Source organism: Grus americana, chromosome Z (assembly GCF_028858705.1).
Source record: "Grus americana isolate bGruAme1 chromosome Z, bGruAme1.mat, whole genome shotgun sequence".
Classification (NCBI taxonomy): domain Eukaryota; kingdom Metazoa; phylum Chordata; class Aves; order Gruiformes; family Gruidae; genus Grus; species Grus americana.
In genome coordinates, this window is record NC_072891.1 from 28647890 (window position 1) to 28912911 (window position 265022).

The 265022-nt window shown below is 42.3% G+C and overlaps 4 protein-coding genes across 7 annotated transcripts; 1 reads left to right on the plus strand and 3 right to left on the minus strand.

The window, feature by feature from the left end:
* Positions 1-66230: 66230 nt before the first annotated feature.
* ARHGEF28 (Rho guanine nucleotide exchange factor 28) lies at positions 66231-196212 on the minus strand. 3 transcript variants are annotated; one of them, XM_054810176.1, is made up of 36 exons: positions 196119-196212; positions 187943-187986; positions 168817-168964; positions 166635-166925; positions 155402-155585; positions 153941-154121; positions 150537-150609; positions 120933-121063; positions 118247-118548; positions 115408-115552; positions 113997-114108; positions 111699-111779; positions 110657-110696; positions 109944-110067; positions 108441-108573; positions 108022-108077; positions 106457-106508; positions 105742-105889; positions 105519-105640; positions 104486-104626; positions 103763-104013; positions 103205-103327; positions 102692-102809; positions 101688-101942; positions 100643-100719; positions 99967-100145; positions 99207-99298; positions 98153-98335; positions 94793-94924; positions 93973-94058; positions 90375-90413; positions 90238-90285; positions 87983-88462; positions 85230-85530; positions 67278-68680; positions 66231-67234 (listed from the first exon to the last, which is right to left on the minus strand). In XM_054810176.1, exons 2-35 carry the CDS (start codon positions 187973-187975, stop codon positions 68520-68522), a joined length of 5022 nt encoding a protein of 1673 aa, XP_054666151.1. In that variant the 5' UTR covers positions 187976-187986; positions 196119-196212; the 3' UTR covers positions 66231-67234; positions 67278-68519. The 3 variants fall into 3 exon arrangements, with proteins under 3 accessions (XP_054666151.1, XP_054666150.1, XP_054666152.1); XM_054810175.1 differs by having other exon boundaries at positions 111543-111779; positions 166632-166925; XM_054810177.1 differs by lacking the exons at positions 150537-150609; positions 153941-154121; positions 155402-155585; ... (2 more) ...; positions 187943-187986; positions 196119-196212 and adding an exon at positions 128187-128486 and having other exon boundaries at positions 111543-111779.
* A 15447-nt stretch (positions 196213-211659) lies between these two features.
* Positions 211660-221993, minus strand: UTP15 (UTP15 small subunit processome component). Its single transcript, XM_054809852.1, has 12 exons — positions 221861-221993; positions 221237-221329; positions 220968-221152; positions 219678-219856; positions 218425-218550; positions 217693-217828; positions 216466-216550; positions 214063-214212; positions 213752-213853; positions 213413-213546; positions 212843-212901; positions 211660-212328 (listed from the first exon to the last, which is right to left on the minus strand). The coding sequence occupies exons 1-12, from the start codon at positions 221948-221950 to the stop codon at positions 212105-212107; spliced, it is 1563 nt and encodes a 520-aa protein (XP_054665827.1). The 5' UTR covers positions 221951-221993; the 3' UTR covers positions 211660-212104.
* Positions 221994-222244: 251 nt separating this feature from the next.
* Positions 222245-233456, plus strand: ANKRA2 (ankyrin repeat family A member 2). Of its 2 annotated transcripts, none has more exons than XM_054809854.1 (9): positions 222245-222307; positions 223084-223479; positions 225531-225689; positions 227089-227154; positions 228516-228613; positions 228787-228912; positions 229281-229347; positions 229439-229519; positions 230559-233456. In XM_054809854.1, exons 2-9 carry the CDS (start codon positions 223191-223193, stop codon positions 230612-230614), a joined length of 942 nt encoding a protein of 313 aa, XP_054665829.1. In that variant the 5' UTR covers positions 222245-222307; positions 223084-223190; the 3' UTR covers positions 230615-233456. The 2 variants fall into 2 exon arrangements, with proteins under 2 accessions (XP_054665829.1, XP_054665828.1); XM_054809853.1 differs by lacking the exon at positions 222245-222307 and adding an exon at positions 222384-222947.
* Positions 233457-247480: 14024 nt separating this feature from the next.
* Positions 247481-255411, minus strand: BTF3 (basic transcription factor 3). The gene is made up of 6 exons (XM_054810415.1): positions 255271-255411; positions 254883-254951; positions 251889-252002; positions 251490-251691; positions 248375-248431; positions 247481-247841 (listed from the first exon to the last, which is right to left on the minus strand). The coding sequence occupies exons 2-6, from the start codon at positions 254949-254951 to the stop codon at positions 247795-247797; spliced, it is 489 nt and encodes a 162-aa protein (XP_054666390.1). The 5' UTR covers positions 255271-255411; the 3' UTR covers positions 247481-247794.
* Positions 255412-265022: the final 9611 nt, after the last annotated feature.

The window sequence follows — 265022 nt, forward strand, 5'->3', positions numbered from 1 at the left end:
CGAAACTTCCCTTCCAAATCAGTGAGCTTCTGGGTTTTAATCACTTGAAGTAAATGAGCTATTCTAGTTACCAACAGGGAAACAGTTGCCAATCATAGTAGACAAGAAAGCAGACCCACTGCAGGGCATGAAATTGAATTTTCCAGGTAGTAGCCAGTAATTGATACCACAATGTGACCTTTGCCTAAACCAGCCAATTTAGAGCCATACGGAACAGCAACTAGGGCAGGACAGAGTCTGTGACCACCGGCAGGCTTGCTCAGCAAAGAAACAACTGACAGTACTTGCCGCTTCCACTGGCAGGTAGCTCTGTGGCTTTGTGATCTGCATGAAGTAAGATTCTCACCTGATGCAGACGACACCCCAAGGATATTTTTATACAGATCTATTTTTAATATTTTTTTTTTGTAACTTGGCAAAATAAGAGTACAGCAAATTTGCATACACGTGACAAGGAACTGACAATTTTCTTTGATACTAGCATATTTATGTGCCATTAGGCAATTTTTTCCCCAAACTTATAGCTGAAAAAAAAAAAAATTAAGAATTTGTCTGAGTAATGCTCATTGTCACCTCTTCAAAAATCAAGCACAGCTTCTTACAGGAGGACTCTGTACATCCTTTTTAAATTGCCAGAGTCTCTGTGCTCCCACTGACTCAATAGCAAGTGAAGCTGGTGATTCCCATGTGAGATCCACACTCAGCCTTGAGCCGTACCCACAAACCAAGTGCCACCTGAGTAAGGCACACAGCTGGCCCAGCCACCCCACACAAGAGAAACACGCATTGATGGCTCCAGAGGTGCCCTCCTCACATTCGCTATTGCTCAAAGAGAGAATTGAGAGTCACCAAACTCCTGAAATAGACACATCAGTTAAACGACCAAACCAAAAGAGGATCAGTCTTGGTCTACCCGCTGAAGCCAACAAAAGCTTTTTCCAAGAACTTCAGATGAGGACCTAAACGGTCATCTGCTACCAATGAAATCAAGAGGAGTTTTGTCACCAACATCGTGCTGTCCAGATCAGGCTACAGAACTGAAAGCACACATAAGGGAGTCTTTGTAAAGCGTCCTTCACACCTTACAAAATGCAGCAGCTGCTCAAAAATGAGTCCTCAAGCCCACACTACTGAGGGCCTTTCCATGGATTTTCTCCAGCACATTTTTCTACATAAAATCAATAGGACTACGTGCGAGTTTAAAAACAGGCAGGATTCATCAAATGGGTGCCTGGAACAATCCTGGTATCACTGGGGCTTCCTCACAAAGCACCATTTATAGAAATGAGCATCAAACCCGCTGCTGACAGTTTTACTGCTCTGCTGGAGGAACAGCAATGCATTCTCTTGGGCCACTGGAGTTTGAAGCTGTGCACTGAATACAAAACTAATAGACCCAAGAAATGATGAAAATGCTATCGGCTGGGAGAAATTAGATACATATCATTTAGAAATGCTTCTCCAACCCCAGTTGTTTCCCAGATTATTTCTTCTTACAAATATGCATCCATAATCAGACACAAAATTCCAGCTATTTGATTAGAAATGCCTTCTGAGTTTGGGCTTATTAGAATACAAAACCAAGTGCAGAAGCAGGAAGAGATTTAAAAAAAAAAAAATAAATCCCCACACAATTAGATTCAGCTCTCTCAGCCATGTCATTTTATGATTGCGGAAAACTGGAAAGTCTCAGCTCCCTGTTCAATTTAGATTGCAATCAGATTCTAATTCAGATTTCAATTAATATTCTAATTTTAGGGGAAAAAATGCCACAATAGTAAAGAGAAAAATGAGCTGCGGGGACTCTCCATACAGAATGAAACAAAGGTCAAAGTTCAGAAATACAGGGATGAATAGAAGCCCCATGCTGTTCGTTATCACCACTGCATACTAGGGAATGGCAACCAAGCAGGAGATGTCCTTTTCCTTTTTGCTTGGATCACTACAAAAATAACTTCCCAACTCTCTCTCATCTCGCCTTCCTGCAAATGAAACCAATAGCTGTCATAAACTTCTTCAACATGCCGATGGCACCGGCAAAGGAAAGATGACACTTGGCTGTCCTGATGTCATAGCTAGGCCTCACTCTCAGCCTGCTGTCACTGAATTGTATTACACTAGCAGGGAGGGCTCAAGTGTCTCTGAACCACAAAAAAAAATTTGTAATTTGCTGCTCCAGGAAAAGGATGAAATGACTTCCTGGCACAGGATACGTGTGACATGTTCCCTCCCACCCCTGCACCCACCCACGTGCGCACACACACACAGAGCCCTTGTTTCCTTCCTGGCACTGAGTGAATCCTCTTCTGCCACGTCCCCTCCACCCCTAGCAATGCACCTTCCCCTGCTGCAGCAGCCCCTCTCCTTGCAGCCTCTCAGGTGCCTGCTGCACCCCCTCTTCTGGCCCAAATGACCCTGCAAGGTACCTCAGCTAAATAGCTAAACCCATGGACAAATGGCTACTGACAGCCATCAGCATGCATAATCAAGTAGGCATCCACTTCTGTTTGGCTTTCAGGTTAGCTGTGGTCTTCTGCTCGTTCAGGAGCTTCCAGCAGACTGTGAAAGCCAACCCATAGCGGTAATGGAAAATGAGAGTGCTGAGGGACTATGTACAAAGAAATAAACATTTTTGCTGTTTTTAACAATCGGAGGGTCATAAGGAGTTTTCTGTTAAGCAATCTGACGATAGCATATGCTGAGGCTACAATGGGTGTGAAGAAGCTGCTTGAAATTATAATGTGGAAAACACCCCAGATACTACACAAAGCTGAGATAGAAAGCATAGGATAGCTTTTAACCAACAGCTGAATCTTGTTAATGTGTGGTCCTGAAGCCAAAAAAAATTTGGACATAACGCTCTACTATTTGCCCTCGAGTATCGACATCCAGTGTAGAGGAGGTTAAAACGCCCCCGTGCAGAGGAGATACCAAGGCACAGCCCGCCGAGGCACCGCAAGCCAGTGCTTTCCAGCAGGGAGGCGGAGGCAAGGTGTTGGGGGACCGGGGCCAGCCTGTGCCCGGGAGCACGGAGATGTCTGCATCAGAAGTGGAGATGCCAGAGCTCTTGCTCAGATGATGAGGCCATTAGCCCACCAACGGCCCAAACTGATAAAGCCTTCCAAAAATTAGGCTTATTATCTGAACTCCAGACTGACAGAGCTAGTGAGCACCAGCCCTGCAAAGCCGAGCCTGCACCATGCCATGCTGCCCTGTGTTCCCCCAGCGCTTTCCCTGCTTGCCCAAGCTTCCCCAGTGCCAGTCCTACCAGACTCCATTTCACAGTGTAGTTGTACGCTGTGCCTGACACATCAAAAACCACATTCATGTGCTTTCCTCTCCATTTCAAAGCCACTTGCTGTTGAAGAAAAAGGGAGCCGCAAGCACTTTGCTCCTTGGAGAAGTCTAATTACGGGGCCCGATGACTGGGAACACACTTGCTGCCTTCACCTCCTCTTGCTAGTGCTCCTCTCACTCCCTTGCTTGCTTTTCTTTTTTGTCAAGCCATGAAATTTCAGCGTTAATCCCTATGAGGGGTAAGAACAGACAGCCTGTCTCCTGAATTTACTCATCATCAGCTAGATAGCTGCCTCATGAAAAGAAATTCAGCAAGCGTATTATTTCTGTCCTAATGAAATCCTCTTTCAGTCGAGTTAAAGGCAGTACACCCTCAGCCAGCCTTTGGTGGCCCTCACCTTTTCAAGGTGCCTTGTAGTGGAGATTGGCAGCTAGACCGGGGCAAAAGAGCTTGGCACAGAGTCAGGCTGAAACCTTGGCCAACCAGCACAATGAGGAGTTCAATAGCCAATCAATAAGACAGCCATTGAAGGTAACGTTAAGGGTGTCTTGCAGGCAACATAATTAATTTTATGATAACATCTATGAACTAATAGTTGAGTGTCATTAAGAGATATCATTGCCCTCAGAGCTTTTAGTGAAAGCAATTATCTAGCTGTGTGGAGGTTATCGTTCTGCCTACATCAAAAATTGAGGGAAATAAAGTGTAAAAAAATCCAGATTTTCTTTATGAGCAACAATACAGACTGTGTGTGTCACAGCTTGATGCTTACATTTGTGTGGCCGTGAGAAGCTTGGTGTTAATTTTTTGAGACCTTCCTCCCTAATCACTTGTCCATGGCACCCAGCAACACTCTTGTTTGGTTCACTGTTACAAGCTCTATCCTGAGCAAGGAGTTACATATTTTAAAATTGCTGTATAAGGAAGGGCGATATTTTAAAAGTGTAAGAAATAGGCTTAATTTATCTAGAAATTATGGCTGAAATTAATATCCTACATGAAATGCCATTAATGTTTGTAGGTCTGTTATTATTATTTCTTTATATGTGTAAATATGCATAAACCTATGGACTTTTGTACCCATAGAGTATTTTGTGAAAACAAACACCTCTTTTAACCTCAAAGAATGTTCTGATCCACACCAGCCAGCAAAAGTTTAATTTGGACATAATCCAGATGCGGTTCTGAACTACACAGCTGTCACAGTTTTCTTCAGCAAGCAAATCCAAAATACCAGATTTTAAATTCTCTTTCCATACAGTTTCCCCCCACAACAATATGCCTGGATCAGGGTCAGAAATTCCTGAGTTTATGGCTTCAGTTTAATCTTTTTGAATGTCTCTCATTTAGATACAGACCACAATGGAAGAAAGTGTAAAAGGCTTTCTGCTTCTTGAGATTGCAGAGTTCTCCCAAATTCAACAATTTCCCTGGCGTTTTTATTTTGGGATGAAATCTGACAACACAGATTTTGAAATTTTGACAGGATTAGGCCATAGTCTCAATTTAGATCTGAGCTCTAAGCTATACCAACCTTGCGCAAAGTCTCATTCAAATGCTGCCTAATGTTGAAGAGGAACACAAATGTTTCCCAGTCCTATTTTAGAACAGTACTCCATCCTATCTCACAAACTTTTAGTGTGATATTCATCAACGCTCTAATTTCACTCTCCAACCATCTATTTCAGCCATTTCAGAATACCCTCTGAACCTGCTTTGCTATGAAACCTCAGGCAGACATTTACTCATTGTAATGACAGTATAATGGATTTTCTTTTATCTTACTGATGATGGAAAGTGGCAGATTTTATTAATGATGTTTTTGTGTTGTGCTGGACTTCTTAATAATCTTTTTACCTGATGGTGGACAAAAAATAGCACAAGGTATGGTATTTCAGTTGAGGACTTCTGATCAGAAAGGACTCAGTCCTGACCTGCAACATATAAAAAATAAATGGAAACGTCAGAAGAAGTGAAAAGGCATTTTGGACTGTTAGAAAACATTTTACCAAAAATAAGCCTATATCTGTATTCACTAGGATTATATTTTGTTGCTTGTGTGTAACTTTTCACAAGAGCATCTGGAAATAGGGGCCATATATAGACAATGCATAGCCTTGAATTCCTAGAATGCTGCAAGAACTGAAATCTGCAGGGCATCATCTGTACCGTTTCTATTGTTCATCTGCTGAGAATCTTGAAAGCAGCCTTTTTACAAAGAACCACTGTGCTGTCTTAATTACAAGTTTAGAAAAAAAGCCAAAGAAAATTTCTGGCAGCACCCGCACTGACAGGAAATTCAAACGTCTTCAAGCACATAAGACAGCGAAGCTGCTGAAACTGAACTCATTTGGAGCAGGACTTTGTTTTGATGTGTGTGAGATGAGCCTGAGGCTGGACGTGACTGTGTCAAACAGAATGAAAGACAAGGAGCAAGAGGAGGAGGGTGAGGTTGAATAGAGAACCAAAACATGCTTTTTCTGTGAGTGTTTGGTGGGCATTTCCATCTCCAGCCCGCTGCTTCCCTTGTCCTCCTGCAACCCTGCTTTACCCTTGGGCACGATGCCAGCCCTAAGTAGAGTAGCTGGGACTTGCCTGGTAGGAAATCATCATTTCCTGATGCCCTTTGGGGCAGACTATGCCCACAGGGCTGGCATAAATTCTCCTTTCCAATATGTGCCAGCTACCTACAGAGAATGACATTGAAATTTTACTCCCTTTCCATGTTTCCCCTGCTTGACACATGGTGCACCATCTCCTCAAATTGTTAACCATCAGTACAATTCCCTCTGGCTTCCTCTGAGTTGTTTTCAAAAAGATCTTGCATTTTTTGATCTAGCTGTATATTTATTCTTCCTGATCTCATTTGCATTCATGCACATACACACAGACACATCAATTTTACAACCACTATTAACATCAGCTTAAGGTGAGCTCTGGCAGCCAGACAAAACACAGCCCATTTTGATCTGCCAGGCTTAAATGAGTAGAATCTATTGAACCAAAAGCAGTGACAGCAAGATAACGTAACAGATTGGGAACAAAACCTTTTACATATTGGGTAAGTTAAGATTATCGGGGACCAACACACTTGGAAAATGAAAACGTACAGAAATCCAATTTGCCTTCCTGAGTGGAAGGGGAGGAGAACAAAAAACAACCAACAACAAACCACAGAAACAGCTAACTTCACCATCAGTAAGCTATTCATTCAGTAATTTGATTCAGGTATACAACAGTTCATTTTGTATAGCCATTGTCTTATTGATACTGCATTTACATGCTCTGCTGTCTGTTCCGGGTGGGTTGTTCGTCACAGCTCAAATAGCTGTGAGTTTTTGTTTCGAGAACGAGAAATCTCTTTTCACTCCAAAAAGATTTCTATCTTGGCTACCACCAAGCATTTTCTTTCCTCACTAATAAGGCAACTATGTAGTTCTTTTCTTCTTCAAAGAGAATGACATCTGAAGGACTATTTGAGCTGACATAGTAATCTTAGCTAGTGACTCACTGCAAAGTGAGGAAGGCTTTGCACAAGCAGGCTCCCCACACACTGCTTCCTACACAACAACTGGCAGCAGTGACCTTCACCAAGCTCCCATCATCTCTCTGGTAGGGACACAATTGTGATAACCTATGAGCCATTCCTGCTGCTAAACAACCAGTTAAGCTGGCAGAGGGCAAGAAGGACTGCACCCTGCAATGTAGCTCAGCTGGCACATGCTACCCCTTTATTCATAGGAAATTTAGAGGAACATTCAATGGCAGGGTGCTTGCTTTGGGTCTTGTAGCCAGAGGAATTGAAGGTGCTGTTCCTTTTAGGAAGCCGCTGAGCTTCTAGTAATGAAGGACGTCTGCTAAATTTAGCATTTTGAAATATTACTAGTAAAACTACACAAAATGAAGCATTGATCCCTCTTCATATTCCCTGTATGGATGTCATTGAAATGCTGTCACAGTAGTCATAACATTAGGGTCCAGAAAATCATGTTGCAAATCACTGCATAACCAGATTCTAGCAGACCAGGAAAAATTACCAGCTAATTTTTGTGTTCTCTGGATGCACAAATCAGTGCCTTGTATTGTAGGGTGTAAATACTGCTCCTGACTGGGCTGAAATAAATGCACTTGCATTTCTGTAACTAAAAAATACAACCCTTGACCTTTTCCTTTTCTTAGAGTCTAACGCTATTCTGCTGCCTTTTGCTACTTGCCCCTGTGGGTTCTTTTCTTCAGCCTTGAGAGAGCTGGGTTGGCCCTATAGGGACAGTGATAAATGTAAAATTCAGGTAAGAACAGGCTTCTTTACCTCAGTTGCCCTTTTCCACCCTAAATTGCCTCCACCCTGTTTCAGCCTTCCCTGGAGGAGCAATCAACTCTCAGGATTGCCAGTGACTGGCAGTCCTTGCTATTCCCCAGCTCCCGTGCCTTCTTTCCCACCTCTGCTAATGGCTGTCTTTCCCAAGCTCTTCAAAAGCAGTATAATACATGCTTTGCAATTTGGTTTGTATATGTCTTTAATTAAATCTTCCTGTTCTGCCGAACTAATCTCACACTTTCTGCACCCTGCAGATTAGTTTGCTGTTCATTTCCACAGCTCTCTGATGAGACAGGCTCTTTTTCAGGTCTGTGATACTGCTTTCATGGTTAATTTACTTTCCTCTGTTAGAATAGGAATTTTATGAATCTACTCACATTGCAAATCCCCTCCATCATGTTCTTAAGGATTTCCAAACTTCCAAGAAATGAAACTGTTCCTCTCTCTCACTCAATTTCATAAATGTTACAATTTGCTATAGCATATTTTATGGTGCACTTACGCGGGAGTATCTGTGGTAATATGTATTCATAGGACACCCATAATTCTATAATGTTGCAGCATTAGCCAAAGAATGAGTCTCGGGAAAATGAGGACTGGGAGTACGTTCACTTACTTCTTGGATTACTCCTCACAGTTTATAAAACACTTGGTGTCCAGACCATAACTTCGGTGGGAGCAGAGGGTCAGCTCTGCAGCCAATGAAAGCAGATGGAGCTCAAGCAATTCCAGTCCTTTTATCTGTGTGCAGTAGCTGGGACTGTCTCACAAGTCAGAAATATTTGGCTTCCTCGGAAAGAGAAAAATCCTGCTCTCAAGGTGTTGCTCCATGTTGTGTTTTCCAAAACAAACAGACAAAAAGGGGGCTGCAAGGTTAAGCCTGAATCCCTGACCTGGCATCGAGCGTAGTCCCACGGCATCACTGGTCCGTCAGGGAGTGAGACCAAGTGTTACATAGGAATCAGAATGAGCAGCCAGAGGCAGGAAAAGGTGGAGAACTCTTAAACCAACTTTAATGTAATAAGGAGCTACACCCTCAGTCAGGCCAGAGGAAGCAGTTATGCAGAGCAATTCCTCTGCTACAGTACGTGCTGGTGATTTAGCTCAACTACACCCAGGGTCCAGCAGTTGTGACTGCTCCATAGCATGAGGCAGAGATATAGCTCAGATTTTGCCATCCCTTCCAAAAACTGTCACAAAAGTCCTTTTTGCCTCACATTTTGCCCATGTGTTTGTGAGTCAATGGGCAACCTCTCCCTGAAAGTTGAGGCCTTCAGGCAGGTTGATGTTTGGACATAGGACTGAGAAACTAGCAATTCATCAGGATATGGAAATTCTTCTAGTATGTTTACTATCTGTTAAGAATACTTTAGTCTAACAAATGTGAAAGTTTGTTCAAAATAGTGGTGAGGACTAGTGACTTTGGGCAGAACTGAGGAAAGGCCCACAAGGAAAGAAATTCACTGGCAGACCATACACACGGGAAGGACATAGCATAGCTATATGGGATCCTAAACTACCCTGTGGTATGAGCTAGGATCTACATGCCTCTAAACAACCTTCTCCTCAATGAGTTCCCCTGGAGCTCATAATCTCAGCGTATGGGGTAAGGATTCGGCAGCAGTCCCCGAGATGTTTTCCCTTTGATTCCTGCCACCTGTCCTAGCCAGGCTTTCATGGAGAACTTGGATTTCCAGAGGCTCAACTGGTACAAACTGAAAAGGTAAACTGGTCACTGGTAGGAGGCTGAGGACCAAGGGCCCTCCTGGCACATGGGTGTATAGTGTTGTAGAAGAGCAGGACCAACTTATTCAGTGTCCTAAGACCTGCCTCAGATGTCAGTGATGCAGGTCAAGACCTGCAGTCAACAGTCATCTACCTGCTCTGTAGCAAGGCAGAGCAGCAGCTGGGAGGAACACCTGCCTGGGCAGCTGAAACCAGCCGAGTGCTTGTGGCTATGCAGTGCTTTCTCTTGGCATCTCCTCCCCTCTGGTTGCTTGTGGTAACACTCGGACTGGCTTTACAGTGGAGAGGTTGACATTGGGTTTGCAGGATTTAATGGTAGTTGCGTGTTATAAGCTAGTGCGAGTATCTCTCCTTCTCTGCTGCCTTGAAACATCAAGCAGTGGGAGCAGAAGTCCTTGACGTAGCACTGTTTGCCATAGAAATGCTAGGAAAGGTGTCAGAGGGCAGCAGAGCCAGGATAAAACCCAGCACTTTCAGCAGATGAGGGAAGTATAGTGCCCTAGACAGGGGCTCCAGGGGTCCCTCCTACCTACAGGGAGGCTGGCATCAGCCTGTCCCGGTGGGCACCCCTTCAAACCGCCGTGCTTACTTACTCCCTTGGCTCCATGAGGTCTTACGGCTGAGGAAACAGCCTTTATGGAGCTCCAGGCTTCATTTCTACTCCTAGCCACAGGCACTCTCCCTCAGTGGTTCTTATTTATGGGCTGAAGTGCTGCTGAAACCATAAACATCCAAGGGTTCGGTTGCTTTGTTAGCCTGGGGTGAGAACGAGGTGGCAGCTTTTGCAGCCCCATTCTGGCCATTTTCTTCTTGTCAGGGTGCAAACGCCAGCTGAGGTCTGGCACCTTGTTTTATTGTGTGAAGACTGGATAGAGATTTCTCAATTAGCTTTAAATGAACTGCCTCTTGTCATTATGAGTTCCCTGAGGATGGGTGTGAGGGTGCTCTCAAAAAGGTCGTTAGGCAGCCGGCCTGTGTGTCCACTATCTGGGCACCCAACAGACTTCCCCTGCCGTTTCTCATCCCCAGGTTTAAAGCTTTAATAAGCAACCTCCTGCGTGTCTGGTCTTCACAAGCACCATCTGGCACGCTGCAGAAAATATGCTCCATTTTCATTACTGGCAAATCCTAGCAAAGTCGTTTGTGTGTGTTAGAGGCAGGGACTGGATGGGCAGAGGATAGGGGTAAAAACTTCCAGAGCATTTCAGAGTGGAAAGAATCTAAAGGGGAAATGAAACCTGCATCCAAACATGGGTTTGCACTTAGAATATTTATGAATAAGAAGTTTTATGCAAACATTTTCATTGTCAGGACTTCTGCATATGGACTGTGCTGCAGCATGCTGGAGCATGACCATGTTTATCACTTCCCAAGCTAGAATTGGAAAATATGAGACTTCTTATTTATGGCTTTGCTTTTCAGTGCGCATCATCACCAAGATTCAACATTTTGTTTCCTCAAAATTCACAGGCACACAATGGATTTTGTTACAAGCTAGAGCATGTCTGGTAAAATGCAAGTCTTTGAACTGATTCTGCTGCTGTTTTGTAATATCCCATGCTTAGAAATGTCTGTAACCTTTTCATATTAATACACACATCTTCCCTTTCTGTCACTCTTCTTAGTAGATGGCTAAGCTATAGATGATAAATATGCAACTGTAGCTACTGGGGCACAAGTATGATTAACAAATCTGTGAATGAAAAACAGGCACTGCACTGTTGAAAATCTTGAAAGCATATCAGAAAGTAGTTGCCTGTGGTTGCCTGCAATATCTGTCAGTCTAAGAGAGAATGACATTTTCCAAGGCGTATCTTGGAAACGTTACAGATGGGGAACTCCACAAAATATGATTTGTATTTGTAATACCTCTTCCTCTAATAGCCCGCTGTTGAGATGAACTGCAATTGATCCAGCCTTGCATGCCACAAAAAAATATACAGGAACAGGACAAAAATGTATCCCAACCAGAGCTGGCTGCTGGGAGGCCAGATTTATCTATGGCAAGCTCAGAGACCAGTAAGCAGCCAATGAAATAAAGCACTCAACAGATCTTTCTTTAGTGCTGCAAATTACACAGGAAGAAAATCTGCAGTTTTAACAACTCAGTTCGACAGAAGAAGCATGAGTCCAACTAGTAACGTAAAGAAAATACAAATAGAGAAGTAAAGTTTAATCTGTACGTACCGACTGTAATTTTAAGAGATGGATAAAGGGACAGGGCCTTAGAAAACTAAGTAGCACTTAGAAGGAACAGTGGCGAAATACAGACCTGGTTGGATTAGGTTTCTTACTGCAGGAAGCAGTTTAATAGGTGTCTCTTTGTGAGGTTTGTATTGGACCATTATCTCTGCGTGGGGCTAGTGAAGACAGCTTTGGGATATGTCAGCTTTCACAAAAAGTAGCACAAAAGTTTTATTTACTTGTAGTCATTTTGCATGGTACCTGCAGTGCAAGTAGAAGTGTTCAGGCTAAACTCTGAGTACCAATTTCTCTCAAACTTCCTTCTGCCCTTGTTTAAGCCTGTTTTTTTTTCTAAAATCAGCTGTAATATTGCTGTAGTGCCATATTTTATACTGGAATTGGCTGCATTTTCATGATGAAATTATTGTATATGGTAAAGGACAGCAGGATCATTAGCCTAATGTATGCTAAAATATTACTAATGTTCAATATGGTTTGAATTTTGGATGCAAATACCAGGCAGCGCTTATTCCATGGGAACCGTTGGTCTTAACCCCCAGGGTTTAAATCCCCAGGTGATAAGAAACGTGATATAACTTTTAGCACTGAGGAAAATGAAACATGCTAGACCATTATTCTTTGCGGTTGCACACCGAGAGGAAGGAGCTACTCTTTTCTCATCCTTGATTTGTTTTACCGATATCCCCTGGGGAGCTGTGGGAGGCCACCGCAGGTACTACAAGAGAATGGCAGTCGAGCCTTAGGTCTCCAAAACTCACCTTCAGCACCTGCTCGCCAAAGCATTTGGAGAGAGGCTTTTCAGAAGCTCCCAGTGAGAGCAATCTGGAGCTGGTGGGTGCCTGCTCGCTCTGTTGAAAACCCATCCCTAATTGCAGACAGCGAATGCTCTGGCAAATCGCTCCCCTCTCCTCCCCTGGAAGCTCTCACGCTTTTGAACTCTCCGGACACAATTACGGGTCAAAGTCTTTGTGACCAGTCCTGACATTATAGTTTCAATGGCATTTTGCCTGGGGGCATTAACGTGTCCTCCTCTCAAGTCAGGCTGAGAGGACCTCTATTAGCTCGTAACTGTTGTTTTGTTAATCTGGCGAATGGCTCTTTATGAAACAACAGAGAAAATGTTTATTAATGGTGAAAGCTTCATCCATTATCAAACACCATGCTTCCAGAGAGATCAGAAAATGATGAAATGTAGAAGGAAATGTTACTTTGCCCATACCCATCAGTCTTAATTATTTACCATATCGCAAGTTTTGTCAGATCCTTAGAGAAGGTAAAGGCCTGCATCTCACAGACCCATGGTAAAAAGCAGGGACAGTAAAATGGTTATTGAAATGAGGATTTTTCACAAAATAACTTTCGCTGCTGTTTGGCTAGAATACTGCACTGCTACAGATAAATTGCTCTGAGTGAAAAGTGAGCAAAGAACTAGGTTTTATGTCACCAATACTCTGAGAAGATGTCTTAATTACTTTTTAAAAGACCTAAAATGCACTAATGGCATCTGAAAAAAACTTTTTTCTTGGAATGTGAGCCATTTTCATAACTAAAGCAACACTTACAGTGCTACTAGCTATTCTAATAGGAACAAATAAAAGTAAAATTGCCCCAGTATATAATTTTGCACAAGAATATCTGATTTATCACACCCTAACATAATGACTCAGCTGCATTTCTTTCATACACTGTTCCTTTCACCCTCAAAAGAAAGAGGAAGCAATGTACTTGCTGTGCAGAGATCTCTTTCAGTTACTGCCACAGAACAATTAACATTAACTCATTAGCCTTTGTAGTTCCTTGAAAGCAGAAAAATCCAGATTTTCCTCTCTCCATCTGCCACTATTATTCAGCACAGACGGTTGAGTGAGAAGTAAGTTGCTTTAATTTGAACAAAATCTTCAGGGCAGAAATCCATGACTGCTAAAATGAATGTCCAGACTATTTTGCTGCTCTCAAACTGGCTAACTTGGAAGCCAAAATTCATTTGTACGCTGGTAATAAGACAGGGGACTATTTAATTTTCTCTGGGTTGTTTTTTGTTGTTGTTGTTGTTGTTGATTTGGAGATTTTTTTGCTGGGGTTTTTTTGGGAGGTTTTTTTTTTGTTGCATTTCTTTTTTAACAATGGCACAAGTAAAACACTTGTGTAAAACCCTGGAAGAGACAAGGCACAGCTTGTACCACAGATGGCTGGCCGGATGCATCGCACTTCTCCTACCCCTAAATCCTGAGCTACAGACCTTTGGTAGGTGGAAACAGGGGCATGCAGAGTATGCAATGGCCCCAGCTGAAGAGCTGAGATTATAATCCTGTCTATATTTAGGTCATTTTCCTGGTTTTGGCTGGAATAGAGTTAATTTTCTTACTAGCAGCTGGTACAGTGCTGTGTTTTGGATTTAGGCTGAGAATAATGTTGATAACACAGTGATGTTTTAGTTCTTGCCAAGCAGTCAAGGACTTTCCAGCTTCTCATACTGCCCCACCAATGAGAAGGCGGGGGGCACCCAAGAAGTTGGGAGGGGACACAGCCAGGGCAGCTGACCCAAACTGGCCAAAGGGATATTCCATATCGTATGATGCCATGCTCTGTATATAACTGTGGGAGCTGGCTGGGAGGCAACTCAGGAACTAGTTGAGTATTGGTTCTGAGGGGTGAGCAATTGTGCTGTGCATCACTTGTTTTGTATATTATTATTATTATTATTATTATTATATCTTCTCTCCTAGTAAACTGTCTTTACGTCAACGCACGAGTTTTACCCTTTTCTCTTAGATTCTCTCCTCCATCCCATGGTGGGGGTGGGGAGTGAGCGAACGACGACTGTGTGGTTGCTGTAGCTGCTGGCCGGGTTAAACCACGACAGTCACGTGAATCAGGAACCTCTGAGTTTTCTGAACAGCATGGTCTGCCAGCACCAGGGCTGAAAGGGGAGGTGTAGCAGGTATATATGACAGCTGAAGGAAGGGCCAGGCTTCAGGCAGTGCCTACTGACCATCGCAGGAGCTGTAGGGTATGGCTGCACTGCACTGGGAGGAGGGACGGTAGCACTTGGGGCCTTCCAGTGCCAGTGCTGATGTACCCTGGTGGCAGAAATGACATTTAACAGACACTGACTCAGTATTAGAAAGCCCTTCAAGATATGCTTCTGTATGGAACTTTTGCTTTTATGGTCCTTCAGCACATTAAACATCTATGAGGTCACTGTAAATGAAACAACAGAGCATTACAATATATTTTGCCCTCTGTCTCCACATTTCTTGAATTACACTGAATTCACTCCAAGTAAGGTATAGCAGCACCGTGAGTTAGGAAAACAGTCAGCATATACATTCCTGTATAAATTTATTATCAACACTCTTGATGGTCGCAGTGTAAGTCTCTATGTCATTGGCTAGACGTTTTCTCTGGAACATCAAGGAAAATGGTAACACTGTTCCTCAAATGAGGCATTTCATTACCAGTAAAGTTAGTGCCTTTCAAATCTTGGTATGCGACTGGGTACAGCTGTTTAAAGAAATCATTGAATGCTCTGCATCCTCCCTTCCAAGCAGGTGAATACAGCAAACATCCCAGTAGCATAAATGTCCCCAGTATAGTAAGGGCCAACACCTAACTCTTTAGGTGCCAGTTTCTGGTGAGGAGTGGACTCTTTGGGATGCACAGCTGTCCTCCAGCTTACTGTGCTACACTGCTACAAAATCTGCCTGAGGAGAATTTCACACCCACCCTTTTCCTCCAGTAGGTCTTTCACCATGACCAGTCTTATTTAGGACCTGGTTCAGTAAAGCAAATAAGCAACTACATAATTTAAAGCAGACATGTATTGCCATTGTTTGTAAATATTTGGGCTAATAGTCAGCCAGACAGGTCTAGTAAAAATACTCCTTTGAAGAGGTAACAGATTAGGTATTCCAGAAAAAATTTAGACAAAGCAAAAAGTGAAAACTATATCTATTTTTACCCTTTAAAAAGGAATTCTATTTTTATATTTCTGTAATTATAGTTAATTTTCAGAATTTTTGAGTAAAGAAAGGCAGCTATTCTCATTGTTTGCAGATTAGACTCCCATCTAGCAGAATGCTACTATGGTGAAAACTGCTAAAGGAAATATTGTAAGAGACAGCTAGATAATTTTTTAAAAAGTGAAAAAAATTTAACCTTGCTGGGAGCAGGCATAACCATAGTGACTTAAATAGATTACTCCTGTTTTCAAGGCTGTAAGGTTGACCTAGTGAGTGAAACTGTCAGACTCTGAATACTCCCTTGCCACTCATCCTCCTTTACTTGCTGGCTGGCTGAAAGGGTAGGATGGACTGATGTAAAAAATAATCAAATAATCAAATACTAATAAAAAAGAAGGATGAAAAGCTTTCTCACCCCTACAGTTTGCTGAGAAGCTCTTAAGGATTGCTATAGCCATATTGGAATCCTTCTGTGATGTTGCTATTCACACCATGCCTAGGGAAACCGCAGCTGAAATTACTCTAGAGCTCCTTCTGGGTCTTTCCAGACTGCAGCTTTCTGGATATAGACAGCACCTTTTAACCACCTACCCAGTCACAAGCCTTAAAATTTCTCCTAAGTGTGGCAGGAGACTAGGTATCAGTTTCACCGAAGTAGTACAGCTCATGGTTAGGATATTTATTTTGTTTACTCAAAAGTTTGGAAGTGAGCAAAAAATCATCACCAGCAGCAGCAGCACTGCACTGTGTATGACAGAAGATATGCAATTAATATGTCCGTCTGGAAGCTAAGAGGATATCAGCAATTGCTATCAAAACCAGAATTCACATGGAGATCATTACAATTCAAACAGCTATTTGACCTGAATTTTTAAAAGACCAGAATAAAGTAGCCTGATTGGATTCCCCAGGGAATCTGGTGTTCAGCTGGGAGAGGCTTTAGCTTTGTTAACTGTTTAAGCAGTGGCAAGTGTTTAAACTGGAATAATAAGGTTTGAATTCCCAGGGTCAGCAGGCCAATGCAGAGAGTGTATTCGTAAAAGAAAAGCATGCTTTATAAAGCAATTAATAAGACTCAGACCCTAAGGTGGCATCTGTTCCATTTATTTCAAGAAAGGCGTTGCAGAATATCACCAAATTGCCTAATTTCTTTGAGTTCATTTGAAAATGTATCCAATTGTAAAAGAGTCCCCGGAGGCCTGCCATCAGGTACAGCAGCCATATGTAATTCTCCTGGGCTCAACTTTGTATAGGAAACCATACGATGCAGTTCACTGAAACTGGAAACCAAACCTGCTGTATGGGAGTGAAGCCACACATTCTCACTTTCAGGTAAATTGGGATTGCCAGACAAAACAAGCTCTTGTGCAGTCCTAATTTATTAAAAGGACCACTAAGCCTTTTCTAATATTATTTTCCTTTTCTTTCCTTTTCAGTTATGTTAATCCAGTAAGGGAGCAGAGAAGAAATATCACTGGAGATGCCCTTTTAGGACATCTTAGTCTGGCAAGAACCATAATCACATGGACGTTAAATTTCTTAATGGCATCTCTTTTCCTCTGTGTTTGAAACACTAATTTCTGGCTTGTTTCAATATGAGTTACACTGTAACTTTTTATACAACAACCTTTGGTCTGATCTTATAGATCCACTGTAAGTCAAAGCCAGTTTTAAATTACCACAGAGGAAGCCTCATCTTCTTACATGTGCTGTAAATGCCACATAGCTTGTAAAAATCAAATAAACTACTGGACATTGTCAGGATTTAGGTTTGTGCTGCTGCTCTCACTATTCCAGGCTTGCAAAGAATATTTCAGTCTCAAGGACTCAGTCCGCAGTTAAAATAAACAGCATTAACAAATCATTACAAATTTGTAATGGAAAGTAAAAAGCAAAATAAATACACATTTTTCACTTTAGAAAACTTTTGTTTAAATTTCACAACACAGTTTGATACAGTGTGATCACTTACATCACTCATTTCAGGCTCAGATGCAGATTTAGCTGCCCTGCAGAGACTGTGTGAGTAAATTAATGACATGCATTTATAACCTGACCTCTACACCAGAGCCTGTGGAAGGCATTTACATGAGAAGCCTGCATGTGGGATCCAAGGGTCTGCGCAAGTGAAGGTCAGAGAATATTTTCAAAAGTACCCCATATGTTGCCCGCAGGATCTGGTTTTAAAATAGACATAGGTACCTCTCTCCTGTTAAACTCCAGAATATCTTCTCACATGTTTACCTAGTTCTTAAGGTGACAGTATGAGAACTAAGTACAAGACAGTTCACTCAAACTGGTGTTAATGCAAGTGTTCACCCTGTTCTCGTGACTGAATCAGATCCTTAACAGGGCATGTCTGCAACTGGGAAGTGTTACTATGTCCAGCCAAAATTTCTGTACGATAATTGATGCTAATAACTCTGCTGCAAAAAATGCATCATATGGAACAAACTGTGCCTGAAAACACAAATCTAAGACCTTCATTTTGAGTTATTCTGTAAAGTAATAGCCAGAATTTAAAAAATAAATTGTTGCTTTTCAAAGCAATTGAGCAGTAAAATCCTTCTCCAGCGAAAGCGCTGTTCCGTACCTCCAGACAGTCCTTCTCCTTGTTTACTCTTTGAAGATAACTTCTACTAATCTTTGAAACATGTCCACCTTAGGGATTATGATAGTTCAGATGTGTGTGAGCCTGGTTGGAAGCTGCAGTATTTACCTGCTAGTCATAACAGTCCTGCAGAAAGCTGAAATCAAATACCCAAAGACTAGGAAGAATTTTGATTGCATTTTTTGGAGGTGAGATAAATTAAATCCAAAGTAAATAAAGGGCATGGGCTTTCCATGGTTAAGTCACTTTATATCAATAGTTATTTCTCTTGTAATCGATGGATAATCCTGCCAGTGATGTTCATAACTCATTATCAATAGTTAATTATTCAGAAAATGGCATGTAAAGGATCAGCTTTGTTCAGCTGTTTTAAAAATCTCTCCCTCTGGATTTAATCAATCAAAGTTGCCTCTTGGTTAAGCTCTGTGTTCATAAGAAAGTACAGAATATCATCATGTCATAAAACGTAAAAGTACTCGGTGTTTCTCCTCCTTGGGGTAACAAACAGCTTATGCCTTTAGAGTAACCCAAAGCCCAGGGCAGGAGAGATGAACTTGCCTCCGTGTACTTCCAATACTACAGCACAGAATCACAGAATCATAGAATACCCTGAGTTGGAAGGGACCCATAAGGATCATCGAGTCCAACTCCTGGCTCCACACAGGACCAGCCAAATCAGAGCATATGACTGAGAGCATCCTTCTCATCTTCCAGAGGCAGGATAATGGGATGCTCTTCAGATGAAGCCGTCAGAGCAGAAGGCTCCTACTCTTCTCTTTTGTCATCTCAACCAAAGTCATGAGGAGGTAAAGCAAAGGGCGTTGGCTTGACACAAAGAGCTATGATTTTCAATTGTTATCTTCAAAGCAGGCAGCATCTCATCACCTGCTGTCTGTTTTACCTGCTAATTAAGGTAAGACACCTTCACTTTGATGTTTAAGGTTGGCCAGCAGCATAGCTTCTTCATGGCGTTGCTCACAGTATGAGGAAATGTTTAATTCAAAGCTATTCAGTGTTCATTAATAGAACAAAGGAAAACACACCCATGTCTCACTTCTCCATGTACCTAAAGCATTACCATGGCATTGCTGACGTGTGAATTGGCTTTTAAATAGTATCAGTCACCTGACTTTGGGGATAGGGAAATGTCACTGCAACTCAGGAGCCATTGCTTCTCATGACCCTGTCCCTTGACCCCGGATGGAAATATTGTCAATTCCAGCACCACAAGGAAGATGACCTTTCTGAACTTCTCCAAATACTGACGCGAAATGGAAGAGCCGCTAGTAGTTCATCCTTGTGTGTTTTCCAGATGGTACTGCAGCTGCAAGGTTGCAATTGATTTCACAGCACAGATCAGATCACATCCCATGTGATCTGCTGTTATCCCATGTGAGTTCCTGGTTGCTCAGCATTTTCCCAGGCTGGCCACTTAGACACTCGTATGAGAATGTAGGATGGCAATTTAAAGTGAAAATTTCCAGGTACATTAGTAATACTACTTAATGGTCGTAACCTTATTTATACTGGCTTCAGCAGAATAACTGTATCTAAATATGGAAACCTTTGATGAAAAAAGGTGGTGTCCCTTAAAGACATGTCCCTACATAGAAAGAGGAGCTTGCATGGGATCTGCAGCACTCCCACGGGATTGATCAATGACATTACTAATGCACAAATAAATGAGCTTCTGAACTGCCTTTTTTATGCTGCCTTTTCCACTAACCACATCCTACAGCAAATGCAAGAAATTCCAGGGTATGGCATGGATTTTTGTGTTTAGAGGAGGCCATCAGTGCTCAGGCCTTGGCGATACCAAATCTTCAGCTGTGACCAACCCTAAAGGTGTAAGTGCAAGGGTAAAATTCTTCCCATGTTCACTTTCTCATGCATGCACATGGGAAAGTAAATCAATCCTGACCCTACAGGATTAGCTGATTGTTGGAAAACCACAGGCACAAGGTAAATCTTTAGGTCCCGGTCTCACTGTGATTACGACCTTCAGGAAATCAATTATCCATTCTTCCCTGTGTGCCATCTGGGAGAGAAATGCCATGCTATTTTCTGAAATGAAGCCTCCCCTACGTGTTGTAACCTCTCTAGGAAAGTTCATGCTGGGATATTTACAACCTTGGTGTCACTGCAATAACTTTTCCTTTGAAATCTTCAAATTAAAGGAAAGAAATTGATATTTCATGCCCTTCAGCTCTGAACAGCAGATTTAGAAAATGAGTTCCAGTAAAATAGCCTGATAGAAAGAACTTTACAGGATTTGTTACTTCTGCCATATCTTATTACAATTATAATATGACGTATTTGACTTGCAGTGGTCTTTAGGGAGTCAAAACAAGGAGTAGGTACCCCACTGGGCTCTGCAGCACTCTCAGGTAAAGAACAAGGGTCTTTGGTACTCCAGGTGTTCCATAATCTAAGTAATGTTTCAAAAACTAGTGCAAAATGTGCTGCTTGAAATAATGATGACGAATCAATACCTACTGTATTCCTCAGCAGAAGGTGTCTGTAAAGAAAGATTACACTTGATCTGTACTTGCTGCATTTGTTCTCCCTCACTCTGTTTTTCTACAGTTCCCATTCTCCGGTCCTGAACCCTTAGAGGAAGCAGCACAATTTTCCATGGACCTCAAGTCACCTTCTGCATTGTATGATATATTAAGCTCTACCATTAAAAAGATTGTCCAAATGTGCCTTGTGTAAAAAATAATGGTAGTACTCAAGTATTTCATATGTGGACATAGCAGCTCCGTTTCCAAAGTGCTGCACAGTATGAGGTTGAATGAATCTTTACAATACTCACAAGGTAAGTACAGCAGGTAAATATTGTCCCTTAATCAATTATGGGAGTGGAGACAAAGATTTTTACGTACGGTAGGGTTAACACAAGTGGTCTCCAGCTGGTCCAGAGAACCACAGCTCTTGTAACTGAATGATAAAAATGTCTCGTGACCTTGGAGGAATCCTGATTTTTCATCCAGAAATTTTGAGAACCACTGATCTGTATAAAATCACACAATACTGCGATTTGACACTGTTCTGAAATTTGTGCTGTCTTGTACTGAAGACACTTGACTGTCGTGTTTGGGAGAAAGATCTGATTTTATTCAGAAAGAGTTCAAAGAAAAGACAACCTGTGTGAAACTGCTGTAACCAGTACCATAAAGCAATAGCATGGTTGTGTTTATACTCTCTACTCTGTCACTGATGTGTGAGGACCTGTCCTGGGATGTCTGCAGGACAGGAAGCAGATCTCCCTCACAGCGTTTGCTGTGCGTTTCCTCATAATGTGGGTACAAAAGGACAGATATTTCACCAAGTGAAAATTGTTCCTGAGTCATTAGCAACAGGAGTTCATTATTATCTCTACAGCAAACTGTGTGAGTAGATATCATTAAAATCCCATCTTTATCTGCATGCCTGCAGAACATCTTGTGTTTTAATTCTAGGAAGAAATCAATTTAATTGCAAGTAGTTTGGATAGTGGATTTTACTTTTTCAACATCATTCCATTTGTGAAAGTGCCAGTGTTATCGTTATCACTCGTACTAGCTAGAAAGTCTCCTCACAGCTGAAAAAAACAAGTAGCTGTGAGATACCCTGGGAACTTCCATGCAAATGAATGGACTGGGAAAAGCAGGACACTCTGAAACTCTCCTCTTGCCATCAAGGCTGTGTGTGGGAGCATGAAAATGCTGGTGGGAATGAGCTGACACAGACAACCTTCAGTTTGGTCAAAATAAACTCTTTTACTAAAGGCAAAACCTTTCTCACCAGCGTGTCAGATCACTAGGCTCATAGCAAGAAAACTTTCTGGGTTGACAAAAAAGTAAAAAATCCTGCACAACAAAAGCTGAGTTCTGCAGATGAATGTACCCGTTCGTCTAGGAGCCACAGTCAGACTGTGGTATTTGTCTGACTGTGAGGAGGGAGATGGGTACAAAGAGACTGCCTGCCTCTCTTCCCTTTCCTCTGATTTGTTGCTGGAGCTTTTTTAATCACATTTTGATCTTCTTTTGAGGGATCATAAATTGCAGTGAGAGGCCTCTCACTGGCCTAATATTTTTGGATGGCAACAGCAAGGATAAGTCAATACCTCCTCCTTCAATCATTTACACACTGCCATGCTTCACGAAAATGAGGCAAAATGACAGCCAACCCCTGTGATCCCTCCTCCTGACAAACCCTGCAAGCCAGTGCCAAATTCAATACAACCCATCATTTTTGTTCAGTTTCTTTCTCAACACGAGCTGTCACGTTATTACTATGGCTACTATGAAGCAAAGCCCTTGGCCAGTAAATAAAGGGAGATCCTTAGCACTGTACCAGCAGGTCTTTCCCCAATCAAAGATGCTGCATGCTGCCAGGAGACAAATGCAGCCAGCCTGGATGGGTGAGACCCCCATTGCAGGGGGTGCCAAGACCCGCCGTCCCCCTGCCTGTCCTCACCTCTGGCGGGTGGCAGGACAGCAGCCGAGCTGCCGGCACCTGGGACGCTCACCCTAGCTCTCAGGGCACGTGCCCCACTCTGCGACATCACGCATTTCAAAGCCAGAGCGGCGCTGATGCACCACGTTTTTCATACCGTATGCCGTTGTTACCATCCTTCAGTATTTCTACTGACTCTTAAGCAAGGCAAGCCACTGCCTCTTGCCAGCTATAAAAGCTGCAAAACAAGGAAGGCAGAAGCCTCACGACTTGCCGCAGCTGCAGGGCTGTTGGCTGCCCTTTGTGCACAGCCCCCGGCCCAGCAGGTGCTGGGACTTCCTCAGCCTCCCCAGGGCTGGACTGGGGGAGCAATGGCACGTGCCCACCCCAGCGGGATGCCAGGTGTGGGGGTCAGAACAACTGCTTTGTTTAGCAGTGAGAAAACGTAAGGAGCACTAGAGCATAATTCAGAAAAAAATGAGCTAATTTTAGCATGATAAACTCAGTCCTGCATCACACTATTGGGATAAAATTAAGATCTCCATTCTTAATTCCTGAAGAGAGCACTGCAGAAACAGATGCTTCAGCTTAAAGGACAGTCTCTGCCCCCAGCAAAGCCCAGGGAAAAGAAAGGATCCTTAAAAAGTTCTTCACGGTCAAGTGATTCTCAAAACAAGCTATTTTGGCCTGGGCCCAAGAGAGCCCTAGAAAAATCTAGAAGATGATCTAATCTATATCCGCTGCCCATGTTGTCAGAAAAACCATTTGTGGTGAGGTAAAGCGAGGCGCGCGTGGTGCTCCTAACAGCTTTACCAGCATCCCGTGAACAGAGAAGTCCCTCCCCCCCGGGGGAACGTCAGTGAGCAGCTGCAGCTCTGCCGAGATGGAGAAGCTCCAGCTGAGGAAGATATTACCTGGTATTTGCATTGGCCTTGGTTGTCTGAAAAAGGAGAGGAGCTTGGCATTTAGTTTTCCTGAGCTTCTGGGGAGAAGAAATGAGAAAAAAATATGGGCAGGCAGAACAAAGCTCTCCCTCAAATCACCCAGCTGTCAAATTTGACAGGACTGTTAAGGAAAGGCAGAAGAGCAGTCAGAAACTGGGAATCCCTGGAGCAGAGTTATAAAATGTCCGGAAAATATGCTGTCTTGGCCTGAGGTGCTCCTGCCTCCCACACCGGGTATAAAGGAGACGAACCTGCCAGGAGCTGCCTGTGCTGGAACAGGGTGGCGGAGGGCTCAAGCTTAGCTACTCAGTGATGGGAGAGGAGGTTTCTGACTGTTCTAGAGCTGCTGGGTTTTAATGGGGCTGTTCAGACAGCCCTGCACCTGGCCTTTCCATGCTGGGTCTCAGGCTTTGCCACTGCGACTGTGATGCTCCCTCAAGTGCTCCTATGTAACACGTTTTCTCTCACAATCCACGTATGAATAAAATACGAAAAGTGACCCTCGTCTACATGCTGCGTTTGTTTGCTTGATGTAGATACTTTGGCACATGTGCAGTGTTTGGTCTGAAAGAACAACCCAGGAGGAAAATGGGAGCCATAGAGTAATAATACTTTAAATTTCCATAGCCCACCATGCCAACGACCTTCAAAGTGCATGTGAATGAGATTGAGAGATTTGCTGCCACACATTCACTCTTCTGCCAGCCAGCATTATTCTGTTATCAATATTCTGCAGGCGCCTGCCCTCAGCTTTTGTATGTGTGTGCCTGCACTCAATGCCACTGCTTCCTTCCCTGGGTATGGCTGTAGTCAAGCATAATTATGCAAAGCAAATGTGTCAGCTCACACAGCAGCAACCTCTGTAAAATGAAATCCCTATGCTTGCCTCTTAGCAGTAGGAAGATCACAACTCTTTGGTGTTTGATTCTGATCTCACACTTGTTTCCTGCTAATGGAATTTCCTTGACTTCAAAGCAGACGCGATTTACACAGGAGTGAGATCCTTGTACAGCCCCGTGAGCATGAACTGCTCTCAGGCAGTCACACATAGTGGTCCAGCAGAGAAATAATCACTCCAGGACTGAGTTCTTCCACTCCCTCCATAGCTGACATCCCACTGAAGACTTGTTAACAGCAGTCAGTATACGTGAATCCTTCATTTTCCGGTGTCTGACATCATATCAGCACCAGTGGGATTAACCAATCAGGCCCAATCACAGCAAAAAGTACCGTGATGTCAGATTTTAAACCTGGCCTCAATGCTGTGAGCTCAGCACTCATTTCTAGTGGTGAGCTGGAGGAACAAAGACATGACAACAGTCTGAGAAGGGCTTAATGATCACTGATATTAATTGCAGTTTCCAGCTTGGAAACTATGGATTTGGTTAAGCATTACTGTGTCCTTGTTAAAAAAAAAAAAAAAAAACAAAACCCACATTAATTAGTAATGGCAGGAAAGATTAGAAGCTCCTCCAGGTACCAGCAGAATAGAAAGTATGCACAATTTTCTTTCTGTGTACATACTTTACAATGCTGCAAGAAATTGGTCTGCTGAAAAAGTCAACGCTTTCCGAAGGAAAAATTTATCACTTTATCTCAGACCTGTGAATAAACACAGGGCCATTAAGGAGATGGATAAGAAAAGTTGGTTTATTACTGCTTTCAGATGTTGTGTTTTCTACACTGGGAGTAGGCACATGGCAAATTTTACAGTCATAATACTCTTCCTCACGAGGAAGAAGGATGTAAAATATCAAGCCAAATCTTTATAAGATAAATTATTCTACAAGTGAGTGAATGCCTGCACCTAAATATTTGTTTCTTCTTTTAAAAAAACCCCTCTATCAATAGATGCTGATTAAAATGAGGCACTGGAATATCAATTTGAGGCAACAATCAAGATCGAGCTTGATAGGTGGAAGTTTCCACAATGAAATTCACACCAACACCATTCGTGTAAAAAGCAACATGACAGCAACACAGCAGTGTATAGGAAAAGGACAATAAAGGACATCAGAGACTGATTGCGAGGCTTCAGACTGCCATCGTGGCCAGATGGGCCACCAGGCCAGAGCGTGCAGCATTTCCCCAGTGCAGCTGATGCACCGCAAGCCCACACCCTGCCTTGCACTGCTGTGACTTGCTCCCACTCCAAGACCTACTTCTGAGTGTGAACAGTAAAACAAGGAAGGCTGTTTGCTGACTGCATGAGCAGCATACCAACATTTTCATGTCTTTGCAAACTGTAAGCAATCACTTGAGGGGAAAGGACAGTTGGGAAGATGCTCATGTGCAGGACATGACAGGAGTGAACTAGCCAGGACTTGCTGCTTCCTCCACCCAGCCTCTGCCGAGGGCGCTTGCAGGACGCATGGGCTCACTGCCTCCCAAAGCTAGTGGGAGGGGAAACCTTTCCTCAAAGCTTTCAGTGTAGCACTGTCCAGCCATCGTCCCTTGGTAAGCCTCCAGCCTGGGAGATGCACTTGTTCTCTTTGAGAGCTGCATGTTTCTTTGACACCACAGCTGGCACCAATGTGGGAAAATGAAAAATTGATGTATTTGTTCTGGCTGAAAAGCAGTGGGGAAAATGCATGATAATTGGTGAGGGACAGCCAGCACAGTACTAGCTCCAGTGTCTTCTGATGGCCTTTCCAAAATGGATTAAGCTAAATGGGAGCAGATCATCACATTAAACTCTATACATAGTATAGAATATGCATAAATGTTACATGCATTAAACTATATGCAAATTACATGTCATAGCAGGGAAGAAGCACAGGATCAACACAAGTGTAGAAATAGCAATTAGGCTTTTAAATTCTCATTTTCACCTTCTACACACTAACAGTCCCTTAAATACCTCGTGTAGCCAAGCTCATAAACCCGACACATTAAGCAATGGATTTTGTCAGACTTTCCCACTATCCTAAATTATCTGTGTTCGATAAACACTAATGATATCACTTTCTCCATTTCCCCACAATGTCTCCTGATGAAGAAAGGAAAAACCTTAACTTCCAACTATAATAGCTTTCTCAGCTTTTAAATAAGGTTTCCCCCACCCAAAGAGGTTAGAATTCAGCTTTCCAACATTGCTGCAAAAACAGTGTCCAGAACCACAGTGCACTGAAGCCTCAGCTCTGTGCTGCTGCATAGTGCAGTGGGTTTGTTTGTTTGTTGCTGGTTTTTAACTGAGGACCCCAGAAATCCCAGGGAATCTGTGGGGTACCTCTACAGAGTCTGCAGAAGGCAACTGAGAAAAGTAAGATCATGTCAGCAGGCTAAAATTTGCTATATAGGCATCTGTATCTTCACTTTAAAAAAAACCCCAAACAACTGAAAACAACTGGTATAGCAAAAATATAAACTATATGACTTTTTTGCCTTAGTGTGCATGCATCTGGGACTTTGATTTTTCCTCCAAAGAGGAAAAAATGTTTCACACGTAAGACAGAAAAAGAAGGTGAGGTATTTGTTTGTTTGCTCTTCAAGGCTAATAATAACCTATGGTCCATATCAGAAATGAGTGCAGTGTAAACTATAGAGGATCAAGAAGTGTTTGAGTTTTGGTGACACTCCTACTTATTTTGAGGTTTTTCAGTTTTTATAAAACTATGTGTGAGCTGTGCCTCAGGGAGACAGCGTACGCTAAGAGGGGATGGACCAGTTACTCAACCGCTGAGAGTTTAGCTTGGAGTTGGAGTGGTCCAAGTGGTTTGCACTAGCCTAACATTGAACTGGATTCAAAACCTTAAGAGAGGAACGATTTGGAGGGACAAAAAAAAAAAAAGCAAAATGGACACATTTTTGGGCTCAAGCATTTCACTTTAGCTCAGTCTAAGTTCATCCATGGCTACAGTGATGTTATCATCAAGCATGCAGAGAGCATAAGCAGGCATCCACCACTGAAAGGGCTGCCTCTGCCTTCGAGAGACTCATCTTTGCCTCCGTTTTCCTTCCTGTGCTGCTGCCTCTGGCTCCCTCCTCCTGCCCCACAGCAGTCAGAGGTGTGAGCACTCCTCCTCTCCATCAGCACACCGTCCAACAGTCAGGCTTGAAGTCCATGGGCACTGTGTCAATCAAAGAGTTAAAAATAGAAAGAGGGCTGGGTTTTTTTCCTCAGTATTCTATAATACCTGTCAAAAATGAAATGGCTTGTTCTTAGGGTAACCTTTGCTGACCTGTGTTCCTGTACCAGGCAGGTAATCACTGAAACCCGTGTTTGCTCTCTTAGCCTACCTATCACAATCAACCAAGCAGCCCGTGATAAGGTTGTTATGTATTTTAGAGCAGTTGGGAGATGCAGGAAGGAAAGGACGAGCTGAATGCTGGGATTCACGCCTCCCTTTGTTTAAATCCTGGTACAGAGGAGCTACTCATGCAAATACTTCAAAGTATGTCAAGTGTGAGCAGCTGTTCACGACCAGCTAATGCTGTATTATTACTGAATGAGCAACAGCACACTATCAGGCAATATTAACATTGGGCGGTGGGTGGCAGAAAGCCGTTACGGGCTTTGTTATTATTAGTTTCTGTTGAACAACTTCACTCTTAATCTTACAGAAATATATTATTTCGCCCTAAGATACAAAATGCCCTCGGAGGCACCTGGCACATTCTACTTGCTCTACGGTCCTTTTCACTTCTCTGTCCTCCTCTTCTCTCCTCGGGCATGTCTTTAGACGTGCCCGGTGATAGGGATGTGGTAGAGTGTAATGGAGGGGAAGAAGCAATGAGGATCTAACACTCTCAGACTGTGATCTTGCTGTCCAATTCAGTCTGCTACCACTTAGTCAAACTCTGATATGATAATTAGCCTCTGGCCCCTTTTGTAGCCAGCTCTGCTTAACTCACTAGAGATTTTGAGGATTGGCACCGGTCTCTCCCTCTCTCATTACTGCTGCTGCTGTCTGAATGCTAACTTGCAATCACTGCAAGTAGGAGGACTGGGAGAGTCTGGGCATGCAGAGTTAAATTAATCCAAAGGTTATTTGTATCACATTAAATTTTTCCTGCCATTTGCTATATACAACAAGAAGAGGCTCTCAAATGATGTAATGCACATGGAAGGCATTGATAATATATTATGACAGGTATAGTAAATTAATTTGGAGACTACTATAAACAGTGTGAGTACATAGATTTTATTGCAGTTTCATCTGTGGAAAGATGGCAAAAATATCTCTTTTCTTAGTAATTTAAGAGACTGTAGTTGCTTCCAAAATAGTTTGATGAAAACTTCTGCTTCTGAGACAAGGGAGACTCCACTTGGCTGGCCAGAGTCCAGCAGAGCTTTAGCAATTTAAACCAGCTGAAACCATGGCCCATTACACTGTGTTTGCACCCTCAGCCCTGGAGAACATTTAAACAGGGCAGATCCAAGTTTCTACAGCCAGTGGAAAGACTAACATTAATTTCAGAGCTAAAGTGAGCTATTAGCCAAACTGAGTTGATTCGTTTTAGATGAAACAGAGGCATATATGAAAACAAGTCAGATTTTCAGTTTCAAAAGCACAGATTTCAGAAAGTGAACTGATTAGTGAGGCCAGTTGTAAGGTACTTCAGCTGAAGACCTATAGTTTATTTTCAATAAAAGCTGCAAGGAGCTCTCTGGAATTCACTTCACAAGGAAAGGAGGAAAACTTGCAGGAAGGGGCTACAGACCGAAATGGATGGAGAACCACCTTAGAAAGTCCAGCACAGCATCCATTTGGAAAGGAGGAAAGAGCTAATCAGCAAAGAAAACTTCATTTTGGAGGCCAGGAAGCACAGGGCTGGAGTAAACATTGCCAAAAGTCAAACTGAGTAAGAAGTTCGCAGAGGAAATTAAATAGTAATAACAAAGGGAAATCGTAAAAAGTTATTTAGCTATTGAAACACAAAGATTTTGAAGGAGAAAAGAAGTGATGGTTTTATACTGAGAGGATTAGAGCTGGCGTAGGTGTGTGAAAACGCTAAATGAAATTCAGCTTTGGTTTTCTGTAAGAACACTAAAATCTGGAGAAAAGGAGGACAGATATGGGATGAGTGTCAGGAAATTGAAAATATCTCCTCAGGGGAGAAGCAAAACTCTGAGAGCTGGATGCACTCAGCCAGCGGGGTGCAGATCCCTCACCGCAGGACGCTCGGAGACCTGGCAGCCGCTCCAAGTAATTTTGTCGAGCCATGAAGGAGAGGGATCCACATGACTTGAGAACAGTAAATATAGCAACAGTAATTAACAAAGTGAACTTGCATCTAAAGGCACGTTAGCTTGATTGTAATAGTATGCAAGAGTACAGGGCGAATTTTGAAGGAAGGGAATAATTAATGATGTGATGATTAATGAAAAATCAAAGAAAGAACAACAGCCTGGGCCTGCCAGCTGGAGGGTACCATGCCAGACTAATGCCTTTCCTTGCAAGAGAGCTGATTGATTGCTTTAAGGAAGGTAATTGCCGCCGAGCGAAGCTGTCTGAACATCAGAGAAGCACTTGTGATATGGGAAATCATTAGTTAAAATGGAGGGGGAAGAAAGGAAAAGCGCACAAAGTGTAGCCAAGAAAGCAAGGTATGGCTTTAAAGGGAGATGGTGATGGGTTGTGCTGAAGGACAACTTGTAGCATTTCCCAGGGCAACCGGGATCTTTTCAGCTGTTTCCATGAAGGACTATGGTTGAAAAAGTAGGTGTGTGTTAATGAAATGTGCTTATTAGCCACTTGCAGGAGACAACTTCGCACAGAAAGACATCTGAACACGGTACAGGGAGAAACAGATAGCCTGCAACTCCAGAATAATAGCAGTAGTGTGAAATTTAACGCCTGTTTCAAGATCATGCCTTTAGTATCTAACAGAAAGGTTTCTGCAGGAGTCTGAGGATTCACCTAGGGGATTCACTACTACATTACCTCAGGAGTCTGGCGAAGTGACAGAGAAGGAGAAAGAACGGGGAATTTTATTCACTTACAGGAGCTACTGTGAGTCACCAGGGTGACATGGCTCTACAAAATGCAAATGTCATGCTAGAATTTGTTAGGGAAAGTACTTCCAACAGATGTAGGAAAGTGCTCACAGCCTTGCACAGCACACTAATCAGTGTTACTTGGAATATCGAGAACAAGACCAGTAACCCATATTCAGGAGAGACAAATTGATATGGAGGAGGTAAGATGAAAAACAGTACTCTGTGTCAAGAGACTGGGAGAGTTTGACTTGCTTAGCAAATCAAGGGCTCCACTGTGCTTGAAATACTGATGTCTTGGTTAAGTAGAGAGTATAGCCCAATGTGCATTTTGGGTTCGAAAAACGGTATCCTGGCCTTTCTAGGGATCAGCCCTCATTTTTTTAGTCCTAGTTTCCTCAGAAATCTCTGGGGTGGTACGCACCTGAGGGAAGGTGTACATCTGATGGTCACTATCTCCATCTCTGTTTTCTATTGAGTTTGGACTTCCTCACCTATCACACCTGGGAAGGGATGAAGAGACACCCTTAACATAAAAGGATGCAGTAATAAGAAAGGTTGCTTTGAAATCTGTCATCATACTTGGAAGTAGGTACCTAAAACATCCTTCTGGGCACAGGTAACCAGAGGCCTGTATTATAGAGGGTTAAAGGTAGGAGACATGAATCCTACATTAAGGGCTAGATATGAATGTGTGCTTTCTTATTCTAAGAAATTGAGGTAGGGAGACTTTTAGGGAATTTTTGATGTAATAGCTCAGTGTCTAAAGTACTTGTCCAGGCCATGGGTCAGACGAGCCAAGTACCCTCCTCAGCCTGGAAAGCTCAAACCCATATTTTTCTATGTTTCATAAGAGAGGCTCCAAACCTATAAGCTGTAGGTGAATCTGGGGTGTGGAGATAGTCCACCTTTCATGTTAAAGCCATGCCATTGGGCATCTGAAACTGAGTATTTGTGAGGCTATGGAGGGAGCAAGCAAGAGGCAACACAGTTTATTAAGAAGGTTTGACTGGGAGGAAGATAGGCAGAGAGAGCAAACAGCATGAGCCTTGTTCCCTTAAGAAAATGAAACAAGTAGTAGTTAAAGTAAACAGTTCGCCCTTTCCCGGAGACAGGAACGCAACCTGTCCTGTGATCTTTGTCGTAAACAGATGATAATTCCTTAGAAGACTTGGAAGAGGAATATATGTGTTCTTGTGCGTAAGATCACATGGTGAAATGAGGCTTGGACCACATCCCTCAAAGAACTTACATGTAAAGGCACACAGCTGGCGAATCCCAGACAGACACGGGTGTTGAAATGGGTGCCTATCTGGCCAGCTTATCTGTCCATCATCTGGGTTAGCCCTCTGAGTGGAATTCATCTCACCTGATCAACATGGGGTATCAAATGGAAGCTAGTTCTCCAGGTGGCCCATGATGAGTGAAAGGGGACAGGTGGTCCAGCGCTCCTACCTGGTGTGCTTGTCCCACATCGAGGCAGAGCAGCCTGCTGTCTTCACGGGTATTTCTGCTGGTTACAGGGAGAGCTGGACAGACAGCTTGGATGACGTACCCTGTGTCTGAGAGCTAACACCAGGTGGGACAAATCCAACCATGTGGACCTTAGCGCACACAGATCCAAGTCACGGGGACTCGGGCCCCTCTGGGGTCCAGATACTTTTGGGAATTGTACCTGGCAAAAGGCAGGATGGAGAACGAAGATCAGCTTGCCTGTGAGAGACTGCAGGCCAAACAGCTGTGGATCAAAGAGTTTAATAGCTCCATTGGCAAAGATGATAGATTTTTGCATGTTCAGCAAACCTAATCTCTTCATTTAACTTAGAAAATTTACAAGCTCTCCTGGCGCAGTTGGTGGGGCTTGTAACCTTTGTGATCAGATGAAGCCAATGGAACATATGTGTTATGACTGCCAAGTAGTTCAGATGTTTCCCTCCTTCTTCCTTTAAAACAGCACAAAAATAAAAGTAAACAACTACCATTAAGATTAAAAAATATAGCATTCAAATCCCAGGAAACCTCCCAAATCAGAGATCCCACTGCAGAACTAATTCCATCCCATTTTCTACTTTCTGGGACAAGTGTTTATCATCAGCATGTAGCAAGACCATAGAGATTATCATGGTTCTACAGATGGCAACATTCATTCCAGGAATATCTTTCCTGTTTCAGGGCTTGATTTCTCAGCCTGAACTTTTTCATTAACTTTAATGCTTCACTTTTCATTATCCTCCCATTGGGAAATGACTTGACAAAATAATTAGGAATGCCAGCTTGATGCAGGAGTTCACTTACCACACATCTCCTCATTTTCCTGTTTGCATTTCTGTAACAGGGCTCTGTATGTGTAGATAAACAAAGAAGAGTCCCACAGGTCTGGGAATAAGCCAAATAAAAAGAAAGAAGCAGGTAAGCCAAGCTAACTCCTTATCGCCAAATACTTCTGAGCTCGTTGGACACATCAATGGTTTAGAAGGTGCTGAAGTACGTTAACAAGAAAAATGCTAAGAGGGAACATTATGGGGGGGTTATGCCTACTCTGCATCGAGCGGCAGCCCCGGCTGCCCCAGGGTGTGCCAGGCACAGCACAGATGCAGCGGTACTGGGGGAAGGTGCAGCTAAAACCAACCCGCTGGGCATGTGGGACCCCTGCACTCAAACATGGCTGGCAAGTGGGTCCACTGCCTATGCACACCTCCGGTACAAGCTGCCCACAGGCAGTCTCTGCAGACTGCCGCTGAGGTGGGGTGGGATGGGACAGGGTGGGAAGCATGCTTGGAGAGGGTTTTCCAAGGTAGTAGAGAGATTTTGAGTAAAGAGTTTGACTGAAAAAAGCCCACCTCAAAACACTTCACTGGGAAAAGCAATAGCAAAGGCTTAGCAGCGCTTAAGGTGGAAATTCTGGTACCAGCTTCAGAGGTTTCACACTGTAGGGAGTCTGACCCAGTGCCCAGGATGGGAAGAGATTAGCCACAATCCTTTTCGTGTGGCCACAGATGTACATGGCATTGCAGAGATGCCATCAGAGAAGGAATAAGCATCTTTCACCTCTCCTTCTTCAACTTTTCACCCTGCAATACTTGTGAGGTTGTTTTAAGCAACAGAGCTCTTGTGCCTCTTCTGACTCTTGTGCCAAGGTAAAGCTCTTGCTACGTGAACAACGCCCTGAAACACCTCTGGTATTTACGACACATTGCTTAACTGAACAATGCCCAGGGCCATGGCAGTTTCACAAACACCTGATTTTTTTTGGAAGAGATAGTAAGTATTGGTTTCTAGGAGTCAAGATCTGTGAATGTTTTCTGGAAGTGCAAGTGTGACCGTAAGACCAAGAAGGTCATCATGAGAAAGGAGCCACAGTCTTAGTGCTGTGACACTTAGTTTCTGTCTGGAGTGAAACGTGAGGTTTTCTACATGTCAGGGATGTCAGGGTCTGTGAGCCACATTAAGGTCATTACTGAATTAGGGCATTTGAATACAGATCTAGAGCTGCATCATCTTTTCCATAAAGTCCAGAAAAGATTCTAACTAAAACTTTGGTTTGAGCTTGCCTCCAGAAAGCTTGTCCTTTGTCTTCACTGTCTAAACTCAGTTTTGAAATTACTCCATTTTTTCCTATGTGCTTACGTATACACATGCATATATATATATATATTCTTTTCCACCTTTTTTAAAGAACTGCCCTCTTTTCATAACTGAAAATCAGGATGTATATCTGCATTTGATATCTCACAACTGAAGAGCAGGCAAACTGGTTATTTTTATCCCTATTTTACCAATCTCCTAAGAAAGCAAGATTTTACTACCTTTCTCTTGGGCCATCTTTCCTCTGAGCTTTTGAGTTTGCTGTCAGTTGCAATCACATTTGACAGAGGGACAGAAAGTCTTAACTCCTGGCTTTGTTAAAATCAGTAACTACTTAGGGGAGAAGATAAATTTCTTCAGTGAAGGCAAGTTTTCAGGGCACTAATTCCTCTACCAGCTGGTACATCTCCCCTGAATGCCAAGCCCCCCAGCTATCTCTGGTGGGGTGCAGCAAAGAGCTGAGAAGGGAGGACTTGGGGGGGATGTGGAGGGCAAAAGAAGGAGCTGCAGTTTTAGCATGTGCCACTCATTTAACTCAGTAAAAAAAAAAATGCAACAAGCTAGCCATATTGTAAACGTGCAAAAAAAATGGTATCACACTCCCTTCAAAGAAAGTTTTAGTGTACCTAAACAGTTCTACTCTTTCCGTTCCACCAAACAAACTCCCTTTATCTCGGTATTAGTGGGAGCAGACCAAGAATGTACCACTTGGAAGTGATTTTTCTATTTCCGAATGAAGAGGAATTTTGCCTCTTCTGCGTCTTCCTGGTTGGTTGGATTCACATAAAAGTACCTGATTCCTGTGTCTAAACTCAGAATTGACCTATACACTGGTCAGCAATCTCTCTCTTTTTGATCTATTTCTGCAGTGGAAGAATAATAAAGCTCTCACTAGTTCCTTGATTTTAGCTATTTTTAGAATTAAATATAGTGCATGTGTCTCTTTTGGCCTTCTTTTGAAACAGGAGGCAAGAGGACATTGCTGATTAGTAGATCAGCTCCAGGTCAAGTCTTTTACAAACAGTACAACCCAATGTTAGCAAGATCAAAACTACTTTCTAGTTCCTTGTGTGAAAGTGGGTGCATTCACGCTTGTTCTTTCTGATTGACAGGCTCAAATCTTTGCTGTTGCTGCTCACGATAAGCTCTGATACATGACTAGGCATCAGCTTTAGCACTAGTGCTCTGCCTTCTTCAGCACAAAGTTATTCTATTCCCCATCATTTGGACCCTGAGCACTTAGTGACGTGGCGTCCAGTGCAAGCTTCAGTTTTGTTTTCTCCCAGCAGGACAGTGTTTTTCTGTGGAGACATACAATCCTTCTGCAGAGCCATGAAGGACACCTCATGGCCAGCTGCAGCATTTTCTGCAGTGACGTAATTAATGCTGACAATAGGTGCCATTATTTGGCATTGAGCTGACCCAGCAGGGTGAACCTGCGAAAGGAAGGTACAGTGATTTGATCACAGTCGCAAGGTCACTATAATCCCAGTCCTCTTTCTGCTGTCTCTCCTCTCTACTACAGCTTCATTATGACTTTTAAAGTTCCACCATAGGCAAGTTTGTACCCCTTTTGGTCTGAATTAGTGATGGCTATGTAACTTGAGTGACAACTTATTTTATTCTTAGTAGTGGCTAAAATTCACCACCTTTTCTCCCAGCTGTGTCCTCACATCGGGTCCCAGACAAACACCTTCCCACACACCTCAGGAAGCAGCACCCAGCACACACATGTTTCTGGCTGTTCCCTTATGTGCCGCATCCTGCCAAGCAGGAGCATTCACAATCATGAGTCAGGCCTCAATGCTGTGTAAGAGTTTCCTAAAAAAACAGTAATTCTTGGTAATTTTACTCTTAAGGGACTTTTGGGGAGTTATGGCTTGCAACTTGTTTTACAGAAAGGTAGGAGGGTTGCTCTTATGTTCCTGTGACTCAGGTTGCCCCATCCCCATGGGAGCGCAAACACCTCGCTGTTTTCATTGCAGCTTGCTCTGGACCCAGGCTGAAGGCAATAGAAAAGTGCTGAAACTTCTTGCAGCGTTTTTTGCTCCGGCCTGCTCTGAGGACAAAGGCAAGTGAGATGACATGGTTAATTTTTACCAGGCAAGGCTAGAGAGAGGATCCTGAGCTATCTAAGTGCCAGCTAATGCTGCCTTGGCAACAGTTTAATGGGCAATGGCCTGTACTTGAATGACTTCAAGAAAAGATGTAATCAACCATTCGCTATCTTCCTTCTTTCCATTAAGTTCAAAGTACTATATAATCACTTCAATTTTCTTTCAGCGGTGATAAGGTTGAAGTACAAACCACAAAGCCTGAACTCTCAGTCAGCCTCCATGTTTTATCCTGGATTTATCTTCAGCCATCATCAGGTGCTGTCTTTCTGCCTGACCCCATATGGAAACTGGCCTCCAAGGAGGGTCAAGTATTCACTTTCATACTCCTCTGTGCTGAAATGCTTTTCCTGGCAAGATTAGATAAAGCAATTCCTTTTCATTTCAGGCCATCCCAAGTAGATGCTTTATAAAAAATCTACTTTAAAGCAATTCTTCTCATTTGCTATAGGTTTATAGATTGAGACTATGGCCAGGCTATTTTTATATTCACTGTGCCAGGAACAAAGCCCAGTAATTTATTCTGCTTGTAGAAAAAATATTGATTTGTATCTTAAAAAGGCATTTAGAGGATATTGTCAAGGACTTCTCTCCCAGTCACTACCTGGTCAGAATCTGCAATATGACTCGGAGCCAAATCCAGTTAAAGCATTTAGGGGTACAGTTTAATTAAGTGTGATTTAATTAAGTACAAATTAAGCAAAATTTGCATTATTCCTGCATTTTACATTGAACAGCCATTGATGAAACATAGTAGCAGTGCTGGCAACAGAGGCTGGGATTTTCCCTTCCCTGAGTCTGCGCCACGTGGACCCTCTCTTCGTCATCAGGTGAAGCTGGGTTTCTTTACCTTGCAGCAGCACTGGCCACAGGGGAGGGGAGAGGAGATTGACACCGGTTTTCCTGTAGCCTAGAGCGGGGACATCAGCTGGGACAGTCTGCTGAGATGTGGGGAACGAGGATTCACACCTCTGTGAAGAAAATATTAACTATCTCCCTTCCTGTGTGAATGTCCTTGCCACTTGGCTTTCAGCAAGTTTGTCATTTAAGGGTGGGATCACACTTTCAGATGGTTTCCACAATGTACCTGAAACCCTGGGGCACCACTGCCTTGCAGGGACTCACTCACGCGGTGATGCTCTGCCTGCCCAGCTGCTCCTCAGCCCCACCAGGCTGTGGCTGCTGGACCCCACAGCTCCTGTTCCGGACCTGCACAGAGTGGCTGCTCCTGCTCCCCGCCCCAGACCCAAAGACAGCTGGGGCCATGCAGGCAGGCATTGGGGCTCACCCTTCACCCAACGACTGGACAGACAGGCACCTGCTGATGTATAGAGCCCATGTCCTCAGCCTGGCAGTGATCCTGCATCGCTTTGAATGATGCTGCTGTCCTGCCTCTCTTTGCTGCAGCCCATAGGAGAGATTTCCACATACCTGCAACTCTGATGCAGGGGTTGTGATGCCAAAATTGTGGTCCAGCTACCCTATCCCTTGGCAATCCTCTCCTCGCTTTCTGAACAGTAACTGGCATGGAGACGGGCTCTGCAGCATGCAGTGCGCTGCTGCTTTAACCATGCCGTGTCTCCTTGATTGGGGGAAATATCTGGACCCCAAGGATGGCGCAATCCCAAGCACAACTACAGGCTGGGTGGGGAATGGATTGAAAGCAGCCCTGAGGAGAAGGACTTGGGGGTATTGATTGATGAGAAACTCAACATGACCCAGCAATGTGCGCTTGCAGCCCAGAAAGCCAACTGTGTCCTGGGCTGCATCAAAAGAAGCATGACCAGCAGGTCAAGGGAGGTGATTCTCCTCCATCTACTCTGCTCTGGTGAGACCCCACCTGGAGTACTGCATCCAGCTCTGGGGGCCCCAGTACAAGAAAGACATGGAGCTGTTGGAGCGAGTCCAGAGGAGGGCCACAAAGATGGTCAGAGGACTGAAGCAGCTCTCCTATGAGGACAGGCCGAGAGAGTTGGGGTTGTTCAGCCTGGAGAAGAGAAGGCTCCGGGGAGATCTAATTGCGGCCTTCCAGTACCTGAAGGGGGCCTACAGGAAAGCTGGTGAGGGACTTTTTATCAGGGAGTGTAGTGACAGGACAAGGGGTAATGGGTTTAAGCTGAAGGAGGGTTGATTTAGATTAGATGTTAGAAAGAAATTCTTTACTGTGAGGGTGGTGAGGTACTGGAACAGGTTGCCCAGAGAGGTGGTGGCTGCCCCCTCCCTGGAAGTGTTCAAGGCCAGGTTGGATGAGGCTTTGGGCAACGTGGTCTAGTGGAGGGTGTCCCTGCCCGTGGCAGGGGGGTTGGAACTAGATGATCTTTGAGGTCCCTTCCAACCCAAACCATTCTATGATTCTATGATTCTATGACATGCCCCCACCTTTGGTGGGGGGGCACCACAAAGGAGCTGCCCTGAGCAGCAAGGGGCATGTCCTCACTGGGGAGTGGGGCGGCGGGCAAAACCCACTTCTCTGAAATTTGTTGAATGCCAAGACACAATCATAGCTCCAAAGTGAAATCAGTCATGTGGTAAGTATCTCCAGCATCCTTGCACACACATGCTAGCCTGTACCTGCATACACACACACACACATTTCCTTCTGTACACATACAGGTACGATCCAGTGCACAGCTGGTGAACCCCAGTAGCCAGAGTACACCCCAAAAATGAAATACAAGTGTGTGTCCCCATTTCAGTGTCTAGATCATACAGAGAATGAGGGTGCTTCTTGTTGTGTAAACACATGACAGGACATGCAGCAAGGACACAGAGCACTTACCACATGCTTCGGAGTGGTGAAATTAAATATTACAGGTAGGTCTGGTAGCTCCACCCATTATAAGGTTACCAGACACTTCTCATTGTAAGACCCTGCTTTCAGTTCCTGATACACCCAGTGTTGACTGCCTGGACTGACATTTCCCTGTGCCAGATGTCTGCATCAGGTTTCTGTAGTATTGGTTTCTGCAGTTGTAGAAATTGCAGAAAGCTGTAGTTCAGGCACTTAAAATTACAGATCTAAGGAAGATATGTTGCTTTGCCTTTGTTAAAAAAAATCTTCTTGAGGCCTTTTCTCTAAGCATCTTGGGGTGTCCTGTCACCTTTGAGAAAGATTTGACAAGCTGAATAAGACCACTTTCATCCTACACATCTGTCTTCTGCCATGCTGTGAAATAGTTCCCAAATTTGCCCAGCTTGAAATTTTAAAAAATCACCCCTACTGAGTGGAGACCTTGATTTTATTGTCTGAAATCCTGAAGACTATTTAAGCAACACCTGCCCTGCACACATTGTGGTGTGTTCACACCTGCAGAGCTCTTGGGTCCCCTGTTCATCCACCCTATAAAATCATATAACAGAATGTTTGGGTTGGAAGGGACCTTAAGGATCATCTAGTTCCAACCCCCCTGCCATGGGCAGGGACACCCTCCACTAGACCACGTTGCCCAAAGCCCCATCCAGCCTGGCCTTGAACTTCCAGGGAGGGGGCATCCACAGCTTCTCTGGGCAACCTGTTCCAGTGCCTCACCACCCTCACAGTAAAGAATTTCTTCCTTGTATCTAACCTAAATCTACTCTTCTTCAGTTTAAACCCATTACCCCTTGTCCTGTCACTCCATGCCCTTCTAAACAGTCCCTCTCCAGCTTTTCTGTAGGCCCCCTTCAGGTACTAGAAGGCTGCTCTAAGGTCTTCCTGGAGCCTTCTTTTCTCCAGGCTGAACAACCCCAACTCTCTCAGCCTGTCCTCAGAAGAGAGGTGCTCCAGCCCTCTCATCATCTTCGTTGCCCTCCTCTGGACTCGCTCCAACAGCTCCGTGTCTCTCCTGTACTGGGGCCCCCAGAGCTGGACGCAGTACTCCAGGTGGGGTCTCACAAGAGCGGAGTAGAGGGACAGAATCACCTCCCTTGACCTGCTGGTCACGCTTCTTTTGATGCAGCCCAGGACACAGTTGGCTTTCTGGGCTGCAAGCGCACATTGCTGGGTCATGTTGAGCTTCTCATCAACCAGCCTTCAGTGGCCGAGTGACCAAGTCCAATGGCGGAACAAAGCTGTCCCTTTTGCCTGTCATTACCAGGGACTCAGAGACCTGAACATTAGATACAAGCCAAAAAAGCCAATCTCCACCCAGCTGTGCTACACACATCCCAGCACCTCCCCTTACCTTGCTTGGAACAGAAGGGACCTGATGAGACCAAGGAACCTGCTTCAGCTGGGGCAGGAGCAAGGAACAAGTGTCCACAGGACTGAAAGGGACAAAGGGACCTTAGCTCTTGGAGGCACCACATATACGCTTGCTCATCTGGGATCTCACTCGCGTCTTAAAAGTACCTTTCTTTGCCCATTTTCTGGGTAGAAGGCCACTGCATATTTGTCTGATGTTTAAGCATCTTCCTTTGAATTACAGCCTAAATGTCTTTGTGGGAAGTTTGTAACTATTTGTTCTCATGCCAATGCTGCCTTTTAATAGTGGTTTTCTTGCTTAGGTATTTTTTCTTGGCAACTTTTGTAGGCTGCAGCAATATTGTTAGACTTAGCAAAGACAAAGCCAGCATGAGGAGCTCAAAGGGAAAGACTGGAGTTTCGGTATGGGTAAAAAGCCCTGACTCCAAAGTGGAGATGGGATGAGTCACTCAGGGTCTAAGCCCTAAGCTGGAAGTGCTCACTGTTTGTCCTCTACTAGCTACAAAAAAAGTCATCCTTCACCTAAGGGGACCAAAAAAAAAGCCCATCCCAAAGAAGTGGACTGTAAGGAACACTCTATTGTCATCTGGGCAGAAACTACAGTGTAGTACAAACTTCAGGTAGGTGATCACAATCTGGTTTTTTCAGCAGATTCCAGCATGCAAGACAGACCAACCTCAAGGGTGAAACAAATGTTTGTCCAAAAACAACATAAAAAGTCTCACTATAAGTAGTCTAGTATCCCATATACTCAAAAATAAGTGTCTAAACTTAGGGAATACTTCTGATACTAATCATTCTGTGCTTCAACTTGCCAGCTCTAAGATGGAGATAACTCTCACCATCATCCTACCCAGCAAGTGGGAGGATATACTCATTATTGTTTGTGAAACATTGATGCTTCATAATGGTAAGTGCCACAGAAAAGCCTATAAAACAGTTAATAACTTCATCCTCACAGCAGGATTTACAGGGAAGAGTAATAAATAAGGTATAAAACCTCATTAAATAGCAAAGATGGAATAAAACACTGAAAAATTGCTCACTAAGGGTACTCATGTGCCCTGTGCACTTAATGAGGAATAGGTATATGGGAAAATTAATATGTGATCTTCTTAAAACTGTGCATGGTGCATAAGGTATGACAGCAAGAGAGGTAAGAGCATACAGGCAGTCTTCAATCTGGCATTTCCTACATTTTGATTAATTGATGTAGCAACCTTAATAATGGGCTTTAGCACAGTTACTTGTCTGTGCGTGTGTTGTGATACAAACTTAGAGGAAAAAAGATACCCGTGCATTCATCATATTATTTGTACAACCTCACCATTGCTGCCCTCTTATTCTTCTGGAAAGCATTATACGGGGTTGCTCTATAAGGCAGCTCAGGTTTCCAATACAATATCCTGGGTTTAGGTGCTTGTCCCACAGAAAGAAACATGTGCCAGACTGGGTCTGAGCCTGCTCAGCAAAACAGATAGGGAGAGCTGCAAAGCTGTACACTTTATCAAAACCCTCTCACACAAATGAAACATCTTCCCACAAAGTATTTTTCAAATTCTTTAAAAAAAATTAAAAAAAACCCAACTGTTAAAATTAGCATTTTGTCACTACTCACTGAGCCAGCAATTTTCCAAACACCAGCCCCCATCTCTGTCCACAGTGGATTTGCTGGCAATGACAGTGGCACGTGTGCACCTCAGCTGTGAAATGACTGATTATTTTTATCCCTGTTTGATTATGGAAGTGACATTGGAAATGGGACTTCTTACCTGGGAAAGACCTTTTCAACTGCTCACTCAGGGTGAAAAACCTACAAAGGAGTGAGCAATGGAGGTCACTGAGCTCTGTTCCCTGCTGCGTGGATGGGTCCCGGTGCCACCTCACTGCAGCATGGCATGCCCTCCAGCCAGCACTAGTACAGGCAGGAGTGTGGGTCAGGGCTGCAGGAGGGCATGATCTGATGGCTGCTGAGATTTGGGGTGTCCTGTAGCTGCATGGCGTCCCTTGAATATTGCTCATCTCAAGAGAGCTACTAAGTTTAAAATGAAAATTAAAATGGACTATGCAATTTGGTTTTCCATTAATACAAAAAATTTGCATTAAGCATCAAGAAGGCTATACATATATACATACACACACACATACATACATACATACACACCAACATATTTATATATGTCTCTGTGTGTTTCATGCACAGCACAATAATAGCACGTCTCCTGTTAAGGAGGTGTCACAATGCACCCGTAGTCACGCAACAGGCGAAGAGCATGCGTGGGTAGAGCAGGCAGGCTCCCTGCTTCCAGTTCAGCCCTGTCCTCAGGATGACACTATTTATTATCATGGGAAAACATCTTAAAAATACCGGCACCCTACAACTCAAGCAGCCCGCTGTAATTAAATGATGTCTGTCTCCTCTGCTGCAAAGAAGGACTGAGGACTGTGGCAGCACACAAAGAGGAAAATGCTCACCCTCTCGCTAGCACACACTGGACCTCAGGAGCAATGATGTGGACACGGTTGTCCGAGTACACAACGCTAGCTCACGTTTCCAAGGCAATATCCGGAGCTTAATACGCTGATGTCTCAAAATACAGGTCCCAAGCAACCTAGTGCAGTGGTATAGATTCAACATTATGTTTAAGGTCATTTTTAATATATGTCCTTTATGGTTGTTCTTTCCCTTTTTATTTCTTCTTCTGTGCTGGAATAAGTATTTCATGTGGTTTCTTTGTTTTCAGTCTGAATTTTATAGTTGTGACTCCCTTTTTTTTTGTTATTGTTGAACTTCCTGCTCTGTTGCAACTTATTAAATCATTCTTTTTTTTTTTTTTTTTTTTTTTTTTTACAGGGCGGCTTGCATAGTTTCCTCTATCTCTCTCTGGAGATCAGGGTTTCAATAAATACATTTCACATGGCTCTTACAGTGTTTCTCCTTTTTTATTTTCTACCCATGACACAAAGAAAAATAGATCTGGAAATCAAAGAACACATCCAAAGATATAAGTAAATGTGGGAAAGAGCCTCATTCCCTCTGGAGCAACAGCATCGCTCCCCAGCAACTCCTGAGCAAGTCCTTCAGGACCAACACAGAAGATGCAGCATTTATAGCTAGCATCACTCTCTCTCCTTTCTTTCTGAGCTGCTGGTTGTGGGCACTTACTCAGTTTATTTCTGAGCTAGTTCTTTCAGGCTTCTGAATAATTTATGTTTCAACAATGAAAATTGCTGTCCAAAGTACCCCCATAAATTCACTAATGACACCTCAGCTTTTGAAAACTGAGACCACAAAATCCTACCAGTGATACAATTTAATGCCAAACTCCTAACTTCTTGACAGCTTTCTGAGACTTACATGGACAATTTTAATTGTTTAGCCTGGCTGACTGAACCCTAGACGAGGAAAGAAAGCTCCTTTTTAAAGCTGTTCAAAGCTTCGACTGAGGACTGCCGGCCGTACCAGGATGCACTGCAAAGGTCTGTGCTTTTGTGGTCCTCTCCTCAGTCCCTTTTTTTTAATCTCCATTTTGGTAAGAAGCGATGGCCATTGCCAATACAACATGACTTCATGCTGTCTCCCTTTCCCTCATGCTCAGACACAGGTGAAGCCATTCTTGGCAGCTGGCAATTCAGATGACAAAGTCTCCCTGACACAATACAATACATCATCTCTGCAACAGAGAAGTTGTGAGGGAAATAAATCTTTGCCCCGACTGATTCAATCAGTTGTATGAGAGAGATATATAAAGATATGGCAGGCTTTGTATGAGATCTCCATGCTGCATATTGCATGCAGTGTATAATAAAATATGAAACATTTAATTACAGTGAGTGATTACTCTCATTTCTTCAGGACCCCTAGAGCTGTGGTAATTTGATGAAGGAAGATTTGAAAAATGATACATGAGAGCAGAAACGATGAAACACACTGCATAAAAAAACCCTGCTACCTAAACAAGGGCGCTGCAGTACTTTTAAAAGAAACCTCCGAGTTTCGATCCAAAATAAAGGCATCTCCTTTAAAAACAACATGCTTCTGGACCAAGATACAACAAACAACACTGGTTACACTTACAGGGTTCTCTATGGATTTATTATTTTTCAAGATTAAAACAGATTCACTGGTAAAAGCCAGTGGGATGTGATCTCTGTGTTTAATCAAAATTATTATTCACTTGAAAGTGTCCTACAAGTCACTCACTGTATTATCTCTCCAAAGCACTGCTTATGCCTTTAGACCATCAGGGTTACAACAAACATGTGTAAGTTACTGTCCTATCACCCACAAACATATTTTAAAAGGGACTTGAGAAAGAATGAGCTAAACTAACCAACTTGTTTCGCTGTTTTGCAGAAGAGCTGCCTCCCTCATCAGGGCTCTGAGAAGGGTATGGAAGGGTACAAGCTGGGAAGGACATGGAAGACCACTTTATGGTCCTTTGCAGAGCAACCACGCTGACATGGCAGCTATGAGGAGATGGCCCCAGGAGGAAGGACAGGAAAGGGAGTCATGACGATGTTAACACTGCATTCACCTCTCTCCTTTGATGAGCTCTGCTTTTCAGTCTCGCCTCTCTTGCAAGATACCACTAACTGATGACAGCTGCTGAACACGAGCACAGGCTGTTTCTTCACAGGTGACCACTCGACCTGTGCACATTAATCTGCTGCTGAGTACACAATGGTACGGCAGGGCAAGAACAAAAGCAGCTACAATTGCTTTCAAATGCCAGTTTATTTATTCAAATGGGGTAAAGCTGTGCCTGCTCCTGAAGTAGGCACTTTTATAAATGAGACTGGTAATAGCTTTGCAAGGAGTGATGCAGCTGTGATGGCATCTGTCCAAATGTCCTTAATGCTCATCACCTAACTATTAGGAGATTCAACCCCCATTTCCCAGGGTGTCTGTGGGCATTTGGGGTCTAGCCCATGTCTAGGCACCTGCCTCTTACCCTGGGGCCTCTGGCATGTGATCACAGTTGCCCAGCAGCCCCTTTCCTATTCTCTGTTCTTCAGGTGCAGTCCTGGCTCTTGAGTGTAAGTGCATCCTCTCCCAAAAGGCTGAATATTCTGTCTTACAAAATATCTTTGTGAAGCCTTGGACAGAGAGCAGCAAGCAGACCATGTGGATAAAAATAGCCTTGGCAGAGACTGTGTAAAGACACTGGGTTTTTTCCTTACAAAATAAAACACAAAACATCAGATGTCATTAGAAAAAAAATAACATACCCCTTAAGTGTAAAATCCTCCAGCCCAGCTACCTTCCCCTCAGAGATTCCTAGGGCTCTACCAGTGTCTGACTTCTGCAGCTTAGACTGATACCCTAACCCAAGTGTGCATGGTGACCCAGCCCATGCCTGCCTATGTCCTTAGCTTCCCCCATGTCACTCCCAGAGATATTTTTTTTTTTTTTAGTTTGCCTCTCTTTGTCTTCAGTTTGGTAATTTTTCATTTTCAGACAACAGGAAGGGCCACCTCCCCCCAACTCTGGCAAAAGCACCATCCCCAAGCTCTTCATCATCTATAGGTGATGACAGAGTTCACACCATCACCTCTGGCTTGGTGTAGACCTGGCCCAGCTTGCCTGTCTGTGCAGGTTACTTAGGCAGTGACAAGGGCAGCAATTCCCGGGGCAAAAATCTCATTGTACCTGTCAGGATCCACCATCTGCACAAACGGGCTCCCCAAATTGCTGCAGCAGTCCTGATATATTAACTGCATCTTTGCCTAACAAACAGCCATAGACTCCAGACATGGATGGGATTTCTAAGGCTGCCTTTTTCATTTGCTTCTCAAGTGGGACTTAACATAACTGATGCAACTAAAAGGTAAATAAAATAAAATAAAAAATCAACAGCACAGGTCTACACCACAGGGAGTTCAATAGCTAGCTGACCAAAAGATATTATTACAGGAACCTGAATTTGTAGTCTATTATCAGTGAAAAATACTGAAATCACGGATATGTTTTTATCAGCTATTTGTGTGGGGGTTTGGGGTTGTTTTTTTTTAATGAGACCAAAAGCATTTATAAACCATGATCTGCTGATCATATTAGGTATATTTTTGATTTGTGAATATATATCTAATTTTTATTGCACAATGGAAAAAGGCAAAGGGAAACCATTTAACTTTACTCTTACATTAAGGTAAGATATTTTTGCTCATATGCCTATGAGCATAATATAACACTCTGTATAGACTAGGCTTTTCAGGAAGGAGTTTCCGTGAAAAGTACCTTGTCTTTTAGATCAACAAACTTTCTCAGCGTGAGTTTGACACACAAATTAGCTACACACACTTCAACTGCATTGTTACTATCACTCTATGGTTATTTGCTGTCTGTGTTATTGTAGTACTTGTAAGCTGCAATCCTGAAACAAGAGCCATTTGGTGGGCACAGCTAGCACAGAGAAGCCTTATCCCAAAGACCTGGCAAGCCAAATATAAAAACAAGAGACAAGAGACATGAAATAGGTGCTGGGTACAGAGAAACAAGAAGACAGTGTTGGTCAACATCACATACGCTGGTTGTGGCCCACTGGCAACCTAGCAGCTGTCATGTCTTTGCTGGACACCATGGAAAAAGGGGGTTTTAAAGAGGTCTAGCCAAAATTTTGGCTTGGATTGAAGCAGGTGGTTCTGCAGCACTGATGTAGCTCAGAAAACTTTGCAGAGCGACAGCATTAAATTTGTGTTCCTGGCTAGCACTACTCAGAGATAAGAGGTAGGGACAAACAAGAAGGCAGCCAACAGCAGACCTGTACAGAGTACCATAGAAATTTGACGAGACGCCAGGAGCATCCCCTGAAGGATGTACCTCACTGAGTAATTAGGTGATGATAAATTACAAGAGAATCACAGGAGGATGTTCTAGTTCCATCATTAGTGTTAAGACATTTTCTTAACATGAAAAAATTCAGTTTAATGGTCTGTTGGGTAGTTTGTTCTGATCATGATCTCCTTCCGCAGCTCTGTGCCAGCAGGCAGTACCATCAGATACTCTCACATCAGTTTCAGGGCAATTACAAAAAAGAAAATAACCTGCAGAGAGAGCCTGGTTACTTATTTTTAGCATTACTACTTAGACTGGTTAGAATGGCAGAACATACTTACTCTCTAAGAGGATTTTGCTATGGCTTAATCCCCAAACAGAACATCTAAGGTGCACACCTATTAGCTACCATGAAATTTTCTTTCTGAGCCCTATAATGCTCCCTTTTCATCCAACTTTACAAGCCTTGTGAAAGCTTATCAACAGGTTTCAAGGTGTTGTGATTTTATAATTTCAGATCTTGAGTGCTTGGTATTTGTTAGTCATGGGCTTCGCTGAGCTAAATTTACCTTACCACAAGGAATGTACATACCCAGACAATTTCCTCCCACCTTTCTATCACACGCCTAGGCAGGCACCCAGTTTTGGGAGATGCTGAATTAGTCATGTGACTCTGCCTGTGGCTATTAGGAAATAACTCTCACATCTGTTTTCTTGGCATCAGACAAAAAAATGCACTTACACATCTGAAACCCGGCTCTTAGGAACATTAAAGGTGTGCACAGTGTTTAAATCTAACCGCTGCTGTTGAGGCAGCTTTTGATGCTTCTCTCCCTTGCACTTCATGTTCCAGCTGTGTTTTTCCTCTAGTGGAAGGAAGCCTCGCTCCCGACACCAGCGCCTGATCCCATTGAAGTCAGAAGGGAACATGCCATTACCTTGGGCTAGAGTCTCAAAGGGTATAAATCAGCATAACTTCTGTCTCCACTATATGGGAGATATGCCAGTGCACACCGGTTGCAGATCTGCCCTTGCAGGTTCATACATCACCTGCTCTGCAGTTTGCTGATTTCCTGGATTAAGAATGGGAAGACGGGAAGACGCTCTCAGAGGTGATGGGCGCAGTCCTAGCACCGCGTGGCATGGCTATATTTACCTTGCAGTGCTAGACAAGCTGCAAGTTGCCAGAGAGAAACTGATGTCATCCGGCAGTAAAAATCTGTAGGAACTTGCCAGCTTTCTACTATATCAGAAGTAAGGGCTTGCACTTCTCTTTCAGGTTCATTCACTCTATGACATGCCAATGTTGGTAGACTTCAAAGTCTTCCCTTTTTTCTGTGGGGATCAGCAGTTTCTCAGCTCCGGGTGGGATGAGTAATCAAAGCTTTGTAAGCATGCCATAGCGTTTACAGGGGATATAATTCATGCAGAAATAATATATATATACATGGATTTGATTTCTAAGCTTTCTGCAGTCCATATGCAATGAAAGAAGAGAATTAATGTAAAATCTTACCGATCTGATGCGACATGTTTTACAGCCAGAGCTCACTCTTCCCAAAAGTGTAAATAACTCTGTATGATACAACCTGTGAAGGAATCAGATATAAATATCTAAGAATCACTGCCGCAGGCCTAAGTCTTAACGAATGTCCCATGAATGAAGCAAACTTTAAAGCTGGCTCCAAACAACTTACTGCCCGCTTCAGTAGCATTTGCAATACAATTTCTAGTTTTAAAAGACCATGCAATAAGACACTAGGGTAAGTTAATCCAGCACAACTGAGACACACAGTGTGTTGGCCACACCTTTCCCTCAGACCCAATGCTTGGGTCCATATTATGCTGTCCATCCAGTAATTGAATGTGAATAACAGCAAATCTTTGCAGACTTACTATTGTTGTTGTTGTTGTTGTTGTTGTTGTTGTTGTTTTCCTGAAGCAAAATATGTGCCGTGACAGCAACTAAATTACTTCAGACTGGCCCTAAGAAAATTAAACAGAGTTATGGTAAAAGTAAAGACTCATGTCCTGGTCTCTTATGACGATTTAACCATGTGCAGAGCACTAAACAGAGATTTTTGGCCTAAATGTGTCTCTCTCTGATTTTTCCTGGGGGGATTACCATTCTATCCACCTCATCTGAGAGCTCCTCTTGCTTGGAAAGCACTGCTCTGATAGAGTCACAGCTCCCAAAGCAGCAAAGAGAGGGACACTTACTTCCTCGGACTGGAACAAACCTGGCCTGGCTTGAGGGGCTGGAAACTGGTTTGCAAAACCAGGAGTGAACTGAACCCAAATCAAGGCTTTATCACTCCCTTTCAGGCAATGGCAAAGACTTGGTCCCTATGGAAATGGGTGGCAATGTTTCGGCTGACAATCTGAGGCCACATTTTTAACCCAGCAGCACCATAACCAGCCATTCATTTTCTAGGCCAGCCATTGAATGCAAACACTAAGCCATTTTGTCATGTTATCATGAGAGGGGGAAAACCTGATAAACGGATTTAAAGAGAGTTCACTCACATGGAAAGAAAATGCCAAGGTGCAGGGCAGGCACGCACACTGCGAGGAGATGGGTCAGAAAATGTTCAAGCCCTGCCAATACATCCCAGCACTTTTGACTCAGCTCCTGGTGTGTGGAAAATCTTTGTTATGGATTGGGGGGAGTTGATTCCTGGAGGAAAGAGGCCCCTGAATCATCAAGGACCCTTCCTAAGGCTCTCACAGGATCTCCTCGACCTCAGGGATATCAAGTAAATCATGCATGAACACAGCAAGAGTAGCAGAAGAGATGTCCTGAAGGCCCTATGATCATCAAATTACAGTTAGTATTTTCCAGGATTTTTTAGTCTCTTAAGTTACCTTGGTGAGGAGGGCAAATTGGTGCTAGGCTTCTTTGCTGCCATGGTACTTGTTGGTAGGGCTGTGCCAAGTCCTGCTTTAGCAAATGGAAATGATCCCACAGCCGGGTCGTTCCAGCCCTGAGCAGAAACACAGCCCCACGTCCTGGTGATCAAGGACCATGAGCTTACTCAGCTCAGCCCTCAACCCATGCAGACTTACAGCCCCTGATCTGAGCCTCCCTTCCGGCCTTTCAGCTGATCTGGAAGAGCCAAGGACTCGTCTCCTCTCTGTGCAGACAGCATTTTTAAGCTGCCTTTTGTTTCCTCGTGGCGAGGCTGCTGCAAAGTGCCCAGCGCACCCTCCCCGGGACAATCAGCATGCAGCCACAGCTCCAAGTCTGAAAGGCAAAGAAACGTCCAGGTGGCAAATCTGCAAAAGAACATGGTGGGGATGGGACCCGAAAAAGGCGGTAGTTGCCTGTTTGAAGTGTCACAGGTTAGAGCTTGGGGTGATGTAGGGGGAGATGTCTGGGCTTTTTTTGCACCCAGAACAGCCTCACTGCTGGAAGGGCACAGTCCACATGACTCCTGCATGCTGCAGCCCTCGACTCAAGAAATTAATCATGTTCCTTAAACATTGTCGACAGAGGCTTGTTTCTCATTAAACCACCCGAAAGCAGATCTACTGACAGTCCCAAGAGGAAAATAAAGAAGAAAGGTATTTGTTTCCAGACATAGTTCAAAGGCAACAAAACTAAGAACTGCTGAAACAGAAACAATTATCGTTGATTTTTTTTCCACAGCGTGAGATAAATTCCCCAAGCAATATCCTACTGAGGGAAAGCAGCATGACAGAGATACTAGTCTGATATTTCATCTCTTCCACATGGGGTGACATGAGTAGCTTGAAAATTGGCAAATTAGTGGGACAAAAATCTCACTCTCAACTCCAGCGATATAGATGGGCATGAACTCACTGAGAACGAAGATAGTTATGGGCTTACGCCAGAATAATCAAGACTCTGGTCCCACAGCTGCTCAGTGAAATATGGTCAGACAAGCAAATACAGATGGGTTTAGACATTGACAGACAGATAGATAGAAAGACAGAAAGACAGATAGACAGATAGATAAATAGACAGAGTGAGTGAGCGAGTGAGCGAGCAACGCATCTGAATTTTCATGTCCCCCTTCTGCCAGCAGGTTCAGTTGACCCACTGCAATGCTGATCTGAATTAGCAGAGCAGTGAACACTTAGAGCCAGAAGCATCAGCTCTCTTCTGCAAATAGCAGGTTAAAACCCATGCAGCTGGTAGAAGTACAGGAGGCTTGAGGTTGGCTGCAAGCTTGCTTTTTTTCTGATTTTTTTTGTTTGTTTATATGTATTCCCTCTATATAAGTATAATGCACCTGTTTTTGTGAAAGGACACAGCTGCACTTCCTCAGTCTGGACTTTGAATGAATTGTTTCCTAGAGTGTACCTTATCTGTGCTTCCTGAAAAATTGCTGCAGTCTGGCATGCCAAAGAGCTAGGCTGTCATCAGGCAGACAGGAGAGTCTTGGGAAATCCGTATAGAAGAATTCCTGGCTGTTATCCCTTCAGTGGCCTCAGGAACTCCATTACAACTTTCCCGGGCCATTACTTTTCTAGCACACAGCATTCATGGCCTCCCAATGGCTCTGTGCTTGGGAAGGGTTTGCTGCATGTCCATATGATGAATATGACCAGACCTCTGAGATCGGTCCGGGTACTTCTGAAGACTTTGTCACTGCTGGATTTAGTAAGTCAGTGCTTCCTCAACTCCCACCCGTAAAATGGAAATAAGCTTCCCTTGCTCCAGCAGCTGCACCCAGTTTGGCTTTGCAGTGAGACAGCCAGCTAGCCCTGCACCCTGCTTCCCTCAGGCAGTGAGCACTGGTGGTGGGAGAAGGGTCACAGGAGGAATGGCCAGGATGCGTCAGGAATGAGTCAGACGCCTGCCTTCCTGCCCTTCTGCAGCCGCAGAAAGACCAAAACCCTGAGGTCCCTCATTCCCCTCTTGCACGTGGACAGTTGAATGACACCCGATCACTAAAGCAGTTTCCCATCTTTCTCCCTTTCTCACATCTTTAGTTCACTTGGGCTGGAGGAGAGAGGCATGCAGCTATTTTGGCCAGACTTCCATGAATCTTTACAGTTTGTCATTTGCTTTTGTTTTCCAAATAATTTTTCCTGGCTGTCAACAGGGAAAGTCACTCAGATCCTCATACTAGAGTATCAAAAGAAGCGGTGACATTGAAGAAACTGAACAAATGGGTACATTATCCTCAGATGTGACAGACGCCAGACATGCCCCCCTTAGCCTTTACTCTTTCCTTTAGCAAGGCTGAAAAAAACCCCAATTTTCATGATTAATCAGAAAAAACATATTGAAAATATCAAATAATACATCATCTCAGGTCACCACAGCTCTGAAATCTTGCTCTTCACACCAAGGAATATCAGAGATCATTTGATTTTCCAAGAAATTTTATTAATTGCTCTCAGTCTGTCAGAAAGCTCATTATCTCCTCTCTGCTGTTATTTACTAATCAGCCGCATCCATTTCTACAGCCTATCCTTAAAACATCAGCCAAGAAGAATGTAGTAGCCAAATGCTGGAGCCTTTGCCGGCATGCCCTGACCCTTAGCAGCATCTCCCAATGCCCACGTGCTAACTCCCAGTGTAGAACCTGCACACTGTGGCAGGAGGGGTCTGAAAAACCTTGCCCCGGGAGCTGCCTTAGCAGTCAGTGTGCAGGATCTGGCATTCCTTTTGCTGCACGGTGCTAGACCCAGCTCTCAGGCTCTGCCTTTCTGAACCAGCCCCAGCAGCGGTGGCCAAGCGCTTTAACCTCCTTGAGGATGAAATGCCTCACACACTGCCCAGCTGGCCATTAAATAATACAATTCCATCCCCTTCTGCCAGCTCCAGATGGGAGCCAGGGATCTCCATGCTGCTCCTGGGAGGCAGATGCTTGCTTTCCCCCGAGCTGTGGCTGCGGGCGGCAGTCCTGGGCAGCCCCACCGAGGTCAATGGAAGAAGGACCAAATGCCTCTACCCTTTTTGTCACCCAGTGGGTGACACGCCATGTGGTCTGGCAATGGCTTTTGCACGGCTAGCACTTCTGTCCCTGGTAAATAAAGAGACACGTGCATGTCTGGCTGGCAGCTTTCCCAAACGCTCACAAGGGCATTTGTCCTGGGCCCATTAAAGCCAATGCGAGTCTTCCCCTTCATTTCAATGTGCTTCTTAAAAAGCTTAAAGAAAAACCCCATGTAACCTCAAACTCCGCATCAGTGCAATTGAAAGAACTTGAAATTCAATCCTCTGTGTTTTAAAAATAATTAGTAGGATTTAAATGATAAAAAAGAGACACAAATTGCTTTGAGTATGTATCATAGCTTGTGTGCAAAAATACCTATTAAGATCACAGGTTTTCAGCAGCAAATTCTACATTAGCTAAGATTTTATTCTGTAGCTTCGATAAACAACTGAAACAATGTGGACTGATGTTTATCATGTTTCAGATCCTTAGTTGCCTTAGGTATTATTTCTAGACAACATGTGAAGCCAAGGCTTGTGTTCTTCAGTCCAAGAAGAATATTTTAAGAAAAAATATTCCAGCCCATCTCCTGAATTTACCGCCTGCAGAAGATCAGCTAAATTGAAGGTGAAACAAAACAAATAATCCAGAGAAACAAAACTTTTTTTTGGTGTTACGCTTAAGGTAACACAGTTACATGTCGTGCCCTACAGAGAGCAGTAAGTGTGTAAAAAAAATCCAGGGTAAAGAACGGTGACCACTAGAATTGTATTGATAGAAAATAGTTCTGTGTAATTGCAGAGTATGGAATTTGAAATAAGAGTAGAAACTTGTCTGTGCACAGCAGTAAATATCTGTTACATGCCTTCTAAGTCAGAATCAGAATGAAAGAGGTGGTAAAATCCAAATGAAACACCAAGGCTGTAGTGGAACAATGCAGACAATAAAGCTTTTATATGCTGGTAAACAGGATGGGACAGGACAGTAATAAACAGTAATTCTCACAAAATCAGAGAGTAATTTAAGTTGAAGGAGATACCCAGAAGTGGCTGGCCCAACCTCCTTCTCAAAACAGGGCTAACTCCAGTTTAAGTCAGACTGTTCAGGGTCTTGGCTAGATACCTTTTGAAAATATCCAAGGATGGAGCTGCCACAGCCTCTCTGTACAACCTGTCCCAGCAGGGGACCCTGTGTCCACCCTCAACGTGAGGATATTTTCCCTTTAAATGCAGTAGGAATTCCCCTTGCTGCCATTCGCATCTGCTGCCTCCTCTCCTTTCACTGGGCAACTCTGAGACAAGGCTGGCTCCATCTTCTCTATATCCCCCATTAGGTAGGTGAAGGCAGCAGTAAGATCCCAGGTGAGCTCTCTCTTCCATGGACTAAGCCATCATGGTTGCCTTAGACTCTCCTTGTATGCCATCCACTCCATCCTCCTCTGGACCCCCAAAATCCAGCTTCCAATAACTGTCTTGTACTGGGTCCTCAAGCTGGACACCATATCCTCAAAATAGCCTCACAAATACCCAATGGAGGGAAATAATTGCTTCCCTTGACATGCTAGCTATGCTTTTGCTAACACTGCTGAATTTGCAGCTCTGCCTTCCCCACCACATGGGTACATTGCTGACTCAGCTCAACTGGTCCACTGGGGCCCACCACTCCTTTTCTGGGTCTCTTGGGTCCCTTGGTCTGGGTCCCCCAGATTCCAGCTTCTGCTGCTGTCTAGCATTACTCCAGCACAGATGCAAGGCTTTGATTTATCTTTATTGACAAATACCCTGCCCAATTTGGTTACAGGAGTGATAGGAGAAGCCGTATCGAAAACCCTTCTAAAGAAGTCAAGTCATAAATTAAGTAATAAGTGCTAGGGAAAGAAATTAAGGCATAAATACAGAAGATGAATGCCTATCCCTGCCCTATTCAATAGTTTTAGCACCAAACAACTCCTGAAAAAGCCCTGGGCTTTTTGACATGGAAGACGCAAAACACCTTAACAATGTCCAAGCTCTATTTCAGAAAGTTACCTAGGATACGACAAACACTTGAGACGCAGCTGTATGGCACTCAATACAGGTCATTCTCCCTGCCAAAGAGTTTAGCACATGTGGGGCTTGAGGTTGTCACAGCTACATTTTGCCTAGTGTCCCAGCTAGTTGATTTATACCTAGCTGAAGGCTCTTAATGTCTTGGTTGGTGTAGGCATATTCCAAGAACCTTCAGATACAAAAGATCATTTCAAGAGTTATCATTCAGTTATCGTTTCATTAATGAAGATAGACAACTACGGACCTCAGGGAAAATAAAGATTAATTTGAAGGCCAGGAAGGGAGAAAGGTATGTGAAAGTGATCCAGTAAGGAATTGTAGGAAGACTTTCATGTAAATATTATAAAAACATAGCAACTTTTCACTGTGTTACTAATGAAAGGGGAAAATAGTTCATGACAGAAAAAGATGGCAAATAACTGTAAGATCAGCCAACAACATGCAAAACCAAAGAGCCAAGGAGCAGGGACCAGGGGCAAAATGGCACTTGAGCATCTACCTAAAACTGAGAAAGCATCTAAATTGCCATTGAAATTAAGTAGCTGGTAACTAAATAGATGCGTTCAGAAACTATTCATATAAGGAAAGTCTGGAGTAGCATAATAAGAAAGTATACTCTGGGTGAAACTCTTCAATGTGTCTGAAGAGACAAGTCTACATGTACTGATAGGATCGGTAAAGGTTTCATTTGCTTAAAGGTTCAGAATTGGGGCAGAGACAAGAGCAAATTTACTTGAACTAAATTCTCTTGAATTTCATCACAAATCTGGGGACACTCCTGCTAGATGGTTCATTTAATTTCTGACTTTTCCTAGTGACATGGTAGCTGAATCAATACCTCCAGTCTATTTCGGTCCCTTCTATTTAAAAGATATCTATATTTAATTTAAGCATATTCATTTGATCAAAACAATTCAGCCACTTCTGTTGATTTTTCAACTTTCTCTCAAAGATTTATTTTTTCACATTGTGGATTAGATTGTACATTTTTTTGTGCAAAAAAGTTTTCTAAATCAAAGTAAGAACAAGCAAGCCTCTCATTAGCAACAAGAAAAACAGAAATAAATCTAGACTCATTCAAAAAGCAGGCTGTAATCTCTTCTAATTATTTCCATAACCCTAAGGAAGCCACATTTCCCAAGACAGCATCTGAGATAATCCTTGAATATTAAGAAATGAGTGGAAAATGCAGCAGATTTAGCAGGCAAATTGGAGAGAGAAAGAGAGGATTGAACACCTGGGAAAGAGACATGCTTCAGCATTCATTAGACTGGCTGTTATTTCTCACAATCTGGAAAAAAAACCTCATCACTTTTCATTCCTCAATCACACTGATGATTCAGAGAGTTTTACACTACAAATAATTCTATTTAAAAAAATAAGTATTTCAAGTACCTGGTTGTTATATGAGCAGCAGATTCAGATATGAAATTTTGCCAAAAGCGCTTAGAAAATATTTTTTTAAAATAGGATCCAGGATGAGGATTGTGCCACAGAAATATTTTATTTAATAGCTCTCACCAAGTTATTATCCTTGTTCTTGCCCTCTACCTCTTTAGATGAGAATGCCTAATTTTTTCCTAGTAGAAGTGGTAGGAACACATTTTCTAATCAAGAAATGCTGGGCACTTGTCCTCTTAAAATGGAGCTGTTTGGCTTTTGCAAAATTTCACTTGGAAATATTATGAAGATTTTTCCTCCACTGTAGAAAATGGAGGAGCTGATTTATTTTCAATGAAATACTCTTAGAAAATACTGTGAGCACTTTCTGAATTTCTTTTTCAAGCAGCTACAGTCCCAATGCAACCATTTACTCACAAATCAACCGCGGCTGCTCCGGAGTATTTATTCCCACTTCCTAAAGGCTCAAAAGACCAAGATCAGGTAATGTTTTTACCATGGGATAGCTTACGACTTTTTTCCTCTCTCTTGATTTTGGATGAGGCTTTGAAAATTTGGGACTGTCGACCTCCCCATGCAAAGGTGGAGGGAGAACAGGAGTGGCGGTAGAAGAGCAGATGCCCACCACCACATCCACCTCCCTCTTTGGAAGGTGCCACTCCTGTGTATGATCCCCTATGCCCAAAAAACCCTTCCCTGTGAAGCTCAGGGCACGTGCTGAAGCACCGGTAGAGAACTGGGCACTACTCCCTCACCGTTAGGCAAAGAGGAAAGAATTTAACGCCATCTTAAAGATCTCAAACCCTGCTATAGCAATAGAGCAAATGCTCATTGAGCCCAGGGAGAGGAAAGGGGTTTGAAATGATGTTTCAGTGCTTCCTTTGAGCTCAGCAGTACCAAACAGACTTCAGTAAAACAGTAAGGAGGCCGAAACTTTACACACACATGCATGTGTATAAGCTATGCCCCCTCTCTCTTTGCATGCATAAATTTATGTATGCATATAAATGCCCCTAAAAGCTATGATATGTTTGAGCTTTCTAGGCTAACATTAAATGCTACTCTTTAATCTCAATCTATTTCACGGCTGAACTGGCTCTTCTGAATTCCTGAATTTTGTAGGAACTAGGAGGGAAGCTTGTGTCTTTGATTCTGGCATTTTCCTGTGAAACATGATGACCCAGCTTGATGCTGATTTTCATACCCCCGTTTTTTCTTTCTTTTTTAATCTGTATTTTTAGCATGTGTAGAAGCATCAGTTTTCATATACCAATAATTCATTTTACCTGAAAAGCTGTCACACACAAATTAAGGTCTCTCTTCCCTTGTTTCTCACTGCCCCCCACATGCACGTTAATTACAAGCAGAAAGCACAAATGACACTACATACTCCACAGCATCTGCTCAGGCCTTAATTAATCCAACCTTCACACGGTCCCCATGGCAACGATGCTCAACAGACTCCCCTTACTTGGAATATTCAATAGAGCATCTTACACTACATATTTTATTCAAATTATGGCCACAGAATTACTTCTGTGTTAGCAACGTAGTGTCAGTGTTGATGGGAACAGAACGAGTCCTTGCTCTACTTGACCCTCCTCATGCATTACCTCATTAAAATGTATAATGGCGTTCAAGCTAAATCACATTAAAGCAGACATGTTCTTCTTCAAAGCCTAGAAAGAAGCCCATTATCACTTTTTTATGTCTAAAAGAAACTCTTGGGCTTCAGAAAATGAACAAGAATATTTTGCAGTACTGCAGCTGCAACGCATATCATAAAGGCAACTATGAAAATAGCAATAACAAAAAGATACTTCCTTCATGTATTTCCTGTCTCTCTAGTTCTGCTATCTTATTAGCTTAGGCTTCGAGCACGTGTTTTGGCAACATGTGACCCCATTATTTAAATCTTAATGGAGGCTGAAATAACAGCAGCTGTAACAGCTAATGGAAGAGCTGCTTATTTCAGTTGTTGGGTGGGCAAAGGACCCCCATTCTTAGTTTTTGGCTGAACCCTCTCTAGCTACTTTGAACGAGGCACCAGACTGGATGTCTCCAGCAGGATGTGGTCAGGCTGCTCTGCCAGCCGGGCAGCAGGACCCCCTGCTTCCCAGGAACAAAAAGCTCGTCTCAGCCTCCCGGCAAAGGCAGTCCTGATGGTCAAAGACCAGGAGCAACCCATTGCCAACCCAGCCTCTCCCATAGCCAGCAAGGCACTGGGAGGCTGCTTGGATAAAAACTCTTAGGCCAGCCTCGAAGAGGCCAGCACGAGCTGTCCCTCCTATTTTCCACCTCGCACGTGCCCAGCAAGCCCCTTCCCCAGGGACAGCTGTGGGCAGGGGTCAGCAGAGGAACCCTGTGTCCCCTGGCCATGTTCCCTTGGTGGGGCTGAAGCAGGGTGCTGCATGAGTCCAGAATAACACCCGCCAGTTATCATCCTGTAATCCCACAAACTATCCCTGTGTGAAAAAAAAAAAAAGCCTACAAACCGTGAGAAGTGACTCAGGAAAGGACTTGGGTGTAACGGTGGGTGGGGAGGAGGCAGGAGCAGGTGGCTTCAGGTCGTGACTGTGCACCAGTGGCAAGTGGATGGAGGGCATGTTGGCTTGGAAAACCTCTGCGTGTTTGCATTTTATACACTGCATCTCTTTCCTCTGGGTATTAAATTACAACTTCAAACACAGACAGCATACACACAGAGTTGAAAAGAATTATTTTGCTATTGTGTGCAGACAACTGTGTTGCTCTGAAGGTATGTACAAATTAAATGTTAATCTGAGTCCAGGGTTAATCTAATTATTGCTTCCTTTTGAAGTAAGAGGAACAATATTTACTGAGTAAATTATGGACCTCTAAAGATAAAACTTGCTTTGAAGATTAAAAAACACACATCTTGTTAGTTATTACAACCATACTTGACCCTTGTTGCTTTGTGAAAACTTAAATGAATTTTGAATTTTCACAGAGATGTTGCATTTCAGAAGGCACTACTTCATGTTCTTGTCAAATGTCTTTCCACAGGAGCTGAAATGGCAACGCAACAGAGAGTACCAAATACATGAACAGCTGCTTGTGAGGTATGTGTAGCTCACAGCTACTCTGCAATACAGAAGAAATCCCCGTTTTAGCGTAGAGGGCACGTTGGCAGCATGGGGAAATCATCCTCATCACCATGGGCCAGGCTTGCAGGCCAGCTCCCCGCACACTCACACCTCTGTCCTTGGGGAGAAGAGCCCTGCCCTGATGCCTGCTGGAAAGGGCCCAGAGCATCCTAGTTTTGTGCTGGGGAGGCAATCACAGTATAGTGGAGCATTTTGTCTGAGTCTTTTAAGCTTGGATGCAGGTCTGCGTGTTCCAAATATCTGATGGCCTTCAGATCTCTTTTATGTTCAGGCCCATCTCTGTAATTACCCCAGAATGCTGACAGAAGTTGCAGAAATAATGGGTTGGAAACATCTGAGCAACGTTTAGGGAAATGTTTCTGCTTATCAGGAGGCAATCACGAAATTAAGTGGTGAGCACTAATTGAGTTTCATTTAATTGAAATTATAGATGGAAGGAATGCATTCTGGGGAATTTCAGTTACCCAGATGTTCTGAGCTCCCAATTTCTCAGAAGGAAGAATATTTTTAGTTTGGTATCTGCAAACCATGTTCTGTTAGTCATGTTCAGAATATTCGAGAAGCATGTTGGAGTCCTAGCCATCATATGGCATTTTCAGTTCATGAGACTCCAACGCAGTCCTGCCTGCAGGACAAGCAGAAGTGACTGACCCCTTACAAATAAATTAAACTGTTTCCACTCTTCCTGGTGGTCTCATGCAATGCTGATACATTGTCCTTGAAAGCTGTTATACTGATCTATTTGAAGAACAATGCTCTAAATCAAATGAGAATAGCTGGAATCAGAATTAGAAATTGAACCATTTCTGCTGTGCAAATGAAGATTTCCAGTGAGACAGCTGATGAGCCCTACCCTTTGTCAATAATTACTTCGTATTGTGAAATACCCTGCAGCACTCAGCATTCATTTTATATGCCAAGAGTGGTTTCCCAGGACTGTAAGCCACCTTTCACCACCTGCACACAACCATTCAACCTCAAGATAGGTACTGGAGGGATGAGAGCCAGACAGAGGGGTGACCTGACCGATGCACGGGCTCCCCCCCGGGTCCCACCACTCTGCTGTGTGGCAAAGCAGGGTTGAACATGCAGCTCCCAGCACAATCTGTGGCATCAGCTTCAGCCACACCAAACGGCTTGGTCCTCCCACAGCTAGGTTTTCTGGATTACGAAGCTGCCAGCACCGTCCAGCTGACAGCCATGTACCAGCCCCAGAGCTGGAACCCTTCCCTCCACACCCACCGTTCCTGTAAAAGGCCATCCAGAGGAACATGCCTCGTAGTTCACTTGCAACATTAGTGAACACCTGTAGTTTCTCAGGGAGTTCACTCCTCATCCATGGATCAGCCACAAGCAAGCTTTGCCTCCTTACCCCTGAGTTTCATCTGAACGTAAAAAATTTTGCTGTGCCAGACAGAAAAATATCAACCATGCCCTCTAGTCTGAAACTTTAGATGTTTACTGAGGACTTAAAACTAGAGAAAATTATCTTGATAAATCTTCATACAGAAAGCTTGGGCAGAAACTGGAAAGTAGTCTGATGTGCTTAAGACTTGTTCCACAGCATTCAACAGCAGCAAGAGGATTTCCTACAGTCTCATGACTTACTGCCCAGACACTTTGCATGGCTGTAGTCTAGATATGAAATGAAGGTCAGTTGAGGCCAGGACATCATTTCCATGGTGGGACAGCGTCTTCAAGAAGGAAGAGAATCTTACGCACAGATACAGCTATGTGCAAGCTTTTTCTGTCTATAGGGTATCTAGAAGCACTGCCAGATCTCAAAGTAAACGACTGATCTGATGTATGCTTCGAAGGAGACCACATCTTAGCTTTGGATCCTCAAAGTCCTTCCTCCACCTGCACCATTGACACTGTCCAGCCTTCATTGAGATGCAAGCTGTTTTGATATTACTCAAGCATCAGGCACTTGGACATAATTTTATTAAGTCCATGCCACCTTGTAAGTTCAGCTGGTGACTGCACACAGGTTTAAAATCAGACCACATCTGGTCATGTCAGACTCTGCAAAGGAAAGAAACATCAGCACTCCTTCTGATGTTCTCCTTTTCAACCGACAATTTGAGTATGTCACTCTGAAATCTTGCTCCTTACATGTACGGGACATCAGCACTTAGTCAACAGCATCAAAAGCTGGAAAGAGGTCCCAGAGGATGAGAATAGTTACCCTCCACTGACTGAAAGCAGGAGATGCTCAGTCAGCGCTATTAAAGCTATTTTTGTCCTGTTGGTTGCCTTTGTATCTGGATTGGTCTTGGTTTGATGAGTTTATAATTGACTTACAACGGCTTGTTGTAGCATTCATTCAGCAATCCTATGACAATTGTGTGCATGTAGGAAAAGAGGAAAGTTTTAATTTCAAGTGAAGCATTGCTTACTTTAACCAGGAGCAAGACCAATTTCTCATGTTTCTTGCACTACTCAAGAGGAGCACAAGTAGGTCTACAGCTTGACCTGAGTATCCTCAATGAGCTGAACACAGGGAATGCAGGCGTCCTGTTTGTTCACTTGCACAGGAGGGCAGGGGACTCGTGCTGGTCTTGACAAGCTGTTTTCTGTTCATGGGATTGTTCATCTGTGCAGGGCTTTGTTGTTAGCAGTGGTAGCCTGGGTTAGTGAAAGGTTCAGACTTCTGCATAGGTCTCGTAGACATGGTTTGACAGTTTTATAAAAAGCTGATAGGAAAGTTCCTTTGGGTCTGTTAAGCAGCCTCCATAGGAGAAATTCTTTGTTTCAACTTGCGTGCTTCACTCTCACTTTCATAAACATCTGATTCTCACTCCATCTGGCACTGGATTTTAAAATTATGTCATCTAACCAGTTCTCAGATTATCAGTCTAACAAACAATAAGTAGTGTGATAATTACTGATTATTTTTCTCCGAATAAAAGTTTGTTCCATGAAGGAGCCTAGAAAACATCCATGGTAGGGGACACTCTTCCTGCCTTCTCTATACCCAGAGTGCCTTTTCTGTGTTTCTTCTCTCTCCTCCTGGTCTCTGACCCGGATATTTCAAGACCCAACCTCAGAATTCAGCGGGTGCTGCAGACCTCCCTTTGGCAGAGCCCTTCCATGTAAGGGGTGGGTACATCCTTATCTGAGACTGACCAAGCAAGGCGAAAAAGAAATTTCTGCGTAGCTGATCCCCAGGATAGGAAACATAGCTCTCTGGGAATTTGGGAGCCAACTGCTGACCTGGAGAGAGCTGCTGCCATCACTGCTATGAATGTCAACGAAAAACATTGACATTGCCAGATGACCCACTGACATTCCCAGATGATGTCCCTGGACCATTTCACCACCACAGCCCACAAAAGTTTCTCCACAATCCTCTTAGTCTTTGGTGATCTGCTGATGCAAGAAGCCTAGTGGTCTATTGTCTGAAGCACACCTGCAGAGTAAAGGGATGTATTAATGAGAACACACTTAAATTAATGCCAGCAAGGTTATCCTTTGAGGTTTTTCCATCATATTGAAGAAATTAAACACTCTGGTTTCACATCAGCCTGCCTAGGGGAACCTTTATGCAGAATTCAAGCCATTGAATTCAGGCCATCCTCACGGTCTTATCTCAGAACCTGGCAGCAAGACAGGAAAACCTTTTTTTGAGGCTAACATGTAACTGTCCTTATGACTAAGATTACCAAGAATATTCACAGCTACTTCTGCAGTGCTTCTACGTACAGATCTTTACTAGGGATGAGAAAACAACAAATACATCCATTTGCCTTGGCAAAAGAAGTCACAAAGCAACTGCAATGCCGTAAGAGCGAGCAGACATCCAACCTGTTACAATATGCTAATGCCCCACCACCTGTGCTGTTTCTGCCTCTGTAATACAAACTGTGAAGGATTTGGATGTGAAGCATTTGGGGTTGGAATTCTTTTAAAATACAATATTCATCATAAGGTATCCAAGCAGTCACGCTATTTCTCCATTTGTCATCAAGTGCATAAGGAAAACTGCCTTAACTCTCTTTTGCTTTCAAAATTCAATCGGAGCAAGTTGTACACATTACTTACCACAGTACAGCGTCTTTGCTTTTCTCCAAATGAAGAACACCACAAACATGATTTTATTGGCATTATGGCACTTTACGTCAGAATATGCACTAAGAAGCAGTGAAAAATCTTACTCACTTTTTTAACCTAAATGGATGGCATATAAATTAAATGCAGCCCACAGGGCACTCGAAGTAAAATGATTCATGTTCCTTACATGGCAAACATTAACAGATTTTTCTTTTAATCACTTTAGTAAACAATCTTTGGGGAGTTTTGCTGAGAGCCTAATCTGTATTTAATTTAGTCGTTTGAAAATAACATGGACGAGCTTTGTGAAAAATCTCTTAAAAATGCAGCTAAGCATGTTGTTTACCTTAATACTCAAACAGCAGCCAAGTGAAGCGTTTGCTCTATTCTGGCCTCATTCTGCAAATGACTGAATGCATAAATCTAAGGTTCTGGATACAGTCCACTGTGAGCTTGAGCACTTCATTAATTCTTTCTTTACCATTTTTATAGACTTGCTGAAAAAAAAATTTGTTGGAAGTTTCCCTTAAAAAAACCTCTAAAAGTTGTTAGATATGAAAGTTTTACTAGCATATAACATTAAGGAGAAAATGCTGGACAAAGTCTAGCTCTTACAGTAAAGAAATCTCCCCTTTGTTAAATGATAGAAGAAAGTTAAAAAAAAAAAGAAAAAAAAAACAAAGAGAAAGCCCAACCCGGTGCAGTGGAGATCTGCAGTATGGCAAATGCTCCTTTAATTTAAACACTGAAATGAATGACTAAATTCGATTTTGAACTTCAGGGGCAAGATGCCATGAGAAGCATGGCAAAAAGAAAACACAGTACATGGGACGAGTTAGAAATAAAAACAATTGACCTTTCAAATAAGCCCACTTCAAAATAACATAATAAAGGTGAAGGGGAGAACTTCTGAATATATTTTTCTAATTAAAAAAGAAGATGAATCATTAACATATGCCTGACAATGACAGAAAATGCAACCTGCTAAAATGGCTGAGTCTCATTGGGACTACATTTAAATTCTGCTAAGTATTAAGAAATGCCTAAATAATGGACAGAGTTCAGGGGTGCATAATACATCTTGTTATAAAGAGCACCTGACGAGACCATACTGGCCTATAGTTTAAACATTTTCTACAATTAAAATACCTAAATCTAGAGGCCACCTGTTTCCTGCCTCTGCCTTCCTCGAGTGCCAGAATTTTTACTGTAAACACAGGTGAGCAAAATAGGATGCTGCCTGATGTTAGGGGACTCAAGGAATTTGCACAACAGCTGAAGTCCCGGCCAGCCGCTTTTTGACTCCCGGCCCCTCAATTAAAACTGATGAGAGAAGCAGCATCCTCTCTTCCTCTCCCAGTGGTGAGACGCTTACATGGTAATTCCCACACTGGGCTGGGACAGCAGCTATCCATCCAGCACCTTCGATTTGACAGTAACCAGTACCAGATGTTTCAGCAAAGGCATAATAAAATGCAGAGAGAGTAATTGTAGAGAAAACTCAGTTTTTCCCAATTTCCCATTGATCCCTGGGCAATGCACATATCCTGGGACATACTGCATCCCAAGAAACTGGTCCGGCTATTCAGAAATCTGCCAAAAAGCTGTCCAGATGGCAACGTGGAATTCATGCTGACTAGTAAAATAGAGAGGTTGTGGACTGTCTTTAATGTAGGACATTAAGAGAGGCTGGATTCCGATTTTAATTTTAGTCTAACTGTGAAATGTAAAGAAGGTAAAACACTTCCAGAAATTCTAAAAAGGGTTTTGTTTTTTTTCTTATAAAGAGATATATTAACAAAATGCTGTCAGGTGAGCGGAAGTCTTGAAGGCTGGAAACAGAAACTGGAAAATGCATCTGCAGGCCCAACCTTTCCCTGATGATATTGGCACACCAATTAATACCAGCTGGGAATCAGGTCCGGCTCATCGAGAAGGTCAGTTGTTAGCCCAAGATACCAAATGAACAGCTAGTCTGGCAGTCCAGTAAGATGCAACTCAGAAAGCTCTGAGCACAGATAGCACACCAGTCCCTGGAAGAGAATCCTCCACATTGGGAAACCCTTGCTGACAAACATTTACTATTCAAAACTCTGCCTCCTGCAAGAGATTTTGCGCAATGCAAGGCTTAGGGTAAAATGGAAAATCGTATGATGCTTGGGGCTTATCCAGACAAACAGGCAGGGGCAATCCTGAGCTCCTCTGCCCCATGAGCTGGGCAGATGTGAGGTAGCTCTGACCCAGGAGCTGCGCAACTGCATCCCTGCTGCACCTCTGCTGATACCGTCAGCCACGCTAAGCAGCACCTGGCCAGTCCAGAGGGCTGCCCACGCCCACTCGAATAGGTACGTCCTTGGTTTTTGCCAGCTGAGGTGCCTGGAGCACAGCTTCAGCTGCGCTGGACCAAGGTAGGCACGTCTGCAGCAGGGCAGAGTGCAAACCAGGCAAGGAGGTTTTGGCGGGGGTTTTTTCCCCCCTCTTGTTTTCAAACTGCTCTGGAAGGACCTGACAATGAATCAAAGTTACAGTTTTGAAGAAATACACAGAACATTTATTCAATTTGACAGAAGTGTACAGATATTTTTTAAAGACAAAAAGGCACAAAACAGGTCCTGGTTTCTTACTGCCTAACACACAGATGATCCCATGAACCTGAAAGCAGGAAGCTAGCTGGCTCCTACATGGGAAAGTAGCAGAGTTTCAGAAGGGTTCAGTTAACTAAAAGCCTACTATTTTTCCCCTTTCTTTTGACCAGTGAGATGGTCTCATCTGGTAAATTTTAATGTGTAAGGGCACTTTCTGAAGGTACAGTTAAAATACAATAACAAACTGATTTACAGCATCTCTGCACACAAACTGGCAGTAGTACCAAAATGATGATGAGCTTTGGGACATGAACAAACACTTAAAATTTGGCGCCCAACGTGGGGCACGAGAAAAATCGAGATAAGGATAGTAATTGGAAGAGGCAATGGGCAAAACATGGGCTGAACATAGCCAGAGAGTGAAACAGTGGGGAAGGGACAAGGGGTGGATTGTGTGTGTAAATTGTCCACTCGTTTGATGTGATGATGTTATTTTGATTTTGGTGTGAGGAATTCTTTTTTTTTCTTCTTGTTGGTGTGATTTAGTGTTTGTGAAGTTTCTGTAGTGAGTGTGTATTTTAATGATAATTCTTAAATATGTGATTCACAGAGGCGAGGGGTGGAATGTGTTGGGTTTGCATGGCAAGGTTTTGGTAGCGGGGGGGGAGGGGCTACAGGGGTGGCTTCTGTGAGAAGCTGCTAGAAGCTCCCCCTGTGTCTGATAGAGCCAATGCCAGCCAGCTCCAAGACAGGCCCGCCACTGGCCAAGGCCAAGCCAATCAGCGCCTCTGTGATAACATATTTAAGAAGGGAAAAAACAACTTAGGGGGAGCTTTTGCAGCCAGAGAGAGGAGTGAGAAGATGTAAGAAACTCTGCAGACACCAAGGTCAGTGCAGAAGGAGGGGCAGGAGGTGCTCCAGGCGCTGGAGCAGAGATCCCCCTGCAGCCCGTGGTGAAGGCCATGGTGAAGCAGGCTGTCCCCCTGCAGCCCATGGAGGAAGGATGAGGGGGTGTAGAGATTCCACCTGCAGCCCGTGGAGAACCCCACGCCAGAGCAGGTGGAGGCACCTGAAGGAGGCTGTGGCCTGTGGGAAGCCCATGCTGGAGCAAGCTCCTGGCAGGGCCTGTGGCCCCATGGAGAGAGGAGCCCAGGCTGGAGCAGGTTTGCTGGCAGGACTTGTGACCCTGTGGGGGACCCACGCTGGAGCAGTTTGCTCCTGAAGGTCTGCACCCCATGGGAGAAACCCACGCTGGAGCAGTTCGTGAAGGACTGTAGCCTGTGGGAAGGACTCACAATGGAGAAGTTCGTCAAGGACTGTCTCCTGTGGGAGGAACCCCACGCTGCAGCAGGGGAACGATGAGAGGAGTCTTCCCCCCGAGGAGGAAGGAGTGGCAGAGACAACATGTGATGAACTGACCACAACCTCCATTCCCCGTCCCCCTGTGCCGCTGAGGGGGGAGGAGGGAGAGAAATGGGGAGTGAAGTTAAGCCCAGGAAGAAGGGAGGGGTGGGGGGAGGTGTTTTAAGATTTGGTTTTATTTCTCATTCCTCTGTTTTGCTTGGTAATAAATTAGATGAATCTCCTCTCTCAGTTCAGTCTGTTTTGCCCGTGACAATAATTAGTGAGTGATCTCGACCCACAAGCCTTTCATTACACCTTCTCTCCCCTGCCTAGTTAAGGAGGGGGAGTGATAGAGCGGCTCTGGTGGGCACCTGGCCTCCAGACAGGGTCAACCCACCACAGCAATAAAAACCATCCTCTTCTGAGCAGTTCCTGAGCCAAGGGATAAATAAAATAACCGCATAATTAAGGGTACATAGCACATTTCAGCAAAGACTACGGCCATCATTCTTACATTGCTGTCTTCTCACGTTATATCACAACTGTAAAAAGGTTACTGATCCATACTCTGAAATCTCAGTAGCAGACCCATCTCTCTTAGCTTGCCCTTTTAAAAAGAAGACTCAAGAAAGTCAGCGCTAGCTTTCACAGCTCTTGGTGGCATCTTTACAATTCCAAAATGTTATGTCTCCCCTGCTAACCATTGCTTCTTGCAGAGCATCTGAAATCATGTCATAAATTAAAGATTGTAAAACAAAGGCTTTGAAATAACTTAATTGTTATATTTATCATGGGGAAAATCTTTCATTGAATATTAAATACTACCCTTAAAGCCACTTGGTCATACAGAGAGCAACTACGGACATTTAGGAAAGCGGACACAATTATATTTCCAAAGTGCTACTGAAATTAGAAGACGAGCCATCAGAGGTAAACAATCTTCTCCTCTACTCTGCCTCCACCTTCTGCATCCTGCACACTCTCGGGCTGGTGGTTCAGCAGCAGCGTGTCTACCTGTGGCGGCTGGATGGATCCCGGGTTTGGAATGCTTGTCTGGAGACCCTGGGCCTGTGAGGCATTCAGATCTGTAACACACAAGAGAAGGACATGTGACAATGCTGCGCCCGTGCCATCGTAAAGAGCAAATTCTGACTTTTTCATTACATCATTTTCTAGTTTACTGTATTATAAGTTATATTACATCCTGGTGAGAGGTACCTTACCCAAATTTACTGAAATCTATTCAAGTCTGTCCACTGTAATCCAAAGGATGACAGCTGTCACTATTTTTACAATAAAATAAATATATACCCATACTTCATTAACAAGACACACAATAATGGCAAGGCATAAATGCTGTCAGAGTTGGGCTGGAGGGAAACATGCAGCACATAATTAGTACTTTTATTAGTAATAACACAATTGTAAAATTAATACAGTTTCCATCATTACACAGAATTTTATTTGCAAGCCTTCCTTCTACGGATGAAAAAAATCAACTGAGTAAACCCAGTTAAAAGTCCATTTGACTGGCACTTGCAGACTGTAACAGATGTACAACCATTCAGCTTTTTCTGCCAAGCTTATCTGTGTTCATTTGCACAAACCACCTACTTTATTCTTGTTTCGATCCTTTAGGTGTGACATGGAGATAATACTTGCACTCAAACACTAAGAAATTATTTCACAAGGATCTTCATTTGTTACCTTTCCAATTTTCTCCTTTAAATACAGATAATCTGGTACTTGTTTTCCAGCATTGAGCTCTGAAAGCTTTTGTGATGATCTGCGTGCTACTGAAAAAAACCCAAACCCACAGTTGGGTTTTCTCCCTAGTCAGCTTTCTGTACCACTTCAGTCCCTCAGGAGATACACCTTAGTAGCTGGCTTTTCTGCATCTTTATTTCAGCAAAGCAATTTTTACCATAAAAACAAACTGCATAACAAGGGAGTGTGTATCCTTGTACGTAAGGATGAGAAAAGTCTGCAATGGATAGGCTGCAATACTTTTCACTGTAATCTTGGTCCACCTGACCTCTGCTATTACATCAGGAGGGTTAACTTTTCATTCTTGCCTCTGCAAAAGGGACTCTGTAGGAAGAAGGGAAGCCTGGCATCATCCCTCCCACAGCATGGGGAACACCAGAAGCAAGAACACCCAGCACTGGGGTCCTTTGAGCCTTGGTCACTCATGCCGAGAGTTAAAAAGACATTTCATGCCTGCTCTGGTTCCTACCCCTTCTCACACGTACGTGCAATGAAAATTATTAGAAAGGAGATATTCAGGGTTTTTTTACACACTGTGTCGCTCTAACTGGTGGCAGTTTAAAATGACACCTCCCCACACTTGGCATTCCCCCGACGCATGTGGCTTTCACCAGTCGTGTTCACTGAGGCAGGAGTTTAAGGAAAGGCAAGCTTGCCGGAACCCTGCAAAGCCTAGGCTCCCTAGCTGCTCCCTGCCACGGGGAGTGTGGAGTGATGGGAGATGCTTATGCGATGGGCATGTGGGAACACATCGTATCACTGCCTCTGCCTTCAGCGTCTTCTCTTTGATATTCACACGGCTGAGGGGAGCAAACAGGCTTTGAGGCTTCAGCTCCCAGCGTAAGCCACGTGTATGTTATACCTGCTCCTGAGACTGCCAGCTGGTGGCAGGGGCAAGGTATTTATACACAAGTGGTGCTTGGTCACAGTGGGATGACACAGGATGTTAAGAAAATTAATCCCAAATTTCCTTTATTTTACTATTTTACACTGGATTTAAAGGATCAAGTTTCGGTCTTGGTGAAAATCCAGAGCAAATCTTGATCGCGAGCTATCTGCAATATGTAATACAGCAGGATTTGACTCCCTAACTTACTTGTACAGCCCTGCCTTGTTAAAGATGACTTTGGCATTGATATCTTTTTGATAGCCATATTAGAAAAAGATTACCATTTGCAGCAATAGAAGAAACCAGAATTATCCTATGTCTGTCTGTCTTTATGGAAACTGGATACTTCCATTTTATTTATTTATTAAAAAAGAGCCCTACCAGTGAAAGGTCCTCAACCTCCAAACACTCCCATTTCGGGGTAATTTTACCCACATTAATATTCCTTTTAAGTCCTGTGAGTCTATTCACCTTAAAAAAGTTATATGCATAAGAATACCAGGCAGTAAGCACTTATTTGAAAGATCTGCTTCCAAAGTTTATGAAGTACATAATTGGAGAAGCCTAATTCCAAATTTGAAGGAACCCAGAAAAGAAAGAGGAACACCTTACATGCAGTTATTTTCCACCATCAAAACTAAACAGTAATTGCTTCACCAATTAAAACAGTAGCTGTTTCCAAACCATTTCTCATTAACTGTTACAACTCTAAGCAGCAGAGCTGAGCAGTGGAAACTGTCAGCATTCTGGAAAAGCAAATCAGATTCTGTTACTATTGAAATAAATGATTTATTGCTGGTTTAGCTTTTTTTTTTTTTTTTTTTAATTCTGTTGCATCTGGAGAACCCGAACAGCAGGAGAGCACCCAGGAGGTGAGACACCAGCTGCCACTGGAGTGACGAGCAGCTTCCCTGGCCGGAAAGGTTGTGCTTAATCCAACTGAGGAGGGAAGGGGCTGGTTTTGGCTGCACTTTGGCTGGCACTGAACACAGGCTCTGCCTAATAAAAGCACAATGTGTCCTCGGGCTGACATACTCAGCCTGCCGGCAGGGAGGGTGCCTGCTGTCTCCCTGCCCGGTGCCATGCTGAAAGCAGCCAAGCCAGGAGACCAGCTGGTATCGCAGGCGGCAGTGCGATGTGCCCCAAAAGCAGCTGCTCAGGGAGGTTGGAAGAGCTGCCAGAATTGGTAATAACAGCCTCAGGTGAAGGGAGAGTGGGGAAAGCGAACTGATCCGCCAGCCAGCACCAGTTCTTGTTATGCAGAGCAGCGACAGCTGCCAAGAAGCCTCCCCCGAGCTCCCCGGTGCAGCACTGGGAAATGGGCTGCCCTTAGCCCCAAGCAAGAGAACAGTGGGAGAAATCCTCCTCTTTAAATGCTCTCCCAAACCAGGGAAGAACCCTCCAGAACCAGCCTTGAAAGCATCAGCTCCTGCCTACTAAAGAACTTGTGAGAGCTGAGGATGCTCAAAAGAAAAAAAAGGAAAACAAACCAATTCTCTGTGCAGACAGTAAGGCAGAGGAGGGTGGGCGAAGGGTGCTGCTACCAGAAAGCAAGGGCTGGGAAGCTCTCACATGCTCCCCAGGCAGCCAGGGTACCCACGGAAACCTCTCCAAGCCCCTCTCCAGGCCCGTTCTCTGTTGCACTACGACTGACAGTCAGAACTTGGTATGGAGCAAAAACCAGATCAATAAGGACCATCGGCCTTTTATGAGCCTCCTTCGTTGTGACTGTAACTCACCTGCCAACATCAGCCACAAAATGAGTTTCGTATTACTCCGTTTCTTGAAATTCAACATTTACTTATTCTTTCTTCTGCTCCCTCCTAACCTGCTGAGCGATGCTCAGGCAGGCTGTGTTCAGCTCAACAGCGCGCCCACCAGACCAGTACCCACATCACCAGCACCCAGCGAAAGTGCTCCCACTGCCCCTGCCTGCACTCCTGCCTGGGCTGGGCTCTGCCTGCTGCCTCAGTCCTGCACCCCTCGCACAGAAAGGACAAGCAAAGGTGACAGTACCTGGTCATAGCCTTCCTCTTGCTCATTTACATCTAAAGAACACAGGCTTTCCTTCATATTTATAGAAGTGCAGAAAATACTCACAGATTTCCAAAGCTTTAACAAAGCCGAGCTGCAGCTCTCACAGGGTCTTCTGTGAGACTCCCAGATCCCCGCTCCCTCCCACTTCTGCAGTAGCCAAAGGCTGTCGGCATCTCACCGCACCCCAGCCCCTGGAGTTTATGTGCAAACTGAAACACCCTTTAATTGCTTCTCAGTTATGCAAAATTTATTTCTCCTACGACACTCCAGGTAACTCTTTCCTGAAGAGTGAGAGCCAGATCCTCAGCTGCACCATGTATACCCTAGACAAAACTGGACAGCAGACCAGAAAAATCCACTCTTTCAATGTTAGGCTGGTCAAACTCCCCAGCAAAGCGGGATATGCTTGAGGCTGGAGGCCAGGTATTCGGTGATCTGTGACAGCACTTCAATATTTTGGGGCCATGTAGCCTGTTCAGCCAGCAGTGCCACACCGCAGCAAAAAATAGCACTTAAGTCCAGCTTTTTCTCCTTTTTATCTCAGCTGAGACCATTTCATTAAATAAAGAAAACCCAAGCATTCCCTGTTGTCTCCCCCACCAATTTTCTCAAAAGGACTTAGAGGCTGTTTCTACCAAATTGTGGAAAAAAAAAATCACAAATTGTCTCATGCACACAGACACATACTGCCAAATCCAACATTAAAAACAAATCCATTTTTTTCCCCATTTTGCGTGAGTTTAGCTCTGGTATCATGAGGACAGGTATCGGGAAACCGCAGAGAGACACTCCCCTAAAATAAAAATTCTTTTCTAGGCAACCTAAATACAACAGTACCAGCAGACTGCAGGCCTGCAGCATGTGGGGCCAGCTTTCATGGGAGTTTTTAAGGGGTCCTCAGTTCTCCTAATGGGGTCTGGGTCCAAACTTGGAGAAACAACACCTCCCAGCTAAAAACGTGCTAATGTTGTACAGAAAATGGAAAAAAAAAAAAAAAAGTGGCATTCAGCATCCTAACTACCATGCCCTACCCTTCCTGTAGCATTAAGAGACAGAAGTAGTGGAATCGCATAAACTGCTAGGAAGGTGAAGGACAAAGCAATGGCATTTGCAAGAATCTGAGATCAATACATACCAAAACAAACACAGACCATGCGGGGGGGGGGGGGGGGGGGGGGGGGAGGGAACAGGACGGACGGGGGATACAAAAGCCAAGTAAACAGCTCATTCGTCACACTGATTCTCACCTTCTGTCTGTTATCATAGGCTGTAAGCATTTCCACATCAAATAAATACCACGGATTTTCTCCTTCACCCTTCCTCTCTCTCTCCCAAGGATCATAGCTCTTCAGGTACGCCTGGCGTGCCCACAGTGGTGATTATGGGAAGGATAGGAAGACATTATCAAGGCAGTAGGAAACACTCCAGGCAAAAAAACCCCCTCTCAAGGCTCTATGTTTTTAATAGAAAGCCCTCAGTGTTTGTCCTCCAGCTCTGACCCTAATTTCACAGTATCACAGGATAATTCAAGTTGGAAGGGATCTTAGGAGACCTCTGGTTCAAACTCCTGCTCAAAGCCAGGTCAGCTCTGAGGTCAGACACACACACAAACATACAAACAAACAAAAAAAAAGGGGGGGGAGGGGAGATTTGGAGGGAGCTCACCACATGGATTTTGCAGAAACTGCATATATGCACTGAATTAATGTCCTATGACTTTCAAAGATCTGTGTCACATGTTGGCCCTTTTTACAAAAATAAAATTTTATTCAATGAAGAGAGAGCGATGCCACTTTTAGCAACAAATACGTTAAAGATTCTCAAAACCATTAGTCCTCTGAAAATAATATACAGAGTTAGGTTTTTGTTTTACCACTTATTTATAATAACTGCTACCAGTTTTTACACCAAGTTCATTTGGACTGACAGCTGACACATCAACTTCAGACCAAAGCTATTTGAAATGGCAGAGCTGCTGTATTTAATCCCCTCCACCGGCACTCATGCATAATGCAAAGTCCAGGCAGACACCTAAAAATCAGTGCTAAGTCTACCGGGTCTGGGATATTCAAAGGAATTCAAGGGTAACCAGCTCTCACTTGCTATTGCAGTTCAATAGCAAACAGCAGCCTAACTCCCATGAGCTCCACTGAAAGTCCGCATTGGCAAATCCCATGGCACGTCTTTGTCTCTAATGATGCTCCCATGGTTTCCATGCGGATTCATTAGCAACAGCCCAGGGAACTCCAGGCACCTCAGCCTCTCCTCCTGGTGAAAGGCACTTAGGATCGGTTTTGATTGCTTTTTTTTTTTTTTTTAGTGCCTACTAAATTCTTTCCTAATTTGCGATTGATTTTCCATACTGCAGGTTCAGTTGTTTATGAAGCTGATGGTTGGTGGCAGAAAGGGAACACAACTAGACAGCCCCAGACCTGCCAGGCTAGGTCTGCAACAGCCCTGCAACAGCCAGGACACTACTGCTGCTGCGCAGGTTCACACCACTTGGTATAGAAAAGGCATCTTATAAGTTTTGAGGATCTGAAGACAATTGCCAGCAGTTTCACTAGGAGTCAAGATCTCAAATACCATCAAGAAACCGGGCCTTCACACCTCAGTAAATCTGATTTCACAGCAGCAACAGAATTTGGTACCGGGTCTCAAAAAACACTGGGAAAAATATTTTGACCCTGAAGCTACCAAAGAAAGAGGAGCCTAATCCATTTCCCAGCTGACTGAATAAGGCAGGAAATCAATCTGAGAATTTTAATGCTGCTATTTACTTTTAACCAGCCCAACCCCGTGAAAAAGCAGCAGCTGCATTTCTTAGGCAAACAGGCACCTTCATGAATAAGAGGTCTTTTCACAAAAAGCAGATGAGCAATTAGATCATAATAGATCCTACATTAATTAGTCTCATCAGCTTTTTGCACTTTTTTTTTTTTTGTTACAAGACAGAGAAGAAAGAATTCAAAGTCTATGATGAATAAGATCTGCAACATAACTCTTCTTCACATCTGTACTTTGGATTTTTGATCATGATAAAATTACTGGAAATGCCATTCTTCTGCATGTTTCTTCTTTGTTTAGTTGTTGGCTTAGGTAAAACAATGCAGTTCAGTTTTCAAGTTTGGCCTCGTAATTTTTTAGAGAAGTTTGTCTACAGAATTTGGACCAAATTCTTGGCTAAGACAAAATTTACATTTATTCCACTGAAACTGTATTATCATAAAGCACCATTATGGTTCCAACTCATTTATTTGATATTTGTCTAAAAACTCCAGGTTTTGGAGTCATGTGATGATGCAGCCGTCTTTTATTAAAGCCCAGTAAACACACTATTTCTAACACTGGTGTTACCAAAGAAAAGATTTTAAAACCATCTCAAGCTCAGACACTGCCAGTGATAGCACTTTAACATGGAGTTCATAGCATGCCCCTAGGTTGAAATAATTTAAAATTTTAACCTACTTATGTGGCTACGTTATCAGTTGTGTTGGCTTTAAAGCATACAGCTTCTAAACTATTTTTGGCATGCTGGTTTTGAATGCATCTCAATAAGAGAGACTTAAAAATAGGTCTGACTTGAAATCATAACTTGTCTGTGCATTAAATACTCACAGTCTCACGTTGGCAGGGCATACTGCCTGCCAGCTGTCTGCTTCTGCTTAGTATTAATTTATTTAGGTATGAATTCCCTATTAAATTGTCTTTGTGCTAAGCTTTGAAGCTTTAGATGGTCAATTACAGGCACATACGGTCCAACAGGTATTCTGCTAACAATGAACACATGTTTTATTGACCTACTTCTTTTCCAGCTCGTTAAACACAGCTGCACTTAAATGATCAAGAGAAAATAACCATAAAACCCCAAGAAAACCCTTCCTACAAAGGATCACAAGGAACGTGGCCACTGCTCCACCCATGGCAGCAGTGCCCGTGCAGGGCACCTCTCCAGGGGCAGGGGCGACTCGACTCGCCCATCCGCTGACAACAACAGCGGGGAACCATGGGGAAAATCCCGCAGCCTCTTCCTTCGGGTGTATCTGAACTGGGCTGCAACTCTTCCCCCCCGCCTCCATCATCTGCAGAAGACGTTTGGCCAGCAGGCTGAAGTCAAAACAAACTGCGGTCAGTGGGTAACGCTCCTCCTTGAATGTTTGCTGGAGAAACGGAAATACCATAAACTTACAGACACAAACAATGTTTCCAAAGACTCAGCAGACGATGAAACCAGCCCCCCTTTCTGCTGCCAGCCAGCATGTCCCCATGCCCCCCCTTGCCCGCCTTCCCAATTTGCACCCCGCAGGTAAAAGACTGCAGCCAAGCCTCCTCTCCTTCCCTCCCGAACAGAGAAACAGTTAGCACTAACTCTGAAAAAAGTGTCTCTGGCACATGAATTCATTCCCTTTGAAACAAAAGGGGACATTTACACATCAAAACTATTCTTTTGAGCTGTTACCACAGACAGACATTAATGTGATGATTAACTTTGCTTCATATTTTATGGATGGCTTGGTGTTTTGGGGTTTTTTTTAAACTACAATTTTGCTTTGAAATAAACATTAAATCAAAGACGTTGGCAAACAATTGATTTTGTCCCCAGCTTTTGGCTGGTCTTTCAGGTGCAACACAAAGGAGCGTGCTCTGGACTTGGGCAAATATTTATTTGAGGGGCAGAAGGGCATAACTCTTACAGAAGCCAAAAAGGGGAGGTCATTTATAAATCACTTTCAAGTCTCCTCCTAAGCACCTCAGTTTTATATGGTAGTTTCCCAACAACAGACCAGATCCATCGCTTCTTACTCATAAAAGCTGTGGCAGAGGAATACTATGCCAATATACACAACTGCTGCAGAAGCAAAAATTAAGGCAAAGCACCTGTTTCAAATCAATTACATGCTAATCTTACCCTTGAATAGAAGCTGCTGCTTATTGATTAATGCAGGAAAAAATATGGGCACTACTATAAGAGTAAGCATCTGAGAGAAGCCTCTTGTCTGATAGTCACAGATACACTTCTTGTCCCCTGAGCTCAAAACACAGGGAAATTGTCACTTAATTTTTGACTGCAGTTTAAGTATTAGCACAGCCATTCTTCTCCATTTTTAGTTAGGTTGGCAGGAAGTATATGCACTGATGTTTGCTTCTTGGAGTCATTAAAACAAACAGCAAAAATTGAAAATTTGCACATTCCCCAAGTTTTGCATTGTAAGCATAGGAAGTTTCAGGGTGTGATCGAATATTTTGAAATAGGTGCCCTTTTTAATTGTTCGCTAAATGCTCTGTGAACATATAACTGCTGTGAAAACAGTTTGCATAAAAGCTAAAGGGAAAACTGTACATCAAAGCCAGAAAAAAGAACAATTATCAAGTAAGCATGTGCCTTCATCCCTTCAGCCAAGTGCTTTCCTTCAGTGCACAGAACGTACTTGGATCCACCTTTCCTTTCTTCTGCTCCCAATTCTCTCTGCTATGGGCAGCACAGGTCTTATCCTTAAGCCCAAACTCATCATCGCTTCCTTCTACCTTGCCTTTACTACAAGTTTTCTTTGTCTCTAGTCCCGCAGCTGCACCTGTGTAGACCCTGGCTCTGCTTTGGTCCGACACCCTCCAGTGCCTTCCCACCCCCGTGCTTCAGGCACTGCACCTCCGTGCTGGTTCCATCCTACCACTCCAGAGAGCGGGCCACTTCCCCACAGCAGGAAAAAAGTGATGCTATGTTTTAAAACACCCTCCTGCATTCATTTTCACCTTCAGTTCAAAAATGCAGAAGCCTTTCTTAAGACCTTCATCCCCTTCCCATTGCCACTGCACTGTAATGGCAAGTTCCTCTGCACAGGAGACAGCCTCTCTGCAGTTCTTGCTGTCAGCAACAACTATTCTGCAATTCTCAACCTCAATTAAAAAAAGAAAAAAGAAAAAAAACCTCTTTTCATCCTTGCCAAATAACTAGTTTCCCTATCTGTCATGTATTCTCTAATGCGGAATATATTCAATTACTTTTAAAGGCACATGGGTTTCTTCAATTTTTCTACAGCAGACCCTAAACAAATACAGCCAAATCACATTTACTTTTGTATCATTTATGTTTCAGCTCTAGATCATACTTCCAAGGGACACTCAAGGAATCTCAGCAGGTGACTGTTGGCCGTCTTCCTATTTGATTAAACTAAAAACAACTTCCATACCAGCACCAAGGCTCCTCCCGTCTACTGCCCCACCAAAAATTTACACCTAAAGGGAAGTTTTCTATAGCATCTGGGGAGGCAGAACAAGATAGTCCATGAAATCTCTAGCAGTATGGCTATGACCAATATAATTTATGTGGAAGGCAATTGGGTGCTTCTGTGATGAATGCCAGTAAAAGGCAGACAGACAATCTTCCCCAGTTTCTCAATAAATATTTAACAGCAGATGCTGCTGAGGTGGTTTTATATTACTAAGACTTCATTACTTTTACACAACATGCTACAGGCCATTTCCTGGAATATGTAAAGTATTATACTAAATAATTAAAATGAGATTGTACTTTTCAAAATAAGCCAGACAGATACACTTGGTGATTCAGCTACATGATTTTACAGGGTGTGTTTGCATACTCAGTATCTTGCAAAATTTGATCATCCATAAACAGCTTCTCCCAGCCATTAGGATGCATTATTTATTCATACTTGTGCATCTATTTCAGGCTCTAACTCCATTACAAAACATATACAAAACATTTTTAATGTACTAAAGCAGGGCACGCAACCAGGTCTCCACCCACAGATCACACTACCTGAGGAAAACAGGGACCTCCCAAGATATCTTCCTGACATCTAACAACAATTAGCAAGACTCTTGTTTTGTGACTGCTTTTCCTGAGAGATCACCTCCTTCTCTGCAGATATGCTGCCAAAGTCACAGCTCTGCACAACCCTGAGCTGGAGCTGCTTCACTACAAACCAGTTGTCTGGCAAAAGACCCCGTGCCCAGGGTCTTCTGCTTCGGAACACGCTCCTTTCTCTCCTCCTTCTTCCCTGAAACCCTTATCTCTTGGAACAACCTTACCCAAGTAAAGAATAAATCTGTATATAAGAGATAAGGTCCAAACCATTCCAGTTTCATTGAGGCCAGTAATTCCACTGACTTCAAAAAACACTGCACTGATGTTGCTGCAACTGTAAATATAAGGAAAATGAGAAAGATTTGACCTTCATCCTGTTGTTGTTGTTGAAGTCTGCAGGCAATGAAACCCTGAGTATGGTGTTCAGATTTACACCAACACCAGTGATACCTCAAAGGACAGGGATGGATAATCTCTTCATTCCATTCATCACCTTAAAGATATGCACTATTTTAAACTTCCCTCCTAATGAATGAGCCCTAAATGAGAAGATATTAGAAATAACAAAATCAGAGAGGCATTACACAGGAAATTCTGCACTTACATTAGCATACAAAGTAAAACCAGAACATCATTAACTGCCTTAATTAAAAGGTGATGTAATACTCCTGCATCTACTGTGGTTATGTTCAGAAATGAGAAAAAGTATTATGAGATGAGAAAATTAGTAACAGAACTACAAAAACCTAGCACTGCAGAGCTGAAAAGCAAGTGTTACTTGAAATATACTAATTGCAGATGACATATAACGACATATTTTTCATTTTGGTATCACACTGCCATGTGATTTAATCCCTTTTGCCATCTGCTTTAAACAAATGGCAGTGTTATTCCCAAGAGGAAAAAAATACTTCCCCTGTGATTCACTCCCACCAATATCCCACAGACACTGATGTCTTATGGCAGAGCATGAAACTCAGCGTTCTCTGGTATGGAGAGGAGGCAAATTTGCTGCTATCTGTTGCAGAGTTAAAAGTAAGATCTTACTTGTTCTAATAAATCAATGCAATTTTGAACTTGGAAGATGCAGGTACTGATGTTACTCAACTTCACATTCTTATATCTTCCCATTTCATTTCACTCTCTTTATAACTTATGTTGAGTGCGGAACAGGCTCTGTGATCACCTATGCAGCCATCCATGCTAAGAGTAGAAAGGATATGCTGAAGACAGAAAGGGCAATTTGGAATTAATTGCATGTTCTCAATTTGGCATCTACTCAATTAAAAAAGACAAAAAAGTTTAAAGTAGCTCCAAATATCACATCTGCTCAGCAGGCTCCCTGACAAACTGGGAGCTCCGTGGTCGTGTCAACCTTTACTTTTAGAAGTTTTCCCTCCTTCCTTCTTCTCAAGTGACAGAACAACAAAAAGAATTCACTCACTGTGTAAGGCAAACAGTGAAAAAATGGCACTATTAAGAATACTGTGAAACACACCAGAAAAACTCAGAATAGGCAGTAAAGCATCTTCCCATGCCATTCCGCAGGTGGTAAGGGGTTGGCCTGCCATTGGCTAGGGAGGATGCTGTTTAAACAAGAGACATGTAAAGTGTGTGCTGTACAGGGCACAATTACATTCCAGCTCAGAAGACGAGATGTTCACAGGAGTTCATAGAGCAGCAACAGTACAGAAATTAACTCACAACGGTCACATATGAAGAATTATTTCTTTCCACAACTACAGAGTCTTTCAAGACTTTTTTTTTTTTTTTTGTGGGAGCAAGTCACTATTTAACAGGTTCCAAGTGATGAAAGCGATCTTATTCAACAAAGTCCTCAATATGGGATCCCATTAACCACCTCCAGTGCTGGCAGCAGTAGCTATGCTTATTTGAATAAGGCCCTCAGTTACTGAGCTTCGCCCCTTGCCAAAATCCTGTGCTGACTTGGAACCACAGGGAAACAGCTTGTACGTCTTCAGATGGCTTTTTAACACTGTACTGCAAAGCACATTTCACCTGGTTTTTCTCACACTTGCATCAGCTTTACATTGTATACCTCTTCTGACTGCCATAAATTCATCTTACACAAATATGAGAAAAGAGCCAGGCCATACAGCACCCGTCCTCAACCTCCCTGATGCAAACATATGCAGGTACTTTTATACCATGTCACTAAGCCATAACCAGTGTTACAGTAGCCAAAAAATAACATGTTGTTCTAAAACATCTCAATTACCAATGGGAAACTAAACCAAATTAATCTGATCTACAGTTTTAAGAACAGGTTCAATAGAGCAATCACTATTAGCACAATCTGCCTTAAGGATTAGGAAGGGAATTTCTTATAAAGAATACGGGGGAAAATGGAGTTTTAGGATACTACACATTGTTTCTGGGGGTTTTGCTTTTTCTATTGCAAATTAAGTATTTTACATCTCTAGAAATCACTTTATTTGATGAAAACCACTAAAATGGATTATTTTGCCAAAATCAAACCATCTCATCTGCTTATATGCTAATATGTATATATGTACAAATTTCTGCCTTTTAAAAAAGATTAAAATCACATTATTCAAATAGAGCCCTGTTTTTGCTCTCTGGTTTTGCATTTGGCTGTTTATGGAGATCACAAGCTCTTCTATGTTCCCCATAAAGATTTAAACTATATTTTTCACTATATCATGCATAAAGATCCTTCATGCTAACACTGCAAATGTCTGGGGAAAAAAAACCCTCCCACAATCAAGTTTCAGTGCAGTTTTCCAGATCTATCACTTTTCAACCCCGTTCCTGTAGCTACAATATCTGAATAAAAAAACAAATGAAAGGCAGTACCAGCAAACAATGCTGTTCACTTCAAAGCTAAAAGGAATTAAAATTGCACTGATTCCTGAAATCAAAGAGGTGAATCCATAGGTAAATCCTTAGGCATCACTTCAGCTAGTTAACCTGACATGTCAATTAAATGCAAGAGTAATTTATTCAATTCTCAGTCTAGTCTGACACAAAACCTATACTTCCCCTGATTCCTAATTAGCCAAAGTACTTGTCTTCTTTCATGCAGATAATTTCATAACCATTAGTGTAAAGCATTAACACATTTTTCTTTCAATCATATTTTCCTCCTGTTGACTGACACACCTTTTCTAGCGAGTGTACTTGTGCCAGTTTCAGCTTTGTGGGAACTTGCCCCAAGGTCTTTAGTAAAGTTCCCTCCCATACACATAAAACAATGATATATAATCATGATGCTAGCTATGTGAAGAGACATATGTCTTACCTTAGAAAATATGAATGGAAAATTATGCACTGGAGGAATGTAGCCATTTCCATTTGAGTGTATTTATGAAGCTAAATTGCATAGTACTTAACATACACTAGAATGCAGCATGATTAACTCCTTGACAGCATGTTCAGGTGGTGCTTCTCATTAAATAATTTAAGGCTTTTTGACAGAACAGACTTCTTACAGGATGCCTAATAATTCTAGGAAAATTAATCAAAACCAAGAAATTCCTTTTGTGTGCACACAAACCTTCTTGTATGCAAGATATTGCCATGTATGTACCTGGTAACTATTTCCAGTAAACCATACTCAGTATTTGTTTCTCAGTTCTATTTTGACCTATTATTTAGGAATGTTTTTTGAAAGACGATTATGAGACTTTATACTTAGAGCTGGTTGAAAAATGCAGGAAAATGTCATGAAACATTCATCTACATGAGAAATATTAAGAGTTTCAACTAACTTTCAAATTCTTTCTAGTCTTTCTCTCATTGCATCTCTGCTGGTTTTCCTTCACAGTGATCAGAACTGACTGTCTCCTGCAGAGATGTCAGGAAATGGAGGCACAAGGTCAGAGATCTTCTTAAAGTCTGCTAAACTCTCTGGGAAAAAAAGCACGGCCAAAAAAAAAAACCCAACAAAAAGGAAATCAGCTTCCATGTATGAAACATTAATACTGCCCAGCTTGATTCACATTGCTCAGGAACAAGTGATTTACTTCATTTCCATGTGCAGAGCCATTTGCTGGGGCTTCAGATGCCATCTGTCTTTCAGGGGGAAGTTTAGCGTTCTTCTCATTCCCCGCTCCCTGTACGGTGGCTCCTGATGCATGACAGAAGCAAGTCTGAATCGTGCAGACTCATGCACTGCATGATCGGAGCATAAAATACTTGTCACCCTCTGAATCGCAAATGGGACTGTGGAATGTGATGGCACATCCCTCTAAGGGGAGGCTCCCAGCCCTACCGGCTCTAGCAACACGCTGGGGTGCTTCACAGCACCATCTGCACCATCAGGATGCTGCAAGGATTTGCTGCACTGCTTTGCCAAAGGCGCCTTCTGACTCAATCAAGGCAGTAACTGCAGGTTTTATGAACATGACTTAGACAGAGAGACTTATACTACCTGTCACTCTACCTCTTGAGCTGGCTTGGTAGGCAGTGCTGGACCCAGCTGCTGGGACTGCACTGGTGCCTTGTTACCAAGGAGAGGTAAGAATGTCTACACAAGATGCAGTGACAGCAGCTGAACACAAAACTGGCCCATTGTAAGTGAAAGGCATCTTTACATACAGAAGCTCCACCAGCTTATCTTAGAATCAGTGCAATTAAACTGGTACAAGCCAGTTTAATTAAACCAGAGACTCTCATGTGGGCTCAATAGAAAGTATCCTGGTTAGCTTGCATATGAATGTTTGCCAGTGCAAGCTAATCCACTTTTGAGAGGTCTGAACCCACATATGTGTTTCTTTTCAAATTTGCACTAGCTTAGCTAACCTATTACTAAAATGACAACTTCAGTCAAACTAGAACAAGTTTCACCAGGCTAATTATTTAGGCATTTTTAGAAATATTAATCTCTTTTACTAATCAGCTTGGTTTGCTGATTGTGGTGATGAGACTAGCCTGCCCTACCTTTGATTATAAAATGCTATTTTGGCAAGGACTAGTAAGTCTGTAGTGGATGTCTGCTTGATACATTACAAGGAGTACTAAGGAGCAAGTTCCCTAATTAAGGACTTTTTTATTTGAACAACTTCAAGAGTTGACCTAAGAAAATTAAAACCCATTGTACTTGTGTATGTTTTCAACTTCTGATCCTGCTGCCCACTGGTCTTCGCTGTGACCTGACCTGCATGCAGCTGGTGTGAGGACAGAAGTCATCCTGCATTGCCAGCTACAGAAATATGGGAGCTTGGGCACTGCTGCAGTGGAGGAAACTGTGGAGGAAAAGCCACCAGGTTACTTAATGTATTACACCAAAAGTGCACCTTTATCCCCTAGAGACTTTTAGCTGTTGGGTCTTTACATGCTGCTGTACAACTCTCACAATAATGAAAGAATAAGGACACCAGGTCAGATCAAAACTATCGTTGTGCAACACGAGAAAAAAAACCCCAGATAGTTTAGAGTTTCCCATTAGCAGGTTTTTAAGTACTTCAGGAAATTTTCAGTGCAACACTCAGATAGGTGGCTTCTTTCACTCATTTTGGTAACCACCATCAATAACTGCCATGCAATCTATGTATCTCTGGGGGTTCTGGTAAAATAAAAGAATAAAGGAAGGTAATGCAGCAAGAGCTATTTTTACTAACATAGAAACTTATTGTCAAAGATTATATTATCACTTAGAAGTGACATAATTTTCTTTCCACAACTACAGAGTCTTTCAAGATATTTTCATTTCATTCTCAATGAAGAAAGAAGAGGGTGTTTGACCACTGATTATCATTTTAAGATGGTAAATCAAAAGCTATTCTAACTAGAAATCATCAAGTAATGCATATATGTTCTAAAACAGCCAATAAAACGCACTTGAAACAGCAAGAGCGACTTCAGATCACAAAAAAAGGATTTGGAGAGAACAACGTTCTGAGTACTGTTATGCAGACACAAACAGGGTGTGTTCTCTTTTCAAAAGTTTTCTGTATTTCTGTTCTGCTTATTTTCTCCCCTACCCTCAACAAGCTTGCAAAGTGGCATGCAATTGTTTTAGCAAAATCTATTGCTTCTACCACTACCAAGCTGTCTTCGTTCCTAGGCCTATAAATTTTGAGAGGTGGCAAACTGCCCATATTATTTGTTAATTAAATAAAGCATTAATTACCATTATTAAAGGCATCCTTGTTGCTTTTGCAGGAAAAAGACATCTGCTGGTAAGGACCAGTGGATTTCCACAGTGTACTGGTTAACGTTGGCTGACAAGAAGTGTCCATTTTGAGGTCCATCTGATTTTCACTAGTCCTTGCTATATCAGAATTCGAGATGTTCATCCCATACACACCATCCTCATAAACGAGAGAAGAATCTGATCTGTTAAGGCTGCTTAGAGACAAACACACTACAGCTTCATTTAAGTAGAATGTATTTTCGCGATGTAAGCTGTTCGATTCATTATGTCCCATTATCTGCAGAAGGGGGGAAAAAAAAACAGAGAACAGCATTTTCACCTTTGCCCAGCACCAGAACCATAAAATCACAGCATATGTTGAGTTGGAAGGGACCCATAAGGATCATCAAGTCCAACTCCCTGCTCCTTGCAGGACTACCTAAAACTAAGCCATATGACTACGAGCATCATCCTGAAGAATCCTTACACAAGGATACATAAAATTAACTGCCAAACAGAATGGAGATTCATAGCGAATAGTCACCTGATTTCCCAGAAGTTAACCACAAAACATGTTAAATTGGATGTGTGTTCAGGAATAAACAAAAATAGCCTAGTACATTTTGCCTTAGTTCCCCTCAAAACACAGGAAAATTCAGCAATAATTGCAAAATAGCAAATAACAAAGGGCCACTACCTGGGATGCACTGACCTCTGCTGACTCCTTTCAGGGTGTTAATATTTTGCCCCATAGTTCAATGAGGTACCACTTCACATATGTAAATCTGTGTACACTGCAATCCAAAAATAACACTGTACCTCACGTAGACAGGTAATCATAGACACAGGACTGCAGCAGTCAAACTGGGGATGGCAAACAGCATTCAGCAAGCAGCCATGGCTCCCAGGAGCTGAAAATGCAACTCCTGCAAAGACTCCCTGCCTGTAGGTGTTTATCAAGGCCGAGTTCAAAAAAGCAGGACTAGTAGTGTGACTTATGGCAATGTTTGGCCACCCAAAACTAGCTAGGTTCAGTGTAATGTCAAAAACACTGGGTTGGGCATACTGGCTGACTGGCAACCACTCAGCCAGCCCTGCTGCTACAAGGAGTATAGTAGTGGAAAATGCAGGACAAAGACAATCCTAAGGCCTGGAATGCATCCAAAACCATGTAGTTTACTTGAAATAGAAATACAAGTAGTCTTACACATGAAATATTAGATTAAGAACTACTGCTCTTTGACACTCAGCATTTCACTATTTTGCCTCTCAGTCTGTGCGATCCTGGCCATTCCTGCATCAGGCTATTGTCCTTCAACTTCTTCTCCTCAAAAGATTTCAGAAGTCCCATCCATTAAAGCTGATGGGCAACTTCAGTTTTGATTTTACCATCCACTACTTGAGCACTGCCAAGCAAGTCAAAATTGTACTGCAAGCTATACTAGTAAGAAGTGCCTTCGTTGTTTGGGTGGGCAAGCATATATGGGTAAGTCACATTCACACGGTGTTCACAAAAACCAGATGAAAAGGGGGAGGTCAGAGGCCAATCCTTCACCCCCTCATGCAGGCACAGGCTGAGGCGCCGAATGGTTACTGCTCATTATGGGTCAGTTGCCAGCTGAAAAACTAGGGAGGTGATGGCCTGAAGAAAGGCTCTACAGATTTTCTTGTGAAAACGAAAACCTGAGGGGAAAAAAAGCTGTTTGGGTCAGTGAGCTTTCAATATATGCAAAAGCCAGGCAAAATGTTTTGATTTTCAGGTGCTTTAGAAACAGTAATGGCAATCAAGACAGTACCCACTGAGGCAGGGACTAGAGGCCAGGTCCCACCCAGCAGGTGAGTTCAGAGTCAGCCTCTACCTTTGACCCTCAACAAAAACTTAATTATTTTTAGTATTAAATGCTTAAGCAGATTCAGAACTACTTTAAGGTGCATCTCCTAATAATGACCATCTCCATCTCCAAGGAATTACACTGTCAGGGATGGAGCCACACACCAACCTCTTCCCCTAAGGGGCTGCTTCTTTCAGGGGAGCAGGACACCCACCTGGCTACAACCTCCTGTCAGGCAGCTGTAGAGAGTAGTAAGGTCTCCCCTCAGCCTCCTTTTCTCCAGGCTAAACAACCACAGTTCCCTCAGCCGCTCCTCATATGACTTGTGCTCTAGAGCCTTCACCAGCTCCGTTGCCCTTCTCTGGACACGCTCCAGCACCTCAATGTCTGTCTTGTAGTGAGGGGCCCAACACTGAACACAGCACTCGAGGTGCGGCCTCACCAGTGCCAAGTACAGGGGAAAGATCACTTCCCTGGTCCTGCTGGCCACACTATTTCTGATATAAGCCAGAATGCTGTTGGCTGCCTTGGCCACCTGGGCACACTGCTGGCTCATGTTCAGCCAGCTGTTGACCAACACCCCCAGGTCCTTTTCCACTGGGCAGCTTTCTAGCCATTGTTCCCCAAGGCTGTTGTGCTGCATGGGGTTGTTGTGGCCCAAGTGCAGGACCTGGCACTCAGCCTTGTTGACCCCCTACAATTGTTCTCAGTCCAACAGGCCTGCCCAACTTGGTGTTGTCTGCAAGCTTACTGAGTGTGCACTTGATCCCCTTGTCCAGATCATTGATAAAGATATTAAACAGTAATAGGACTCGTTATGTTACCGACCAACAAAACCCAGATGTATGAGTCTATTCATCAAGGAAAGTCTCTCCAGGTCTGCACTTGGGGATATAATTATCACAGGGAACCACACACCTTGTAGCTCCCTGTGGATGACACCAGGCTATTTTTTTGACCGTGCTTCCAGTGCCAGAGGAGCTTCTTCTGCATTTTCACACTGTCTCTTTCTCTCTCCACCATCTTCTGGCCCTCCTGGAGCCTCTCCAGGCTCTGCTGGTACTCCTGTAGCTGCAATGCCAGTCCCTGTCGGCTCCTCTCCAGCAGCTCCTCCTGGCACCCACACTCCCTCTCCCGCTGCCCCAGCCGCCCTTCCCTCGCCTCCTGCTCCCGCTGCCGCTGCTCGCATTCACGCAGCCACCGCTGCTGCTCTTGCTGAAACTGCTGCTTCAGTTTGTGTATGTTGGCCAGCTCCACCCTTTGTTTTTCCAGATTCCGGTATTTTTCTTGTTCCAGAAGGAGGTTTAGCCGAGAACCATGGCCCCGACCGGTCTTCTCATTCTCTTGCAGGATTAACCTATGGAGTTCTCTGTGGCTGTCCTGGATAGCTAGTGCTGCCTAGACACCACAACAAAACCAGACACAAATGTTTAAATATTAGCATTAATCCAGTTCTGTATTTTTACATAGAAGCATTATATAAAAATGCTTCAATCTCCTGTAATATCAGCACTTAATGCTTTTCGGGAGGTTATTCCTCATGCAAGTAGAGAAAATACTGTATTCATGCTTTTACCAAGAGATGTTCCTAAAAGCACTCAACCATTTCAAGCACTTTTAACACAGCTTCTGGTTTACACTTAGTAGTATTATATATGTTTATGTTAAAGCTGTGCATATGCACTTCAGTTACAGCTGGGGTCCTGTTCTGTCAGAGGATGTTAAGACACATAGAAAAAATTATTTTTCATGGTTAAAGAGGGCATTAAGGCACTGGGAATGCTACACTGAACAAAGTATTCCTAACACAGATGTGGCTTATGCAGATAAAACTGTACTGTTTCCAGTACAGCTCACTCCAACCTTAAGGCTCTCCTTGCTAACCTGCGACAGCGCAGTCCTACAGGCACCTGCCAACATAGCCATGTCATCAGGACCGTACTGCTACATTCACCTGTGCTGGCAGAAATCTGCAATACAGTAATGATTTCAGGTTTGATGTTTCAATAGTTTATTTTACAACCAAAAGCACTATATTCGGTCCTTCACAAGGATGTTGTGCTATTGTTTGCATTAAAGATTGTGACATCGTCCAATAGCACAAAAATAAATAGCTGGGATTAAGAAGAAAGAAAAGCAAGGAAGCCCTAGATCTGCTGTGGCACTTATTGCACAGCCTATCTTCAAGAGCTGACATGGGAATCTGCTTCAGCAGGCATTCCCAGAGAATTCCCACAGCCCCATTATCCCATGCCGTCCACCCCAGAAAGAGTTTTTAACTTTATGCAATATGCAATTCCCACTTTTCTTGGCTCTTCTTCCAGTCTTGTTGGGTCAGTTCCAGTGATTTGTAAACAGCGTAAGGACAGGATCCTCTGCTTGTTTCTCTGCACCTATACTGCCAATTCACAGTCTGAACGATTAAGGCATGATCCCAAGCCTTACTTTACTGACCCTCTGGTGTTAAGCTATCTGTTTTTCAATTTTTCAAAAATTTTGCCTGAATTACAAGCTTTTTATTTTGCTTTTGCATTGCTTCAATCCACTTAACTTCTAAGACCAACGTTTTCAGTATTATTATGAAATATGCTAATGTCAAAGTTTAAAAATTAAAAATACTCAAATGAAACATTTTAAAATAGAACTATGAAACTGCACCTAAATAAGAAAAGATAAGTTAAAACTTCAAACTTAGCCAGAGAAAGGAAAAAACTTCAGACTAAGGCCCTACAGAATATACACAATGAATTGAGATTGAAATATCTAAAATGAGTTGAGTTTGCTACCTAAGTGGCAGAGGCACTGTTTACTAGTAGCCAGGAGAATATTCTAAACAAAATACTAAACCTTTTCAATATTTTGAACTATAATTTCAGAAATCTGTACATGAAATTATATCAGTTCAGTTAGAACCATCATTTTACTTTCCCCCTAGCTTTTTGGACTGTACACACATCCTTTTGGGATCTCCAAGCAAGCAAGCATTATTCACTTCTTAAAAGAAACCTACCACTGATGCAGAATAAAAATACATATATGACAACTTATGCAACAGTTGGTAGAGATAAGTATCCACTGACATAATGTCTAAAAGTAGGGCGAGATGAAAACAAGCCTTAAGAAGTAAATTACTAAGACTAATTACTCTACAAAGTTAGCAGTGGAGTAGTCACCTGTATGCTGTACAAGAGACGGGTTAAGTTCTGGATTGCTTGTACAATCTAGAAAACAAAAGAGAAGGATTTTCAAAGGTTTGACCACTGTTAACTAAATAGTTACTACATTCTGTCTGGGGTTTAAATAAACTCACCTCTGTCCCTGTAGATTCTGGGAAACTCATACTTCCTCCCTAAAATAAACACATGTTGCTTTAAAAAGTAGTTTTTAACTTTAGAACTGTATCATCTAGGTAATTTATTTTTTTAAACTAGTGGAGACATTCATATCACTAATATATGCAGTGCTGAGTCAAACCTTTTTGTGGGTATGTGAAAAAACACAGAAGCAAAAACCTACGGAGACTAATAATTCATCAACACTGGAGTTTCCGTGGAAATCACTAGAGAATCTAAGCACAACTGTAAAAACAAGAATATTTCATCCACAATTTTAATCCTCTCGTGACTAATGCTACACAGAAAAGACATTTCCATTCATTCTTTGTTTACTTGACAGTTTTGAAATACAGTAACCAGACTTCTGTATATACAGCACAGTGAGTTTAGATTACTTATAGGAGGGTGAAACAGTACAAGACTCTTCAAAAACAGAGATATTAATGTAGCAAGAAGCTAGCAGAAGTCACGTTAGTGGGTTACGGTGAATGCCTTAGAAGTGCTGTGAGGCATGGAATAAAGGTTGCGTGCCTGCTATACTCTGCAAAACCCACCAGCGTGGTTGCTGTTGTCCACTGCAGCAAGGCTCAGCCACTTCACACTTTCCACCCTGCTCCCTTTTCCTAAGAAGCTTTCTAAATTTATGGGGTGAAGCCACCCATAATCCCTTCAGCATGAAGAACGGCTCCTCTGAGAAAGAAAAGGTGAAACAGTGGAGGAATAAAACACAATCTCTTCTGAGGCTACACTGAAAAGACTTCCTGTATGATTTTTCCTTTTTTTTTTCCAGAGGAGCAGAGTAGGGTTTGGGGAATATTTGGTCTCTCTCTTGAATCTCCTAAGTTCTCTACTGAGTCTCATTTTCCACCGGAGAGAGCAAAGCAGCTGCTCCATTTAGCTGTGATCACTGAAAATGAAGATGAAAAAGGCCAGGACCCAAAACACAGCTCAATGCAGACAACCTAAGGGGAAAGGGAGCACCAGCTGCAGCATTTCCTCCACTCCTCTCTCTCTCATTACCTCCCTTCAGTATTTCTCTCCATTCCCTCCTTTTCTCACTGCACCCATGAGCCACATAACTGCTCGACTCTGCTGTGAGAAGCAGAGGACTTTGCACAGGTGCCTCTGTGCAGCACAAGGACTGACACAAGGGAGCTCCACTTTCCCTTTGCTGGGTGGCCAAGATGAGCAGCGAGCAAGGAGGAAGAGCAGGGCCAAGAGGGAAAGAGAAGAGAAGGAGATGCTGGCAGGGTGAGGAAGAGTGAGTGTACAAAGGAGAGCCCGCATGCTGAACAAGAGTGGGGTTTCTTTCAATTCTTGAAGCCCTTTTTTATTTAATAAAGGAAGCGCACAGTGGGATTGAAGGTTTAGCTGGCTTTGGCATGGCTAAGGCGTAACAAGTGGCCAGCCCAAACGCCTGTGGTCTCCTCACTGCAGCATCACTTGAGCGCTGGGGGATGAGCCCAAGGCAGGTTTAGTCAAGCTAGCCAGGGCAACAACAGTATTGCAGCTGCACCGCTACAGCTTCAGCACAAGCCCTGTAAGTCCAGCTTGGTCTGAAGCAATATATTCAGATGTTTTACTTGTGCTGAGGGTCACTGCCACCTCCCTGCCACTCTTCCCTAGCACCTTTGTTCAGAGTGATGAGCAGCAGTGGAGATGAGGATGGTCAGATCCCAGGGCAGGCTGTGTGCACAATGTCTCAGACAACCCCCCCCGAGATGTGATTACAAGGCAGGAGCAGGGGGGACAAGATGGAAACCACCTCCCACTGCTGCCTGCTTGGGACCCCATGTGTTGCACAAACAATGATCTTCCATCTGACACTTGGTCAGCATTTAGCTCCCGAGCTGGGGGCTTTCATTCCATCTTTCCAGCTCTTGGTTTCCTAGGCTAGCTGGTCTCAGCCCAGTTCTGCCACCCCACAACCCTAGGAACTGCACACCCAGTGACTGAAGGCAGGCAGGCAAAACACCCTCCGCCCCTGAAAGCCCTTTCTTTGCCTCTTTTGTTTGCTCATTCTGCCACCTCCTGGTTAAGTCTGATTCTGACATGGTAAGATGTGACGAGTCTTGCCCAAATAATAGGCCAGATAAGAATAGTAAATTAGAGTGGAAGAGTTTGCTGCAGATCCCTCTAGTCCAGCTGCAGCTCAAAGCAGGGCTAGCTTCAAAGTTAGATGAGTTTGCTCAGGGCCTTCTTCAGTCAAATCCAGGAAACCTCCAAGAATGGAGACCCCACAACCTCTCTGGACAACTTGTTCCTGCTTGATCACCCTTGCGGTGACTTTTCTCCCTGATATACAGTCAGAATTTCCCTTGTTGCAACTTGTAATCTTGGATGCTGATCATTTTGCTGTGCACCTCTGAGAAAAGCCTGGCTCTGTCTTCTCTATAATCCCAATGGCAATGTTTTCATGTGGAGCTACTGGAACTTTTAATGGGCTAGATCTGAGCCCCTCTATCCTCTGCTAGGTTATTTTATTTCCCCTCACCTAGTTTCTGCACTCCCTCACTTGGACTTTTCATCCCATTTTTTCCACACACACTCTTCTTCCTACTCCCTTCTCACACAGCAGTGTGGTAAGTAAGATGACCTACAGCTGAACAAGGCAAGGTTATAGGGAGATTAGTGTATTAGCAAGAGTCTTCCAGAAACAGCCAGAACCCCTCCTCCAAAGTATCAGGCACACAAGCCCTCTTTCAGATCTGATGCAAAGATAGCATGCTAATGCTAAGTATCTCTTCTAGCAAACTTTGCTTTCCATTTCAAGTCATGTGTCTTCTGTTATTGTCTCTCCTCTTTATTCCTTTTGTGGTCCTGCTTCTCCACCTAAGGACTCCACAATTGCGCTTCAGTTTATTTCCACAGAGTAATTCATACTGCTCTTACTCTAACACTCTGCTGCTACATGAAATTTACCATTCCTAATTTTGCCCAGAACTGACTTTTGATTCTGCTTTTTCCCCAGATTTGCTTATAAATTATGGAACTCGGAAAAATGGGCAGTTTCTCTTCTATTCTCTAATTGTTCCATTTTGTTTTAATTCAAAATTCTGAAGCAAGCTGGTGTAAGACAAGCCATCCTATTTTATGTGCTTGTTCTCAGGATGAAGTGCTTCCAATGCATTAAGTCTTACTTGCATTAGCTGAGGTCTCTGTCATTGCAGGAGACTTTCATCATCCTGTGAACAGGAGGAGGGAGTAGAGGAAATACTATTGCCAGCTCCATAGAGATGGATGTACTGAATCATGACAGCAGAGAACCAGGCTCTTAACTGGCCCATACAAGTGGTACAAAAACATTGTGGCTGTTATTACAACCCACTGATCTGTAAGCCTGGCAGGAAAATTGTTCTGCATTTGGATTGTTTATGCTTGCTTTCTAAAAATTCATTATTAATTGCAGTGACCACTATTAAATTGAATTATCTGGATTTGGGTGAAAGTCTCTATCCCATGCTTTTTGTTTTGGAATAGTTTTTAGATACCCCACAAAAAATTGGACAGCATTTACATTCCCAGTACCCAGAATGCTATGTGCAACACAGGAAGAAAAATCAGTTACAATACCTTATCCTCTAGATTGGCACCTGTCATTTCTTTTTCAACACTGAGATTGACTTCAGATGATTCTTCAACTTCTTTTATTTCTGCATCTAACAAATAAAGCCCCAGTAAAATGCAAGAGAAAGGTATCAAAATATATTCTGACTAGAGAAACAAAGGGCACACTTTTTTACAGCTACTTGCAGGATGCTGAAAATAAGAGTTTTACGTAATTTGGAGTTACATAATGGATTCTAGGCTGGGGAAAAACAAATTTGGAAGCCTGGATGGCACAGGTGGGACAATCCAGTTTTCCTACCTTAAAAATTAGTAGTGCTTCACTTAGGAAAGTTTGAAGACAAATACAGCCATATCACTAAAAATGCTCCATAGCGATGGTTTTTCCAGGACTTCATTTACATTTTTATTGCAAGAAATCCATGCTATACCTTTTACAGCTGAAATTATAGAAATGTCAATCCTGTTTTTCAGGCCTCTTGACAAAAATCAGCTGACTTGGGAAATGGCCTATAATGCAATACAGATTTGCTGTGGACCTGAGCAACAATGACAAGAAAGCATATGGAGATACACAAATCTGACTCAATATTGCTGAATGCAGGCATGTGCTATGGAAAAGGTGCAGTGGATGCAAACCATCCATTTACTTCAATGAAGTTATATGACGATTTATACTATCTGAGCATTTGCCTAAAGACAACTTTTATTACATTATTTTCTATTGATTCTGCCATAGACTGAGAAAGCTTTAAAAAAAAAAATCACAATCCAGTATCAATTATTTTATCACTCTGAATATGTAAAAGCATCAAATTTTACTCACCACCAGGAACAGATTCCAAGATTTCATTGGCACTAAATCTGTGGTTCACACTTAATTCTTCAGTAATTTCCTCTGGTGATTTGTCTGTTTCACTCACTTGTGATGTCGTTACAGCAATATGGAGACTTTCAACTAGAGATGAAAACATACAGAATTACAAACACCCCTTAACCAGCTCCTTAATGCATAAATCAATGACATAGAATAATTCAGTTGGAAGGCACTTTTGGGGGTCATCTAGTCCAACACTCTGCTCAAAGTTGGTCAGACTAAATTGGGCTGCTCAGAGCTTTGAACAGACAAGTTTTTAACAACTCCAAAGATGGAGACTTCACAGCTTCTCTGGGCAACCTGTTCTGGTTTTTGATCCTCATGGTATATGATTTTTCTGTTCACTTAAATTGGAATTGCCCATTTTCCAACCTGCACCTGTTGCCTCTCATTCTATCACCACATATCTCCGCAAAAAATCTGGCTTCTCTGAATCCTGTTAGGTACCTAAGGACAGAAATGATACCCCACCAAGCCTTGTTCTCTCAGGGCTAAACAGACCAACTGTTCTGGTTTCAGCTGGGATAGAGTTAATTTTCTGTCTAGTAGCCAGTATAGTGCTGCATTTTGGATTTAGTATGAGAATAATGTTGATAACACACTGATGGTTTTAGTTATTGCTAGGTAGTTGCAGTATCTACACTAGGGCAAAGACTTTTTAGCTTCTCACTCCCTGCCAGGTGCACAAGAAGCTCGTAGAGCACAGCCAGGACAGCTGACCCAGACTGGCCAAAGGGATATTCCATACCATATAGCCATATACTCTGGATATAACTGGGGAAGCTAGCCGGGAGGCAGGATTGCTGCTTGGAAACAGACTGAGCATCGGGTTTTGTATTTTTTCCTCCCACATGTGGTAAGCAATTGCATTTGTGCATCACTTGTTTTTATTTTTTATTATTGTTGTTATTCTTACTACTGCTATTATTATTATTGTTGTTGTTATTATTGTTATTATCTTCCTTTGTCTTTATCTCCACCCATGAGTTTTTTTCCTTTCTCCTCCTTATCCCCTTGAGGGAGAGGGGTGAGCAAGCACCTGCCTGGTGCTTAATTACTGGCTGGGGTTAAACCATGACACCAGCTATCTCAGCCTCTCCTCAGACATCATGTGCTCCAGGCCCTTCATCATCTTGGTGCCATTTGCTCGATTTGCTCCAGTTTGTCAATGTCTCTTTTGTCCAGGGGAGCCCAGCACTGGTCATGGCACTCCAGACAGGACTCACCAGGTGTAAGTGGAGTAAGGATCACCTCCCTCAACCTACTGGCAACTCTCCTCCTAATGCAGCAGCCTTGGAGGCAGTTGGCCTTCTTTGCCACAAGGGCACATTGCTGCCTCATGGTCAACCTGCTGTCAAGTAGGACTCCCAGGTCCACTTCTGCAAAGCTGTTTTCTACCTAGTCAGTGTTCAGCCTGTACCAACACATGGGATTACTCCATCCCAGCTGCAGGACTTTGCATTTGTCTTTGTCAAACTTCCAGGGCTTCCTTTTATCCCATTGTCCCAATCTGTAGAGGTGTCTCCAGCACATTGATCACCCCACCTCATTTGGTGACAACCATGCATTTGCCATCCCTTGGCTAACCCCATTAATAAATATGTTGAAAAGTACTGATCTCAGGATCCATCCCTAAGGGAATCCCCTAATAACACATTGCCAGATGGACACTGGATCACTGATTACAATCCTTTCAGCCCAGCAGTCCAGCCAATTTTCCACCCACTTATGCAGTCCACATCTCACCAACTCAGTTGTAAGGATACTACAGTCAGTGCAGACAGTGTTGGAGACCTTGCAGATGTCAAGGTAAACAACACACACTGCTCTCCTCTCATCATAAAACCCATCAGGTTAGTCAGACACAATTTGCCCTTGATGAATCCATGCTGGCTGTTCCCAGTCACCTTGTTGTCCTTCATGTTCTTGGAAATGACTCCAGGAGGATTTACTCTATCACCATCTCAGAGACAGTGGTGAGGCTGACTATTTTGTAATTCCCTATACATTCCTTCTTGAAGAGGGATGTGATGCTTGCCTTCTTCAAGTCATCAGGAACCTCTCCTGATCACTGTGACCTTTCAAAGATGATAGAAAGCAGACTCACAATGACATTGGCCAGCTCCCTGAGCAGCCTTGGATTTATCCTGCCTCATCTCATGGATCTGTGTACATCTATGTACATGCAATTTGCTTAAGCTCTCCCTAATTCTATTCTGCTCTACTGCTCAACTACTCTCATGCTTTATTCCTATTCCCTGTTAGCTCAGGGACTTTGTATTTCTGTTCTGGAAAATGATCCCCACAAATTGCCTACAGTGTAAGCAACTGTAAATTCCTTACAGTGTGCTAAAGAGTCCTGAAATCCAAGACATCATCAACATTAGCATGAGAGAAAGTGAAAATTGAAAGTGGGCAGAATAAGATGTGTAAGTATAGGCTGCCATTTTAGCTAAAATTACATTTACTATTGCATCACTGACTTAAGATTCCCTACTCAAGTTCTATCAATTTTATCAATAAAATGCTCTCTGACTTCATAATGATGATGGAGACCAACCTTCACTGCTTGATTGGTTGAAATGTGGTTATTAACCCACACCTCTCAATCTAGGTGATGCTAAAATCTTGTAGTCCTTCTCAAATAGCATATGGCTTATGCTGGATATGGTTCAGTTTACCAGGACTCTTTTCAGCTGAGTTTAGCAGGAGTTTAGCTGAACTTCCAGCTAGGCAAGGTATCCACAAATACCATTCCCTTCCTTCCTTCAAAGGACAGCACTGTAGGTAGCACAAGGCTATCATGTCTCTGTTAGATAGTAATGCAGAAAAAACACAGGTCCTACAGCAATTCTGGCAGGTGTTTCTTGTCAGATCTGCCAAGCTCATCTGTAGTTTGGTCTGTACATGACCCTACATGATTCTGATCTGTCATCAAATAAACCAAGGTAAAGGACCAGATGCAATATCATACTGCATCTTGTGATCTCCTTCACAGGGCTGTACTGCAAGGAGGACAGCTAAGGAAACAATCCTCAGGTGCAACCTAACACCATGTCCCTGCCTGCTTACATATGATGTTATGCACTAAAAATATCCCTTATCTTACAATCTGGCAGGTACCATCTCATGCATCTGACAAGTATAAACTTGAGAGACTTCTCCTCAATGCCCTTTGCCAAGTTTGGACATTGCCAGTTCTGGAGACTTGACAGAACCGCAGCACGAGGCAAGAAGGCTGTACTTTGTTACCTCGTATTATCTGCCCACATGAAGAGCCACCAGCCCACTCTTCCAATGGAAACTCACCTTCTCGGAGAGCTGCTGCCAGCAATGAAGCAGCCTGTGGAGTTTCTCCAGAATCAGGTTTGATAAGGAGGTGAGGTTCCACATGAACATCCTCAAACCCATGCATATCTCCCAGTTCTGCATAGATATGCAATTTCTCTTCCAAATAACTACAGATCTGCTGGTCCTGGTTACTCAGTGATTCTGGCAACCAAAAATGAACACTGTATTAATATTTTTTATCCTGCAGGCAAAGCATGTTCCCCATTCATCCTTCTAATCCTTACACCACATAGACATTGCTAACTTGAGCTAGGCCTTTTTTAAGTGACCAAGAACCAGATTCATCCCACAGTCTGTCCTAATGAAAGCTGGCACAGACCCAGGCAGAGGGCCAGGACAGTGCCCTAACCTGATGAGGTGGCCTTGGCTGTGCTCTGGGGCCCTCAGTTATGTCCTGTTGCACTCACAACGATCAATACTAGAAAAGCACTTGGCTCAGGTAGCCAGAAGATGCGCTGATTCAGCGCCTCGACATCAAAGAAGAACACCTACTCTCAGCAGAGGATGCCCTTCTCTGTGGCTCCCTACAGGAAGGACATTGCCGGAATTTTTCTGCTCACAGAAGTATAAAGATGTGGACTTTAGGTGTAGGGGAACCAAGGAAGCAGAATATCCATCAGCTACATTTTCAGATAAAAATAATAGCAGCAAAGGATGAAATGCCATTAACAAGCACAAACCCACACAATTACTGAAGATTTGAGGTGTTTCCACAAACATGGACCTACCTGGCCCTGATGCTAATCTGGGAAATTCAGTGTTTATTCTGAAAGCATCCATTTTTCTTTTTCTTTTTCACTCATGGTGATGTAACAAAAATATAAAGTGTTTGGAAAAAAAATGGTTCTCTTTCATTAAACTCACATTATACCATCGGACCACCCCAGCATTCTCTGCTGTGACTCTGCCTATCGAGCCACTTTGAACCCACCAGCCAGTACAGGTGCACGATTCATTCATCCTGAAGTCTCAGGATGCAGGAGCTCTCAGAATGGCAGAAGAGGTACCACACCTTGGCATTTCTGAATTCTGGATGCTTTTGCCTCAGCAATACGCCTGTCCTCATCAGATTCACTTATTTTTCCTTCTTGTTCCTCTGGGCAACTTCAAAGATGAAAGACAAAAATTGGTGGATAATGCAAAATCTGCACATCATATATTCATCTTCAGTACAGTACAGTTCATAATAAACAGAACACATCATCAGCACCAACATTTTCTACAATCCAGAAGCATGCTACTTGTCTGCTTCTTTAAAAAGCAGTAACTGGCCGTAAACCAGACTGAAGGACTCCTTTTAATTCTGGTAAGGCTGCACTGTGCAGCAAATGGGTGGCTGGCCCTCACGCATAAGCATAAGCTTGGGCCTCATGAGGAGTAATGCTCTCCCTGCTATTCTTGAGGAGCTGACACCAAGATAACAGGCATGACTGAGGATTCCCCCAAAACAGTTGTATGGACACCTGCAGGACTCTGGAAAGCATCCAGTGCTAAAGGCAAAGGTGAGAGAAGCTTACAGTGGCTGGTAAGAACATCTAATGGGGAGTGTGAAGGGTCTGCTGATTCAGTAGGAGAACAGAAGTAGCATGGAAAGTTTGGCAGAAGTGATGGTGAGGTTTTGGGGTCTGTGAAACCTGAGCTCAGAGGAAAACCCAACCTCACAGGATCGATACAGTGCAATGCAGAACAGAGAGCATGCTGCCACGAATATCCAACCAACCTCCCATCTGCTTTGGACTACCAGCATGAAAATCAAAAGCCTTTCCATCTACCTTTCCACTGCATCTTGAATATGTCTCATCCAATTGTTACGTTCCTCTTTGGAGTTGGTATGAACCTCATACATCTCAGGCCCTGTAGACGAAGCGCTAATCAGAAACATCCCTCTTTCTTCATTGGCTACTTCTCTTACTATGAGCCTCTGAAGGGAGATTATGGAAGGCTTCTGGTCCTGGGGGAAACAGTCACAGCACATACAAATAATAACTAACTCTCTTATAAAACATCTTAGAAGCACAGTACTCATATAGTGTTTATATTTATATAGTTTGGGAACTTCTCTCCATTACCTTTCATACGTTTTATGTGTGTTTACTACTGCATTTGCAGTTCAAATTATTCTTCTGTTCTGTTTTACAGAACCAGAATTTAAAATTTATTTTAAATAACTGAAAGAGCCTGCTCTACTTCCCACCTTCATAATCAGATGAAACACAACACTAAAAATATCATTGTTATTTTCATCCTTCTTCTTAAAAAAAATATTTAATTTTGAAAATAAACTTAGTTTTCCTTATACTGGCATATTACTGTTCTGAATACACTACCAAGATTTTAGAAGAAAAACCAAACAACATTATGGGAATAACCTAGAAAAGGAACTACTTTTTGCAAAATATACAAATAAAAACGCAATGTGTATATTCAAACATTTGATAATATACTTACAACAGCTGCGAAGATGTATTTTTGGTCTTTTTCTTGTAAGAACAGTAGCATATCAGTTAGAAGCAGAGCTAAAGTGTCTTAAAATGAGAAAAGGAAAATAATATTTTTTAATTAAAGTTATTACAATTATAGTTAATTTCTTCTTTTATCTTTAAAAAGGGAGAAGCCCTGATCAATAAATATCCCACAGAATCCTATAGTAAACTAAACAGGAAATATCTAGATTAGCCTATCGTCTGCATGAAGCAACTGCAAGCCATCACTTTGTATCTCCCAGAAAAGACCACACTTTCTGCTGTCTACCCTCCTGCAGCACCGTGGTGGAGCACTGGCCCAGGGCAAGAAGAAATCCTCCCTCCAATGTCAGTAGAGCTTCCCCAGGCTACCTACAGGCAACCTGGCAAAGACTATCTCACAGAAATTTTGTTTTGCCTATGCTAACATATATTCACATCACACTATTACACTGGTAAAAGTATTTCTGGAATAATAAAGAACAGATAGCTGTGTAAAGTTGTACAGCAAATATTAGTAAGCTCCAAAAAACCCAACCCCTACATCTGATTAACACCAAAAATCAAATTCTGGGCTTGGATGTAAAAATGAGGCTCCAGGCAAATGTGGCTTCAGATTTTCTTTTCCACTGCGGATGTCCCAGTACCACTGCAGAACAGCACATGACTTTTCATGCATTATTTTCAATGGCCAGTACTGTGAACAATATAAATGCACAAGTCAAGACTCTGTGTTATGGGATGAAACTGCAAATCAATGAACTAAAAGGAGGGGACTGGAAGAAGAAATGCAGCTGATGGCTTTGCCTGTGAATCCATCTTCTTACCCAGATATACAGTGGATTACCCACAAACTATGGCAGCTTCTGGAACTACTGCTCTAGCAGTTAGTGGCATATTCTCAATACCATTACCTCAGAAATTCATGTTTGCAATACAGCATAATGAAGTATTTTCATTCTTAAACCAAACAATCTTCATATATTGTTTGCAATAAAGAATTACAGGACTTTACTGCTCGGATGGAATACCTTTGAAACGACCAGTCGCTGTCTTCCAGTACACTAAACCTTCATGAAGAAGTATTCTTTCTTTCCTCATCAAGTCTTGCTTCCTAAAAACATGGCCATTTTTCAGCTTTGTATATGTTTTGTTTTCAGTTCTACTGAGAATTTCCAGCAGCTTTTGCTTTTGGTCATATTCATTCACTTTCAAATCTACTGCTGCAATCATGTCCTTAATTAGACAAAGGGCTTTGCATAGGTCTTTATGTTCTTCTGTTCCTTCTGTATGAAACAAAAAATAAAAAATATGATAGTAGTCTGCATATTCAAGAGAAGATATAATTTCTTACTTTCTGGGAACAATCAACATGATGCAAAGCTTAAATTGATAAATATGTCATTTTAAGTTGAACCTGGCAGTCAATTTACTAGAAATATTAGAAGCATCTGCCTTTGTTTGACTTGCCTATTAGAAGATGACATGTACCTCAGATTTATTCATTGGTCAAAACAACGTGTTGAATAGTTTCTGACATATTTACAAGCTTTTAGCATTGAAAAAATTTACTGGCTAAGTAAATCATATAGTATATTACTCTTCTGGCTCAGTAAAAAAACCCCTTGAAACAGGATTGCAAGCACAAAGGGTTAGCATTTGGATATACAACTTTCTACAATGCTCATTTATAGCCCATTTGAGGAGCAACATTAGTAAGTTATTAGTGTTTCTAAAATGCTCTACAAAATTCCAGAGGTTATTCAAGCTTTGTTTGAAAAACTGGAGAGTAAAATGTTTGCCTAGCCCTACCTACAAAAGACTCCACCAGAATTAATTTCAAAGAAGGTGCATATGCATGCCTGAATTAGCTCACATCCTCTAGTCAATATCTTCTTCTAAAACAAGTATGCTTTTTTGGACTTCTGTGGCTTAGAATGTTGGAAATCTTCGCAGTCCAGCCTTGACAAAGACTACATACGTTAGAAACACGCTAGGATTCCAGACATGAAGCAACACTTTAGCTTTTATTCACCTTTTGAGTACTGCAATATCCTTTCAACCAGAACAGGGTATTTGGTGATTCGCTGGGTGACAAGGAGAATGCATTCAGGGATTTCTCGGCGTCGTGCCAACAGGTTACTATTTCTCAGCTGCACAGATACAAATATATACCTTAAGTAATAAGTGCATATTAAACCACCAATTGACTAATAAGAAATATGTTCTAAATGCATTAGAATAAGCTGAAAAAAAACCCCACTGGGTTATCTGAACCATCCCCAAGGAACAGTTGCTGCACTGAGGGATGAGGTGTACTGTAACAGGAACGTGTGTGTAATACACACTGGATGCCAAAGCTTTCTAAAATTTGAAAGAAGAATGTAATTTATCAGCTCTCTGGTTAAGGAGAAACAAACTTTTCCATTTTTATTAGCTATTAAAAGTGAGTTACTGAATATAATTTCCATCCTAAATCTAAGTAAAAGCTACGTATCTTTTTCCTGAGCATTTTATCAATAGTGATCATGTTTCCACATAAACTTACTTTAATAAAATTCTGGAACTTCTTGTTTTGGTGCAACTCTTTGAAGAGATTAACAGCTTCTTTGTGATGGCTGCAAAACTCTCCGTATATTTTCTTCATTTTAGTTGCATTTTCCTCTGAAAACTGAAGAAATTAATAAGTGAATTGTGCTCAACATTGCACCTAACAGGAAACTGTATGCCTTTAATTAATGTATTTTGTACAAATACAAAACTTTTATGATACCTGTTTCTCAAGTTCTATGAATTTGACTAACATGGCCTGTCACTACAGAATGAAAATGGACTAACTGTTTTTAGTAACAAGGAGAGGAAAATAAGCTGGAGAGAGCACAAGCAACCTCCACTACAGTCTTGCCAATAACAGGAGAACAATTATAACAATGTTTCCTCCCCCTCTTTGCAAACACAATCCCCTGCAATAATCTGGAGGGGACAGTCTTTGAATTTTATGAGGCAACCATAGCCTCCTTCCTGACCACAAAAGTTTTAAGGTCAACAAATTGTTTAATTTGGGAACCTTGAGTACATAAAGGATTAACAGAGCTGATGCCTCTACCTGCTGCACAAGGATGTCTCCAATTCTGCTGATGACAAAATTACGTTCGCTCCCTGCCATACACGATTCCTGCCGTCTCTCCTTCATTCTGCAGAAGAATTGCCTGTGCATCTCCAGTAGCTCATCTAAGCAGGGGAATATTCTGTCCACTGTGCTGTGGTCCAGCTGCAGTTCTTCCTTCATCCCTTTCCTGAATATTTCAGACATAATTAACAGGGTATGGATGTGATGCACTTCTGTTTGCATCAGCTCTGCAGTATAAAAGAAAACAGCATAGTATAATAATCACCTGAACATTTTGCACACCTTCTAAGATAGACTTCAGCAATATTCAAATATACAGTCATAATATTTTTTTCTGTGTGAGCCTCAAACCTAATAGATTATGTCAGTAGGAAGACTTAATTTATCTGTCTCTGGCACGGTTTTCTCAACTGTACCCCACTGAACAAGCTGTGGTTGCAATTCTTTGCGCTGGGGATTGGATGAGAGCCCTTCCAGCCTCAACTGTTCCCTGAGCAGAGTAGACATGTCTCTGGTAGCCACTACTCTCCATTTCCTTAGCTCCAGGACACATTGTAATTTGTGACAAAAATGTTCTTTGAACCTCCTTATTATTCTGAGTCGAAGTATTCATTCTTCTGGACATAAAACATGTAGGTTCCCTCTCTATTTTCTATGCCAAATTGTTTATAAACCTACATGAAACTTTGAAATACTGACCAAAAATGACATCCTGCCTCTTGATGGTATCCTTTTGTTGCTTGCTACAGAACACTGGATCCACAACACAACTCCAGGACTCCGCCTCAAACTCTTGTGCATCTATGCGGAGATCAGTCCACTGAGACAAATCCACATCATCTACAACAAAACATTTATCTCGTTAACACCAGCATAAGAACAGTAAGGGAAGTCCCTTTGCACATACAGATCTATTCATATAGTACGGGGAACACATCACAGGGATGAACTTTAGACAAGGCTTCTGTAAACATTGGCAGTGGCTTTACGTCTGAGAAGCTTGCCAGATGTCAACATCATTACTAGAGTGTTGAAATGCAAATGTGACAGCAAGGGAGGAGAACAAAAAAATCCCACCCTTCTTTTCTCAGATTAAATCCTTTGTATACTTCTTTGCTTGAAGAAACTTTTTAAAATTTAGGAGCTTTGGTGTTGGAGAGGCACTGGCCATTTTGTAGATGTGTAGTGTGAGAGATCTGCACCATCCTTCGCACGTGAATGCCCTTCAGCTTTGAAATTCAGTACCATGCCTACCGACAGAAAAAGCCTATTTCTATTCACTTCACAAGGATATGTAGCCATTTTAGGAGGGCAGTTCACCAGTGGGAGGTAACTTTTTGGGGCTACTGAGAAAATACAAGTGACATAGATATATGTTTTGCAATGTGTACTGTCAATGGAGATGATCAGATGACTGCAGAAGAAAAATATATTGCTGTTCTGGTTCTGCAAGGATGCCAAATACATTTATCCCTGGTATTTTAAAATGGTAACACCATACAAAAATATTCTAAAAGTTATTTAAGAGTTAGTGACAAGGAAGAAAGGAAAAGTTGTATTTTAAGACTAATGTTTCTGATTGTATCATTTGAATGAGGGACACAATTGTAATTATTAAAAATAGGTGTTCTTTTGGTAGATGAAGTGGCCTCCTATATCAACTAAGGAGTTTTTCTATTTTGCACTTTCCAATACCGGTTATAAAGTGCAATATCTGTGTAATCCTTCTCACCTTCCATCATTAAAGGATCCATTGAAGAAAAGGTCCCTAATCCTTGTAATGTCTCTTCAGAACGTGACTTGGACCTCCAGGTGCTAGTCTCAGAGTCTTGTTCAGAAAATGGCGCAGATCTTCTACAGCAGAAAAACAAAATCCCACATTTATTTAATGGTTTCAATTTTCCCAGAAATCTGAATGATGTATTTGGCATAGTCCCCCAGCAGCTGCCCTCTACCTTTCAAAACTGGCACTGGGGACACTTTTGGACAAGAAGTGGGACTGTTGCAAGACTTCCCTCCTTCCAGCAGAGCGTCCGATAGGCACAGAGGAAGAAGGATGCACTGAGGAGAGCACTGCCTGTGAAATGTCTCCAGGCAGGGAATCTGTGAGGCAAATCACAACACAACATTTTGACAAACAATGTAGAGTATGTCATCAACAGCACAGTTATACTGTGAAATGCTGTGTGGTGTTCATATAGACCTATACTGGGTATCAAGAATGCCTGTTTGCTGTGGTACAAGACTGTGATGCTCTCCCACAGAATAAAGATAAGCCTGTAGGCAAAGTGGAATAGCTCACGCATGGATATTATTGATAACGTAACAATCTCAAATTCTGCACAACTCTAGCATTGCAATCTGAACACAGGAAACCCAAATATTTGTGCACAGGGTAAATGACATACTCAAAAACACAAGACAAAACTGACAATTTTTTATTTTCTTTCTCACTGAAAATAAAACGTAGTACAACTCCCACTCATTTGAGTAAAGGAGAAGTTATTTCAACAGCAATTTCTTCAAAAAATCCTACTTGTATTAGAGACACACATACACTTTCTTCAGATATTAAAATGAGAAATGATGTAGTAATCTTCGTGTTGTCAGTCCCGTGATTTTTAACCAAGGCTTAACTTAGAAGTGCTAGGTTTACACCTCCTAACTTACTTGTTACACCAGCTTGGGGTTTGTTTTTATTATGGTATCTCTCCTGGGATTTCTGAAAAAAGAAGAATTTTTGGAAATTGCAATGAAATTATACCTGATAACACACTGAATAGTCAAGTCAGTAACTCACCACCGTATATCACCACACAAAAGGATTTCAAGAAAATGGTCCTAAACAATGGTCCTGATTTCTACCAACCACGAATAAATCCAAGTTTATTAGTTATTGGTAGATAACAATATTCAGAGTAGAATGATATTAATTGTACTACAATACAAAACCAAATCTGTTTATTCAAAACTGACTAACTGAGTTACAGCATTCTACTTTCTCTATTTCAATATTGCCTGTGAAGGCTGAAAGAAAAGGAGTTCACATTCAGGGCTTTATGTTCAAATAAGCTTGAAGCACTTGTGCCAGGGCACTACCTGAGGAAGCCTGGGTATCAGAGGGAGAATCAATCCCCTTTCCAAAGTGGACTTCTGCAAAACCTGTAGCGAAAGCCTGCCGTGCTTAGTCATGTATTTCACTTGAGGTGGGTCAGTGAACATTTTCTGCACCTCATTCTTCTTGAGAGAAGTCAGGGGTGGTAGGGGCTCTTGTCTCCTTTTGACAAATAGCCCAACAGTCCCAGCAATTAAAACTACCAGTTCAGGGGTCCTAATGCCCTAAAGTTGCTCAGAAATTTGTGCAACGCTATGATGCAATAGCTATAACCAAAATAAATTAAAATACCTGATTCATGTCAAGTTTAAGACTTGTTTACCCTGAAGAGTCTGTACAGAAACATGTTCACCCTGCAAGCTACCATGATGCAAAACCCAGCTATGTAAGAAAAACACACTCCACTAATTTGAAAAAAAGACATGTAATGCTGTGGCACACTTCTCTGCAAGTCCCACTTTGTTCCGTGAGGGCAGAAGCCTTACGCATCTATTTTTGAAAGCAACTTGGTCATGATAACATCACCATGCCTGTGTTCCTATTTAAAAGGAGACAGTATCCATCAGCTCTCGTGCTGATTTTGCCATGTCTGCATTGGCAGCTGTACACTGGGAGTGACTGTCTAGGCAGGCTGTGGAGTCTCCTTCTCCAGAGATTTTCCAGAACAGGTCAGACAAACATCTGCCCAAATTGTTACCACCAGTAAGTCAGCCTGCCTGAGGGTACCGAGATGGACTAGGTTGCCTCTCAAAGTCCCTTCCATCTCTGCTTTCCATTATTTCAAACATATGGGATAGCACTTCATACACAAGGGGTATCTGTGGTTTTGAGAAGCCTTTCTTTTTAATCCTTTCTGTATACCTCCAGCCACACCATTTTACAATCTGACCTTGCAACTCTTCAAAAATACAAATATCTCTTTACACTCATTTTTGACCCTCTTCTAAAAACTGTTGTTCAAGTGCAGTGCTCACATTGGACATTTTGACACCCTTGCAGCCCTTTGCATACAGACTGGGTCTGGGTGGGCTGTGTGTATTTTTTTTTTCCTTCGTGACGTTCTTAGACCCCTTGGAAAGCAGGTATGTTCTAGTAAGAATGCTGCAGTATAGGAAGTTACCTTGGTGCACACAGGAGCAGACTCCTTGCAGCTCTTATGCACAATCACATTGCAATCTGAAAGAGAAGGCACATCTCAAAGCCTGGCCACCCAACAGGGTCCCCAGCCCACAGAAAATGTTACTCTGAGGCTTCACTTTTTTCTCTCCTCCAAGTCCACTTACTAAAGTGGCCCGTAAGGTGCTTTGACGTTACAGCCCATGGCTAGGAAAGACTCTAGCTTAATATGCAGGGTGGTCCCTTCTGAAGCTGTCACCTGCTGTCCTTCCTCCCACTGCCTTGCCAACCTCAGCTTGTTACACAGAACGGGTACATCCAAATTTAAGCAAGGTTTCTTCTTGAAACAAAACACTGAACCAGGATCCCAAAGCAGGTCTCTGAACACTGTAAGGTCACACACGAAAGCCAGCGACTACTTACGGGAGCACTGCAGTGACTCCTTTCCTAGGAGGGCCTTTTCACAGGCCATGCATGGGATAACTCCTGAGAAGGTTCCATTTGTAAAATTGTGCTTGTTCAGTTTCTCTTTATCTTTGGTATCTTTATTTTTTGTCTTCATCCCCAACAGCAGAAAAAAAGAAAAAAAAAAAAGGGACATAAGAAAAGAAGATAAACTGATTCAATCTTAAAAACACTAAAACATTCCCTTTTTAGAGCAAATTATTCTAAAACATTTATTTCGTGGAACACTTTTAACAGTATACTATATTATTACATACAACATTGTTGAAGTCCTAAAATGATGCAGGCATTGCTTTCACTGGCAGCTAAGCCAGTAAGCATTATCAAGGAAGACTGGTAGAAATACATTTATAAACCTGGAAAAAAGAAAGGGCCAGAAAATAAAATTTTAGAATGGTCATTGACTCGCACACACAAACAAATATCAATACCCACATCTCCCTGAGGCATACATGCAAACTTGCACCTCTGCAGTTGAAGCTGCAGTTATGTAAATTTAGATGATTTGTCTTTAGATCTTAAAAGACATTAGATATAACCTGGTTTTAATGAATGTTAATGAATTTAATAAATTCTGCCTATTTTTACTGTACTCCTGTTGGTGTGAGTATACATTTTGCCAAGCAGCCCTCATAGTCATTCTTTAGGAGACAGGCTTATGTATGGCTGCTGGACTGCATGTACATGTTCGCAGCCAGTTCTGTCACTTGTGAAGATACTGTCTCAGCCAGCCATCCTCACATCCACATGCGTTCTTATATCCTGGGGCATGGGAGGGCATACTAGAAAGTCTACAAAACTGCCAGAAGGCCAGCCAGAAAGATCCTGTAGGCCAAATCCATCTCTCAAGCTGCTAATTGATGCCATTAATCTAAATTTCAGATGTCTCAAAATCAAACCACAAATGTTCTAATCTACCTTTCATAGTATGTATGTTTGACTGTGCAGGCCTCAAATCTGCAACTTCTTAACGCTAAGCAGTACTTACTCATGCAAGAAGTCCCATTAACTTCAAATAAGGCAAATTCAGTGGATTACATGCCAATGTAGAAGTTACAGACTCATGCACTTATTGAAAGTAATTGCAAAGAATAGGCCCATACCCCTTAATTTTATGTAAGCAAAAAAAATATTTCTTAAGGGCAATTCACACATTTAAACCTGAGCTAAATCATTGAATGAGATTATTAATAACATTTAAAAAATGGCAAGGTAAATACTTGATATTGTTCAGCAAAGGCTATTGTTTAAAAGGAAAGCTGGTTTTTAATATGAACGCCATTTCAGGGTACCCTGCACATGTTTTAAAGTTAAAAAATAAAGATAAAAGTTTCTTCCTATTACTTATATGGTTTTGTAATAAACATCAACTTATCTTTACATAAAAATTTAGATTCTCATCTATAATTAATTACAGGGACATAATTATACATAATAATATAGACATGAATCCCAAATTACCTTGCACTTATTCCGTGTGCTGGTCATTCTGTTCATCAGAAAGCTGAAAGTCCGACTCACTTTACATTTTTCAGACTCATTTTTTGAGGGTGCAATATATTTATTCCATTCCTCCTCCTGAATCCTAAAACAGAGACCAGTCAAAAAAATCTCATTCCAGCGGGAACAGTCCCTTAAACCAGAGCAGAATCTGGATGGTGCTTGTTTCACCTAACACTTAACAGTTAGATCATTTATTGTGGAGTTTAGCTGCCATTATTAAAAAGGCTGCAACGACTCTTTATAAAAAGGAGGAACACTAGCCCATGGAGTGCTGTGAACGTGCAATGCGTTACAAGCTTGCCTAGATCATGGTTGGTATCAAAAGCGCCCTTGCTTTTATTACAATGTTTTGGACATTCCTACAGTGGATAGGAGCTCCTGTAGTGAACAGGAGCGCATCCCTACCATGCACATCCCACAGTGGTGCACAGCAAAGCTCCGCTGCAGGACGTGCAAGGTAGGGGCAGCACAGAGAAAGCCAGGCTGAGATCAACACAGGGTTTAAGCGTGGGCTTACAGATCCCCTGGGCAGGGAGTGCTCCCCTAAACCGCTGCTGAAAACCCCGCTAAGAGGGGTGCGGAGGCCTCTTCCCCGCTCTGCTCCCTAGATGGCATTCTTGCACAGATCTGCTCCCGTCGCCTCAAAACGCGGGTGCGCCAAGTACCCATACCTTTTCTCTCGGGACTGCTCTGGCAGACTGTACGCTCGCTCTGCAAGATAGAAACAGTTATCGGGCACTCAGATTGCAAGCTCATCAGGTTTATTTGAAATGCACGACCTCCACCAGGCCATAAGCTTGTCATTAAGGCACTTGCGATGTCATTTGAAAATTAGGAAAGCAAAAACATATATACATTAGAAGCAGCTTTTCCTAGGGTAAGACCACTGCCTACTAAGCTTTGTTTAGTTGACAGAATCTGCCAGAACTGAGATGGATATCAATGAATGCCAGTCTCTGCAAACAGTCTGTTTTTAACAATAACAAAAAATGGGTTTTTTGTTTTTCTTAACAACCCAGACTTGAGTGATTCACACTTCATTTTGCTTTTTACATAATTTGTTGAAAAAGATCTTAATGACATTCTTCTAACATTTGCAATTACCTGTCTTATGCAGCTTTATCTATAATATTAAAAAAAATCTGAATCCCAATACAGAGGGATATTACTAGTCTATGTACTGTACATGATGTGTAATTTGTTACAAGTTTACATCCTAGAAATAACAGAGAGGACTCAAGGAGATACTTTTCAACAAACCATCTAGAAAACAAAATAAAATTTAAATAATTCAGTTGGGTTGTTTTGGAATGAAAAAAAAAAACCCAACAGTAGAGATCACACTACAATTTTCAAATTAGAAGCCATTCTGTTTTGCAGACATTTTTTGCAAAGCTACCACAGGTATGGTTCAGAAAGATACTTAAACACCTGCCTCAGTCACAGCATCAGACTGTGCCTTCTTTAAAGTTAGATACGAACTTAAACACCCTTCGCTGAATCAGCATGTCTTCAGACAAACATAGACTTCAGGTTAGTGAGAGCTAGAATATTTACCAAAGAAGCAGCGAGACTCAAAGGGCATTTCAGTTAGTTGCCAGGCACGACCTGTGCCACAGGATGCTTTCGGAAGAAACGAAGGCCATGTACCCACGGGAGATGAAGACAGCCTCATGCAAAACAGCGCTGTGGGGTTGGCATTGAGGTACTTACTACAAGGGTGGAGCAGAGACACTGACTTAGAGAGTGAAAGAGCCTGAAGGAGGGATCGACCACTGTTCATGAGCACACCATCTACAGAGCAGGGACAAATCCTTTACTGTTACAGACTGGCAATACCTTCTCAAATAAAAGCAGGTAGTTGTTTTAAACCTGAGCATATGGAAAAGCTTCTGTCAGAAATGGATGGTGACTTCCCACTTTTTTCTCATACTTTGTGCAAGAAAGACTGTCTTGTTGCCACCCTGCATTCATCTGCTTTGGCTTACATTTCATTGCAATATAAAAGGTCAGCTGCGCCTCCCTCCTGCATAGCTAAGCCCTGAGTGAGATGTCCAAAGCGCTGGCAGCTGAGCAGAGGGGAAGGCGCAGGTTTTCAGTGTGCAGACACCTGCACAGACCCAGAAACAATCCCACTACGGCCTGCAGAGATCAGGATGAACTATTTGACGCAATTTCTTGGACCAAGCTCTTGGGTCCCGTACCCAGACACAACTGCTCAAAGCAAGTGCAGCTGTGCCTGCCTCACACAGTAATCACCACTGCCAGCTGCCAAACACTCTGTTCAATGCTCCCATCCTTGGAAAATACTGGTAAGGAAGGAATGAGGAGGAGGCGCTGGTAAGCAAGGAAGTGCCAGCAGGAACCTCAGCAGACCACCACCCTCCCTCCTAGCAGCACACTGCATCTGTGGTGTGGGCTGCAGAATAGCCTATTTCCAAAACTTGGACAGAAAAGTGTTTCCACCTTCTCCACCAGACAGGTAAAACCCCAGCACTGACTGTCCCAGGAGGAAGGGGAGAGAGAATGAACAGGACAGAGGCTCGAGCTCAGGTCAGGTCAGAGGAGGTAATGGTGTATGGATGATGCTTAACAGGCTGTGACACCAACAGTCCCTTAGCTGTGAGGTCAAAGGAATTTTGTTTTAACTTTAAGCACATGCCACAGGGTTTTGCTGATCTGCCATCCTCTATTTCTGTGACATACTTCCCTCTTTTTCTTCTGCCTTGTTTTGCCAAAGACTTCTCACCTAATCTGTTGAATAAAAATGGTTACAAATACATTAAATGATAGGGAAATATACAACACTGCTGCATGCTGCAGGCTGCAATACATACTCCTCCTTACAAGGGGACATGAAATCTTAACAGTGAATTTGAGCAACTGTAAACAAGTTATTTGCTGCACTGCTTAACACTGTTTCTTAAGAGAAAAGATGTCTGCAGTGACTGTATGTCTGGCCATCAGCTTTTTCCATTTCGCCTTCCCAAGAGCTTTTGAATTTGTTAACTGGTTTCAAAGTCAACGATAACATTTCCACAACTTTTGTGTGTCTTCACGTTCAGTGTCATAGAATCACAGAACAGTTTGGGTTGGAAGGGACCTTCAAAGATCACCTAGTCCAACACCCCTACCGTGGGCAGGGACATCTTTCACTAGATCACGTTGCTCAAAACCCCATCCAACCTGAGCTTGAACACTTCCAGTGATGGGGCATCCAGAACTTCTGGTTCACTGTATCCCACATGTCCTGCCTCTTGCTCGGGACTAGGGGAAAGCTAAAGGTACACTGGAGGGACAGCCAAGCTGGAAGTATGGCAATGGACAGGTTTATAAGGACAGACGCCACGTCTCTTGAAATGCAAGTGTTTTTTAAGTGATGTGATCTATATGAAAAGCACAGTAGATAACCCATATCCTTCATTGCGAAAAGTGTGGGTTGTCTTCTAAATATGAAACTATGTGTCTAGAAATAAAGCATGTTAGAAACAATTTGTAAAAAATTACAAGCTTCTTGCAGAAACATCTCTGACTCCACTTGATGGAGAGGGTGGGTTTTGCTCCACAGCCTGTGGGGATGACAATAGCCCATCCATGCTTCAGAGATTCCCTGGGATCTACAGGATGCTGTGGCCATCTGCCCTCTCTGACACCTCTTCTGTGTCTTCCTGAGCTTCCTCGCGGTCTCTGCCAGGTACTCAGCAGGAGGCTGGGGTAAGGACCTTTCGAAAAGATTACTGCCCTTGCCTGCGTTACTGTTTCTGACTAACGCTCTCCCAGTTTTCGTGCCCTCCCAAGGATCATACGCTGTATCAGGGGAGGGCATTACAGGGCAGTAGATGGGAGAAGAGCGAGGAGTGATGGTAGGGGTACCCAAAGGCACCTGAACCCTGCTTCACGCATGCTGGCAAGGTCTGTGTATTGGACAGGCCTAAATAAAGCTGTCAGCACAGGGCCTGAAGCAGGCAGGCATGGGATGGGGCTGTGCAGGTGCAAAGCCGGAGCACTGACCTTCATTCAAATCCCCAACTGTGAAGTCTTGAGGAATGTGAGGTCTTCCTAATAAACCTTTGGGCGAGGAGCAGGAATAGGAGCGTGACCGAATTCCAGACACTGTGCATTCCTACAAGAAATTGCAGCAAGTTAAAACTAATTTCATTTGAAATCAGCAACAGAAGCAAAATACATCAGTGACAGAATTTCTGAAAGAAAGATGGCTGACCACATGCATACATTTTCTTGGCTTCATTAAAGCTTTAAGTTGAAGTACAATTTTTGATGACTTCATTTGACCTCTTAGGAAGTCTGTCATACTTCCATCATGATAAATTTTTGTAAATTACAGCAAATAATTTGTGGGTGCAAGTCAGATTAAGAGACTAAGAAAAAGCTTACATTCTTTTCCAGCCTGGTGGCAAGCACCATCCAAACAGTGTTGCTGCCCATTGTATCTGATGACCAAGCCATCTTCTTTTACCAAGGGAGCCATTAATCATAGTACTTTAATGCCTCAAGAATATTTCATGTAGACTAACACACTGCCCCAGTAATTATTGATGTCAGAGTTTCCAAAGAAAGGAGTTAGCCTTCTCTTTTCTCTCTGTGGTTTGTTTTTTTTTTTATTGTGCATGAAAAGATTTTCCAATCCCCAAATATGTCAATGATAAGACTTGAAAGAAAACTCCCTGATTTTTGATACATCATTTACATTTCAACAGAGCCTACTCCTAGACTCCTTATCTTATTGTTTTTAAAAGCAGCCCTACCAGAATTCAGTGTTTGTGCTGGACTCTTTTTCTACCTTCATGCAGTCATTTGCTGAAGGTCAGATAAAGCTCTGCAACAGCAAGAAGTCTGTCTAACAAAAACAAAGAATTCCTACAAACAGAAAATACCTCTATGTATGCATCTGAAAATCTCAGAAACGGCACCCTGGTCTAACGAAAATTAACATACTGGGATACTTTAGAAAACCCTAAGGAAGAGGAGAGATTTGCACTGTCCAATGCACAGAACTGAACTGAATTTCACTGAGTCTAGCAATTGTTTTAAAACAGGCAGCAGGCTGGTTTTATACTTTACAAAGCCGTTGCTCTTTCATGTAACTACAGCTGGTTAAACATTTCCTCACTAAATATATTTTGCTTAGAAAATGCTGATTCACTGAACCTGAGATATTTCCTTTGAAACGCTTCTGATAAATGATGCTGAAGCAAATCTCTGATGGACCCTTCCCATGGCTGCTGCGAAATCCAGCCACAACCGGGGAGCTCCAGCTCCACAACCCTCTGTGGGCTGCTCTCCAGAGGGACTAGCACTGCCAACTGGGAACTCATTTTTCCCTTTCAGATTCAGATGTTTCTCACGTTTTCAGTGAATTACTTAAAAGGAAAACAATGCAAACCAAGATAGTATCAAATACCTCGGGCTGCAGACTGGTAGATAAGTCTAATCCATCTCTGCTACAAGCCATGGCCTCTGAAGAGCCGAGGGGAGGGTAGTGAACGTGGGATCTGTCTGAAACACCTCCACTTCCGCCATCTACTTCAAGGTCATCAAGACTTGAACTGAAGCAGACAACAAAGTCTTTAATTCTCATGAGTTCTAGTAACAATCCATCTCAACCTTAATGCAACAAGCAAAGATACTGCTGTATACTATGATCAATGACAACCCAAACCACCATGATTATGTCAGGTAAGTGACGCTCTGAGTCCCTTCTCAGGTTTGCAGTCACCTGGTCAAGGTACTCAGTCACTCTGTACAGGACTCATCTGACCCAACCTTGTGGATCTGCAGTACAGATGTGTGCATCGCCCACGATCGTAGACTCCCACCACAGTCAGCCACCTCTGGAGGATGATTTTCAGACCCATGTTCAGTATCTCCCTTAAAATGAGATGTTTTGTTCCACACATGTACTTGCCTCTCTATATACATGTTAAGGAGAACTGAGACAACTAGCTCAGATTTCAGCATTAAGATATACGGGTATATATGGATATTATGTCCGTGTATTTGAAAGATATGATGTGGCTATTCACAGTCATCTTTTTTTCTACATCTGTGACTTGATGGAGGATGGAAGGGAAAACTAACAAGAGAGATGAAAGAGGGTCCGAGACAGTTTATGAGATTGATTTCAAAAGATATAAACCTAAAAACATACAGGACAATAAACAGACTGAAAAATCTTTGGCTAAACAATACTTCACACACCTAGAGACCATGTGATTGGCGAGGGGTTTTGAGCAGGAGAGTGCAGTAAGGTTTCTCAGCAGTACCAGGGTTACCCAGGGTGGGTCCCATTAGCTGCAAGAGCAAGTTCATGGTCTCTTCATCAGAGTGACTGGAAGGAACGGTTGACTGCTTGCAATAACATTCCAGCCTTACAACATAAAACTTTAAATTATGTGTGGTATTTCTAAATAGCCCGAGTTCCTACCAGGAATAATAGCACAACAATTCCTTCACACACCACTACAACTCACTTTGTCAAAGGGCAAATCTATCGATACTGTCCAAAACTACTTCTTCATTACCTTCTGGAGACCATCTTTTGCAATGTTTCCTAGTAATTGCCCATGTGACATCTCAGAAACAAGTTATTTAACTGCATTATTAGTTACTGTCACATTTTAAAATTGGAAAAGCAATACATGTCTATGTCAATAGACAAGCATGCATGTCTTACTGGGGGGTAACTTGCCTGGGGAATTTTTCTGGCATAAAAAGCTGGTTTAAAGATCTGCTAAGTAACTTGCCACATCACCTCAGATACTTCAAGGAAGGTGCTGCTAGAATTACATACTGATAGTCTTATTTTATGTGTAATATTTGGATCACTTACAGTTGATATATTAAGGTCAATTATATCTCCGAAAAATCATATAAGCTCTTAAAGCTCATATATAAGTACCTGATCTAGGTCTTAAAAAAGGTGGGAATATCTAAAAATGTATAGGAGGAAAATGTTTATAACAGAGAGGCAGAAGAAGATTACTTACAGCAATCTACATGATATCCCTGTACCTAACAAAAATAAAAGGTTGGGAAAGAACAACTCTTAGTCTGACTTTTGTTGTCTCATCTGCATTAAAAGATTCCTCCTAGGGGGACTTTATAGTTGCATAAGAAACTCAAAATTAAGGTAGAGAAAATCTTATCGCCCACTTCAGTTGACAATGGACAGACACTACTGCTTCCTTACTGTTTTTACATAGATCTGATGCCCTGCCTCCAATTAGTCATAGATTCGTAGAATCATTTTGGTTGGAAAAAACCTTTAAGATCATCCAGTCCAACCTTTAACCTAGCACTGCCAAGTCCACCACTAAACCATGTCCCTAAGTGCCACATCTACAGGTCTTTTAAATACCTCCAGGGATGGTGACTCCACCGCTCCCCTGGGCAGCCTGTTCCAATGCTTGATAACCCTTTCGGTGAAGAAATTTTTGCTAATATCCAATCTAAACCTCCCCCGGCAAAAATTTCCTCCTATACAAGAAGAAACTGATTTCATGTCTCTTCTATCCAGAGAAGCAATAAAGCCTTTTTATCAAGGAAATTTATGAATTGTTAAAAACAAAATTTATAGTTTCATCTTCAAAGCTCTCTACATTCCTGAAGACAATCAGTTCTCAGCATAACCTAAAGCCATCTGGAGGAGGGTCCTCAGACAACTGGCTCTGCTGGCAGCAAAACTTGTGTACCAGCAAAAAAGCAGAAAACAGTCTGAACCTATCAGAAACATGAGCTGTACTCTGCACTGTGTCTTTCGAGATGAAAAAATATATGCAATCAGGAATAAGTTGGTTCTTCTACAGACCAATGCAACGAATGGAAAGATTTCCAGGGAGTTCAATAGATTTTGGACTATTTTCTTAATGGAAAATATAACTGAGGAAAACTAGGGTGAAATTCAGGGTTCTGACAAAAACACCACCATGGAAACTCCTACAGTGAACAGCTGATTCTTTTTTTTTTTTAAAGAATACACACAAGAAAAAAAGGTATACAAGTATAAATTTGCATTAAAAATTAATTTACTTAGGGGACACCTTTTATTTGTTAAAAATGTCTTCATAATTATTTTATGAAAACAGATCATTAAATTTAAAAGATTTAAATATCAGTGATGTAAAACAGTGATTTTACCTCAATAATAATATTTATTACTCCAGACTCTGCTTCAACTTTTGAAATAAAACGTTATCATAAATAGTCCTTATTCTGGACATATCATCAAGTAAATTCCATACCTTTTTTTTTTCATGTCAGCATAAAGTTGGCCCTGATCTTTAATTAATCCATGGGTCTTGAATGGAAGGTATGAATCTGCTCTATACGGCTCAGAAGATGAAACAGTAAGTCTTAAACCTGCATTTTCTCCATTATTCATTGGCCTTTGATTTCCTTCATTTGGAATATATATGTCTTGGTCAGTCTCATCAAGGGAGGGAGAAGAAGAGCTCTTAGCCATCGGGATTGAGTTGGTGGGATTTGGACATGTGTCACTCCTGACAGTATCTCCATGAACATAGTTAGTCTTTAAATCTCCAGCCTGCAGAGAAAAAACAAATGGTGGTAAGAGGCAGTAACAAGATGCATTGTCAGGGAAAAAGGACCAGATTAGTTTGCCATTTTATTTATGGTTATATGTTTTGCCTTTTTTTTTTCACCTATTGCTTTTTACTGTACATGAATTGAAGGCAAGTTATATGGCTAAGAGATTCTAGACCTTGCATTACTTTTTTTCCATAACTAGACTAGCAACGAATTGGTATTTGCAAGTCTAATGGATTTCTCACTCATATTTATATCTTTTGTTAAATGTACCGATTCATGTATTTATAGCTTTTATTAAAAATATGCATAATACATTAGTGTGGGAGACATACGAAGAATTCAAACATTGTGCAATTTAATTTGGAAAAATCAGCTTACACATCATGCACTTTTAACTTTCCAGCATCAATTTCTTAAGCTTTGAAATAAAAATACATGACCTGGAACAGAGGTTCTCCAGGGGAAGAATGGAAGGAATCTTTATTTTCTGCCATTAAGCAATTATGGGCATGAAGCACCCCTTCTCTTGCACAAAGACAGGAATGGAGTTGGGAATTATGTTTTCTCAGCTATAGGGATCAGGATTTAGACCCTGGTAACAAATAATTCTTTGTGCAACTGAGGCTGAATTCTCCTGTTGACTCTGCAGAAGATACTAAAATACAGTTTATTGTCAGTCTTTTACTAGTCTATTATTATTACTGTCATCTATTTAGATGCTGAATAATACTGAAAAGTCACACGGCCAGTGAAAACACTCAACCTCCAAAAAGCGCTTGTATAGAAGTAAGAAGAAAGGAAGGACTGCAAGCAAAGCCCTGGTCTTTCAGATTGCTGACTTCCTCCTCTCTAGACCCACTTGAGATGTGTTACATCCCCATCATAATTATGTTTCTCTTAGTAAAAGGCAGAAAGAACTGCTGGCACTTTTACAGCAGCCCAATTTGCATTCAAAGCTACAGCACATGCAAGTCTGGAAGTACTTCTGTTACGTGGTGCAGATGAGATGCACAAAGGAAAAAATGCTTCTCCCAGGTCTTACACAGCTGTTCCTCCCTTCAAAGTTATTCCTGCCTGGGCAGCGTTTCCCCTCGGCACCAGAGGGACCTCCTCCAGCAGTCGATCCGGCTCCTGCTGCATGGTGCTTAGGAGAATTGGGCCCCAATCAGCCATTTAACAAAGTTGAATGTGGCTACATATTAAGCAAAGGGTAGTAATCCCAGCTGAAGGACCCCCTCCAGCCATACACTCAGTAACATCTGCATCTGTAACGGATGTAACTCAGGTAACATCTGCATCTGTACTTCTGCAGCTCTGTCCTTCCGACCTGAATATTGTTAAAATCAAGGGTTCACAGACTGCATATATAGTTCCCTGCTAGTTGCTCACTCCTAGGTCATTATTTCATGCATCCCTCAGTAATCTTAGATGCATTTTGAATACACTGGCCTCTGATTGAAACTTCCATCTCAGCTGTCACAACGAACTGGATCTGCAGTGAATGTGGTGGTTAAAGTGTTTCAGGAAATGGGGAGAAAAAAAAAGGGGAAAAAAAAATCACACTTGCATAATCTCAGCCGTCTTCTAACATTATGATCTGATCAGTTCTTACTCCTATATTCCAACTTTCACCCCAGGAAGAGCCCACAGAAGGTTACAAATAAATAAATAAATCACTTCAACCATCCCTGAAACATAGCTACGTGCCACCAGAATTTGGCAGCTGTTTAACTACACACAGCCGCTATACACAAGAGTTGGCCTAGTCCTCCCCTGCCCAAGTTACGATATCTGAGAGCGACCATGGGGGAGGCATTTCAGGTGCAACATGGTAATGTAAAATACAATTTAGTCTGGACACTCTGGCTCATCTCCAGTGCTAGTGACAAATAAATCAGAAACATGCATACTAAGTCAGGATCTCCAGTATCAGAATGCTCTGTGACAGTTGTAGGACATCAGCTTCACCTTTTCAACAATAACCCATTTTTGTTGAGCCTATAAGCTTAGCTATGAGCTAACTTCTGAAATTAGCCAGCATCAGCAAATTTTTCTTTTGTGAACGTACCTCGAATTCAGAAAATCTGAAGTGCATAGGAGCCAGTTACATTGTGTTAATGTTTCTTATAAAGAAGCAAATACAGAAAAGACAGTAATTCTCCCTACAGGCTAGGGATAATAATTCCCATCATCAACTGAATCTGTTAAAAGGGACAAAATACAGCTGAGAAGAGTAAGGTATTACTCTTTTTATTTTAGAGCTCTACTAATTGGCCAAACACCACTGCTGACAGATCCAGAAGAAGCTACTATCACATAAATAAGTTACTTCAACAGAGGATGATGAAAAAATTGCCAAAAGTTCAAACTTGAGCTTACTTGGTCTACTACCATGCAGTTCGCATATACTTCATCACTCCCACTCAGCATGGCAGAAAGTCTGGTTGCAGCAAAGAAAGTAGGTGGAGCCTTGAGTTTCCTGAGGATATCAAGTGTAGAGTGTCTCTGCTCTGGAAAAAAGAAATTGTGGAAAATATGCCATTAAATCTCAAACCATTTTCTCATGCATATATATACTGTCATAAAAATGGCAAAGTTAAACATTAAGCACCAAATCTTAGGATTACAATTTGAGTAGTATTTGTGTGGTCACTCAAAAATCTGCCCATTTTGTAATTGCCTAACACTTGCTATATGTTCCAAGAAGCCAAACACTTGCTGTATGTGCCATAGTTGACAAGACTCTAAAATGTAACACGGAATCATTCATATAACTTTAAAACAAATATTCCTGAATCTTGGTTAGCAAATCCTTCTTTTTTCCATGTATGCTAGAACTTTGTAGAGATCTGTGGCTGCAGAAGTACATAGGGTAAGATTTATGGGCTGGGACAAAATGTGCATGATTCTGGCCTATACATAAAATACCTAACATCTGATACATTATATGAATGGAATGCTGTTCAATTGCAGTCAAATAATGACTATCCTAAAGCACTCTACCTACCGGGAGCAACATAAATACTAATTTTAAACCAATAAAGCAGATTACTGTTCTTAAAAGAAAACAGCAACAAAATTGTAAGAGAGAGATAAATAAAATACCACTGATAGTGCCTTTACAGGATGACAGGAATCAGTCAAGATTTGAGCCATGAACAAGATGTTTGGGATGAAGACTGCATCTGATCTCCTTTTGGTACATAAATGAGAAATTACCAGTTTCAGCAAAAACCATTAACAGAAGTTCAGAGTGTAGTTTTTAACAGTGTGTTCATGACTGCAAATATTATGAAAAGCTGGGGCCGACTCTTTATTTCTGCTTTAAGCAGCAGAAAACCTAACCAAGTTCTACAGAAACACTATCAGTCTGTATAAGCTGGTAGGCAAGGCCTCGTATTATCTTCTGATTGTAAAAGCAGAGAAATTTGACGAAGTGGAAACCAGTCTTGTTCTAGACTGTGAAAACAGGCCCAAAAAATAATCACAGTTGTAATATAATTTTCCTTATTTTAAGATGCTGTTAAGTCAAGCATTGCCATTGGAAGTAAACTGAGATAGGCTAGCATAAGAATGATGTGATAGAGAATGTGTCATGCCCAGCAAAATATCCAAAATCAAAACTCTCAATAAACTTAATTCCAGTTTGTCTGTTATTGAAAATTATGCAAAAAATCCATCTTAGTGTCCATTCTTTTCTGCAAAGGTGGAAAAGGAAAAGGTACCACTAAAGACTTTCCCCAGGCTATATTTCTAAAGCAATGTCACTGTTTTTGGAACATCTCAGAATGATATAGCGTGGTTTGGGTTGGAAGGGAACTTTAAAGATCATCTAGTCCAACCCCCCTGCCATAGGCAGGGATACCTTTCACTAGATCATGTTGGTCAAAGCCTCATCCAAGATATTTATGGCCATCAGATTGAAAGAAAAGTTATAATGAAGAAATGGCCCTGGATTCGAAACTACACTTGTCAAGGTCTGGGGCATTTGTTCCTTTGGAAAAAAAAAAAAAGCCCTGGACCACTGCCAAAACTGCAATGCTACACCACAGCTTTTATTTAATTTTAAGATGCTATCTCATAAAGCCCAAGAACAGGGTAAGCTCTATACTTAGAGAAAACTGGAAATTCCCATTTAGAAATGGCACACTATGAATTACTTGGTTTCTAGTCCTGGCAGGACTTGAGGGATCTCATACCATTAAAACATCCTTACGCTTCTGATTCTGCTTCTCCTTCCAGCAAGAATTTTAACATGATTTTAGTGACTGCCATCCTCAGAATTGCTAAAGCTACAAACCATTTCCTTATGTCTGCCAAGATCCCAAAGCCTCTGTTTATAAATAGTATAAAAGCATTGCTTTCTACAGCAGTTCATCAGACGTTGGCAGCTAAAATCATATGGATATGTGATTTGGCGAAACTGGCAGTACTTTTTTGTGGCAAGTAAAGCTTTCCAAGGGCTGGTCTTAAACCAACAACCAAGAAGAAAAAAAAATGTCAGGCTCTGCATTGCTTCTTCTATGCTTATTACATTCCCCGGCACACACTCCCTCTTGTGTATAAACCCACTGGGTACAACTGGCAAGGGTGGTACTCGGCTCCAGTACTGGGCTGCAAAGGTTCAATACCCACCCCTGAAAAACAGCCCAGGTGTTAGGGATTCCCAAATCACAGTGTAAACTTGAGCCTATGGAGGCAGTTTTTTGACTTCAGCAACAGTCCCCACTACTGAGGTCTCTACAGTCAGTTAATGGACCGCGCTATGAACTACATGCCCCAAGACAGAAACAACAAAATCCCTGTATTATGTCACATTGTCTATTTATATAGCATCTTCTAATACCACATTTTACATTATTTTAAAATGCTGTTAAGAGAATAACAACCTAAGTAACAACTTCTGAAGAAAGCTGCTGGAAATACAAGAAGATATATCAGAATATGTTATCTGTGGTACTTTCCATCGGTAAATTTTTATTGATTACCACTGCTAAATGCTGTATGTTTTTCCGGCAATGCTCCAGTCAGTCTGCTGTTAAAGGTGAGATGTCTAAATAAATATTCGTTGGGGTTCTAAATGAACAGACAAAAGGCAGCAGGTTATTTTGCACTTTGTGTTGCGATATGACCCCGCTGTACCTCCTTACTCCTACTCTGCCCCCCAATTTCAAACATGCATGAACGGGTCACTACATCAAACTAACCTTGTAACAAGAGAAGTATTTCAAGATTTTGCTGAATGCAAGGGAGAGCATTATTAATTACACATTGACTGTGCTAGTAACTTATTTCCACTGGACAAGCCCGCATAGTTTAAAAAGTGATAAAACTGTCAGAAACATCCACATCACACACTGCATTCCTACAACCCCAGTAATTGCCTCCAGCCTGCCTCGCTGGCTACAAGTCATCTGGGTCTTATGGGGACCACGAGCAGACCTTCCTCCAGGTTAACACGGCAGCAGGTAATAGCTCGCTGTACTGGGTACCAGTAATATGCAGCAAAGCTGTCCTTGCCTGAAAGATGAGGAGTATCAACAAAATGCATTTTCAAACAAAACCTCTCAAAAACCTCCCCTACCCATGCAAAATGTGTGTTCTCATTGCAGATGCAAAACTCCAGCACAGCTAATGGAAGGACACATAAGACTGCCAGGGCAAACTGGCACTTCTTGTGAGAGCGAAGGTGTCCCAGAGTTGTAGCTCTGAAAGGTGTCGGTAATGGATTTCACGTGCTTACTAAGGTAAAAATGACCCGAATATGACATAGCTGAGTTGTTCTGGTACTGACACAACCCAGCAAGCACAGCTCACCAAGCTGATCCTCCTGTCAGAGCTGAACATTCTCTGGCTGTATGCTGTGCCACAGAAAAAGAGTAACATAAAGGCATGTCTCCTTTAGCAAGTGGCTCTGTGTCACCTCTGCACAGCACTGTGGCTCTCTTCCCTCTGTCTGGTAAACAGTTGAGAAAGATGTATGTGTTATTTAGATGTAGGTGATCAAAAGCCACAGTGCTGGGCAGGATAATCTCCAAACATGGACAAAATAAAAGACCTTGGCCAATGAATAACTAGGCACAAGTTTTCTACATCTTCTGCCATGTCGTCATCAAAGTTATACAGCAAAGGCTGCACATTTTACCAGGCACAAAAGCTTATAAAAATACTTTAACTTTAAAATAAACATTCGATCATCATAGCAATAATTCAAAACATGCTTTATGTCGGCGTAAGAAAATGTATAACCTTGAACGACCTGTGTTGGAAAATGGCAAGAATATAACACTGACTGTTATTCCATAAAAATCAAAACTTAAATTGTTCTATGAGAGAGCACCCAGCAAAAGAGAGGTGAAATACATCAATGTGACCATGCTAAGAGCCAGGAAAAGAAATTACAAATTCCCCTTTCTAGATACAATGAATAGTTTTCAGACAGCTCATCACGTTTACCCCCAGCAATCTGAGCAAGGGTTAATGTATAACTGGAAGAAACAGAGCTATGAAGTCAGTGAAAAATGCAAACAGCTAAGTGCATGGGTCATGCAGGAGTGCGTAAATACTCCTCTAAATCCAGAAGTGGTCACCTGAATTTGGAAAAATAAGTCCACATGTTCCTGGCAAGGGGCTGACCGAAGTGATACTCACGTCTGTAGATGTGGACCATACAAGCAGTTTCACAGGGGGATCTGCATCCCTAATTCAGGTGTCTTAGTGCTTCACTCAGGCAGAACAACTACTCGTGACAGCAAAATTAAGCAAGTACACAAGAATAGCATTACATGGAGGGTAAAGCAAGGTAGACTCTGAAGTGCTGTTGTCCTAAAGACCAACATTTAACTGTTCTACATCTGTGGAGTGGAAACCAAAGCACTGTGTTTCCTACATACTGTGTGGAGAGGATCAGGCATCTGGATGCTAGAAATCATACCATGTTCAAGATGTGGTCCTAAAGTAGCTACTAAGAAACACTGAGTAGACATGTACTTGTCAATCATTGACTTTGATCTTTGTCACCTAAACTTGTGATATGAGAAAGCGTCTCTTTCCAACATGGGATTCACAGCCCTGACCTCCCTCCCTGAAGCAGGCACCTTACCTACTATACAAATGAATACACAAACAGAAATAAGTTGGTGTCTCATTTTATACAACAGCACAACAGATAAAGTACTTTCTCAAGATACGGGACGCTCAGTTTCGATTCCCACCTCTGCCCGAGTGGACTAGTTGCGCAACTCCCACCTCCCAGCACAGCGGGACAGACTTGTCAGAGACAGATATTCTCAGCAGCCCTGAAGGTCATTAAAGCCTCCAAAAAGGCTCTGAGAGTCACTGCCTCTGAATGGGTAGGACTATGCAGCACAAGGGAAGGGGAGAAGAGACCTGCCTTATGGCCATTTCACATTAAATAACAAAATAAATAACATTAGGGCTCTTACAGCAAGGGAAAAAAAAACTTAGACACCCCCCCTCCCCAGCCCAATCACCGAGACACAGTCATGTTCACATTCTCTGTTGAGCCTAATTAACCTTTAATTATGCCATGCATACGCAGCCTCAGCGGGAGGGAGGGAGTCTGCAATGCATGGCCCCAAAGGTGTGCAGGCTGCGCTTGACTCCTGCCAGCCCCCAGGAGTTCAGGGGGAGGGCAGGGGCTCCACCACCCAATCGGAGAGGTCCCTGAGCAGGGACAAAAGCTGACCCTGGGGCATGCAGGAAACTTAAAATCTCAAAACACTGATGTGTATGGTGCAAAGAAGTGGTGTGTGAGACTTTCTGCTTTGGGCTGTCCCACTGGAAGTCTGCACAGCTCCCCTGCTTCCCAGGGGGAGCAACCCCAGACCTGGAAACCAACAACCCACTGGTTTGGAGGGGAAGGGAGGAGGCTGACATTTCATTGCCCAGATCAGCTGGAGCACCCAGCGCAGGTACACAACGATGACTTCATGAGTTTCAGGGTGGGGAGGAAGAATCCCGCACTGCTCCCCGCTGGGCACTGCAGGTCTCTTGTTCACTGAGACCTGAACTCCTGCATGATGGAAGTGCAACGCGAGGTATGTGCCCCACGTCTGCGTGCCAGGATCAACTGGCCATGTTCGGATAATTAAAAAAAAAAAAAAAAAAAACGAAACCCCAGACAGATCACGAATATAGATGATGAGCCTGCTGTCCCCTTGCAGAGGCACTTCTCCCACCCTGCGGGCAGCCAGGATTTCAATTCCCCAAGCTCAGTGAACCTGTGGACTTTACCACTAAAACATGCACGTGCACTCAGGAGCACCTTCTTGCTCCAAGAACCCCACATATATGGTCAGCTGTGCATACATACCACATGTGTTGGTATACTATTAACAGGGATGGGAAACAAGATGCAATACTGTAACATGCAAATACCAGATCTGTATACAGTGCTTTACAACAAGTGAAGTACTAAAAGAAAAAAAAAAAAAAAGCTGTCTAAAGGTAAAATAAATAACAACAGAAGTGCCATGGAGGATGGGTGCACAGCTACAGCATTTACAGATAAAATGAGTCCTCATGAGAGACGGAAAGAGCACACACCATACAACTTGCAACCCATTTCATCTTCTTTGCAAATTGCATGTGCATCCATACACATTGCAGAAACTCCTCTGCGTTTGGGAAATACTGGATTTCCCCATGAGTAAAAGTAAAAAGTTCAGAAAGTATTCTGCACATTAAAATGTTCATTCTGTACACATTTTTCACTCTAAAACTAGGTCAAAGTCTCAGTCTGTGTAAACATGATTCTCCTGGCTCATTAACTTTAATGACACTGATGGATCTTACTTATTTGCTTTTTTCCCTTTCTGAAACACAAAAAAGCAATTTTACGGAAGGAAGCACAAACTACATTTTTTGCCATTCTTTCTCTTCATTTCTTTGCTTTTAAATGTAGTAAAAATTTATCTTTCCTCATTAAAACTTTCAATGATAATTCTTCCTAACATAAACTTGCTGGTCAGTGTCTTTCAACCTCCTTAAAACCTCCTTTATCATACTGACAACATTTATAATGCTTACCTCCCAAAGACTTCTCCATAAAGAAGGACAATGTCTAACTGTGCAAAGACAGTAACTGACCCTGCCACCAAAGAGAGTAACTGACCCTTTTGCTTTCTTTCTCAGAAAGCAAAAGATTTCCCTCTTCGTTCCGGTAAGATTTTTGTACATAATTTAAAAAAAAAAAAATTCCTGTTAGCTGTTGAGGTATATTTGAATTACCAAATTCTCCCTAAATGAAAACAACTGTAACCAGCACAGCTTTCTGCAGCCACTGCCATGCTGCACAGCTCCCAGGGTGTCAGAGCTGCTCAGTGAGAGCTACACATGCAACCAGAAGAAAAAAAAGCCCTAAGAGAGTAGAGAAATAAAAACAATTTTAAAGAACGGTGCATAATCTGGAGAAAAAAAACCACTTTCTTCTCACTTAACAAATTCCAACACCATTATCTACAAAAGCATAACTAAAAGTGAAGTAGAATTTTGATAAAAAGAAAATCTACATCATGCAAGCTGTTTATAGCTGCCTGCACACAACCAGACAATGAAAAGGAGGCAGAGCTATTAAGCGAAAGCTACTTAAAAGAAGATAGCTTTTTCTACCTGGTTTGGATGCCCTTCTTCGAATCCTCATTTTAGGTAAGGAAGGCCAAGAGTAATTAAAAGGTGAATCAGAGTCTGAATCCATTTTTGTGCTAAATAGACAGAGAGCAGATTCCCAAAGCTGCACTTTGTTGTTCTCAATAGCAAGTCAAGTCTAAGAGTGATGTAAAATAAAGGAATGGACAAAGAAGGATCAAATTGCCCACTAAACACAGGGGAGGGAGAAGCTGTAAATGTTTGCTCTCTTCAGGCGTCCAAGCATGTAGACAGATCAGGCTGCAAATATTAAGGCAGAAACAAGGAGGTTAAAGTATGAGAGCTTTGAGTGGAGCTGTTGCATCGTGGTCCAGAGCTATTTGAAAGGTCACTGTGTGCCAATGAATCATTAACTCACCTTTCCATTTTGATGTAAATGAAAACAATAGGAACTGAGTAAGGAATGAGAAAATAGGTCTCAAAAGTAAACAAACTACTGCAATCTTTTTTCAAAGCTTTGTTTCCATGTTAAAAGTGGGCTTTACAAAGACTCTCAAACTAAGGACAGGCAAAATGCTGGAATTAAAGAAGCCAAAGATTAAGTGAAGAGCACTAATCAATCTGCTGGACCCTGTATTTCTGCAGAGCAATACCCCTCCTCTCAGTGTTTACAACTCTGGCAGACTTTGGGATGTTGCAGCTGGAAAAGCAGTGATAACCCACTCAAAATCTGTCACTCCCATCTTTCTAGCTCAAATGAGCTTAAAGCTTAAGTGTTTTAAAGAAAGATTACACTGTCATTAGAGGAGCTCTCTTTCCAATAATATTTAGTCTGAATAGTATTTTCTCCTTCACACAGTCACCAAGTTAGACAGTGAATCATAAGGATTTTGTAGAGTTGGCACCTTTACAGCTCTGGTCTAACCTCACAGCAATGCACAATACAGCTAGTGACTAATTTACAACAAATCCTCCATTCTTATACAGTCTCCCTGAACAACTCGTAGGCAATTAGTATTCAGTAGGAACTCATTATCCCTTCCCCCAACATCTTTACACTACACAAACTACATTTTTTTAAACAGGCTCAAATGTGGCTATACAAGAGCTAATACCAAAAAAAAAAAAAACCAAAAAAACACGTCCACTGTTTCTTAACTAACTCCACCAAACATTTCTTTTAGTTACTCCACAATGTAAGTGGTTTTGTATTGCACGTAAAGGACAAGAGGGAATGTGGATCAGCTTAAATGTCAGTTTTTGGAAGATGATGACATTTGAGCTTGTTAACATTCCTTACTTCAATTATTTTTCAGGCTGCTGAGGTCTGCAGTGCTACTTCTGTATTATGTTTCAAGTGATTCCTCAATCCACGTTTCAGTCTGAGATAACGTATTTGTTGAAAGACAATAATGCAATTCAAATGCAAATTTAATTCAAAACCCGTTAGAAAAATATCTATCAGGTTTTCAGGGATAAAATAATTATTATACAAGCACTTCATAAAGTGCACAAATTACATAAAACACAATTGAAACACAACATTGTTCCGCCCTTCCCTTAACTGAAGTTCTGCCAGCTTTGTTAGGCCTGAAAAGAATAACTCACCCCAGACGCTTGAAGCCTTAGACTTTCACTTTAAATATTAGACACTCCCATAGACATTGTTTGATTTATATATATAATTAACAGCCCCAGGGAATTACAACAGACAATGGATGACTGAAAATACAGAGAGGATATAAATCCATGCTTTAAGCATCCATTTCAAAATATCTCCACTCCCTGGAATGTCAGGTTCAAATTGCACTGATAAATCCCCTGGGTATACGGGAATGCAGGCACTGACGTACACCTTCCCACCTGCACACCATCCAGGGCACTCGCCTGCCTCCCATCCTGGCCACGGTTTGAGAGAAAAGGAAAGGATGGAGCATGTTTGTTGGATAACATGTTTGCTTAGGAAATGTCTTCCAAACTGCTCCAACACAAAAGATTTCCCCTCTACGCAGCAATTTTCCCTACCCAAGTGTGCTCTCTCGCTCATCGGATGTATTTAACGCTAACAGGAGCAAAAGTCTTCATTTCAGACGTGCACAAAGGCAGCACTCCACGGGCAAACACCAGTTTACATTTAGAGACATTTTACACTAGCTTTAAAATTTCTCACCTTTCCATTTTGGCAATTATTCCTTTGTTCTACTTTATGAGAAACAGTAAATTTTGCTTACTTCTGTGATAGCTCTGTTTGTCCATCTTTTCTCTAAATTGACCAATTGTGTCTTTTTTCACTTATACATTTAACTAAAATACACTTACATTGATCTTCCTGGACTCCTGTTTAGTCCAGGGAAGGATAACTAGAACCAAACAAAACACTCACAATGTGGAAATGCAGCTGATGTATTTAATAGCATTAAAATATTTTACATGCTGAGACATTTACTTTCTTGGATGATCTCTGTGCACTACATAAATGTTTTCACTGACTGCTCAGTTATTGCCTTTTCCCTCCCTTAAACTAGCAGCGTTCATTTACAACCTTCTAATACAAATGAGTAATTAAGGATTTTTAAATATTTTTTTCACCAGCAGCCCTATTACATAACAGAGAATCCAGCTACTAAACTTCTGCTGTGATAAAAACCTGATCATTTACTCCTGCCGTTTATCCTCTGTTTCTTGGTCAAGTTCTTAGGCTGTTCACCCGCTTACTGCAATCTCCTCTGAATGGGATCTTGCACGGGAATTTGTCAATGGCAGTCTGAAAGCACGGATAAATTATCAACCTTAACCCCTATTTCTGAAGGGTTAATTGAATATCACTCACGTTATTTGCTCTGTTCAGGCCTTGTGAAAGATTTTTTTTTCCTAGTTTGTAAAACTCCTTTATGCAGCCGTGAAAGACCTCATGCTGCTTTTTGCCACAAAGGGCTTTGCCTTACAGTCTTTGGCTAAAAATATTTTTCTTCCCTGTTCTTGCACTTTGTAGGATGATCCAACCCCCTTTTCACCTGCCACTCTTTGTTTCCAAAGTGGTGGCATTTGCATGCAGCTGGCACAGAGACCTGGCAGCTTATGAGATAAAAGGTGCTTTCTAGCTGGAAAATATTAACCTTACTTTCCACTGAAAAAATGTTTTTAATTATGTATACCAAGGTATAGATGTAAAGATAAAAAACAAATGGTTTTTTTGTGTGCGTTACCTATGGCTAATGCTTTAGATAAATGATGAAATGCCTTAAATTTTTTCACCCAATGCTTCCCAAAACACATCTGTAAGATATAAATGTTTTTCAGAGATATTACAGTCTATTGTCTATTGTCTGACCGTTCCTGCGGCTCGTGGCAAGACGGAAGGAAGCAGAGGAATGTCACCAGCATCCGCAGACTCCATGGAATGGCACTGCCGCCTCCCTGGCACACTCAGAGGACAGCCCCGCAGCACCGAGTGGGTGGGCTCCCTCTCCCCAAATACTGCTAAACCATGGGCTGGCAGCTCTCTCTCTCGGGCACACCAGGAGGACACAACCCCTCTGTGCTCAGTGCCCCTCCCCAGTTGGAGAAGGGATGTACGCAGGATGGAAAGCAGGGCTACTGACCACAAAAAGAGGGCTGGAGAGGGTCACTGTTGGACATGGGTGAGATGAGAGCGGCCTGAACAACAGCTCTGCCAAAAATGCCCTGCCCGGTTTGCTGTGGGCAGAGCCTCCCCTGACATTAGGGATGAAGTTCATTCCTCCCAGTTTGGTTCTGCCCCAGGACCTGCAGAACCTGCAATCATTTCCCAAGGTTGCGGAGAAGGCACTGACAATGAAAGATGGTGTAGAAAGGGCTAGGTGATCTTCTCCACTAGCCTGTGACCCACAGGCACATGTGGCTTTCCTACCTTCTTCACCCCATTGTTTTTATTAATTAGAGCACATCTTTCCAAAGAGATGCCTGCACAAAATATCTGCATTACCCTACATTAGACTTAACAATCACATTGAAAACTCAGCAAATGTGAATTAAAGGCAACTAAAAGCAAAATGCTACCAACCACATCCCACAGACCAAGCGCCCTCCAACTCTAACACTCTTTCCACCCGCCCACAACGATGACACAATGGCTGTGCAACAGCCTCACAGGTCTCGTAGGATGCCTTGTTGCACACATTATTTTTACCACATCTCTTTTCTACCAAAGACCTGGGTCTTTCTTATGAAAGTTTACACTGGAATAGTCAGGAAAAAAAAACTTTCCTACATCACCATTTTCCCCCTCTCCCTTTCCCAAATCAGTGATGAACTGATCATTGAAAAACACAGAGCCAAGCCCAGATCCTTAAGATCTTGGCAGATAACCTCCCTCACTTGTTTTCATGACCTTCCTTATTGCTAAATTTCTGTTGGGTGATTCATGTGTTCGGTTTAAGTAGCTGGCCCATTTATTTCCGTATTTTGTGAACAGAGATCTGTTGAGGCCTCCCACAAGTAACACAGCAGTCTGGGATCTAAACTTTTCAGCAGTCGATCCCAAAAGATCCAGGCAGGCAGTCTCTGTCCATCATCACTGCCCAACGTATGACAGTATTTGGTGGATCCCACCTCCCTCACTAGTGCCCCACAGCAGATTTTGCTCTCCCACAGAAGCGTAGTCCTGGGTGAATTCAGGTACCAAACCTAGGCACATTCTGACATGAGATTAAATGGCCCTGACCCACCCAGCCCCCAAACCTTCTGCTCACACCTCCCCTCGTGCAGGTGTTCTCCACTCTTCCGTTCAAACAGGTGATGATAAAACCCACCCACAGTAGAGACCCCTTTTCTGTAACAGTGTCTCCTATAGAAGCTATGTAGACAGAAATCAGAAATATTAATGAAAAATACAAAATAACGATCCAATACTATAAATTTGGATCAATTTTTTGTTTACTTATTTGTGCAGTTTCTTGGACACTAGCCTGGAAATGAACACAGAACAGCTGCTGCCTTCACAGACACCCTGCTGAGAGTGGCAGGCCACCCTACCCGGCTCTGAAAATGCTGTTCTACAGAGACCTCCAAGTTTACTGAAACACTGCACAGTCATGGCAGGCTGCAGGAGCAGAGTCAAATTGTGTGTGCCACTTTCTGGATTGCTTTAAGACAGACTGCCAGTCCAAGCATTTTTACGCTCCACTGCATTTACTTCCAGATGGATATATCCTTTTACCAACCCCAGACAGGGGACATGGAATCACAGTGATGCTGCAAACCATCCAGACTGAGAGGAGACCGTGCCATCTAAATTTATACCTAACTCCTTACTATTGCCCTACAGGTATATTTCTAATTACAATATGAATTACGAAATTAATTTTTAAGGCTCTTCTTTTAATGTTTACTTTGAAACTAGAGTGACAATTACAGTCCATCTTGGTTTCAGCTGGTATAGTGCTGGGTTTTGGATTTAGAATGAAAATAATGTTGGTAACACACTGATGTTTCAGTTGTTGCCAAGTAGTCCAGGACTTTCCAGCTTCTCTACTGCCCTGCCAATGAGAAGGCAGGGGGCACCCAAGCAGCTGGGAGGGAACACAGCCAGGGCAGCTGACCCAAACTGGCCAAAGGGATATTCCATACCATATGATGTCACATTCCATTTATAACTGAGGGGTTGGCCAGGAGGTGAGGCAGCTCGAGAACTAGCTGAGCATGGACTTCAGGTGGTGAAAAATTGTGCTGTTCATCACTTGTTTTGTATATTATTATTAATTACTGTTATATTATAATTATTATCTTCCTTTTCTGTCCTATTAAACTGTCTTTATCTCAAGCCGCAAGTTTTACTTTTTTTTTTTCTCCCTTTTCAATTCTCTCCTCCACCCCACTGCAGGGGAGGTGAGTGAGCAAATGGCTGTGTGGTTGTTTTAGCTGCCTGCCAAGTTAAACCATGACAGTTCTTTTGGTGCCCAACGTGGGGCCAGAAGGGTTGAGATAATGACAGATCTGACCAGAGCACATTAAAACAAATTTGTTGTAAGCATTCATTATATTAGTTTAATACTTGCTGGTCACAATATTTTATTATTCATTTACATGGTTGTCCTTACATGCCTTATTTATTCCCTATGGTGCTGTTTATCACCTCTGGGAACTGGATGAGGATGTTCCTTTTGCTGCACTGTGTACTACTCACTTACAGTAAGATAACATTATTGGCCATGTGAATATTTTGGTCTGTGTATTTAGCATTGCTGTCATTTCTGTACCTCAGGTGCTATCTCCCAGGAATTAATCATCACACTCCCTACCTTTTTTTCCCATGGAGAACCAATCTATGGCAGTGTCCTGGGCTAAACCGCAACAGGGGGAAACAGGAATATCTTCCCTTTCTCCCTTCAGGCTAGTTACAACAGCTTGTGAGAATTTTGAAGATCCTTCAGATGTTCAGAATATAATGTTCCTATTGCTACATCTCTTGAATGTGTTTCAGGTCTTGTTTAGGGTTAAACAACTATTTTAAAATATCACCCAGAGATCTGCCCCAAGGTTGGATAGTTATGAGTGGCAAGGTGTGTGGGATAGCAAGGGCAAAAGCCAATGACAGTGGGCACCTTGAGTGTTTTGGAACTTCACCCCTGAACAAGTGCAGAATCCTGAAAAAACTTGTAGAATAGAAGAAGTAAGCTGTCACTTTAGCAATTCCAGAGAGACACAAATCACTGCAACGTGCTGGGGCCTGGCCCATGCCTACCGAGCTCTGTCCAACACTATTTAGTACCCTCTAAAGGAAGAGAAGGTCTCTGGATCTGATGACAAAACATCAGGCACTATGGCTACTCCAAACCCCACAACAAGCACTGCAGTCCCTCCAACCCCATGACAGGGACTGCAGCTACCCCAATCCCAGAGACAGGCACCACAGCTGAACCAAAAAACCAATCTCTGCCAGTATCAGAAATACACAAAAAAATCAGTTCGCTTAGTAAGGGATGACAACAAACCAGGAATACCATGAGAACAGGAGGAAGAGGCAGAACCAGAGGTAATCACCTGATCCCTGTCCCTGAGTGAGCTGTGAGATATGCAAAAAGATTTCAGTCGTCATCCAGGCAAGCACATCACTACCTGGATGCTCCAATGCTGGGATAACAAGGCCAGTAGCCTGGAATTAGAGGGTAGGGAAGCCAAGCAACTGTGATCCCTGTCTAGGGAAGGTGCATCAACAAGGTGACTGGAAAAGGGACAGAAGTCCTCAGCCTCTGGAGGAGACTTCTGCAGGCATGAGGGAAAGGTATCCCTTCAGTGAAGATGTTGTATGTCATCTAGGCAAGTGGACCATCATGGAAAGAGGTATCCAGTACCTGAGGGAATTAGCCATGCGGGAGATGGTTTATTATGACCCAGATAATGTGCAGTTACCCATAGATCCTGATGAAGTCCAATGAACACGACCCATTTGGCGGAAATTTGTATGGAGTGCAACATCATCATATACCAACTCATTGACAGTAAGGGACCGGGAGGACGAAGAGGAGCCAACAGTGGATAAATTGGCTAGCTGACTCTAGCAATACAAAGAAAATATCTCTTCCTCCCTCATCTGGGCTATGGAGAAACTGGTCCAGCAACTCAAAGAGGATCTGTGTTACTCCCCACCTGTATGGACCAGTATCTCAGCTACTAGGAGTAAGAGTTTCTTTGCTCAAGGGAGAGGATATAGAGGGTACACACCATGAGGCACCCTGTGGTTTTACCTGTGCAACCATGGAGAGGACATGAGGAAGTGGGATGGAAAACCTACCTCAACCCCGGAGGCATGAGTATGTAAGCTGCAAGGAAAAACAGTCACAAAGGGGCATTCTTCCAGGAAAAATGCCACTCCAATTTCCAGCAGGCAGTTCCTCAGATTAGAAGGGCTGGTCTTACTTATGATCCTCTTGAAAGGACTTAAGTCATTTTTACAAGAAGTAACGAATACAGTGACCAAGATTAGAGGGGCCCTGCCTCCAGCCAGGTGGAGAAAAGCAGCAGCTGGGTTTATTGGACTGTGTGGATCCAATGGCCTGGCACGTCAGACCCCCAGGAGTATGAGACTCTAGTGGACACCAGTGCACAGTGTACCCTAATGCCATCAAGCCATGAAGGGGCAGAACCCATCTGTATTTCTGGTGTGACAGGGGGATCCCAACAATTAACTGTACTGGAGACCAAAATGAGTCTAACCAAGAATGACTGGGAAAAGCACCCCATTCTGTCTGGCCCAGAGGCTCCATGCATCCTTGGCATAGACTTCCTCCAGAGAGGGTATTTCAAGGATCCAAATTGGTACCAGTGGGCTTTTGGCATAGCTGCCTTGGAGACAGAGGAAATTGAACAGTTGTCTACCTTGCCTAGTCTGTCAGAGGACCCTTCTGTCGTGGGGTCGAAGAATGAGTGCCTATCGCTATCACAGCGGTGCACCAGTGGCAATATCGCACCAGCCAAGACTTCCCAATTCCCATCCATAAGCTGATTCACTGACTGGAGAGCCAAGGAGTGATCAGCAGAACCCGCTCACCCTTTAACAGTCCCATGTGGCCAGTGAGGAAGTCCAATGGAGAGTGGAGACTGACAGTAGACTATCGTGGCCTGAATGAAGTCACGCCACTGATGAGTGCTGCTGCGCCAGACATGCTGGAACTTCAATACGAACGGGAGTCAAAGGCAGCCAAGTGGTACACCACCATTGATACAGCTAATGCGTTTTTCTCAATCCCTTTGGCAGCAGAGTGCAGGCCACAGTTTGCTTTCACTTGGAGGGGTGTCCAGTACACCTGGAACCAACTGCCCCAGGGGTGGAAACACAGCCCCACCATTTGCCATGGACTGATCCAGGCTGCATTGGAACAGGGTGGAGCTCCAGAGCACCTGCAAGACATTGACAACGTCATCATATGGGGCAACACAGCAGAAAAAGTCTCTGAGAAAGGGAAGAAAATAATCCAAATCCTTCGGAAGGCTGTTTTTTCCATAAAACAAAGTAAGGTCAAGGGACCTGCGCAGGAGATCCAGCTTTTAGGAATAAAATGGCAAAACGGTCCTCGTCAGATCCCAATGGATGTGATCAACAAAACAGCAGCCATGTCTCCACCAACTAGCAAAAAGGAAACACAAGCTTTCTTAGGCGTTGTGGGTTTCTGGAGGATGCATTTTCCAAATTACAGTCTGATTGTAAGCCCTCTCCATCAGGTGACCCAGAAGAAGAACAATTTCAAATGGGGCCCTGAGCAGTGACAAGCCTTTGAACAAATTAAGCAGGAAATAGTCCATGCAGTAGCCCTTGGGCCAGTCCAGGCAGGACCACACATAAGAAACATGCTGTACACCGCAGCCGGGGAGAACGACCCTACCTGGAGTCTCTGGCAGAAAGCACCGGGGGAGAGTCGAGGCCGACCACTGGGATTTTGGAGTCGGGGATACAGAGGATCTGAGGCATGCTACAGTCCAACGGAAAAGGAGATATTGGCAGCGCATGAAGGGGTTCGAGATGCTTCAGAAGTGATCGGTACTGAAGGTACTGCCAGGCCCCTCCTGGCACCTCTTTTGAAAAGCAACTGCTGTACGTGGTGGTGCTTAAATCTTGTTTGTTTGATAAACTAAAGAAGCAATGTACCTTTAAAAATTTAAGAAAAACAGCTTTACATAAACTATACTTGTACTGCAAGATCCTTGGAGAACACCCACAAGATTGGGATGAAGAAGGGCTCAGAGACTTTACAAAACTGAGGCAAAAACATGACCTCTGCCCAATTCTGACTTAACGTAGCTTCAAAGAGCCAGTGGGCATGCACACTGCATTATCTCGCGCTTTGTACCAAAATCTTCACATTGTCCAGTTTACTGTCCCACTGTCTGGATTTCACAGAGTTCCTCCAACTCAGACCTTTCTGATGTCTGGTTCACTACTGATTGCAGATTTATATCTTTTTCACTTTTTTTACCGCACCATTCACCTGATGCAATTTAGGATAACAAGCTCATTAATATTACCTTCATGTGACAGCGGTCAGTATGCCCTGACTCTTGAAACAACCACTAAGGACTTCCAACTAAGTACATAAAGAGATAATTGCCTAAATGCTCTCCTTGTTCAGTTTCTATTCACATCAAAAGACTAGCTGGGATATGCAGTACAAACGTGGACGGAAAGCTCATCGCTTTTTGTCCCTTACCCTGATGAAAAGCTCCCCTATTTGCAAAAGCTTGAGAACGAAGGGCTAGAGTCAATAAAAATCTCTTCCTGGTTTCAGGCCCATGGAGGCCTGCGCGAGCCCCAGCAACACAGAGAGCGCACATGGGCTCACATGAAAGCAAACCCAAGTTTGACTTGGACCTGACTCCTACTGACGTTTTGTCAATGACTTGGTTGTTGAGTCTATACTTACACTGGCAGCCTGCATTGCCAAAAAGTTCACCAAAGACCCATCTCATTAAAAATCCAATTTTCCATGTTTCAGGGAAGACTTCAAGAGAAGGGTTGTCTTTCAAGGAAGAAGAAAGCTGAGAAATATGTTCATGTGTGCACTTTCAAGACTACGGCTGTTTTCTTCACAATATATTTCCAGATTACATTTCACATTTAAAGACTAATTTGACATTAGATATATCCCAGATTGTTTATTTATGTTAGCGTGAAATGAGACCAGGCAGAAGACAAGCAAAAGAGCTTATTTAAACAACAGGGGCCTCTTTTTGAAGGATTATTCTGTTGAGCAAATTTGTTTTGGATTTTAGGCAGAGGAGGAGGAGAAGTTCTGGGAAGCCAGACAGCGCATGTTTGTAACTTGTTCATTTTTCTTTCTGTCTTCCTTTTGAGGTTAACTGGAATTATAATGTCTCAGAAAATCAAGAGTGGAGGAAACTCCAAGAAACAAGAACAAGCTTGTTTTAGTGCCTAATGCTGCTTCTCCAGACTTCTCCACAGCTTTTTAATTAAGCTCAGTTCAGGCTCACATCCCAGGGAAGATTTTACTTCCCACATCTCCTGTAGCTCTCAGCTATTCTGCAATCTTCAATATTTAGTTGTTTATAGACACTCCAAACAAATGAGAGTATGTTTTATCTACTAAAATAAACTACTGTCATGTTTAAATGTTGTTTAAAGGTTGTTTCTGGCAGGACCCTGACAGATCAAATCCAAGTCAAGCCTCTCTTCCGCAAGGTGCAAGGAACCATGCAAAAGTTTTGCAAAAGTAGAAGCATAAAGATCTCTGAAAGCTGCAGCAAAAAAGGGCAGAGTGCAAGTGCCACAGTCATTAGCTGCAGCAATAACTCTCCAGTTTTCTTCAGCTATTATTTTTTCTCTGCAATTTTCAGACCACCTACCTTTCAACTACAAATAAGTTTTTAAAAAGGCCTCCTTTACCACAAACTGACCTTCCAGAACTTCTTCAGCACAACCAGTCTGAGTATTTCATAGAATTGTAGAATCATGGCATGGTTTGGGTTCGAAGATCAAAGATCATCTAGTTCCAACCCCCCTGCCATGGGCAGGGACACCCTCCACTAGACCACGTTGCCCAAAGCCTCATCCAACCTGGCCTTGAACACTTCCAGGGATGAGGCCTCCACAGCTTCTCTGGGCAACCTGTTCCAGTGTCTCACCCACCTCACAGGGAAGAGCTGCTTCTTAATATCTAACCTAAATCTACCCTCTTTTAGTTCAAACCCATTACCCCTTGTCCTGTCACTACACTCCCTGATAAAAAGTCCCTCTTCAGCTTTCCTGTAGGCCCCCTTCAGGTACTGGAAGGCTGCTATAAGGTCTCCCTGGAGCCTCCTCTTCTCCAGGCTGAACAACCCCAACTCTCTCAGCCTGTCCTCATAGGAGAGGTGCTCCAGCCCTCTCATCATCTTTGTGGGCCTCCTCTGGACTCACTCCAACAGCTCCATGTCTGTCTTGTACTGGGGATCCTAGAGCTGGACGCAGTACTCCAGGTGGGGTCTCATGAGAGCGGAGGGGCAGAATCACCTCCCTTGACCTTCTTTTGATGCAGGCCAGGACACGGTTGGCTTTCTGGGCCACAAGTGCACATTGTCAGGTCATGCTGAGCTTCTCATCCACCAACTCCCCAAGTCCTTCTCCTCAGAGCTAGTCTCAATCCATTCTCCGCCCAGCCTGTAGTTGTGCTTGGGATTGCCCCAACCCACATGAAGGACCTTGCACTTGGCCTTGTTGAACTTCATATGGTTCACATGGGCTCACCTCTCAAGTCTGTCAGGGTCCCTCTGGATGGCATCCCTTCCCTCCAGTGTCTTGACTACACCATACACCTTTGGTGTCATCAGCAAACTTGCTGAGGGTGCACTCAATCCCACTGTCCATGTTGTCGACAAACATGTTAAACAGTGCCGGCCCAATACTGACCCCCGAGGAACACCACTCGTCACTGATCTCCACTTGGACATTGAGCCATTGACAACAACTCTTTGAGTGAAACCGCCTAGCCAATGTGCACATCTCCAGTCATTCAAGTATTGCAGTGCCTCTTTCTCACTTCACTCTCTATGGTCTTCTTTTTTTCAGGTGAAAAACTGACACACAGGGAAAAGATAAGTGACGTGCCCAATGTCCTGCTGTAAATTCATTAAGGAGAAAATGGAAGCAAAGGTCAGCAGCTCCTGGACAAGAGATCCTACAGCCAGATCACCTAACCTCTCTCAAACTATATGTAAGGGAATGATAGGATTGAAAACTGCCAGGAAAGGATAAAAATCACCAGAAACAGAAAAGATCTACATAGCCTTAATTACAGGACCCTTGTAACTGTCTCAAATAAGCAACACTTAACATGTAACTTTCACTTTTATTTATCAATAACCATAAAATTATTTCCTGTAGTTCCAATGTCAAAACAGGCACACTTGACTCAAAACACTTCCAAATGCAAACATTCTGACCACCAAAAACAAAAAGCAAACTAATACTAAAAAAAGGAACAAAAGATGTGACTGCAATAAGCAGAAAAACTAATCATTTTACAGACCTAACAAAAACTGCACAAAGGCAGGACTCCAGACAGCAGGACCATGCTTTTTTCTATCTTAAAAAAAACCCTACCTTTTTAAGTCTTACCACAGTAAGAAAATCTAATCAGAAAAGAACAAAACAGCAACACTGAAACCAGATTTTTCTGCAGATTACAGTGCAGCCCTACTGGTTTACACAGAGATGATGATCATTATGTTCTGTTACTTAAACTGATCTGTGGTTAAACTGGGATTTCTGTGGAACCATGAAAATCAAAGGGCAGACTCTACTAAAAAAGTTTTGTAGCTGCCTGGTCACATACAGCAAACTGCCAAAAATTTGGCATCAGTATTCTTATCTCTCAAAGTGCAAAACATGGCTTGTAGAACTTTTTCACCGCCAGCAGAGCAAACAGAATAGATTAGACAGACACCACTAGGTCATTGGCACTGTAACTAGGAGAGCAGGAAAATATTTTGAAAAATTAACATCATCCTGCCTTCCTGAAGTTTAGGGGAGAAAAAAAAACAACAAAAAAGCTACATTTCCTTGGAAGAAAAACTGGGAGTTAGATTTTTCTTATTGGAAAAAAGAAACTTTTGTAGCTTTATAAATGGCCTTATGAACATCCTCTTTCCAAACCAGCTGTGGAAAACAGGAAGGAATTATACATGTTTAAAAGCACATGCCCAGCTAGCACTGTCACATGCTCAACGGTATAACAGCATTCAGCTGTCATCTCCTAGACTCTCTCCCAAAATGTACAGGGTTGCTGACTCTGAGGATGACAATGCTTGGCAATAATACATATGCTTAATACTGAAAGGGAAAAAAAAAAAAAATCCTTCTTTTGTTTCTTTCATTCACTCTCCCCAACTGGATACTGTTTTTGTCTCTCAATCTTTCCAGTGTGTTTCTTTCAATAAAAAAAATAAAATCCTCTTTTTTTTTTTTTCCTCTTGTAAACACAAAACAGATCTCTAACAATTTCCAGGGGACATAGAGAGGAGGAAGAAGATTGGCAGGTGTGACTAGCACTGAATTCAAGAGTCCCTATGCAAACCCCTGTTCAGCCTGGTCTAGCATCCCATTGTGCCCCACAGTTTCCTCTTATTCCTTCAACTCTGGAATATAGCAAACCCCAAAACCATCATCTATAGTTCAAGTGGCTTCTTATGATCCCATCCCCACCCTGAAACGCACAGAGGTGGAACCCTAGGGGCTCTCCAGTGATCCTGGAGGACAAGAAGCCTCTTGTGCAAAAAATTGAACTACAATTCTCAAAATTGAACAAGACTCAAATGGTATGTAAGGCAACCAGGTCCCAACCCAGAGATGAAGAAGACAGGGAGCAATGAGAGTTGGTACCCTTTTAGCATGCTACCAACTGTTGTGAACGCCCCTGCAAAGATACTCCCAAAAACTTTGTTGGGTGTGGGAAAACAGCCAGAATGGTCAATATGCTTGAAGGGGCAGGCTGGGGAAGAAAAGAGAGAGCAGGAACAGCAGAGCCTTTCCAGGAGCCACCACTGTTTGTACCCATTCAAAGAACATTCACATTCTTGCTCTTAGAAGTCCTCTTTGATTTACACATCCAACTTCCTAGCGAGATTCCAGAGTCTGCCTGTTTCTATTCATTCTTCTTCACTCAACCCTCCCTTAGCTGTTTTCCGTCTTCCTCTCCCCCACTGACAACCACTTCCATTTCTCTCCTTATCCCCCACTGTGTGCTTTTCCTGCCAAAAACATCACTATTTAACAACACTGCCAAGCAAACAATTTTTTAAAAAGTCGTTTAAAACAATCCAGGGTAATAAAACTATGATATTTAGCAATCTGATTATATAAGTCAGGTTAGAACACATACTGATTTTTACATTCAAATAAACAAATAAAACCAGCTTGAGTCAACTTACAAATTTCTAGTTGTCACCAAACTCTATCTCCATCTTTCTTTGTCCATCCCCATTTCCACCTTTTATTGCATACTCACTCCCCAGCCTGCACTTCAGCCCCATCAGATTATCATACACGGTGCTGACTGGAAGCCCTCCAGGCCCTGCTGAGGTCAACAGCAAAATCCCATCAGATGTCTATGTTATGAGCATCTCAGCCAACTTGAGTACACAACAGGGAGATGGGCAAGAAAAGCTCACAGTGCAGCCAGCAGCGAGTCCATGCTCCAGCCCTTACATAGGGCAACCAAATTCTCAGTTACGGTGACTTACTTCTAAAACCAGCAGAACTGATTTCGCTGCAGCTTCTCCACAAACAAGTCAACTTCTTAAATGTACTATAAAGTAATTAGAATTTAGGGAAGAGAGAGAGGGTTGGTTCTTTTTCAGATAAGAGGTACAACAGGGAATTTTTCATCATTTAACATAAGCTGAGCCCGTGCTCAGGACAAAAGGTATTTATATACATGTGTATATGTACAGATACATGTATATAACAGATATGTTTAACTACACCTTTATATCTGTATTTATAATTTTACTTTCTATACACATAAGATGTCTAAGAAAATATATTTAAATTAAATTTTAAGCACCTAAACGTTGTTCCAAATTGTATACAAATTCACCTTTTTTTTTTTAACCCAAAAGCTCCTCTAAAAATCTACACTCTACCACTCCTAACTAACAGTATGAACCATGGCCAAAGTTGCCTGCTTGTTCCCTGCAGAAGACTCAGGATCTGCTGCAGCTGCCCGTCCAAGCATCAGAGAGGAGACTGAGTTGGTCTGAAGCCAGAGGGCCTGGCTCCTGTTCCAGCTGTCACAAGCAGTGCTATGCAAATGATGCCTTAGAAGGAAAAGGCATTTTAGGGGAAAGAAAAAGAAATATCAGCTATAATTTCAGGGTGGAGAACTTCCATTCTGTCAGCTTTTAAGCTACCTTATGTTCCCTCCAGATGGTCCAACTGGAGCAGAGACTGGGGCAGATGTGGCTTCAGATTAGCAAACCATAATCACTCCCCAACGGCTCCACACCCTCCTACGCTGAGATACCGTCCAATACTTTGGTCTTGCTTGACAAAACAGATTTGATCATATGGGCACACATGTCATGTATGTGCACTGCATTTTTGTGCAAGGCAAGGACTGCTATGCTGTCCTATGCTCAAAAGCACTAAAGTCAGGGTAACTGTGATTACTAATATTCTTGCTACTACTCCAAATTCCTCTATGCAACTCCCATATTCCTTGGACGGGAGAGTGAGACAAACATGATTAAATGATTGAAGTACAGGCATTTCGTATAACAATGACTAGAAAAAATAGCTAACTAGATGATGATTTTAATAAGAGATTATTAAAATAATCTGCCAGCCTCTTATCTTAGAACTGTGTCTCTCAGTTTACGTCAGCTCATTTCCAACGTACACCACCCCCATTGAAGCATGTATATCACCTCCCTTTGCACACACACAGAGCGACTCGTTCATTTTGCAGCCACCGAAGTTTGCATGTGAGGTGTCAGAATGCCACCATCTGGGCTGCTCTTTCTGAGCTCAGCACTTGACCACGGGCAAGTGATGCCAGCCTGGCACTCTCTGCCTGGCACAGCAGCTCCCACTGGCAGACCTTAATTACTTGTTGTCTTTTTCTGCCTTGCTGTGCTTTGCACAAGCTCGTGTTTGCACATTGTTCTTGGAGCTTTCCCCAAACTTGAAAATACCTTTCCATTTGCATTACAGTCTCTAAATATATTGTCTAGTGCAACTGGCTGTATTCTCCTACCAGCCTCACAACTCACGCTGTAGCATCTAAACATTTCTACATGCTTAATTTCATCTTTAGTCACATATGTCAGCCTTATCAGAAATTATTTTCCAGATTGTTGTTCCTACAACAGTTAATATACTACTGAAAAATCCTAGGGCATCATGATACCTTTGGATACATCACCTATCTATAGCATAGATGCTTTGAAAGAGGTTCCCCCTCTGGCATAGATACAACAGATTGATCTTTTGGCAAGCTAGGCTGCAATGTCAATGACCTTCACCTCTTTGAAAGAAACTGCCTTGTGTGTATTTAGCATTGCAGTATATAGCAATAGCTTTTGGGAAGTCAAAATGATCCAGTTTTCAGCCTGCTTTTCTCTTAGAAAGTTTAACTGTGCCCTGACTAGACAATATACAGTGTTCTGGAGGAAAGAGCAAAACATTTTTAAGATGCCTCCTTCCTCTAACGCCTAGGCTGTTCACACCTGTAGAAATACCACAGGTGCGTTTATTCTTTATATAGTCAACTATGTCTTTCTACTACATCAGAACAAGGGACAGTCAATGTGCCACCAGAACATTTTCCCTCCAGCAAGACTCGTGAGATGCAACACTCTGCCGCAAAACAGGTTTTCAACATAGACTCCAAAAAGCATGCATACTGCAGAGATACAATTGTGAGACGACATAAATCACAATAGCAACACATGAATCCCAAACAAATGGTCAATGTCCTGCTCAGCTGGCCATTTAAAGAAAAAAAAAAAAAAAACAAGCCTAAAGAGATCATCACTTTTATAATAATGACCTAACAAAAGTGGCACACCAACAACATTCCACTAAATTCAGATGTTATTTAAAAAATCTATAGTCATTGGCTATTGAGAAGATATCACCTTTACCAGATTTGCTAGATTTTACCAGATTTTTTTCTCTCAACATAAATCATTATTTTAGCTTTATACCCAGCTGAGCAAATAATCAAGCTCCTGCTTGAAAAGGTGATAAAAAAACCAGAGACAATTATTTTCTGGTTTTGTAAACAGATACATATAAATAAAAAGCAGAATATAAGACCAGAGGTCAAATACAACTGATTAACTATAATGGGACTTTTCACAAATAGTGGTTCCCCTCAAAAACTGTTAGATACCTCCATGTAGAAGACAATGGGAACTGCTATATTTTTCACATCAAGCATTTTTCCAGTTAAGTTCAGTTAAGGACTCGCAGCCCCACATAAGGTCTCCCTCAGAGACAAACTCCTCAGATGTAATGAATCATGCCATCTCAAGGATGGAGCTTGTGCAAGACAGGCTGTGCTCCCCTCAGACTGGCAGCTGAGCTGCAAGCTCCCTGAAGCCACTAAGGTTCACCATAAAAGCAAGAGCTTTCTGGTCCAAAAGCAGAGCTTGAGTCTCCAACCCAGCTTTCCAGCCCACAACCACATAACAGGTTCCTTCAAATAATAATCACGTTCACATATAACTATTCCCACACGAGAGGAAGAGACAGGATGCCTGTCTGGCAGGCATTAGTCACCTTACTTAATTTTTAGCTCCAGGAGGTGCTCAGGTATCAAAGCAGAGGTTGCTGCTTCTCAACCTAAATGAACCTTAGCTATTTGTATAAGGAGAAATCTGTACCTTCATAATATCCTGGGACAATTCGTCAGATGTCAAGTTCACAGGACCTGTAAAAGCAAAGACTCCCGCCTTTAATAACAAGCAAATTCAGTTTGGGTCCATTTCGGTTTCTGCTGATCGCCTCTCTTCTCTTCAGAATAGGAGGGGAGACACAAGGAGCAGGCAAACAGGCAGGTGAGCCAGAACAATGGACACGGGCAGCTCATGCATCTCCCCACAGCGGTGTTCCCGTGGGCAGCGTGAGAGCTGGATGCACAACAAGTGCTATGTTATTGTCACAGTTACGTTCAGGCTAGGCAAGCACAGCGATTTGTCTGCCAGCTGCTGATTAACCCCCACATACTCAGAAAAATCAACAACAGTTCTAGCGCCATGCCTCACACCAACTCTGCAGAGCAGCTGGGGTCTGCTCTTCTTCTGCAGGGGTGTTGTGTGTTTTCTGAAATTTTATCTGGCATCTTCACCTCAAAAAGTAAAAAACACCTTTATTTCTGCCTCTCTCTTTTGCATTATGGTTTTTTCCCAGGGCTGTGTGGAAGAACACAGCACATGCAAAACAAGGACCACACTTTGCAAGTTTTGCCCAAACACAGCCTCAAGGACTATTGTGAAACAGCAAAGAGAAGTAATCTGGCTACAGGAATGCAAATGAACACTAGCATCACCCAGGCTTCCAGGAACATTATTATTTAATAAATACATTTTAAATAATAATAACCATACAGCCAGAGTTATGCTGGTAAATATGTTTCATTTTCTATCGAATCTTTCAACTCAGGGTTCACATTTGTCCTCAGATACACAAATCCCTCTCTATTCTCCTGCTCTAGCAAATAGTCAAACTTAAGTATGACTCTGCAGCCAATATAGGGTGGTTTGGGGGACTGCCTTGAGGAACATGGGGTTTTGAGACCTTTCTTGGCATTGCACAAAGTCTATACTCAAAAAAAAAAAAAAAAAAAAGATGTGTCAATATATCTTTGGAAAAACAATTCAAAGACAGCTACCTATTATCTAAATCACACAATCTTCAGCAACAACAACCCTACCTAACCTGCAGGTCTGTGTGAGATGAAGTTCTGGGATGCAATTATGGGCCCGTTGCAATAAGCACACCTGTTGTCCCTGACCTCAGCAGCACCCCCATATGCTGGCAAGAGTCAAGACTAGGCCCATGCTGATCAGTATCTTGATCATTAATTTTTAATTAATCCTCCTCCTTTAATTAACCTTCTGCAGCAGTCACATATATACCTCCACTTGCAATCTAACAGAGTGCAATCACAGAGCACAAAATCACTAGTGCCATCAAACAAAGCATCCCAGGCATCATCTGTCAGCTAGAAGGAACAGACTAATTCTTCTGGAAGTGCAGAAACTTAATTTAAAAACTTCAGTGGGAAGATATTGCCATGCAATTGGCATTAGTAGTATTATTATTATTTTCACAATTCTCAGCAATAAAAAGCTGTTTAGTCTACACCTAATGTTCTGTACAAGCAAATGGTTTATCCTTCAGATAAGAGTATTCAGTCAACTCACGGGCATGGAATTTCAAGGTCAGAAAACAGGAAAAAAAGCACAAACTACTGAATTAGCCAAAATACTATCTATTTCACCTTTTGTTCTGCATCCTCACTGGATAATGTATCACTCCATTTATTTGAATTTAATTAAGTGGCTATGGGAGATACACCTCTAAGCTATAGCATCACCTTATACTGACCCGCTGCTTCAATATTATTGCATTTTGCAAGAAGCAATGCACTGCTGTATCAACCTCTACTCAATAATAACTCAACGCTTCTGATAGCATAGTGTTTTAAAGGTCTGTTGATCTGGACTTTAGGCCCACCCAGAAGCGAGTAGTCACTACTTCCTGGAATGGCAGCAGTTTCAAAATCTGAGGGGGATCCTTTCATGACATGAATGCATCGATGTCCTGAGCTTAGCAGCCACTTTATAAAGGACTGACAAAGTATTTTTTACTACATTCTCAGTTGCATTCAATCATTTAATATAATTTCTGCTCCTGGCAGCAACAATTTTAACTCAATCTTGAAAAAATTTCTTTTGATCTCCTGAATGCTGACAAATGGAGAGTGTAAGAGGCTACTAGTCACCAGTAATGATCATTCATGATTTTTCAGTATCTTGGTTTGGTGGTGGTTAGTGGGAAAAAAAAAAAAAAAGTCTTGTTTATAGAAATATGATAACCAATGACAATATCAAAGCCTAAGAAGATTAAAAAACTTTGCTGCCCATCAGCATACAAACAATAGTTACAGGCTCCTCTGGCCTACAAGTAGATAACTACAGTAGATAAAACATGCAAGCATGATTGCTATCATTTGTTTGTATAGGTCCTGGATACTAGCAAAATGCGGCATACTTTTCTTGCTGCTGAACTGAAATGAGGGGTTTTTTTTAAAAAAACAGGCACAAAATTATGCATAAAGGCACAAAAGTGTATAGCTTCCACTGAAAACACAAATAGGTAGGTGTGCCTATGCCAATATCTATGCCAAATATCTTTGGTGTAAAGACAGGATGTGAAGCTTTACAACCAGAATCCAAAATGAGACCTGACATCCTGAACTGGTGTCTCTAAGCAATCAATATCTACTGGTATTTGTTATTCGTTTGTTCCAAGTCAGCCTGAATTAAAACTGCGTTTAGTGAAAAATATCAAAATAATCATCACCTAGAAGCTGTATTGCCCAAGCTACTGCCTCATTTAGTGCTAGCAATCCAGGCCATTCATTTTCCATCCCCAAGGAGGAATATAAAGCTCACACTGGTCAGAGTACAGCACTCAGATGAATACCCAGAGTCAATGTTTTTGCACACTGTGTCACCAAAATCATTCACAAACTTTGTATGGTAAATTTCCACTTACAATAAGAGAAGCGTAGCTTGCAACTCCTAACAACTGCTTACCGTTTCTCTGCAAATTTACCTTCTAATAGGAAAACTTTCGTTGCCTGAATGCTGCTGGAGAAGTTGGGTGTAAAACTCTTTTTCCAGCACTAACAACAGCAGCCTACATGTTTAAACATGAGCTACATGACAGCTGTGTCCCCATTTTATCCATTCACTTGAAGTTACTAGCTGATGCCACCTGGAACTGCAGTCCCGTTCCCTTCCCTCAGTCTGGTCCTGATCCTGTTGGCAGTTTATGCAGATGCTCGCATTTCTGCTGCCCTCAGCAGGGCTGCCTCCGGCACAGCCACTGAGCAAGACTGAGCTTCTCACAGAGCTCACAGCTTTTAGCTCGTTGCTTCGTCCAAATATACAGCACCAGTCACATAAGCAAATGGCCAACTGATTAAAACTTTTAATTAATTCCTAACAATCATATGTAAACACCCAAAGTGTCGTGCTTCTGATGCTGAAGAATGATCTTTTTTTTTTGTGATTTTCTTTTCAGCTGTAAGAGATGCTTGCTCCAAGGTACACAGGGAAGTATTTTGGTAATGAAAGAGCATTCTCATCAGCAAACACCATCTCACAATCCTTACAGAGGTAAACCGCTTACCAAAATATTGAATGTGTAATTGAAACACATGGGAATTTTGCCATATTAATAAGTCTGGACTGGATCCCAAAACTATTCATACAAAACATTACTCTGCTCCCGTCTTTGTTAACTCGAGTCATTTGGTTTTACTGGAATTTGCACGCTGGAGAATTCATTCGGTTAAACACTGCCCTCTCCTGGAATCTCCTGACATTTTTCTGGCTTTCACAATAAAATTAGTTAAGGCTTTTCCAGTCACTATAAAACGCCATAATATTTTGTGAACAATTTCAGTCTGACACTGGAAAACCGATGCTCTGTAGGGAGTATCACGATTTACACAACGCTCGTAGTAGGACTTGCATATTCCACTGTTGTCTACTTACAGGTCTCTAATGTCATATGAAACATATGATCTTCCTGAATAAATAGCGTATGAATCTGTGCCAACTTTCCAGAGCTTTTAAAGACTGAAACATTATGGAATAAAAAAACTGTACCTTCTACAGAGCTTGTTGTACTGCGGGGCATTTTTGGACCTTCCACTGGCTCAACTTGGTTTGAATTAATACTCTATAAAAAATAAAAATAAAAAAAATCAAAATGATGGTAACTGTATTTAATACCCATGACATATATCTGAAAACTCAAAAACAGTATCAGAGACTAGCAAACAAATATGTTATAAGCAACACTAAAATGACTGACAGAGATTCCATAGAGTATTTTATCAGTTACCCTCCAGACGAAACCAATAGCAATTCCTCAAGAGGGAAACCGATAAAATATTTTCAACTACAGAGAGACATTACCTTGTGTTTACAATACCCAAGGGATCTAAAGGATCATATTTAACATTTGCACTTCATTGTTTATAACCTCCTTCTCTATGAGAAAAGCAGCACAGCAGCTACACACAGAAGTCTAGTTAACCATGAAAGCATCCCTATGAAGCAAGCAATTTTGACAGATAGGCAAAACAAAGAGCCTAAACCAGGACTAAACACCAACTACATGGTAAACCCAGCCTGGGAGGCAGGAGCTACTCCTCTGTGTCCATGGCGCCTGGTCGGGCTGACCCCTTGCTCAGTTAAAGACACTCACTGTATCACACCTGCTCAATAGGAAGAGGGGTCTAAGATCCAGTCCCTTATTTTAACAATTGCCTTCAAAGATTATAAGTGCGGGGGAGGAGAGAATGTCTCCTTTTGCTTAGTTTCTTCTGCAACTCTGCTTGCTTCTAGTCTTTCCCTCTAGTTATATTGCTTGTGTATTTACCAACTACCAGAATAGCAAACAGAGAAAAGGCATGGTAACCTGAATACGAAAGAAAAAATCAGGGATGACTCTGGGCTGAGTATTGCAGCCAAATGTATTTGAAAGCCACACAGCTGTCAAACTTGCTATATCCCCCATCTCAGTGAGGCCAGTAGCATTTTTCTCTGCTTGTCTGTTAGTGTGCAAGACACTTTCCTACTCCCACAACTAGCACAGAAATAAGTCAACTCCTCCTAGGGAAATCTGTCCACCACCACGCAACAAAATTAGTTAAAGTACCTTAATCGTTTTGGATGATTATGCTTTTTTTTTTTTTAATTACCCTGATATCATTTCACTTGTGTCCATCAGTCCCCAGATTTCTTTTCCTCTCATTTCTTTTCCCTTTCCCCTGCACTGGCTGTACTGCCTCCAGCAACTGAGACAGCCAAATGCGTCACCTCCACACACTGCTTAGGGCTCTACTGGAGGTGCACAACCAACCATGCAGCCTCACTGACAGGCACTGCTACAACCACAACAATTTCAACAGGAGGTTGCATAGAGTCCAAGCAATTCCATGCTCTTCCTCATCCCCTTCAGAAATCTCTCCACGGTATTGCCTAGCGCAGCCACAAAGCCTGTGGGTTTACACTTTTTGAACAGCAGAGCCCCTGAAGGTTTCCAGTGAAGGCATGGCTCCCATAGGGGTAACTAGCTTACCGACTGCTTGTTTGTTGTAACTTTTCAATTACTCTTTTAGGCTTGTAAGGAATAGTCAAGGGACTAAAAGAACCCACAGACCAGGGACTGAAGAATGTACTTGAGAAAGATTTGGATTTTCTTGCATGAATAAATGCAAAAATAGTTTGTGCTGCTCCCTAAATCATCCATTTCACACACACAGATCCAACGCTGCACGCCACCATAACTGAGACAAGCTCCTTCTTTTTAGTCCATGTCATTCTGACTCAAGCCTAAAATAGCAATGTGGTCATTTATGCAGTCTCAAGATACAATAAACTAGATGTCCAGTCTTAGTCTGCTCTAGATGAATGAATATTCCAGTACAGCAATGAATTCTACCTCTATTTTAAAAAGACTATCTATCTTCAAATCTTTAATGACCGCCTTATGCTTTGGGTCCCACTGAAGGCTGCAAGTCCTTGTTTGCAACAGAAAGAAAATTAATCTTACCCTACCTTTTGGACATAATACATAGTCTGAATATGACAGTTCGACCATCCTCCCACATACACTTCAGGATCATATCTGCTGTATAGGAAATGAACTAAACCATGCGATCTTCCCAATTATTCTGGTTTACTTCTGCTTTATTAAAAGTAGTCCAACACTGATGTTGTGCAGGGGGGAATAGGGTCCCCACAACAGAGGATCTAGACTGCTGCAACTAGGGGAACAAGCAAAAGGGAAACCCACAAGTGAAAGGTAGTAGGCTTTTTCCTGAAAATACCCAGGGCAGAATTTTGCACCCTTTAAGTCTTTGTCTCTGAGACCCATGCAGACATCTAACATACCACATTTTCTTTGCCCATTTCAAAGACTGAAAGAATAACAAGGATTTGATGAGTGCAAGAAAAAAACGATATAAATAACAATGCATTCTTCAACACAGTCTTGGTTTTGCTATTGGGTTTACTGTTGTTTCCATGGAAAAGCCACACACAAACTGTAGATATTCTGCAAGCCACAAACACAGAATAACTTCTTTGTATTGGAACAAATCAAAATCTTGGCAGCATAGTTACATGAGATTATACATAACTACTATACAATATATCACACCTTAAGTTTTTGTGTTAAACATAACACATGGATCACGTTCTAAGTTAAAAAAAAAAAACCATGCAGAATGCAATAAAGATAACTCAAGGAAAATCAGCACACAAATAAGGAAACCTGAAGTTAAGCATGGGAAAGAAAACCTGAATTTTAAGGCCAGAAAAAGAGAAAAGCCTATTTTAATGTGTTTTAGTTCACTAGTTTTATATAATCATGCAGTCTCAATCTAAAAACATAAGTAAGCACCTGCATTGCTATTCAAGAATTGTGCTTTCAAGTGTCCTCCTCCTTACTTTACTGAAATTGAGAGATGTCCTGAAGAATATCACAGCAGTGCTCGACACCTTACAGCAAAATAAGACCCACCACACCATAAATAAACTCTGTAGCAAAAGTCTGTACTCTCTCTTTCTGCTGTAAATAATAGACTGGGTTTCGCTCTTGATAAAGGCTCCTAGGCAATACACTGCTAGACAAAAGAATGGAACTAAATTAAATATTTCAAAGTACCAATGGAATACAATGACAATGCAATTAAAAACACTGAGATTCCAGGGAAAGATATTCACTGTAGAGTCCACAATTATTCAAAAACAACTTCAGAGGTAAAGGAGGTTTTGATATTCTTGACATCTCTTATCCTCCAGCTTTACATGTACAATGTGCTACACTTACACAAAGTAGAAGCCCACAACAGTAATTCTGCAACTACATTGGCCATTAGTGACACAGACAGCTTAAACTAAAAGGCTACTTAAGAAAAACAAATCCAGCTTGAAGAGTCTATAGCTGGAAATTATTGAAGAAAATCTGTGACAATGCCCTGAGCTAGATAGGTACCTACCTGGTAAAGAAGAGGTCTGTCCCAGAAGTATTTTCTGAAGAGCTTAATGTCCGACTCCAGCAAGTGCTGTGCGGTGTGGCTAAATGTCAGCGTCAGAGCTCCCGATGAATGAACAAACTGCACGCGAGCACCCTCGCTGATCTCCGCTCTTGAAATGTCAAGCAAGTGACTGCCCTGGAAACTGGAACGACACACTCTTTAAACCAAAGCAGATGCTTCGCTCACAGGTAGAATGAAAACACAACCACAGCAAGCTTCCTGCTCGCCTTCAGCACCAGCCCATCGGGATCCCAACGCACCCACTGCAAAAACCAGAGGCAGAAAATCTGAAACGTCCACCAAAAACACAGCTGGGCAAACAAATACTTACCAATGACTCCATTCAGGTCTAAGAACCGGCAGCTACTGCTAGCCATCAGCAAGGAAAAAACAATGTCAGTTCTGGATAGTTACGCACTAGTAAAATAGGCCAGAAAGAGTGAGCTGTGACAATACCTATTTCTCCTTATTGCTGTAAATTAGCAATAGTACCTTTCCTGTTAATGTTGCCATATATAGCAGTAGGACACATCTAGCAGGCAGCTAGCAGGTTTGTTATCCCACGACAACGAAAAACAGAAAGTGTCTCAAGGGAATACAGTATTGTTTGGACGTTACAAACAAATGAGACATTCATAACACAATGTACTGTACCAATGTTGTAAGTATTTTATTTCAAACTGAAGTACGGATAAGTCTCACATATACTACTCACATACACTGTATGGAGCCAGAACCAAGAGAGCCACATAGCAGAATAAAAATGTAACCCGATTCTTGCATATTTCTATTTACAAAGAAAAGCCAACAGTGAGAAGGGGCATCTGATGCTGAACATTTGGTACCCCAAGACACACACACACCACGCAGCTCTTCAGGTCTGTACAGAGAAAACTCCAGACAGCTGAAACATGCCAGAAAGCTCTTTTCCTTTAAGTCATATGTCAGTGTGGCAGCTCTCCGGCAAAAAGAGTCATAGCTGCAGCACTGGATTTGCTGCTGACTCTCCCTTATTCATTCAAACCTGAGCTTCACAGAGGTCACAAAGTCCGCTGAGGTTTTGCAAAAGTCAGGTCCTATGGTTCTGTTTATCTGTAAATATTTCTATACGTATATTTTAAGGGATGTCTTTACTTGTTGGTAATGCATTGGAATTCAGCTGCAATAGTGCTGGGAGAGGTACCTGATGGTGCAGCTGGTCCTCTGTCACTTAATTGACTATTAATTGACTTGAAAATGTAACAAAGGACATTATAAACTTCCTTTAATTGAAATGCAAGTTTACCAGTTACAATGGTAATAATGGCAAAAAGCAACAGAAACCAACACAAAATAAACAATTCTTAAGAAAAATAACGGTACTCCCTACGTGCCTTAACTGACAGAAGCTTTTCAGAGGAAGCAGCAAACCATTATACTCACTTCATGAAGACCTCAACAAGTTTGGAGTGCCCATTTTGTAAAGCCAAATCTAATGGTGTTGCTCCATCCTCATTAGGTAATGCTAGTGCTGATGACCCTCCAGGCTGGGCTGCCAAGAACTGGGAAAGCTTAACTAAGCCCAATTTCATCACAAGGTGGAGAAGAGTTTCTTTATGTTTAGGCTCTGAAAAAACACAGCAAGCAAACCAAAATCATCAGTAACAAGCCCCAGCATTTTATCTGCTAGGAAGCATCAAAAGAAACTTGTTATAGTCCGCAGAAATATGACAGCTCAGGTTCAGACCTACAGAAGTACTTTGGCAGAATCCATCTTTCACTGAAATCAACACTTAGATACTTAATTACATCTGTGGAGCTAAACTATAATATCCAAATACCATCTATTTTCAGCAGACAAAGAAAACAGTTTGCATTAGATAATCTCAGTATTTCTCTCTTTCTTTACACAGTATAGCATTCAGCACAAGAGATGCCCCAATACACTGCAGAAGACAGTTAAGAGGCAATTTTCCAGCTGCTTTGTATTACCTCAACAACACAAAACATCTGGCAGCATGGCCAACTATCTAAATGAAAAAAAAAAAAAAAAAAAAAGGATGTGATTTTTCAAGGCAGGCTGCTTATTAGCACAGTCAGAGATCCTTAGCAGCACAGTGAGCCATAAGCTAACACACACGTGGGTAAAGTACACAGGATAATTCTTCTGCCTCTCTTTTCAGAAAGGTGACCTCACCTGCCAATACTTCTTCTCTACTTTTTAGCACATAATCGGCAAGCTCAAAAGGATGAAACTTAAAAGAGTACACAAGAATGACACTAGATGCCGATTCTCCACTCAAGCTCTTCCCTGACTTTTACTCAAAGGGTTTATCTGCCTATGTACATTTTTAAACAGAAAGCCTCTGCAATTTAAAGGCAATAAATAAAATTAAGCTCAAGTGCCACTCAACCTGTTTCTTACACTGATATTTTGGTATGAAGTTAACTATAAGGGTACTTTCACAAGGGTCAAGTATTTAAGGGCAGTTGCTCTACAGCTCTCAGAACAACTGGCTGAAATCTACCAGGTTTCCAGGGATTTATGAAATTCCATTGAAATTTATCATCCTGACTCAACAGACTTTTTCTTCCCTGTTACTCAACCAGTTCACATCATGTTATTGAAAGTTATACACTCCAGTGGCAAAGGAAAGGTGAAGCTCCTGAAGCATATGTAGGTACGTGCACACATTTGTGTAAATAATCCACTTAAAATCAAGAGGAAATTGCTGTGAAATTTCCTCTCTGCATCACTATTTACAAGATAAAACTCTCTGATGGAAAGCAATCCCCCAGCAGAGAGAGCAGTTATGTAGCCAAAAAGCTAATAAGCATGTTTTTTGAGAAACACTTATGCATTGAGTAAAGGTATCGTGTAGTTACATGCAAACACAGTGGCTCATGGCTGACTCCTATTCAGTTTAAGTACTCCCTCTGAAAGTGTGAGGAATATTTGTTTTATAGAATCATTAAAAAAAAACCAAAAAAAAACCCCACCCTTGAACAGTCCTCAAGATGTCTCTAGTCCAATCCTTGCCTTAAGGCAGGATTGGCTCAACCTAAATGTCTCCTGGCAGATGTTTGTCTCATCTGTTATAAAAGCCTTCCAACAACAAGAGGTTTTTGTAACCTCCGTAGGTAATCTACACAAGGGATAATTTTACCCTCACAGTTACAAAGATTTGTAATGCCTAACCTAGGTCACCCTTTCTCAGTATAAGCCTGCTTCTTCTTGTCCCATCCAAAATGGACATGAAAAACACCTCATTCCTTTCCCTTCACAACTTCCTTTTACATAATTGAAGGCTGCTGTCACATCACAGCCGAGCACATCCTCTCCAGACACCTTATCACGAGACCTGCCTTCTGCAAAGCTGGACCTTTTGGAATGTCCTCTCAGAGCTGAGGCCCAAAATCATTAGCCTCCTTTGAAAATGTTGGACTTGAAGTGTTGTAATATTTTTAAAAACTGTACCTCCCCACCTCATAAAGCCTGAATGGCAAGGAACCTAAGGAACTTGCTCTACTGCTCCACCAGGAAAATTACTGCGGGATGGATCTCCACTAGTGGCCAGCTTTTACTCTGAATATTTGATGGCAACCCATCCAAGACTTTTCACCCTTCCATTTCAAGTGGAATCAAAACTTTCAGAGTCAAATCCTGGAAAACTAGGTCAAACTTCCTTCAATAAATGCAACAAATTCCAGACATCAGATTAAAACGGAGCTTCAGGACACAAACTCTAAGACTGTAACAGCCAGCGAACCTGCATGTAGTGTCCTAAATCTGCAGTTCTAACAGAAGCAGACACATTGATAAGATGCAGAGAGGATTCTCTAAACCAGAATATCACTAAACATATACACAATATGTACCTAAGTATTTCTAGAACACAAATATAAAATATCACATCTCATTATTTTTAAAGAACTTAATCTTCCAACTTCGCTCTTACTTGTGGCTAGCCAACACTTGATCTGCCCATGCAACACATCTTCTTCCCAGGTTTTGGGCAATAAAATTGTTTCTTGGTCTCCCCATTTTAGTTTTTAGGCAAAAATGTGTCCAGCCAGACGCTAGATCTGCTGCAAGATCCTAGGCCACAGAGGAAAGTAGTGAACTATGGGATTTTTTGTCTCAAAGGTCTGCAAAATATTTCTAATTTCAGTCTTTGGAGACAACAGTCATTGCTGCATTTTAGTTACCAACATTGATCATTAATGGTACGAATTACAGTGTTTACATATCTATAAGGGAGATGGCCCTCCTCTGGACCCACTCTAACAGGTCAATGTCTCTCTGTGCTGGGGACCCCAAAGGTGTATGCAGTACTCCAGGTGGGGTCTCACATGAGCAAAACCCACGTAGTGAGTGAGTGCCTGGCTAAAGCCAGCCCATAGGGAATATGGAGGCATGAGGATCTGACTCTAACCCATAGTTTCAAAGCCCAAGCAAGCACTACTCATCAAACACCTTGGTCTGCCTGGATCTGAGACCTTCTTCTATAGAGGAACATTTAAATGAGCAGGGCTCAGGCTTCCCAAAACCTGTCCAGAGACAGTGGAAACAATGGCTGATGTGCCACTTCAAAAATGGAAGACCTCAGTTCAAATTCCTCCTCAGCCAGATGGGATTTGAACCCACGCACATCTTCAAACTTCCTCTGATCACCCATCTGGTGGGACCACACCCCGTTCCCTCCGTTGTGGAATAATTGAAAATGGGTCACATGCAGAAAGAAATCCAAGTGATGTGGGGCGGAAGACCAGGAAAGCAGCAGACTGACTACAACACAACAACATCTGGGAGAAGTCTCTGCTGTTTGGACATGGATGCATTTCTCATTATACTGTCATCAGATGTGAAAAACGATGCTGGGAGCCTGGGTGTCTCGCTTGCTCAGAGAATGCCGTAACCATTCAGACACAGTACGAAAATGTGTGCCAGTATCTTCCCTTTCCCTAGCTGTGTCTCTTAATAGAGACTGATAACACCATCTGTGCTTTGCACTGGCCCTTGTGCTATTTACTGTACTTTCAGAGAGTCTCCCCCGCAAGGACTTTAGCAGACTGGAACCCAGCAGAGCACAGCCAGACACCAGGCACCAGCACTCCCTTTTCTGGCATGTTTATATGTACACCAGGGCGTTCAGATTTAGATGCCCAGGAAATGCTGTGGTCCAAAACATAGTCCCTGAACAAACATTATGCATTTCCAGGCTAAAATGTTCACTAAAAAATGAGCTTTCAGATTTGCTCCTTGGTACCTGGAGTACTTAAATTCTGCTAAAGTCTTACTTCAGACATCACAGTGGGTTCTTTGGATGTTTCCAATTAGACCATTTTTTATATATATAGTGTTATTAGCAGCCAGCACATAAGTCCATCTAATTAAAACACATGCAAATATATCAACCAGTACTAAGCACACTAAGCATCTGATTCAATACTAGCCACACCCCAACCCTTAGATTAAAAACACAGAAACAAAAAGGCAAACTTTACTTTGAACTCCATCTTCTGATTAAAATTTTGGCCTGGGGCCACTGGGTTTCAATGTATATTGTAACACTATAAAAAAGCAAGATAAACTTTCTCTGGGTAAGATAAGATTAGGACTTTCCCGCCCAGCAAAAAGGGAGGCCTTATGAAGCCTTCCCTAACAAGTGATAGCCTTCTCTCTCCTCCAACGCTGAGGCAAATAAAGCTACTCTTCTGGCATCCAAATCTTAAAAAACAATGCAGTATGAATAAGCCTGCTACAAAAGAACATAGGTTTAAAAATAACTAATAAACAGTAATTAATCTTTGTGGTCTTAAAACACCATCTACAATAATAACTTCTACTATCTCACCACAAATATTCTAGTAATTAATTTTTATCTGCCCAACATAACAACCTTCATCTAACCATAAACTAAATTTGCTCATGGCTAGCTTGAATGCACATGGTAGCAGAACCATCCAGCAACTCCACTGGCTGTTTTCACCCCTGATGCACTTAGAAACAGCACTCACATTCCTCCCCATCCTTCACCTCTATAGTCTATGTGTTTGCTGGGCTACTCTCATCTTACTTCTCCCACCTGGCTTGCCCAGGAGTGAGCAGAACTTGAAGACATAAAGCAATTACTAATAGCTTCATGATACTAAAATCTGAAATACAATTTGTAAAGTCGGAAGAATAAATGAAAAGTTAAACGTGTTCTTTCAATACAACGAAAGTATTTTGCACCAGCCACCTCCAGGGACCCCTTCCATCCACATTCTGCTGTGGTTCTATTCCAGCATCAGCAATCAAAGCAAAAAAAACCAAACCAAACCAACCAAACAAAAAACAAACAAACAAAAAAACCCCCACCCAAAACAAAAAACCCAGAAAGACATGATGGCTGATAATAACCTTTTTTAAATAGACCTGCCTAAAAAGAAAAGATTTACACTAAAAAAAAAGGTAAAGTTCTGAAACAAATGGGTTTTAGCAGTTTTTTCTTAAGAACAATTTCCAGTTTCAGTTCTCCTCCCCCCTCCTCTTATAGCTCCTCACTGTGAAAGAACAAATGGCATTGTCCCACACTTTTCACTTTCTTTTCCCCTTCCCTTGAGGAAGATTTCAGATGTGGCAAAATAGGGGGGAAAAACACACAAACAAAAAAAAAAGACAAAAAGCAAGCCATCAAGATAGTAAAAAAATGTTGTGAAAAAACAACATAATTCAACTGCATTCAGGGGCAAACAGGAGGAAAATAAAGATAAAATGAAAACACAAGGCTTCTTCAACATATTCATATTTAAATGGTATAAAATACCAGTTTCCATCAAGACATATAAGCAACAATTCATAAGATTTGAAAGATGCACTGCTGGCTGATTCATACAGGGTCAGCTACTGCAAGGCAGGTGGTGCTGTAAAAGATGCACTATCAGGACGTTGTTTTGCACTGCATCCTGATTCTCCAGCCAAAACACTCTGAGTTACACAGAGCTGAGCCAAACAGAGTCTGTTTTAAACATTAAATAAATCCTTTTGTTCTTCCTTGCACCTGAATCCCTTCCTATGTCCAAGACAATAAACTAAAAACAAATATTTCTCTCTGACAGAAATGACTAAGCCCTTTCTGGGTTATGAATCTAATTCATTTCCTGGAAGGAGACTAAAAACCTCAAGACTTGTGACTTGAAAAGTACGGGGAGACATCAAAACTGGCTGAGAAATTCCAGCTTTTCCTGGCTTCGTACTTTTATGCATTACTGTTCATTTTTTCAATTTTCCATTAGGTATGAGATTGTTTATAAAGCCATCTTCAGTGCACCCTGCTGCTGCAAAACCACACACAAGTTGTTTGTGAAGACACAGTGGCCGTGATGCACGGAATCAGGTACATGACACCCCATCTGAAGGCAGGACTGCAGTGGCACCTCCCCTTTCCACTTATTGAATAGCTGGAATATCCCCCTTTTCTTTAATTAGTTCCCCTATTCATCATACCTTTATCAACTAGCACCCAGAGGCTGGCATCACTGCTGCAGAAGAAAAGGTGTACTTTATCATCACAAAGGTGAACTTTAAGGAGTCTTGCTCCAGCAGTTTTAGCAGCAGGAGGGTTAGAGAAGGCTCCCATCCACCAGCCCCATGCGGTACTGTGCATGGTGCCACCACCCTACGCTGTCAGGTGAAGTTTCAGTTGACTCTACTGCTTGGGTGACCCCAACAAAGATGCAGAACACTACAGGAGATAGTTTCTGTTAGCAGAGGGATATTCCTCATTCTTTTGTACTGCAGCCAAACACTCCCTCGAGCTGTTTGGTTTAAGAAACTTGTTTACTGAATGCCACTGGAGTGCTCAACACCAGGCAGGGACACCCTCTCATCCAGGAGCAGGGAAGGCCTTTCCAGCCCAGTGCTGACCCAAGGCTGGGGTCCAGGCCAGACCATAGCTTCATACCTGGTCTCTCCAGCAGTAGTGCAGGCTCCTGAGCCCCACTACTTACATATTGCCTTAAACAGGAAACTTAATCTCTTGTATCTCTTACAGTACTTGCTCTACTGTCACTCTCCGTATCACCATCTCCTCCAAGCACCGGGCCTTTTCCTGAGAAGCCCCTTCATGGTCAGGGGGATCTCAACCATCTCCTCTCTGCTATTATTACCACTGACCAGAAGATGAGGATCACGCACTTGCTGGGGACCCACAGGCTGAAGCATGCTTGCCAATATCTTCCCTCATGCTGCAGGTTTCTTGGTCAGCAGCAGGCACTGGAAGACACTTCTCTGCTTCTTGATGCCCAGGCTAGCATCCACCTCCCTCTGCCCCATGCAGTTTCCAAAGGGGCAAACTCCTACAGGGCCAAAGATTTGTCTGTTTCTCTCACCCCCTAAACTGTGTGACCAAAAATTACCTCTCCTCACTAATCTCACCACACCTAGAAATATTTATCCGCTGTTCCCAGTGTTTTCCTAATTCCATGAAAGAGAACAGTCACTTTGCCCCCCCTCTCCCTTTCCTTCCACAGGAAAAAAGAAATCTCAAATTCCAACTGAGGAAAAGACACGGACAGAATTTTCTTTGATTTAGACCATAAATACCACATGCATCAAGCAGGTTTGAACTGGTGCAGCTTAGTGGGAACATCTTTAACACCAAATGGAAACAGTAACAGGATTTAACAAGACAAGGGCAGAGAGAGGGCAATAAAGTCAAAAATGCCACAGAAAATGGAAGTGTTCCACAGAGACAGACTATAAAGCAGGGGGCTGGTACTTCAGTTCACTCCACGAAACCTATTCCTAGAAAACAATTACGAAACATTTATCAAATAAAATGGAAATTATCTTGCTTCATGAAAGAGAATTAAACAAGTATAGACACTGTTCCCTTCCCTTTGATCCACAATTAATTTTCATAATTCAGGCTGTAATTTTATTGCTTCTACTAATAGCCTTAAACCTAGAAGAGCATTCTTCCTCTCAAAAATAACTGTAAATAGAGGCAAAGCCAGCAGCAACCGTTCTTGTTTGATTACCAGCATAGTTAAGTCACCCAGACAACCTGAATTCACCCTCCCAGCAATGCCCTTAAAACAACCAGAAACTGAGATGCTCTCAGCTTCCCGTATGTAAGGCGGACCCCTTGCAAGGCCCACACTCCTGTGCTCCCACTCCCCCTCCGACAGCAGAGGGACATAAGCCTGAGTGTGTCAAGGACAAAAAACGTTGCAGTGAAGATGCAGTGAACCTTTGTCTGATGGTCCTTGGGAGCTGCCGGTTTTAAAAGACTGCCCTAACCTGATGGTGCTAAGAGAGGAAAGGTTACTTGGAAGCATTTTTCTGATCCAGATTAAACCACTGTATCTTTCTTTCTTCTTTTTTTTTAAAAAAAAAAAAAAACCTGAAGAACTGTAGGAAGAGTCTCTTTTTTTTTTTTTTTTAGCAGTTCTAACAAGTTATTTGGCTTAATATTTAATATTTCCATAAATTGAATAATCCAGTTTTCAGAAGGAAAATATCCCTAATGACGATGCGATCAACAAGAAAATCAGCTTCTCCTCCTCCCTACCCCTCCTTCCCCTTTCTTCAAATGCACCAACAAATAAATGTCTAAGCATAGCACCTCTGTTGGGCTCCCAATTTCCTCTAGCACCAAACTGCTTTTGGGCCCGGTGATCTCAAGATCTGACCAGTTTGTGTGAGTGAGCAGCTCCTGACATGGTTGTCACACAGGCACTTATTACAAGTGAGGATTACTGAAAGGTTAGTGCTTTGTTGTTTCTTTTGTTGAACTTTAAATAACGTGGCTAACAAGTCCTGACCTGTGCAACTGCAGTAAATTCCTGAATTATTTGCAATGCTCCCTAGACAATCCAGGCTCTCTCTTTATCCAGTCCCTTTTATGCCTTATAAAGGGAATACAAACACTTTTTTCCGAATAGCAAACTCCTATGAATAAATTATTCTTCTATCTTTCCATCAAGCGGTATGTCTCTAAATCCTCATAAAAAAGAATAAGGTCCAAAAACAGCAGATGGTGCAATAATTTTCTCCAGCGATGTGTCACTCAAAACTAATTTTTTTCCAATAAAAATAGCCCAGCACTCTGAAAACTGACTGAATCTCACAAGCATGAGGTCCTAACTAGTGATGGATGATAGCACCCATGTCTTTCGCAACACTGATAGTAAAAAGAATGTCCAGACACTGTTGAGGCAAGAAGTTGCAGAGACAGCAGGTAGGGAAAGAAGGTCTCATCCCCTTTCTAAATCCTCATAAATTCCCTGTTTCTCAGACGTTTTCATCTTTTGGAGCATGGGGAAGAAACACAATGGTGGGACAACCCTTGATCACATCATGGTGGAAGACAAAGACCTTTCTCCTCTTCTCTGAAGCACTCTTGCCGCAGTCCATCCCCGTCTCCCTCCCTCTCCTTTCCCTGCACGCACAGGCCTCCCTCAGCCACATGCAGCCCTCAGCTGTCCTTGGCCTCTTGGCTTTGGGGACAAAAACACAGGGACAGGGACAGCACAAGGAAGCAACCTGAGTCAGTGCTTCTCAAAGTCAAGTGAAAGGAGGATATGGCTGCAAGAAGAATCAAAACCATACTTTCAGAAAGGAGAGAGAAAGGATACAGGAGACAAGGAAAAATTATACAAACTGAGTAAAGGATACCAAAATAGCCCAGCCCAAGCCTAGACCTTAGAGAGAGACAAAGGGAATGACTGACCTCCCTTGGGCTGAAGGAGAAGCTGTCTGGAAAGCCCCCCACTCAACAGGGATGTCCAGTAAGCACTGCCCAGGCACGACTGCACTGAGAGCTCCTCGCTGTGCGACAGCATCACTACCAGGCCCCAGGAATTCAGATCAGTTTTTGTTTTATTCAGAAACAAGGGGAAAGATCCCAGCTGCGTTTAAGAGCAATGACTGATGTACAAAGGGAGATGTCACCTCACCAGTACCCAAGACGCAACCACTAATGCGGCACGCTCAAGACACGCTCGTCTAACATTTCAATCATTCACAGAGACTTTGTACAGCGACTGGAGCACACATCCCTGCTTTTCTGCTGTATTCAAATTTTGTTATGTATAATATTTAAATGTGAAAAGCGAAGAAAGTATGAAAAAGGCATAGAAACAAAAAAATACAAGTCCTACAAAAGTCTCACGAGGGCAACATACTCTTTTCCATATAAATATTGCAGTATACCTGAAAATTAACAATTAGCATAATTAAAAATTAAAGAATTTTGCTATTTGGATAGCAGCTGATCTTCAACCCTCCAGACCCACACCACACCCAGCATAAACTTCCCCATGTGTTAAGCAAGCAGGCACCCAGTTGGCTTTGCCCGAGCATCTCTCGGTACTGCTGGTATCCTGCTGATGCTTCTGAGTTGGGTTTCAACCGGGTTTGATGAAAACCTTAGCCAAGACTGTGAACAAAACTGCAGCTGATTTCTTCAGGCTTTTGAATCGAGGTCTTCATTGCTAAGATACAACAGCCATTCCAGTAGTTGAGTAATGTGAACAAGTATTTACTACACACCAAAATGAAACAAGTGACAGTTTGGGGTTTTTTTTCCCCTGTCTAGCCAATATTTGAATGAGACTTGGTATTTGTTTTTACATCTCTTGAAGAAGCTGTTTACAACAGACAGACAAAAGCCATCCTTCTCCTGAGGAAGGCAGTAGCAGATTTCAAGCTATCTGTCATTAAGAATTAGAAAGATTTAAGACTGGAAAAAAGCCCTCACTCAAAGAAATGGGCTAAGTGCTGTGTTTTTACTTCCCAAAAGCTTGCCTGAATCTCTCTCTCAGTTTGGCTCATACGGAAATTGCCTGTCCTCCAATTTTTAGCAAGTTAAAGTACAAAAAGGAAAACAGCCAAAAGTACCAAATTTTCAATGAAAAACATGTGAAGCCATCAAGTTTAACACTGTTTCCAACCTCAGCTATAAATCAGCTGGGTCTGCAAAAAAAATTATACTCTTCAGCAAAACCTAACTACAGTTTTCTGTTTGCAATGAAACCTGAAACCAGGAAAATTTCACCTGATTTTGTTACAAAATTTTTCAATAGCATACCTTAATGTAAAGTTTCATGTATATTTTCATCCCACTTCCTCTACAATAAAAAAAAAGCCACAAAAGTTGTTTAATGATATTCTTCCCAAAGAATGATCATAGTCATAAAGCAAGCATAAACACTGACAGAACCGTGATAAAAATTGTGTTTACTCTGTACATCAGAATGTCTGCAGTAACACATTCTTCTGTTTTATGACCGTCTCCTTTTTGTCTGCGTAATTAAAATATCTCACTTGGTTGGAATCATGGTGGCAATACTTCACTGCTACAATTCTTGCTTTTTTTAAACAGACAGCTCTTTAATCTTGCAAAGGCAGAGTCTATTTATAAATAAAGAACTGCATTCACAGTGAGTCAAGGCACAAAAAGCTCCTGGAGAAACTGAGTTACAATAACCATTGTTATCCTTTTTAAACCTCTGGGCACAAACCAAATCTCTGATTACCCCTCTCATACTTGAACAATTTTTCATCTTAACCCCAAAACAAAGCAGAAGGGCTGAGAACCTGGGATAAAACAGTGAGAAACTCTGCTCTGAACTGTGCACCAAACCACTGTTAAAAGCTTTCCAACTTAAAATAAAACCTTACCACCTTCTGAGCAGCTTCCAAGGATGTTCCAGGTCAATGGCAATTCTTCATGAGCAACAGCCATCATCAAATCGTTATCCAGGGACTGCAGATCTTTTATCCTTAGCCCAAACTTATCCAGCAACATCGTGTGACTAGCAGCAGTGACACATTCTGCGTGATCGACCAGAAAGCGAGACAACTTGCAAGACAGATTCTCTCTGTAAGTGACAGGACAGCTGCCAAGGACCACAGGTGAGTATCCCCTTGTATACATTAACACAGAGACAGAAACTGCTTCTTGGCATCCATGGCCTGTAATTATAAAGTAAATTAATCACTAACATTACCTATGTTCAGAAAATAGATTATTCCCCCCCACCACCTCCAAGAGCTGTGACCACTCATACAGAATTATTTTATTCTTCCCTCTAATTACACCTATTTGTCGTAGGACATTGTCGCAAATTGCATTAGAAAATACACCGTTTCTGGTGAAGAACTTGGATTTGACTAGACTGTGAACTGCCAGTCCTCCTAATTACACTAATATCAATAATTCTAGAACCAGTCTTTCTAGGTGAAGGTTCTTTAACCATAATGGAAAGAAGAGGTAACCATATCAGGATGAAATCCCACAAATCAAAAGCCTGAAGGTTCTTGGATAAGAATTAAGAAAAATGAGATGCTCATGAAAAGAGTGGCAGAGCGGCCTGCAGCACAAACTCTGAGTAATATATCTATCTATGTAACACCAATTTTGTACCTAACCAACTTCTCCACGCAGGCCAAAACCCAGAAGCTTTTAACTAATGCATGCTTTGTGGTTTTAGCGACTTAATGAAATACTGTATCAACTCTCTGACTCACAGCTGGGACCCCTGAAGTCCAAGGGAGTTTGTCTCTCAAACAAACTCTTGTACATTTCTCCTCCTCCTTTGCCATTGAAGTGCAGGTGGATGTCATACATCTAAAAGAGATGCAAGCTGTACCTCATTCTCACTAGAGAGCTAACCATGAAGTACTATGGGTACAAATCTAAATTTTCCAAAATATGCCTGAATAACTACAAGTATATATGCAATCTAGTAACTGCAGAAAGAAGCATGTACTTACCACATCTGCAGTTGTTTTTAAAGTGCTCTGTGTTCCCTTATGTTTAATTTGGCCACGACAAAACAACACTAACATCAGCAGGGCTATATTTTAACCTCACACTTTATTTTCATCTGTTCATGGCTTCTGTTGGGAACAGGCAGAGGATTAAGTGTTGCCTGTAGCCTCCTGTTTTTATTCATAGCCCAGAAGCAATTATTTAACAGTGTCATTTCAGGCCTTAAAAAAAAAAAACCACCCAACAACGACGACAACTTTGCTACCCTGGAATAAGCCTGGCATTACATTTTCTCCAGTTGTATCCCATGACAATCATTTACCATTTACAGTATCAAAGGAGCCACAATGTAACAGCAGCAAACTTTTTATACTCAGTAGTTATTTTCAGACTCTAAATCCCCTTTATAAAACAAGAACAAATAACAAGCAGATCCTATTACACAGGTACATCATGTCTATAGCCACAAAATGAAAAGAAATGAAAAGCTCACAATGCACACAATAAAGGTGACAACCAAGGTTTATGTTACACCCATAAGGGGCACAACACCAAGGCAGAGAGCTGGCTGGGAGGCACACAAATGCCCCGTTTGCAGCGAGGCACCCCTGAAACGGTTTCCCCGACACCCCTGCACTGTGTACAGCTCCAGCATTGCTCCAAGCGTTGCACACTTCCACCGTGAGGGCTTTGCAAGCCGGGCTGACTGCTGCAGCCAGGGAAGGCTCAGACAAAAACGTGACTTTTGCAGGTGTCAGAATGCCCAGAGGCAAACAGTTGTGACACAGAATTAATTCACATTAAAAATTATGCCATCCCTGAAGATTGCACTTTATGCAACCCAACTATGCAAGCTCAGTTAACACGGTCTGTGCCTGATACAGTACTGGTGTAGACTGCTACAAAAGGCAGGATCACCTAGGGTCAGTCAAACTCAGCCTGGATGCTAAAGGCCATCATTCAATTCCTGCATTTCTGCCATTACAGAGCCATAAAACAGAGTTATACCAAAATGTCCAGTTGTGCCCAGCTTTCAAATGGGGGTGGGGTATAGCGAAGAGACAAAAAATGTAAACAGGAGTTAACGCTTACCCGGAACAATGGACCGAAGAGTGTTGTCACTAACTCGCTCAGCAAACATTATGTGCCTCTTCAGGGATCCATCATAAACAAAGTAAAACTCCGCATCCTCTGGGAGGTAAATGTCTTTGACAAATTTTGCATTTATAGTCACCTGTCCCTGAAAAATGAAAGTGCTTTCAGAAACATCCAGTAAATTTCTCATTTCCAACAAACCCATTGATATATACTTCAGATGCAAGTTTATTATAACTTTTTCAACTCTACTCTACAGAGGATGTGATCCAATGACAAATCTCCAGTTTTCTACTTCCACTTAGAAAATAACACTGGTTTTATGCCTGTACAAGCAAAGGTGATTTAAAAACCTGCCTTTTAAAAATGTCTTCAACTAATTCCTTTCATCCTGACCCACACAAATATAACCGACTTTTTCTTTGAAATGCATCAGAATAAACAAGTCAGTGAACCCAAGTATGTTGCTATTTACAAAACCAAACTTTGTGTTAAAAAAAAAAAAAAGTAAAAAATTCAAAAGTGCTTGAAATTATTTTAGACTCAGTTTACAAAACAAAAACACTGATGTAATTCTACAACTGACTATGCTGGTTTCAAAGAATACTAGTTCCCAGATATCTGCCCATGAGTTTCTTTATAGTAAATAGAAAGCAATCAGCCAAGAAAAATCTGTCATATAATAGCTTTAGAAAAGAACAGGAAAGGGATCTGAGAAGCAGCAAACAATAACAAATGTCTGACGTGTCTGAGGGAGGAAATTTAGATGAAGTTGCATTTCCTTGAAGAGGAGGACAGCACGCTCCACCACGGTCCTGGCTGCCACAGTTATTCTAAATAAGACAGAATCACCCCAATGTCTGGCAGAAATGGCGTTTTCTGGAAAACAGCTGCAGAAGAATATCTCAGCCATTCACACTTCCAAACGATGCCTGCCCGGCCTCTATTCAAAACAGTTACCACAGCACTGACTCCACCAGCCCCATAAACAAGTCTGGTAAAAACCTGCACCAAAGCCCAACACAGTAGCGCAGAAATTTCCGTGGCTGAAAACCACAGTTATGCCCCTGATCATCCTGACAAGCATCCGGCTCCTTCCTCTGTTCATTATATGGCAAACATACACTTTACTGCCTTGAGACTCTTGCCACCCCCCACGACGTCACGTCTTCGCCTGCCTTCCCCAAGGACATCTTCCTCGTCACTCATAACAATGCGAATCCTGCATTTGTTTTCCTCTTAAATACAAGAGGGTCTACTGAGCTAGGAGTGGAGAGGCAAAGGCTAGTTTCAGGCACAAAATCTTCCTGAAATAGGATTGTTCCGGTAAGGACAGATGTAAACACTAGGAGTCCAGTATCAAAAGCAAACATGCCTGTCATCCCCAGAAACTGATTAACACCCCATGCCTTTAGTAGCCTGAAGTATTATTATAATTGCCAAGTGTTTTCTCCTATTTCTCCTTGGGTTTTGCACTGTTATACCAGAATTATTTTTTTTTTAATCCTTTTATGTTAGTTGTGAATAGCCCTTTTTGTCTGTTGAATAATACTTTGGAAGGCTATTTTGGGGAGATAGGCACAGGGTAAGTCCCTGAAGATGCTCCACAGACTGCTGCAGTGGGTGCTTAACTGACAGCAGACTGGCACACAGGAGCACAGCAGAATTTATTCCACACAGTCACCTGTGGCCACAACTCCCAAACCACCTCTGTACCTTCTGGACCACTAAGGCCGAGGGACTACGTTTCACGTTTTCTTTGCACTAACTACATGATACAAGGGAGATATTTTGAGGCAGTATTTCTCATTTTATAAGCCTACTCTTAAAAAAAAAAAATTAAGCTCAAATTGTAGTCATTGACTTATATTGCTCCTTTTTAAAAAATGTTAATTTAGTAAAGACAGAGGAACATCTTAAACTGATCACACCACACAATGTGCAGACACGAGGGACAATTTCACAACTCCTTGTCTTATAAAGGGTGAAGGAAAAAAGCAAGATGGGAAAAGACAGAGTGGAAAGCTCATGTGTATATGGTAAAAAGCAGGTTTTTCCTAACCCACTCCTTACTCCAGAAGAAGAAATTGCTGGCAATTTAAGCAAAGATTTTACAGAAGGAAGGCAAATTGTCAGCTACCTTGTATCTGGCCAAACAATTAAGTATTCATTTGGAAAATCCCATGTGATCCAAAAAGAAGGTTAAAGCCTGTATTACTAGAGAGGAATCAAAGATAACAGAGAAAGTAACTTTCACAGAGGATTATTAAGCTGCACTTATTCTGATGCTGGATGGTTGCTACACCTGACATCAGAAATTTCATGAAGGACAAGCTTCCATCATCATCTCCAGCACTTCCCATTTGCCATCGCAACCATCCTGGCTTCAGACATTCTCGTTTCATGTTGCTCAATTCCATTATCTTCTTCCCTACTGCCACTACTAAAACATGCATCGGTTTGCTGTTCAGGTCACAACAAACACCTTTTGCTCTAGCTTCAAAGTATCTATTTTCTTCTCACCTACTCCTCTCCAAAATACCCTTGGTGCAGTTATGCCATCTCCCCTTCTCACCACCTGAAAATCTTTTACAATTGCATCCTACTACTGCTGGAGTTCACCCCTACACACTCATCCCTTCCTATCCCTCCACTGCTTTGCACAACACTTGTCCCATCCAGCCCTGCCCCGTGCCAGCCACGCTGCTGCCTGCCCTCTCACAGGACAACTCCTCTTACACCACACATCAGCCCTTCTGCTCCCCTCATCCTCTCCTCCAAGCCACAGCCTTCACCCTGGCTTCAGATCTACACATGGCAGAGCCTATCTTAGCCTGTGTTTGAGAAGGCATACTTACTGTACTTTGGAGACACTTTAATACCAACCTCCATGGAAGCTCTGATCTTCATAAGGTAAGATATGCTAGCCATCCTTTGGTAAAGACATGAAAAAAATAAAATAATTTGTGCTAAAGGGAACACCATGGTTCTTCAAAATGTATATAATACTACATCTAAAGCTGAATATTTAAGCATCTCCTCCTTCAACACAGTCTTCCCTTAGCACAGAATTGCATCTATTTAATGCCAGGTCTGAATGTAAAGCAACTCTTCCAATAAAAGTATTAGGTATCTATATACTGCTAAAGAAAAGGAGTTCATAGGAGAGAGTGAAACTGGAAAGAAGAACCTCATACTATGTTTGATCAATTCCTTTCCTACATTTGCAAAATCTTTTTTATGTTTTAACATAGTTATTGTACAGTTAATATAATTATTAGACAATATTTTGCATATGTAGCATACATATAATCTACATCTTTATATATATGCACTAATAAAAAAAAGATGCCATAATGCAGCTAGACAATATCACAACCAGATGTGACTCTGATGGAGATGGCTACACCCACAATCCATTTGCACTGTGGGTACAAATGTGTTTATTTGGCAGACCAGTCTTTCCCACTCTTATGACCACTCACACTTCCCTCCAAACATTGCTGGCAGAGGCTCATTCATTACACACATGAAAACAAAAATACCACTGAACCCTGAGGATGCTTTTACTGCTGCCACAAGAGGGGTTCCCATATATTTCTATGCACACATCAAGGGTGCTTTCTCATTCCTTCTCACAGCTGTGAAGCCAGCTGCAGTGAGACAGCACTGTAATTAGCACGCTGTTCATCTTCTCTGTGTGAAGCCAACTTTGTTACCAGAACTAGGTTTTTTTTCTTTCTTCAAAGATGACCCGCAGTCCATTCTAGGAAACTAGGTAGAAAAATACTTGGAGAAAGTGACACATGTTGAGAGCATCTTCCAGACTCTGCAGCTGGAAAAGGCAGAAGGATTCACCCAGCTCCTGAGCTAGACCAAAACGCAGCCTTTCAGGGTGGAAAAGGAGGAAGAGAAGATCAGGGAAAGTGTACCAGCTTATTTAGTTCTTTGCAGAGTTCTTTAGTTTTGGATGTATGACCTTGCCTTTAGCTGCATTTAAATGCAGATCACTCAAGGGTGTTGACTTTATCATGCAATCAGCTCTTCACACAGGCAATCCATTGTTCTACTGAGAGCTGCCAATCTTACAAGCAATGACTGTGGGTTTCTTCCAAAACTTTGATCAACACAATGAAGAGCTTTGGGCCAAAAACTTCTCCCAAGGATGACACACCCCAGCATTTGTCACGTGAAGGTCCAGGGAAGAGACTGATGCAGAGAATTTTATTAGAAGGAAAAAAACCACACACATACACACAAAAAAACCAACAACAAAACAAAACAAAAAAACTTGGGGTGTTCCAGGCCATGTAAGAACAACCTGAAAAGAGTAATATACAAAGTGTTGATAAATACATACATTGTAAATAAAACAAAATTTCAGTGTCACAACTACTTTGGTCAAGCACTGGAACAGGCTTCCTGGAGAGCTGGTGGATGCCCCAAGCCTGTCAGTGTTTGAGGCATTTGGACAATGCCCTTAACAACACGCTTTAACTTCTGATCAGCCCTGAAGTGGTCAGGCAGTTGGGCTAGATGATGCTGGTAGGTCCCTTCCAACTGAAATAGTCTATTCTATTCTACCCAATTTTGAATTATTATTTTTTGTAGCAATTGTTAAGGCTCAGTGTTAGAAAAGTGCAACAGAGCTTCAGAAACGTGTATGAACTTGATCTTGATCAGCTTCCTTCACACACAAAATAAGCTCACTTAGGCAGAAACCCAATAGCCATACATTAGCCTTTTAAGTAAAGGGCTTATTTTATTAGCCTAAATCTGAGGGATAATTATATCTTTCCATTATACCCATTCCCTGCAGAAGCATTTATTTCCTGGCTCCCTCGGGCAAGGCCAGCCCAGCCCAGGGAGCAGGTTGCAGCAGGAGCTACCTGCGCAGATCTTTCTTCTGCAGACAAATGAACTAGGGGAGCGACAGAAATGGGAGCAAGTCCAGCTCCATCCTCCTTCTTTCCTAGCTAGGCAGACAGGAAGGAGGGAAGTGGGCTGGATCTTGCAATGAGACACAGTAATGCATTCCTCCACCAAAGCAACGTCTCTCTGCTTCACAAGGCTTTGCCAGAGCTTTTTGGGCGATGCTACCTCTTTTGTAACAGAGTTTCATCTTGGCAAAGCCCAAGTGCTCAATCCAGGCTCTCAATCAAAACATATATCCACTAGACTATTACAATAATTAAATAGTGTAGGTAAACAACAGTGAAACATATTTCCGGGAGTTCCACGAGAAATTCATACTCACAGCAAACATTTGTTCAGCATCACTCTCACTACATTTGGGAAAAGCACTGCTCCACTGCTTCCTACCCCATTTTGCAAGGCATGACCAAAGCACATTCTCATGTCTGCTAAAAGCCTGACACTGACCTATCACTAAAGCATGAAGAAACTAAAATTACGGTTATCAGCATTTAAAAGGAGGTAACAAAGCTCTTATTCACGTACCAGTACAAAAGAGCAAAACCAACAGCAATAAATTATGATATATGCGTTACTTGAAATGGGGACACTGTGCTCCTACAGAGCAATGTTTGTTCTGAGCTCGTTCCAAACACTGAAGCTGGAAACACATCCCAACTGGCATATTTCATCTGCGTTTCTAAATATAGAACCAATTTAGGCTTAACACTTATCCTCTAGGTACCAAAAACCAAACTAGGTAAGTCACACAGGCGCCTCATCTTTGGAAAACTTGCCAAATGGCCACAACACAGGGCAGCTGTGAGAGCACAGACCCAGAGGACTCTGCTGGGACAGATTCCTGACAATGCACCGGTTGCTATGTGTCTTTGACACTATTTTCACAAGTTCTTTTGTCTAATGACAGTTCAACCTCTCTCCCACTCTTTCATCTCCCTAACAAGCTTATTTATATCTCATGAACTTGGAAAAATGTAGCAGGGAGTTACAGCTTTATTTCTATGTGTAGGTTGCTTAAGCATGCTTCTCAGGGTCTGTGTGGACCTCAGATAGTTCAATCCTCATTTAATCGAGGCAAGGGGAAGGATGTGCCACTTCACCACCGTGGCAAATAAACACAGCCCTAGTCACAGCTGGTTTCTCAGACAGATGCTGGGGAAGGTCCTTGCCCTCAAGTTCACACAGTGTTGACTCTGATGGACTTTTAGAGGAAGCAAAATTCAAAGTCAAAGGGCACTTATAGAGACCAGCCAGCCATTATCTTACTTAGATTTACACCCGAGTGGCTCAAAACAAGTACCTCAACTCTACTGAACCATCACAGGGACACACAGGAACTGGAGATCACTCAAACACCATCCAGGTCTGTAAGAGCAGAGAACTTCAGGCAGTCACATCGACATCTCTGACTGCAAAAACATACCAGAAATTGTACAGAAGAAGAAGAGCACGGGAGAAACCCTCAGTTCATTGAAGCCAGGAAGGAGTTTTGCCACTGATTTAATGAGAACCAAGATTATCATTGCAATCCTTGAAATAAAAAACAAAAAAGCATGCAGGAGGACTGTGGAGAGGAGGCTGCAGCTACAGGGGCACTAAGAGAGACACCGACCCAACTCTAAATGCTTTAAACCTGTGGCTGAGCAAGTGTTTGGCAGCTTTGACCTCTCTGGGATCCATAAAGGAAAGCATACCTTTCATTACCAGTGAAAACACTGCCCTGGCACTGGCGCCAAGGAAGAGATTAGGAAAGTTTGTGGTTTTAACAGGATTTATAGGTCTATGCATTCTTTCAATGTAAGCAAACAGGTTTTTCAGACATATGTTTTCCTGTTGTTTCTCTAGGGCGCACGAGAGCTGACTGGTTCGGGCACACAGCAGCAGGGTCCCCTGAGCCCCATGTCCCAGGTAGGGAGCCCCAAAGACCAGACTCCCCACAGCCTCAGGAGAAGAGCTACCTCCTCCAGCCACACCCTGACCCTCTTCTGCATCCCAGCAAGGGACTGGGGCAGGCTCCCCGCGAGGAGAAGCTGGGGGGTGGGAGGTAGCAAACCCTCACGGCTGAGGCACGGCAGCATCCAGGTAGGCAGGACAGGCCGCAGGGGCGATCGTGGCACTTCCAGTGTGCCTGATCCCTGCGCCGCTGCAAGTCACCCCGCGCCCTAATAAATAACCGGCCCTTAACCTGAACCGAGCTTCTTCCACTTCGAATTCATTTAGGTAACACTAGTAACCTGCCCCAGCAAAACAGGTGCAGCACAAAGAGACCTTTAGTGGGCTTCCAGATCCAGGCCATGGCACCGCCTAACAAACTTCAAAGATTGGTCCCTACCCTTGCATACACAGCCCGGGCAAATCTATTTTCCCAACAGCCTTTTACCATAAAAATACATTCTAAAGTACACTTAAAATGTCTTTACCAAACTATATAAGCAACATAATGGCTTGAGAAATAATGTTTTATCCACCGGTTTTAAGGATATTGTCTGTAAATATAGTGGTACGAACAGATACCGCAATTGTAATTACGTGCTCTAAGAAAAATCTCTATGTGCAAGGGTAAAAAAATTTGCTAGCAATAACAGGGCTTTTTTCCTTTATGTAAGCTGCCACTAGCCACTACAATTTAATGTAAATATTTCTTCACCGTTCAAAAGAGTCACTTCAGAAAATCTTTATATTTTAAGGTGAACTGTTTAAACATATTTTACTTGTGCTTACACAAGAATAGTGGCAAGATACTTTCCCTGAGTAGCAATACAGTTTTAATAACCTTTGCTGCAACTTAGCTGCAACTAGGAACTATCCTACACAAAAGATGCTAAAAAAGTAGTAGGGAAATTGTAAATAAACACAAACCAACCATACTCAAATCATTAATAACAGGGACAAAGTTATAAGCTTGCCTTTCTAATGTTCAGTGATATTTTGATAACATCCACCACACAGTTCTTGCCTACAGATTGCAGTAAACATTGTCATGGACTTGTTTAAGAAAGCATGTGCCCTATTTGAATGGAATACAATGGGATTCAAGACTAAGCACACAATGAAACAGCAATTACACCCAGGAACAGAAAGGTGTAACAAACTGAAAAACAAAATAGGAGATAAAAGCTGAACATTTCTCCATAAGCATTAACTTTTTAACTATATAGCTAATAACATCTTAAACAAAAACAGGGAGGTTTTTTCCCCAGTTGAATGACTTAAGAGAAGAAGCGACTGAGTATAATTAATTTCTTTTCTATCCAGATTAACAGAACAAGCATAATTCCACGTACAAACTGGAGACGAGGTATGTGATGATATGATCATATTTAGTATTACACATTGCCCAAAAGCCTACATGTAGATTGTTATAAGAATTAAATATGCATGTATAGTTGCTTTGAGAAGAGTGCTGATTTACACTGCAAAACTCCACCAGCACCCCAAGAACCTCACTCACTCATTCACACCAGGTAAAACGCTAGTCTTCAGCCTCCGCGCCTGTGCACAAGACACTGCCTGCATGCAGGAAATGCACCACAGCACATTCTCCAAACAAAATCAGCTTTGCGCACCGAGTATTTGTAGGTACTTCTTCAGCGTGAGGCAGCTCTGTGAGAAATGCAGAGGAAGCATTTGCGCAGACACCTTTGGGCACAAGTAAGAAGCATCTCCCCTATGCTTGCTTAGGACGAGACAGCACAAGGGAAGCCCAATGACTAGCAGGTGAGGCAGCTCTCCATTCTTGTCAAAAGAGTGAGAAAAAAAGGTTCAGTGACCACTTGCATCACAGAACATAACCTGAAGGATGCTTCTAGCAAGGGCCCAGCACAACCTTGAAGAGAAAAGCACTAACAGAAATTTCCCAATGAAGACAGGTAAGATGCCCTCTTCTGATATGAAGTATCAGCAAGTTCACCACTTTGGTTTAGATGCATTCCCTTTTTAAAAGGAAAAATAAGTGCTGGTAGAGGCTATCGCCACCTTTTTGACTGCTAAGTAACCCAAATAAACTGGAAAAAAATAAAGTGTTCTGTTACATCCAAACTGATGACAAAAATACACTCCAAGCAAAAAAGAACAAGGATGGAAGAGATCCTGAGAAGTCAAGTAGCTGACTCCCCTGCCTCAAGGCAGGAGGAACGCTGCCCAAGTTACTCCTCAAAGACAGCTTTTGTCCACCCTATTCTGAAATCACCACTCACATGGTCACCTAACACACAACACTGGGAACTTCTTCCCACCCAAAAAAATTCCCTGCCTGGCCTCTCCCTCAGCTGGTACATATTTTGGCTTTTTTAAGGGGCTAACAAATCTTTGGCCATATAACATGACAGCTGGATGATACAAAAAGGCCAAAATCAGCACTTTGCAGCACATGGCCACTATTTTCTTTAACTCGTCACCAGCCATCTTAAAACTGTGTTTAGTGGAACATCAAACTGTGACGACAGGTAAAGCAGAGAAAAGTTTTCAGTGTCATGTATGGCAAAGTAATCAATACTTGTGGAGAATGGGATATCTTCTAATTCTGGAACTGTTGGATAGAAACTAAAATAGCCTGGATGCCTGTCCTGGTTTCAGCTGAGAGGGTTCATTTTCTTCACAGTAGCTAGTATGGGGCTATGTTTTGGATTTGTGCTGGAAACAGCACTGATAATATCGAGATGTTTTTGTTATGTGGACCTGTTGTTGAGCAGCGCTTACACAGAGCCAAGGCCTTTTCTGCTTCTCACACCGCCTTGCCAGTGGGACAGCTGGGGGTGCACAAGGAGTTGGGAGGGGACATAGACAGGACAGGTGACCCAAGCTAGCCAGAGGGGGTATTCCATACCATGTGACATCATGCTCAGCATAAAAGGGGGGCTAGCCGGGGAGGGGCGGCAGCAGCTCCAGGACGCGTGGCTTGGGGACAGTCCGGTTTCGGGACAGGTCTGAGCGTGTGGTCTGAGTTGTACGGTCCTTGGGTGAGAAACTGCATTGTGTATCACCAGTTTCGTATACTCTGTTAAGCACTGTTTTGTTTTGTTCTGTTTTGTTCTGTTTTGTCTTCCTCTCTCCTTTTGCTATCCCAGTAAACTGTCCTTATACCAACCCACCAGGTCTTGCCTTTTCCTTCCCATTCTCCTCCCCATCCCACTGGGGGGGAAAGGAGCTGGGGGGCGGGATGGAGTGAGTGAGTGACTGCGTGGTGCTCAGCTGCCGGCTGGGGCTAAACCACGACAATGCCTTTATCAGAAAGAAGGGGAGGGGGAAGGAAAAAGGAGAAGAAGAAGAAAAAAAATCTTTTCAAGCATTACACAGTGCCAAAACTTGTATTAACATTCTTGCTGGTCTGTCGTTAAAAATATAATTCAGTGTTTTGCTGTCAATGGCAACACAATTTATACTGATGCATGAAATCATACAGAGGAATTAAGAAACTTGGGAACAAGCTGTTAACATACACAGGTCAGAAATTAATTTGCCTTCTGCAATAAGGCATATTAACAGAAAATTAACATCCATTCTGACATGTAACTGTTAACTAAAAAAAAAAAAAGTTACCTCTTTCAGTTGACTTGATTTAAAATATATAAATCAGATTACTTATTATTCTCATGTCCTACATGACATCAGGGCTCTACTGTTGCAGACACTACACAAATACATGCAAGCACAAAGTCCCTGCCCAGAAAAATCCCAATCTAAGGACTGAACAGGATAACAAAAAATGGAGGAAAAAAAATACACCATGGGAGCAAAAAATGATCCAACTGCTGATGGACATGCTTTGAAATACCCATTCTTTTCCTTCATATCTTTTAAAATAGACCCTATTCTTTCACATGTATTTCCTCAGTCTCATTCTGGCAGCAACTATGCATCCAAACATAGGCCAGCCTGTGCACACTCTTCTGTGTGCCCCCATACAAGCCGCCCACGATGGACCTGACCAGGCTCCCACAGGGGTCAACAACAAAACACTCATGACTCCAGCCAGCACTGAATCAGGCCAGCGAACACAGCTCCGTGCATTAGAAAATGCACATTGGAAGACCAACACACATTTACATTTTAAACCACATTTCTCTTTTTTGTTTTGAAATCACCATCTAAGCAAGACAGTGTTTTCAGCCTGGTTGAACACACAGACTGGCCTGGGATATGGCCAACCGCACTGCAACAGCAAAGAACGTGAAAACAGAGGATGGGCAAGATGGGTTAGAAACTGGCTTCTTTCCACAAAGTGCTGGCTAGAAGAGACATATGACAAGAGCAAAAAATCCAAAAGCTGTATCCCACCATAAAAAACTGTATCCCTTTCCACCCCTCCTCCCACCTCAACTCCTCTTAGTTCAGCATGGAGGAACTGGGAAGGCACACAGCTTGGCAAGGTAGATGATCAGCTACTCACTTTGGGATCAATACTTAAGTCCTACTGTCACTTCCTACTCATACCATGCAAAAGCATGCTGGAATCATACATCAGTTTGAACTTCACTTCAATCATTTAGAAAACAGAACAACATTGTTGAATTACTTCTCTTAATTCTGTTTCCCAATTCCATGCACATGAAATCCATGCATTTGTGAAGAAGGTAACAATTACAGCTCATTTGTCCCTCCTGCTCTAACTAGGCATACAAATAGCATAATTTAGAAAGAAACATTTGGAATTTCTTTCTGCCAAATAAGATGATTCACAACTTTTTAACTGTCTCACCAAGTGTTTTCAGAGTCCCTCTGTCTATGGAGCTCTGAACGTTTTCCAGCAGATGTGCTAAATTATTCCCAGACCCACTGCTAGAGTGAAAAAAAAAAAAAAACGTTTATTTAATCATCTTTCGCATGGGCATCAGTGCAGAACTGAAAATTTCAGAAGTGTACAGGATTCTGTGAATATCAGAGTGCACTTTACCATTCAACATATTCATCAGTGACCTGGACAAAGGAACAAGTGTACCCTCAGCCAGTTTGCTGATGATACTAAACCGAGAGGAGTGGCTGACACACCAGAAGGCTGCGCTGCCATTCAGCAAGACCTGGACAGACTAGAGAGTTGGGCAGAGGGGAACCAAATGAAATTCAAGAAGGGCAACTGTAGGGTCCTGCACCTAGGGAGGAATTAACCCCAAGCACCAGTACAGGTTAGGGGCTGACCTGCTGGGAAATAGCTCTGCAGAGAAGGACCTGGGAGTCCTGGTGGACAACAAGCTCTCCACAAGCCAGCAGTGTGCCCTCGTGGCCAAGAAGGCCAACAGTATCCCGGGGTGCAGTAAGAGGAGTGTGGCCAGCAGGTCGAGGGATGTTATCCTCCCCCTCTACTCTGCCCTGGTGAGGCCACATCTGGAGTGCTGTGTCCAGTTCTGGGCTCCCCAGTTCAGGGAACTACTGGAGAGAGTCCAGTGGAGGGCCACAAGGATGATTAGGGGACTGGAGCATCTCTTGTATGAGGAAAGGCTGAGAGAGCTGGGTCTGTTTAGCCTGGAGAAGAGAAGACTGAGAGGGGATCTCACCAATACTCATCAATATCTAAAGGGTGGGTGTCTATGGGAAGTGGCCAGACTCTTCTCAGTGGTGCCTAGTGACAGGACAAGGGGCAACAGGCACAAACTGGAACACAGGAAGTTCCATCTCAATATGAGGAAAAACTTCTCCACTATGAGAGTGACTGAGCACTGAACAGGCTGCCCAGAGAGCTTGTGGAGTCTCCTTCTCTGGAGATATTCAAAACCCGCCTGGACACGATCCTGTGCAACCTGCTGTAGGTGATCCTGCTTTAGCAGTGGGGTTGGACTAGATGGTCTCCAGAAGTCCCTTCCAACACCTACCCTTCTGTGGTTGCCTTCAGCTGGAGCAATATCAACCAACACAGAGCACTTTGTAAAACTCTCACCTTTGAGGTAAAAACAGCCCAGACAACTAGAAGCTGCTGGCAGAGTACCAAATTAATCCAATCCCTGGATATGCATTAAAATCCTCTTTTCAAATTGAACTTTCTACCTCCCTTTGTTTTCTGATCTTTTCATTAGGGCTTTGACTCCTACTGTGAAACTTTAGTCTTTAATTTCCTCTGCTGTAGAACAGTCATGCATATTCTACAACTGGCCTGAAAGTAGTTTATGCAAATGTCCACTATGAAACTTTCTAATTATTTTTCCCCTTCCATGTCACTGCTGTGAAGTGTCCAGGGCTAATTCAACAGGGGAGCATGAAAGCCAGCAATGGGGCAAGGCAGAATGACCCCCGGCAGCTGGCAGGACAGAGCTTTCTTGCTTCATTCCTTGGCCAGCGCCAATTGGCTTATGTCTTTTTTTACTGGATAATGAAATGAGCTTATTTGTGAACTAAAACATTCTAAAATGAATTCTGTTTCACCATGTTTCCCACCCACAGAAATCCAGGTAGTTAAATTGTCCATCACTACAGCAGGCTTTGCTTTGAAGAAGCTTAAAAATCAGCCCAGGAATTTGCTGTTGTTGGCTGCGCCCCCTGAGTATGAAATATGTCCCTTATTTCACTTTCTCCTCTCTGTTCCTTACTTAAATACCTTCTACAGCCGAGGCACCTGTGTATAAGCAGACATATTTTCAACTGGGTCCCTGGGAATTATGCCAACTCATCCTTGAGGAACCACAATATCGCAGAATAAGAAAACAGTCGGGATGCTAATGACCCTGGCTGTAGCCCAGGTGTTTGCCCAATAACCCCTAAAGGGAGGGTATATCCTTTGAAAAAAGTAACAAAAGATCAAAAGAATTTCAAAATTGTTACTTAACTACAGAAGGAAATAAAACAGCATGGATCCAAGGGATAATTAACTGAGGTCGTAATACAGACATGCCTTTGTAGGGATAGGCTACAGGTATATTGCATGTGACAAAAAAGCTGCCAGATTGTCTTCCCCACACCAGCATTTAATTTCCGATTTTGCACTCCTACTCTCTCTTAAAAGAGTCAACCTCTTGGGCCAGCAGCTAACGTGGAGGCAGCAGGGAAGCTACACTGTCATCTCAACTTGCTCAGAGCAAGTCCACCTGGAAGGCCAGCCATGGCTCCTCCTCCTTCACTGCTACCGAGGCTGAGCTCCAGCAGTGCAATGGTGAAGGGAAATGCTGATATGGATGGGGCTTAGGTTTGCAGGTGCATATGAACTAGCATATGAATTCAGGACACATGGCCTCAAGTGCTCCAAATCTCAATGGGAACAGCCCTTGCCCACAGTACCTCCCACTTCACTGGCTCCCATTTATTCCTGCAGGGGAGATGGCTGTGAATGCAGACTCGATGCACCTCCCTCTCTCTGCCTCCATCTAAAGCAGCTGCACTCCCTTCTTTGGATCCATAAATGAGATGGGATGCACTTGCATCCCATAGGATGCACCTCCCCTGAAGGGAGAAGCCATAAGCAAGCTGTGTTAGAAGCATTTTCCACTTACCATCAAAGCAAAGCAAACTACTGTGCACAAAAATGTTCTTCATACAGATGTATTTAACTTCCAAACAGGTTACAGAGGAAGGATGCTGCCCTCTCCTAACACCTAGGGTAGGATCTGAGAAACCTGGATGAGACCATGTTTCATGACACCTTTCTTACATTTTACGCACGTTGCTGCACTTATATCACCTCAGACCTTTTTTGGAAATGAAGTTAAACATCATCTCCTGACCATAAAAGAGCATTGTGAGGAACAGTGCACTACAAAGATCAACAGATACTGACATTATTACAGTGATGGAAAACACAGTTTCCTAAAATAGAAAGCTTTAAGCCAACATCATATCACTTGGAGTAAATCACCAACCCAAACAAATAGCCAGACAAGCAAAGAACAGGCATGACCATTCAAACTCCATAAAGAGCACTAAGAGGAAACATGCTGGACAGAAAAAAGTCGGGAAAAAAGAAATCCTAGAAAACTTCACATGCTTGGCATTCTGCAGACCCAGCCCAGGCAAAGGCCATCACCAAGCTTACCCAAGGTGGAAGAGTCACTGGGATGCTCTGTGGCCGCGAGCAGCCTGGTGCTATGTCCTACCCTCAGGCCTCCTCAACACAGTCAGAGGAAAACCTGTGAATCCTCACCATTTGTAGGAATACATCGATACATCGGTATTAAACAGTGAACACCTAAGTACCCCTTCCTCCATGCCACCTGCGCTTCACCAAAGAAGCTGCAACAGCATCAGAAACAAAACCCAAGCCCAAACAACAACAAACCAGCAGAGACACTTAAGAGGAAGAGGCTTGGTGTAGCAGAATACAAGAGAAGTTAATTAAGCTTTGACCTCGAGCACTTTTAGCCAACTCCACCGTTTGTAGCCAAGAGCATGTGATACCTTAGGAAAGAGCACTTTGAGAATCGTAAGCAACATACAGTACAGGACCAAGTGGAAGTTTTATTTTCCAGGAGATCTTGAGTCTTGAAGCTGGGAGCTCATTTTTCTGCCTGTTCCCAGAGAATGAACCTTCAAATACTCCTTTGGAAAGACAGAATTGACATGTAACCTCCAGCATCATCTCCTTGGGAGATGAGGCCCCTCTGATGTCTACAGGGAACTGCTGTGGATATCCTCCATGGCTCAGCATCTCTTTATTACTCTCTGCTGCTCCCATGGGAAACATTCATCAGGCTTTCAGCAGAGAATAATTTACAAACTTCTGAGATCACTTATTTTCTGCTCATGAGAGCTGACTACTCCCACGGTATGTTTGCCCCGTGGCAGCAAGATATTTCTTTGCCAATGTCAAAGATCAATGTTGGTGATGAATAATATTTATTTAAAACAAAGAAAAAAAACCAAACAAAAACCAGTCACCTACCACTAAATAAGAAGGAAGGATTTTCCATGAGGGAGATTTGTTCTTCCGCACTAGTAACTGTTTTCAATAGGAGGAACAACTGCCATACATAAATTCTTTAATATTTAAAAATTGCTTCATCAAATATTTTGCTTTTTATCTATCATGGATAGTCTTTCTTCCATCTGCAATGAAACCAGTGGCTGCCTGAAGACAGCATGGTCTTATTCCATATACTGTGTTTAGTACATATGAAATGAAAAGACTCAGCTTGCTGCTCTCCTTGCAGAAAGAACTGGATAAATATAATTTTATCTGTATCAGTTAAAAAAGCATAATTTAGGAGGGCAAAAGCTATTCAAATTCAAGTTCTACTTAATTACACAATGCATTATTAGCAGCGAATAAAGAGACAACATGTATGACATTTCAGTTTATCCTTGGCTAGTCAATCCTGAAAATTAGACTGGCTTACAAGGAGTAATTTTATGATGAGGTTAACGGTATTTTGCTGTCCAGAAGCCGGAAACAGACTCCTCAAATTAATGGAAAAGCATGTGCTTCAAATATTTAATTTTCTGTTTCATTACCATTTTTTTTAAACTGTGACATTTATGTGTGTTGTAATTAGATTTTAATCGTATTGCTGCCACAAAAATTACATATAAAGAGAAGTGTATCAAAATAATGCATTTTTGAAATGGAATAATTTCATAGTGTATTTTTAAATTATATTTCACAAAAACTATATTACCCAGCAAGGTCCTTGAGCTTTCTGAATGCATTCCCTCTTATGTAACAAAAAAGAAATAGCCATCATTTGGCCAACCAGATTACGTGGTCTAATTCACATTTGCAAAGAAATTCAGTACTGGCAAAGTATGACAGTTTGAAGTAACAGTGCTGTATGGATGCATCCTCCAGCTGTGTAACAGCTGCTCACATACAGCAAGTCAACAAAGTACCTTGCATATAATATTTTAAAATGTGTATTATAAACACACAACTGCAGTTATTCTCAGATAATTTGACACGAAGTACAAGCCTCTCAGACATTCTTGGAATAAAAAAGAGTGCAAAATCCACTTGGTACAGATGCTAACCATGTTTAAATGCAAAAAGTATCCTGATTTTGGACCCAGGGTACAGTAGATCTCTCTTTCTTTCAAAGAACAAAAATCTGTGCTTTCATAGAGGCTGGAAAGAAGGGATTAATTCCTACCTTTTGACCACTTTCACTTTTCCTGCGGAAAATAATGTTATAACCATACGCTGACATTTTTAAAGTTGCATGCGAACAGTATGCAATGGCCATGACGTGGTATTCTGTAGTTCCACTGTGCCCTTTAAAAGGGGCTGGAACACATCAGAGAAATACCTGAATTCACTGCAGTGCAAATATTTGTTATGTTCCCTCAGTATTCCCAGGAGATGCTTTCTCTATCCCTGCTTATGGATGAAGATTCAAAAGATTTTAGGCAAGTTCAGCTAGCCAGAGAACTGCTTAATGAAAACGGTCTAAGGAACTGCACAATCAGAAAGGACTTTAACATCTAATTTAAATGCTGATTTGATTGTCTTCTCCAGCAAAGTCATGCAAATAAAGCAGGAGCAGCGGGAAGGAGTTTCCAGAACTCTTAGGACTGATGAAGTAATTGGACCCAACTAAAAGAAAAGAAATGCCTTGACTCAAGGACTTTTTCAAGATGGACAGACCTCTTTGATCTTCCCAGATGCACTGAGAAGTACTCAGATCAGGAACAATATTGTGACCGGCAAGATTGCAAAGCTGCAACATTTTCAGGCACTAACTCACCAGAGCAACTACATCAGATGATCAGTATAAGGTCTGCCAAGACCTCCCCAATTTTCAGATGAGGGTTGAGAGACAAGCTTGAATCTTTCTCAATCACCTTAGAGTTCACATAGCCCCTTCCCATTCCCTGCAGAAGCCCTGAAAGCTTTACATACCCTCATTCTCACACACACACACATACCCCCACCCACCCACCCCCCTACACAAAATATAGGAGGCTCTTAAAAAATGACTACAGTTCCAGTTTCTGGGAAACTCACTCCAGGTGCTTCCACTGCAAGTCTCTGAAAGTCCATGTTTCACCACTATCCTCAGGCTTGGTAAGACACTGGGGACTCAGATGAAATACACCACCTCCACCTGCTCCCCCCACAAGAAAACAAGTTGGTGACTGCCTCACAGGAATCCAAACCACTGTCACAGAGTTTCTAGCAAGTTAGGAGACCCCTCTGGGATTTACGCACCTGGGTTGGTGAGAGGCTGTGGACCACAACCAGCAAGTTACCAAAGTTCAGGACCACAACCAGCAAGTTACCAAAGCTCAGGTCCGGTACAGGCTCTCGTTTGTGCAAAGCTTAGGACAAATGTTCCCAACTAAAATCACGTTCTCACATCCATTGCTCTACAAGTGATTAATACCACCCCAGCTCTCTCTGCCTCCACCTGAGGGTCCCTAGTTCATAAGAGATGTATCACTATTAGTCCCCAAATGCACAGATTTGTACCATGCTCTTATTAACTGAAGTAAATAAAAGGTGGGAAAATTCAATCTTCCCATGTCGTGACTCCTCAGTACTAACCAACATCTCCCAATATTACGATGTCCACGGATTTACACAGATTTCACAAACCTACATCTGGTTCTCAGGGTTATAATCAAAATATTAAACAGAACTGACCTTAAGTATGATCCTTAAGGAGTATCACTTGTAATATCTTTCTCTCTACCCCAATAACTGTTTTTGCAGTGTCCATATATCCTTATCTCTTTTTATTAATCTTCACCTTCTTTATCTTCCATAAGAATTTCCTGTGAGACATGGTATCAAATGTTTCAATTTCATCAACTTGGACTAAGCCCATTGCACTGCCCTTCTCTAAGTGGTCAGTTGTCTTATCATGGGAAGATAACAGACCAGTCTGACGCAGCCACAGTTATCGTATCGTGGGAAGATATCTTATCAGTCTGACGCAGCATGATAAAACCATGCTGAATTTTATATATTAGCACCATGTTCTTGATTATTCTTTCTGTCAAAATTTGTTTTTACAACCTTGCACCACGCAACCAAAATCACATGAGCAGGCCTCACAAACTCCTCCGCCCCATTGCCTTTAAAGATATTGCATATAATTTTTGCAAGCCTGACAATGATCATAACGGAGAAATAATTTTAAACTTACTTTGGAGAACTGAGCCACAGTACTGAAAACCATCACTCCCAGACATGCCTGCATCAGACAACAACATTTAACAGCCTGTGGTCTCAGACAACCAGAGAATGCTTTTTGGTTTCATTCACCCTGCTTTTGAATGAGCCGTTACCCAAAATAAAGAGACTCTCCGGGCAGAAGCCTAGTGTTGTAGAACTTACATAAAGAGGTACTTCAGCGCAGCTCAACTCCATTGTCACAGCATCTAGAAACAGAATAAACCAATGGAATTATTACACACCCATCAGGAGGTATTGATATCATTAAACCCCATTCATGTTTGAAAACTAGGTTGACATCTTCCAGAATTAGGAAAAAAAGGATATTAAGCTTATCAGCTATCCAGCTGCCCCATATTTCCCCAGAATGAGGACACGCTGGTGTAATGATGCCCTTGTGAGGCTGGATGGAGGAGGGGTGGCTGCTCTTAGTTAACATGCTGCGTGCTTTTCACACAATAGACACAGTAAACAAAACAGGTCAGGCTGAGCCCAGCCGCTGAGACATTCATAGCTGCAGCAAATGAAGTAGTTGGAATTGCAGCATTTCTTACCTCTAGAGGCAAAAAATGGAATTTGACCTCACCATGCAACTTTTACTCCACACCAATATCCCAAGTGTCTGGTGCTCATCTTTTTGCAATTTCACAGAAGATATCCTCAAAGCAGGTCACCTTAACTACCCTAAACAGCAAGCTACTGATACAAGTCATCTCTGCAATTACTATAATTACAGTCATCACAGCAACCCTAATTTCTGTTATTGTATTTCCAACTCACTACATTCTCAAAATTCATACTCTAAAAATAATATTCCTGTCAAATGATAAAAGCATACCAGAAACAACTCCACATCTTTAAAGCACCAAGGTGGGCTCAATAACTATGCACAAGTCTTCTTCCACTTGCTGAAAGAGGGTATGAAAAATGAGAGTCTGTCTTAAGAGGAGGCTGTCTCAGCTCAGATGTGGCCTTGTTTTTACAGCTGAACAGTTTCCAAGAACAACACAGTTGTGCAGCTCATTGCTTGTTAATGCATAGATACAGCCTGCTGAGTCAGATAGGATTTGAGAAGTTCTCTGCTTACAAACTGCAGAAATTAAATGCACAGCTTCAATGAAAACCAAAAATTACTCACCCACTGCCCCAGCACACAGTCCTTTTAAACCACGAGTTTGTTAATACTCATCTCCTGGTGCCCATCAGTTCATCTACATTCACAAGTACCTACGTTCTTGTGCTTTAACTTCAGTATGATTTTAAAACAGAAGGCAAAACCCTTTACAAAATCACTGGCCACAAATGTTCAGTCAAAAAACCCCAAAAATCTTTCATATTGTAAGAAAAGAGTATCAAGGCAAACACTAATCCAGCCAGCCTAGTCAGCGACAAGACTCAGACGGAGGAGCTGAGGGTTTTTTTGTGGAGGGAGGAGTTATCCCGCAGCTGACTCCAAGGTGTCTCGCTTTGATAGACAGAGACAAAGCTCCGCAGTTTCCACCAACAGGATCCTGAACCCAACTTTAAAAGTAGTAGCATGGGAAGTACAGTCTTGTTTGTACAGAAGAAAACAGGGTTACAAGAGAAATTAAGAAACCATAACATTAATTCCACAAGCAGTATTTTAAGGTGGAGCTTTTCACAAGTGTCACCTTACAGAATGGATGAAGCACATTAACTTCTATCCCAGACCTGTCACCAGCTCACAATTACTGCCACACACAGATTATGTATATACAGGGTGTCACTTCATGGTTGGCTAAAAAGAGAGATATGCCAGCCAGCTGCTTTACACCATTGCTCTGTTCCGCTGCATAAAATCCCTTCACTTGCAATGGTTCTCCCTCTTTAAAGGAACACATCCAAACTAAACTCCACCATCTCCTCTGCAAGAAAATATGAGCACATTCAAATCATCATGCCATGCCAACAGAATAAGACATACTTCTGGTTACTTCTGTCATACGACAATCTTGACCTCCAGAGCCTCAAGTATCTCAACATCCTGCTCTGCAAAAATGAGAAAGGCAGGTATCCAGTCTAGTCTACCTATTCTACTGCAAGCATGCAGAAGAAGGCATAATTCATCCCTTCCTTTGGGGAATTATCATTGCACCACCAATAGAATAAACTTCTTTTGCATTGGATAATACAAGCACAACTCATTGGAGAGATGATGCCATCCTGACTTCAGCTCCCTTTGCTTGTGTCACATTGTGGATCCCATGGGAGCTTATGTGTTCAGAAATACTAAGTACCTAGGTCCATATGGATCCTGAGTGGAAAAATAACCTGAAGATTTAGCTCATCTGAAGCAATCAATGTTTTCCATAGAGCACTGACAAATTATGTTGAAATACGATCAGTACTTTTGACATGTGCTCACCTGACAAATCAGCTTATGATGGTGTTTCCTGGATACAAAGGTGTATCTAATGGTAGTCTTTTTGCTTTCTGCAGAAGAACCAATACATGTCACTAAGGGACCTCTTCTGCTTTTCTCACGCTCTCAAGAGTGCAGGTTGTTTAGAAAAAAGCTTTACACGAATGGCTCACTTCCTTCGTCCATCAGGGGCTTACAGTAACTCAGCTTGGCTGCTGGAAGTGGCTGGGAGGGGCAGGAAGAAGAAGAGGATGCACGTAGGGAGGAAATACTCAGCTCTGGCTACGAAGCAGCTCTTGTGCAACCTCCGTTTCAGAGCAAGGGACTGAAGGAGACACTATCACGTGCACCCTACTGCTCACCTCCTCTGTACGGCAAAGAGCTGCTCAGCTCCCCAAAAAGTAGGGTCCCCAGTGCCCAAGAAGTGCCATGTAGACAACCACTCTTGGGTGCTGAGGAACAGTCCTACTCTGCACAGCAAGGGCAGGGTTGAGCTGCCCAACATCATGGATACACCACAGGTGTGAGAGAGTTGGGATTGTTCAGCCTGGAGAAGAGAAGGCTCCAGGAATATCTAATTGTGGCCTTCCAGTACCTGAAGGGGCCTACAGGAAAGCTGGTGAGGGACTGTTTATCAGGGAGTGTAGTGACAGGACAAGGGGTAATGGGTTTAAGCTGAAGGAGGGTCGATTTAGATTAGATGTTAGAAAGAAATTCTTCATTGTGAGGGTGGTGAGGCCCTGGAACAGGTTGCCCAGAGAGGTTGTGGAGGCCCCATCCCTGGAAGTGTTCAAGGCCAGGTTGATTGAGGCTTTGGGCAACGTGGTCTAGTGGAGGGTGTCCCTGCCCGTGGCAGGGGGGTTGGAACTAGATGATCTTTGAGGTCCCTTCCAATCCAAATCATTCTATGATTCTATGAATAATTGCAATACACAGAATAAAACCATTGCAGGAGCCACACGGCCAATTTCTCCCTACTTAAGTTCAGTATGTGTAAGAAACATGAGCTTTTTCACAGTCTCAAACAGTAGGCAGGAGGAAAAATCATAGAATTATCGAGTAGAATCATCAAATTGTTTAGGTTGGAAAAGACCTTTAAAATCATCAAGTCCAACTGTTAACCTAGCACTGCCAAGTCCACCACTAAACCATGTCCCTAAGCACCACATCTATGCATCTTTTAAATACCTCCAGGGATGGTGACTCCAGCACCACATCTATGCATCTTTTAAATACCTCCAGGGATGGTGACTCCACCACTTCCTTGGGCAGCCTGTTCCAATGCTTGACAACCCTTTTGGTGAAGAAATTTTTCCTAATATCCAATCTAAACCTCCCCTGCAGCAACTTGAGGCCATTTCCTCTCGTCCTGTCACTTGTGACTTGGGAGAAGAGACCAACACCCACCTGGCTACAACCTCCTGTCAGGTAGCTGTAGGGAGCAAGAAGGTCTCCCCTCAGCCTCCTTTTCTCCAGGCTAAACAACCCCAGTTCCCTCAGCCGCTCCTCATAAGACTTGTGCTCCAGACCCTTCACCAGCTTCGTTGCCCTTCTCTGGACACGCTCCAGCACCTCAATGTCTGTCTTGTAGTGAGGGGCCAAACACAGAACACAGCACTCAAGGTGCAGCCTCACCAGTGCCGAGTACAGGGGGGTGATCACTTCCCTACTCCTGCTGGCCACACTATTTCTGATGCAAGCCAGGATGCTGTTGGCCTTCTTGGCCACCTGGGCACACAACTGGCTCACGTTCAGCCGGTTGTCAACCAACACCCCCAGGTCCTTTTCTGCCAGGCAGCTTTCCAGCCACTCTTCCCCAAGCCTGTAGTGTTGCCTGGGGTTGTTGTGGCCCAAGTGCAGGACCTGGCACTCAGCTTTGTTCAACCTCATACTGCTGGCCTTGGCCCATCAATATTTCATACTTCTCTTCCATGTATCAGTTCAAAGATAACAAAACATGAGGTCTTTGAACCCTGCTCCTTATATTTTCCTTTCAGACCATAATCCCATACCTCTGTGCCACAGACCACTACTGCTGTTTCATAAATTGTAAATCAAAGACTGAACATCAAAACTGTCAAGCTATGTAAATTAAATCCCCAATGATGCTTCACAGGTGCTTTGGAATTAAATTTTTCCTTTTTTAATTATCTTTTTTTTTTGATGATGGTCATAATCAAACTCATGTCTATAAAACACTGAGAATTACCGTCTTATTACCACCATCAAGACAAGCACATTAAATTGTTATTTCTGATCAACTGGAGCAACAGGAAAGCAAGGATGTGTCCCACCCAGAAGCCAAGAAAAGGTAGGTAGGAATCCCCAGAGCATCATTTCTGATACTTTAAAATCTAACATCCTTGTCTAAGCAAAATACCTTGTTCATTGTAAAAGTCTAGCAGCACACACTTATTAAGAGGTCTTCTACCGAGCTCTCTTCCACTGGATGACTGTATTACACATCACCATTTTCACTGCTTTATTATTTTTTATTATGCAATACCCCATAGGAGGTAGGTGCCACATCAGCCCACAGGACAGCCTCTTAAGATGGATACAAATTACTGTACATACTGTATTTTAGCTTCTCAGATCTTAAAAAACTCTTCAAAAACAGTGAGATTCCATCGTGGTGGTCACAGACCAGCCAGTTTCCATTCATAATGTTCATCCCACTGCTTCCTCTCAACAAGCATGGCAACTGAACCAAACTGTATTCTTGAATTTACAGATTCCATCTGAGTTAAGTTACGTATGTATACATAAAGGTTCACTCACACCTTCCCAAGCACCAGGAGCCATGCTGACCAGCGATCACGTCTAACATGGTACAGAACACTCTTTTACATGCGGATCCTTGCTCTGGACCTGATTAAAAGACCTTGGAGGAATTAAATGAAAGGAAAAAAGCAGCAAGCTGAAAATACACACATAATAAATACCACACTCCCAAAGCCAGAGTTTTAGACCTTTACAGCCAAGGTTTTTGACATGATCTTTCATTTTTACACTTGGCTCTCCTGAACATCTAGAGCATGGGGGATATGCAGGGGACAAAGCATAACCCTCAGCTAGCAGCTTCACAAGCACATTCATTTACTGCCTTCTAACAGTATTCAAACTGAGAGGTAAAATAAACCCTTGCCTCTTAAATTTATCATGAAGTAGCCTGCACTAGTGTTGATTACTTCACCACACATTAGTTGCTCATGAAGCAAGTGAACAGAAGAAATGCAGCTAAACACCTTTCAAAATCTATCTTCTCAATAATTTGAGACAAAAAGAAACTTAAATCTTCCTCCAAAAAACATCACCCCATTCATGGCTATCATATTTCTTTAATTTGTTGAAGCCACAGCCATTTTGTGCTCCTTAGCAGGGAAAATATTTAGAGTCTCCAAAAAGGGTCACATTTTTTAACCTTTTAAAAATAGATTTGTGTTTTAAAACACAAAAACACTCTAGAAAAATGCCTCTTAGACAGAAGCCTGCTCCTGAGGTTGGCAAAATGTACTCTTTATGCATTCCTGTATTAACATTCTTAATGTGGCATTTTCATTTCAACTGAAAATAAAATGGGGCTCTAGATTTTAGAAACCTTAGAAATGTGAAACATGGGTTATACATTACTGAAAGCCAAAAATAAAATCACATTTATATGTAAGGTCACAAAAACAAAATAAAATCTGTTTGACACCATCGCTGGACATCTGTCTCATCTCCCTTACTCCTTTTAACACGCATTTTGACAGAGATAGTAGCTTTATAATAATGAATTTTTTAATGGCTTTTAGAATTGAATACCCCATAGTCTGGGCACAGTGAAGCCATGAGACCAGAGCAAAAGCAAACTCTTTAAAGAGTTCTTATGGCACAGTTGTACAGTTTACTGACAGGGGAGCAAAGAAGTGGACCTGAAACATCTGGTTCTACAACTGTATTCAAATGTATGCTCCCATCCTATCTGTGACACTCATCATCACTCAGGCTTGGCCATCCACCAAACTGCTATGACTAACGAACAAAGTTAGGGGACATACTGTGTGTTTAATGACACTTTTGTAATTTGCATTCCACCTTCATGAACACCTAGAAATGCACAACAAACTCTACAGCCATTAAGAGATGATGATAAGCCTGAAAGATACAACTCACACAGCTCAATGAGTCAGTAGGGAAATCTGTACATTTTTGAAAATTCTGTAATTTTTGAAGAATTTCAGCAGACAACATTGAGAAAAATTCCAAAAACATTTCTGAGAGAGGGGGTGTGAAGATGCTACAGATGTGGTAATATTCAAGCTAATACAGAAGAGAAAAAAAAGGAGTGCTCCAGTCAAAAACTATGAAAATTCCTGATGCAAAAGACTTCTGTAGCTTCAATACTTGGGCACAAACATGCATGGTGATACATATTCCGCTTGCTGTTCTAGGTAGCACCTTAGCACCTAAAAGACTCATTTGTAGAAGGCACAGAGAATGTATGTTCCTGCCTTGAGATTACCACATCCCTCATCTACAAATGGGAAATCATGATGTGTAGGTGCCAACTGGCTGATGTGTGGCCATGCAGAGAGTTGGGTTTTGGCTGGCAAAACCAAAAACTGGAACTGGATCTTCTGAGTCATAGCCTATCCTTCCTATATCCTGGTACAAATTCTCCTTACAAGTGTTATTCAGATGAAAAGAATGTCGGTCCATTTCACACACCATACCCTTCTGAAATGGCCCCACAAAGGAACTATTCTCAGGGGAGACAATGGGAACTTCTCCTGAATAACAGCAGCAGTTTCAGATTGAGAAAAGGAATACTCCTCCCTGACATTACATAACAAAATGTTGGCAGAAATATCTGATTTACAAGTCAACTGAGAAGGCCAGATGAGTTTCCTGGTAGATTATTATTAAAATACATCTACGTGATCACTTTCTTTGTTGCACTTGATACTCAAACACCACTTTGGAAAAAGAAAAGCACTTAAGTACTCAAATCTTTTCACCAGATTTTGTCCTGTCAATTTTTCATGCTGAATTCACAGAATACAGTTCATTTGCTACCTACGTGGAAAAATCCCTCTTACTCAAATGCCTTCTGAAATCCTATTTCCACAAAGCGTGGCAGAGAGCAAATTATCTCTACCACAGAAAAAACTCGTGTCGTCTATTAGACTTTCTATCACATTCGTGTGCCTTGCAATCAGGAGAACTACCTCCGGTTTTGTATAGGATCAAATACAGAAGCAGGAGTAAGTCCATAAAAATGAAAAAGCATGTTGGAGCCTTTTTTCTGTACAAGAATCACTTGTCCAGGTTGAAAACTTGTGCAACTCTAAGCTGCACACACCAGTGTCCCAACAAAATGCTACCAAGGACTGCTTGGAAAGTTGTTTCTCAGAATTTTACCGTTAGAAATGTTTTCATTTCCTTTACATTTTTTAGTTGTTAAAGAAGTAAACACATTTAAAACTTCTTTTGCGCCGCCCAAAAAAGGCAAGCACTTTCATGATTAAAACCCAATACCTTGTCCACTTAGGGACTGAAAAAACACGAGAGGATCTTACGGCAAAATAATGAACAAAAAAGGGAAAAAACCCATATATGTACCAAAAAAAAAAAAAAATCTTCCCTTTCCCCTACTGTGGCACTTTGAAAGGTAACTGACAGCCCACGGGAAACGTTTTCCCCGGACACGAACGGAGCCCGCCCGGGCGTATCGCGCACACCGGCGCCAGGACCGCGGCTCAGCCCGCAGAACGCCAACGCTAACGTCGCCGCCGCAGCTCCCCGGGGCTTGATGTCGCGGCCCGGAGAAGGGAGAGAGCAACCCGCCGCCCCCAGCCCAGCGACGCCCCCGGCCCCGACGCCCACCCTCACCCGGGGCCGGGGGCTGCCGGGCAGCAGGTGCCGCGGGCCGGGCTCGCTCGTCCGCCCCGAGGGCAGCGTCCGCCTTACCTACGCGGGGCGTCCCGGGCGAGGCTCTGCCGCCGCCGCCCGCGCTGCCGGGGAAGGAGGCGGTGCTGCCGACCCGCCGCCGGGGCCGTCCCTGCGGGAGCCCAGCGGGGCGCGCCCGGGCCCGCGGATGCACCGCCCCCGGGCCCCGGCAGCCCGTGGGGCGAGGGAACAAAGCCGCGCTGTGATGGCCCCGGGCAAGGGGGAGGCTCCCCGGGAGCGGCCCCCGAGGCAGCCCGTCTCCACCGGCAGCCGTAGCCGCGCTTGCTCGACGGGGCGGGCGAGAAGGCGGGACCCCCGCGGGGAGCACTGCGCGGCCCCGACGGCGCCCCAGCCCCGGGAGGGGGAGCACCGGCCCCCAGCGCCTTTCGGAGGGGAGCGCTGCCCTCTCCCGGCCGGAGCGCGGCTGTAGGCGTCAGGGTGCGAGCCCGCCGGCGGGGCGGGCGGGGTCGGGGGGCAGCCCGCGGCACCCCCGCGCAGCAGCCGGAGCCCTCGGCTCCTTCCCCGCCCGTCGGGCCGTGGTCCTGGAGCCGGCAGCGCTCAGCAGGGCGCTGCCCACGCAAGGGGCTGATGGATCGCAGACATGTTTTATGCGGCATGGTACATTGGTCCCGACAGACCACACCATATTTTGGCTTTTCAGCTGCTGGACATACACAATACAAAACTTCAGCTATCCTTAAAATCATCTTATAATGTTGACTCCCTAAGCTTATTCTGACAACCTGTTTCACCAGTAAGGACAGTAGAGCACTGAAGATGTGGTGTTGAGTATCAGATTGGGGGTAGGGACTTACCAAGTTCCCTCTCGCTGCACTGCAACTTAATTCATGACCTGTTTGCAGCAGGTGCACAGCATACTTTCTTTGTAACAGCGGCATTTTAGCACAATGCTGTGGGGACGAAAGTTTATGCAAGTGCCATAAGCAATGCATGAAAGAATTAGTGTTTTACTGTGAAGCAGCAACTGGAACACTAGGAAGGTGTGTATTTCCTTAGTATCCCAAATATGTGGGAAACAGAGAATAAAGGTAATCAGAGGAAGAGAAAAGATGAGGCAGGTGGATCTGTTCAGTCCAGAATTGGACCTTAAGTAGGGTCTAAGTATTAGGGTTAAGTAGGTAAGGCGGCCGCTGCCCCATTTAAAATCGATTAAGCCAATAATAAAAAAATATATCCAAGTCCTCTGAGAGTATCATCTGAGATGAAAGCATGCTCTATTGCCATACCTCTTTTCCATCCTATACTCCTCTCCCATACCCACGAGGATACTTGCAAGTCCTGACTTTTAACCACTGAAAACCACTTAAAATAAGAATAGTAAACACATTAACTTTAATAATCTAGGTTGATAGTTTTAAAAAAATTGTACGTAGGAAACAGCAACACAATTCACACTGACATTTCCCTTAGCTGATATTCAAAGGCCTACATGTTGCATTTTCAATTAATAGAAAAGCTATAACCAAGCTGGTAAATACACTGAAAGTTCCTGGTTAGGAGCACAAGATCGCAACCCAACTCACATTTCATAATCAAAAATTCAAGCTTCTCAGTTATCATGTTCTTACCACATGTCTTTAATGCAATTAAACCTCTCTAATTCACTTACTTACCTTCATCCGTCTAAACACACAATAGTTTCACTAGCATTTTTAAAAAGGAGTTATATTGGATTGCTGCAACAGAGCACAGGTCATGAAGGTACCTCCCTGAAGAAGAGAAAGAAGCCAAGTAAAACCCCATCACCCCTTGTGTTTCAGCAAGAGTTTCATGGGTTTACATGGTGTGTGTCCATGTCTAAAATTTGAAACTTTTCATTGGTTTGCTTTGGGTGGCTTATCACACAAACATCTGCACAGAGCACAAGGAAGCAGGGACTCTCTGTGCTGTACTTGTCAGAACAAGTCCAGAACAAGTCCACAACAATGAGACTGAAAAGGTAATATACCCACTGGCAACGGTGCAATGAGGACTTTGGAAAGTTAAATTTGCAAGGAGAAAAAATAAGAGATACAAGTTGATGGGGTGCAGCTAGGTTAGGGATGGCTTGCAACCATCTTTCCTCTACATCCAGCCCCAGCATACTTTACCAGAAGCATACATAAAGATTGCTTTACTTAGTTGCTGTGTTCACTTACCACTGAATATAGAAAGCTGTCCAAGAAAAGAAGACAAGCATAAGTGCATCTACAGCAGGTGGAGACCCTCAGGATTTCAATTCCAAATTTTCCTAATTGAAAGTGTTATGAAATTAACTAGTTAGGGGTTGTAATTTAATTTACATAATTTCCAACACTATGTACTATTACTGTAAGCTATGGACTTAAACCTCAGTTCCAGAGGAAGCCACCTCTTGCATTTCTATCATGCAAACAAGGATTTAGGTAAGCTTTTTGTATGTGTTGGGACTATGCATGCAATATGACAAGTAAAATTTGCTAGACCACATTCAAATATCAAAGGAAAAAAACCCACATACCTTCAGAGACTGTCTTCAGATCAGATAGAACATCCCGCCATCAAAGTAATCATTGCTGTCCAGGACTTATATGTCACTGACTAATGTTTACTCAGTTTTTAATGATGCACAGAATGGTTTCTGCTTGAACAGATCAGTTATTAAAAACAGCTTAAAGCAAAGAATCTGTGATCTGCCAACTACTACCTCAATTAATAAGAATTGAAATGTTTAGATGAATGCTTACTTTTCAACACACACACGCAAAAAATAATGCCACGAAAAGGAAAGCGTCATAGGCAAGGAGGCAGTGAGGTGGGTTCTTGAGCTTACTAATATTACTACTACCTCCTTGGTACTTCCTTACCATGACTCATCCTACTCCTCTTCTTCTCAGCCCCCTGGCCCCCCAAGTGACACAGCTTGGAGAAACTTCTCCAAGTAAACTTCTGAAATTACACTCTTAAAAAATGCTTACTAAAATAAGAAAAATGCTGAAATAATCCTTGCCTGAAGACCAAAGGTGGTGTTAGAAGTCGTGGTGAAGTAAGCTCCAGAAAGCAAAATAATTCTCATTGAATTAAAGAAAAGTAGGCAAGCCACTTTAAGTCTTCTTCCATCAGAATGTCATTGTAGGTACAAGTAGCTATGTAGATAAGGATTAAAATCACAACTTACACCCAAATCTTTTTAGAACACAGTGTTTTGACATTTTGTATATGCCTTTTCCTTCATTTTTAAAGTGTATGGTGAATGAAGAAGTATTGAAAACTACCTATGGGGGCTTTTTTTGTTTCTTTAGTTTTGCCTATTTTTCAAGGGTAAAATGTGTGTGATCTTAGCTGAAAATTTGCTCTGTAGCTACAAAATCTGTATTTTAAATCATAAACTGCAATATACTATAAAATCTTATGGTTTTCCATAAAACCTCTGACTTCTTTGTTTTGCAGTATTTCAGTAGTTTAGGTTACAGGCTCCGAGCATGGAATGTCAGTGAAAGGTAGGCTGTGGTTAACCAGAGCAACCTGAAAATGTTTCAGCTCAGTATTGCAATTGTAACCTTGTTAGAGCCATTACAAACCCTTTTTGTTTGCTTTTAAATGCAGAGACCTGAAAAAGGCTGAAGACTAATGATGGCCATTTGCTGGCAATAGCAATGCCAAGTTTACCATCCAGATGGACTTCTGCAATATAAGGAGGTTGCTTTGTCTGGGCAGGGTCAGAAAAAATTTTTGAATCTGTGAAGGGGTATGCTTTATTTCTTTGTTTGCTTGTTTTAAGTAAGTGATGTCTCAAGCCTGCTCTAATGTGCTCAAAATTTTTCCTAGCGCAGCACACTCTTTCACACTGGGTCAAACTCATGAGATTTCAAACATAGAGCAGAAATCCTTGACAGAAGGTTAAATGATCAGAAAGCATCGAGACATGTATTCTGCATCAAAATTTCAGATTTTAGATGTGTAATGTTTCCATTTACTGTTGCTAGCACATGAACTGGTTTACGTTGTCTCAACTCCAGAATTCCATTAGTAATTAAATAAAAGTGACAACTCTAAGTAGGAACCTATTTCATTTGAGGAGGACTAGAGTAAGCGCACACCTTGAGACAGTAATTGAACTTAAATAACTCTCTTGTGACGGTTCATGCACTAAGTCATGGGGGAACTCAGCCTGGTACATGTACAGCAAGAATATTTCCATCTTCTTTTATACCCATCTATTTCACAACACTTCCTGCCACATCAATCGATCAATCAATCAGTCAGAAATTGCTTGGTTTATTAGTCAATTCAATATTACACTTCCACAGCATTGCTCATTCCCTTCACATTTTACTGTTTTCTCTGTCAAATTCTTTATGCTTTGTAGAGCACCCTTTCAGCAACTGCCATTACCAGTGCATTTTCACAAATAACATCACTCAGCCCCTTCCACTAAAGGTTAATGATGCACAATGCCAAAACTACTCAAGAACATTAATATTTTCTACAACAAAAAAATCGAGAACAAATTTTGCCTTCAAATATCATATTTTATCTTATTCAGCAAGACAAGTTTATTTAAAAGTTATATATTTCTTATATCAAGTAAATTTCAAAAACCTAACCCAAGCTGTCTTATTTCATGTGCTGTTGGCACTCTGATGGGAACAGCAATAAAGATGACCTGGTTAGAAGGGGAAAGACACTGGACAGAAGATGATGTCTGCTGAAATACTGACCGAGAAAGTACTTGCCAGCCTGGGAACCAGAGCATCCTTGAATAGCACATCTTTGAAGTGCAGCTGGGCACCAAGAAACTGGAGATACCCTGAGATACCCCCGATATGCACAAAAACAAGGAAATGTAACAGCAACATATCATCTGCAATGGTGAAAAATGGCCTGGAAAAAAACAGGAAAATGTCTGGAGAAAGTAGGAAATGGTAAATGTTGTTGCCTGTTCTAACTGAAAGACCAGGAAAACAGCCTGAAAAAATAAAAACTGGTCTGAGAAAATAGAAAACATCATTTTCTATTGTCTGTCCCACGTGGTGGTGTCCTATGCCCCCTTATGTCTCTGCAATACAAAAATTACTTGCTTGTTACCCAAAATGAAGCCTCTCTCTCGGAAAATTTCCCATGTACGCATCCTTTTCTGTAAGATCTCCTAGACAGATTGGACCCTTGCTGGGGACACCTGGCTGCCTCCAAACTCCGTGATGCAGATCATCTTTGAAGCAAGAAGTTGTCCATTATTGATTGGTCCCACTTTTGGGACCTGTTTCATTGGCTCAAATTCTATGATCAGTTTATACATGTGTTTATAAGTAATTAATCATATGTGCTGCATTACTAGTGGTACTTTTTTTATAGCCTGTAATACTGAAATATATACCTGCTTTGTTATTGATTGCTATTGATAGTGATTGCTGTAACTGTTGAAATGTTTATTAGCTTTCCTGGTAGCAATTTTGTAGGAACTTGTAATATGTATCTAATTACTAACCATAAGTATACCTCCTTTGTTAGAGGTGGTTTGTAGCAATATGTAAAACGGTAAAGAAATTTAGGAACCAAACTCTCTGTGTGCTTAGGTATTAAGGAATCCTGCAAACCCACCATTGTGATCTCTGCACCCACAGGATGTATAACCCCTAAATTGTGTAAGAAAGTGAACATAATCTAAAAAAATGCCACCTGGTAGATGCTACCCATGACGTCATCACTGAAATTCTTAATGGGTTATCAAACAACAGGTGCAGCTAATAATGCTAAATAAAAGAGCAAGCGCACACCATTCCCCATCCTGCTTGTCTTTCTATTTGCAGGTGTTGAAACTTCTTGCATTAAAATGACACACTTCTGGTATTTTATAAATGGTGAAACAAGCATGGGGTTGTGAAATGACTTTTCAAATGGTCACTTAATAGCCTCATATTACTTGAGAGCATTGTTATAAAAGTGGCAGATGATGATGGCAAACAATGAGAAACGAGTTCCATTTAGGAAGGAGAAAAGTATATTCCATTCTTTTAATTCACCCAGAAAACTGTAGTAAATTTTGTAACCACCTAAGAACAACTGTGTCTATTAAATAAAACTGTTTCAGTTTTAGAAGCCTTCCAAGACCAAACCAAGTCTTTAAATGGAACCAGTTCAACTACAGTGCAACAAAAAGACCACGTCTAAGAAGTAATAAGGGACAAAATAATTTTTAATCAGTAGTACAGAGACAGCCAGCAATAGTGGCTGAAACCAAATACCTGATCAATCCAGATCTCCAAGAGTCAGAGCTAACCATCATCTATTTTCACTTCATTTGATAGTGAAAGATATGCAGGAGAAAATAGAAGTATGTATATGCTCTTCATAAGAGCAGCTTTAACATCTTTTTGTAAATTCAGATAGCAATGCAACAAACCTACCAGATCCTAAGTTCCCTTTCAGATGGGGAAACAGCATTATAATTCACAAAACAGTTGAGGTTTGGGAGCTCGTCTAGTAGTCATCTTTACCCTCCACTCCCACACATCAACTCCCTGAGCAGAAAGGCAAAGACAGGGTTGACAATTAAATATCCCTGTGGTTACATTAGCACTCCACTCCTGCCAAATGAAGTGTGGAACTACTGCTTCTCACTCACGCTGGAGGGAGCAGCCTCTTTTTCTCAGTGTATACTAGACACACACAAACCCAAGAATTACTCATGCAGAGAGGAACAAAATCAGCAGGGTGCAACTGCTAATGAGACTACATTTTGCCTTCTGAAGAACAGAAAGGGTCAGAGCCATTTCCCAGAGAGAGCATGCAAGGAAGTGAGTTCTGCAGAACTCCATTCCAGACCTTATTTTGATCCAACTAGTTAAATCTGAGGGAGTCATCTTCAGAGCCACTGTCTGACAACATCTTGTTTGTCTTCAGTAAGCCTTAACAAGATAACGGGGGTAACACCAGTTTTCTGAATCCAAATATAAAGTACACACACACACACAATATGTGGTCCCACTCAAACTGCTGAGTTTTTTCATAGAATCATAGAGTATCTGAAGTTGGGACCCATTAGGATCATCAAGTCCAAGTCCCTGCTCCTCACAGGACTACCTAAAACTAAACCATATGACTAAGAGCCTCATCCAGATGCTCCTTGAACTCTGACAGGCTTGATGCCATGATTCTCTGGGGATCCTGCTCCTGTGACCTACCATCCTCTCAGTGAAGAACCCTTTCCTAAAGCCCAATTCTCTTGATGCAGCTTCATTCCTTCTCCTCATGTCTTGTCACTGGTCATGAGATAGAGGAGATCAGCACCTCCTCTCCATTGTCCCCCCTTGAGGAAGTTGTAGGCTGCAATGAGGTCACACCTCAGCCTTCTCTTCTCCAAGCTGAACAAATCAAGTGACCTCAGGCATTCCTCTTAAGTCTTACCCCCGAGACCTTTCCCATCTTGGTCACTCTCTTCTGGACACACTCTACTAGTCTGATGTCCTTCTTACATTGAGGCGCCCACAACTGCACACAGCACTGGAGGTGAGGCCGCACCAGTGCAGTGCAGGGTGGGACAATCACCTCCCTTGACCAGCCAGTGATACTGTGCTTGATGCGCCCGGGGCACGGTTGGCCCTTTGGGCTGCCAGGGCCATATTCAACTTGCCATCAACCCAAACCCCCAGACCTCTTCCTGTGGGGCTGCTCTCCAGCCTCCCATCCCCCAATTTGTATGTGTAACCAGGATTACCCCCTCCCAGGTGGAGAATCTGGCATTTGATCTTGTTAAATTTCGTATGGTTGGCAATTGCCCAGCTCTCTAGTCTATCCAGATCTCTCTGTAAGGCCTCTCTACTCTCTAAGCAGTCCACAGCTCCTCCTAGTTTAGTACTGTCAGCAAACTTACTTAATGTATATTCCATTCCTGTGTTTAAATCATTTATAATTGGATTTTTGCACAGGAGTTAGTGGGGTTCATCAAAAGATCTTCAAACTAGATCTGAAGGGGGAAGAGACTAAAACCAGGCTTACCTGAGATAAGCCTGGAGGAGGCACACCAGTGTTTGTGGGACAGTGTGCTGGTGAGGTCTTTTGGTCTGACATCTCAGTGGAGGTAGGAGATGGAGAGCCATGCAACAGCAAAGACACAAGGGTTACTGATGGGTTAAAAACCATGGAAGTGTGTGAGAATGGTCAGGTAGGAATTAGGGCTTCTCCCCTCAAAAAGATGGCCCAACTGAGGTCCATCTACATCAATGCATGCAGCATGGGCCACAAACAGGAGGAGCTGGAAGCCATTGTGCAGCAGGAAAACCATGATACAGTTGCCATCATGGACACATGGTGGGATGACTCACACAACTTGAGTGCTGCAATGGATGGCTACAAACGCTTCAGAAAAGATAGGAAAGGAAGGAGAGGCGGTGGGGTGGCTCTGTATCTTAAGGAGTGTTTTGATCGTTTAGAGCTTAATGATGATGATGATGACAGGGTTTAGTGTTTATGGGTAAGAAACAGGGCAAAGGCCAATAAGGGAGATATCATGGTGGGAGTCTGTTATAGACCACCCAACCAGGGTGAAGAGGCAGATGAAATATTCCATAAGCAGCTGGGAGAAGTCTCACAATCACTAGCCCTTGTTCTTGTGGGGGACTTCAACTTACCAGATGTCTGCTGGAAATACAATACAGCAGAGGGGAAGCCGTCCAGGGGGTTTCTGGAGTGTGTGGAAGATAACTTTGTGACATAGCTGGTGAGTGAGCCAACTAGGGAAGGCACCCTGCTGGACCTGTTGTTGGCAAGCAGAGAAGGACTTGTGGGTGATGTGATGGTTGGAGGCCATCTTGGGCATAGTGATCATGAAATGATAGAGTTTTGGATTCTTGGAGAAGTAAGGAGGGGGGTCAGCAGAACTGCCACCTTGGACTTCCAAAGGGCAGACTTTGGCCAGTTTAGGAGCTTGGTTGGCAGAGTCTCTTGGGAGGCAGTCCTGAAGGGCAAAGGAGTCCAGGAAGGCTGGACACTCTTCCAGAAGGAAATAAAGTTGCAGGAGCAGGCTGTCCCCATGTCCAAAAGACAAGCTGGCAGGGAAGAAAACCAGCCTGACTGAACAGAGAGCTTTGGCTGGAACTCAGGAAAAAAAAGAGTGTTTATGGCCTTTGGAAGAAGGGGCAGGCAACTCAGGAGGACTACAAAGATGTCATTAGGCTATGCATGGAGAAAATGGGAAGGGCCAAAGCCCAACTAGAATTTAATCTGGTTACTGCTGTTAAAGACAATAAAAAATGTTTCTATAAGTGCATTAACAACAAAAGGAGGACTAAAGAGAATCTCCATCCTTTATTGGATGCCGGGGAAAACATTGTGCCAAAGGATGAAGAAAAGGCTGAGGTACTTAATGCCCTCTTTGCCTCAGTCTTTAGCAGTAAGACCAGTTGTTCCTGGAGTACCCAGCCCCCAGAGCTGGAAGACAGAGATGAGGAGCAGAATGAAGCCCCCATAATCCAAGAGGAAATCGTTAGCAACCTGCTACACCACTTAGACACACACAGGTCTAGGGGGCTGGGTGGGATCCACCCAAGGGTACTGAGGGAGCTGCTCACCAAGCCACTTTCCATCATTTATCAACGGTCCTGGCTAACTGGGGAGGTCCCAGTTGACTGGAGGTTACCATATGTGACACCCACCTACAAGAAGGGCCAGAAGGAGGATCCAGGGAACTACAGGCCTGTCAGTCTGACCTCGGCGCTGAGGAAGGTTATGGAGCAGAACATCTTGAGTGCCATCACACGGCACGTACAGGACAACCAGGGGATCAGGCCCAGTCAGCATGCCTTTATGAAAGGCAGGTCCTGCTTGACTAACCTGATCTCCTTCTATGGCCAGGTGATCCCCTTAGTGGATGAGGGAAAGGCTGTGGATGTTGTCTACCTGGACTATTAGTAAAGCCTTTGGCACCATTTCCCACAGCATTATCCTGGAGAAACTGGCTGCTCATGGCTTGGGTGGGCGTATGCTTAGCTGGGTAAAAAACTGTCTGGATGGCCAGGCCCAAAGAGTTGTGGTGAATGGAGTTAAATCCAGTTGGTGGCTGGTCACAAGTGGTGTTCCCTAAGGCTCAATACTGGCGCCAGTTCTCTTTAATATCTTTATCAGTGATCTGGACAAGGGGATCAAGTGCACCCTCAGTAAGTTTGCAGATGACACCAAGTTGCATGGGAGTGTTGATCTGCTGGAGGGTAGGAAGGGTCTACAGAAGGATCTGGACTGGCTGGATCGATGGGCCAAGGCCAACTGTATGAGGTTCAACAAGGCTGAGTGCCAGGTCCTGCACTTGGGCCACAACAACCCCAGGCAACACTACAGGCTTGGGGAAGAGTGGCTGGAAAGCTGCCTGGCAGAAAAGGACCTGGGGGTGCTGGTTGACAACCAGCTGAACGTGAGCCAGTTGTGTGCCCAGGTGGCCAAGAAGGCCAACAGCATCCTGGCTTGTGTCAGAAATAGTGTGGCCAGCAGGAGTAGGGAAGTGATCACCCCCCTGTACTCGGCACTGGTAAGGCCGCACCTTGAGTCCTGTGTTCAGTGTTGGGCCCCTCACTACAAGACAGACAATGAGGTGCTCGAGCGTGTCCAGAGAAGGGCAACGAAGCTGGTGAAGGGTCTAAAGCACAAGTCATATGAGAAGTGGCTGAGGGAACTGGGGTTGTTTAGCCTAGAGGAAAGGAGGCTGAGGGGAGACCTTCTTGCTCCCTACAACTACCTGACAGGAGGTTGTAGCCAGGTGGGTGTTGGTCTCTTCTCCCAAGTCACAAGTGACAGGACGAGAGGAAATGGCCTCAAGTTGCTGCAGGAGAGGTTTAGATTGGATATTAGGAAAAACTTCTTCACCAAAAGGGTTGTCAAGCATTGGAACAGGCTGCCCAAGGAAGTGGTGGAGTCACCATCCCTGGAGGTATTTAAAAGATGCATAGATGTGGCACTCGGGGACATGGTTTAGTGGTGGACTTGGCAGTGCTAGGTTAACAGTTGGACTTGATGATCTTAAAGGTCTTTTCCAACCAAAACAATTCTATAATTCCATGATTCTATAATAAAAACATTGAAGACAACTGGCGCTAAAACTGAGCCCAGGGGAATCCCACTGGTGACTGGTCTGATGTAATCCCATTTACTAAAACTCTTTGAGACTGACCCATCGGCCAGTTGCTCAACCAACATATTATGGACTTGTCTAGCCCTGTGCTTGACAGTTTATCCAGAAGGATACTTTGAGACACAGTATCAAAAGCTTTGCTAAAATAAAAAAGTACCACATCTACTGGCATCGCTTGGTCAACTAGATGGGTCACCTTGTCGTAAAAGATTAAGTTGGTTAAACAGGACTTTCCCCTTGTGAACCTGTGCTGGCTATGACCAATGACTGTGTTGTATCTCAAGTGTTTTTCAATAAGTCCCAGAATAACCTTCTCCATAATTTTACTAGGCACCGAAGTGGGATTGACAGGCCTGTAATTACCATGGTCTTCCTTCTTTCCCTTCTTGAAAATTTGGACAACATTTGCTAGCTTCCAGTTGACTGGGATCTCTCTGGACTCCCAAGACCATTGAAGAATGGCAATGACATCTGCCAACTCTTTCAGTACCCTGGGATGAATGCCACCAGGTCCCATAGATTTATGTGCATCCAGCTGGAGCAGAAAGTCTCAAACAAGTTCAGGGTCAGTTGGGAGTTTATCATCCCCCCAGTCATGGTCTTCCAACACAGGGCTCCAGAGGTCCCAGGACCCATCATCGATGTTGAAGACAGGGATGAAGAAGGCATTAAACTTCTCTGCTTTGTCTGCATCCCTATTTGTGAGGTGACCAACCTCGTCAAGCAATGGACCAATGTCATTGCTGACTCTCGTTTTTATAAGCTTCTTTCAGTTTCTCATTTTTTAAACATGCCATATAGCTCAATCATAATGTTAGACCATAAATATTTCAGTATTTTATCATCATTAGTTACTCAGCTTTGAACAACTTGAGCAAGACAATTTAGTAAATTCTAGAAGCATGGTCTTCGAAGTGTAACTGTTGAAATACAAAGGTATTTACCCTCAAGAATTTAGAACATATAAGTGATCATTAGCAGAATTAGTACAGGGAAAAGAGATCTGTACCTTTCCTGGGAAATGTTCAGTTGAAGGCTTGATAAAATCAACCAAGTAACCAACCAGCTCATCTCTCCCTTTCTCCCCTGTAATTCAGGTGGGTGAACACAGGAAAGAGAAGTGCTGAATTTAACATTTTTGAAACCCAGTCTATTTCTGGTCACATTCAATTAGAGAAGGCTCTTTTCTGCAACCCTCCATGCTAATTGTGCTCCTGAACCACAACAATATTCAGGGGTGGGGATGTGTTCCCACTTTCCAATAAACAGCTGCAAAAATTCTTCCTATATAAAGGATGTAAAAAAAGTAATAGGCACGCTTTTTGTAGCTGTTTGCTAGTATAATTTATTAACTATATTTCAAAGACAAATCAACCTGGTAATTCCCAAATAACTTAGAAGTCAAGGAAAATGTTATGTGCAATAAATCCCCACTTTTCTATATAAGCAGAATATATCAAGAATATTCTTTCCCCAAACAGGTGTCCTGGTTCTGGCAAGGATAGAGTTAATTTCACAAGGAGCCAGGACAGGTGAGCCAAGCTGGCCGGGGCCTATTCCATACCACTTGACATCATGCTCACCATAAAAGGGGGTAGTCAGCCAGGAGCAGCATGGTTCTGGGATGGGCTGAGTGTCAGGTTGGTCCAAGGTAAAATGTTCTCTGTTATCACCCATTGTGAATATCTGTTATCAGTACTGTTGTCGATTGTTTCCCTCTCCCTTGCTGTCCCAGTAAACTGCCCTGATCCCAACCCTCGAGGCTTTGCCGTTGTTTTCCCCGTTCTCCTCCCCATCCCGCCGGGGGGAGGGCTGAGCAAGTGGCTGCGTGGTGCTCAGCTGCCGGCTGGGCCTAAACCCCGTCAAGAGGACACCCAGCGTTACCTCCCTTCCAATCCAATGCACAATTAACTATCCTAACTGTTTCAGTTCACATTCCATCTTAATGCTTCAAAATACTAGATTCTGGAGCATAAAGTAATCCAGTAGAACTCGTAATACAACTGGCTGCTTCTACTCAAGTAGCAGAAAATCAGTTGGCCAGTCAGATGAAAGTCTTAAAAATTTCATTGTAGTAGTCTTGTTAGAAATTAAGATCTTAAATAGCATTTGTTTTTCTATGTTTTGATCAGATTTCCATTTGTGTCTCACACCTGCTTCCAGCTCTGCATTGGCAAACTCACTTGGTAGAATAACATGAATGGTAAACGTCATAATAAATCAAATTACTGTAAGATCATAGAATCATAGAATAGTTTGGGTTGGAAGGGACCTTTAAAGGTCATCTAGTCCAACCCCCCTGCCATGGGCAGGGACACCTTCAACCAGATCAGGTTACTCAGAGTTCAACTGTCCAACCTGACCTTGAATATTTCCAGGGATGGGGCATCTAACACGTCTCTGGGCAACCTGTTCCGGTGCTTCACCACTCTCATTGTGAAAAATTTCTTCCTTGTATTTAGTCTAAATCGATCCTCTTTTTAGTTTAAAACCCTTACCTCTTGTCCTATCACTACGTGCCCTTGTAAAAAGTCTGTCCCCATCTTTCTTATAAGCCCCCTTTGAGTATGGAAAGGCCACAATTAGGTCTCCCCAGAGCCTTCTCTTCTCTGGGCTGAACAACCCCAACTCTCTCAGCTTGTCTTCATAGGAGAGGTGCTCCAGCCCTCTCATCATCTTTGTGGCCCTCCTCTGGACTGACTCCAACAGCTCCATGTCCTTCTTATGCTGGGGCCCCCAGAGCTGGACGCAGTACTCCAGGTGGGGTCTCATGAGAGTGGAGTAGAGGGGCAGAATCACCTCCCTCAACCTGCTGGCCACGCTTCTTTTTTGATGCAGCCCAGGACATGGCTGGCTTTCTGGGCTGCGAGAGCATATTCCTGGCTCCTGCCCAGCTTTTCATCCACCAACACCCCCAAGTCCTTCTCCACAGGACTGCTCTCAATCCTTTCCTCCCCAGCCTGTATTGATACTGGGGGCTGCCCCAAACCATGTGCCAGACCTTGCACTTGGCCTTGTTGAAACTCATGAGATTCACATGATCCCACTTCTCAGGCTTATCCAGGTCCCTCTGTATAGCATCCTGTCCCTCAGGTGTGTCAAGAGTACCACAGCCTAGTCTTGTCTGCAAACTTCCTGAGAGTGCACTCAATCCCACTGTCTATGTCATTGATGAAGATATTAAACAGTACTGGTCCCAATATGGACCCCTGAGGGACACCACTTGTCACAAATCTCCATCTGGACAATGAGCCATTGACCACTACCCTCTGGATGCAACCATCCAACCAATTCCTCATCCACCAGACAGTCCATCCATCAAATCCTTATCTCCAACTTAGATCAAAATAATCTGCTACTTTAATCTAACTTCTTCCTACAATTCTGCTAGCCACACATCAAACTTCAAGGCACTACAATGGATACTTCAGATGTTAATATTGTCAGTAAGAACTAAGAATATGTTTGATGTCAAGGTCAGTGGTTCTCAAGGCATGGAACACTAGGCTGCCAAAAGAAATGTCAACCTTCAACTCCAAGCACTACTGAAAGGTCATGGAGTAAGCCACACAATGAAAAGTAGTACACAGATATCCTAAAAGACAAGAAAGTTCAGGTCTACTAGCAAAAATAAAATAAAAATAGTAAAGTAAGCAGCAAGTAAACTAAAAATTTAAAGTTTGCATGAACAGGCTCTTCATTATTACCTATTATCATCCTAAGTCTTCAAAACCAGCAAATCCCAGTAGGCAGGAACACATATTGCTCACATATTAATTTAAGGGCAGACCAGATACTGCTCCACACTTTTCAGTCAAAGATTGTTAAGATTTTAGGTAGAACTTGCAAAATTGTTCAAGTTATTTGCTATCACTGATACCCATCTTTCACTGCCACATTTGAGCAAATTCCTTTTGCAGGAAATTCATATTATATCTCAAATTCTAGTCCTGGGGGAAAATGGAAGTCACAGAAAACAGGTTAAGGAGCAAGTTCTACCCTACTGTCATCCTGCATGTGTTGAGCAGCCTCGGGCACACTCATCTTTCCAAAGTATACCATCCTTCTCCAGCACTGCTTGAAGTTAAAATAAACCATTACCTCAGCATTCAAATACATACTGACAACAATGCAGACTCAAATTGCATCTAGTGTACATTGAAAGTGATAGAATTACACAAAAATTGAGTTCTTTTACTTAACTGAGGATTTTCGTGCTGCTGTGCAGTTTACTTACCACCTTCATTTAATTTGAATTCATTTCCCTTTAGAAGCAAGAATCATCTATTTTCTAGAGAATTATAATTCATAAATGTATATGCAGTATTTAAAAAACGAAACTAACAATTTTTTCAATATATATAAGCATGCACTGGTTTTCTTGAGTCATTTTGCTGTTTCCTCTGAATTTATGGAAGTTTGAAATGAAGATGAAGCAGGGAGAGAAAACACAATGTAGTCAAGTTTTATCAAACATATATGTGGTTTTATTCCTATGTCCAAGTACATGAGATGGGATATTAACTTTAAATAAGGACAATGACACATTAAAATTAGACAAACCTCAAATTATTTTCTGGTAAATAAAACCTGAAAATTGTTGACTGTTTCTGTCAATCAAGTAATGACTTAATACTGGATGCACAAAAGACTCATTAAAAGGTACATAACTTTGGAATAAAACTTTAAAATTCAGTTGTTCGAAAAACATTGTATGGAAAACCTTGAAAACGTCCTTCTTTCTCTGACTCCAGTAATTCAACCTATTCAGAAACACAGTTTGTCAGACAGAACATCAACACAGAAGGGCTCATTTTAAAAGTCACTATTATAAAAAGTTATGAGGAGAACAGATCATGTATTTCAAGTCCACATTATTTTTGTGACAATTTGTTGTGATGGCTGTCAGTCAGTTATTGATATTCATTTCGATGGTCTCTGTAAGACCATTACTTTTGTTCTCTTCTAGGTAAGTAGCTCTTTTCTTAGTAAAAGTAGCAAACAGTGTATCCATCATGCCCAAAACTTCTAGTAGTTCCTCTTGATAGTCAATCTCTTTTCCTATGGCTTCCTGAAGTCTCAAGAATTGCCTATCAACAATCGCTGACTGCCCAACCACAGGCTGATAAATGTCTGTAAAGAAAAAAGTCACTTAAGAATCAGCATATCTCTAAAACCATGAAAATTATATTAGCTAGTTAGAGATGCATTTAAGGAGTCTGCCACAAGTCCAACACTGTGGACAAACAAGATAACTTCAACAGTGTTCTGAAAACAGTGTTAATTATCGGTATGTACTCACAGTGACAGTAAGTTAAACTAACAGAAGCAGAAGTTTTTACAACCTCAAAAACTATTTTTACATCATTGGAGAAGTCACTTGTACCATGTAAGTATAGAAACATGAAGTATCAAAGACACTGAGGACCTTCCTGCAGCCAGTGCAAATCAGATACTGACTGTGGTCAAAGTTATCTGGCAACATCTCTTTTTGGATCATCTTGCCACTGAGTTCATACTTATAAACAAACCCATAAAGGTTTGGTTTCTTAACAATTTAGCACTTTTTACCTTATTTCATAGCACTTTTTACGTTATTTCCAAGCTAGCTATATGACTTTGAAAATCTTTTTTGTGTTATACTTACCAGTGATCATATCTGCAACAGTCACCAGTACAGGAGTAAATCTAGGCTCAATCACACGCCTGCAAAATTAGAAGACATCCCAATTTTACTGGTTTTACCAACTGCACTCATTCTCCCACCAAGCAGCAGCTTTCTCATACAGGAATACAGGCAATCTTTTCTTCATGAAGAAACATCACAGAACAGCAGTCAGAGACACGAGTCAAAAAAAGCTACATACGTGGTATTTACCCTCCTCATTTCAGGAAGGCAGTGGGGGTCTGAGGACCGGCAAAAGCCACAGGAATGTGAAGACACAAGTTTAATTGAAAAGACAGAAAATAATAGACTAATAGTAGAATGTCTGGCAAAGAAGTAAAATATACTTTCTCACACTATTAGCAAAATTGTTTTGTGCTAACAGGTAAACTATTTCAGTACTATCCCAGACCTTGGTATCAGAAAGCAGAAAGCATGCAAGACTTCAAGAGTACCAGTGTTCCACCCGTGATTCGTTAAGACTCTGTGGCAAAACCCATTAAGAAATACAGGCCTCAAAATATTCATGGAGAACTCAGGTAAAAATAATACCTTGCCACAAAGGTAAGAAGGAGATTAATTTGCTTCTCATCTCGGCCTGCAAGCGCACTCCTCAGTGTTCCTCTGCGATGTAGCTCCTGCATAACTGCAACCGTAACTTCAGGAGTATAAAGTCTGATGGGTGGCTAGACATAATATAAGAAGAGTTTAGTACCAAAGCAACATCTTTACACACAAAACAGGGCTGATATCAGCAAAACCAGAATGGAACCCACACAAGTTTGATCCCCTTCTAGTTATACACTGAAATAAAATTAGCTTGACATACGGAAAAAATCCACATCAGATGACGGCACTCAAATCTGATGAGACAAAAAACCAATACCTTACCTCCAGTACTGCATCAAGGGCCTTGGAAGACTGAAAGCTCTTCAGCAGCTTGTCGTATTTCCTCAAAACACGTTTCACAGGTTTACTGACACAGAAATCTTCCTAGAATTGAAAGATGAGTTCATAGTAAGACACACACACACAATGGATTAGATGTATTAACATGAATAAGCTTATATGTCTTTGTACCTTCCCTCCCTTCCCTTTCTTCAACTTAGCACACTCAAAAAAAAAAAAAAAAGAAACCCAAACCCCACAACCAACAGTATTTTGAGGATTTCTTCAGTGTACATTTTCTCACACCCCTATACCTGTTTTGGCATGTAAGTTCTTCCTTTCACATAGGTTCTATATGCTGGTTGTCTCCTCTTTTGAGACTTTTCCTTCCTTTCTTCGGGTTTTCTGTGTTTAACATTTAGTACCCCATTGGTCATGCCTACAACTATGGTTTCATCTTCAGGCTAAAAAGAAATCAGAGTTAGGAACCTAGTGTATTATTTCATGATGCATGCTCTACCATGTAGATTTTTAAATCTGTATGCTTCATGATAAGGCTGTAATCACGGTATCATAGAATAACTTCAGTTGGAAGGCATCTCTATGAGGTGCCGTGGTCGAATACAAAACAGGCACAGCTTCAAGGCTATGATTGTAAGCAACATTATCCATCTAATAAACCCTTAATAAATACCTAGAGGGACTACAACCTGAGTAGTGAAGCAAGCTCACATATGCATTAACATCCTTCTATAAGTATAATCTATTACAAGTTTTGGTTTTTTCAACAGTGTACAACTGCCCGTGGCTATTACATGCAGACATGAACACCACCTATGAGAAAGCTATCATGGAACAGCAGGATTTTGAGAAATAAGTGAAAGTTGTTCAAAATACCAGTCACTGGTATAAATTTCACCTACATAACAGAGGTTGCATGTATTCAATACTAAAGGTTATAATTTTAAGTGAGGCACCGGAGAAAAACACTGACTTCACACATAAAACAGTGAGTTCTGACCTGTTACTATTAACAGATAATTCTATGAAAACATTAAACATTAGATGAATGCTCAACTGCTGGTAAGAAAAAATTGTTAGGAATTATTACAGAAGAAATAAAAATTAGAAAGTCATTATGCCACTGAATAAATCCATTATTTACCCACATCTTAAATCCTATGCAAGTCATTTTCAAGCATTTCATAGCAGATTCAGAATCAAAGAACAAAAAAACCCTGAGGAGAATCAAAGATTGGCTTGATTTGAGACAGAACTCTTCAGCATGGGAAAAAAGGATAACTGAAGAGGGATATGACAAAAGGCTACAGAATGATGACATGTATGGATGGAGATCAGCTGGTCAATGTCTTGTTTAGGGGCATCAAATGAAGCTAATAAAGGTTCAAATGGAACAAAAGAAGGCAATTCTTCACACAACGAGTAGCAGAAATGTGGAACTCCTTGCCAAGGAATCTAATGAAGGTTAAAAGCTTATCCAAGCTCAAGGAGAGACTGGGCAGGTTTATATAAGAGAAATTCTTTGAATTACACAAAAACTACACTCTGATGAGCTAATTTCTCATCTGAAAATGAGTTTAGAGTTTGCGAGAATATCAGGAAACTTATCATACAGACTTGTCCTGGTTTTAGTTTTCCATATGCATCTACTTATGGCCATAGTTGGAAGCAGCATCTGGAATTAGACCAGCCTCTGGTATGACCCAGTAGAGCCAGTCTTATGTACTTATATGACCATTTAAAACTCAAGAGTTTTAGTAAATAGGACACAAAAGATTATGTTTCAGAAGATATATACACAGCTCTAGAGATGCCAAACTACAGGCATTGCTTGTTTTACAGCTGCTGTAGAGGCTTAGAGGGTATGGGGGTTTTTTGGTTCTGTACTGTTCACCTCAACCAAAATAATTCAAAATTCATTCAGCTCTAGTTCCCTAGGAAACAAGGTAGGAAATGAAGAAAGGAAGATACCCGCTCCACACACACCTTCCCCTATGTTTCAGAGGAGCAGGACAATAGTAAAGCAGCAAATCCCTCACAGTCCCTTTCACATGTCCTTCAGAGGCTACATAAGAGGGTGACTACATGATGACAACATTGTTTTAAAAAGTGGTGCTAGCCTCCAAATTTCTGGCCAGCAGGTCACTTATCCATTGGAATTCAAATGTTTCAGAGAAATTACAGTCTTTGTTTTCTGTTTCCAAGACAATAAGATGCATGCCTTTGCAAACAAGTTTGTTTGCCTTCTCCTTTCTTCCTCAGACCAACCTAACACCAACAACTTTTAAGACAAGTTCACACTATTCTAAATTTCTCAACAAATGAACAACTTTCTTTCTTTTATCACTGCCAGACAAGAGGACTCACAGGTTCCTGAAAGGCAAATATAAGTACAATCTTCTTAAAGGACTTCCCTTCTAAGCTAAATACTTTCCCTATGATATATACTGTCCCTGATAAACACACAATTTTGTACAGCTCTAATCAGTTAACATCTGGTATCTGAATATATTATTATGTTTAAAACCTCTTTATGTATTTTTTCCTCAGGAGGAATATATTCATTCATCCTACTTTGCAGGTACAGTATTCTTCTGAAACATCCAATAGCAATGAAAGCAAAAAAAAAAAATTACTTCAGTGACTTAAAAGATATCAGTAATTACCTTGCCTAGAAAGATTTCTAATGTACTTACCGACAATGCAAGACTGAGGATGGATGTTGCATAATTAAAGCTGTGGACTACTTTGTAGGAAGTAGTGCTGTAGATCTTCACATGCCTATACAGAAGAGTAATGATTAAAACCCTGTTACTAATGCCTTATTGTAGACACTTTACAGGAATTTAATCACTCTCAACTTCCATAGATCATTTAAGGTAACTGAGTGTTTATACAAAGCATTCTTCAGATTACCACTGAGCTGCTTAGTTATTACCTCTCCTGCAACAGAAAGGTTCTATTAAAAGATACACAAAAGTCAAGAAAGGATTACCCTTACCCAAAAACCATGAAAATGGGGCAAGGACAGAAGAAATTGAAGGCAGATGGTAGTGACTATCTGACTTCAGCAGCGATTAGGAAACACTAAGACATTTCTTCAGATTTGTTCTTAAATTTTAAATGTAAGATCTATTGACCATTTACGGAAGTAAATCCATAGATAATCTTGTACCTCTTTAATGATTTGATTGAAGGTAGGAAATATTTAAGAAAAGGGAAAACAAAACATCATCTTACAACAAGTATGAACTTTAGTGTTGTAAGCACTGAATGACCAATAGCTATACAGCTAGCATGATCTTAGCTAGCTTATGCTTTGCAATCATGAAGACTGAGGAAGCCTAGGAAGTGCAGGAGGGAGGGAGAGAGGAAGGAAAAGAACAGACCACTGTCGTTTCAGACCACCTCTTATTTCTAATGTCTCAGAGACAACAGATTGAGTACCAGTACTCAGCAACTCAACCCAAACAAACAAAAAAGCAAGGAGGACATATTTCACCTGCGCACCTTCGGTACAAAAAACAACAGCACACAGACACAAAACCCAGGCTCTTTAAAGGTGAACGCTAATACACTTTCAGTTACTTAAACTGTATTAAAGTTAAGAACAGTTACTTTATGGAGACTGCAAAGGTCAGTTTAGAGATTCAGAAAAATGAATGCTTATTCAGAAATTCCCCACACACATTCCTAAACAGCACACACAATCCATACTGACATTCATGCTAGTAAGAGGAAAAGGTTAATGTACATTGCAGTATGTACCTTGGCAGCAAGACATGTTTTCAAATAATTTGTATCTCTAACAGTTAAAAGTGTTTAAGCCCAAAAAACACATACAGATTCACAGTGACAAATTACTTTCAAAGGAAAAAGTCCTAAGGAATTTAGATCACAACAAAGCCACAAAATATACTAACCTGTCCAGGGATCCTGACAATAACCTTTGTCCAGAGCTGTTCAGGCATAAACATGTTACAGTTTTATGGTGATTTTTAAGTGAAACTAGTAATTGTCCGCCTTTTAGTACATCCCAAACTTTGACATATCGACCTCCTGTGAGAAGGAAGCACACAAAACAGTTTGACATACATACACATTTACACATCTCTGGGGAAGTTTTCACAGAGTGATATAGCATCTCCTTTGTAACCCAGAGTTTTCTGTACCACTCACCATCCCCATCCCCATTATGACTATCTCCTGGGACAAAACACATTGCAAACCTGGTCTTTTTTACGCCATTCTCCAGGCACAGCTGAATGATTCAACATACTCATTACAAAAAACAAAAATCTAGATACCACTGGGTTACAGGACTTCTGATGCAATGGCAAGAAAATACTAAAAAACCTTATCATTAAGATACAGTTCCATCTTTTCAAAACTTCTTAAGTATGTTCATTCCTTCACTGTAGCACTGGGCTAATTAAATTCTGTATCTTGTCATTAAAAATGTCAAATCAGAGACAAAAAGGCCCCTACCTTCACCCTCCAAATCGACACAGATTCCTAAAGAAGATCTTTGAGAAATCCATGTGTTACATCACTTACCACTTCATTACCAAATGAAAACACCACAGAATAAAAAAGCAGCTGAAGTATTTCTCAAATCAGGGTCACAGAAAAGAAATTTGATTTTATTGAAGTACCTGCAGATACTAGAAGCCCACCAGAAGGGAACAGAAGCACGCTTTCCACAGGCTGGCCATGTTCTATTGTCAAGACACTACTTTTCGTTCGTGCATCAAATAGTTTGACAGTGTGATCATAGGAACCTGCAAACAACACCGTAAATAGCTTCAGTTTCATAATTTCAGTTATTTCAGGAACTAAAACAGTCACATCCTACAATCTAAAGGAGCTCCTGCCAAATGGAAACAGTTTTAAACCATATACTTAGAACACCTTGTTGTTTACCTTGGTTAATTTACAGCCTTCAGGCATTTTAAGTCTTCTAATTCTAGACCTAGCAACATGTCAGGCCTCTAAGGTAATTTAAGTCTTAATTTTATTTCCATTAATCAAGTGAATTTTTAACAAATATCAGGCAACCTGAGGAAACCCAGTCTCTTGTGCCTCCTCAAGAAAGGAATACTATTTTTTTCATAGCAATTTACCATACATTTATAGAAAGCTACTGCTAGGAAAACCAAAAGCAACTGGTTTCAAATAACTTCTCACACAACCTTTCATTTTTGAGTCTGCCAGTTTTGGGCTGTACAAACTACAGTGGAACTAGTGTGTTGCTCTGGAAACTTGATAAAACACTTCAGTCAATCCCAACTAAAGGATACATTCACACGATTTTCTTAAAACTTTCAAAGGCCAGTCAGAACAGTCCCATTAGGCCCCCACTGGGGCCTACAGGAAAGATGGAGAGGGACTGTTTATCAGGAGTGTAGTGACAGGACAAGGGGCAATGGGTTTGAACTAACAGAGGGTAGATTTAGGCTAGATATTAGGAAAAAATTCTTCACTATAAGGGTGGTGAGGCACTGGAACAGGTTGCCCAGAGAAGCTGTGGATGCCCCATCCCTGGAAATGTTCAAGGGAAGGTTGGAGGGGGCTGTGGGCAATCTGGTCTAGTGAAGGATGTCCCTGCCCATGGCAGGGGGGTTGGAACTAGATGATCTTTAAGGTCCCTTCCAACCAAAACCACTCTATGATTCTATGATTAATAGGCAAAAAAATGTTAAAAATTAGTTCACTCAGAGTTTCCCTACAAACATCAGTATCAATCTTAAAAATCAAGCAAAAAAGAAACAACAAAGTAGGCACTGAGTAGGAAGGCAGATTCTCCATGTTTAAAACATAATAAAAGGAAGATCCTACTGTATCAAAAACTATCCTTCTGTATTTTTCTTCAATCCAAAAGAACCATATATAAAAAATAAAATCAAACCTGTTACAAAGACATCTGCATTCACTTTACTTGCACAGCCGCATCTCACATAGTCAGTATGTTCACTGTATGAGACGATTTCTGTAGCACTTGGAATATCCCACAAACTTGATGAATAATCATCACCACCAGAAAATATTCGGTATTTATCAGACAAGAAGCCCACTACATGAACAGCCCTAGAAACCAAAGTTCACAATATCCAAAGTTAAAACATATACTTGATTCCAGAAGAGTTAGTCTGTATGAAGAGCTTATTAAAGTATTCTGAGTTAAAAGTGCAAAGTGTTTACTGTTGGAACTTACAAAGCTTCACTTTAGAAGTTAAAAACACTTTAGTTTTTGTATTTCCAGCCAGAAAAAGGTCACGCTGACAGATGCTTACCTAAGCACTGATATGATCTGCCTCAAAGGCTTTACAGGTCTACTAGATGCTCATTCAAAAGCTCTAAATTCTGCATTTGTTACTTAGAAGTCTGTGTACTAGCACTGTTCTTCAGAAAAATATTATAGTAGTGAATTTTAACTATGACTGGGCTGGACAATCTTCTTGTCCTTTAAAAGTACTGTTTAAATCTGTATTATCATCACTGCATCCCAACAAGGAATGACTTTGACAGAAAACAGATACCTTAAACGTTACTACAGTTAACCTAGTGGTTAGGATATAAGATAATGCCTGATCTACAAACACAGACCTCAAACAGAAACACTCTCAAGGTCTGCCTGTGTGCTTTCCAGTGAAACAGGGTTTGCTGTTGTTGTTCTAGATAGATAAAACACATATTGGTTTTCCATAGCACAGCAATCTGTTTAACCTAAGCATTATCATTGTCTCCTCCTCACTGGTACATCAGAACTCTTCTAACTCCTCCCCAACCCCAACCTGCCATCATGTGCTTTTTCTGTTTTGGTTTTTTTTTTAAGGGATTCCTGCTCTCCCTGGCTTACTTCTTCAGTGTTTTTGTTTAGATACTTTTTAGAACTCTTTCCCTGCCAGCATCAAATACAACATGCTTATCACAACGTATTAAGAGACACCTACTTGTATTAGAAAACATATAACAGATTTATTCTTCCATGTACTCAATTCATATTCAGAATTTTAAAAAAAAATCACTGCAATTTTTATTTCAATTTAAAAATCTACTTTTCAATAAGATCTATGTGAGACAGTTGCAAGCAACATAAGTCAGTATTACTCAGATTTTCAGCAACATGCAAAGCAGACATATGTAAATACACCAAACAAGCTTATGCACGCACAGAAAAAAACCAACATTGTCTTACTTGGTATGACCATTAAATTGTCTCAGTGGTGCTTTTCCACTAACATCAAAGAGGCGAATGCTACCTTCCTCGCTGCCAGCAACAAGCAGATTGCCATCATCTCTGTATGTGGCACAATAAGCAGCATCTTTGAAGCGAGAAAATGTTTTGATTGGTTCCTGAGAGTAACGACCATAAATGTGGATCTAGCAAAACAAGAAGACATTAAGTTCGCTTATATGATACCAACTGAAGGCCAAGAACATAAAAACCTCAGAAAAGCCACTTACCCTTGAGGAAGCTGTGACAGCATAGTTATATGGAGGAACAGGGGAGAAGTCAATTTTATTTACTGCACCAAATTCCTTTATCTGAACAGGTGTCTAAAACAATTGTGATAAAGATCATTAAATACATATAAGCACACCATCAAAAATTAAAACAGCAAACCAAAATCTATTCTTTCTACAGAGAGCTCAAAATTCCATTTAGAACCAAAGTATTTTTAAATACAATCCTACTGAATTTCTCTTTTGCCAGGCTACTTCTGCTCTTATGATTTGTTTCCAATTTACGCATTACAACTGACCCATTAATTACGTGTTCTGAGGAAAAAAAAAACCTCATTCACTCAGGCACGTTTAAAAATAATTTGATTAGTCGCACAAAAGCAGTAAAAAAAAAAAAATCTAGGACAATAACTACGTCTGTTGGGCCAATTTGGGGCACAAGTCAGGCTCGTTTCCTAGGAAGCCATTTAATAGGTTTCCGAGCGGTACCGAAGAACCGCCTCTAAGCGACGGCGGCAGGCGCTGCTCGAACAGCACGGACCGCAGCGCTAGCCCCGCCAGTCGCAGCCACACGGGCCGGCCCGCTGCCCCAACCCCCCCGCGCCGCCGAGAGCAGCCTCCTACCTTGTAGCCCCGCCAGTACACCGTGTCCTGCGTGATCCTCTCCCCGAGCTTGGGGAACGCCTGAACCACCACCGGTTTGTACGTGGCCATAGCTGACCAGGAGCGGGGGACGCCGGGCGAGGCGAAGGCCTGCGCGGCACCTCCTCAGGGACCGGCGGCCTTCGCCGAGTCGAGCTCCCGCCTGCGGGCCCAGCCAGACGGGTGGGTCGCCGGGAGGAGCTCGTGGAGGACCGTACCGATCCGCACCGTCTCAAGGGGGGAAGACCGCGCTGCCCGCGCCGCCGCCGCGATGGCGAGCCCCACGCCTGCCTCGAGGAGAGCAACGCGCTCGTGTGAGCAGTGCGTCATCACGGGGCGACTCTCCCCAGCCAATCGTCACCGCGGCGGGGCGGCAGGGCGTCATTTCTCCCCCCTCTGCCCGTCAGGGGCGAAAACGGCGGCACCGAGGTGAGGCGGGACTGCCGGGAGCGGAGCCGCGAGCCCGCTCTACCGGAGGGGTTTCCGGGCGGCGGATGATCTGGCAGCGTCCGTGGAGGGTGGCGTTGTCGCCGCAACCCGCCTTCGGGCCTTGCTTCCTGGAGCCGGGGGCCTGCAGTGTGGGGGGAGGGCTCCAGGACCGCGCGGGGCTGCTAGGCCGCTCTGCCGGCTAGGCCGCTCTGCCTGCCAGGCGCTGCCGCGGAGCCTGGCCTGACGCTAGGCTTCTCGCCGTGCTGTCAGAAAGCCCTGAGTATTCCGGGATGTCTTACTGTCATCGGTCTGAAAGGGATTTGTCGTTTTCTACACGTAGGGTAGAAGCCGTTTATTTTAGTCAGGGTGTGAAAAGGCTTAGAACCATAAAGGGACATAAAGTCATTTTAACTTTTCCTTCAAGTCTGTTGTTTTTAGGAAATAAAGTCGTCTTCTCCTTATAGGTTGTTCCTGTCTTGGTATGAAAGTGGTTGGTTGTGGAGGGGTTTTTGTTGCAACCAGACTAATATTCTGAAACATCGTTTGGATGAAACTGCTGCTGGCTTCATTATGGAACTGGGCTTAAATATCCATGTGATAAAACCTGCATGGAGGATTTGGTCAATAGCCTGTGACAGCAGTAAGACTCATATTTCACCAAGGTTTTGACTACCAAAACCAAATGCCATAACCTTAAATGAAGCCAAGTTTGGTGTATCGTTATGCATTTCTTCACTGGAATGTTGTTAACCTATGTTACATGTGTTCAATTGCAGGTTGTTCAAACTTGGATCTCTTTGGACACAGCTTGATTGGCTGGAACTGCTCTTGACTAGAAACTATGAAGAAACAATTTGCATAAAATTTTTATGTGACTGAGGCCATGGCATCTTCAACAAACATAGATGTTGGGGCCCAGTTAATTGTGGAAGAATGTACCACTAGCTACAGCCTTCCGCCCATGCCGGATATTAAAGTGGAGCATCAGCTTGACTCTAGTACAGAGGAAGGCCCGGCTCAGAGTGTCACCATGGGAATGAAATTCATTTTGCCCAATAGATTTGATATGAATGTCTGCTCACGATTTGTGAAATCTTTGAATGAGGAGGACAGTAAAAATATTCAAGACCAAGTTAACTCTGACCTTGAAGTGGCATCTGTCTTATTTAAAGGTTGAACTTTATGGTACAAATTGTTATGTGTGGACTGTGTCATCCTGTTAAGCTGTTACGCTTTTTTAAAAAAGCCTCTGCCTTGTATGTGTGTTAATCAGTATAGCGTTCTAAAATTTGTTCCCCTAACATTTTTATTATATGCTTAATGAATTATTAATGTAAACTTAATTTCCCCCAAGATTATTTTCTAAATCACATTTTTAATTATTTTTAATTGAAAAAGTAGTGGCGCAAAAAGTCTCTAATTTAATTTAATAAGAGCTGATGCTGATTGTGAAAACAAGCTTACTTCTTTTGTGTAGCATGTCCTACAACATGCTACATGTTGTTGAATGTATGTGTCTTTACAAAACACTAGTGAAAGCACTATATGATCATTTCAACTTCAGTAGCTTTCTGCAGCATGTTTTATCTTTTCACTGGTACGATGACAAAATAACATAGGTCATAGAGTTGACTTTGTTTCATCAATATGGCTGTACAAAGCCTGTAGTTGTAGTGATTGGCTTGCCAATTCAGCCTCATACTACTTGAAAGCAAATGTTGCTCCAATTCTGGATCCCTGCAGCTAATCTCCAGCTATTGCTGGGCAGCTGCATCAGAATTGATCCATGCTTTTTCATGGCTGAGGATATCGATAGAGAACAGAATTAGGACTTCCATCTGTTTCCCCTTAGCAATTGTAGTTTCCAGTGCTTGCTGTCATATTTCAGACTGTTAGTGATGTATCTTTTTATGAGGTTGAATTTGACCCATTTCCTGTAACAAATACAAACACAGATCTATTGTGAATTTTGATGATTTCTCTAATTTGTATTGTTTGGCTGCAGTTCAGCCATTGTAATTTTAAAATTTTTTTAATTTGCAGGCCCTAAGTGCTTACTAGTGGAGCTGCAGACCTGAACGGCAAATGTAGATCCATCAGTGATAGGGATGTTTTTCTTGGGTAACATATATGAACCCTTTAGAAGTAGTCCTGCGGATCCAGGGATCGCAGGTCAAAAATCCCTGGTAGGTCTCTTAATTTGATCATATCAGCTGTAGCTATTTGATTGGCAAACAAAAAGTAATTTCATTTTCATCCTGTTACCCTCTACTTCTTTTAATTGGTTCTCTGCCCGAATTTGTGCTTGGATTTATGATCGTGAAGTTCTCTATGGTATGAACTCAGTGTGCATGTTAATTAGCTTCCAGTTATTAATTACTGGTGCACAGTGGTATCAAATCAATTTAGCCAATAATGGAGTTTAATCCTTCAATATGTTTTTCCAGTATTTAATCAGCCGATTATTTGGTTTCTCAGCTACTCTTCAAAACCAAAGGTACTGTTGAGAATTAGAAGCCAAGATAACATATATATATTCTGTAATAAAATGCCATTAGATTCTAATAGAAAGCTAGAAAAGTTAGTACAAATGAACACAGCAGCAGTGAATGACTTCGTGAAATCTAAGTGGTGACCTGCTATTGCATTTTATCTAAGTTAGGGTGGAATATCTCTCTTCCTGCTGGATAAGTATTCATAAGGCATTCATAATGCAGTTACAATTTTATCCAACTGGAGTGGAAAAAGTCCTGTTGAAGAAAATTAATGAAGGTTGTCTCCTCCCATGCAATGGACTGGTTAGGGAGTAGGCAAAGGGATGAGCTGAGCGGGCATGGCTGACCAGAGCTGCATCACGTTACTGCGTTGGAGACTGTTAGTAAGGATATGACAGGCTAAGTGGAGCTGTCCTACCTGTAAAATCCATTCTAGGCATGTCAAAAATCTAAACTAAGGCTTACCTCCTTTAGACAATAACTTGTCTCTGGGTGACATTATGTCATACTGAATGTGTGGGATAGCAGCATTGGTTTATGCTAGAAATGAATACAGCCATTTACTGAACTCTCACACAGTGGAAAAAGGACATGTCACAAAGCTTACTTAATGTGCGTTTTAGAGATCTTGTGGTACTGGTGCTTTCTGGTTTGACTTAGAATCTGTGGCTTCCTTTTAATGCTCTTACTAGTACTTAAATCCTGTCTGTTTTCTCTGTTCAATATAGCTGAATGCAACATCCACACTTCTCCTTCCCCTGGTATCCAAGTAAGACATGTTTATACTCCATCAACTACTAAGCATTTCTCACCAATAAAACAATCAACTACGCTAACTAACAAACACAGGGGAAACGAAGTCTCTACAACACCTCTGCTTGTAAACTGTAAGTGTCTTTATGCCTTGCTGTTAATAATTATTTTGTGAACTGTTTGTGAGATGCTTGATAGATTTTTTCCAATTTTTTCTCTGGTGTTGTAATGAACTTCAGTATAGTAAGAAAACACTGAGATAGTCTTGTCTAATTTCATAACGTTCCAACCATAAAATAGTAATCCACCTGCTGTATTGAATTCATGACTGAAGCATATTTTCCATAAAGTATCCAGTTCTTGATTTAAAAATGTAGGTAAAGATTTTTCTGAGCCTTTCTAAGCTTTACGTTAATGTGCTTCATATACTCGTTTTCTGAATCTGTGCAATTTATTAAAATTAGATGATTGGTAAGTGCAACAGGATCTTGAAAGTCAAGAAGGCAGTATTATTTGAAGGGTTTTGTTATTCATAATTGTCAAGCATTTTCTTTTTAAATTAATTCTCTGTCATTTACTTCACCTATAAATTATTTCCTCTATAAATTAAAGTCCAAAGTTAAAAAAAAAAAAAAGCCATTTGCATGGGAAAAATTAATGTGGAGCTGCAACATAGGCCTCTGAACAAAATATGCAGTCTTTTTGGGGAAAAAAAAAAAACCACACACACACACAAAAAAAAACCCCACACAAAACCCCAAAAACTTTAATGGAGTGAATAGGAAGAGGTCAGTGAATGCTTACACATTATGTAATCATTAGCTAAATTTGTTACTACTTAATGTGGACAATTTATTATATATTCCCTCCTAAGCACCTTCCATATCTGCTCCAAGTTGTAATTAGCAAAACCATGCACTTGTGTAGAGTTTACTGTGGGATCAGAGTTTTTTCTTCATCATCTCTTAAGAATTATTCTGCTTTTCATGCTTGTACTTTTTATTAAAAAAAACCCACAATATTTTTCTTCCCCTGTAGATGTCATGTTGCATACATTTTTGTAATGTCTGATCTTTTGCACATTGTAGTGAATGAGAGTCATGCTACAGGCTTTATTGAGTAGCATGACAGGTCTCCTGATGGCATGTGATCTCTTAGATGCCATTTTTAAACTACACAGCCTTAATTTTTCAAGAGATGCTTAATGTCATTTGTTAAATGTTCTTAATGTGATCTTGGGTCGCTGACCAAGCAGCAGAGACCACGTTGCCTTGTAAAGAGTCAGTGTAGAAAGTATCTTTGCTTTCTAGTATAATTTATACATTGGTTTAAAAAATTACCTGAAGGTATGAAACTCCTTGGAAACTTTTCAGTTTTTTAAGATAGTGATTCCAGTTCAGAATATAAGGTGAAACCTATGTACGCTCTTGAATCCAAGTTCTGTACTGCCAATGGACATGTTATGCCCAGCTCCAAATAGAGCAGAATGAAAATTAGTGTGTGTAACACATGCTTTTGCTTCCCTTTCTGCAGCTTTATCAGTTCATCAGCTGGCTGCTCAGGGAGAAATGTTGTATCTGGCCACACGTATTGAACAAGGTGAGACAGAGGGAGGTTAAATGTCTTCCTTTTTTCTTTCGGGCATTTATACCCTGTTGTGCTTGACTTTTTTCCCCAAACCTGTATTAAAAAAAAATCCTCAATTCTGGTACAAATGGAAGGATATTTGAGGTATCTGTTCTTTGCAGATATGGACTACTGTTTCACATCAGTCTTCTATTCACTCATTGCTATGATTTGGGTTTTAAATTAAACCTTAGTGTTAATAGGAGTTGTAGGTAAATCCTGCCCTCCCCCTGCTTGCCAGCTATATAGGTAATCAATGGAGATGAGAAGGGAGAATCTATTAGATGTATCAGAAGAGTTAATTATTTTTTTAATTGTCTTTATAATTTAAACCACATTTCATTAATGGTGGCTTTCCAATTCTATTTAATCAATCAACATACAGAGCTATATGATGGTAATTTAAGTCATGGCTCACACGTGCAATATAATAGTGCTACTCATTCTGAGTTGTGTGATAGTCTTCAGTGTGACATTTGTGTGTCCATAACAAGATACAAAATTTCAACTCTACATAACATTGAATTGAGTACCTTTATGGTATATTCTTATTGTATGATAAGTCATCAGCCCTGCTTTCTTTTCATGTTTACTGGAAAGCAGGTAATGAGTTGCCAAGTCTATATACTTTGCAATTAGCCATGTATATGGAAAGCAAATCAATTCTGGAGTGTTAAACAGTAGCAGTTAAAAATGCATATTATGGTGCTATGATAAGCATGGAAATTTTTTCAAGTACTTAGATAAAAAAATCTAACTCAACTATTTCAGTCAGCTAATTGATAAAAAAAGTTCTTTTTTTCTTCTTCCAGCTGCACTAGAAGTAGACCTTAATTGTTTCCACAAAACACTTTCATGAAGTTTGGGAGCAATGGAGTTACACTATCTGTATTGCTTTACAAGCTAATTCTTTACAAGATTGTATGCCTCACTCTATTGAAAAAAAAACACTTTCTACAATATAATACAGAATGTACCTCATTATTTTACAAGCAGCCATTCTCTTCTTTCCAAAGAGAAAGCCCGGATTACAGACAACTTGTAACATTTCTGAGTGAAAACAGCTTGATTTATAGAGCTTAAAAAAAAAAAACCACCCAAAAAACCAACCCCAAATCTTAAATTTTACTTTGGTGACTTGGATATTTTTTTTCTTTCTTGGACAAAGATACTTGCATCACCATTAGGATAGAATTTTGTTTTAAAAGTTAAGATGATAATTACTTTTAGGACACACTGGTATATCAGTCCATTTGCCATGGAAGTGCATTTCACCAGCTCGTACAGTGCATTAGTGAAAGGGATTACTAAGTTGCATATTTTTCTTTAAACAGAAAATGTAATCAATCATAAGGATGAAGAAGGATTTACCCCTCTGATGTGGGCTGCAGCTCATGGGCAGATAGCAGTAGTGGAATTTCTCCTCCAGAACGTAAGGGAAAAAAGGACACTTAATTTTAAATTTATTTACTTTTTAGTTCAATTTGTCTTCCTAACTTTGTTGATGCTGCTATACACTTAAAAGTTTTAAAGTTAAGTTCAATTTAAAACCTCACATTAGGGAAAAAAAAGTGGTTAATTTTAATTTTTTTATTATTATTCCAGGGTGCAGATCCTCAGATTTTGGGGAAAGGGCGAGAAAGTGCCCTTTCACTGGCTTGCAGTAAAGGATACACAGATATTGTAAAAATGCTGCTTGACTGTGGAGTTGATGTCAATGAGTATGACTGGGTAAGACTCTAGCTTGCATTTATGTCAGAGAGTGCTTTAGTCAGAAATTTGAAACAGGGCACTGGCTTGGGTTTGAAAATTGTTCTACATCTTCTGAAATATTTGGGAGTTTCAAAACTTCCATAGGGTAAGAGAAGTTGCTAGTTCTGACTTGGTAAAAAGAGAATGAGGCTAACGCTGAGTCCTTGTAGAAAGGTGAGCTTACAGCCTAAACAGTAGACCAAAAAAGTTGGAAGTTGCGAAGAACCAAAACAGAGCCTCATTGTGAAGTCTCTTAGCGATACATAGAAGTATACTGGTGTGTTAAGGAATTACAGTTGCAGACTGCTCGATCATTGAGTGTCTAAGGCTTTTCTCCACTTTTGTAGAATGGAGGCACACCTCTACTGTATGCAGTACATGGGAACCATGTGAAGTGTGTAAAAATTCTCCTTGGTAAGCAGACAGTCCAAACTGAATTATCAGTAATAACGTACTATTAGTGCTCATTGTCAGAAATATAAGCTGCTTTTCCTATTTTACATAGAAAGTGGTGCTGATCCAACTATCGAAACAGATGCTGGCTATAATTCCATGGATTTGGCTGTAGCCTTGGGCTATCGAAGTGGTGAGTATTGCAAATGTAAATTCTTTGATTTTTATTTTTACTGCTCCTTGTTTATGTAGCTGCTGTAATGGCCTGTTAGAGCTGTAAGAAGATCCCTATCCTGCAAGTCTTAATACACCTAAATGTGTCTAACCCAAATGGGTAGGAGTTTCCATCCCTGTCTCAGAAAGCCAGGTATCTAGTAAGAAAATGTCACTCACCTGGATCTGCATCTGTGGGCATACATAATGGTGTGTAGGGCTGATGCAGCTATGATCCAGACAAGGGGAGCTGAGATGCTCCCCCACCCTGTACAGAGGAGTCTGTGTTGCACTGGACAAGTGATAAGAGGCCTGCAGCCCTCCTGAACCCCTCACCCTGGTGCTCCTTTGATTGGCTTGATGTGATGTAGTTTGCAAAACCTTCTTACCCTGTCAGACTAGCTCTAGTTTATCTTGGGAGGCAGACAGTAATAGTGCCAGGATCAGTGAATTTGGTTACCTTATATGGCTCTGGAAAACAGAGGCAAATGAGGGACTCTTCTTTGTTATTCTCTCAAGCTGCTTTCATTTTGAAAGCTGTGAAATGTCTGCCATTAGAGAAATTCACTGAATCCAAAAATAAGCCCAGCACTGCATGTGTAGCTTCTCCAAGCACAGCCCTGTGCTTATGAGGGCCAGTAGCTTCACAGATGTCTAGATGCAGGACTGCTACAAGAGTTCAATCTTAAAATGTTCCACAGAAGTAGTTTCTAAGAAATGGTTTTGCCTACTTTATAGGCTTAAAAATTTGCTGTCCGTGTGCTGACTACTCAAACCAGAGAACAGATCGTCACCTCCATCTGCCTTACTGGGTGTATTGGTTTTGCATTATATGAGGCTTTTATTTTCTGAAGGGATGCAAGCTTTCTTTCCAGAGTGAATTTATTCCTGTCTGTTTTTTATTAAATGATGGTACAGGACAAGTCAGCATCTGCCAGGAAAAAATAATACAATCCTAAAAATGTGAAAAAACATTGAACACTGATTAACCTGATTTATTTTTTTTTTCTCTGTTTCAGTTCAACAGGTTATTGAGTCTCATTTATTAAGGCTACTTCAAAATATCAAGGAATAATGGCTCTTCTGCAGGTATCAGTTCTTGGCTTGGAGATTTGAACTGCTTTTTAGCCCTGTAATCGGTGACAAGGGTTGGTTGTTTTGTAACTTTACCTCAGTTTAACTATTTGCTGGTTTTAGTTAAGCTTTTTAATATTCTTCCTCTTCTTTCATTGTTGTTCATAGAAATATGCAATGTCATCCTTAAATATATTTTATATAATTTCTAGAAGAAAAATTCAGTTGTCGTGCATGAAGAACTTTGTAAATAAAACCAGTTTAAACCATCTAAATGGTTACACTGAGTGCAGTGGGTGGCACTGTGCCAAGTGTCCTACTTCATCACATCATTGGTACGTATTCACAGGAAGAAATTTGTTTAGGTATTGAGGTATATCACCATAGAGGATAGATGTCTTTACTGTTGTTAATACCAAAATGTGCACCATGTGTGATTGTTTGCAAGATCCCCAGTTAATATTATTGTGTCAGCTTTTGGCTTTGATTTTTAAGAAGTGGTAATAAATCAAAGAACTTTGATGTTAGTTTAATTCCTACCTGATTTCCTTCCACCTACCTCTGCCTTCCTGTTGTAGTCCTGAAACAACTAGGTCAGAATGTCCTATGTAGAAATTTCTCTGGTATAAGGAAGCCTAATTGCAAATGCAGAAGTCCTAGCTCCTGACCACCCTCCCCGCAGTGACTGAAAGCAGACATCAGCCATATGGGAAGAGAAGCCAGAGCCCACTGCATTCCAGTCTTCTTCAGCCAAAGCATCATCCTTTGGATTATAGAATATCTCAAGTTGGAAGGGTCCCATAGGGATCATCAAGTCCAACTCCCTGCTCTTCACAGGACTACCTAAAACTAAACCATATGACTAAGAGCCTCATCCAGATGCTCCTTGAACTCTGACAGGCTTGGTGCTGTGACCACTTCTTGGGGACCCTGTTCCAGTGACTGACCACCCTCTTAGTGAAGAACTTTTTCCTAATGTTTGATCTGAACTTCCCCTGACGCAGCTTCATTCCATCTCCTTGTGTCCTGTCACTGGTCATCAGAGAGAGATCAGCACCTCCCCTGTACTCCCCCCCCTTGAGGAAGTTGTAGGCTGCAATGAGGTCACACCTCAGCCTGCTCCAAGTTGAACAAATCAAGTGATCTCAGGCATTCCTCTTAAGTCTCACCCTCAAGACCTTTCCCATCTTGGTCACTCTCTTCTGGACACACTCTACTAGTCTGATGTCCTTCTTACATTGAGGCGCCCACAACTGCACACAGCACTGGAGGTGAGGCCGCACCAGTGCAGTGCAGGGTGGGACAATCACCTCCCTTGACCAGCCAGCGATACTGTGCTTGATGCGCCCGGGGCACGGTTGGCCCTTTGGGCTGCCAGGGCACAGTGTTGACTCATATTCAACTTGCCATCAACCCAAACCCCCAGACCTCTTCCTGTGGGGCTGCTCTCCAGCCTCTCGTCCCACTGTCTGGGGTGATGTCCCAGTGTAGCTGTTTAGTTAGAACAGTAATTATGATTTTGAAATTAGTTGAAAAATCAGGCGTTAACTGATTTTTCTGGAACCCCTGCACTTAATCAAAACTAGTCACTGAGTGATGGGAGATGTGATAGTTTTGCACAAATAATAGATAAGCTTCTCAAAGAGACTTCAGAAGCTCTTTCCCTGTCAGTGCATTAGGGATCATGTTTTCCCACAAGCATTTCTCCATTGTGTCCGCTAGAGGTCTGGCATCTATTCCCATACCTAATCCCTGCCTTTCTTCCTAGTCCATGAGTAGTGAACTCAATCTCCAATTTACTCTCCACGTAGAGTTCACAAGACATGAGCAGACCCAGGTACGTTTCTGTATTCCTAGTACAGTGTCTCTACCATGTTTAATTTTTCTGTTTGAAAACCATTCCATACACAAATTAATACTGTTTAAAGTACATGCACTGTGATCCTGACCAAAGGTACTTGAAGGCTGGGGAATAATCCAACTGAGTTCTTTGAGTCAGAGCCAGAGAAATAATGAATTCAAAATGCAAACTTTGTTATTTCAAAGTGACTGAATACACAATGAGGGGAAATGTAGGGGAAAAAAATCCAAACCTACATGGATTAAACCTGAATTTCTAGCCAAATTTTTCTCTGACTCTGTACTGAAACATCTGTGGTGTACAGAAGGTGTAAATCAGGCCAGAATTAACCTGAAAGATTGTGTGAGAGCTGGTCCAGAAATCTGTTTCTTTAATGAAGCTGAAATCTGAAATGGAACAAACCTTAAGGGAGGTGGAGCAAGAAAATGTAACTGGTCTTCCATGTTTTGGTGAAATCCTTGCTGCATTTAAATATTATCTGTCTCCCAGACTTTGACACTTGTGTTTTTTATGGAGGGTTTACACCAGTTTTACTGTATCATGCATGATGAAAGAATAAATCTGACATGCCTTGTAAACAAGAGAAGGAAATTGTTTCATAATCAAAATCTAGAAAAATATGACTTACTGTAAGTAATTTTAAAATAAAATAACATGAAGTGGCAATTAATGTGAACTTGCATATTAGAAATACTGGGATGTAATGACCTTTGTAGAAACAAATGTTGAACTTCCATGTTTGTTGAAAAGCAATGCAAATAAAATGCAAACTCTTGAAATACCATAACCTGAGCCATTTCATTAATTGTTAAGACATCTTATGTATAGACATGCTAATAAATGTGCATAAGGAACATACTCTCCTTTTTCTGTATTATTTGTATTGCAGGGAAGTACTTGTTCTAAATGATAAACCTTCATAGCTGCTTTGTATTTTGTCTTAAACTTCAGTCATATATGAAATAAACTGACAAATTCTTAACTATTGCCTGAAAATGTATCCTAGGAAAGACATTTTTTTTTAATTATGTGGGAAGATACTGAAGCAGAGAAACATAGATGAAGACAGCAAAAAATAAAACTTCTTCCATCTTTTTGCTGTAGAATTTCAAGCAATTGTCAGATAGTCATCACCACACATCCCACAAAAGTGAGTACAAAGATGAAAATGGTCATCTTGCAGAACCTGTTTCATAGAATCATAGAATCTTTAAGGTTGGAAAAGACCTCTAAGATCATCAAGTCCAACTGTCAACCCAACACCACCTGAAGTGTCCTGAAGTGCCATGTCTGTATGTTATTTGAACACCTCCAGGGATGATGACTCCACCACTTCCTTGGGCAGCCTGTTCCAATGCTTGACAACCCTTTTGGTGAAGAAATTTTTCCTAATATCCAATCTAAACCTCTCCTGCAGCAACTTGAGGCCATTTCCTCTCGTCCTGTCACTTGTGACTTGGGAGAAGAGACCAACACCCACCTGGCTACAACCTCCTGTCAGGTAGCTGTAGGGAGCAAGAAGGTCTCCCCTCAGCCTCCTTTTCTCTAGGCTAAACAACCCCAGTTCCCTCAGCCACTTCTCATATGACTTGTGCTTTAGACCCTTCACCAGCTTCGTTGCCCTTCTCCGGACACGCTCCAGCACCTCATTGTGTGTCTGTGAGGGGCCCAACACTGAACACAGGACTCAAGGTGCGGCCTCACCAGTGCCGAATACAGGGGGGCGATCACTTCCCTACTCCTGCTGGCCACACTATTTCTGACACAAGCCAGGATGCTGTTGGCCTTCTTGGCCACCTGGGCACACTGCCAGCACATATTCAGCTGGCTGTCAGCCAACACCCCCACATCTTTTTCTGCCAGGCAGCTTTCCAGCCACTCTTCCCCAAGCCTGTAGTGTTGCATAGGGTTGTTGTGACCCAAGTGCAGGACCTGGCACTCAGCCTTGTTGGCCTCAGCCCCTTGATCCAGCCTGTCCAGATCCCTCTGTAGAGCCTTCCTACCCTCCAGCAGATTGACGCTCCAACCCAATTTGGTGTCATCCACAAACTGATTGAGGGTGCACTCAATCCCCTCATCCAGATCACTGATAAAGATATTAAAGAGAACTGGCCCCAGTACTGAGCCCTGGGAAACACCACTTGTGACTGGCCGCCAACTGGGTTTAAATCCATTCACCACAACTCTCTGGGCTCAGCCTTCCAGCCAGTTGTTTACTCAGCGAAGAATGCACCTGTCTAAGCCATGAGCAGCCAGCTTCTCTAGCATAATGCTGTGGGAGACAGTAGCAAAAGCTTTACTGAAATCCAGGTAGACAACATCCGCGGCCTTTCCCCCATCCACTAGGTGGGTCACCTGGCCATAGAAGGAGATCAGGTTGGTCAAGCAGGACCTGCCTTTCATAAACCCATGTTGGCTGGACCTGATATCCTGGTTGTCCTGCACCTGCCTGGTGAACACACTCAAGATGAACCGCTCCATAATCTTCCCCGGTACTGAGGTCAGACTGACAGGCCTGTAGTTCCCCAAATCCTCCTTCCAGCCCTTCTTGTAGATGGGCATCACATTAGCAAGCCTCCAGTCATCTGGGACCTCCTCTGTTAACCAGGACTGTTGATAAATGATGGAGAGCGGCTTGGCAAGCTCCTCCGCCAGCTCCCTCAGTACTCTGGGGTAAGAGCCCATTCTATAGCATAACATTCTGCTGCCAAAGCAATGAACATGGAACTGAAGTTTTCTGTGGCCCTTGTGAGGGCCCTGCAGGGAACAACCAGCAGTATTTCATAAGCTATGAGTCAGACACCCTGAGGAAAACTTAAAGTTAGCAAACTGGGAGGGACAAAAAAAAAAAAAATCTATGCAAAGAAAAAGCTTTACTCACTGGAAAAAAATCACTGTCAAGAAAGCACAGCCAACTGTTGATTATGCAATATTAACAGCATGCTTCACTCCACATACTTTGTGTTTCTGAGGCTCAACAATGAATTTTTGTTTCTCTTGATGTAAATATTTCTCAATATTGTTTTCTTTGTTTATAGTGGTAAAAATTGTAAAGCCCCAGATTCAGCATTGATAAGTGTTTTGAAAATGTCAGCCTGCTGATTTTGTTTTACTGAACAATTTCTGTAGCCTCTGATGGTGGAGAGAAGACACTAGGAGTTACCTTTGAACCACACTCATGGGTCTGAAGGCAGCAGTGTTTCCTTGCCATGTCATGCCACAAGACCAGAGGAATTTGAAAATGCCATAATCAAAATCTTAACTCCAAGTTGATTCTCCCCAAAGCTTTTACCAGAAGACTTTTATTAACAGGAATGTTAATAAAATATTTTACATTTGAACTTGAGTCATAGCATACTGTATTTCAGAGTGTTAGCAAACAAGTCACTTTTCCTGATTAACTACATTACTTTTGCCAAATTCAATGTGCAGCATGTAATCACAAATGTAATGAACTCCGCCTAACAAAGCAGATTGCCTAGCACAGTTTCATATAGTAATAACAGCCAAATGCTTCAGAGCCACACAAAGTCTTTGTCTCATTCTTTCATGTTTGACTTTGCAGGGTATTCTGGTCTATTTAACAGAGGGAGTACACAGCAAATAAACTCTGCAATGCAGTGGGTACAACATTTGTCAGAATTAACGTTCACTTACAGCTACGACTGGCTGCAACAGCTTAGAAACCTGACAGTGCGAGACAGACAGGTTTTATCTGTCTGTCAGGGAGGTAAAAGAAAGCAGCGATGCAAGCAGCTCTGTTCATAGAGGGCAATAATTTAGGTGCGAAATAATTCTACCAAGGAGAAAAGAAAAATTTACACATCCACTTTGTAATTGCTCAGAGACATTCTGCTTTCTCACAATTAGGCAATGGCTGAGCTAGAAACTGAACCAATGAAGACAGTGAAGAATAATGATAAATAGATTGTTAATGTTTGATTAAAAGAAGTTAAGATGCTGTCTGTATAGCCAGCGTCTAAAGGAACTGCGACTGGTACCCCCTGCTCCCCACCCCAGGTAAGATGGTTAGCATAACTAATGCCTTTTTATATGGCAAGCAGCCATTCTCTGGGACAGAGCGGGTCATGTATTCTTTCCCTTTCCCCTCGTTATCAGGCCCTGAAGGTCCTGTGCACCAACTGGAGGAACCAAACAGATTTCTTCTTCCTCTCTCTACCAGCCTCAAGGTTCCTGGGCACAAGGCCGATTACTCCCTTCCTTTCCAGCCCTGAAGGTCCCAGGCACCCGGCCAACCCGGTGGTGGTGATGACCCCACCGCAGAACAGGGAAGCGTAACAGCCCCCCAGAGCGCTGTCAGTAAACCAACAGCTACAAGTCCTAAGGGGGAACTTGGACCAGAACTGCTGCTGGACAGTGAGACCCGGGACCCCCCTGTGGCTAGGGATGCCTCCACCATCATCTGCTTCTTCCAAGGACTGAGGGAGTGACTGCTTTTATATGTGAGTCTAGATTATCATTGTTATACTGATACAGCAAGCCATGTACTAAGATCCAACCTGATCGGCAGAGGGTCCAGGTGATTAGAAACCATAAGTTAATCTAGGTGATTAGAAATTATAATTAAACTGTATTATAAATTCTGTATTATGCTACTTATAAATTGTACTACATTGATTCCATTTGGATAAATTCTGTGCTGTTCTAATAATAAATTCTGTGCTATACTAATCATAATATTCTGTTAAGAAAAATAAGCTTTCATTCTAACTACAAGTTAGTGTCATCATCATTCTGACAAGGATCCCTGAAAGAGCCCATCTATCCCTTAGTGTCAAGTGACAGAAACATAACTTTAAATGTATACATTTTCATCCAGACAGGATTCAGTGAAGTGAGGAGTTAATCATGTACAATGTTAGCATTACTATTTGCATGTAAATTTGATGAACACTTTGTAATACTCTTTCTTGTCTTTTCTGGTTTTCCCTGGGGCTCTTACTAGTTCCACTCTGTTGCCTTCTTTGTTCGTCTGTCTTGTATTTTGAATTCCCCATTTGTGTTTCTGAGACAGTTACAGAAAGCAGCAACCTCCTGCAAAACCTTCCCAGGGTAGAGCCTCATCTCACTTCAGCCTCCTGTGGGTTTTCCCTTGATATATATATTTTTTTTAAAAAATAGAATCATAGAATGGTTTGGGTTGGAAGGGACCTGAAAGATCATCGAGTTCCAACCCCCCTGCCATGGGCAGGGACACCCTCCACTAGACCACGTTGCCCAAAGCCTCATCCAACCTGGCCTTGAACACTTCCAGGGATGGGGCATCCACCACCTCTCTGGGCAACCTGTTCCAGTACCTCACCACCCTCACAGTAAAGAATTTCTTTCTAACATCTAATCTAAATCAACCCTCCTTCAGCTTAAACCCATTACCCCTTGTGCTATCACTACACTCCCTGATAAACAGTCCCTCACCAGCTTTCCTGTAGGCCCCTTCAGGTACTGGAAGGCCGCAATTAGACCTCCCTGGAGCCTTCTTTTCTCCAGGCTGAACAATCCCAGCTCTCTCAGCCTGTCCTCATAGGAGAGGTGCTCCAGCCCTCTGATCAGCTTCGTGGCCCTCCTCTGGACTCTCTCCAACAGCTCCATGTCTCTCCTGTACTGGGGCCCCCAGAGCTGGACGCAGTACTCCAGGTGGGGTGTCACAAGAGCAGAGGGGCAGGATCACCTGCCAATATCAATATCAGTATCCAACACCTCCCCATGCCACACAGGGAGGTGGTGCCCACAGCAGGGAGCCAAGGGATAGCAGGCAAGGCCTCTGCTCTCCACCTTTTCCAAGATCCATGCCAGGCGATCACAGCTCCCCACTGTGGCACAGGAGGCCACGACCATTTCCCCCGTGGCACTCTTTTTTTCAGAGAATTCAGCAGCTGGTATCCCAATGGTATTCCTGCTGAAATACTGAACTCCAAGGAGATGGAAATCAGCCACTGAACCTTATTCTTACTTGGCTGAGAAACAACACAGACACACTTATGGCATGGACCAGTTTTGGATTTCTGGAGCTGTTTTACTGTGCCTTGGTCCCACATTCTTCCTGTAACCTTTAAGCAACCTTGAAGCTCACCTCTTTAAACCCCGATCATGCTACTTAACTCACAGCCTGAAAAGAAAGCTGCAAACTAAGGCCAGAACCACTACTGATTTTCCACAACTGTTCTGTAACAGTACTTGGAACAAAAAATTCTAGGTAACTTGTTCTGCCTAAGCAGTTCACATTCACAGCTCTAGGTAATCCCTAGCATCAATCAGATACAAATCCATGTTCTCATGAAACTGTAAAGGATAAGGGACAGAAAGAAGGAGAAAGACCGTATTTACTGTGATGATAGACTAAAATCTGTTCTGCATTTTTCACTAGGAAGCTGATTGTTAGGCACATTCCAGCAGAGTTTTTCCTGAACATTGTGCACCAGGCTTTTTTTCCTTTACAACAACAGTATAAATCACTGGAGTGCAGACACAGCCCATCACTAGAATGATCATCATTAGTATTGTTATAGCAGTTCCGCTTGCATGCACCTCCCGCTGTGCGACACATAACGCTTTCAGGAAGTACACTGCTCTGTCTGGCAATGAATGTATAACTGGGTGAATTAGGAATCCAGTCACTTGGAACTTTAAAGATCAAAGATATTGTTAGGGGTTAGTCCTAGGAATGACGTCTGAATAGATCTTTCTGTTGAGGTTGATTTGTCACCAAATTAAGCTAGCAATTCTCCAGGCATACAGGACTGTAAAGCATGTCAGTCAATCTTCAGCAGACGAGCAGTGATGAAGCCAGCCATGCACACAGAAATCAGCAGGGAAGGTTGCAGAGCCCAACAGAAAGGGAGGTGTAAACTGGGCACAGCAACAAGGTGGATTACAGCTGTGAGACTGCGCTGTGCAGCTCATCCTTTTCCTGCAAGAAGAAACCTAAATAATCTCTGAAAAAAAAAATACTGACCTGCATTGTGGGGAATATTGTTTTGATTCATGACATAAACCAACTGCACATGCTCCTTTTTTATCACTGAAATCAAAACATGACAAATACTGCCACATGACATGCTTTTCACAGACCTCAAGTTTTTCTAGCACATCAGCATTTCTATTTCATAAATAGAAAATACAGCTTACAGGACAGTATAATTTCCACACAAATTCTAGTATATATCACTTACAAGTATTTCAGGATTACCTATCATACCATCCAATGGCTTGATTGAACCTTTCAATATTATTGTCAGGTAGAGGACACTGGATCATGTGCAATCTGCAAACTTGATGTGCCAGCACTTATCCAGGCTTCTAGCAGAGTTGAAAAATGGGCAAGCTCTGGCTAAACCCTATAAATCCCTGCACCCAGCATTTGTAGCCATTAGGCTACACCTAGAATATCTTAAATGTTATAACCTAAAGGACTCAAAACAGAATTGCTTCTGAAAATGTATCAAAAAACCAGCTTGCCTAGCTATTCTTCATCTGTGGTATAATGTCTGTCACGAGCACAGGGTAAGATTCACAGGCATAACAACGTTGCCATTGTCTCCAAAAAGGCTTTTGTTTAGAAGCATTATGCTTTTCTGCTCACATAAAATGTGAAGATTTCAGGAAGATCCATAGCCTTCCAGAAAATACAGTGGTGCATCTTTGAAGGCTTAAGTCCCCCTTGGAATTTAACTTACAGCCTGCTGATATAGCTTGTCTGTTAAATATACTGTATTTCCTGATGAAACCAGAGAGCTACAGAGATAGGACATAATTGAAAAAGCAAAAGTAAAAACAATTCCAAGTTTTGAAACAACTAACACTTAATTTTCAAGGTATGAATAATTAAAATAGGACAATACTAAACCATGAGGAACAAATATAATGGGAGTAGAGGGTCTATTCTACAAATGTGAGAGGGCTGACACACTAAAGCAGAATGACAGTCTATCATCTAGTCTACACTTCCTGACAGAGGTCAGCCTAGACACCAGTGTATACGTGCACAAGGTCACATCTAAGCAGGTCTGAATTTTGTGTTCTGGTGGAAGAAGATGACTCAATGTATCCTGAGATCTATAGACTACTCCAGTTTCTACAAACAGTAAAAAAACCACCAAAAAAAACTTAAAGATCACACCCCACCCCACCCCAGGGTAGCAATTACTGGAGCATGAAATGCTGCAGATGTACATGGGGATTGTTTATCCAAACGCTGCCCCCAACATATGCTAAAGGCAAACCCCAGCCGCATGAGCTGGCTATGCTGGTTTCACATTGTTTAGAAACTACCCTAAACCAGAAAGAACTGCACCACCTCATGATTCCTAACACTAAGTGGTGCAAAGCAGCCAGAAGGAAATTAATTTTCACATTAACTCCTCCGTGCTGCTTTGGATGCCAACTGTCCCAGCGACAAAAACTTGTAGCAGACACCTCAAATCAATGAGCCTGCCACTCTGCTGCCACAACTGTTCAATTTTTTCACTGCATCTCCATTTTAGTTTAGGTATGAATCCTACAACCACTCATGTTCACATTACCTCTACGGGATCAGGAGCCCTGAGGCAGTAGCTGTCTCTCACCACACGTTTACATAAGACTCATGCCTGGTGGGGGCAGATGAATCCCCCAACTATAACACAACAAAATGTGAGTTGACTGACAGAAGTGAAGACAACAATATTGTTGTCAGAGGTGAAGAGAAACAATGTTAGAAATAAACACAAATGCAGAAGTCTTTAAAACATAGCTGATCATAATAAATACTGTACAAATGATTCCTACCCACTCAAGTCTGCTCACTATGAAGCACAGCCATGTTGCTTACATAAGTGGCTCTAACGAGGCATTACCACTTTTAACTCCTGCTAGCCCTGCAGACGCAACACTCCCAAAGAGACAAGCAAGATCTTTAGTAACCACATGCATTACCAACACCATTCTACCGTGACTGCCAATTACTCTCAACAGGTGGGTAATGCCACAGATGGCAATGTCAAACACTAATGTCACAGATCCAGCACAGATTTTGGCCCACACAACCATCTTTACATTCTTTGTCCTGCACAACCACAAGTTAAGAGTGCAAGAAGTGCCCCTGGATCTCAGCTGGGTCCTTAAAGTTAACAGTCTTACTTATGCATAGTTATTAGGCACTCATTGCAAAACAGTAGCCCACAAAATGCTACTGCTGAGAGAAGATCTGACCCTCAAGCCACACTCAGCTACCTCTGCAATTGCTTGATGTGGTTGCTGGAAATAACAGGAAAGCATAGCAGGACTACCCACAGTTCCTGGAGCTGTGGCTTAAATGCAGAGTTCCTCCTGTTTCAGTAGATACTTCCAGCACCTTGCTTAATCTTACTGCAACATTTTAAACCCAGTGATAATAAGTAGGTGCAAACATTTGCTGCAAGTTATATGTTGCTTGTGAAGCAGGAGACTGCTCAGGTGTCATGGCTGAAATTTCTGAGATTCCAGCACAAGCCCACCAGGCATTAACAACTCAACTGCAGCTCCATAAACTGTAGAAGTCTCCAACCAAAGAAAGTAAGACCTGTTCAACTCAACTTCAGGTGTCTTCTAAAAACTGGGAGAGTAGGGCACAACCCACATCTACATTTTTCCAGTACCCAAAAAAACCCCACACAAAACCCACTACCCATATTTAACAGAAATGTAGAATAGGGATTCCTGGTGCAGGAGATACTTCCACCATTACCTGCCAATATCCTGCATAGCATACCAAATCCCTGACTGTGTGAGAAAAGTGTTGCAAATGTTGGTTACTGGACAGCAGTGACAAAAGCACTGTGTTGCATGATCAAACTGACCTTCAACCAGCCCAGGATCTGAATATCAGTAAGATGTCCCGGAATTCTGCCTTCTGCGTACATAAGAAATACACATATGCTATAAAAATACTGATTAGTGCTTATACCATTACAACACTAATGAACCTATGATTTGCTCAGATTCATTAGTAATGCAAAAGGTTAGGCTGTAACTCATCTGCAAAAGTACTATTCATCCCTGCACTACACAAACGTTGTTAGAGATGCTTTTTCATGGCCAGGATTTCTTCATTGCAATGTAAATGCAATACACAAGTTGCATCTGTTAAATCTATTTCTCACCAAAACAGATTATAGCAAGACAGTATAGTAACAGTATTACATAAGCTATATTCCTTCTATTCAGTAACATTATTCTCTAATGATAATCCATGCATGAAGGCAGAATATTAACAGAGCAATGAAAGACTTTCATGATGAGACTGTAAGTAGCTTACGCTACCAGGAAACCACAGCTTAAAGTTGATTAGAATACACACAAACAGTTGTACTCCTGGTTCTCAGAGCTTCTAGATGCATCCACTTTTTATCCATCTTTAAAGCTATCGAGTTTAACTTGCTGTCAAACTAATCATGATACTCCTTCATGCTACAGACTGTTCACCTTAGCTAAGCAAGCTTGGCTCAGCTGCATTGTTAGCTCCTTTTCCATAAAAAAAGACTTCCTCCCAGAGTACAATCTATGTTTTGGGGGGGGGGGGGTTGGTTTTTTTTTTTTAGAATGGTAGGGGTTGGAAGGGACTTCTGGAGACCATCTAGTCCAACCCCACTGCTAAAGCAGGATCACCTAGGGCAGGTTGCACAGGATCGTGTCCAGGCGGGTTTTGAATATCTCCAGAGAAGGAGACTCCACAATGTCTCTGGGCAGCCTGTTCCAGTGCTCTGTCACCCTCAGAGTGAAGGAGATTTTCCTCATACTGAGATGGAACTTCCTGTGTTCCAGTTTGTGCCTGTTGCCCCTTGTCCTGTCACTAGGCACCGCTAAGAAGAGTCTGGCCCCTTCCCATACACATCCATCCTTTAGATATTTATAAGCATTGATGACTTCCCCTCTCAGTCTTCTCTTCTCCAGGCTAAACAGACCCAGCTCTCTCAGCCTTTCCTCATACAAGAGATGCTCCAGTCCCCTAATCATCCTTGTGGCCCTCCACTGGACTCTCTCCAGTAGTTCCCTGAACTGGGGAGCCCAGAACTGGACACAGCACTCCAGATGTGGCCTCACCAGGGCAGAGTAGAGGGGGAGGATAACATCCCTCGACCTGCTGGCCACACTCTTCTTAATGCACCCCGGGATACCGCTGGCCTTCTTGGCCACGAGGGCACACTGCTGACTTGTGGAGAGCTTGTTGTCCACCAGGACTCCCAGGTCCTTCTCTGCAGAGCTATTTCCCAGCAGGTCAGCCCCTAACCTGTACTGGTGCTTGGGGTTAATTCCTCCCTAGGTGCAGGACCCTACAGTTGCCCTTCTTGAATTTCATTTGGTTCCCCTCTGCCCAACTCTCTAGTCTGTCCACGTCTCGCTGAATGGCAGCGCAGCCTTCTGGTGTATCAGCCACTCCTCCTAGTTTAGTATCGTCAAACTGGCTGAGGGTACACTTGTTCCTTTGTCCAGGTCATTGATGAACATGTTGAATAAGACCAGACCCAGTACTGACCCCTGAAGCACACCACTAGCTACGGGCCTCCAACTGGACTCTGCACCGCTTATCACAACCCTCTGAGCTCTGCCATTCAGCCAGTTCCCAACCCATCTCCCTGTCCACTTACTCCACTGTCACTCATATAGGTCAGGATCTTTCAACTACCACATCCAATGGAAACATTTTCAGCAACTCTCATAAACTGCTGGACGCAGCTGAAACTATAGATCTGACAAGGGACAAAGGTTACCGTAGAAAAATCAGGAGCCACATTGCACATATTTATGTAAGCCCAAGACAGGTTGAGTACTTGTTAGTATTTTAAAATACCCAGCTTTTAAAATCACTTCTTTACATATATCACCATCTTAATTCACTTCAGGCTGTGATCTAGTCAACATCAACACAGACTTCCCTGTAGCCTTTCCTATGTGCCCAATATTAACTCTAGTTTCATAACTTGTTCACATCCATTCTCACAAACAGGACAGTCAACCAGTTTCCATGTTCTGGCTTCTCAATGACTCCCCCCCACCTCCCTGGAAAGACACTAACTTCCCCCTCTCACCTCCCACCACCTGTAACATTCACATTCACAAACACAAGCTGTTTTCCTAGCCACTGTTCTGATCATCTTGTTCTTTTAATTGTTCCGCTGCCTCTGACAACAAATACAAGCTATTCTCTTCATTTTAAGTGTCCTTTCTTACTCTATCTATATTATAATGCGATGTTTAAGTTCTCAGCAGAGATACAGGAATCTCGTTTATGGAATGTGAAACTTCTATATGATTTTCCACATACAAAACACATTATTGGCAGAAAATTTCACTGAAGCAGGAACTACATGAATTTGTCCCACACCCCCAGCAAATCAACGTAATGAGATACACAAGTATTGATTTGGTATTTGAGGTACTGAGCTGTGGTCATTTTAAACTAACTCAAGTGATCCTCCTTGGTCCTGTCTATTAAAAATGCACTATTATGAGAAATTCTCCCTAGGAACATCTCTTAAGAGACACAACCTCAAACTCACAGCACTTCCAAAACACAATCCAATCTGTATCAACTCAAAATGCCTTCTAAAGCTTTAAAAACAATGCTATTTTAAAACCATAGTAGGGAGGGTTTTTGGTTTTATATATGCACACACACTAGCTTAATGAAATGTGTAGTTTAACCATCTTCCAAAAGGATTTTAATTGTGGCAGCTGTTTTGGGTTTTTAATTAAATATATTAATTTTAAACCAGAGCAAAGTCCTTAAAGCATGAGATTAACAATTATGAAGATATTTCTAAAAATCTATTACAAAAATTATTTAAAAATCTCACTAATACTCCAATGCAGTTGTGGGTCAAACTGTTACAAAGCTTGATGTGACAGAACCAGAATATTCCCTTAGCTTTTTAAAAAATAAAAAGCTCAAACAAACCTTTGTTTCAATAGAAATACAGGCATCTGTTTTCATTTCTCCATTGTCCAAGATATTTGGAATGGAGATACGAAGCCATTTTCCTTGAGCAAGACTACAGATGTGAATCTGTAATGGCATAATTACCGTATGGTTACACAGAAGTTCCAGCTAATGAGAAACATCAACACAGCAATTTGCAGTTTCTAGAAGTTAATGACAGACTAGGAAGACCATAACCGAACTGCTTAATAGAAAATAATCACAGCGTTGAGTCCAGGACTGAGCATTTAAGTGTTAGACATGAAGGCTACTATAAAGTTCCAACAGGAAAACTACTTCAATTTAGAATCTGCTATAATCAAGAACACATTTTGATCATATCCTGACCCTCAGTCAGAGTCTGGGGAAGCAGAGATATGCCAGTATTTCCTGATTGGGAGCATACCTAGCACACAGACTTCCAGACATGTCACATGGCTGCTTATCACCAGATTAGCATTATTTTGCATTTCAAAGATACTGGTTTAGCAAGAATTATTTAAGCACCAGGTATGTCTGTTGGGGGGAAAATGCTGTCTAGAGCATCTAAGCAAGACACTAAGTCACTTCATGAGACAGAAACCAGTGTGAAACATTTCATAAGCAAGGGCTACAGTGGCTTAAAGGACATATTCCTGAGGACTCACATATTTGAATCACAGAACGGGCAACACATTTGTTGATTTCTCAAAAAAAATCAGCACACATTTATTGACTTGACAGGTCACAGAAAGTGTGATTAACAACTGTAGAATTCGGTTTTCATCTTTTACAAGGCAATTAGCTTAAAATCACCATCATTTCAAAACTCAAATTTGCATAGTTTATAGTTTTTCCACCTTATTGCCACAATGAAATGAATGCACTTCATTTGAATCAATTTAATGCTAAAAAAGTGTAATTTACTGATGAAGTACTTGCAAACTAAGACAAGTAAACTGAAATTGTTACAATAAGTTTTTGCATCTGACTTCAGCCATGTCATGCTTAGAATGCAGTCTTACCTCAAACCACAGGAGTTGCATGGCTTGAACAAGTTCCTCCACTGTTTCCCAACAGCAATGACTTACACAATGACAAACTTGCTTGGCAAGTCAGAAACAGCCTCACCTTTTCCCAGGCACAAGGAGAACTTTTATGTTATGGCTATAGGAAAGTTTTACCCTGATATTTATCCTGCACAAGTCAGGATGAATTTCCACTTCCAAAAGTATTTGCTCTAGACACCCTTCGAAGGCTGGTAGTTGACTGCTCTTCTGTCCTAGCTTAGCTCCTGTGATGGAAGCCGTCTGATTTATCACTAACACCAAAGACTCCCAAACATGAAAGTTTAGCCCTCACCCCTGGAAGCTCCAGCTATGCAAAAGTCAGGCTGGAATTTAAAAAGCCTTCCTTGTGCCCAAAAAACAAGTTCTCTTTATCTCTGGAACACACAAAAGCAATAGAAAGAACATATTCCTGAAACATCCAAATATAATTATTAGTTAGTAGATCTGAAGATGCTAAATATAGGCTTAATTAAAAGCCATTATCAATTCTATTAAGGCTTTTTCCCCTTCTGTAGTTCATTCCCCCACATAACTGACATTTTCAGCCAAGTAAAATACTAGGAAAGTTATTATTTAACTTATTAATACATCCTGGAAATATCTATTAAACACTCCCTGAAGATAAAAATTTAACATTAGTCTGTAGTTCCCCCAAGATGCCGACAGCTTGCCACTGTTCTTCAAGGCCAAGCAAAGTTATCTCAACCTACACTTTTTATGTTATATTAAACCACCAATAATTATTTTTGGAATACAGATCTATTTCTTAAATTCAGATTACAAAGTGACTTAAGAGCATATGTAGCTCTGACCTGCAAACACTGGGAATTCACCAATTAAGTCTAAAATGCTTCATTATGCAGACAAAATTTCTTCCAGAAGCCAGTTTTCTAACACAGCAAAAAGAAGACGCTCTGCAGAAAAGCAAGACCTTTTATGATTGTTTAATATTTATGGTCAATTTTTTTTACCCCTGCTTTTCTGACAAGAAGCCACACCAAAAAGTTTGTTTTATATTTTTATTGTATGCCAAAGTTCATTAAAGATGGGGTTTTGCTTGTATACAAGTTACTCAAAAATTTTGTCTAGGCAGAGATTTGTTAGCAATCTGACTTATTTCAAAGCATAGGTTTGTTCAATCAGGCCACAAAAATAATGTGTACAAGCAGTAACTAAAGAGCTGCATGTTCAAGGAGTTTCCAAATATCACAGATCTTGAGATCTCATCAGGAAATAAAAATCAAAGCAGTCACACTATAAAATAGCAGCTCCATGTAGCTTTTTCAAGTTTTAACTTTATTCAGGAAGTGACACTTAGTTCAGTTTGCCTCATTCTTTGAAGCTTCATCGAAGTTTTCAACAAGATCTAGAAAAAGAAGAATGTTGAAGTTAAAGTTTGACCCATTTTCGCTCTGCCAAACATTTTGGGTTTCCCCCCCTCAAACTTCTACTTCATATCAAATGCTTATAACATAAGAAACTTTTGGCTTATAAAATACATAGCAAATAACTTGTAAGAGCTTCGTGGTTCATTCTTCTTGCTCAACCAAGTAAGTTTTAAATGGTTCATTATAAAGCACAACTCTAAAAGCACTTAACTTCACTATACCCACAACTGGGCAAAGTGATACTGAGAAAGTACTTTCTACCCACTCTTTGTTATTGAATATTAAATAATTATCTTAGCCATAGCTATCACTTCTATACATGCTAGCTCAAACCACTATTACATCTAAGTCTCTCATGGTGTCTGAAAACAATGGAATAACCTGCCCACAGAAATTTTGACAGCAAGTGACTAGTCAATACTCTTACCATTCTTGGCCCAATCATCTCACACTACACATTATCTCTCAGCAAAATTCACTTCCTTTTCCCCCACTGTATGCTTGTTCTTACCTGGAACTTCATCATCATCTTCTTCACCAGTAGCAAGTGGTGCTTTTCCATCCACAGCTGCAAGAGCAAGCAGTTCAAAAGCATCAGTCAGGCTCACTATAGGCATCTTCATTAGTTTTGCTTTGTGTTTTTTGAAAACATTATCAGTCTGAGCTAAACTGCAATGCTTTATCCAGTTCCCCTGGATAAAAATCTTCAACTAGCAAAGGAAGTTCACATTCCCTTTGTTACTGATAATGCTCAAACAGCCCAGCAGGGAAATGAAAAGAGGCATGCTAAACCAGTTTACTACTCACAATCTTGTATCTAGGAATACCGAGTGCCTCGGATGGTAATAATTTTCAGTTACCAGCGCAAAGACTGATTTTAACAATTTCCCTTAAAAGCAGCTTGGTTTATTGACTACTCAGTGTTTCTTGAGGTCTACTTATTTCACATCAGCATGTTTTAAGGAAAAGAAAGGATCTAATGATCCTAGGGCTTCAATGAAAACTAAGGTGTAACCGTGAAGCTGCAGGCAGACACACATGACTAGAGGCGCTTAAAGATATTATTGTTCCCTGGCAAAGTCAGAGGAATATGGAACTGGATGCACAATTTTACACTTAGGTGGTTGAGGTAACCATGTGTTCTGGTCCACACCTCTGCTGACTCAGTAATTTCTTAACCATTCCCATTGTATTTGTCAGAACTAGTGAGACTTGTAGCAGACCAATGAACATCTATGAAACTGCACCAGTATAATGCTAAGAATAGTCTATCTCAGGTCCCTGGGTGCCTGTGCCACTACTTCTACTGCTATTCTTAGCTGTACTACCAAGGGTACGCTGTCTCATACTCTCTATCACCTCAGTTTTATCCTAATTAATCCTCCTCAGTTTTCAAGAAAAGCATTATGAAAGAGATGGGTTCATACTAGATCTGTACCCTGATTTATAGAGAACCAAAAGAGATGAATGCATAAACATTGGTCTGAAAAGGTTTGGGAGAAGGTCACCACTAACTCACCTTTTGTTTTTTAACAGCAAAAAACTGTTACAGCTTAAGTGCATCTTAGTGTCAAATACAACATTTTAAAAGCAAACCATGTTATTTCCTTGTAAATTGTCTGCAACCTCTCTCATCCCCAAGACCAGACTAAGTTTACTTTAGCACCTGCAAATGCAATCATCACAGACACTTCACTCTTCAATGTCAGGCTTCCAAATCTAGCAGACAATGCTGAATGGAAAGTCTTGTGCAACTACTCTGGCATCCACCCAAAGTGGAAAGGAATAGCCATTTACTAGGTCATACAAAGCAAGCACTTTAAACAAGCTTCCCTAATATTAAAACCGCACAATTTAGCTTATTCAGAATATACCCACCTTGTTATGAGAAGAGGTATCTTAGAGGATCATTTTAAATCCTTCAAGCTTTTTTTTCCCTTCAAGCCCTATTACTACCACAAGGAAGCTACACAGGTGACATTAGGAAGGAAGGACCTGAGCTCCATGGAGAAAGCAGGAGTTTACCCCACCTCCTGAAGAAGGATTTTTTCAGTGGGAAGTTGACAAGGGGGAAGTATCAAGTTTAGGAATGGAAATAGAGGCTGTCTTGCTGGCAGCAAACATAAGAAGAAAAAAAGTGTAACAATCAAGTTCAGAACTACCAGAAACTGGACACAATTATATGTTTCTCCTGTTTTCTCTGTATTTAGGACATTCCACACCTTGGAGGGAATGGGCTCAAGATATTTCAGAAAAGTAGAAAGACTGTACATGCAGGGCATGAGGAATGTTCCCAGTGTCAACAAGCCTGTCTTTCACTCCCAATTCTCACCCCATGCTGTGCAGTTTAACTCCAGCTGACCACTAATCAGCGCATAGCTGCTCGCCCACTCCCCCATTCGGATGGAGGAAAAAATCAGAAGGGTAAATGTGAGAAAACTCATGGGCTGAGATAAAGACAGTTTAACAGATAAAGCAAAAGCCACATGCACAAGCAAAGCAAGACAAGGAATTCAATCACCACTTCCCACTGGCAGGCAGGTGTTCAGCCACCTCCAGGAAAGCAGGACTCCATCACATGTAACCATTACTTGGGAAGACAAATGCCACCACTCTGTATGTCCCCCTCTTCCTTTTTCTTCACCTAGCTTTATAAGCTGAGCATTAAGTCATATAGTACAGATTATCCCTTTGGTCAGTTGGGGTCAGCTGTCCCAGCTGTGTCCCCTCCCAGCTTCTTGTGCACCCCCAGCCTACTCGCTGGTAGGGTGGGGTGAGGAGCAGAAAAGGCCTTGACTCTGTGTAAGCACTGCTCAGCAGTAACAAAAACATCCCTGTGTTACCAACACTGTTCTCAGCACAAATACAAAACACAGCCCCTATGAAGAAAATTAACTCTATCCCAGCCAAAATCAGCATACCCTGTAGCAGCAGCACCTTTTTCAAACACCACATACTTAAGTCCCTCCACTACTTTTCCCACGCAGTTTTAGGAAGAACAAGTGTTCATGGTCTTTTACTAATTTAAGGATGGAATAGGAAGTTGGTGTATCTAGCTTAATGCTCATGCCAGTCCTGTTCTCTACACACAGAAATTTTAACATACTTCCTTACAAATACTGTGTAATTCCCGCCTAGCTATCAAAAAGCCCATGCAAGAAATACCTTCACCACACCTGTGAAGCAGCAAAGCAGTTACAAGATGTCTGTCCTCAAGTCCCTTTCCGCATTAGTTATGTTTCCATTCAAAGTGTCAAAACAGACATACTCAAAGTTTATCTTTTTTTAAAACCCAACTCTTCCAGAGTAACTCATCTACCTAGCTTTAATGAAGGATGTATGCCAAAATATGGCAGCCACATCAAGAAGTAAAGTACCATGAAACCACGCCAGGCTGCAGTTTTCCAGTCCTAGACCAGCTGCAAGATATGCTGACAGGTGCCTCTGCTTTATTCAGTTATACACGTGTTGGATTTGAGCTATAAATAAGATCTAAGAGTTCCATTTCTTTATAAGCATTTTATAATACGCTTGCAGACAGCAGGACTGCACTGAATTTCACTGTTGCTATACAAATAAGCTTCATGTCAGCTGCCAGCATGAAATGCATTCAAGTTTCAACTTACGTTGCTTGGGTAAAGCTTCTGCCAATCTCCTCAAGCTAGTCAGACTGTCAGCTCCAAGCTGATTTAAGATGCTAGGAAGCATTTCTGTCAGCTGCTTTGTCTCAGCATGGCCAGTGATAGTGAACGTGTTAGCAGCCAGAGATGCCTGAACTTTAGGGTTATTGAAGTGAATGACTGTTCCTTGGTTGGTAAACATGTTTACCTGCAAGAAAAAAATTCAGTATTTGAAGCAGCTTAGCAAGCTTTTTCAATTTAACAGGAAATTGACATTCTTAAAGCTCAAGAAAGACCTACTGATAACTTACAGACAAGTTTAGAATGTTACTTACCAGGAAATTTATTTTGATACATTTTATATTTCTATATAGAAAAGTATTTTTTCCCATTTGAAGCAATTACCTCTTCAATTCCAGAAATATTGTTGACTCCAAGTTTCTTCAAAGAAAACTGAAGTTTCTTGTCATCTGCTGTAGCTGTTCTGTGGACAACCTTCTTCTTTCTGCGGGCAGTACCCTTTGCAAAAGAAAAAAAGTTACAAATTAATACTTCAGTAGGTCTTCACAAACTCTAATCCTCAAGGTCATTAACTACTCTGCAGCCATCCAGAAATCAACTTACAGTTCTTCTGTGTCACAGTGCACACAACCCCACCCCTCCAAGTGCACTGCAGCAGCCTTTCCCTTGCTATAAGGCAAGTTCTGGATGTCTCTAAGAAGATGTTTTAGGAAGCAACGCACCTGAAAACATTTATTCCACAATTCTTATAGGGATTCTGCAGCTTCTTAGAAAAGAAAAATTGCAAGTTTACCCTTATCTGTTATCATAGACATAAAACTGAAGAATGAGCACAGTTTTAGGGAATTTCTGAAGCTTATGAATTTTTCCTTAGATCATCTTTCTTACATTGTAGCCAAATTTTTATAATAGTCAGAGACCATAAAGTTATCAACACATAATTAACAAATGAATACAAGAAAACTCAAAATACTCTATTTTTATTCAAAATAGACATCTCCTATCTTATGGACTTACACATAAATATTTGAAGAACACTTATTTTCTCAAAATATGTTTTAAAAAAATACTTCTACATATTATTCCAGACCATCCTTGTTTAGAAAGCAAAAGCAACAAAGGTTAAGGTCCCCTACAGACACAGAGCTTTAGATTTCTCCAGGGAAATAACTGTCCTTATTAGGAGACATCGACAAAAAAGGAGAAAGTATCATTCTAGAATTCCTTGCACAATCATAAGGCTTCAGTAAAATCTGACATAAATTGTCCAGGAATAGGTGAAACTAAGGTCCTTTTTGAGACGCTCTAACTACTAATCTAAGTCCTCCTACTCCAGTTGCCCATCTGCCACATGCTAGCAATAAGAGAATGTGCTGCTGCCCAGCTGTATGAATGGCTGCAATACCTTTCGAGTTAACTGGTAGAAGTTAGAAAACTGGCTGGACACGAACACCTCTAACATAATTGTTATAAACAATGAGGAACATTAATGACAAATTCACACAAAACTAACACTTGGAAGAAACATTTCAAAAATTTAGTCATTTGTCTAGAAAGCTTGATTCCCTCCATTCCCTGCTACTGTCAGGTTAGCGCGCACAGTGATTTGAAAACTACTAAAATAACAGAAATAGCTTTATTTTAGTAGCTTAACTACCCAAGAAGTGAGCTACATAAGGTATACATTAAGTCTCTCTGGACAAAAGACCTCTCAAAAGGACCTTTCAAAAAATGATGTCTTGAATCAAAGGCTATGCAGGAACATGTACCTCTTTTTTATCCATATTAAACACAGATATGAAGCTTCAGACAATCAGAGTTTAATTTAAATGAACAGCTGCTGCTTTCATCTCCACAGATTTAAGCTTCTGAAGATTACATGGTTTTACTAACCAAATTCTACCCTGATCGTGCTGAGACATGCTGTTCACACCCCTGTACCTCTGTATTAGAGAGGAGTGGGTATAGCAGGCCACCAATGGAATACTACACACTTATCTGCCACTCCTCTAAAAATGTTTGAAGAAGAACCATGACATTTAGCTATAGCAATATTCTACACAAAATTCTCAAATTTCACATGACAAAGTACTACAATAGCCCTCCACCTAAACATAACAGATAGCTCACCTACACATAATATTTAGCTTATTTGTAAGATCTGCAGCCTGGCAACATCATGAAAATCTTCCAGCAGAGGCAACCTAACCTTTTCTCCCAGGGAGAAGTGACTTCTCCCTCTTTGCCTCCTCCACACTCATCTTGGCTTATATGGTGGCAATGCCATGAAAAAAATCCCAGTAATAATTTCCAGTTACAGAACAAATCAAAAAAGTCAAGTTCAGGCACTCAAATTATTTCACAGGCAAATTTTAAAAGTTAATGACAGCATCACCAGCATATTCTAAGCTTTGCTTAAAGTGTCTAAAGGACCTATATTGACCAGAGCACTGCAAGAGCTGTAATCTGAATGCATGTTCTTATATGACAACATTAAAAGCCTCTACAGTCAACACACACACAAGTAACATGCACACAATCATCAATATAATACAGCAATTCTCTGCTTAACTAGTAACCCATACAAAGAATACAGAAAATCACCAAGCCAGTTACTTACTACATTAGCCTTCATTTAAGGCTGCCTAAATCTCCAGTTAAAGGAAAAAAAAAAATCAACACAGGAATGAAAGTTCCTGGAAACTCTATCAGCAAGTAGTTTGTATTCTAAAATACTGTGTGTACACTTTGTCAGGTATAAAAAATATCACGAATTTTTGCCTGAAAACTGACACTGTAATTAAAATGTTTACTAGCATACGACTACAATCAACACTTTGTTTTCAGATTATAAGTAATCACATAGCTACATATATTCAGACGTTGTAACAAAAACGTCTTCTGAGCGTATTACTCTACCATTACAAGAGTACAACAAGTACAGAATTTCCAACTTTGTACTAAAAGGGAAAAAAAACCCCAACTAAACAAAAAAACAGCCATGGGGATCTTAAGGATTTATGACAAGAGTTCAGAACATAACCCTCTGTAGTATGTTATGAAAACCATACCTGAGCTCACTTGCTGTAAGGACTACTCACTTCAAACCCTACAAGCCTTCTAAAATAGAAGAACACAGGCTGCAAGTCTGCTGTAATACATTATAACAAAACGAAACAGAAAACGCTGGAGGTTCGGCTAGTACGTATTGCTTCTATTGCACTGACTCTATAGAGATCCCTGCAGCAGTGCAGCCTACCCCGAGGACCGTCAAGCCAAGCAAAGAGTACTTAGGGCTGCTCCCCATCCCAGTTTTCAGGACCACTCGTGTGTGTAGGACACGCAGTCCCGAGGGCAGGGCGGGGAGGCGGCTCCTACCTTGCCACCGATGCGCACTTGGGCCTGCAGCTTGGCGAGTTTTTCTTGGTTCATGATTGTTTCTTTCATCTGGGGAAGCAATAAAAGCGCCCATGGAAGGCGGGTCAGGCAGCACCTGGCGGCCAGCCCGGCATCAGGGCAGGTGGGCGCAAGGGGCTCCGCAGACGCCCCTCACCGCACACCCTCCCCGGCCGGCCGGCCGGCGCCCCAGCCCCACCACAGGGGCGGGATGGGGTCTGCTCGCGCGCAGCGCCGCTGAGGCGAGACTCCCCTCAGGCCCAGCCCGTAACCGCCTTCCCTTCCCCCAACTACCACCACCGCCCACCGATCTGCAGTCCTCGGCCATGCAACAACCTCCTCCCAGCACCCCCCGCCGTCTCCTCTGTACCTTCCCGGGACAGAAGCGGCGGCACCGGAGCGAGGAAAAAAGGCGAGAGCCGCGGGCGGGTAGTGGGACCGGGCACAGCACGCGGAGGGGAGCGAGATGGCGGCCGGAAGGAAGGCACAGCGCACTACACTGCGCATGCGCTGCAGCCCAGGCGGCAGGGGGCGCCCCTCCACGGCCAGCGGAGCGGAGCCTCCTCGGGGAGGGGCGGGGCGCCGCGGGGGGCGCGGGAGGCGGGGCCGGCCCATCGGTGCGGCCGGGCCGGTGTGAGGGGTGGGCTGCGGCCCCGGCGGGCTCGGCCATCTGCGCCGTGCGGCGCGTCTCCCCTTCCTTCTTCTCCCCCACCACTGCCGGCGCTCCCTGCCACGGGCGGGTCCGTCCCCGGTCTGGCATTATCTGTTTAATTTTTTTTCTTCCTAGAAAACACATAAGCGTTGTGTTTTATTTCTTCCTTGTGTAACGTAAACCTCCTCCCAGTGTCCGTCATTTTCCTTCTCCCAGCTCCGCCTCCCTCCCCGCGGTCCGTCCGGCCGTACCGTCGCTTTTCAGGTGGAGCTCTCCTGCGCCCCGCTGCCCTGTCAAAGCCAAACCGCCGAGACTTTTCTTCCGTCTGCCGCCACCGCCCATGTGCCAGTCCTTGTCTCCTTTTACTTTCCTTCCACCTCGGGTGGGTTTTTTGATTTGGCTTTGCACGCTCTTTTACGTTACCAGGCACCCGCTGCTGCACTTGAGTATTTGTAAACCCTGCTCCTCGGCCCGTGTTCCTCAGGGCAGAGATCGTTCACAGTCTGCAGTTTTGGTCTTCCGCAGGTCTGCTATTGTGTTTCCATTTGCTCTCTCTGAGGAGTCCGGTGGGACTAATCTCATGGTTATCGGGAACTCGCATGTCTGGCTCTGACGACCGTTTTCACCATGCAGAAAGCTAAGCAGGCTTTGCAGGGTCTGGACCTGTGCTGCACAGCAGGGAGCAGAAGCAGATTTATGGGGGAAGAAGCCTGGCGTTCCCATCAGTGCTACACATGCTCACCGAGTGATGCAAGAAGAGAGGAGAAGCCGTGTTGTCCTGTGGTCCTGCCCTGATCGCCACCGCGACTGAACCCAATGGGCCTCCTGGCATCAGTAGAAGTACTACTGACCTTGCAGTCCTATCCTGTATTTTAATGCCTTTTAAACTGGTTCTTCTCCGGAATATCCTCAGCAAACTGTTCCCTTTGTTCTTCTTTCTGTAAGACTATGTTAATAATTTATCCTTCTTTACTGATTAATGTTAAGATTCCCATGTTAGTAATTTCCAGAGCCAAGGCTTTGCCAAGGCTGCGCTTTTCATGTGTGTGTAAATTTTATTTGCTCTTATGGTATCTCACTGGAACTGAGTGTTAATGCATACAGAAGGTTTTGACCACTGTTAAAATTGAGACTTTTTTAAATAGTGAAAATTAATGACAAACCCAAAATTACTCCATCTGGTGGTGATAGAAGGTCTCAGGGAGGTAGTGTATCAAAAGGTGCTGCTGAAGAGCAACCTGTGCCTCCCAGCCAACTAACGTCACAGCTGAAAATTAGGGGATGATCAAACAGCTATAAAGGATGGTGGTAGGACCTGCAGAAATTTGGTCCAGCATATCTGTAAAATTGGAACAGTGAATCAGTTTTCTCAGAAAAGAAGGGGGTGGGGGTGGTGCAGCTCATATTATTTTATCTGAACTAGCAAACCCAGTATCTAATTCAGAAGGAAAGAAACAAAACAGATTCAGGGGAAGGGGGGATCTGGAGAGGGATTTGGGGAAGGCAGAGTTTTTTCTGAACTAAAAAGAACGCTTATAAATTTATTGCAAGATGAAATTGGCAATGTACCTGTAGCAAAAGGGAATAGAGCCAAGATGGAGGCGGGGGGGGGGGAACCCACAACCAAAAAAAACCCACAGCGGAATCACTGTGGGCTATTGAAAGTAAAAGCAATAAATACTTCAGCTTCAGAGTTATCACAGTCTGCCATCAATATATGAGAGATTTCAGAATTACTAGGCCAACTGATGATTACAAACACGCGAAATGTTTTAATAGGCTGAAATACTGAAGTGAAAATTAGTCACAGAAAGATTATTCCAAGATAGAAGCTGTAGAAAGTGCCGTCCTAGCTGTCAGGCTAGGATTAACTGGGCTGGAGGTATGATCTCATGTTCCCTCATGTGAGATTTTGGAGACAAATTACGCTGAAAACCACATCACTGAGTTGTATCAGGAATCAACTGAAGCAGTTCAAGAACTGCAGTTCAAGGGACTCTGTAAGATTTGGTTACATCTCCTGGATCAAACAGCAGACCTTCAAAAAACAAACTCTTTGCATCAGAGAAAAAGTATTTTAGACTGCTAAAATAGTACTGGCTTGTTTTCCCCAGTCCTTTTTGTGTAATTGCATAATGGGAAACATAAAACTAAACCTGGATTTACTTGTAGCTGAAGAACTTCTGTTAAGAAATGAAACAGATCCAAAGCCTGTAGCACTGAAACTGAAATGGAGCCTGAGCTCAGTAAGCATCTTTTCAGTTCTGAAAAAGGGTGAAAATTCAGATCTCAAAACCATCAGAGATTATACATTGCTAAAGCAAAGTTCATTAGCTGCACAGAAGCAGCATAGGAGTGGAAAAAGACCATTAAAGTGATTACTAGGGAAAAATTTCTCATAAATTACGTGGAAATTTAATGGCAGAAGAATGACAACATTTGCTGTCAAAATGCCAGTGGAAAAGCTCTCCTGAAAGACGTGGCCAGTGCTGCGTAAGTAATAACAGGGTACGTTGAGAAGAGATGTTAAGTTAATATCGTATTCAGGAAATGAATCACAGGTCATAAACATAAATGATCAGGCTAAAGTGAAGTAATATTTGTCCTGATTGCCAGTGACCACGAAGAAACCATATTCAATGTATTTCCAGGCAGTGAAGGAAATCTGTCTGATATTCAAAATCTCATTAGGAAATATTTGTTCAAAAGAGTGGCATATTCAGCACTCAGGAAAGCAGAAGTGTATGGCACATCAGCAGGGCACCACAGGGAATGATAGTTATCATTCCTAAAGTAGATGCTCTAGGACATAAGGGGAAAAGCACTAAGTTATTTGGAAAAATATGCATATATGTTAGTCATTTAATGGAAGAAAGTAGCGGCATTATGGGATACAGGAGCTGAAGTGCTGTGAGAGATATGAATGGAAAAGAAACCACCTCCAAAAGTCTAGACATAAGACTCACTGAAGAATTCTTAACTTTTTAAGAAGTATTAAATATATAAACATTGAATGGGAGCCCAGGAAGTTTGAACTTAAGTGCAGTGCTGTTTTCATCTCATATATTAGTTTTCTACCACGTGCCAGTGAGTTATATGGAGTAAACTCAGCAACCCAAAATACCTGGGCTTCAAGCCACATCACAAACCTCTCATGAGCTGTAGGATGCCTCTCTCTGTTTATAACACCCCACAGAGGCCAACTAGAGAGTAGCTGGAGAAGTGCTACTTGAAGAATCCCCTGCCTTCACTGAACATGGTTCAAACCGGCTTTGCCAAATACTTGGGAGTTCGTGTTAATTGGACTAGTAAAGCCTCACCTAGAAAGGCTTTCATGTTAGTCTTAGTTAACAATGAAGACCATAGAATCATAGAATCATAGAATTAAAGATCATCTAGTTCCAACCCCCCTGCCATGGGCAGGGACACCCTCCACTAGACCAGCTTGCCCAAAGCCCCATCCAACCTGGCCTTGAACACTTCCAGGGAGGGGGCATCCACTGCTTCTCTGGGCAACCTGTGCCAGTGGCTCACCACCCTCACAGTAAAGAATTTCTTCCTGATACCTAATCTAAATCTACCTTCTTTTAGTTTAAATCCATTACTCTTTGTCCTATCACTACTTGCCCTTGTAAACAGTCCCTCTCCATCTTTCCTGTAGAGCCCCTTTAGGTACTGGAAAGCTTCTATAAGGTGTCCCCGGAGCCTTCTCTTCTCCTGGCTGAACAACCTCGACTCTCTCAGCCTGTCTTCATAGGAGAGGTGCTCCAGCCATCTCATCATCTTCATGGCCCTCCTCTGGACTCGCTCCAACAGCTCCATCTCCTTCTTATGTTGGGGACCCCAGAGGTGGATGCAGTACCCCAGGCAGAGTCTCATGAGAGCAAAGTAGATGGTGGAGAACCACCTCCCTTGACCTGTTGGTCACACTTCTTTTGATGCAGCCCAGGACACAGTTGGCTTTCTGGGCCGTGAGCACACATTGCTGGCTCATGTTGAGCTTCTTGTCCACCAACACCCCAAGTCCTTCTTCTCAGGACTGCTCTCAATCCATTCTCTGCTCAGCCTGTAGTCGTGCTTGGGATTGCCCCAACCCATGTGCAGGACCTTGCTAGAGAATAGGTGAAAGTCAGAAGTCAGCACATTCCTCACTGGCTGTGTGTGAAAAAGATAGTACCTTCAATGTACACACAGATATCAGGCTCAAACAAAGAGATCATTCCTGTAGACATCCTATACACATAATTCAAGAGAACTTGATCATTTAAGCCATGATCACAGAAATGTTTTGACCCCTGCTAAGACAGTTACAAGTCAGAAACATTGTTAAGACATGACCCAAAATCAGCATAGTTCCACACAAGGATGGCAATTTAGCCCAGGATGAATTAGGACTAAATTTGCCCCACTTTAGCTGTGTAGCTGTCACTGTGCCACATTTCACTAATGTCTTGGCAGCTATGGAGGTACGATTCATTCCGGATTTCGCCTTTGGCTTTTCGGGCCTCCTGGTCCAGCTTGGTGCTTGGCAGGAGATAAGTGGAGAGCGCAGGTGGCCAGAGGTGGGGAGGCTGGACAGGGTGAGGGCCTTCCTCCTTCTGCAGAAGCTAGTTGTTATTTCTGCTCAAGCCCTGGCAGGAATCCACCACCCACTTAGTTTTAGATTGAAAAAAATCAATCTTCTCTGTCTTTGATCACGGTATAGCTTATCCCCAAGGATTTCCAAGTGAATGAAGAGCATACCTGCCGATATTCACTGCATTTATGAATGGGTTCATACTCCTTTGGGGCTTACTTGCATCGCTACAGAATTAAATGGAAAATATCTCAAATATCTGAGACATTAATTATGGTATCTCCCTCCTAATTTGCCAGAGTTTGAAGAATTTGGGGCTTATGTGTTAGGAAGGTTTCAAAAGTCAGTGGAGTCATGAAATCAAATGTAACCTAAACAAACATGATTTGTTCATGTGATGAGTACCCTGCTGTATCAACTCTGATGGCCAGTGCTCCATTTTGAAAATCAGATATCCCTCCACTAGCATTGGGAATTGACACTGGCTTAAAAGTAGAAATAATAAGTTGAAATGAAAACTGAAAAAGCAAATTTAGGCATCTCGTGCTCTTCTGGAGGATTAGTACAATAATAATCAGCCTCAGCTGCACAAAAAAAGCTGGAGAAGATGGCAAGGATTGTCAGGGATACAGAATTGCTTCCGTGCTAATCCAGTGATTCTGAAGCAGAACCCCTCTGCCTAAAAATAGCTGACCAATGAAAAAAAAAAAGTGGTAAAATGTAGAAAGTCATGAACAGCAGGGAGAGGGTGGTTAACAACAGTTGCTGCTTGCCTCTTCTAGCACAAAAATGAGAGTGCATCGGATTAAATGAGCAGGTGACTGGCTTAAAGCAAACAAAAAGAGATGCTTCACACCGTGCATGGTTAGAGCTGGGGAACATTTCACCGCAGAACATGTTCAGTGGTGTAAATGTACATGATTTCAAAAAGCAACTGGGCAAATTCACAGAACAAATTCCATCACAGGCTATTAAATTCAGATGTTATCTCTGGCTTAAAAAAACCCTGAAACCTAGATTTCTGGTAGCTAGGAATCAATTTTACACACTTGTCCTATTCCTATATTCTTCCCTAAACATCTGGCATCGGCTGATGTTGAAGTCAGCTTATGCTGCTAGATGGATCTTGGTCTAACCTGGTATAAAGTCTCCTTGTGTTCTGTTAGATGAGAAGTGCAGAAGGGTCCCGACAACATCTAACCACATTTTACAGAAATTAAAGGCCCAAAATGGCCTTAAAAGAAATGACTTTCACCTGTCACAGCAAATGTATCTGCCCTGCAAGAATTACAGAACAAAGGCGGAAAAGAAGAAAAAAAAAAAAAAGAGAGAGAAAAAAATTAACCATGAACTTGCTCAAGAAGAAGAAAACTGTTTGACAATGGGGGGGAGGAGTAGGGTTATCTTCAGTGGTGACAAACTCAAAGCCCCAGATTTTTGTCCAGCTTTTCAGGTGGCTGCCACCCTTCACCAATGTATTGCTTTTTGGCCTGGTCACACAGACAATTTGTAATCACAGCCTCTGCAGAAGGCTGAAGGGAAGTGTTACCTTTCCCCAAAACTACATGGCAAGGAAAGAGGGGGATAAACCCCCCCCAAAAAAGTGGAGCTAAAGTGATGGTCACTGTGATACTGGGCAATGGAGACCACAGCTATCACTGCAATGATCCCTGTCACAGACACCACCATCCTGTTGCAAGGTCATTGCTGGAGGATTTATTCTTTCCATGACACAAGCAGCTCAGAATCCAGTCCAATCTTTGGCCCAGGGAACTACTTTGACAGAAAGTGTAAATTATTCAATAAATGGTTTTATTTCAATAACAGAAAGTCCTGTTCTGCAGGTAAGACTTGGATCTGGGTGTGGAGATGTACGAGGCCATGCCAGAAGAAGTGCAGCCTTTGGTGCTGGAGTCTTGCAAAGTGCAGCAGGCCCAGGGAAGGCTCTTTGGCTCCAGGATGTTTAGCTGGTGGCTACCAGCCTCTACCACACTTTCCACAGGCTGCACCTAGCCATACACTCAACAAATCACCCAGAGGTGCACACTATCACCAAGCAACTGACCCATGTGGAGTTGGAGAAGGCTCTGGCATCTGTCTGCATGGTCAGGGTCAGCTCTGGAAAACCCGGAGCACCTGAGCCAGTGTGCCAGTGTGGCCACTTGGAAGTGCCCTAAACGCTGCCACAGTGCCCTTTGATTTTGAATAAAGGGCCAGGGAAGGTCTGTAGGCTCATCTGTCCCCTGTCCCAACATGGAGTCCTGGGTGCCCTGATTGGGCACAGGGTCCTCAGTTATAGAAGGGTGTGTGGCCTGGGGTGCTGTGGTGGTCCCAAGGGACACTGTCCCCTGGAACAAGGGAGACATCAAGGGAAAGTGATGGTCCACCCAGTCTGGCTCCTGCCCGGTGACCCTGGACACACCATCTGAGCCAGGATCCCTGGTCCAGCCACCTCCAGCAGCAGAGAGCTGCCAAAATATTCATCCCTTTCTCAGGTTTGTAGCTGAGTGACGACACTTGGGGGGATGCTCCTGTCCTTGCTGCCCTGCAGGAGGTGTGAACACCAGGGGCCCAGCCTTGCTGCTGGGGACAAGCATGCATTTGGGTGAAGAGCAGGAGCCACCTGAACTGCTTGTGTGAATTACCAGAGTGCTTTGATCCCATGCATGCACCACACTGATAAAATGTGGGGTGTTCTGTATATGCATGCAGGAATTGTATGTATAACATACAATTAAAATTTATAATGAATAAGGACAAGCAATTAAAAAAACCCACCAGCCAACCTGACCTGTGTGCCTCTACTTCATATCTCGCTTCTGTGTGACTGTGGTTTCAGGTGCATGGTATTTTAGATCATTCACAACCAGCAGGAAACCACAGAAGATAGCCCCCGAGGTCGTGGGCCCGAGGTGGCCGTTTCGTGGGGTGGGTGTGTGGCCCAAGAAGGAGGCAGCCCTGCTGCCTCAAGGAAGACTGTGGTGCAGCAGAGCACCGAGGAGGGAGTGGGAAGGTGGTCGGGGAAGTTCCAACCTTTCCACGTAGGGGGGTTTCTCAGGTCCCCCCAAAACGCTGCTTTTCCTTACGTTCTCGGGGTCTCCCTTCCCGGGGGCTGCTTTGGTCAGAGGGCCACTCCGGGCACACGGCGTCCCGGGAGCCGGCCGACCCGCCTCCATCCGGCGCTCCTTGCCGGTAGATGGCATCCCCCGTCCGCGCAGAGCACCGCCGGGAGCGGAGCGGAGCAGCGCGGAGCGGAGCCGGCCGCGGGACAGGGGACAGGGCAAACCCCGCGGCCCCGAGGGCGGCGGGATCCTACCTGGGGAAACGCCGCTCAGGGCTGTGCCGCCGCCGCTTGCCTGCCTGCCTTCCTTCCTTCCTTCCTTCCTTCCTTCCTTCCTTCCTTCCTTCCTTCCTCTCTTTCCTGCCCTTTTGAGAAGGCACCTGCTGGGTTGGGACGGGAGCGAGCGGAAGATGGACAAAGACAAGTCGCGATCTCTAGGGGCTCAAATAACGACAGGTCCTAATTGTCCGCACTGGGGGCTGGCTCAGCCAGCAAGCCCCTCGACCCCTCGCTCCGCGACAGACGAGGGCTTGTAGTATTGTCCAAGTCTGCCAGGGGGGTCCCCAGCCACCCCTAACCCCCCCCGCGAGGCCACCCTGGCCGGCCACGACGAGGAGAACCCGCGCTCGGGGTCCTCCCGGCACGCCGGGGCCGCGGTGCTCCGGGCGACCCGGTGCGGCCGAAGAGCCGCCGCTGTCACACGCTCCGTGAAACACGGTTGCATCCTGCCGTGGGTGTTAGTAGGATATCGCGGGCAGATCCGGATCTTCTGGTTCTACTTTGTTGCTACAGCGGTTCTTCCCCAAAAATTTTTAAACTCCACCGTTCTTCCTATTTAAGAGCGTGGGGGGGTGGGGGTGGTTTAGGATGGTTTTAAACGTTCAGGCACATCAGAAAGTAGCAGGAGAAGAGCAAGAATAAAAAGAACAAAAAGGGAGTAAAAAGGAAAAATACTATGTGTAAAGACGAGAAACGTCTCGGAGAGGAAAAGTCCTCTTTCTGCTTTCCTTGTAGTAATTTGTCCTAGGACCACAAAAGTAATTCAAAGAGGCATTTTACTTCCTCTGAACTGTAAATCTCGAGTGAAATTATCAGTCTTTCTACAGGAAAAAAATAGTGGTCAGTTACTGGGTTTGGGGGTTCTTTTTTCTTCTTTTTTTTTTCCTTTCTCTTTTGTAATTTTTGGTGGCATTCTCCTGCAGGCGCCTTAGTAGTGAACAAAATGTAAATAGGATTATTTGGAAATAGTAGAAGGGATTACGTTGTAAATCCATGGAACTGGGTTTGAAACAGGGTAGCTTGTAGCTTTGGATTAGGATAATATATCGAAAACGCATTTCAAGAAAATGGTGTGTGCGAGTTGTTTGAGAAGAGAGATTTGAGCAGTAAGGACACTAACCATTAGTTCGCCCTTCTCACGACGATTTCTACCGGAGCACAAAATGCTCTCCTAGTTCTCCCATCCCAATCGGATCCTGATAGTGGGTTACCCTGCCAGAACTGGGAGTGATAGGAATTTTCAAGGCTTTTCAAGACCACGGTGATTGCATTTATGTCCAAGTTTGGGGTTTTTTTTCCCTGTCAGCCCACGCATAAAGGGGGTCCCCGCTCTTCTGCTGTCCTCGCATGTATCACCTGAAACTGGGAACGATGGGACTTAATTTAGAAGCAAGCCTTTGTACTGCTTTCTCGGGGGTGTTGCTCCTAGAGTTAGAGCAGAATTCGCATTTTAAAGACCGGTGAATTGTTTTTCTTTGCATACGAAAGAGGTAACGTTAATTCGCTGTGTTTCCCATAATAAAGGGAGCTGCCTCTCTCCCGTTAAAAACAATA

Bases quoted from the DNA above. Each gene is read 5' to 3' on its own strand.
- UTP15 (XM_054809852.1), bottom strand. From the start codon at position 221,950: ATGGCCACGTACAAACCGGTGGTGGTTCAGGCGTTCCCCAAGCTCGGG. The intron at 221,153-221,236 runs GTAAGTGGCTTT...TTGTTTTGCTAG, and splicing joins CTGTCACAGCTTCCTCAAGG to ATCCACATTTATGGTCGTTA. The intron at 218,551-219,677 runs GTTTGATTTTAT...TGTTGTTTGCAG, and splicing joins TGCAGATGTCTTTGTAACAG to GTTCCTATGATCACACTGTC.
- ANKRA2 (XM_054809854.1), top strand. From the start codon at position 223,191: ATGGCATCTTCAACAAACATAGATGTTGGGGCCCAGTTAATTGTGGAA. The intron at 228,913-229,280 runs GTAAGACTCTAG...CCACTTTTGTAG, and splicing joins ATGTCAATGAGTATGACTGG to AATGGAGGCACACCTCTACT. The intron at 229,348-229,438 runs GTAAGCAGACAG...TATTTTACATAG, and splicing joins GTGTGTAAAAATTCTCCTTG to AAAGTGGTGCTGATCCAACT.
- BTF3 (XM_054810415.1), bottom strand. From the start codon at position 254,951: ATGAAAGAAACAATCATGAACCAAGAAAAACTCGCCAAGCTGCAGGCC. The intron at 251,692-251,888 runs GTAATTGCTTCA...TTTTTCTTGCAG, and splicing joins ATATTTCTGGAATTGAAGAG to GTAAACATGTTTACCAACCA. The intron at 248,432-251,489 runs GTAAGTTGAAAC...TTGCTCTTGCAG, and splicing joins AGAAGCTTTACCCAAGCAAC to CTGTGGATGGAAAAGCACCA.
- ARHGEF28 (XM_054810175.1), bottom strand. From the start codon at position 187,975: ATGGAGTTGAGCTGCGCTGAAGTACCTCTTTAT. The intron at 114,109-115,407 runs GTATTTGATACT...AATTTCTTGTAG, and splicing joins CTACCAGTCTGCAGCCCGAG to GAATGCACAGTGTCTGGAAT. The intron at 100,720-101,687 runs GTATTCCATCCG...TCTCATTTTAAG, and splicing joins AGCGACTGGTCGTTTCAAAG to ACACTTTAGCTCTGCTTCTA.